General features: G+C 47.6%; 2 protein-coding genes and 3 pseudogenes across 2 annotated transcripts in view; 2 read left to right on the top strand and 3 right to left on the bottom strand.

Annotated features, from left to right (window-relative positions):
- Positions 1–243: 243 nt before the first annotated feature.
- LOC135054691 (zinc finger protein 585A-like) lies at positions 244–144,110 on the bottom strand (annotated as a pseudogene).
- On the bottom strand, positions 5,437–14,126 carry LOC135054690 (oocyte zinc finger protein XlCOF29-like). Its single transcript, XM_063957953.1, has 6 exons — positions 13,943–14,126; positions 12,925–13,072; positions 12,113–12,304; positions 11,475–11,592; positions 11,308–11,394; positions 5,437–5,546 (listed from the first exon to the last, which is right to left on the bottom strand). Exons 2-6 carry the CDS (start codon positions 13,000–13,002, stop codon positions 5,530–5,532), a joined length of 492 nt encoding a protein of 163 aa, XP_063814023.1. The 5' UTR covers positions 13,003–13,072; positions 13,943–14,126; the 3' UTR covers positions 5,437–5,529.
- Positions 144,111–207,751: 63,641 nt separating the features above from the next.
- Positions 207,752–207,870, bottom strand: LOC134896738 (5S ribosomal RNA; annotated as a pseudogene).
- A 7,891-nt stretch (positions 207,871–215,761) lies between these two features.
- LOC134897686 (5S ribosomal RNA) lies at positions 215,762–215,880 on the top strand (annotated as a pseudogene).
- Positions 215,881–241,238: 25,358 nt separating this feature from the next.
- Positions 241,239–243,793, top strand: part of LOC135057146 (oocyte zinc finger protein XlCOF6-like) — a gene marked incomplete at its 5' end in the record, with an annotated part of 352,699 nt that continues 350,144 nt past the window's right edge. Inside the window, one exon of the mRNA XM_063963044.1 lies at positions 241,239–241,972. Coding sequence (XP_063819114.1) covers positions 241,239–241,972 — 734 coding nt within the window. The remainder of the gene's footprint in view (positions 241,973–243,793) is intronic.

Genomic DNA, 243,793 nt, shown 5'->3' with positions numbered 1-243,793 from the left:
CTGACAACCGGTATATCATACTCAACCCCTTTCACGGAGGCAAGTCCATTGAAAAGGGGTGGCAGATTTTTTATACGATCGTTACGGATATGTTTAAATACATGTTTTTAAATACATTCTCAGAATAAAAAAAACTTGACAATTTCCGAGCGTTTTTTGGGAAAAAAATTGCCAGTTAGGTGTTTTTTGTTTTTTTTAAAGCAACCTAAAATAGTCACCATCACAAAAGACAGAACAAATCAATGAAAGAGTGACAATGCAAGATTTATGAAAGTACCAATACAGACATCACAAAAATAAAGTTTAAAAATAATTATCTTTGTAACAATCAGACTTTTCTTTTTGAGAAAACAAAAATACTTAAGTGTGCGTTTATGGCCTCACATTCCTCTGGGTACCTGGCTTTCCTGTTGCATGCCACAGGCTTTTTTATGGAGTTTTATAGCATGTAATGGTCAGGTCTCAGATCGCAAAGCCTAATATTAGTCAATAAGAATTTACCCTGGGTTTACGACTTGAACCCAGTTCTCTCACACTACAATGTGACTTTCTTTCCCATCCGCTCGGAGTTCATATTCTCATGTATAGTGGTTAACAGGAATATTAACAAAAACATAAGAAAACAACCTATATAGTATAAACAATAATAATATGGTTACCCGTGTAACTAAAGTATGGTTTTATCCAATCTACTTTCTCTTCATTTCCCACAATCCAAACATGACAATAACTTAAACACATGTGAGTATTCCCTCATGTATAACAAGAGCTGATTTCTGTGTAAAACATTTCCTGCACTGAGCACATGTAAATGGCCTGTTACCTGTGTGACTTCTCATGAATAACAAGAGACGGTTTGTGTGTAAAACATTTCCTACACTCAGAACATTGAAAAGGTTTCTCACCTGTGTGTTGTCTCTCGTGTGAAACAAGATTTGATTTCCTTCTAAAACATTTCCCACACTCAGAACATGGAAATGGTTTCTCACCTGTGTGAAGTCTCTGATGTCTCACAAGATCCGATTTTATGGTAAAATATTTCACACACTCAGAGCATTGAAAAGGCTTCTCACCTGTGTGTGTTCTCTCATGTGTAACTAGATTTGATTTCTGTGTAAAATATTTCCCACACTCAAAGCACGAAAATGGTTTCTCACCTGTGTGACTTCTCTGATGTGTAACAAGAGCTGATTTATATGTAAAACATTTCCCACACTGAGAACAAAAATAAGGTTTCTCGCCTGTGTGAATTCGCTGATGTGTAACAAGAGCTGATTTCCGTGAAAACCATTTCCCACACTCAGAACAGGAAAATGGCTTCTCACCTGTGTGTGTCCTCTCATGTGTAACAAAAATAGATTTTTGTGTAAAACATTTCCCACAATCAGGGCATGAAAATGGTTTCTCACCTGTGTGCCTTCTCTGATGTGTAAATAGATGTGATTTGAGTGTAAAACTTTTTCCACACTCAGCACATGAAAATGGTTTCTCACCTGTGTGAATTCTCATATGTTTAGCAAGAGTCGATTTATCTACACAACATTTTCCACACTCTGAACATGGAAATGGCTTCTCACCTGTGTGACTTCTCTCATGTATAACAAGACTTGATTTCCATAAAAAACATTTCCCACACTCAGAACATGGAAATGGCTTCTCACCTGTGTGAATTTTCTCATGTATAACAAGAGCTGATTTATGTGTAAAGCATTTCCCACACTCAGAGCATGGAAATGGTTTCTCACAAGCTGAAGTTGGCTGATAGGTAATAGGCTTTGAGTTCCGTCTAAAACATTTGGTATCTATAGAACATGGGAATATTATATCAGAAGAACATTGCTTATGGTTGGAGGGATCAGATGACATATCCGCAAGGTGAAGCAGTGCATGTGTACTTGGGGTAATAAGTTTTTCTTCTGGAAAATCCTCTGTGATATCTTCTATTTCACCATCTGGAGATAAATTGAGATGTTCCTCAGAATTATTTTTGCTGCAACATCCAATAAATACAATAAATATATGGAAATATGAATGTTTTCCCAAAACAAGTTTAATTTTCCCTTAAAAGCTATAGTGATGTCCCTAAATACACCGCCAAATGAATATTTAGATGTTTCAAGATATCATGTATAACTCATTAATTTACATTTTAAGCTGTGCTATATAAATAGCAGGTGGTAAATGTTTAGCTTTATAATTGGAGTTTAAGGTGCAAGATCAAAATAGTGTTCAAATGTGCTTAGTGTTCAGCTGCCAGGGGCATAGAATCATAGGAGCAGCTCTACCCCCTGTGTATAACCAGCGACTGCAGAGAAGAGCAGCTGTCAGGGACATAGAATCAAAGGAGCAGCTCTACCCCCAGTGTCTACCCAGCGGCTGCAGAGAAGAGCAGCTGTCAGGGACATAGAATCATAGAAGCACCTCTACCCCCAATGTGTACACCTCGGAAGGAGAGAGGAGCAGCTGCCAGGGACATAGAATCATAGGAGCACCTCTATCCTCAATGTATACAAAGCAGCTGCAGAAAAGAGAAGCTGTCAGGGACATAGAATCATAGGAGCCCCTCTACCACCAGTGTATACCCAGCGGAAGAAGAAGGGGAACAGCTGTTGGAGACATAGAATCACTGGAGCACCTCTACCCCCAGTGTATACCCAGCAGCTTGAAAAGGGAACATATGCCGGGGTCAAAGGATCATAGGAGTAGCTGTACCCCCAGTGTATACCCAGTGGCTGCAGAGGGGAGCAGCTACCGGGGACATAGACTCATAGGTGCACCTCTACCCCCAGTCTATACCCATCGGCTGCAGAGAAGATAAACGGTCAGGGACAAAGAATCGTAGGGGCACCTCTACCACCAATGTGTACACCGTGGAAGAAGAGGGGAGCAGCTGCTGGGGACATAAAATCATAGGAGAACCTCTTCCCCTAGTGTATACCCAGAGGAAGACAAGGGGAGTAGCTGCTGTGGGCATAGAATCACAGGAGCACATCTACCCCTAGTCTATACCCAGCGGTTGCAGAGAAGAGAAACTGTCAGGGACGAAGAATCGTATGAGCACCTCTACCACCAATGTGTACACCGTGGAAGAAGAGGGGAGCTGCTGCTGGGGACATAGAATCATAGGAGAAACTCTACCAAGTGATTGCAAAATATGCGCGGGTCTGCAGGACGCGCTGTGACTCAGAGTCCTGAGGAATGGTATTGGCTGAGGTGCACACAGGACTCTGACTCACAGGGCGCCTTCAGCAGTACTCGGTCATTCCTCAGTGGCAGTATCCTCTGTCAATCACCACTTTTCCCCCAGTACTGCCCAAAGTGCTTTCTACCCTTACCCTCTCCATACCCCCAGCACTTTTTGCCCCTAACCCCCTCCTTGCACTGAGTACTGTTCGAACTGCTATCTTCCTTTACCTCCTCCCTACACCCATCACTCCCCCCAGTATTGCCGAACCCTAACACCTCCTTGCCGCCAGCACTTCCAACTGCTATCTTCCCTTACCCCCAGCACTGCCCCAGTACTGCCTGGCTCTAACTCCCTCTTTCCCCCAGTGCTGTCCAAACTGCTATCAATCCTTACCCCCTTCTTTCCCCTAGTACTGCCCCAGCTGCTATATCCCCTTGCCCCCTTCCTACCCCCAGCACTACCTACCTCTAACCCTTTCCTTGTCCCCCAACACTGTCCCATCTGCTTTCTGCCCTCATCCCCCATAATATGTGATGGGACCCAGAAACAGTGGAGTAGGACCCCAATTTTTGCAAGTGAGGGGTCCCTTGGACCCACAAATTATTTAGCTCTGCGCGATCACTGTCTACCCCCTAGTGTATACCCAGCGGAAGACAAGGGGAGCAGCTGCCGGGGGCATAGAATCACAGGAGCACATCTACCCCCAGTGTATACCCAGCGGAAGACGAGGGGAGTAGCTTTTTATACCTATACCCATATACATCCAGTTCGTCTGTTTGAACAGACAGACGAACTGGATGTATATGGGTATGGGTATAAAAAGTACATATTTGACATGGGAAATGAGGCATAGCTATCTTAATTGTCACAGACCTCATTTCCTCACAACATTCATCATAACAATGCGCCCTAATGTCATAATTTCTTAGCATGTTGACAAAAACAGTGAATCCCAAAAGAGTGGTATTCACTTACCTTCGTTAAGCTCAAACAGTGCAAAGGTGTCATCAGGGTCCAGTGACGTCAGGTGATGTAGAGTTCCTCCATGCTAACCTCTATATCTAAGACTAATAGGGGCTGATGGCTCCTGATGTATGACAGGGGTTCTCAACCTCGGTCCTTAAGTACCCCCAACAGTTCATGGTTTCCAGGTCACCAAACAGTTGAACAGGTGTATTCATTACTCACTGACACATTATAAAAGACCCACAGGTGGAGCAAATTATTTAACTTGCAATCCTGTGAGGAGACCTGGAAAACATGAACTGTTGGGAGTGCTTTAGGACAGAGGTTGAGAACCACTGATGTACGAGATACTCCAGAGACTGTGGGGAGGAGACAGGTCAGATCTCTGGGATGGTAACACACAGTGACATGATGTGAGGGGGAGAGCAGGAGTATAATAGGGGCTGATGGCTCCTGATGTATGAGATACACCAGAGAGTGTGGGGAGGAGACTGGTCAGATCTCTGGGCTGGTGACACACAGTGACATGATGTGAGGGGGAGAGCAGGAGTATAATAGTGGCTAATGGATCCTGATGTATGAGATACACCAGAGAGTGTGGGGAGGAGACTGGTCAGATCTCTGGGCTGGTAACACATAGTGAAATGATGTGAGGGGGGGAGCAGGAGTATAATAGGGGCTGATGGCTCCTGATGTATGAGATACACCAGAGAGTGTGGGGAGGAGACTGGTCAGATCTCTGGGCTGGTAACACACAGTGACATGATGTGAGGGGGAGAGCAGGAGTATAATAGTGGCTAATGGATCCTGATGTATGAGATACACCAGAGAGTGTGGGGAGGAGACTGGTCAGATCTCTGGGATGGTAACACTAAGTGACATGATGTGAGGGGAGAGCAGGAGTATAATAGGGGCTGATGGCTCCTGATGTATGAGATACACCAGAGAGTGTGGGGAGGAGACTGGTCAGATCTCTGGGCTGGTAACACACAGTGACATGATGTGAGGGGAGAGCAGGAGTAAATAGGGGCTGATGGCTCCTGATGTATGAGATACACCAGAGAGTGTGGGGAGGAGACTGGTCAGATCTCTATGCTGGTAACACACAGTGACATGATGTGAGGGGGAGAGCAGGAGTATAATAGGGTCTGATGGCTCTTGACTCCCCCACTGGGCAGATACATTTCCCTCATTAGTTTGTACTGACAGAGGATATAATTTGTGCTTATTACTCACCTGTGCTGGTATCTGTAGGGATTTCCTCCTCCTTACACTGCTGATCACCTCTCACATACATCTCTTCTCCTTCTATATATTCTGACTTAATAGCAGTCACATACGTCTCTTCTTCTTCCTCTATATCTTCTCTTTTAGTATTAGTCAATTCTTCTTGCTAATTAACCCACAAAACATTAAAGTGACACTTTAGAAAATAAGAATTTACTTACCGATAATTCTATTTCTCATAGTCCGTAGTGGATGCTGGGGACTCCGTAAGGACCATGGGGAATAGCGGCTCCGCAGGAGACTGGGCACATCTAAAGAAAGCTTTAGGACTATCTGGTGTGCACTGGCTCCTCCCCCTATGACCCTCCTCCAAGCCTCAGTTAGGATACTGTGCCCGGACGAGCGTACACAATAAGGAAGGATTTTGAATCCCGGGTAAGACTCATACCAGCCACACCAATCACACCGTATAACCTGTGATCTGAACCCAGTTAACAGCATGATAACAGAGGAGCCTCTGAAAGATGGCTCACAACAATAATAACCCGATTTTTGTAACAATAACTATGTACAAGTATTGCAGACAATCCGCACTTGGGATGGGCGCCCAGCATCCACTACGGACTATGAGAAATAGAATTATCGGTAAGTAAATTCTTATTTTCTCTAACGCCCTAAGTGGATGCTGGGGACTCCGTAAGGACCATGGGGATTATACCAAAGCTCCCAAATGGGCGGGAGAGTGCGGATGACTCTGCAGCACCAAATGAGAGAACTCCAGGTCCTCCTCAGCCAGGATATCAATTTTGTAAAGTTTTACAAACGTATTTGCTCCTGACCAAGTAGCTGCTCGGCAAAGTTGTAAAGCCGAGACCCCTCGGGCAGCCGCCCAAGATGAGCCCACCTTCCTTGTGGAGTGGGCATTTACAGATTTTTGGCTGTGGCAGGCCTGCCACAGAATGTGCAAGCTGAATTGTACTACAAATCCAACGAGCAATAGTCTGCTTAGAAGCAGGAGCACCCAGCTTGTTGGGTGCATACAGGATAAACAGCGAGTCAGATTTCCTGACTCCAGCCCTCCTGGAAACATATATTTTCAGGGCCCTGACAACGTCTAGCAACTTGGAGTCCTCCAAGTCCCTAGTAGCCGCAGGCACCACAAATAGGTTGGTTCAGGTGAAACGCTGAAACCACCTTAGGGAGAAACTGAGGACGAGTCCTCAATTCCGCCCTGTCCGAATGGAACATCAGATAAGGGCTTTTTCAGGATAAAGCCGCCAATTCTGACACGCGCCTGGCCCAGGCCAGGGCCAACAGCATGACCACTTTCCATGTGAGATATTTTAACTCCACAGATTTAAGTGGTTCAAACCAATGTGACTTTTGGAACCCAAAACTACATTGAGATCCCAAAGTACCACTGGAGGCACAAAAGGAGGCTGTATATGCAGTACCCCTTTTACAAACGTCTGAACTTCAGGGACTGAAGCTAGTTCTTTTTGGAAGAAAATTGACAGGGCCGAAATTTGAACCTTAATGGACTCCAATTTCAGGCCCATAGACACTCCTGTTTGCAGGAAATGTAGGAATCGACCCAGTTGAATTTCCACCGTCGGGCCTTACTGGCCTCGCACCACGCAACATATTTTCTCCAATTGCGGTGATAATGTTTTTGCGGTTACATCCTTCCTGGCTTTGATCAGGATAGGGATGACTTCATCCGGAATGCCTTTTTTCCTTCAGGATCCGGCGTTCAACCGCCATGCCGTCAAACGCAGCCGCGGTAAGTCTTGGAACAGACAGGGTCCTTGCTGGAGCAGGTCCCTTCTTAGAGGTAGAGGCCACGGATCCTCCGTGAGCATCTCTTGAAGTTCCGGTTACCAAGTCCTTCTTGGCCAATCCGGAGCCACGAATATAGTGTTTACTCCTCTCCATCTTATCAATCTCAGTACCTTGGGTATGAGAGGCAGAGGAGGGAACACATACCCTGACTGGTACACCCACGGTGTTACCAGAGCGTCTACAGCTATTGCCTGAGGGTCCCTGGACCTGGCGCAATACCTGTCGAGTTTTTCCCAACGGTTTATAATCATGTGGAAGACTTCTGGGTGAAGTCCCCACTCTCCCGGGTGGAGGTCGTGCTGAGGAAGTCTGCTTCCCAGTTGTCCACTCCCGGAATGAATACTGCTGACAGTGCTATCACATGATTTTCCGCCCAGCGAAGAATCCTTGCAGCTTCTGCCATTGCCCTCCTGCTTCTTGTGCCACCCTGTCTGTTTACGTGGGTGACTGCCGTGATGTTGTCCGACTGGATCAACACCGGCTGACCTTGAAGCAGAGGTCTTGCTAAGCTTAGAGCATTGTAAATGTCCCTTAGCTTCAGGATATTTATGTGAAGTGATGTCTCCAGGCTTGACCATAAGTCCTGGATATTCCTTCCCTGTGTGACTGCTCCCCAGCCTCGCAGGCTGGCATCCGTGGTTACCAGGACCCAGTCCTGAATGCCGAATCTGCGGCCCTCTAGAAGATGAGCACTCTGCAACCACCACAGGAGGGACCCCTTGTCCTTGGTGACAGGGTTATCCGCTGATGCATCTGAAGATGCGACCCGGACCATTTGTCCAGCAGGTCCCACTGGAAAGTTCTTGCGTGGAATCTGCCGAATGGGATTGCTTCGTAGGAAGCCACCATTTTACCCAGAACCCTTGTGCATTGATGCACTGAAACTTGGCTCGGTTTTAGGAGGTTCCTGACTAGCTCGGATAACTCCCTGGCTTTCTCCTCCGGGAGAAACACCTTTTTCTGGACTGTGTCCAGGATCATCCCTAGGAACAGAAGACAAGTCGTCGGAACCAGCTGCGATTTTGGAATATTGAGAATCCAACCGTGCTGCAGCAACACTACCTGAGATAGTGCTACACCGACCTCCAACTGTTCCCTGGATCTTACCCTTATCAGGGAATTGTCCAAGTAAGGGATAACTAAAATTCCCTTCCTTTGAAGGAATATCATCATTTCGGCCATTACCTTGGTAAAGACCCGGGGTGCCGTGGACCATCCATACGGCAGCGTCTGAACTGATAGTGACAGTTCTGTACCATAAACCTGAGGTACCCTTGGTGAGAAGGGTAAATTTTGACATGAAGGTAAGCATCCTTGATGTCCCGAGACATCATGTAGTCCCCTTCTTCCAGGTTCGCAATCACTGCTCTGAGTGACTCAATCTTGAATTTGAACCTCTGTATGTAAGTGTTCAAAGATTTTAGATTTAGAATCGGTCTCACCGAGCCGTCCGGCTTCGGTACCACAACAGTGTGGAATAATACCCCGTTCCCTGTTGCAGGAGGGGTATCTTGATTATCACCTGCTGGGAATACAGCTTGTGAATGGCTTCCAAAACTGTCTCCCTGTCAGAAGGAGACATCGGTAAAGCCGACTTTAGGAAACGGCGAGGGGGAGACGTCTCGAATTCTAATTTGTACCCCTGAGATATCACCTGAAGGATCCAGGGGTCTACTTGCGAGTGAGCCCACTGCGCGCTGAAATTCATTGAGACGGGCCCCCCACCGTGCCTGATTCTGCATGTAAAGCCCCAGCGTATACTGAGGGCTTGGCAGAGGCGGGAGAGGGTTTCTGTTCCTGGGAACTGGCTGATTTCTGCAGCCTTTTTCCTCTCCCTCTGTCACGGGGCAGAAATGAGGAACCTTTTGCCCGCTTATCCACGAAAAGACTGCGCCTGATAATACGGCGTCTTCTCATGTTGAGAGGCGACCTGGGGTACAAACGTGGATTTCCCAGCTGTTGCCGTGGCCACCAGGTCTGAAAGACCGACCCCAAACAACTCCTCCCCTTAATAAGGCAATACTTCCAAATGCCGTTTGGAATACGCATCACCTGACCACTGACGTGTCCATAACCCTCTACTGGTAGAAATGGACAACGCACTTAGACTTGATGCCAGTCTGCAAATATTCCGCTGTGCATCACGCATATATAGAAATGCATCTTTCAAATGCTCTATAGGCAAAAATATACTGTCCCTATCTAGGGTATCAATATTTTCAGTCAGGGAATCCGACCACGCCAACCCAGCACTGCACATCCAGGCTGAGGCGATTGCTGGTCGCAGTATAACACCAGTATGTGTGTAAATACATTTTAGGATACCCTCCTGCTTTCTATCAGCAGGATCCTTAAGGGCGGCCATCTCAGGAGAGGATAGAGCCCTTACAAGCGTGTGAGCGCTTTATCCACCCTAGGGGGTGTTTCCCAACGCACCCTAACCTCTGGCGGGAAAGGATATAATGCCAATAACATTTTAGAAATTATCAGTTGTTATCGGGGGAAACCCACGCATCATCACACACCTCATTTAATTTCTCAGATTCAGGAAAACTACAGGTAGTTTTTCCTCACCGAACATAATACCCCTTTTTGGTGGTACTCGTATTATCAGAAATGTGTAAAACATTTTTCATTGCCTCAATCATGTAACGTGTGGCCCTACTGGAAGTCACATTTGTCTCTTCACCGTCGACACTGGAGTCAGTATCCGTGTCGGCGTCTATATCTGCCATCTGAGGTAACGGGCGCTTTAGAGCCCCTGACGGCCTATGAGACGTCTGGACAGGCACAAGCTGAGTAGCCGGCTGTCTCATGTCAACCACTGTCTTTTATACAGAGCTGACACTGTCACGTAATTTCTTCCAACAGTTCATCCACTCAGGTGTCGACCCCCTAGGGGGTGACATCACTATTACAGGCAATCTGCTCCGTCTCCACATCATTTTTCTCCTCATACATGTCGACACAAAAGTACCGACATACAGCACACACACAGGGAATGCTCTGATAGAGGACAGGACCCCACTAGCCCTTTGGGGAGACAGAGGGAGAGTTTGCCAGCACACACCAGAGCGCTATATATATACAGGGATAACCTTATATAAGTGTTTTTCCCCTTATAGCTGCTGTATAGTTAATACTGCGCCTAATTTGTGCCCCCCTCTCTTTTCTAACCCTTTCTGTAGTGTAGTGACTGCAGGGGAGAGCCAGGGAGCTTCCCTCCAACGGAGCTGTGAGGGAAAATGGCGCCAGTGTGCTGAGGAGATAGGCTCCGCCCCCTTATCGGCGGCCTTATCTCCCGTTTTTTTTATGTATTTTGGCAGGGGTTAAATGCATCCATATAGCCCAGGAGCTATATGTGATGCATTTTTTGCCATCCAAGGTGTTTATTATTGCGTCTCAGGGCGCCCCCCCCAGCGCCCTGCACCCTCAGTGACCGGAGTGTGAAGTGTGCTGAGAGCAATGGCGCACAGCTGCAGTGCTCTGCGCTACCTTGTTGAAGACAGGACGTCTTCTGCCGCCGATTTTCCGGACCTCTTCTGCCTTCTGGCTCTGTAAGGGGGCCGGCGGCGCGGCTCTGGGACCCATCCAAGCTGGGCCTGTGATCGTCCCTCTGGAGCTAATGTCCAGTAGCCTAAGAAGCCCAATCCACTCTGCACGCAGGTGAGTTCGCTTCTTCTCCCCTTAGTCCCTCGATGCAGTGAGCCTGTTGCCAGCAGGTCTCACTGAAAATAACAAACCTAAAACTAAAACTTTCACTAAGAAGCTCAGGAGAGCCCCTAGTGTGCACCCTTCTCGTTCGGGCACAGAGATCTAACTGAGGCTTGGAGGAGGGTCATAGGGGGAGGAGCCAGTGCACACCAGATAGTCTTAAATCTTTCTTTAGATGTGCCCAGTCTCCTGCGGAGCCGCTATTCCCCATGGTCCTTACGGAGTCCCCAGCATCCACTTAGGACGTTAGAGAAATGACTATTGTCAATAATTGGAATAAGACTGTAGATTATCAATGTATAACACACTGCTGCTCTATAGATTATACAGTGAAAAGTATCATTGTTATTTGGAGAGACCCTCAATCCCACCTACATGATCCTCTTGTGGGATCCTGTGATTCTCCTCGGTACAGTCCTGGGAACATCTCTCTGGGCTATCTCTGTTACTGGGACCATCTGTAGGAGACACACAGTGACTGAGTACAGTGTATATATGTGATTATCAGATGATGTGTGTATATAGGGGACCCCCATACCTGCTCTCCCCTGTACAATACATGACAGTCTCCTCTTATCAAGTGATGTGAGGGGCCGGTGATTCTCCATCATCACATCCTTGTACAGACCCCTGTGTTCCTCTATATACTCCCCCTCCTGCATGGAGAGATAGACAGTGACACCCTGACACCTTATAGGAACCTGACACACACAATGATACAGTCATCACCCAGACACATCCCCTGGTGTTACTGTATAATGTCCCATTCCCAGCTGTGACCTCTCCAGTCATCACCCAGACACATCCCCTGGTGTTACTGTATAATGTCCCATTCCCAGCAGTCACCTCTCCAGTCATCACCCAAACACATCCCCTGGTGTTATTGTATAACGCCCCATTCCCAGCAGTCACCTCTCCAGTCATCACCCAGACACATCCCCTGGTGTTACTGTATAATGCCCCATTCCCTGCAGTCACCTCTCCAGTCATCACCCAGACACATCCCCTGGTGTTACTGTATAATGTCCCATTCCCAGGAGTCACCTCTCCAGTCATCACCCAGACACGTCCCCTGGTGTTACTATATAATGTCCCATTCCCAGCAGTCACCTCTCCAGTCATCACCCAGAGACGTCCCCTGGTGTTACTGTATAATACCCCATTCCCAGCAGTCACCTCTCCAGTCAGCAGCTGAATGATCTTCTCGGTGAGTTCCAGGATCTTCTGGTCATTTTGTCTCTCATGTATCAGTGAGTAAGGCGGAGGCACCGTGATGGGGATCTGGGTCCTGCTCAATCCTCCTGACAAAAGGGAGTGGCTGCTGGGTGTCTCAAACTCACCTGATGTCTTCTTCACTACAGTGTAACCCTGTGTATTAGAAAAGACACTATTACAAAATGCACTCACAGTTCCCCCTCACCTCCCCAGTCATGTCCCTGTATTATTTCTATAGATATAAGTGACGTCACTGTGACGCTCCCAGATCCCCTCACCTCCCCTGTCATGTCCCTGTATTATTACTATAGATATAAGTGATGTCACTGTGACACTCACAGATCCCCTCACTTCCCCAGTCATGTCCCTGTATTATTACTACAGATATAAGTGATGTCACAATGAAACTCCCAGATCCCCTCACCTCCCCAGTCACGTCTCTGTATTCTAAAAAAGGACAGCATACGATGCATCTTGGGTGATCCTGCCCCCCGGGAGGCTGCCGGTCGCATAAGTGTATGGGGCTCTTTACACTCCCAGATCCACTCACCTCCCCAGTTATGTCCCTATATTATTACTATAGATATAAATTATGTCATTATGACAGTCCCAGGTCCCCTCCCCTGTCATGTCACTGTATTATTACTATAAATATGTGATGTCACTGTGACATTGTCAGATCCCCTCACCTTTCCAGTCATATCCCTGTATTATTACTATATTATTACTATAGATATAAGTGATGTCAATGTGACACTGTTAGATCCACTCACCTCCCCAGTCAGCATGTAGATAATCTCCAGGGTAAGATTTAGTATCCTCTCAGTAATCAGACTCCTGTCATTGTCCATCCTCAGGTAATCTGTAGCATGCCTCACCTCAAGTAACTTCTCATTAACACTCTGATTTCTCAGTTCGATTCTTTAGAAACAAATATAATAAATATCACAGAGAGCACATGTAACTAACAGGATGTTACCGGCTACTCACATTATTATTATAACAACAACAACACACCACAGGATGCTCTCCCTGTATTATAATAATGACCGCACACCACAGGCCACTTCAGTGTATAATAACAATTGTTATTATTATTATTATTATTATTATTATTATTATTATTATTATTATTATTATAACAAAACATCACAGGCTGCTCCCCCTGTATAATAATAGTAACAGGACACCACTAGCTGCTCCCCCTGTATAACAACAACAACAACAACAGGACACCACAGGCTGCTCTCCCTGAATAATAATAATAACAGTAACAGGACACCACAGGCTGCTCTCCCTGAATAATAATAATAATAACAGTAACAGGACACCATAGGCTGCTCCCCTTGGGTGGTCTTCAGTATGCCGAATGTCGGGATCCCGGCGCCAGGATCCTGACACCCGGCATCTATTCTCCCTCGTGGGGGTCCACAACCCCCTGGAGGGAGAATAAATAGCATGGCGCGCATGCCCGCTGCGTGGTGAGCGCAGCAAGCCTGCAAAGGGCTCCTTTGCGCTCGCCACACTGTCGGTATGCCGGCGGTCGGGCTCCCGGCGCCGGTATGCTGGTTGCCGGAAGCCCGGCCGCCGGCATACCATGCTACACCCGCTCCCCTTGTATACTAATAACAGGACACCACAGGCTGCTCCCCCTGTATAATAAAAGTAACAGGACATCACAGGCTGCTCACCCTGTATAATAATAACAGGACACCACAGGCTGCTCCTCCTGTATAATAATAACAGGACACCACAGGCTGCTCCCCCTGTATAACAGTAAGAGCCTATTACCTGCTGCGGCCTCTCAGGGCTCCCCTCACACAGGAACACGATACATTGGTCAGAGAGCGGTGCACTCGGGGGGAGGTAGTTCCTAGTCACATGGTAGCAGAGGGGCGGGGCTACCCCATTGTCCATCTGCAGCCATGGTTACTGTTCCGGCTACACTGCATCCTATTATCTTACGGACACGCCCACTTCGCAGCTGTCCCCTCCCGCTCACCCCACATCAGCCAATCGGATCTCACAACTGTCTCACTGGCTCCTCCCACCCTCTCTCACTATTTTTTGCTGTGATTGACCTACCGAGCAGCCAATCAGGCGGCAGATAATACTCCTGACTTCACGTAGCTAGTGGCAGCTACATCACACAGGTCATCACTAGAGTAACCAACTAAATTTACAATCAGTGTCCTCATATGTGCGGCGGCCATTCTCTTGTAGTCTATAAACATATAACTACGTCATATCCTGCTACTAGGGAGGGGGAGAGGGCGGAGTTACAGAGTTTTTCGTCGGTCGTTTTGGAGCTCATCATTACTACAAGAGGTAACTTATTCTATATGATTATTATATAGGGGAGAGGGGACCGTACAGTGACATATGAGGGTGAATAACACAGCTCCCTGCACACACTGATATGTGGTGGTATTATTATATAGGGGAGAGGGGACCGTACAGTGATATATGAGGGGAATATCACAGCTCCCGACACACACTGATATGTGGTATTATTATATAGGGGAGAGGGGACCGTACAGTGATATATGAGGGGAATAACACAGTCCCCAGCACACACTGATATGTGGTATTATTATATAGGGGAGAGGGGACCGTACAGTGATATATGAGGGGAATAACAGCCCCCGGCACACACTGATATGTGGTGTTATTATATAGGGGAGAGGGGACCGTACAGTGATATATGAGGGGAATAACAGCCCCCGGCACACACTGATATGTGGTATTATTATATAGGGGAGAGGGGACCGTACAGTGATATATGAGGGGAATAACACAGTCCCCAGCACACACTGATATGTGGTATTATTATATAGGGGAGAGGGGACCGTACAGTGATATATGAGGGGAATAACAGCCCCCGGCACACACTGATATGTGGTATTATTATATAGGGGAGAGGGGACCGTACAGTGATAGATGAGGAAGAATAACACAGCTCCCGGCACACACTGATATGTGGTATTATTATATAGGGGAGAGGGGACCGTACAGTGATATATGAGGGGGAATAACACAGCTCCCAGCACACACTGATATGTGATATTATTATATAGGGGAGAGGGGACCGTACAGTGATATATGAGGGGAATAACACAGCTCCCGGCACACACTGATATGTGGTATTATTATTATATAGGGGAGAAGGGACCGTACAGTGATAGATGAGGGGGAATAACACAGCTCCCGGCACACACTGATATGTGGTATTATTATATAGGGGAGAGGGGATTGTACAGTGATATATGAGGGGGTATAACACAGCTCCCGGCACACACTGATATGTGGTATTATTATATAGGGGAGAGGGGACCGTACAGTGATAGATGAGGGGGAATAACACATCCTCCGGCACACAGTGATGTGTGGTATTATATAGGGGAGAGGGGACCGTACAGTGATATATGAGGGGGAATAACACAGCTCCCAGCACACACTGATATGTGGTATTATTATTATATAGGGGAGAAGGGACCGTACAGTGATAGATGAGGGGGAATAACACAGCTCCCGGCACACACTGATATGTGGTATTATTATATAGGGGAGAGGGGACCGTACAGTGATATATGAGGGGGAATAACACAGCTCCCGGCACACAGTGATATGTGGTATTATTATATAGGGGAGAGGGGACCGTACAGTGATATATGAGGAAGAATAACACAGCTCCCGCCACACACTGATATGTGGTATTCTTATATAGGGGAGAGGGGACCGTACAGTGATATATGAGGGGGAATAACACAGCTCCCGGCACACAGTGATATGTGGTATTGTTATACAGGGGAGAGGGGACCGTACAGTGATATATGAGGAAGAATAACACAGCTCCCGCCACACACTGATATGTGGTATTATTATATAGGGGAGAGGGGACCGCACAGTGATATATGAGGGGGAATAACACAGCTCCCAGCACACACTGATATGTGGTATTATTATTATATAGGGGAGAAGGGACCGTACAGTGATAGATGAGGGGGAATAACACAGCTCCCGGCACACACTGATATGTGGTATTATTATATAGGGGAGAGGGGACCGTACAGTGATATATGAGGGGGAATAACACAGCTCCCGGCACACACTGATATGTGGTATTATTATATAGGGGAGAGGGGACCGTACAGTGATATATGAGGGGGAATAACACAGCTCCCGGCACACAGTGATATGTGGTATTATTATATAGGGGAGAGGGGACCGTACAGTGATATATGAGGAAGAATAACACAGCTCCCGCCACACACTGATATGTGGTATTCTTATATAGGGGAGAGGGGACCGTACAGTGATATATGAGGGGGAATAACACAGCTCCCGGCACACAGTGATATGTGGTATTGTTATACAGGGGAGAGGGGACCGTACAGTGATATATGAGGAAGAATAACACAGCTCCCGCCACACGCTGATATGTAGTATTATTATATAGGGGAGACGGGACTGTACAGTGATATATGAGGGGGAATAACACAGCTCCCAGCACACACTGATATGTGGTATTATTATTATATAGGGGAGAAGGGACCGTACAGTGATAGATGAGGGGGAATAACACAGCTCCCGGCACACACTGATATGTGGTATTATTATATAGGGGAGAGGGGACCGTACAGTGATATATGAGGGGGAATAACACAGCTCCCAGCACACACTGATATGTGGTATTATTATTTTCTCTGACGTCCTAGTGGATGCTGGAAACTCCGTAAGGACCATGGGGAATAGCGGCTCCGCAGGAGACTGGGCACAAAAGCAAAGCTTTAGGACTACCTGGTGTGCACTGGCTCCTCCCCTATGACCCTCCTCCAAGCCTCAGTTAGATTTTTGTGCCCAGCCGAGATGGGTGCATTCTAGGGGGCTCTCCTGAGCTTCTTAGCAAAAGTTTAGTTTTAGGTTTTTTATTTTCAGTGAGACCTGCTGGCAACAGGCTCACTGCATCGAGGGACTAAGGGGAGAACAAGCGAACCTGCCTAATTGCAGCCAGCTTGGGCTTCTTAGGCTACTGGACACCATTAGCTCCAGAGGGACCGAACACAGGCCCAGCCTCGGAGTCCGGTCCCAGAGCCGCGCCGCCGGCCCCCTTACAGAGCCAGAAGCAAGAAGAGGTCCGGAAAATCGGCGGCAGAAGACATCAGTCTTCAGCACTGCAGCTGTGCGCCATTGCTCCTCATTGCACCGCACACTCCGGTCACTGATGGGTGCAGGGCGCTGGGGGGGGGGGCGCCCTGAGCAGCAATAAAAACACCTTGGCTGGCAAAAATACATCACATATAGCCCCCAGGGCTATATGGATGTATATTAACCCCTGCCAGATTCCTACAAAAAGCGGGAGAAAAGTCCGCCGAGAAGGGGGCGGAGCCTATCTCCTCAGCACACTGGCGCCATTTTCCCTCACAGCTCCGCTGGAAGGACGTCTCCCTGGCTCTCCCCTGCAGTCCTGCACTACAGAAAAGGGTAAAAAAGAGAGGGGGGGCACTAATTTGGCGCAGTTTGATAATATCAGTAGCTATAAGGGGAAAACACATTATATAGTGGTATCCCTGTTTATATATATATATATAGCGCTCTGGTGTGTGCTGGCATACTCTCCCTCTTGTCTCCCCAAAGGGCTAGTGGGGTCCTGTCCTCTATCAGAGCATTCCCTGTGTGTGTGCTGTGTGTCGGTACGATTGTGTCGACATGTATGAGGAGGAAAATGATGTGGAGGCGGAGCAATTGCCTGTAATGGTGATGTCACCCCCTAGGGAGTCGACACCTGAGTGGATGGGCTTATAGAAGGAATTACGTGACAGTGTCAGTTCTTTACAAACGACAGTTGATGACATGAGACAGCCGGCTACTCAGCTTGTGCCTGTCCAGGCGTCTCAAAGACCATCAGGGGCTCTAAAGCGCCCGTTACCTCAGATGGCAGATACAGATGCCGACACGGATACTGACTCCAGTGTCGACGATGAAGAGACAAATGTAACTTCCAGTAGGGCCACACGTTACATGATTGAGGCAATGAAAAATGTTTTACACATTTCTGATAGTACAAGTACCACTAAAAAGGGTATTATGTTTGGTGAGAAAAAGCTACCTGTAGTTTTCCTGCATCTGAGGAATTAAATGAAGTGTGTGATGAAGCGTGGGTTTCCCCCGATAAAAAACTGATAATTCCTAAAAGGTTATTGGCATCATACCCCTTCCCGCCAGAGGATAGGGTACGTTGGGAAACACCCCCTAGGGTGGATAAAGCGCTTACACGCTTGTCTAAGCAGGTGGCACTACCTTCTCCTGATACGGCCGCCCTTAAGGAACCTGCTGACAGAAAGCAGGAGAATATCCTAAAATGTATATACACTCACACGGGTGTTATACTGCGACCAGCGATCGCCTCAGCCTGGATGTGCAGTGCTGGGGTGGCTTGGTCGGAATCCCTGACTGACAATATTGATACCTTAGATAGGGACAGTATATTACTGACTATAGAGCATTTAAAAGATGCATTTCTATATATGCGTGATGCACAGAGGGATATTTGCCGACTGGCATCAAGAGTAAGTGCGCTGTCCATTTCTGCTAGACGGGGGTTATGGACTCGGCAGTGGTCAGGTGATGCGGATTCCAAAAGGCATATGGAAGTATTGCCTTATAAAGGGGAGGAGTTATTTGGGGTCGGTCTATCAGACCTGGTGGCAACGGCTGGAAAATCCACCTTTTTACCCCAGGTTGCCTCTCAACATAAGAAGACGCCGTATTATCAGGCGCAGTCCTTTCGGCCCCATAAGGGCAAGAGGGCAAAAGGATCCTCATTTCTGCCCCGTGGCAGAGGAAGGGGAAAAAGGCTGCAACAAACAGCCAGTTCCCAGGAACAGAAGCCCTCTCCCGCTTCTGCCAAGTCCTCAGCATGACGCGGGGGCTTTACAAGCGAACTCAGGCACGGTGGGGGCCCGTCTCAAGAATTTCAGCGCGCAGTGGGCTCACGCACAAGTGGACCCCTGGATCCTTCAGGTGGTATCTCAGGGGTACAAATTGGAATTCGAGACGTCCCCCCCCCCCCCCTCGTCGTTTCCTAAAGTCTGCTTTACCGACGTCTCCCTCTGACAGGGAGGTGGTATTGGATGCCATTCACAAGCTGTACTCTCAGCAGGTGATAATCAAGGTACCCCTCCTGCAACAGGGAAGGGGGTATTATTCCACGCTATTTGTGGTACCGAAGCCGGACGGCTCGGTGAGACCTATTTTAAATCTGAAATCCTTGAACACTTACATACAGAGGTTCAAGTTCAAGATGGAGTCACTCAGAGCAGTGATCGCGAACCTGGAAGAGGGGGATTATATGGTGTCTTTGGACATCAAGGATGCTTACCTCCATGTCCCAATTTACCCTTCTCACCAAGGGTACCTCAGGTTTGTGGTACAGAACTGCCACTATCAGTTTCAGACGCTGCAGTTTGGATTGTCCACGGCACCCCGGGTCTTTACCAAGGTAATGGCCGAAATGATGATACTTCTTCGAAGAAAGGGAGTTTTAATTATCCCTTACTTGGACGATCTCCTGCTAAGGGCAAGATCCAGGGAACAGTTGGTAGTCGGAGTAGCACTATCTCAAGTAGTGCTGCGGCAGCACGGGTGGATTCTCAATATCCCAAAATCGCAGCTGATTCCGACGACACGTCTTCTATTCCTAGGGATGATCCTGGACACAGTCCAGAAAAAGGTGTTTCTCCCGGAGGAGAAGGCCAGGGAGTTATCCGAGCTAGTCAGAAACCTCCTAAAACCAGGCCAAGTCTCAGTGCACCAATGCACAAGGGTCCTGGGAAAAATGGTGGCTGCCTACGAAGCAATTCCATTCGGCAGATTCCACGCAAGAACATTCCAGTGGGATCTGCTGGACAAATGGTCCGGATCGCATCTTCAGATGCATCAGCGGATAACCCTGTCCCCAAGGACAAGGGTGTCTCTCCTGTGGTGGTTGCAGAGTGCTCATCTTTTAGAGGGCCGCAGATTCGGCATTCAGGACTAGGTCCTGGTGACCACAGATGCCAGCCTGAGAGGCTGGGGAGCAGTCACACAGGGAAGAAACTTCCAGGGCTTGTGGTCAAGCCTGGAGACATCTCTTCACATAAATATCCTGGAGTTAAGAGCCATTTACAATGCTCTAAACCAAGCAAGACCTCTGCTTCAAGGTCAGCCGGTGCTGATCCAGTCGGACAACATCACGGCAGTCGCCCACGTCAACAGACAGGCTGGAGTCAGAAAATCTGACTCGCTGTTTATCCTGTATGCACCCAACAAGCTGGGTGCTCCTGCTTCTAAGCAGACCATTGCGCGTTGGATATGTAATACAATTCAGCTTGCGCATTCTGTGGCAGGCCTGCCACAGCCAAAATCGGTTAATGCCACTCTATAAGGAAGGTGGGCTCATCCTGGGCGACTGCCCGAGGGGTCTCGGCGTTACAACTTTGCCGAGCTGCTACTTGATCAGGGTCAAATACCTTTGTAAAATTTTACAAATTTGACACTCTGGCTGAGGAGGACCTTGAGTTCTCTCATTCGGTGCTGCAGAGTCATCCGCACTCTCCCGCCCGTTTGGGAGCTTTGGTATAATCCCCATGGTCCTTACGGAGTTCCCAGCATCCACTAGGACGTCAGAGAAAATAAGAATTTACTTACCGATAATTCTATTTCTCGTAGTCCGTAGTGGATGCTGGGCGCCCATCCCAAGTGCGGATTATCTGCAATACTTGTACATAGTTATTGTTAACAATTCGGGTTATTGTTGTTGTGAGCCATCTATCCAGAGGCTCCTCTGTTATCATGCTGTTAACTGGGTTCATATCACAAGTTGTACGGTGTGATTGGTGTGGCTGGTATTGAGTCTTACCCGGGATTCAGAATCCTTCCTTATTGTGTACGCTCATCCCGGCACAGTATCCTAACTGAGGCTTGGAGGAGGGTCATAGGGGGAGGAGCCAGTGCACACCAGGTAGTCCTAAAGCTTTGCTTTTGTGCCCAGTCTCCTGCGGAGCCGCTATTCCCCATGGTCCTTACGGAGTTCCCAGCATCCACTACGGACTACGAGAAATAGAATTATCGGTAAGTAAATTCTTATTATATAGGGGAGAAGGGACCGTACAGTGATAGATGAGGGGGAATAACACAGCTCCCGGCACACACTGATATGTGGTATTATTATATAGGGGAGAGGGGACCGTACAGTGATATATGAGGGGAATAACACATCCTCCGGCACACACTGATATGTGGTATTATTATATAGGGGAGAGGGGACCGTACAGTGATATATGAGGGGGAATAACACAGCTCCCGGCACACACTGATATGTGGTATTATTATATAGGGGAGAGGGGAACGTACAGTGATATATGAGGAAGAATAACACAGCTCCCGCCACACACTGATATGTGGCATTATTATTATATAGGGGAGAGGGGACCGTACAGTCATATATGAGGGGAATAACACAGCTCCCGGCACACACTGATATGTGGTATTATTATATAGGGGAGAGGGGAACGTACAGTGATATATGAGGAAGAATAACACAGCTCCCGCCACACACTGATATGTGGCATTATTATTATATAGGGGAGAGGGGACCGTACAGTCATATATGAGGGGAATAACACAGCTCCCGGCACACACTGATATGTGGTATTATTATATAGGGGAGAGGGGAACGTACAGTGATATATGAGGGGAATAACACAGCTCCCGGCACACACTGATATGTGGCATTATTATTATATAGGGGAGAGGGGACCGTACAGTCATATATGAGGGGAATAACACAGCTCCCGGCACACACTGATATGTGGTATTATTATATAGGGGAGAGGGGAACGTACAGTCATATATGAGGGGAATAACACAGCTCCCGGCACACACTGATATGTGGTATTATTATATAGGGGAGAGGGGACCGTACAGTGATATATGAGGGGAATAACACAGCTCCCGGCACACAGTGATATGTGGTATTATTATATAGGGGAGAGGGGACCGTACAGTGATATATGAGGGGAATAACACATCCTCCGGCACACACTGATATGTGGTATTATAATATAGGGGAGAGGGGACCGTACAGTGATATATGAGGGGAATAACACATCCTCCGGCACACACTGATGTGTGGTATTATATAGGGGAGAGGGGACCGTACAGTGATATATGAGGAAGAATAACACAGCTCCCGCCACACGCTGATATGTAGTATATTATATAGGGGAGAGGGGACCGCACAGTGATATATGAGGGGGAATAACACAGCTCCCGGCACACAGTGATATGTGGTATTAATATATTGGGGAGAGGGGACCGCACAGTGATATGTGAGGGGGAATAACACAGCTCCCGGCACACAGTGATATGTGGTATTATTATATTGGGGAGAGGGGACCGTACAGTGATATATGAGGAAGAATAACACAGCTCCCGCCACACGCTGATATGTAGTATTATTATATAGGGGAGAGGGGACCGTACAGTGATATATGAGGGGAATAACACAGCTCCCGGCACACAGTGATATGTGGTATTATTATATAGGGGAGAGGGGACCGTACAGTGATATATGAGGGGAATAACACATCCTCCGGCACACACTGATGTGTGGTATATAGGGGCGAGGGGACCGTACAGTGATATATGAGGAAGAATAACACAGCTCCCGCCACACACTGATATGTGGTATTATTATATAGGGGAGAGAGGACCGCACAGTGATATATGAGGGGGAATAACACAGCTCCCAGCACACACTGATATGTGGTATTATTATTTATATAGGGGAGAAGGGACCGTACAGTGATATATGAGGGGGAATAACACAGCTCCCGGCACACACTGATATGTGGTATTATTATATAGGGGAGAGGGGACCGTACAGTGATATATGAGGGGAATAACACATCCTCCGGCACACACTGATATGTGGTATTATAATATAGGGGAGAGGGGACCGTACAGTGAAATATGAGGGGAATAACACATCCTCCGGCACACACTGATGTGTGGTATTATATAGGGGAGAGGGGACCGTACAGTGATATATGAGGAAGAATAACACAGCTCCCGCCACACGCTGATATGTAGTATATTATATAGGGGAGAGGGGACCGCACAGTGATATGTGAGGGGGAATAACACAGCTCCCGGCACACAGTGATATGTGGTATTATTATATTGGGGAGAGGGGACCGTACAGTGATATATGAGGAAGAATAACACAGAGCTCCCGCCACACGCTGATATGTAGTATTATTATATAGGGGAGAGGGGACCGTACAGTGATATATGAGGGGAATAACACGGCTCCCGGCACACACTGATATGTGGTATTATTATATAGGGTAGAGGGGACGGCACAGTGATATATGAGGGGGAATAACACAGCTCCCGGCACACAGTGATATGTGGTATTATTATATAGGGGAGAGGGGACCGTACACTGATATGTGGTATTATTATATGGGGGAGAGGGGACCGTACAGTGATATATGAGGGGAATAACAGAGCCCCTGTCACACACTGATATGTGCTATTATTATATAGGGGAGACGGGACCGTACAGTGGTATATGAGGGGAAATAACACAGCTCCCTGCACACACTGATATGTGGTATTATTATATAGGGGAGAGGAGACTGTACAGTGATATATGAGGGGAATAACACAGCTCCCAGCACACACTGATATGTGGTATTATTATTATATAGGGGAGAGAGGACCGTACAGTGATATATGAGGGGGAATAACACAGCTCCCGGCACACAATGATATGTGGTATTATTATATAGGGGAGAGGGGACCGTACAGTGATATATGAGGGGAATAACACAGCTCCCGGCACACAATGATATGTGGTATTATTATATAGGGGAGAGGGGACCGTACAGTGATATATGAGGAGAATAACACAGCTCCCGGCACACACTGATATGTGGTATTATTATATAGGGGAGAGGGGACCGTACAGTGATATATGAGGGGAATAACACAGCTTCCGGCACACACTGATATGTGGTATTATTATATAGGGGAGAGGGGACCGTACAGTGATATATGAGGGGAATAACACAGCTCCCGGCACACACTGATATGTGGTATTATTATATAGGGGAGAGGGGACCGTACAGTGATATATGAGGAGGAATAACACAGCTCCCGGCACACACTGATATGTGGTATTATTATATAGGGGAGAGGGGACCGTACAGTGATATATGAGGGGAATAACACAGCCCCCGGCACACACTGATATGTGGTATTATTATATAGGGGAGAGGGGACCGTACAGTGATATATGAGGGGAATAACACAGCTTCCGGCACACACTGATATGTGGTATTATTATATAGGGGAGAGGGGACCGTACAGTGATATATGAGGGGAATAACACAGCTCCCGGCACACACTGATATGTGGTGGTATTATATAGGGGAGAGGGGACCGTACAGTGATATGAGGAGGAATAACACAGCTCCCGGCACACACTGATATGTGGTATTATTATATAGGGGAGAGGGGACCGTACAGTGATATATGAGGGGAATAACACAGCCCCCGGCACACACTGATATGTGGTATTATTATATAGGGGAGAGGGGACCGTACAGTGATATATGAGGGGAATAACACAGCCCCCGGCACACACTGATATGTGATATTATTATTATATAGGGGAGAGGGGACCGTACAGTGATATGAGGGTGAATAACACAGCTCCCGGCACACACTGATATGTGGTATTATTATATAGGGGAGAGGGGACGGAACAGTGATATATGAGGGGGAATAACACAGCTCCCGGCACACAGTGATATGTGGTATTATTATATAGGGGAGAGGGGACCGTACACTGATATGTGGTATTATTATATGGGGGAGAGGGGACCGTACAGTGATATATGAGGGGAATAACAGAGCCCCTGTCACACACTGATATGTGCTATTATTATATAGGGGAGACGGGACCGTACAGTGGTATATGAGGGGGAATAACACAGCTCCCTGCACACACTGATATGTGGTATTATTATTATATAGGGGAGAGGGGACCGTACAGTGATATATGAGGGGGAATAACACAGCTCCCGGCACACACTGATATGTGGTATTATTATATAGGGGAGAGGAGACTGTACAGTGATATATGAGGGGAATAACACAGCTCCCAGCACACACTGATATGTGGTATTATTATTATATAGGGGAGAGGGGACCGTACAGTGATATATGAGGGGGAATAACACAGCTCCCGGCACACAATGATATGTGGTATTATTATTATATAGGGGAGAGGGGACCGTACAGTGATATATGAGGGGGAATAATACAGCTCCCGGCACACAATGATATGTGGTATTATTATATAGGGGAGAGGGGACCGTACAGTGATATATGAGGGGAATAACACAGCTCCCGGCACACAATGATATGTGGTATTATTATATAGGGGAGAGGGGACCGTACAGTGATATATGAGGAGAATAACACAGCTCCCGGCACACACTGATATGTGGTATTATTATATAGGGGAGAGGGGACCGTACAGTGATATATGAGGGGAATAACACAGCTTCCGGCACACACTGATATGTGGTATTATTATATAGGGGAGAGGGGACCGTACAGTGATATATGAGGGGAATAACACAGCTCCCGGCACACACTGATATGTGGTATTATTATATAGGGGAGAGGGGACCGTACAGTGATATATGAGGAGGAATAACACAGCTCCCGGCACACACTGATATGTGGTATTATTATATAGGGGAGAGGGGACCGTACAGTGATATATGAGGGGAATAACACAGCCCCCGGCACACACTGATATGTGGTATTATTATATAGGGGAGAGGGGACCGTACAGTGATATATGAGGGGAATAACACAGCCCCCGGCACACACTATGTGATATTATTATTATATAGGGGAGAGGGGACCGTACAGTGATATATGAGGGGAATAACACAGCTCCCGGCACACACTGATATGTGATATTATTATTATTATATAGGGGAGAGGGGACCGTACAGTGATATATGAGGGGGAATAACACAGCTCCCGGCACACACTGATATGTGGTATTATTATTATATAGGGGAGAGGGGACCGTACAGTGATATATGAGGGGGAATAACACCGCCCCTGGCACACACTGATATGTGGTATTATTATTATATAGGGGAGAGGGGACCGTACGGTGATATATGAGAGGGATAACACCGCTCCCGGCACACACTGATATGTGGTATTATATAGGGGAGAGGGCACCGTACAGTGATATATGAGGGGGAATAACACAGCCCCCGGCACACACTGATATGTGGTATTATTATATAGGGGAGAAGGGACTGTACAGTGATATATGAGGGGGAATAACACAGCCCCCGGCACACACTGATATGTGGTATTATTATATAGGGGAGAGGGGACCGTACAGTGATATATGAGGGAATAACACAGCTCCAGGCACACACTGATATGTAGTATTATTATTATATAGGGGAGAAGGGACTGTACAGTGATATATGAGGGGAATAACACATCTCCTGGCACACACTGATATGTGGTATTATTATATAGGGGAGAGGGGACCGTACAGTGATATATGAGGGGAATAACACATCTCCTGGCACACACTGATATGTGGTATTATTACATAGGGGAGAGGGGACTGTACAGTGATATATGAGGGGAATAACACAGCCCCCGGCACACACTGATATGTGGTATTATTATATAGGGGAGAGGGGACCGTACAGTGATATATGAGGGGGAATAACACAGCTCCCGGCACACAGTGATATGTGGTATTATTATATAGGGGAGAGGGGACCGTACACTGATATGTGGTATTATTATATGGGGGAGAGGGGACCGTACAGTGATATATGAGGGGAATAACAGAGCCCCTGTCACACACTGATATGTGGTATTATTATATAGGGGAGAGGGGACCGTACACTGATATGTGCTATTATTATATAGGGGAGACGGGACCGTACAGTGGTATATGAGGGGGAATAACACAGCTCCCGGCACACACTGATATGTGGTATTATTATATAGGGGAGAGGAGACTGTACAGTGATATATGAGGGGAATAACACAGCTCCCAGCACACACTGATATGTGGTATTATTATTATATAGGGGAGAGGGGACCGTACAGTGATATATGAGGAAGAATAACACAGCTCCCGGCACACACTGATATGTGGTATTATTATTATATAGGGGAGAGGGGACCGTACAGTGATATATGAGGAGGAATAACACAGCTCCCAGCACACACTGATATGTGGTATTATTATATAGGGGAGAGGGGACCGTACAGTGATATATGAGGGGAATAACACAGCTCCCGGCACACACTGATATGTGGTATTATTATATAGGGGAGAGGGGACCGTACAGTGATATATGAGGAGGAATAACACAGCTCCCGGCACACACTGATATGTGGTATTATTATATAGGGGAGAGGGGACCGTACAGTGATATATGAGGGGAATAACACAGCCCCCGGCACACACTGATATGTGGTATTATTATATAGGGGAGAGGGGACCGTACAGTGATATATGAGGAGGAATAACACAGCTCCCGGCACACACTGATATGTGGTATTATTATTATATAGGGGAGAGGGGACCGTACAGTGATATATGAGGGGAATAACACAGCCCCCGGCACACACTGATATGTGGTATTATTATATAGGGGAGAGGGGACCGTACAGTGATATATGAGGGGAATAACACAGCTCCCGGCACACACTGATATGTGGTATTATTATATAGGGGAGAGGGGACCGTACACAGTGATATATGAGGGGAATTAACACAGCTTCCGGCACACACTGATATGTGGTATTATTATATAGGGGGAGAGGGGACCGTACAGTGATATATGAGGGGAATAACACAGCTCCCGGCACACACTGATATGTGGTATTATTATATAGGGGAGAGGGGACCGTACAGTGATATGAGGAGGAATAACACAGCTCCCGGCACACACTGATATGTGGTATTATTATATAGGGGAGAGGGACCGTACAGTGATATATGAGGGGAATAACACAGCCCCCGGCACACACTGATATGTGGTATTATTATATAGGGGAGAGGGGACCGTACAGTGATATATGAGGGGGAATAACACAGCCCCCGGCACACACTGATATGTGATATTATTATTATATAGGGGGAGAGGGGACCGTACAGTGATATGAGGGTGAATAACACAGCTCCCGGCACACACTGATATGTGGTATTATTATATAGGGGAGAGGGGACGGAACAGTGATATATGAGGGGGAATAACACAGCTCCCGGCACACAGTGATATGTGGTATTATTATATAGGGGAGAGGGGACCGTACACTGATATGTGGTATTATTATATGGGGGAGAGGGGACCGTACAGTGATATATGAGGGGAATAACAGAAGCCCTGTCACACACTGATATGTGCTATTATTATATAGGGGAGACGGGACCGTACAGTGGTATATGAGGGGGAATAACACAGCTCCCTGCACACACTGATATGTGGTATTATTATTATATAGGGGAGAGGGGACCGTACAGTGATATATGAGGGGGAATAACACAGCTCCCGGCACACACTGATATGTGGTATTATTATATAGGGGAGAGGAGACTGTACAGTGATATATGAGGGGAATAACACAGCTCCCAGCACACACTGATATGTGGTATTATTATTATATAGGGGAGAGGGGACCGTACAGTGATATATGAGGGGGAATAATACAGCTCCCGCACACAATGATATGTGGTATTATTATATAGGGGAGAGGGGACCGTACAGTGATATATGAGGGGAATAACACAGCTCCCGGCACACAATGATATGTGGTATTATTATATAGGGGAGAGGGGACCGTACAGTGATATATGAGGAGAATAACACAGCTCCCGGCACACACTGATATGTGGTATTATTATATAGGGGAGAGGGGACCGTACAGTGATATGAGGGGAATAACACAGCTTCCGGCACACCTGATATGTGGTATTATTATATAGGGGAGAGGGGACCGTACAGTGATATATGAGGGGAATAACACAGCTCCCGGCACACACTGATATGTGGTATTATTATATAGGGGAGAGGGGACCGTACAGTGATATATGAGGAGGAATAACACAGCTCCCGGCACACACTGATATGTGGTATTATTTATATAGGGGAGAGGGGACCGTACAGTGATATATGAGGGGAATAACACAGCCCCCGGCACACACTGATATGTGGTATTATTATATAGGGGAGAGGGGACCGTACAGTGATATATGAGGGGAATAACACAGCCCCCGGCACACACTATGTGATATTATTATTATATAGGGGAGAGAGGGACCGTACAGTGATATATGAGGGGAATAATACAGCTCCCGGCACACACTGATATGTGGTATTATTATTATATAGGGGAGAGGGACCGTACAGTGATATATGAGGGGGAATAACACCGCCCCTGGCACACACTGATATGTGGTATTATTATTATATAGGGGAGAGGGGGACCGTACGGTGATATATGAGAGGGATAACACAGCTCCCGGCACACACTGATATGTGGTATTATATAGGGGAGAGGGCACCGTACAGTGATATATGAGGGGGAATAACACAGCCCCCGGCACACACTGATATGTGGTATTATTATATAGGGGAGAAGGGACTGTACAGTGATATATGAGGGGGAATAACACAGCCCCCGGCACACACTGATATGTGGTATTATTATATAGGGAGAGGGGACCGTACAGTGATATATGAGGGAATAACACAGCTCCAGGCACACACTGATATGTAGTATTATTATTATATAGGGGAGAAGGGACTGTACAGTGATATATGAGGGAATAACACATCTCCTGCACACACTGATATGTGGTATTATTATATAGGGGAGAGGGGACCGTACAGTGATATATGAGGGGAATAACACATCTCCTGGCACACACTGATATGTGGTATTATTACATAGGGAGAGGGGACTGTACAGTGATATATGAGGGGAATAACACAGCCCCGGCACACACTGATATGTGGTATTATTATATAGGGGAGAGGGGACCGTACAGTGATATATGAGGGGGAATAACACAGCTCCCGGCACACAGTGATATGTGGTATTATTATATAGGGGAGAGGGGACCGTACACTGATATGTGGTATTATTATATGGGGGAGAGGGGACCGTACAGTGATATATGAGGGGAATACAGAGCCCCTGTCACACACTGATATGTGGTATTATTATATAGGGGAGAGGGGACCGTACACTGATATGTGCTATTATTATATAGGGGAGACGGGACCGTACAGTGGTATATGAGGGGGAATAACACAGCTCCCTGCACACACTGATATGTGGTATTATTATTATATAGGGGAGAGGGGACCGTACAGTGATATATGAGGGGGAATAACACAGCTCCCGGCACACACTGATATGTGGTATTATTATATAGGGGAGAGGGGACCGTACAGTGATATATGAGGGGAATAACACAGCCCCCGGCACACACTGATATGTGGTATTATTATTATATAGGGGAGAGGGGACCGTACAGTGATATATGAGGAGGAATAACACAGCTCCCGGCACACACTGATATGTGGTATTATTATATAGGGGAGAGGGGACCGTACAGTGATATATGAGGGGAATAACACAGCCCCCGGCACACACTGATATGTGGTATTATTATATAGGGGAGAGGGGACGTACAGTGATATATGAGGGGAATAACACAGCTCCCGGCACACACTGATATGTGGTATTATTATATAGGGGAGAGGGACCGTACAGTGATATATGAGGGGAATAACACAGCTTCCGGCACACACTGATATGTGGTATTATTATATAGGGGAGAGGGGACCGTACAGTGATATATGAGGGGAATAACACAGCTCCCGGCACACACTGATATGTGGTAATATTATATAGGGGAGAGGGGACCGTACAGTGATATGAGGAGGAATAACACAGCTCCCGGCACACACTGATATGTGGTATTATTATATAGGGGAGAGGGGACCGTACAGTGATATATGAGGGGAATAACACAGCCCCCGGCACACACTGATATGTGGTATTATTATATAGGGGAGAGGGGACCGTACAGTGATATATGAGGGGAATAACACAGCCCCCGGCACACACTGATATGTGATATTATTATTATATAGGGGAGAGGGGACCGTACAGTGATATGAGGGTGAATAACACAGCTCCCGGCACACACTGATATGTGGTATTATTATATAGGGGAGAGGGGACGGAACAGTGATATATGAGGGGGAATAACACAGCTCCCGGCACACAGTGATATGTGGTATTATTATATAGGGGAGAGGGGACCGTACACTGATATGTGGTATTATTATATGGGGGAGAGGGGACCGTACAGTGATATATGAGGGGAATAACAGAGCCCTGTCACAACACTGATATGTGCTATTATTATATAGGGGAGACGGGACCGTACAGTGGTATATGAGGGGGAATAACACAGCTCCCTGCACACACTGATATGTGGTATTATTATTATATAGGGGAGAGGGGACCGTACAGTGATATATGAGGGGGAATAACACAGCTCCCGGCACACACTGATATGTGGTATTATTATATAGGGGGAGAGGAGACTGTACAGTGATATATGAGGGAATAACACAGCTCCCAGCACACACTGATATGTGGTATTATTATTATATAGGGGAGAGGGGACCGTACAGTGATATATGAGGGGGAATAACACAGCTCCCGGCACACAATGATATGTGGTATTATTATTATATAGGGAGAGGGGGACCGTACAGTGATATATGAGGGGGAATAATACAGCTCCCGGCACACAATGATATGTGGTATTATTATATAGGGGAGAGGGGACCGTACAGTGATATATGAGGGGAATAACACAGCTCCCGGCACACAATGATATGTGGTATTATTATATAGGGGAGAGGGGACCGTACAGTGATATATGAGGAGAATAACACAGCTCCCGGCACACACTGATATGTGGTATTATTATATAGGGGAGAGGGGACCGTACAGTGATATATGAGGGGAATAACACAGCTTCCGGCACACACTGATATGTGGTATTATTATATAGGGGAGAGGGGACCGTACAGTGATATATGAGGGGAATAACACAGCTCCCGGCACACACTGATATGTGGTATTATTATATAGGGGAGAGGGGACCGTACAGTGATATATGAGGAGGAATAACACAGCTCCCGGCACACACTGATATGTGGTATTATTATATAGGGGAGAGGGGACCGTACAGTGATATATGAGGGGAATAACACAGCCCCCGGCACACACTGATATGTGGTATTATTATATAGGGGAGAGGGGACCGTACAGTGATATATGAGGGGAATAACACAGCCCCCGGCACACACTATGTGATATTATTATTATATAGGGGAGAGGGGACCGTACAGTGATATATGAGGGGAATAACACAGCTCCCGGCACACACTGATATGTGGTATTATTATTATATAGGGGAGAGGGGACCGTACAGTGATATATGAGGGGGAATAACACCGCCCCTGGCACACACTGATATGTGGTATTATTATTATATAGGGGAGAGGGGACCGTACGGTGATATATGAGAGGGATAACACAGCTCCCGGCACACACTGATATGTGGTATTATATAGGGGAGAGGGCACCGTACAGTGATATATGAGGGGGAATAACACAGCCCCCGGCACACACTGATATGTGGTATTATTATATAGGGGAGAAGGGACTGTACAGTGATATATGAGGGGGAATAACACAGCCCCCGGCACACACTGATATGTGGTATTATTATATAGGGGAGAGGGGACCGTACAGTGATATATGAGGGAATAACACAGCTCCAGGCACACACTGATATGTAGTATTATTATTATATAGGGGAGAAGGGACTGTACAGTGATATATGAGGGGAATAACATATCTCCTGGCACACACTGATATGTGGTATTATTATATAGGGGAGAGGGGACCGTACAGTGATATATGAGGGGAATAACACATCTCCTGGCACACACTGATATGTGGTATTATTACATAGGGGAGAGGGGACTGTACAGTGATATATGAGGGGAATAACACAGCCCCCGGCACACACTGATATGTGGTATTATTATATAGGGGAGAGGGGACCGTACAGTGATATATGAGGGGGAATAACACAGCTCCCGGCACACAGTGATATGTGGTATTATTATATAGGGGAGAGGGGACCGTACACTGATATGTGGTATTATTATATGGGGGAGAGGGGACCGTACAGTGATATATGAGGGGAATAACAGAGCCCCTGTCACACACTGATATGTGGTATTATTATATAGGGGAGAGGGGACCGTACACTGATATGTGCTATTATTATATAGGGGAGACGGGACCGTACAGTGGTATATGAGGGGGAATAACACAGCTCCCTGCACACACTGATATGTGGTATTATTATTATATAGGGGAGAGGGGACCGTACAGTGATATATGAGGGGGAATAACACAGCTCCCAGCACACACTGATATGTGGTATTATTATATAGGGGAGAGGAGACTGTACAGTGATATATGAGGGGAATAACACAGCTCCCAGCACACACTGATATGTGGTATTATTATTATATAGGGGAGAGGGGACCGTACAGTGATATATGAGGAAGAATAACACAGCTCCCGGCACACAATGATATGTGGTATTATATAGGGGAGAGGGGACCGTACAGTGATATATGAGGAGGAATAACACAGCTCCCGGCACACACTGATATGTGGTATTATTATATAGGGGAGAGGGGACCGTACAGTGATATATGAGGGGAATAACACAGCTCCCGGCACACACTGATATGTGGTATTATTATATAGGGGAGAGGGGACCGTACAGTGATATATGAGGAGGAATAACACAGCTCCCGGCACACACTGATATGTGGTATTATTATATAGGGGAGAGGGGACCGTACAGTGATATATGAGGGGAATAACACAGCCCCCGGCACACACTGATATGTGGTATTATTATATAGGGGAGAGGGGACCGTACAGTGATATATGAGGAGGAATAACACAGCTCCCGGCACACACTGATATGTGGTATTATTATATAGGGGAGAGGGGACCGTACAGTGATATATGAGGGGAATAACACAGCCCCCGGCACACACTGATATGTGGTATTATTATATAGGGGAGAGGGGACCGTACAGTGATATATGAGGGGAATAACACAGCTCCCGGCACACACTGATATGTGGTATTATTATATAGGGGAGAGGGGACCGTACAGTGATATATGAGGGGAATAACACAGCTTCCGGCACACACTGATATGTGGTATTATTATATAGGGGAGAGGGGACCGTACAGTGATATATGAGGGGAATAACACAGCTCCCGGCACACACTGATATGTGGTATTATTATATAGGGGAGAGGGGACCGTACAGTGATATGAGGAGGAATAACACAGCTCCCGGCACACACTGATATGTGGTATTATTATATAGGGGAGAGGGGACCGTACAGTGATATATGAGGGGAATAACACAGCCCCCGGCACACACTGATATGTGGTATTATTATATAGGGGAGAGGGGACCGTACAGTGATATATGAGGGGAATAACACAGCCCCCGGCACACACTGATATGTGATATTATTATTATATAGGGGAGAGGGGACCGTACAGTGATATGAGGGTGAATAACACAGCTCCCGGCACACACTGATATGTGGTATTATTATATAGGGGAGAGGGGACGGAACAGTGATATATGAGGGGGAATAACACAGCTCCCGGCACACAGTGATATGTGGTATTATTATATAGGGGAGAGGGGACCGTACACTGATATGTGGTATTATTATATGGGGGAGAGGGGACCGTACAGTGATATATGAGGGGAATAACAGAGCCCCTGTCACACACTGATATGTGCTATTATTATATAGGGGAGACGGGACCGTACAGTGGTATATGAGGGGGAATAACACAGCTCCCTGCACACACTGATATGTGGTATTATTATTATATAGGGGAGAGGGGACCGTACAGTGATATATGAGGGGGAATAACACAGCTCCCGGCACACACTGATATGTGGTATTATTATATATGGGAGAGGAGACTGTACAGTGATATATGAGGGGAATAACACAGCTCCCAGCACACACTGATATGTGGTATTATTATTATATAGGGGAGAGGGGACCGTACAGTGATATATGAGGGGGAATAACACAGCTCCCGGCACACAATGATATGTGGTATTATTATATAGGGGAGAGGGGACCGTACAGTGATATATGAGGGGAATAACACAGCTCCCGGCACACAATGATATGTGGTATTATTATATAGGGGAGAGGGGACCCTACAGTGATATATGAGGAGAATAACACAGCTCCCGGCACACACTGATATGTGGTATTATTATATAGGGGAGAGGGGACCGTACAGTGATATATGAGGGGAATAACACAGCTTCCGGCACACACTGATATGTGGTATTATTATATAGGGGAGAGGGGACCGTACAGTGATATATGAGGGGAATAACACAGCTCCCGGCACACACTGATATGTGGTATTATTATATAGGGGAGAGGGGACCGTACAGTGATATATGAGGGGAATAACACAGCCCCCGGCACACACTGATATGTGGTATTATTATATAGGGGAGAGGGGACCGTACAGTGATATATGAGGGGAATAACACAGCCCCCGGCACACACTATGTGATATTATTATTATATAGGGGAGAGGGGACCGTACAGTGATATATGAGGGGGAATAACACAGCTCCCGGCACACACTGATATGTGGTATTATTATTATATAGGGGAGAGGGGACCGTACAGTGATATATGAGGGGGAATAACACCGCCCCTGGCACACACTGATATGTGGTATTATTATTATATAGGGGAGAGGGGACCGTACGGTGATATATGAGAGGGATAACACAGCTCCCGGCACACACTGATATGTGGTATTATATAGGGGAGAGGGCACCGTACAGTGATATATGAGGGGGAATAACACAGCCCCCGGCACACACTGATATGTGGTATTATTATATAGGGGAGAAGGGACTGTACAGTGATATATGAGGGGGAATAACACAGCCCCCGGCACACACTGATATGTGGTATTATTATATAGGGGAGAGGGGACCGTACAGTGATATATGAGGGAATAACACGGCTCCAGGCACACACTGATATGTAGTATTATTATATAGGGGAGAAGGGACTGTACAGTGATATATGAGGGGAATAACACATCTCCTGGCACACACTGATATGTGGTATTATTATATAGGGGAGAGGGGACCGTACAGTGATATATGAGGGGAATAACACATCTCCTGGCACACACTGATATGTGGTATTATTACATAGGGGAGAGGGGACTGTACAGTGATATATGAGGGGAATAACACAGCCCCCGGCACACACTGATATGTGGTATTATTATATAGGGGAGAGGGGACCATACAGTGATATATGAGGGGGAATAACACAGCTCCCGGCACACAGTGATATGTGGTATTATTATATAGGGGAGAGGGGACCGTACACTGATATGTGGTATTATTATATGGGGGAGAGGGGACCGTACAGTGATATATGAGGGGAATAACAGAGCCCCTGTCACACACTGATATGTGGTATTATTATATAGGGGAGAGGGGACCGTACACTGATATGTGCTATTATTATATAGGGGAGACGGGGCCGTACAGTGGTATATGAGGGGGAATAACACAGCTCCCTGCACACACTGATATGTGGTATTATTATTATATAGGGGAGAGGGGACCGTACAGTGATATATGAGGGGGAATAACACAGCTCCCGGCACACACTGATATGTGGTATTATTATATAGGGGAGAGGAGACTGTACAGTGATATATGAGGGGAATAACACAGCTCCCAGCACACACTGATATGTGGTATTATTATTATATAGGGGAGAGGGGACCGTACAGTGATATATGAGGAAGAATAACACAGCTCCCGGCACACAATGATATGTGGTATTATATAGGGGAGAGGGGACCGTACAGTGATATATGAGGAGGAATAACACAGCTCCCGGCACACACTGATATGTGGTATTATTATATAGGGGAGAGGGGACCGTACAGTGATATATGAGGGGAATAACACAGCTCCCGGCACACACTGATATGTGGTATTATTATATAGGGGAGAGGGGACCGTACAGTGATATATGAGGAGGAATAACACAGCTCCCGGCACACACTGATATGTGGTATTATTATATAGGGGAGAGGGGACCGTACAGTGATATATGAGGGGAATAACACAGCCCCCGGCACACACTGATATGTGGTATTATTATATAGGGGAGAGGGGACCGTACAGTGATATATGAGGGGAATAACACAGCTCCCGGCACACACTGATATGTGGTATTATTATATAGGGGAGAGGGGACCGTACAGTGATCTATGAGGGGAATAACACAGCTTCCGGCACACACTGATATGTGGTATTATATAGGGGAGAGGGGACCGTACAGTGATATATGAGGAGGAATAACACAGCTCCCGGCACACACTGATATGTGGTATTATTATATAGGGGAGAGGGGACCGTACAGTGATATATGAGGGGAATAACACAGCTCCCGGCACACACTGATGTGTGGTATTATATAGGGGAGAGGGGACCGTACAGTGATATATGAGGAGGAATAACACAGCTCCCGGCACACACTGATATGTGGTATTATTATTATATAGGGGAGAGGGGACCGTACAGTGATATATGAGGGGGAATAACACCGCCCCTGGCACACACTGATATGTGGTATTATTATTATATAGGGGAGAGGGGACCGTACGGTGATATGAGAGGGATAACACAGCTCCCGGCACACACTGATATGTGGTATTATATAGGGGAGAGGGCACCGTACAGTGATATATGAGGGGGAATAACACAGCCCCCGGCACACACTGATATGTGGTATTATTATATAGGGGAGAAGGGACTGTACAGTGATATATGAGGGGGAATAACACAGCCCCCGGCACACACTGATATGTGGTATTATTATATAGGGGAGAGGGGACCGTACAGTGATATATGAGGGAATAACACAGCTCCAGGCACACACTGATATGTAGTATTATTATATAGGGGAGAAGGGACTGTACAGTGATATATGAGGGGAATAACACATCTCCTGGCACACACTGATATGTGGTATTATTATATAGGGGAGAGGGGACCGTACAGTGATATATGAGGGGAATAACACATCTCCTGGCACACACTGATATGTGGTATTATTACATAGGGGAGAGGGGACTGTACAGTGATATATGAGGGGAATAACACAGCCCCCGGCACACACTGATATGTGGTATTATTATATAGGGGAGAGGGGACCGTACAGTGATATATGAGGGGGAATAACACAGCTCCCGGCACACACTGATATGTGGTATTATTATATAGGGGAGAAGGGACTGTACAGTGATATATGAGGGGAATAACACAGCTCCCGGCACTCACTGATATGTGGTATTATTATATAGGGGAGAGGGGACCGTGCAGTGATATATGAGGGTGAATAACACATCTCCTGGCACACACTGATATGTGGTATTATTATTATATAGGGGAGAGGGGACCGTACAGTGATATATGAGGGGGAATAACACAGCTCCCGGCACACACTGATATATGGTATTATTATATAGGGGAGAGGGGACCGTACAGTGATATATGAGGGGAATAACACAGCCCCCGGCACACACTGATATGTGGTATTATTATATAGGGGAGAGAGGACCGTACAGTGATATATGAGGGGGAATAACACAGCCCCCGGCACACACTGATATGTGGTATTATTATATAGGGGAGAGGGGACCGTATAGTGATATATGAGGGGGAATAACACAGCCCCCGGCACACACTGATATATGGTATTATTATATAGGGGAGAGGGGACTGTGCAGTGAGAGGAGATACAGAAGTGTCTGCACCACATCACAGCCCCAGTAGCATCACAGTCACATTTGCAGCTCATCAGTGTGTCTGGGTAACAACATACCGCACTGGTAACACAGAAAACAACCAGGCAGTGTGGACAGAAATCTCAGCTTGAGGTAAGTATCTGTAAGTGTCGGAGCTGTTTATTGAGACTCCAAAACCTGTAATAGCCTTTGCAATTGGGACAGATGGGGCGGTATTCAATTCTTTTCACCCCCTTCCATACCCGTTCTGTTTCTGCTGACGGGTGTGGTGTAATCATTTCAGCTCGCTACGCCCGGGGTACTGAGGGTACAAAACCCATTATGCAGCTAAACCTGGTTACAATGGGCGTGATATGCATGATAACAGGAATCACTTTAGAAAGGAGATTGGGCATGATATATCATTTGATTACCGCCCATTGTATCAGACATGTGACAGAGAAGTAATGGGTGACGGCTGACCGCCAATACATGCTGCTGTACCTGCGTTTACATGTGACTGAGAAACAGGCCCAGGTTGTGTTATTAGGACGGCGGGTGCTCAGGCAGATATACATACTGTACCCAATGGGATTTGGGGTTATGTATAGATTTTCCTCATGTTTAGTTGGTTACATTTATCATTTATTAGCACAAACCCACAGTGCTATCCTACCCATTATCTTATAGGGACCCGTAGTGCTATCCTACCCACTATCTTACAGGAACCCGTAGTGCTATCCTACCCACTATCTTACAGGGACCTGTAGCGCTATCCTACCCACTATCTTACAATGACCGGTAGTGCTATCCTACCCACTATCTTACAGGGACCCGCAGCGCTATCCTACCCACTATCTTACAGGGACCCGCAGCGCTATCCTACCCACTATCTTACAGGGACTCGCAGTGCTATCCTACCCACTATCTTACAGGGACCCGCAGTGCTATCCTACCCACTATCTTACAGGAACACGCAGTGCTATCCTACCCACTATCTTACAGGGACCCGCAGTGCTATCCTACCCACTATCTTACAGGAACACGCAGTGCTATCCTACCCACTATCTTACAGGGACACGTAGCGCTATCCTACCCACTATCTTACAGGGACCCGCAGTGCTATCCTACCCACTATCTTACAGGAACACGCAGTGCTATCATACCCATTATCTTACAGGGACCCGCAGTGCTATCCTACCCACTATCTTACAGGGACCCGCAGTGCTATCCAACCCACTATCTTACAATGACCTGCAGTGCTATCCTACCCACTATCTTACAATGACTTGTAGAGCTATCCTACCTGCTATCTTACAGGGACCCGCAGTGCTATCCTACCCACTATCTTACAGGGACCCGTAGCGCTATCCTACCCACTATCTTACAGGGACCCGCAGCGCTATCCTACCCACTATCTTACAATGACCTGTAGTGCTATCCTACCCACTATCTTACAATGACTTGTAGTGCTATCCTATCTGCTATCTTACAGGGACCCGCAGTGCTATCCTACCCACTATCTTACAGGGACCCGTAGCGCTATCCTACCCACTATCTTACAATGACCTGTAGTGCTATCCTACCCACTATCTTACAGGGACCCGCAGCGCTTTCCTACCCACTATCTTACAGGGACTCGCAGTGCTATCCTACCCACTATCTTACAGGGACCCGCAGTGCTATCCTACCCACTATCTTACAGGAACACGCAGTGCTATCCTACCCACTATCTTACAGGAACACGCAGTGCTATCCTACACACTATCTTACAGGGACCCGCAGTGCTATCCTACCCACTATCTTACAGGAACACGCAGTGCTATCCTACCCACTATCTTACAGGAACACGCAGTGCTATCCTACCCACTATCTTACAGGGACCCGCAGTGCTATCCTACCCACTATCTTACAGGGACCCGCAGTGCTATCCTACCCACTATCTTACAGGAACACGCAGTGCTATCCTACCCACTATCTTACAGGGACACGTAGCGCTATCCTACCCACTATCTTACAGGTACCCGCAGTGCTATCCTACCCACTATCTTACAGGAACACGCAGTGCTATCATACCCATTATCTTACAGGGACCCGCAGTGCTATCCAACCCACTATCTTACAGTGACCTGTAGTTCTATCCTACCCACTATCTTACAGGGACCCGCAGTGCTATCATACCCACTATCTTACAATGACCTGTAGTGCTATCCTACCTGCTATCTTACAGGGACCCGCAGTGCTATCCTACCCACTATCTTACAGGAACACGCAGTGCTATCCTACCCACTATCTTACAGGGACCCGCAGTGCTATCTTACAATGACCTGTAGTGCTATCCTACCCACCATCTTACAGGGACCCGTAGAGCTTCTGTTGGTGACCCGGTGCAGTGATAGGGGATAGTTACTGTACAGGGAACATGTTGGGCTGTGTAGCTGTACTAATAGCGCACACCTGGCAATATCTAAAAACAGGTGATAATACACAGTCATACAATAATATATATTGAGGGCTACATGCCCCTCAGTATGCCCTGGGCAAAGTGGATGGCGTAGGAACTGCCCCAGTGTCTCCCTATTCCTCTACTCCAGACACAGGTAACAGAGCCCCACGTCAGGGGTATTACTATAATAAGCGGCAGGAATTACCAGTACAGTGTAAGCTGTATGTCAGTAATCCTGTATGTAACAGTTTATTGCAGTCACGTATCCTCTCCTGACCTACACATCTAATATATATTCCTCAGGTGCCGGACAGCAGAAAGGATTAGATCCAGTAACTCAGACGCACACGGAGGCCGGTGACAGAAGGCGATGATGGAGAATGGCCGGGTCCCCACGTCACTGGGTAAGAGGAGGCGTAATCACAGTCCTGAGGAAGGGTCACCCTTATATTACACAGTAAGAGATACTAGCATGCTGAGACTTGTAGTGCCATGCAGAACACACAATGCAGGCGCAGACTATATGCCACCCTTACTCTGTATGTGTGTATATAATGTACACTTGAAGGTAGCGCCCCCTCCTGCCCGATACTAGCGCCTCCCATCTGCCGTCAGGTGACTCTAATCAGCACAGGTCCTGCATTGCTGTCTGTGTATTAGGCTGGGCACTATTATAGGTAAGTCCTGGATACATTGATCTCATGCCTTCGTGTTAGGGATTATTATTTTCTCTATCGTCCTAGTGGATGCTGGGGTTCCTGAAAGGACCATGGGGAATAGCGGCTCCGCAGGAGACAGGGCACAAAAAGTAAAGCTTTAGGATCAGGTGGTGTGCACTGGCTCCTCCCCCTATGACCCTCCTCCAAGCCTCAGTTAGATTTTTGTGCCCGGCCGAGAAGGGTGCAATCTAGGTGGCTCTCCTAAAGAGCTGCTTAGAAAAGTTTAGCTTAGGTTTTTTATTTTACAGCGAGTCCTGCTGGCAACAGGATCACTGCAACGAGGGACTTAGGGGAGAAGAAGTGAACTCACCTGCGTGCAGGATGGATTGGCTTCTTTGACTACTGGATATTAGCTCCAGAGGGACGATCACAGGTACAGCCTGGATGGTCACCGGAGCCTCGCCGCCGGCCCCCTTGCAGATGCTGAAAAGAGAAGAAGGTCCAGAATCGGCGGCAGAAGACTCCTCAGTCTTCTTAAGGTAGCGCACAGCACTGCAGCTGTGCGCCATTGCTCTCAGCACACTTCACACGGCAGTCACTGAGGGTGCAGGGCGCTGGGAGGGGGGCGCCCTGGGAGGCAATGTAAACCTATTTTTTGGCAAAAAATACCTCACATATAGCCTCCGGGGGCTATATGGAGATATTTAACCCCTGCCAGAATCCGTTGAAGAGCGGGAGACGAGCCCGCCGAAAAAGGGGCGGGGCCTATCTCCTCAGCACACAGCGCCATTTTCCCTCACAGAAAGGCTGGAGGGAAGGCTCCCAGGCTCTCCCCTGCACTGCACTACAGAAACAGGGTTAAAACAGAGAGGGGGGGCACTAATTTGGCGTTAGAAATATATAAAAAGATGCTATAAGGGAAAACACTTATATAAGGTTGTCCCTATATAATTATAGCGTTTTTTGGTGTGTGCTGGCAAACTCTCCCTCTGTCTCTCCAAAGGGCTAGTGGGTCCTGTCCTCTATCAGAGCATTCCCTGTGTGTGTGCTGTGTGTCGGTACGTGTGTGTCGACATGTATGAGGACGATGTTGGTGAGGAGGCGGAGCAATTGCCTGTAATGGTGATGTCACTCTCTAGGGAGTCGACACCGGAATGGATGGCTTATTTAGGGAATTACGTGATAATGTCAACACGCTGCAAGGTCGGTTGACGACATGAGACGGCCGACAAACAATTAGTACCGGTCCAGACGTCTCAAAAACACCGTCAGGGGTTTTTAAAACGCCCGTTTACCTTAGTCGGTCGACACAGACACGGACACTGAATCCAGTGTCGACGGTGAATAAACAAACGTATTCCTTATTAGGGCCACACGTTAAGGGCAATGAAGGAGGTGTTACATATTTCTGATACTACAAGTACCACAAAAGAGGGTATTATGTGGGATGTGAAAAAACTACCTGTAGTTTTTCCTGAATCAGATAAATTAAATGAAGTGTGTGATGATGCGTGGGTTCCCCCCGATAGAAAATTATTGGCGGTATACCCTTTCCCGCCAGAAGTTAGGGCGCGTTGGGAAACACCCCTTAGGGTGGATAAGGCGCTCACACGCTTATCAAAACAAGTGGCGGTACCGTCTATAGATAGGGCCGTCCTCAAGGAGCCAGCTGACAGGAGGCTGGAAAATATCATATAAAAGTATATACACACATACTGGTGTTATACTGCGACCAGCGATCGCCTCAGCCTGGATGTGCAGAGCTGGGGTGGCTTGGTCGGATTCCCTGACTAAAAATATTGATACCCTTGACAGGGACAGTATTTTATTGACTATAGAGCATTTAAAGGATGCATTTCAATATATGCGAGATGCACAGAGGGATATTTGCACTCTGGCATCAAGAGTAAGTGCGATGTCCATATCTGCCAGAAGATGTTTATGGACACGACAGTGGTCAGGTGATGCAGATTCCAAACGGCACAAAGGTGTATTGCCGTATAAAGGAAGAGGAGTTATTTGGGGTCGGTCCATCGGACCTGGTGGCCACGGCAACTGCTGGAAAATCCACCGTTTTTACCCTAAGTCACATCTCTGCAGAAAAAGACACCGTCTTTTCAGCCTCAGTCCTTTCGTCCCTATAAGAGTCATATTTGCCCAGGGATAGAGGAAAGGGAAGAAGACTGCAGCAGGCAGCCCATTCCCAGGAACAGAAGCCTTCCACCGCTTCTGCCAAGCTCTCAGCATGACGCTGGGACCGTATAGGACCCCTGGATCCTACAAGTAGTATCCCAGGGGTACAGATTGGAATGTCGAAACGTTTCCCCCTCGCAGGCTCCTGAAGTCTGCTTTACCAATACCCCTCCTACAACAAGGAAAGGGGTATTATTCCACACTATATTGTGGTACTGAAGCCAGAAGGCTAGGTGAGACCTATTCTAAATCTAAAAAAATTTGAACACTTACAAAGGTTCAAATCAAGATGGAGTCACTCAGAGCAGTGATAACGAACCAGGAAGAAGGGGACTATATAGTGTCCCGGGACATCAGGGATGCTTACCTCCATGTCCCAAATTTGCCCTTCTCACTAAGGGTACCTCAGGTTCGTGGTATAGAACTGTCACTGTCAGTTTCAGACGCTGCCGTTTGGATTGTCCACGGCACCCCGGGTCTTTACCAAGGTAATGGCCGAAATGATGATTCTTCTTCGAAGAAAAGGCGTCTTAATTACCCCTTACTTGGACGATCTCCTGATAAGGGCAAAGTCCAGGGAACAGTTGGAGGTCGGAGTAGCACTATCTCGGATACTGCTACAACAGCACGGATGGATTCTAAATATTCCAAAATCGCAGCTGATCCTGACGACACGTCTGCGGTGCCTAGGGATGATTCTGGACACAGTCCAGAAAAAGGTGTTTCTCCCGGAAGAGAAAGCCAGGGAGTTATCCGAGCTAGTCAAGAACCTCCTAAAACCAGGAAAAGTGTCAGTGCATCATTGCACAAGGGTCCTGGTAAAAATGGTGGCTCCCTACGAAGCAATTCCATTCGGCAGATTTCACGCAAGAACTTTTCAGTGGGATCTGCTGGACAAATGGTCCGGATCGCATCTTCAGATGCATCAGCGGATAACCCTATATCCAAGGACAAGGGTGTCTCTCCTGTGGTGGTTACAGAGTGCTCATCTTCTAGAGGGCCGCAGATTCGGCATTCAGGATTGGATGCTGGTGACCACGGAGGCCAGCCCGAGAGGCTGTGGGGAGCAGTCACACAAGGAAAAAATTTCCAGGGAGTGTGATCAAGTCTGGAGACTTTTCTCCACATAAATATACTGGAGCTAAGGGTAAATTTATAATGCTCTAAGCTTAGCAAGACCTCTGCTTCAAGGTCAGCCGGTATTGATCCAGTGGGAAAAACATCACGGCAGTCGCCCACGTAAACAGACAGGGCGGCACAAGAAGCAGGAGGGCAATGGCAAAAACTGCAAGGACTTTTCGCTGGGCTGAAAATCATGTGATAGCACTGTCAGCAGTGTTTCATTCCGGGAGTGGAAACTGGGAAGCAGACTTCCTCAGCAGGCACGACCTCCACCCGGGAGAGTGGAAACTTCATCGGGAAGTTTTTCCACATGATTGTGAACCGTTGGGAAATACCAAAGGTGGACATGATGGCGTCCCGTCTGAACAAAAAACGGGACAGGTATTGCGCCAGGTCAAGAGACCCTCAGGCAATAGCTGTGGACGTTCTGGTAACACCGTGGGTGTACCAGTCGGTGTATGTGTTCCCTCCTCTGCTTCTCATACCTAAGGTGCTGAGAATTATAAGACGTAGAGGAGTAAGAACTATACTCATGGCTCCGGATTGGCCAAGAAGGACTTGGTACCCGGAACTTCAAGAGATGCTCACAGAGGACTTATGGCCTCTGCCGCTAAGAAGGGACTTGCTTCAGCAAGTACCATGTCTGTTCCAAGACTTACCGCAGCTGCGTTTGACGGCATGGCGGTGGAACGCCGGATCCTAAGGGAAAAAGGCATTCCGGAAGAGGTCATTCCTACCCTGGTCAAAGCCAGGAAGGAGGTGACCGCACAACATTATCACCACATGTGGCGAAAATATGTTGCGTGGTGTGAGGCCAGGAAGGCCCCACGAAGAAATTTCAACTCGGTCGATTCCTGCATTTCCTGCAAACAGGAGTGTCTATGGGCCTCAAATTGGGGCCCATTAAGGTTCAAAATTCGGCCCTGTCGATTTTCTTCCAGAAAAAATTGGCTTCAGTTCCTGAAGTCCCGAAGTTTGTCAAGGGAGTATTGCATATACAACCCCCTTTTGTGCCTCCAGTGGCACTGTGGGATCTCAACGTAGTTCTGGGATTCCTCAAATCACATTGGTTTAAAACCAGTCAAATCTGTGGATTTGAAGCATCTCACATGAAAAGTGACCATGCTCTTGGCCCTGGCCTGGGCCAGGCGAGTGTCAAATTGGTGGGTTTTTTTTCTCAAAAAAGCCCATATCTGTTTGTCCATTTGGACAGGGCAGAGCTGCGGACTCGTCCCCAGTTCTCTCCCTAAGGTGGTGTCAGTGTTTCACCTGAACCAGCTTATTGTGGTGCCTTGCGCCTACTGGGGACTTGGAGGACTCCAAGTTGCTGGATGTTGTCAGGGCCCTGAAAGTATAGGTTCCAGGACGGCTGGAGTCAGGAAAACTGACTTGCTGTTATCCTGTATGCACCCAACAAACTGGGTGCTCTTGCTTCTAAGCAGACTATTGCTAGTTGGATGTGTAATACAATTCAGCTTGCACATTCTGTGGCAGGCCTGCCACAGCCAAAATATGTAAATGCCCATTCCACAAGGAAGGTGGGCTCATCTTGGGCGGCTGCCCGAGGGGTCTCGGCTTTACAACTTTGCCGAGCGGCTATTTAGTCAGGGGCAAACACGTTTGTAAAATCCTACAAATTTGATACCCTGGCTAAGGAGGACCTGGAGTTTTCTCATTCGGTGCTGCAGAGTCATCCGCACTCTCCCGCCCGTTTGGGAGCTTTGGTATAATCCCCATGGTCCTTTCAGGAACCCCAGCATCCACTAGGACGATAGAGAAAATAAGAATTTACTTACCGATAATTCTATTTCTCGGAGTCCGTAGTGGATGCTGGGCGCCCATCCCAAGTGCGGATTATCTGCAATACTTGTACATAGTTACAAAAATCGGGTTATTATTGTTGTGAGCCATCTTTTCAGAAGCTCCGCTGTTATCATACTGTTAACTGGGTTCAGATCACAGGTTGTACAGTGTGATTGGTGTGGCTGGTATGAGTCTTACCCGGGATTCAAAATCCTTCCTTATTGTGTACGCTCGTCCGGGCACAGTATCCTACTATACTACTTGGGGCTGGTGGCCATAGATGGAGATGAGCCTTTACCAGCAGGAGAAAAAGCGGCAAAGATGGTCACAGAGTAGGAGAGTGCGACTGAAATGTGAGGAGAAGAGGTCTTAGAGAACAAGAGGAAAGAGGGCCCTGCTCTGAAGAGCCAACAATCTAGTGGGGATGTTAGTGACCCATCCGATGGGATACACCGTGATGTGGTAGGTGGGCATGCATTTTTGGCCAAACATGTGCTAAGAACCTCGTTTATACTCCATGTTATTTGTATAGCTTCTAATTGTTCTGTCAGTGTTCTTAGTGCTTAGAGCACGCGTCTGCATTATCTGTTCCCTTACTCCCAGTCCTATCTGTGTATATAGCACCTCTGTGTATAATGACACTATTACATGTGCACAGCTGGTATACACATCATATATGGGTGCCATATTATACATCATAGTATTATCAGGGCTTTTTAGTTGTTTATTTTTTTGTTTGCATGGAAAATTAATATAATCTGTGTTTTAGTGTTATATAATAACTATACCATAAACATAACCTGGTATGTAATTGGTGCATTCTCTTATTATTCTATACAGGAAACTGTAGTCTGAGTGGTCTGGGCACGAGGCGGGGGATACTGTACATCTCACACTTCTCACCAACGTGTCCGGGTGTAATTCTGGGGTGTGGTATGGAAGGTCGACATGAGTTTTTTTTATGTTTTCAGTGTCGTTTTCTCCGTACAGCGACCGGGAATCCCAATTAGTGCACTGTGTCCCCTCGCATGGCTCACTTCGCTTGCCATGCTTCGGGCAAGGTCACTATTCCCATTCGTAGTCCGCGTGGATCGTTAAGTATGAAAAAGTTCAAAAAAAGACAAAAAAAATGTAAAAACTCATGTCGATCTTTTGACCTGTCGACCTAGAGACTGGTTCCCGTAATTCTGATAAAGTTCCTATTTCATGGTAATATTCTGCCCCATAACAGAGTAGGAACACATTTTATGTATTGTGTATTGGTACCCTTCACCACAGGGTGACCTTCCACACGCAGTTCCAATCCCCGTGCTCCCCCGCACCTTCTCTGTGATAGCAGCTGCACATCCGCTTACTGTGTCATCACCACCACTAACTGTAGAGGTATCAGACACCGGGGGGGCTCCACAACCTGTTTGGGGCAGATGTTGGGGTTTCCGTGGGATCCCCCGTAGTTATCGGTGATGATGAAACAGGAAGTGACTGCATTACTCCTGTTACGTATATATATATATATGTGCACATGGTTGCTGTGTAACGCCTGAGATATGGATAGACAGGAGGATTTACACTGGTATGCGACAGGATTAGTAGTGAGGATAAAGTAATATTTCTCTTACACCCAATCTGGGGGACACTGGTTACTCTGGGGTATAGAGGCGGGGCACTTGGAGCAGACACCCACTAGGTAACATAATAAACTGATGCCCCCTCTGCTATGTACACCTCCCACCTCCAGCAGGACCTCAGTATTAGATGGTGTGCCTTTGAAAGTAGAGATTTTAATTACTAACCATTATATGAATCAACTTCATTTAATTTTCTTCTGTTTGGACGTTTTGGCCTCATCCAGACAAGAAGTTTCAGATGTCTTGCAGATTCAGATCTACTTACAGGTGTGTCCTGATACACTGTGGCTTTTGTTACACCAAGCAGCCCCTTTCAGCACCATGTCCCAGGGGAGGGGTGGGGAGTGGGGGGCTCTGCAGCGCCAAGTGTCTGTTTCACTAAAAATTTGCATAAATAAAAGAACTGGAAGTGACAGGACTACTCTGCTAGATTGCACTTGTTAACTTGACGTGCAACATTTGTACATCTGTGCACTGCCGAGTCAATCTGTATATGAAGTGCTATGTATATGAAGTGCTCTCACGCTAAATTCCATTGTGCTGCTTCTGCGACTTTGTACGTGTTTCAAATCGAATTCCTTTGCAGTCAAGGTCACAGCCCAGCGTTTCTACCACACTGTGAGTGGTGTTTTGCTGCATCTCTGATGCAACTAAGACGCAAAATGTAAATAGATGGTATGCTACACCTCTGGGAGCAGCTCAAATCACACCAGGCTTTTTTAACACTAAGGGTGTCATTCCGAGTTGATCGTAGCTGTGCTGAATTTAGCACAGCTACGATCATTTACACTGACATGCGGGGGGACGCCCTGCACAGTTCTAGCCCGCCCCACATGTCAGTGCCAGCCCCCCCGCATAAGTGCAATGGCATCGCACAGCGGCGTTGCCGTTGCACTTCAAGAGTAGCTCCTGGCCAGCGCCTGCATTGGCCAGACCGCGCCTATGAAACGGCGGCCAATCAGGCTGAGGCGATTGCAGCCCTGCCACGGCCTTCGGCCGTCTGGCATGCACCGGTGCACTACGGCGACGGCGCATGTGCAGTAGAGACCCGTTCACTCGGCTGCGATAAACGGCAGCAAGCAAACGGGTCAGAATGACCCCCTAAGAGCATGAGGACACATCTGTACCTCTTTGCTTAAAAGGACACAGCCCTTTGGGATGTCCCTCTTATAGTACATGCATCCATAGCAAGACTGATCAAACATACTGCCTTTCCCCCCACAATTGCCACTGTGAGGCCATTCTCAGAGCAATCTTTAGGGTAATGGGGGCATCTCTGAGACTTGTGTTGGTAGGGGCTTGTCAACAAAGCCACTAACTCTTGAGACCAGTTGGCCAATGGCATTCAGTTTTAGGTTCTTCAATCTGATCATCTGTCTTTGGTATACCAGCTTAAGGAAGCATTTGCTTGTATTGGGGATGCTTTTACTGGATACTAGCTTATTCCTTTCTAGGATCTCTTTTTTTGGCCATTTTTACTAGGAGAACACATATCATGGGAAGCTCATTTAGTATCCAAAAGGAACCTGGTGGCAATGGAGGGTCTCATTTTGGGCTTTAGCTAGATCATGCTATTTCTCACAATGTGGAAGGTAAAAGTTCGCACCTCCCAGTATCCGCTCCAAATCAGAATTTCGAAAAAGGTTTCGGACCTTTTGTTTTGTAGAGGATGCAAATGCTCCGTACTCTTGAGGCCATAATGGAACTCGGAGTTGAGGCTACTACCATGGTTGCTAATCCTTGGTTGGCAGATATCCCAGTCCCAAGTCGGTGGACAAGCATTCTGCATAATGGTCTTGTAACCCATCCAGGTTTGTCTATGGCGAGATCTGCCCATCTTCTCTTGTTTTGGGATGTGGGCCTTAAGTTGGTCTTGGAACACAGAGTCTAGAGTTTTACTAGCAACCTCCTTTTAACTAACTCTTTCAAGTCCAGGCTGCAACATCACCTGGAGGGTGATGGTTGGGTCATATATTTCCCAAGCGCCACCTTGATTTTGACACAAAGAGAAAGGACTATTTATGGTCTACTGTGCGACACCAAGAGAAAGGCGTTTCTTTCAGGAGTCCATAATTTCTGTAGTCTCTGCAGAGATGAGAACATTGTCTATTCTCCTCTACAGACTGTTTCTGGGAAAAGTAGTATGCAGGCTAGTTAGGATTCAATCAAACAGTGCATGGCCATGGCTTAGTTCAGTTGCTGAAGGGATACGTGAAGTTGGAGAGCCATTAAGGAGGCTACTTGCTTCTTGATGTAGGTGGGGACATTTTTTCCGGCAATCTCAGTAGTATTCTTCCTCGGGGTGGACAACTGGGACTTTCTCAATCAGCACCCAGTATATCCAGGGGGAATGGTCTGAGGATTTCCACTGAGGGCCAATATAGTCCAGATTACACCAGACTGGGCCAGGAGGATGTGATCCAAGCCATGTAGATCCTCCTGGGTGTTTTCATGTAGGAAGAAATCTTCTAGGCAGAAGCTCATTTCTTCACACCGATTCAAACACTTGGCTCTGATGTCATGTACTTGATGCCAATATCCTTAAGTCCAGGGGTCTTTCTAGTTCAGCTATGCTAAAGGCTACGAATTGCACTTATTGTGCAAGATATAAATTATCTGATGTGAACATAAGGGAGTCTATGCTTTCCAGTTCAGTCTTCTGCAGCTCCTCATTTTTGCAGACAGGCTTGGATCAAGCGCTTCAACTTCTTCCATCCAGGGTCAGATTTCTGCCCTCTCAACTCTATTTGGAGGCTTTCCAGGAGGGCCCTTTGATCCACTGTAGTCAATGGAGATGCACTTCCTTACGCATGGTGCATTCCTGTTTACATTATCCTTGGCCAGGTACTCAGCAGCCCTGTCGTGATTTCCTATAGTGGTCCAGGTAAATCTGGAAATAGTCTTGCCAGCTTTTCAACAGTAAACACTAAAAAGGGGAGCGCTTGATTAGATTTGCATAATGAATTGAACGCACATACCTGTAAAAGAAATTTTTGGTTAATAATAAAAATGTTTAGGCTCTTTTTTGAAGAAGTGGTGGAACAGAGATAATTGATATTGTTTGTGAATCAATTTTAATTTGCCGGACAGTTCTTTCCCACGGGTAACACTATCCCTGCTGTCCCTAATACCTTTTGCGGCTTGTTGTTTGTAGCCTCGGCGTGCATCAGCGTGCACCACGGGTATCGCTTGTCCCGTCTCTCCCGTTGTGACGGCTACTCCGGCTCCGTAATGCTCTTGCGGCGTGCCTGTTTAGAAGCGTCTCAGCATAACAGTGTTAGCGTTCACTGATCCAATATTCTCCGTTTCTGCACCATCAAAGTTTCCAACGCGTTTCGGGTTATAGAACCCTTTAACTAGGATCCTAGTTAAAGGGTTCTATAACCCGAAACGCGTTGGAAACTTTGATGGTGCAGAAACGGAGAATATTGGATCAGTGAACGCTAACACTGTTATGCTGAGACGCTTCTAAACAGGCACGCCGCAAGAGCATTACGGAGCCGGAGTAGCCGTCACAACGGGAGAGACGGGACAAGCGATACCCGTGGTGCACGCTGATGCACGCCGAGGCTACAAACAACAAGCCGCAAAAGGTATTAGGGACAGCAGGGATAGTGTTACCCGTGGGAAAGAACTGTCCGGCAAATTATAATTGATTCACAAACAATATCAATTATCTCTGTTCCACCACTTCTTCAAAAAAGAGCCTAAACATTTTTATTATTAACCAAAAATTTCTTTTACAGGTATGTGCGTTCAATTCATTATGCAAATCTAATCAAGCGCTCCCCTTTTTAGTGTTTATTGTTATTTTTATTATAGGGAGCTGCTAAATACAAACATAAGCGCGGTTATTATCTCATTTTATTATTCAGCTTTTCAACAGGAAAATTTCTTCTAGTTTAGTGAATCTTCTATCTCCCGCATATGGATTCAGTTTTATGAATTTACATTGATTGGACTGAAAAAAATTAGTAGAACAGATGATCATCTTGTTCTCTACTACACCCATAAACTGTGTTGGCCACCATTAAAACAGTCTGTAGCAAGATTGCTTACTGCTAAGATGCCGCAGGTGGCCGGTAGCGGAACACCAGTTTTGGTTGGCTGTTGTTGCGTATGGCATTGCCGGCACACTCCCCTTCTTCTTAGACTTTTAGATAATCCCATAGTAAGCAGCATCCCCTAGATAGGATGTAAGAAAAATCTTAATTTCTCTAACGTCCTAGTGGATGCTGGGAACTCCGAAAGGACCATGGGGAATAGCGGCTCCGCAGGAGACTTGGCACAACTAAAGAAAGCTTTAGGTCACCTGGTGTGCACTGGCTCCTCCCACTATGACCCTCCTCCAAGCCTCCGTTAGATCTTTGTGCCCGGCTGAGCTGGATGCACACTAGGGGCTCTCCTGAGCTTCTAGAAAGAAAGTATATATTAGGTTTTTTATTTTACAGTGAGACCTGCTGGCAACAGGCTCACTGCACCGAGGGACTAAGGGGAGAAGAAGCGAACCTACCTGCTTGCAGCTAGCTTGGGCTTCTTAGGCTACTGGACACCATTAGTTCCAGAGGGATCGACCGCATGGAACTGGCCTTGGTGTTCGTTCCCGGAGCCGCGCCGCCGTCCCCCTTACAGATCCAGAAGCAAGAAGAGGTCTGGAAAATCGGTGGCAGAAAACTTCTGTCTTCACCAAGGAAGCGCACAGCACTGCAGCTGTGCGCCATTGCTCCTCATACACATTTCACACTCCGGTCACTGAGAGTGCAGGGCGCTGGGGGGGGGCGCCCTGAGCAGCAATATTAACACCTTGGCTGGAAAAACAATCACAATATATAGCCCCAGAGGCTATATATGTGATAAATACCAGAATCCATAAAGAAGCGGGAGAAAAGTCCGCGAAAAAGAGGCGGAGCTATCTCCCTCAGCACACTTGCGCCATTTTCTCTTCACAGTGCAGCTGGAAGACAGCTCCCCAGGCTCTCCCCTGTAGTTTTCAGGCTCAAAGGGTTAAAAAGAGAGGGGGGGCACTAAATTTAGGCGCAATATTGTATATACAAGCAGCTATTGGGGAAAATTCACTCAGTTATAGTGTTAATCCCCACATTATATAGCGCTCTGGTGTGTGCTGGCATACTCTCTCTCAGTCTCCCCAAAGGGCTTTGTGGGGTCCTGTCCTCAGTCAGAGCATTCCCGGTGTGTGTGCGGTGTGTCGGTACGGCTGTGTCGACATGTTTGATGAGGAGGCTTATGTGGTGACGGAGCAGATGCCGATAAATGTGATGTCGCCCCCTGTGGGGCCGACACCAGAGTGGATGGATAGGTGGAAGGTATTAACCGACAGTGTCAACTCCTTACATAAAAGGCTGGATGACGTAACAGCTGTGGGACAGACGGCTTCTCAGCCCGCGCCTGCCCAGGCGTCTCAAAGGCCATCAGGGGCTCAAAAACGCCTGCTCCCTCAGATGGCAGACACAGATATCGACACGGAGTCTGACTCCAGTGTCGACAAGGTTGAGACATATACACAATCCACTAGGAACATCCGTGACTTGATCCCGGCAATAAAAAATGTGTTACACATTTCTGACATTAACCCAAGTACCTCTAAAAATGGGTTTTATGTTTGGGGAGAAAAAGCAGGCAGTGTTCTGTTCCCCCATCAGATGAGTGAATGAAGTGTGTGAAAAAGCGTGGGTTCCCCCGATAAGAAACTGGTAATTTCTAAAAAGTTACTGATGGCGTACCCTTTCCCGCCAGAGGATAAGTTACGCTGGGAGATATCCCCTAGGGTGGATAAGGCGCTCACACGGTTGTCAAAAAAGGTGGCACTGCCGTCTTAGGATACGGCCACTTTGAAGGTACCTGTTGATAAAAAGCAGGAGGCTATCCTGAAGTCTGTATTTACACACTCAGGTACTAGACTGAGACCTGCAGATTGTGCTGCTGCAGCGTGGTCGTGACCCTGTCAAACATACTAGTTTGCTAACATAAGAACATATTAAAGACGTTGTCTTATATATGAGGGATGCACAGAGGGATATTTTGCCGGCTGGCATCCAAAATGAATGTAATGTCCATTCTGTCAGGAGGGTATTAGCGACCTGTCACTGGACAGGTGATGCTGACTTTAAAAGGCGCATAGAGATTCTGCCTTATAAGGGTGAGGAATTATTTGGGGATGGTCTCTGGGACCTCGTATCCACAGCAACAGCTGGGAAGAAAATTTTTTACCTCAGGTTTCCTCACAGACTAAGAAAGCACTGTATTATCAGGTACAGTCCTTTCGGCTTCAGAAAAGCAAGCGGGCCAAAGGCGCTTCCTTTCTGCACAGAGACAAGGGAAGAGGGAAAAAGCTGCACCAGTCAGCCAGTTCCCAGAATCAAAATTCTTCTCCCGCTTCCTCTGAGTCCACCGCATGACGCGGGGGCTCCACAGGCGTAGCCAGGTATGGTGGGGGGCCGCCTCAAAAATTTCAGCGATCAGTGGGCTCGCTCACAGGTGGATCCCTGTTTCCTTCAAGTAGTATTTCAGGGGTACAAGCTGGAATTCGAGATGTCTCCCCCCCCCCCCCCCGCCGTTTCCTCAAATCTGCCTTGCCGACAACTTCCTCAGGCAGGGAGGCTGTGCTAGAGGCAGTTCACAAGCTGTATTCCCAGCAGGTGATAGTCAAGGTGCCCCTACGTCAACAAGGACGGGGTTACTATTCCACACTGTTTGGGGTACCGAAACCGCACGGTTCGGTGTGACCCATTTTGTATTTAAAATCCTTGAACACATACATAAAAAAATTCAAGTTCAAGATGGAATCGCTCAGGGCGGTTATTGCAAGCTTGGACGAGGGGGACTACATGGTATCCCTGGACATCAAGGATGCTTACCTGCATGTCCCCATTTACCATCCTCACCAGGAGTACCTCAGATTTGTGGTACAGGATTGCCATTACCAAGTCCAGACACTGCCGTTTGGACTGTACATGGCACCGAGGGTGTTTACCAAGGTAATGGCCGAAATGATGATACTCCTTCGAAAAAAGGGAGTTTTAATTATCCCGTACTTGGACAATCTCCTTATAAAGGTGAGGTCCAAGGAGCAGTTGTTAGTCGGGGTAGCACTATCTCGGAAAGTCCTACACGGTTGGATTCTAAACAGTCCAAAGTCACAGCTGGTTCCTACGACACATCTACTGTTCCTGGGGATGGTTCTGGACACAGACCAGAAAAAAGTGTTTCTCCCGGAGGAGAAAGCCAAGGAGCTGTCATCTCTAGTCAGAGACCTCCTGAAGCCGAAACGGGTATCGGTGCATCATTGCACGCGAGTCCTGGGAAAAATGGTAGCTTCCTATGAAGCAATCCCATTCGGCAGGTTCCATGCAAGAACTTTTCAGTGGGACCTGTTGGACAAGTGGTCCGGATCGCATCTTCAGATGCATCGGCTGATAACCCTGTCTCCAAGGACCAGGGTATCTCTACTGTGGTGGCTGTAGAGTGCCCATCTTCAAGAGGGCCGCAGGTTCAGCATACAGGACTGGGTCCTGGTGACCATGGATGCCAGCCTTTGAGGCTGGGGGGCAGTCACACAGGGAAGAAACTTCCAGGGACTTTGGTCAAGTCAGGAGACTTCCCTACACATAAATATTCTGGAACTGAGGGCCATTTACAATGCCCTGAGTCAGGCAAGGCCTCTGCTTCAAAACCAGCCGGTACTGATCCAATCAGACAACATCACGGCAGTCGCCCATGTAAACCGACAGGGCGGCACAAGAAGCAGGATGGCAATGGCAGAAGCCACAAGGATTCTCCTATGGGCGAAAAAATCACGTGTTAGCACTGTCAGCAGTGTTCATTCCGGGAGTGGATAACTGGGAAGCAGACTTCCTCAGCAGACACGATCTACACCCGGGAGAGTGGGGACTTCATCCAGAAGTCTTCCAACTGATGGTAAACCGTTGGGAAAGGCCACACGTGGACATGATGGCGTCCCGCTTAAACAAAAAAACTAGAGAAATATTGCGCCAGGTCAAGAGACCCTCAGGCAATAGCTGTGGACGCTCTAGTGACACCGTGGGTGTACCAGTCGGTTTATGTGTTTCCCCCTCTGCCTCTCATACCAAAGGTACTGAGAATAATAAGAAGGCGAGGAGTAAGAACGATACTCGTGGTTCCGGATTGGCCAAGAAGAGCTTGGTACCCAGAACTTCAAGAAATGATATCAGAGGACCCATGGCCTCTACCGCTCAGACAGGATCTGCTACAGCAGGGGCCCTGTCTGTTCCAAGACTTACCGCGACTGCGTTTGACGGCATGGCGGTTGAACACCAGATCCTAAAGGAAAAGGGCATTTCGGAGGAAGTCATTCCTACGCTGATTAAAGCTAGGAAAGAAGTAACCGCAAACCATTATCACCGCATTTGGCGAAAATATGTTGCGTGGTGTGAGGCCAGGAAGGCCCCAACGGAGGAATTTCAGCTGGGTCGATTTCTGCACTTCCTACAGTCAGGAGTGACTATGGGCCTAAAATTGGGTTCCATTAAGGTCCAGATTTCGGCTCTGTCGATTTTCTTTCAGAAAGAACTGGCTTCACTGCCTGAAGTTCAGACTTTTGTCAAGGGAGTGCTGCATATTCAGCCCCCTTTTGTGCCTCCAGTGGCACCTTGGGATCTCAACATGGTGTTGAGTTTCTTAAAATCACATTGGTTTGAACCACTTAAAACCGTGGATCTAAAATATCTCACGTGGAAAGTGGTCATGTTATTGGCCTTGGCTTCTGCAAGGCGTGTGTCAGAATTGGCGGCTTTGTCATGTAAAAGCCCTTATCTGATTTTCCATATGGATAGGGCGGAATTGAGGACTCGTCCCCAGTTTCTCCCTAAGGTGGTATCAGCTTTTCACTTGAACCAACCTATTGTGGTGCCTGCAGCTACTAGGGACTTGGAGGATTCCAAGTTACTGGACGTAGTCAGGGCCTTGAAAATGTATGTTTCCAGGATGGCTAGAGTCAGGAAAACTGACTCGCTATTTATCCTGTATGCACCCAACAAACTGGGTGCTCCTGCTTCTAAGCAGACTATTGCTCGCTGGATTTGAAGCACAATTCACCTGGCGCATTCTGCGGCTGGACTGCCGCATCCTAAATCAGTAAAAGCCCATTCCACAAGGAAGGTGGGCTCATCTTGGGCGGCTGCCCGAGGGGTCTCGGCTTTACAACTTTGCCGAGCTGCTACTTGGTCAAGGGCAAACACGTTTGCAAAATTCTACAAATTTGATACCCTGGCTGAGGAGGACCTGGAGTTCTCTCATTCGGTGCTGCAGAGTCATCCGCACTCTCCCGCCCGTTTGGGAGCTTTGGTATAATCCCCATGGTCCTTTCGGAGTTCCCAGCATCCACTAGGACGTTCGAGAAAATAAGATTTTACTCTCCGTTAAATCTTTCTCGTAGTCCGTAGTGGATGCTGGGCGCCCATCCCAAGTGCGGATTGTCTGCAATACTTGTACATAGTTATTTGTTAACAAAAGGGTTATTGTTGAGCCATCTGTTGAGAGGGTCAGTGTTTTCATACTGTTAACCGGGGTTCCTATCACGAGTTATACGGTGTGATTGGTGTGGCTGGTATGAGTCTTACCCGGGATTCAAAATCCTTCCTTATTGTGTCAGCTCTTCCGGGCACAGTATCCTAACTGAGGCTTGGAGGAGGGTCATAGTGGGAGGAGCCAGTGCACACCAGGTGAACTAAAGATTTCTTTAGTTGTGCCCAGTCTCCTGCGGAGCTGCTATTCCCCATGGTCCTTTCGGAGTTCCCAGCATCCACTACGGACTACGAGAAATAGATTTACCGGTGAGTAAAATTTTATTTTTTTTGTACTCCGTGTAAAGTCTTTTCCCTTCCTAGTTCTGATATGTTGTGTTCCTCTTGTTCCTGTCCTTTTCAATTTGCATTTGAGGTTTTCACTAATATTAGAGTTTTGGTAATAAAAAACTGAGGTCCTGTTGTAGGTGGGAGGTGAAAATAGTGGAGGGAGCATCAATTTAATAAGTTAGCTAGTTATTTGCCAGTTCCAAGTGCCCAGCCTCTATACCCAGAGTAAGCAATGTTCCCCAGATGGATTGTAAGACACCAATTTTACGATGAGTACAAAACAATCCTGATTTTATGACCAACATCCATTTTTCCCAACAGAGTTAAATAAAGATCCATCTTTTTATATGAAGAACAAATCTATCCCTTGTGAAAAAGAAAATCTTCTGCATCCTCGTACTAAGGAGGAACCAGTCTCATGTGATGGAGGAGACCTTAAACACACTGACGTGTATACACCCACAGGTCATACACCGTATACATCTACTCATATTAAGGAGGAACCAGTCTTGTGTGATGGTGGAACTCTCACAGGCACTGACATGTATACACCCACAGATCATACACAGTATACATCTACTCATATTAAGGAGGAACCAGCCTCATGTGATAGAGGAGACCTCACACACACTGACATGTATACACCCACAGATCATACACAGTATACATCTACTCATATTAAAGAGGAATCAGTCTCATGTGATAGAGGAGACCTCACACACACTGACATGTATACACCCACAGATCATACACAGTATACATCTACTCATATTAAAGAGGAATCAGTCTCATGTGATGGAGGAGACCTCACACACACTGACATGTATATACCCACAGATCATACACAGTATACATCTATTTATAATAAGGAGGAACTAGGATCTCTTTCCAATGGTGAACCATGTTTTAATAACCGGTCCAGCCATGGTGGACATCAGAGTAAAAAAAGTATAAATACCAATAGAGACACATCTTGGTCCTGCCAAGAATGTGGAAAATGTCTTACTAGTAAAATATCACTTAGTAAGCATCAAAGAAGTCACACAGGACATAAAACATATTCTTGCTCTGAGTGTGGGAAATCTTTTCTCAAGAAATCACTTCTTGTTACTCATCAGATGAGTCACACAAAAGAGAGTCCATATTCCTGTCCCGAGTGTGGGAAATGTTTTACATATAAATCACAACTTGTTTCACATCAGAGAATTCACACAGGGGAGAAACCATTTGCATGTTCTGAGTGTGAGAAATGTTTTACACAGAAATCCGCTCTTATTGCACATCAGAGAATTCACACAGGGGAAAAGCCATTTGCATGTTCTGAGTGTGGGAAACTTTTTACAAAGAAATCATCTCTTGATACACATCAGATACATCACACTGAAGATAGTCCATATTCCTGCTCCGAGTGTGGGAAATGTTTTAGATGGAATTCACATCTTGTTAAACATCTGAGAAGTCACACAGGAGAGAAACCGTATTCTTGCACTGAGTGTGAAAAATGTTTTACCACAAAATCAAGTTTGGAAGGACATCAGCAAAGTCACAGAGGAGGGAGGCCATATTCGTGCTCTGAATGTGGGAAATGTTTTGTTTATCCCGAATCTCTGAGGACACATTGGAAAAATCACACAGGAGAGAAACCATATTCATGCTCAGAGTGTGGGAAATGTTTTAACCGTAGTTCAACTCTGGACAGCCATCAGAGAATTCACACCGGAGAGAAACCATTTCCGTGTTCTCAGTGTGGGAAATGTTTAAGAAGCAAAGCACAGCTTTTTAAACATCAGAGAACTCACATAGGTGAGAAGCCATATCCATGCTCTGAGTGTGGGAAATCTTTTGCACATAAATCAGGTCTTGTTACACATCAGAGAAGTCACACAGGAGAGAAGCCATTTCCATGTTCTGAGTGTGGGAAATGTTTTACAGAGAAATCATATCTTGTTAAACACCATAGAATTCACACAAGTGAAAAGCCATTTCCATGTTCTAAGTGTGGGAAATGTTTTACACAGATGTCAAAGCTTATTACACATCAGAGACGTCACATAGGTGAGAAACCATTTCCATGCTCTGAGTGTGGGAAATATTTTACAGAGAAATCGGATCTTGTGAGACATCAGAGAATTCACACAGGTTCAAAACCGTTTATTTGCTCTGAGTGTGGGAAATGTTTTACAAATAAATCAAATCTTCGTACACATCAGAGAATTCATACAGGTGAGAAGCCATTTTCCTGTTCTGAGTGTGGGAAATGTTTTACCTTTAGCTCAAATCTGAAAACACATCAGAAGATGCACACAGAGCAGAAACCATCTTCTGTCTCTCAATATAATTTTTAACCTTTTGTCCTTTATCTTAAGTCTCCCCTTTGAGTTCTTAGAGAAATATGAGAACAAATTGGCAACCTAAATCCTTACTGCTGCCAGATGTCTTGTAGCCTCCGACTGGAAACCTCCTGCTCCTCCTTCTCTTTTTGCAGTATTCAGTCGAACGTGGCACTTGGCTGCGATGAAGAAAATCACAGCCTACCTCCACTCCAAGCACAAATTCCTTCAGGTGTGAGGCCCTTGATATACTTATGCCAGACCGTCCCATACACATCTCTCAACATTTGGCTTGTCAGACTTTTTGTTTTGACCCCTTACCTGCTCTATTCCTTTTTCTTTCTCTGTTCCTCTGAATCCTTATGTTTTTGTTTTTTCTATTAAATTTTCAATACTGCAATATGATACTTTCTGGTGTTTGTTTATTTATTAACAGTTTCTGCAGCGGGGTACTGCCCTTTCTGTATTTTTTTGTGACATGAAGTTACATGGAACCAATCCTTTGAATAAATGACTTTAATATTTACATCAAATCACGCAAGTCTGGAGAGTGCTATATCTTTTTCCACTGTAATGTGGAGAAATACTGTAATATTTATATATATATATATATACGTAGCGTCTCCTAGCATGCAGCGGCACTCAGGGAAATGACTCATGGGATTTCCAAACAAAAGGTGTTTATTCCATGGTGGTACAAAAGAAGATCCGACGTTTCGGGGTGCTACCACCCCTTTGTCAAGGTGAACACAACAACCCCTTTTGTTGTGTTCACCTTGACAAAGGGGTTGTAGCACCCCGAAACGTTGGATCTTCTTTTGTACCGCCATGGAATAAACACCTTTTGTTTGGAAATCCCATGAGTCATTTCCCTGAGTGCCGCTGCATGCTAGGAGACGCTACGTATACTACAGATTCCAGATGGCACCGGGGCTCACATTACTGTGAAGGGTGAGTGACAATCCATTGGTATATATATATATATATATAGAAGATAATTCGCCACTCAATGCAGTATATGGTGCAACATGCCGGGTGCCATCCACAGCGTCCAACCGCGGTATAAACAAACAGATAGGCGGCACTCACGGAATTCTCAAAGCAAAAGAACAGACGTGACACTGCCCTTAACGTTTCGGTTAATTTCAACCGTTATGAGGAGCAACAAACGAATAATGTAAAAGCATACCTTTATACAGAAAAGTTTCACCACATGTGCAGCGTCCTCGGAGCCCCGGGGACGAACATCCGGTCACGTCATCACACACTGACAATCCTGCCCAGCTGATGACATATCCCGATCCCAGTGTTCACCATCACCATAGTAACTTCATGTACATACATTAAGGGATAAGTTGAGCTGGTTAAAACACATAACAATAATATAATTGGGTATTAACACATTAGAGAAAGATCCAGAAGGCAAAGAGTACCACTTTTCGTTCTTTTCGATCTCAGGGGAAAGCAAAAGGTCAGGCGTACCCGAGACAGGCTCGTGCTCCCAAAACCACTAAGCCCAAAGCAAAACAATCCTGGGATGCTCATCAGCCTGCTTCTAAACAAGACAAGCCTGCTGCATGATGGGGCGGGCCTCCCCCTGGGGGATCCCAGGGCAGGAGGCCAACTTCTGCAGTTCACCCAGGTCTGGTTAAAGACCACTTCAGACACATGGGTGCAGGAAGTCGTCTCTCACTGGTACGCAGTCTCTTTCAAGAGATGTCCCCATCTTTAGTTCTGCGAGATGGTTGTTTCCTTCAGATCCGTTGAAGGCGCAAGCTCTACACCTGGTTGTATGTTCCCTCCTGGATACAGGAGTGGTAGGGCCGGTACCTCTGTCCCAGAGAGGCGGAGGATACTACTCGACCCTGTTTCTAGTCCCGAAACCCAATGGGTCTTTCCGGCCTATTCTCAACCTCAAATCACTGAACAAGTTTGTGAGAGTGTCCAAGTCCCGTATGAAAATGCTGCGCTCGATTGTACTGCCCATGGAACCCGGAGATTATACGGTATCCCCGGATATACAAGAGGCTTATCTGCATATACCTATTGCCATATCGCATCAGCAATATATGCGGTTTGCTATTGGCAACCTTCACTATCAGTTCCAGGCTCTGCCGTGTGGACTGGCCATGGCCCCTCGAATCTTCACCAAGGTTATGGGCGTGATAATGGCTCATCTCCGTCGTCAGGGAATCGGGATCCTGTGTCTGGACGACTTGCTGATCCTGGTGAACTCCCAACATGTTGTCTTCAGTCATCTGCAACTGACAGTACACTTCCTACAAGCCCACAGGTGGCTCGTCAACTGGAAGAAGTCCTTACTGGTCCCTGCTCGGAGCATGGTGCACCTTGGAGCACTGCTGGACACACACAGCCAAAGACTGTTTCTGTCTCCAGAGAGACAGGATCCAGATACTTCCTCTCTCGCCAAGAGTGTCGATACACTCGGCGATGCAAGTGCTAGGCTTCATGGTGTCGGCTTTCGACGTGGTAGAATACGCTCAATTTCATTCCCGCTCTCTACAGATTGCCTGCCTCATCAAATCAGGTGTCAAATGATCTTCACTCCGGAGATCATCTGTCACTTAACTGGTGGCTACAGACCCAGCAGTTGAGCAGGAGCCATCCCTTCTGGATCCCCAACTGGGTCCTAGTGACTTTGGACGCCAGTCTGAGGGGCTGGGGCGTGGTGCTGGAGCAATACTCTCTCTGGGGTTGGTGGACCAAGGAGGAATCTCTCCACCCGATAAACATTCTGGAATTGCGGGCAGTGTTCAATGCTTTGACTCTTGCCCTGCGTCTGATACAAAACAGGCCTGTTCAAGTAAAATCAGACAACGCCACCATGGTGGCATACATAAACCATTAAGGCGGCACTCAAAGCCGCATGGCAATGATGGAAGTGTCAACAATCCTTCGTTGGGCGGAAAGCCATCTGCCAGCAATATCGGCAGCGTTCATTCCGGGAGTCCTCATCTGGGAAGTGGATTTTCTCAGTCATCAGGACATTCACACCGGAGAGTGGAGTCTTCATCAGGAAATCTTTCAACTCCTAGTGGACAAGTGGGATCTACCAGATGTAGACCTGATGACGTCCGTACACAATCACAAAGTTTGTGGACGCACTGGCAATTCCATGGAACTTTCGGCTGCCCTACTTGGTCCCTCCAGTGTCACTTCTGCCAAGGGTACTACGGAAGTTCAAGCAAGAAGGCGGAATACTACTTCTAGTCGCTCCAGCGTGGCCCAGACAGCATTGGATCTCATACCTGCCGGGTCTATCGATAGAGCGTCCTCTTCTACTTCATCAACGCCCAGTCCTCCTCATTCAGGGCCCTTGTGTCTACCCGGACCTGGCCAGACTGGCTTTGACAGCGTGGCTCTTGAAGCTTCATTCCTGAGGGCCAAAGGATTCTCCGAGGTGGTTATCCAAACTATGCTAAAGGCCCGCAAACCGGCTTCTGCACGGATTTATTATAGGGTCTGGAATTCTTACTTCACCTGGTGTGCTGCTAAGAATTACGATGATTCCAAGTTTAGTACTTCCAGACTTCTGGCTATTTTGCAACAAGGCCTGGATTTAGGCCTTCGTCTGACCTCCCTCAAGGTTCACATATCTGCCTTGTCGGTATGGTTTCAGAGAATTACATCTATGCCTGACGTTCATACATTCACTCAGGGCGTACTGCGGATCAGGGCGTACTTTGGATGTGGTAAGGGCTCTTCGTATATATGTGGAGAGGACTGACTCTATTAGGAGTTCAGACGTCCTTTTTTGTTTTATTTGGTTTCCATAAACGTGGCTGGCCTGCGAATAAGCAGACCGTGGCCAGATAGATTAGAATAGTGATTGCACAAGCTTATGCGCAGGCTGGGCTTACACAAAAAAGGAGGGTTTTTGATCCTGCACCGACCTAGATTCACAGTACATAACAATGTAGATGCCAAAAAGTGGACAATGATGCTGAGTAATAGCAATTAATGTTTGGCCGTATGGCGGTGCGCCCAGAGTCAAAAAGGGGGGGGGGAAATATAATGTAAAGAGAAAAAGTATGACTCTTATTTGGGCGCACTCTTATGTTAACTATCTGTTAGTTGATAGGTGAAGTATCTGAGAAGTAATAGTAAGGTCTTTTTTTCTACTCTTTAAAATACATGGGGACTAAACAAGACAGGTTGGAGATGGAGCAAATGTGGATAGACCATGGAATGTTCAGATCTTAATTATTCCTGGATAAATGCATATCGGAAGTTAGCTACATACTAGGCTACTTCCATCTGCCCAAGATCTGTACAAACTGTGTTTGTATTAATGCAGCCCTAATTAGGTTACAATCGTGAGTGGGAGAACCCATACACTTGGTAACACTTCTGATCTATAACCTCTGTAATGAGTAAAGAGAATACAATGGGAGTAGGAGGGTAAAGCATAAGTGGTGCTACTGCTGTTGGTGTGATTTCTACGGGGGAAGGTAGTCTCCCTACTTCACTGGGTATTACCTAGTGGTCGACCGTCTAGGTACTGACCCAGCCCACCTGCGTTTAGCTTCCAAGAATGGACGAGATTGGGCGTGAACGTAGGGGTATGGTCGTAGGGAGGTCCGACTCTATAGCACCAATGAGAGTGCACCGAAACTGGAGGATTGATTCCTCCTCGGAAAAAGAATGCTAGAAATGCTTACAGAGAAAGAAAAAATGATAAGAGAGAAAAAAAGGTGTGAATCTGCTGTCCACGTTAGACTGGGGAGGCGTGTCTCCTAGGGGGACACGCTCCCCTGAATCGTGGATGAGAGTTCACAGAAGGAAGAACAGCAGGAAAATATGTGTATAATTGTAAGATAGAAAAAAGTAATGACAGAAAAAAGAGGTGGGTTTTATTTCCAGATTCACAGTAGATCCTCAAGGGGTTACCTCAATTGTTTGGTTACTGACAAATTCTGGTTAAAAAAGGAGTCATGATGACAAATATCAAGGCAATTATCCACCAGAGATAAAGATGGTACCAGTGTCTTATAAGTGGTGTCAGAGCATAGGATATAAACAAAGTTGCTTGTGCACATTAGATTACAGTAGCATTACGCAATTGATGAATGAATTTGTGTCGTGCACCAGAACCTTTAGATTCCACAAGTGATATTAACAAAGTATTCTGTATCAAAACATATCTAGGTTGTTGGCACAAGCCTATGTCTGAGGCAGGAAGAAAAAGAAGGAAATACCCCTGTACAATTCTCTCAATTGTGAAAAGACTTCACGGGCACATGAGATACACGGTCTGAGATTGGCTAGGGCAGAGTATATGCAGGATCACACCGCACCTGTCCTAAATACACTTGGGTGTGAGAAAAGCATGTTGCACATTACACTTAGGCAATGAAAAGACGTAGATATACTAATTCACTGAAAATACCAGCAGTGTTAATGGCAGAGATTCTCTCTGTGGGCAGAAGGGGGCTCAGAAAATGACAGCAGGTAAATGTTAAATATCACTCCTTCAGTTGATAGGCAGGCAGAGTGCCCGCAAGGAATGCGGGCCACCAATATCAGCCCCTATCACAAGGTTAAATCTCAGTGTACCCAAACTGCTAAACTGCAGCAGTACATTTGTGCAATATAACTAGGCTGGAGGTACCAGCAATATAACTGAGAGTAATTTGTGCAAATAGCATATTGGATTCAGCGTACAATTCTTCCAGGATGCTGAGTGTGTCGCTGTCTTCCTCCGTTAAGGAGACACCCAAGATATCATCTTTTTGTTGGCTCCTTTTAGTATATATGTGGAGAGGACTGACTCTATTAGGAGTTCAGACGTCCTTTTTTGTTTTATTTGGTTTCCATAAACGTGGCTGGCCTGCGAATAAGCAGACCGTGGCCAGATGGATTAGAATAGTGATTGCACAAGCTTATGCGCAGGCTGGGCTCCCAGATCCTGCTGCTATTAAGGCCCATACTACTCAGTCTGTTGGACCTTCTTGGGGGGCCCGCTGTGGCGCGTCCGCAGAACAATTGTGCAAGGCGGCTACGTGGTCCTCAGAGAACACGTTTATTAGGTTCTTTGCCTTTGATACTTCCACCTCCCAGGATGCTTCCTTTGGACGCCGGGTTCTCATACCCGCTAAGGTGCATCCCCTCCCTTGAGGAACTGCTTTAGGACATCCCTGATGTATTCCCCATGGAACACAGTGGGGTACATTTACTAACATTCGTAATTCCCGAAAATAGGTCAAAGTTCAATCACGAATGACATCGACAGTGTAAAACTGCAACTTTTTGAATTTATTACGATGGATTTACTAAGCTGTCGTATTCGTGTTTTTCATTTCTTCCGATGTCGATGTCATTCGTTTTTTTTTTACCTAATTTTACGGCAGTGATTAGCAAAACACTGCCTTTTTTTTTTTACAATCAATCTCGGCCGGATCTGTGTGATCCGTGCTGGGGTTCTTTTTTTTTTTTTTTTTTAATTAAACAATGTAAAATCCCCAAAAAAAATGCGTGGGGTCCCCCCTCCTAAGCATAACCAGCCTCGGGCTCTTTGAGCCGATCCTGGTTGCAGAAATATGGGGAAAAAAATGACAGGGGTTCCCCCATATTTAAGCAACCAGCATCGGGCTCTGGTCCTGGTCCCAAAAATACGGGGGACAAAAAGAGTAGGGGTCCCCCGTATTTTTAAAACCAGCACCGGGCTCCACTAGCTGGACAGATAATGCCACAGCCGGGGGTCACTTTTATATAGTGCCCTGCGGCCGTGGCATCAAAAATCCAACTAGTCACCCCTGGCCGGGGTACCCTGGGGGAGTGGGGACCCCTTCAATCAAGGGGTCCCCCCCCCCCAGCCACCCAAGGGCCAGGGGTGAAGCCCGAGGCTGTCCCCCCCCATCCAATGGGCTGCGGATGGGAGGGCTGATAGCCTTTGTTGTAAAATAAAAGATATTGTTTTTAGTAGCAGTACTACAAGTCCCAGCAAGCCTCCCCCGCATGCTGGTACTTGGAGAACCACAAGTACCAGCATGCGGCGGAAAAACGGGCCCGCTGGTACCTGTAGTACTACCACTAAAAAAATACCCAAAAAAACACAAGACACACACACCGTGAAAGTATAATTTTATTACATACATACACACATACATACATACTTACCTTATGTTCCCACGCAGGTCGGTCCTCTTCTCCAGTAGAATCCAAGGGGTACCTGTTGAATAAATTCTACTCACCAGATCCAGTGGTCCAGGCTCCTCGGCAAATCCAGGGATAATCCACGTACTTGAATAAAACAAAAAAACGGTTGCCCGACCACGAACTGAAAGGTGACCCATGTTTGCACATGGGTCACCTTCCCACGAATGCCAGAAACCCACTTTGCCTTCTGGCTAAGTGGGTTTCTTCAGCCAATCAGGGAGTGCCACGTTGTAGCACCCTCCTGATCAGCTGTGTGCTGCTGTCCTCACTGACAGGCGGCACACGGCAGTGTTACAATGTAGCGCCTATGCGCTACATTGTAACCAATGATGGGAACTTTCTGCTCAGCGGTGACGTCACTTTAGGTCAACCGCAGGGCAGAAAGTTCCCATCATTGGTTACAATGTAGCGCATAGGCGCTACATTGTAACACTGCCGTGTGCTGCCTGTCAGTGAAGACAGGAGCACACAGCTGATCAGGAGAGTGCTACAACGTGGCACTCCCTGATTGGCTGAAGAAACCCACTTAGCCAGAAGGCAAAGTGGGTTTCTGGCATTCGTGGGAAGGTGACCCATGTGCAAACATGGGTCACCTTTCAGTTCGTGGTCGGGCAACCGTTTTTTTTGTTTTATTCAAGTACGTGGATTATCCCTGGATTTGCCGAGGAGCCTGGACCACTGGATCTGGTGAGTAGAATTTATTCAACAGGTACCCCTTGGATTCTACTGGAGAAGAGGACCGACCTGCGTGGGAACATAAGGTAAGTATGTATGTATGTGTGTATGTATGTAATAAAATTATACTTTCACGGTGTGTGTGTCTTGTGTTTTTTTGGGTATTTTTTTAGTGGTAGTACTACAGGTACCAGCGGGCCCGTTTTTCCGCCGCATGCTGGTACTTGTGGTTCTCCAAGTACCAGCATGCGGGGGAGGCTTGCTGGGACTTGTAGTACTGCTACTAAAAACAATATCTTTTATTTTACAACAAAGGCTATCAGCCCTCCCATCCGCAGCCCATTGGATGGGGGGGGACAGCCTCGGGCTTCACCCCTGGCCCTTGGGTGGCTGGGGGGGGGGGACCCCTTGATTGAAGGGGTTCCCACTCCCCCAGGGTACCCCGGCCAGGGGTGACTAGTTGGATTTTTGATGCCACGGCCGCAGGGCACTATATAAAAGTGACCCCCGGCTGTGGCATTATCTGTCCAGCTAGTGGAGCCCGGTGCTGGTTTTAAAAATACGGGGGACCCCTACTCTTTTTGTCCCCCGTATTTTTGGGACCAGGACCAGGCGCAGAGCCCGATGCTGGTTGCTTAAATATGGGGGAACCCCTGTCATTTTTTTCACCATATTTCTGCAACCAGGATCGGCTCAAAGAGCCCGAGGCTGGTTATGCTTAGGAGGGGGGACCCCACGCAATTTTTTTTTAAAAAATAAGCACTTTCCCACCCCTTCCCACTGATATACATGCACGGATCTCATGGATCCGTGCATGCCTATCCAAACACGAATAAAAAAAAAAGTTCTGTTTTTTTTTAGCACTTTTTTACGAGTTGTAATTTTTCACGGCAGTGTTTGTTCTTTTTTTGCTTTGCACTTCTTAGTAAATGACCGAGATTCATACTTAAACAGCCGCGTTTTGACCGATGGTGTATTCATTCGTAATTTTTTACCTGAGCTAGCAAAAAATTACGAATGCCCTCATCACTGCCGTGATTAGTGTTTAGTAAATGACCGAGATTAACCGAGATGACACTTTGAAGAAAAAACGGCATCTCGGTCAAAATCGGGAGCTTAGTAAATATACCCCAGTGTATCCCGCTGCAGAAAAGGAGATTTATGGTAGACTTACCATGGTTAAATTTCTTTCTGCAAGGTACACCGGTTTCATTGGGCGCCCACTCTGACGCACTTAGCTTCTTTGGGTTTGTATGGCATTAGCCGCTGATACCTTCTCCTGTTGTGAGAACATATCTTTTACCTGCTTCTGTATTGGACTGGTTAACAAAACTGAGCTCACAGTGCCTGGAGGTGGAGTTATGGAGGAGGCCCCGCAATGCATTCTGGGACAGTCTAAATCTTTAGCCTGTTGGTGCCTCTGGATCAAGATCCATCTCTACACCCCGATGTATTCCCTGTGGAACCCAGTGTACCTAGAAGAAAGAAATTTAACCATGGTAACTCTACCATAAATCTAATTTTCTTATATAGCGCAGCATATTCCGTTGCGATTTACAATTGGGACAACAGTAATAGAGCAAAACTGGGAAATAACACAGACCTAATCGGTAGGGATTTGGGATTTAAATGCATTGATACCAGCAATCTTATTTCATCCAAGGATGGTCCATTGATGATTGAAGTGAAATATATCATCCAAGGCCAATCTTTTTTACTATTGAAGTATTAATCTGTGATAATATTTCTACATTTGTTATTAAGAAATTTACTTACTACACTATATGTGGCCCCATGCACTGGGATAAATAAAATCCTCGTTGCCATGCTCCCTGTCATCTATGGTGTAGAGCCATCAGCCCTCTGTCTTTAATGGCTTGACCATTGGTTGGTATCCATAAACTGCCATCCCTAGTCAAGATACCTATAAAGGGATGTGACACTGGTCTAAATATTTCACTAATACACACAGCCCTAGTCACAAGACAATACAGTACAGGTGTTGAATTGCTGTCATCCGTTTCTTGATATGCCGATTGGCAACAGGACTAATGTGGATGAACAATTCCCAGAAATAAGCGGAAATTGCAAACAGTTTGGACAATTTGGTTTATGAACGATTGAATAAAATGGTTGGACTTGCAGTAGAATGGACTAAGCACAGCTCAATAACTGACTTCAAACAGTCCTTTACTAAACTCTGTCTTGATCACATCACACAGCAGAACAAAAAGAATAAACAAAAATGTCAGTACAAAGAACGACCAATGTACTTAGTTGTGTATATATTTAATGTAAGAATAAGAGAGAATATATTCTCCTTGTGAGTGGTAAAAGCAGTTCAACCATTACACATATTAAAGTGGAAATTAACACATGAAATATAGACTATTATAAAATATAATCAAAAGCAGTGCCAGATGTATGGAGAAACTGTACGTACATCCTGCCCAATGTTGGGAAATAAGTTACTGTGGCCAAAGGGGGTTATTCAGGTTTGTTAGCAAACAAAAAAAAAAAAAACACACTAATGTGCAAAACCATGGGGGTAATTCCAAGTTGATCGCAGCAGGATTTTTGATAGCAATTGGGCAAAACTATGGCCCTCATTCCGAGTTGTTCGCTCGCAAGCTGCTTTTAGCAGCTTTGCACACGCTAAGCCGCAGCCTACTGGGAGTGAATCTTAGCATAGTAAAATTGCGAACGAATGATTAGCAGAATTGCGAATAGACACTTCTTAGCAGTTTCTGAGTAGCTCCAGACTTACTCTTCCAGTGCGATCAGTTCAGTCAGTGTCGTTCCTGGTTTGACGTCACAAACACACCCAGCGTTCGCCCAGACACTCCCCCATTTCTCCAGCCACTCCCGCGTTTTTCCCAGAAGCGGTAGCGTTTTTTCACACACTCCCATAAAACGGCCTGTTTCCGCCCAGAAACACCCACTTCCTGTCAATCACATTACGATCACCAGAACGAAGAAAAAACCTCGTAATGCCGTGAGTAAAATACCTAACTGCATAGAAAATTTACTTGGCGCAGTCGCACTGCGGACATTGCGCATGCGCATTAGCGACTAATCGCTCCGTTGCGGAAAAAAAATAACGAGCGATCAACTGGGAATGACCCCCAACGTACACAAACTTGCACGGGGCAGATTTTCACTCTCGTGGCGACTATCCAATCTCAAACCTCTGCAAATTCGCAGAGGAGCGATCAGGTCTGAATTAGAACCTTAGTCCCTCTCTGAGGGGTATATTCAATTAGGGTCGAAATCTGCCGTCTGTCGAAAAGATGGGAATTTTCAATTTTTTCAATCCCGAGCATTTTTATTCATAAAGTCTGGGAATTCGACTTGTCAAATAGTACGTGAATTGGCGGTATAGCTGCCGATTCATGTACTTTTGAGGGAAACCGGGCAAAATTCGACAGAATTTGGCCCCGTTTCCGACCATCTAAGTCCGACATAAAAAAAGTCGGACTGATCTGAGGGACCTTACAGGAGAAGAGGGGGGAGAGCAACTCTGCAGCAGGATGTGTCATAGCCCTTGCCACTGACGGCAGCGTCCACCCGGCTCCAGCAAGTGAGGTCACACTTGCTGGAGCCGGGTGGACACTGCTGTGAGGTCTGGCGGCTGTGAGGCATCCTTCTGCAGCACTGCTCTTTTCCGTTTGCCCGCGGCTGTACCTGCTGGTCTCCCCCCTCTCCTCTGCTCACAGGTCTCATCTCAATTCGTCTTTTCTCTTACGTCCTAGAGGATGCTGGGGACTCCGTAAGGACCATGGGGTATAGACGGGCTCCGCAGGAGACATGGGCACCTAAAAAGAACTTTTCCTATGGGTGTGAACTGGCTCCTCCCTCTATGCCCCACCTCCAGACCTCAGTTGGATTCTGTGCCCAGAGGAGATAGGGTACACTGCAGAGAGCTCTCCTGAGTTTTCTGAAGAAAAATAATTTTGTTAGGTTTTTTATTTTCAGGGGGTCCTGCTGGCAACAGGCTCCCTGCATCATGGGACTGAGGGGAGAGAAGCAGACCTGCTTAACTGATAGGCTCTGTTTCTTAGGCTACTGGACACCATTAGCTCAAGAGGGAGTCGGAACACAGGTCTCACCCTGGGGTTCGTCCCCGAGCCGCGCCGCCGTCCTCCTCACAGATGCCGGAAGATAGAAGCCGCGTGAGTATGAGAAGATAGAAGACATCTCAGGCGCCATTGCTCCCAGACACAACACACAGAGGCAGCACTGATGGGTGCAGGGCGCAGGGGGGGCGCCCTGGGCAGCAATAATCCTCAATTTTGGCCAATAGAGTATGATTAGGTTGCGGAGGCAGTAAATCACAGATCCCCCGCCATTTTATTACAATTACACTGGGACCGAAGCCCGCCGTTGGGGGGGCGGAGCTTGATCCTCAGCACTAACCAGCGCCATTTTCTCCACAGAAGCTGCATGAGAACGCTGGCTCCCCGGTCTCTCCCCTGCTGAACGCTTCACAGGCTGGAAAAAGAGGAGGGGGGCACATTGATAACGCAGTGAGTGGGAATTGGATAGTATATATATATATATATATAAAAGCGCTATCTGGTCATTTATTTTTTCCAGTGTTATTTGAGCGCTGGGTGTGTGCTGGCATACTCTCTCTCTCTCTGTCTCTCCTAAGGACCTGGTTGGGGTTTTGTCCCCTTATAGGATTATCCCTGTGTGTGGGGGGTGTCTGTACGTACGTGTCGACATGTCTGAGGCGGAATGCTTCTCCAAAGAGGAGGTGGAGCAAATGAGTGGTGTGTCCCCGTCAGTTGTGCCGATTCAGGAATGGATGGACATGTGGCATATGTTGAATGCAAGTGGGGCATCTTTACATAAGAGGCTTGATAAGGCTGAATCCAGGGAGGCATAGATTTACGGGTAGGTTTAAAATCTTATTTTTTTAAAGTCGAATTGAGATGGGATTGAATAGGGGTTGTCGGATCCATTCCGACAAATACATGTCGGAATGGATCTGACCCTAATTGAATATACCCCTAAGCGTCTCCAGTAAGACTCCCATCAAGTTTGGAATAAGTTACAAGATTTAGAAAATCGATCGAGCCGCAATATTTGAGCATCGTCAGATTACCTGAATTGCTGAAAGGTCCTGTTTTGTACCATTTTTTGAAGATTACTTTACCTGAACTACTAGGCCTCAAAGAGGTCTGTCCGGATTTGGTAATAGAGCGGGCGCATCAAATCAGCCCTGTACATGACCATCAGCGCAATTGTCCCAGAGTTGTGATTTTACGATGCCTTAATTATATTCATGAAGAGCCTTCCTGCCGCAACCATGAGCTTGTTTGGGAGGATACAAAATTGCTAACATTTCAAGATTATTCCTAAGAAGTGATGAAAGCCTGCAAGGACTTCCCTGCTGTCTGCTCACAGCTTATAAAGAGGGGTACGAAATTTGCCTTGATCTTCCCAGCAAAATTGCGCATCTTTGATTGGCCACCTGTGGAGTTCACCTCAGCGGATGACGTGGCTGCTTACCTCTGGAATGAAGATCGCTCTGATCCCTCTCCTTTGTTCATATATGTTCTCATTCTTTTCATTGCATTTTTTATCCCTGTGTCCCCCATTTTCTTTCCTCGGCTTCCTTGCTTTGGCTCTTTAAAATTCAGAGGCACGAGAAGTTGTTCTCAATAAATCCCTGCCACACACTATTCATTCTTCTATCTCTGACCCTGTTGGGTGTTATGTGATCATAGATGTGACTATTTCTTCTGTTAGATACACTATATGTCATTTATATACTCCATATATTCACTCAAAACTGTCCTTTAAACAATTATTGACAAAGCTTGCTGGATATTCTACGAATCTGGGGTGATTTCAACATTGTCTTCTCTAATATTATGGATCTGCAGAACCCTAGGGGTCCACGCTCCTCTCTCCCTAAGTTTGGTATTCCATTTTTTGCACGGTCCTTGAATCTTTTGGATATATGAAGTGCGACATCCTTTGGAAAAGGAATTTACATGTCCTTCTGCTGCACATGATTATTTGCTACTAGCCTCCCACATGGTCCCCAGAATTTCTGGTTCTGCTACTGAACCTCTTTGCATATCGGATCATGCAGTGGTATGGTTCACTCTTGAACCCACTGTGGAACGTTTTTCTTATTGTCAATGGCAATTTCGTAATATGCTAGAGGCCACTTGGCACAATGTGGACCATGCTCGTCCTCAAAACTTGTTATAAGGTGTGCAATTATGTCATATATAACGAAACATTCCACGGCTATAATAGCCTCTTATGTTCTGGGTCAACTGGTCCTAACAAACTTATGAGGCTTACTAAAGATCTCCTAATTCTATCTCCAAAGATGCTCACTTACGCTCTAAATTGGAGTTTGACACTGATCATGGTAATAAAGCTGGACACCTACTCTAATCTGATAGAGGGTGCTCGTCCTTCTGCATTAATCCCTTGCTTGATGGCTTCATCTGGTTACAGGGTTGGCTCAGGAAAGCAAATCACTGATGTCTTTTGTGACTTCTATTCTACTCTGTATGCAGCAGACCTTATTGATTTGATTAAGAAACAATGTTTCTGGGAGGGCCTTTCTCTACCCCACCTTTATTCAGATCAAGCGCAGTCCCTCATTGCCCCAGATTCCTTGGAAGAGGTCTCTGGTGTTACTGAAACACTAAAAAGCTTTAAAGCACCATGCCCCAATGGGTTCTCAGGTGAACATTAAAAGATACTCCTTCTCCTTACACTGCTGATCACCTCTCACATACATCTCTTCTCCCTCTGTATGTTCTACATTTATATCAGTCACATACGTCTCTTTTCTCCCTCTATATCTTCTTCTTTTTCAGTTGTATACATCTCATTTTCTTCCTCTATATCTTTTGCCTTTGTATCAGTCACATACATCTCTTCTTCCTCCTTTATATCTTCTACTTTATTATCAATCAGATATGTCTCTTCTTCTCCCTCTGTATCTTCCACCTTTTTATCAGTCACATACGTCTCTTCTTCTCCCTCTATATCTTCTACCTTCATATCAGTCACATACGTCTCTTCTTCTCCCTCTGTATCTTCTGCCTTCATATCAGTCACATACGACTTTTCTTCTCCCTCTATATCTTCTGCCTTCATATCAGTCACATGTCTCTTCTTCTCCCTCTATATCTTCTGCCTTCATATCAGTCACATGTCTCTTCTTCTCCCTCTATATCTTCTGCCTTCATATCAGTCACATGTCTCTTCTTCTCCCTCTATATCTTCTGCCTTCATATCAGTCACATACGTCTCTTCTCCCTCTATATCTTCTGCCTTCATATCAGTCACATACGTCTCTTCTCCCTCTATAGCTTCTGCCTTCATATTAGTCACATACATCTCTTCTACTTCCTCTATATCTTCTGCCTTCATATCAGTCACATACGTCTCTTCTACTTCCTCTATATCTTCTGCCTTCATATCAGTCACATACGTCTCTTCTTCTCCCTCTATATCTTCTGCCGTCATATCAGTCACATACATCTCTTCTTCTCCATCTATATCTTATGCCTTCATATCAGTCACATACGTCGCTTCTTCTTCCTCCTTTATATCTTTTACCTTATTATCAATCAGATATGTCTCTTCTTCTACTGTTATATTTTCTGACTTAATATTAATCAGCACTGCACTCTAATTGAGACCCAAAACAATAAAATAACACATGCGTAATGTCTAACTTCATTAACAGTACAAGACACACAGCTTCTCTACAGCAGTCTTAATTTTGACTAAAAGTATTTGTTGACAACAGTTGAATTTTAGGACTGAAATAAGACTAAAATGAAAACTGAGATCCTCTGATTATATCTTGACTAAAACAAAGCAGAAAAAAAGTGACTAAGACTATACGTTTAAAATTCTTGTCAAAATGAACACTGGAAGTCAGGTTTTACATTTTGAAAGAACAATTATATGTTCTAGATATTTGCAGAAAATAAACGTGACCCGCTGTGTTGGAAATAGAATTATGTATTGTACTTGTTTGTTATAACAAATTTAAGGGATTAATATGTATACGATATATGGGAGTACTACAAGTAAGTCAGACTCAGTATGTAACACAGTCTCAGCCTACTGAGCCTAGATTACTAATGATATAAGGGAGCACTACGGTAAGTCAGACTCCGTATGTAACACATTCACAGCCTACTGATCCTAGATTATGGGAGTACTAAAGTAAGTCAGACTCAGTATTTAACACATTCTCAGCCTACTAACCTAGATTACTAAACACAAAGTTAAAGGTATGCAAACTTCTCGAGGGAATTTTAAAGGAATATTCTTCAACAAAATACATTACCATATCATTAAACTGTTTGCAAAAGTTATGACTACAACAAAACAAAAAGAGGGACTAAAATGTGACTTTAAACCAACTACAAATTTAAGTAAGTGACTAAGACTAAAATTAAATTTAAAACCCTTGTCAAAATTAACACTGCTCCACATTTGGTGAGACGCTAAATCCCACCTACCTGATCCTCCTGTGGGATACTGTGATTCTCCTCTGTACAATCCTGGGAATACAGAGGACGGGGACATCTCTCTGGGGTATCTCTGTCACTGGGCCCATCTGTAGGAGACACACAGTGACTGAGTACAGTGTATATATGTGATTATCAGATGATGTGTGTATATAGGGGGCCCCATACCTGCTCTCCCCTGTACAATACATGACAGTCTCCTCTTACCCAGTGATGTGAGGGGCCGGTGATTCTCCATCATCACGTCCTTGTACAGACCCCTGTGTTCCTCTATATACTCCCCCTCCTGCATGGAGAGATAGACAATGACCTCCTGATACCTTATAGGCACCTGACACACAGTCATCACCTGTGTGAAACCACAGTCTGCTCCCCTGCATTATAGTAACATGACGCTAGGGTCTGTTCCCCCTGCAATATAGTAATGTGAAACCACAGTCTCCTCCCACTGCACTATAGTAAAAGAACACATGCTGCTTCCCCTGCATTACAGTAATGTAAGAATAAAGGTTGCTATCCCTGCATTATAGCAACATGACAACACAGGCTGATCTCAATGTATTAAAGTAATGTGACACCATAGGCTGCTCCCCCTGCATTATAGTAATAAGACACCAGAGTCTACTTCACCAGCATAATAGTAATGTAACACCAGTGACTGTTCCCTCTGCAATATAATGTGACACTACAGGCTGCTCCATGCAAAATAGTAATGTAACACTAGAGTCAAATGCCACTGCATTATAGTCAAGTGGCACTACAGGCTGCTCCTCTTCATTATAGTTACATGACACCAGACACTGCTCCCGCTGCAATATAATAAGATTACATCACAGGCTGCTCCCCCTGCATTACAGCATATAATAATAACAATAGGACATCAGATTGCTCTATCTGTATAATAATAATAGGACACCCCAGAACCCTCCTCCTGTATAATAATAATAATAAAAATTATAACAAAAACAGGACGCCGCAGGCTGCTCCCCCTGTAAAATATTAATAACAGGACACCACAGGCTGCTCTCCCTGTACAAAAAGAATAACCGGACACCACAGGCCGCTCCCTCTGTATAATAATAATAACAACCGGACACCACATGCCACTCCCCCTGTCTAATAATAATAATAATAATAATAAAAATAATGAAAGTAGACCACAGGCTACTCCCCCTGTATTATTATTATTATTATTATTATCATCATTATTATTATTATAATAACAACAACAACAGTAAACTACAGGCCGCTTCCCCTGTATAATAATAATAATGACACCACAGGCTGCTCCCCCTGTATAATAACGGGACACCACAGGCCGCCGCCCCCCCCCCCCCTCCCCCGTATAATAAATAATAATAACAGGACACTACGGACCACTCCCCCTGTATAATAATACTAACAACAGGACACTACAGGCTGCTCCCCCTGTACAATAATAATAGCAACAGGACATTAAAGGCTGCTTCCCAAGTATAATAATAACAACAAGACACCACAGGCCGCTCCCCCTGTATAATAAAATTAATAACAGGACACTAGAGGCTGCTCCCCCTGTGTAGTAGTAATAATAACAACAAGACACTAGAGGCTGCTTCCCCTGGATAATAATAACGGGACACCACATGCCGTTCCCCCTGTATAATAATAAAAATAACAACAACAACAGGACACTACAAGCAGCTCCCCCTGTATAATAATAACAGGACAGCACAGGCTACTCCCCGCATATTATAATAATAATAATAATAATAATAACCGGACACCACTGGCTGCTCCCCTTGTATAATAATAACAATAATAATAGCAGCTCACCACAGGCCGCTCCCCCTGTACAATAATAATAAAAGGACTCTAGGCTGCTTCCCCTGTATAATAATAATAACAGGACACCACATGCCGCTCCCCCCTGTATCATCATAATAATAACAGGGCACCACAGGCTGCTCCCCCTGTATAATAATAATAATAATAACAATAACAACAACAGGACACTACAGGCTGCTCCCCCTGTATACTAAAAACAGGACACCATAGGATGCTCCCCTGTATAATAATAACAGGACAATACAGGCTGTTCCCCCTGTATAATGATAATATCACACCACATGCTGCTCCCCCTGTATAATAATAACAGGACACCAAAGGCTGCTTCCACTGTAAAGTAATAATAACAGCTGTCGAATACTGTGACAGAGGCAACCTGCTGAAGGTCTAACAGTTATATATATGTACTACAGGATAGTACGTATATTATGTATACAACCAATAATCACAATATCAAAAGGTTCTCATATTCACTAGTATAGTATAGAAGCATAAGAGAATCCATCTTGATTCTAGCTAGATGATACAGCAAATTCATGTTGAACTTTTTACACACTGAGAGACGAGAAAAACAACTTTGTTGGCTAAGTATTAATTCCACCTACGCACATCCTAAAAGCTCATAGAGTCCAGCTTAATTCCTAATATGGACACAGAGCTGAAGATCACGAGTATCTTTTTAGTATTCTTGACAATTGTCCCAATATTGCATAACACTGTATTCCAGATGTATGAAATCATATGGGAGGATTTATATAAGAATGGGGCGTAACTGTGTATTATATAAAACTCATTGTTGTTACGTGTATCTGTTGTTAAAAGGATTTGACCCAGGCTGAGAGGATGTTACCTCTCCCCTGTATACGGGCGTGGCCTTTTTAATAAATAATAATTGATTTTTATAAATCCATTTTCAATTCATTCTTTTACCTAACAACCCAAACAGCAACAAGATGGTTAATTTAGTTAACCCTAAGAAATTCAACACAGGATAACAAAGGCTGCTCCTCCTGTATAATAATCATCATAATAATAACAACAACAGGACACTACAGGCTGCTCCCTCTGTATAATAATAGCAGGACACCACAGGCTGCTCCCCCTATATAATAATAACAGACACCACAGGCTGCGCTCCAGTATAGTACAGAATATTACCGGCTTCCAGACACACAGAAGACTCCGCTCCGCGCTCACCCGGATGTTGATATATAAAACATTTCCGGCCTTTGGAACGCAGAACCTGTGCACAAGGTAGCGTCTAGTTTACCTTCGTGGAGAGGACCTTTCCCATAACCCTCTGGGTCCATGTCACAATCTATTTGGAATAGTAAAATGAGGCAAGCAGCGCGAGACACCGAGCCTGAAGTGTAGCGAGCGTCTAATGCTGCATAGAAAAAAAAATTACAGTATTTGCTGGCGTATAAGACTACTTTTTTGCCCTGAAAAACATGCCTCCAAGTGGGGGGGTCATCTTATACGCCGGGTGCACTTCAGTTGGGATAGACATAGCTACCATAGTGGCCTCCCGATGCCCGCCCACCTCATTCTACATACCATCCAGTATCGCGCGGTATCCAGTGCGGCCGCGGCGGGTCACTAGTGCCAATTACAGGGAGATGCAGGGACTGGCCGGAGGCGCTGCGGTCGCGTTGTGGCCGTACAATGGTGACAATGACAGGTACTGTAATGGCACTAATACTAATGGCACTCATGTGAAACCGGTAACACTAAATGCACACAGGGGTATACTTTTATACATTTTACAACTTTATCCTCGCCCCCTCCCCCCTTCTTATGCATACCTTGATAAATACTCCCTATCCAAATCTCTTATCAGGTCATAATATACAGTATGTCACAAATCTGATGTTCTTTTACGTTTTATTTGGTGTGTGGAAGGGGGTAGTCTTATACGGCGAGTATATAACAAACTCTATATTTTGAGTGGAAATGTTGGGGGTCGTCTTATACGCCGGCAAATACGGTACCCCAAACGAGCGGAGAACGAAGAAAACATTTAGGTGCTGTAAGGGCGGAAGTTCTCTCCTGCCCTCTTGTTTTGTCACTTCCAGGTCCTTAGCATGATAGTAACATAGGGGGTAATTCCAAGTTGATCGCAGCAGGATTTTTGTTAGCAATTGGGCAAAACCATGTGCACTGCAGGGGAGGCAGATATAACATGTGCAGAGAGAGTTAGATTTGGGTGTGGTGTGTTCAATCTGCAATCTAATTTGCAGTGTAAAAATAAAGCAGCCAGTATTTACCCTGCACAGAAACAATATAACCCACCCAAATCTAACTATTTCTGCACGTTATATCTGCCTCCCCTGCAGTGCACATGGTTTTGCCCAATTGCTATCAAAAATCCTGCTGCGATCAACTTGGAATTACCCCCATAGAGTAGACACAACCCTGTGCACAACGCCGAAGCCGCGAGAGATGTTAAGAAGGCAGCGCTCAGACCACAACAAAATGGCCGCTGCTCCCTGATTTCTTACATTTTGTTATCTTGCTAGTATACAGGAAAAGGGCCACCGTCCTCCTGCAGTGAGGACAAATTTAGGTAAAATGTTAAACAGTTTATAGCATGCTGTTATAGGTCTTATAATGTCTGATCACCAAGGGAAAGTAATAACCCGTCTGATAAGGGGCGGCTGCCATTTTCTTGTTTATAAATACTATAACATAGTCCGCCCCGCATGTCAGTGCCCCCCCCCCAGAAGTGCAAAGTCATCGTGCAGCTTTAGCGTGCTGGCTGGGAACTACTCGTCGCACCTAGCCCGCATTGGCTGCGTGTGACGTCTTGCAGCCGCCATGGCCTGCCCCTTCAACAGTCTGGCCACGCCTGCATTGGCCCGACCGCTCCCCCTAAACGGTTGCCTAACGCCGCCATCCAGCCCCCTCCCGCCCAGCGACCGCCTCTGCCTTAATTATAGTAATTCCAAAGCCAAGGATCCTAGATATCTTGAGTCATACAGTCCAATTTCTCTTTTACCCACGGATATTAAAATCCTAGCAAAAGTATTGGCTAATAGATTAAAATAAGATTTTACTCACCGGTAAATCTATTTCTCGTAGTCCGTAGTTGATGCTGTTGACTCCGTAAGGACCATGGGGAATAGACGGGCTCCGCAGGAGACTGGGCACTCTAAAGAAAGATTTAGTACTACTGGTGTGCACTGGCTCCTCCCTCTATACCCCTCCTCCAGTTAAGGAAACTGTGCCCGGAAGAGCTGACATTACAAGGAAAGGATTTTGGAATCCAGGGTAAGACTCATACCAGCCACACCAATCACACCGTATAACTTGTGATTAAACTTGCCCAGTCAACAGTATGAACAAACAACAGAGCATCAACCAATGGATGCCCACATAACACAACCCTTTATCAAGCAATAACTATATACACGTATATTGCAGAAAATCCGCACTTGGGATGGGCGCCCAGCATCCACTACGGACTACGAGAAATAGATTTACCGGTGAGTAAATTCTTATTTTCTCTAACGTCCTAGTGGATGCTGGGGACTCCGTAAGGACCATGGGGATTATACCAAAGCCTCCAAACGGGTGGGAGAGTGCGGATGACTCTGCAGCACCGAATGGGCAAACACAAGGTCCTCCTCAGCCAGGGTATCAAACTTGTAGAATTTTGCAAAAGTGTTTGAACCCGACCAAGTAGCAGCTCGGCAAAGCTGTAATGCCGAGAGCCCTCGGGAAGCCGCCCAAGAAGAGCCCACCTTCCTTGTGGAGTGGGCTTTCACTGATTTTGGATGCGGCAATCCTGCCGCAGAATGAGCCTGCTGAATCGTGTTACAGAGCCAGCGCGCATTAGTCTGCTTTGAAGCAGGAGTACCCAGCTTGTTGGATGCATACAAGATAAACAGCGAGTCAGTCTTCCTGACTCCAGCCGTTCTGTTAACATAAATCTTCAAAGCCCGGACCACGTCCAGCATCATGGAATCCTCCAAATCGCGAGTAGCCGCAGGCACCACAATAGGTTGGTTCAAATGAAACGAAGACACAACCTTTGGCAGAAATTGCGGACAAGTCCGCAATTCTGCCCTGTCCATATGGAAAACCAGATAGGGGCTTTTACATGACAAAGCCGCCAATTCTGACACACGCCTGGCGGACGCTAAGGCCAACAGCATGACCACTTTCCATGTGAGATACTTTAGCTCCACGGTCTTAAGTGGCTCAAACCAGTGGGATTTCAGGAAACCCAACACCACGTTAAGATCCCAAGGTGCCACTGGTGGCACAAAAGGGGGCTGAATATGCAGCACTCCCTTAACAAATGTCAACCTCAGGCAGTGAAGCCAGTTCCTTTTGAAATAAAATGGAGAGGGCCGAAATCTGGACCTTTATGGATCCTAACTTTAGGCCCATAGTCACTCCTGACTGTAGGAAGTGTAGGAATCGACCCAGCTGGAATTCCTCTGTAGGGGCCTTCCTGGCCTCACACCAAGCAACATATTTTCGCCATATACGGTGATAATGCTTCAGCGTAGGAATAACTTCATCCGGAATGCCCTTTTCCGCTAGGATCCGGCGTTCAACCGCCATGCCATCAAACGTATCCGCGGTAAGTCTTGGAACAGGCAGGGCCCTTGTTGCAATAGGTCCTGTCTGAGAGGCAGAGGCCATGGGTCCTCTGTGAGCATTTCTTGCAGTTCCGGGTACCAAGTCCTTCTTGGCCAATCTGGAGCAATGAATATTGTTCTCACTCTTCTTTGTCTTACAATTCTCAGCACCTTTGATATGAGAGGAAGAGGAGAAAACACATAGACCGACTGGAACACCCATGGTGTTACTAGTGCGTCCACCGCTATCGCCTGAGGGTCCCTTGACCTGGTGCAATACCTGTTTAGCTTTTTGTCCACCGGTGGGAGTTCCCATCGATTTGCAAGCAGCGTGAAGACTTCTTGATGAAGTTCCCACTCTCCCGGGTGGAGGTCGTGTCTGTTGAGGAAGTCTGCTTCCCAGTTGTCTACCCCCGGAATGAACACTGCTGACAGTGCTTGCACGTGATTCTCCGCCCAACGAAGAATCCTGGTGGCTTCTGCCATCGCCACCCTGCTTCTTGTGCCGCCCTGTCGGTTGACATGGGCCACTGCAGTGATGTTGTCTGACTGAATCAGCACTGGTTGGTCTTAGGGCATTGTATATGGCCCTTAGTTCTAGGATATTTATGTGCAGACAAGTCTCCTGACTTGACCATAGCCCTTGGAAGTTTCTTCCCTGAGTGACTGCCCCCCACCCTCGGAGGCTTGCATCCATGGTCACCAGGACCCAGTCCTGTATGCCGAACCTGCGGCCTTCGAGGAGGTGATCCGGACCACTTGTCCAACAGATCTTACTGAAAGATCCTGGCATGGAAGCTGCCGAAGGGAATGGCTTCGTATGACGCCACCATCTTTCCCAGGACTCGCGTGCAGTGATGCACCGACATCTGTTTTGGTTTCAGGAGGTCCCTGACCAGAGTCACGAGCTTCTGAGACTTCTCCTCCTGGAGAAATACCTTCTTCTGGTCTGTATCCAGAATCATGCCCAGGAAGGGCAGACGCTTCGCAGGAATCAGCTGCGACTTTGGAATATTCAGAATCCAGCCGTGCTGCCGCAACACTTCCTGAGAGTGTGCTACGTTGTTCAGTAACTGCTCTCTGGACCTCGCCTTTATCAGGAGATCGTCCAAGTATGGGATAATTGTAACTCCTTACTTCCATAGGAGTACCATCATCTCCGCCATCACCTTGGTAAATATTCTCGGTGCCATGGACAGGCCAAACGGCAGCGTCTGGAATTGGTAATGACAGTCCTGTACTACAAACCTGAGGTACTCTTGATGAGGTGGATAAATAGGGACATGCAAGTAAGCATCCTTGATGTCCAGAGACACCATGAAATCCCCCTCTTCCAGGCTTGCAATGACCGCTCTGAGCGATTTACATTTTGAACTTGAATTTCTTCAGATACATGTTCAGGGATTTTAAATTCAAGATGGGTCTGACCGAACCGTCCGGTTTCGGTACCACAAACATAGTGGAATAGTAACCCCTTCCCTGTTGAAGGAGGGGAACCTTTACCACCACCCGCTGGAGATATAGTTTGTGAATGGCCGCCAACACTACCTCCCTTTCCATGGGGGAAGCTGGCAATGCCGATTTTAGGAAACGGTGAGGGGGCGTCACCTCGAATTCCAGCTTGTATCCTTGAGACACAATTTGTATAGCCCAAGGGTCCACCCGTGAGTGAACCCACTGGTGGCTGAAATTTCAGAGACGCGCCCCCCACTGCACCTGGCTCCGCCTGTGGAGCCCCAGCGTCATGCGGTGGATTTAGTGGAAGCCGGGGAGACTTTGGTTCCTGGGAACTAGCTGTATGGTGCAGCTTTTTTCCCTTACCCCTGCCTCTGGCAAGAAAGAATGCACCTCTGACTCTCTTGCTTTTCTGTGAACGAAAGGACTGCTTTTGGTAATACTGTGCTTACTTTGCTTGAGAAGGAACACATGGCAAGAAATTTGACTTCCCAGCTGTAGCTGTGGAAACTAGGTCCGAGAGATCGTCCCCAAACAATTCCTCACTCTTATAAGGCAAAACCTCCATGTGTTTTTTAGAGTCGGCATCCCCTGTCCATTGCCGAGTCCATAAGACCCTTCTGGCAGAAATGGACATTGCATTTATCCTAGAGCCCAGTAGGCAAATGTCCCTCTGGGCATCCCGCATATATAGGACAGCGTCTTTGATACGTCCCAGGGTCAGTAGAACAGTTTCCCTGTCCAGGGTATCTATCTCCTCTGAGAGATTATCAGTCCATGCTGCTACAGCACTACACATCCAGGCCGAAGCAATTGCTGGCCTCAGCAGAGTACCAGAATGTGTATAAACAGACTTCAGGATAGCTTCCTGCTTTCTATCCGCAGGATCCTTTAGGGCGGCCATATCCTGAGACGGCAGGGCCACCCTCTTAGATAGGCGTGTCAACGCCTTGTCTACCCTAGGTGAGGATTCCCAGCGTAACCTGTCCGTTGGCGGGAAAGGATACGCCATCAGTAATCTCTTGGAAATTATTACTTTCCTATCAGGGGAATCCCACGCTTTTTCACATAATTAATTTAATTCATGTGAGGGGGGAAAAGTCACTTCTTGCTTTTTCTCCCCATACATATAAACCCTCTTGTCAGGGACAGGGTTTTCCTCTGATATGTGTAATACATCCTTAATTGCTATAATCATGTAGCGGATAGCTTTAGTCATTTTAGGCTGCAATTTTGCATCATCGTCATCGACACTGGAGTCAGACTCTGTGTCGGCATCTGTGTCAACCATCTGGGATAGTGGGCGCTTAAGAGACCCTGACGGCCTCTGAGCTGTAGGATCAGACATGGGTTGAGACCCTGACTGTCCCAAGTCTTCAGCTTTAGCCAACCTTTTAAGCAAGGAGCTTACATTATCATTTAACACCTTCCACATATCCATCCAATCAGGTGTCGGCACCGTCGGCTGCGACACCACATTTATCTGCACTTGTTCTGCCTCCACATATCCTTCCTCATCAAACATGTCGACACTGACGTACCGACACACCGCACACACACAGGGAATGCTCTGACTGAGGACAGGACCCCACAAAGGCCTTTGGGGAGACAGAGAGAGAGTATGCCAGCACACACCCCAGCGCTATATAACCCAGGGATTACACTGTAACTTAGTGTTTACCCAGTAGCTGCTGATTGTGATAATTTGCGCCTAAATTTATGTGCCCCCCCCTCTCTTTTTTACCCTTTTTCTATCTTGATACTGCAGGGGAGAGCCTGGGGAGCTTCCTCTCAGCGGAGCTGTGGAGAGAAAATGGCGCTGGTGAGTGCTGAGGAAGAAGGCCCCGCCCCCTCCGCGGCGGGCTTCTGTCCCGCTTCTATGTGTAAAAAATGGCGGGGGCTCGTACACATATACAGTGCCTGGCTGTATATGTGTGTTATTTTACCAAAGGTATACTAATTGCTGCCCAGGGCGCCCCCCCCCCCCCTGCGCACTGCACCCTACAGTGACCGGAGTGTGCGGGTGTGCTGTGGGAGCAATGGCGCACAGCTGCAGTGCTGTGCGCTACCTGAAGTGAAGACAGGAGTCTTCTGCCGCCGATTTCGATGTCTTCTTAGCTTCTGCCGGCTTCTGTACTTCTGGCTAGGCGAGGGGGACGGCGGCGCGGCTCCGGGAACAGACGATCAAGGTTACGTACCTGTGTTCGGTCCCTCTGGAGCTAATGGTGTCTAGTAGCCTAAGAAGCGCAACCTAGCCGCAGTTAGTAGGTTTGCTTCTCTCCCCTCACTCCCACGTAGCAGAGAGTCTGTTGCCAGCAGAAGCTCACTGAAAATAAAAAAACTAAACTAAAATACTTTCTTCTTAGCAAGCTCAGGAGAGCCCACTAAAAGCACCCAGCTCTGGCTGGGCACAGATTCTAACTGAGGTCTGGAGGAGGGGCATAGAGGGAGGAGCCAGTGCACACCAGTAGTACTAAATCTTTCTTTAGAGGGCCCAGTCTCCTGCGGAGCCCGTCTATTCCCCATGCTCCTTACGGAGTCCCCAGCATCCACTAGGACGTTAGAGAAAACAGGTTATAAATTTAATTATTCACCCGGATCAAACCGGTTTTATTCCTGGTAATTCTACCTCAGTAAATTTAAGACGTTTATTTACTCATTTCCAGAAACCACGAGAAGATTCCAGTTCTTCTGTTTTTGTTTCGCTTAATGCGGCAAAAGCCTTCGACTCTGTTGAATGGGCTTTTTTGTGGGAGATTATGGGAAGATTTGGTATAGGTCCAAGATTCATTAAATATGTTAAATTGATGTATTCCCTCCCCATGGCTAGAGTATCAGTGAATGGATATGTTTCACAATTCTTTCCACTGGCCAGAGGTTCTAGACAGGGATGTCCCCTCTCCCCAATTTTATTTGCTCTGGCAATTGAGCCGCTGGCATGTTTGATACGGGCTAGTATTCCGGACATAAAAGTGGGAACAAGGGAAGACCGAATTGCGTTGTACGCAGATGATTTACTAATGTTTGTAAACAATTATGCAATATCAATGCCAATAATTTTGAAGTTAATAAATAATTATGGGAAGTACTCCGGGTTGAAAATCAACTGGGATAAGTCGTGTATTATTCCATTTAAGAGAATAATCCCTGTGACACCTTTAGTATCTCTTCCTCTTAGATGGGTAGATACATTTAAATATCTGTGAATATGGGTGTCTAATGCTCCAGAGCACAGGTTCTCAAACTCGGTCCTCAGGACCTCCACACAGTGCATGTTTTGCAGGTCTCCTCACGGAATCACAAGTGAAATAATTAGCTCCACCTGTAGACCCTTTTACAATGTGTCAGGGAGTAATTAATACACCTGTGCACCTGCTGGGTTACCTGCAAAACATGCACTGTGTGGGGTCCTGAGGACCGAGTTTGAGAACCTATGCTCCCGAGGAATTTATCCCTCTTAACGTGCTTCCACAGATGGCCTATCTTCGTCTTAAAAGTAACATTTGGGGTAAACTACCATTGACGGTCGCAGGACGGGTTAATTTGTTAAAAAAAAAAATTTGCCCAAAATTTTATATGTTCTAAAGCAGGCACCTGTATATATTAATTTGAAAATCTTTAAGCAGATAGACAGTTTAATGTCGGCCTTGATCTGGGCAAATAAAAAAGCATGCATTAAGATTGAGACGCTATCTCGTCCTAAAGAGCTTGGAGGTTTGGCTCTTCTAGACTTTAGGCTTTATCATTATGCGGCTCAGTTGGCCCATGTTTGGACCTGGGTGAAAAATCTAGATCTGTCATCTTTATACTCACAAATGGTAGAACACGAATATCCGGGGGAGGTGGGGGGGCGGGGGAATACTCCTCTTCAAATGTTGCTGGGTGGAAATGCCAGGATGGCAAGTTTGCCATTAATAAAGCAAGCGATGCTCATCATTTGGAAATCGGTGCATCATATCTTCAAAGAACCGGGAATGGGGACGGATACCCTATTAGATGGTAAGCACCACTTCCCAGAATTAATTTCTTTACAAACTAAAGAGGTATGGGGGAGATGGAATATAATATCCTTAGGCCAATTTTATATTGGAAACGTATTTAAATAATTTCATCAATTACAGTTAGAATATGATGTCCCTTCTCATTACTTCTATCGATATTTACAATTGCGGCATGCGTTAAATACTCAGTTCTCTGGAGTTCCGCCAATTATTACTAACTCTCCTCTTAAATTATTACTACAGAATCATGGAGGTAGACATTTGGTTCCGGGAATTTATAGGGGTATATGCAATTAGCGGCGAATCGCGGCAATTTTTCAGCCGTTTTTTAATTCGACACAATTCGACCGTCTAATTTAGGCAATTGGGTGCCGAAATTGACCATATTCAATAAAAACCGTATTCGACAGTCCCGCTGACGAAAAACGGCCGATTTGACGGATTTTGTTCCGATTTTAAAAAAAATGGGGGGGAAAACGAAAAAAAATTGGGGTCCCCCCTCCAAAGCATAACCAGCCTCGGGCTTTTTGAGCCGGTCCTGGTTCTAAAAATCTGGGGGGAAAAATGTCATGGGATCCCCCGTATTTTTAAAACCTGCACCGGGCTCTGCGCCTGGTGCTGGTGCAAAAAATACGGGGGACAAAAAGAGTAGGGGCCCCCCGTATTTTTTACACCAGCATCGGGCTCCACTAGCTGGACAGATAATGCCACAGCCGGGGGTCACTTTTATACAGCGCCCTGCGGCCGTGGCATTAAATATCCAACTAGTCACCCCTGGCCGGGGTACCCTGGGGGAGTGGGGACCCCTTCAATCAAGGGGTCCCCCCCAGCCACCCAAGGGCCAGGGGTGAAGCCCGAGACTGTTCCCCCCCCCCATCCAAGGGCTGCGGATGATGGGCTGATAGCCTTGAGAAAATGTCAAGAATATTGTTTTTTCCTGTAGTGCTACAAGTCCCAGCAAGCCTCCCTCGCAAGCTGGTACCAGCATGCGGGAGAAAAACGGGCCCGCTGGTACCTGTAGTACTACTGGAAAAAAAATACCCAAATAAAAACAGGAGACGCACACCTTGAGAGTAAAACTTTATTTCACACCTGCCGACACACACATACTTACCTATGTTGACCCGCCGACAGCCACGTCTCCCTCGTCACTGAAGAATCCGGGGTACCTGTGAAAAAAATTATACTCCCCTGATCCAGTGTCCAGATTATAATCCACGTACTTGGCAAAAAAAACAAACCGCATTAACCCGAACCATACGGACTGAAAGGGGTCCCATGTTTACATTTTTCCCCCCAGATTTTTAGAACCAGGACCGGCTCGAAGAGCCCTAGGCTGGTTATGCTTTGGAGGGGGGACCCCACGCCATTTTTTTCCGGGATTTTACCATTCCATCTAATAAAAAATAAAAATATTTTTAAAAATATATAAATAATACTTGTGCCTTCAAAAAAGACAAACCAAGTACCTAATCCCTTCTAATATAAATAGATATGCTATTACCATAAAAAAAACACCCCAAAAAATATGTTTTACATTTTTTTTATTAGATTCCCCCACCAAAGTGTGGCGGATTGAAAATGACGAATTTACTGTCTAAAAGCACTGTTGTCGCATTTCCAAACTTCAATTGAATATACTTTTGTCGAATTGCCGCATTTGTACCATTGCAGAAATGTCGAATTGGACAAATGTCGAATTTCAAAAAGTCAAATTTTGAAAGTCCATTTTTTTGATGGAAAGTACTGAATTGCATTGTCGGTTTTTTTTTTTTTTTTTTTTGGCGAAAAAGTCCAATTTTTCGACAATTTCAGGAATTCGACCGCAATTGCATATACCCCATAGTATTATATTACAAACTAACCATTCAGACCCAATGAGTAAACTGGGAAGTAGATTTGGGATCAATTACAGATGAGACATGGAATTCTGTTCTATATTCTTCCGGTTTTTCCACTACGGCTATTAGATACCAGCAAATTCAATTCTTTATAATTCATAGAGTATACATTACACCACAAAGAATGTCTCGGTTTGGAACAATGGGGGTCATTCTGACCCGTTCGCTCGCTGTGTTTTAACGCAGCAGAGTGAACGGGTCCCTACTGCGCATGTGCCATAGTGCGCCTGCGCATGCCAGACGGCTGAAGGCCGTAGTAGGGATGTGATCGCCTCTGCCCGATTGACAGGCAGAGGCGATCGCTGGGCGGGAGGGGGCGGAACAGCGGCGTTTGGCCGCCGTTTCGTGGGTGCGGTCCGGCCAACGCAGGCATGGCCGGACAGAACGGGGAGCGATGAGTAGCTCCCGGCCAGCACGCTAAAGCTGCGCTGGCCGGGAGCTACTCTTGAAGTGCAACGGCAACGCCGCTGTGCAATGCCTTTGCTTTTCTGCGGGGGGGGGGGGCGGAATTGACATGCGGGGCGGATTAGCCCTGTGCTGGGCGTCCCCCTGCATGTCAGTGTGAATGATCATAGCTGTGCTAAATTTAGCACAGCTACGATCAACTTCGAATGACCCCCAGTATACTCGACGAACTGTCCAAAATGTGGGAGTATAGATGCCAATTTTTGGCACCTAATTTGGGTGTTCCCTATGGTAGCAGGATTCTGGAAATGGGTGAATAGTTTCAACTGGAATTCCTGCATTAGCACTAACTCCTGTAGCGTGTCTTTTGTCAGCTATAGAGGGGGGCAAATTGGATGCCTTTGATAGAAGTTATACAATTAATACATGTGCGTTGGCCCAAGTATGTATTGCTAGGCTATGGTTAGGCAGCAAAGCTCCAGATTTGCAGTCCTGGATTGTATTAACTAATCAGACTTCCGCACATGAAAAATTTGTATATCTGGCTAGGAAGGCGAGAGATAAATATTATAAGATTCAGGGACGTGCAGTCAGGGGAGGCAGTGCCTCCCCTGTCTTTAATGAGTAAAATAATACAAAGAAGATACTTATGACACATAAGTATCTTCTTTATTATTTTACTCATGATTAAATCAGTTTGGGAGGCACCGATCGTGGTGCCTCCCGTACCGATTGATAAAAGATATGGGAGCGGGAGGCGGGTGCGGGTGGGGCCTAACAATGGGCAGGAAAAGCCCATTGAAATTGTATGGGAAAGCAGCACCATTAGTGGTGCCGCTTTCCTACAGGGACGTGCTTTCAACCTATGAAAGCACGTCCCCTGTCAGTGAGGCCACAGTGATTGGCCAGCGGATCCGTCACTGGATCCGCTGTCAATCACTGTGTGGGCCTCGGTGGCGGCGGAGATGCGGGATGCGGCGGGCCGGGCGGCGGAGGTGCTGGCGGCGGTGATGCGGACGACGGTAGCGGCGGCGGGACGCGGCATTACCTACAGTTCAGCAGAGTTTGGCAGCGGAAGCGGTACCCATTTAAAAAATGGTGCCTCAGCGTCATTTTTGAAATTCAAGATGGCCGCCGCGAGCCAATCATGGCTCGCCGCGTCATCGCCCCGCCCCCTCCGCTGACTTATATAAGTCAGCGCGAGGCAGCGGCTGTCAGTCCGACGGCGGAGGAGGAGCTGAGAAGAGCTCCTGAAGACCGAAGACGCCGGAAGTCCTGGATGGGCGGCGGCTATGCAAAAGAGCTTAGCAGCCGCCGCCCACCAGGTGAAGATGCTGGAAGTCCTGGGAAGGCGGCGGCCATGCAAAAGAGCTTACAGGCCGCCGCCTCCCAGGTGAAGACGCCGGAGAAAGACACCAGAAGCCCTGGGGAGGTGGCGCCCCCCAGGTGAAGACGCCGGAAGCCCTGGGGAGGCGGCGGCCACGCAAAAGAGCTTAAAGGCCGGGGGGCGTGGCTATGCTGGGCATGGAGTAGCACGTACTGTGCTGAGCTCTCCTGCCTGAATATCCTTAAAAACATCCTGAAGTCTTCCCCCCCGGGGTTAAGAGGAGCCCTGGACCTGCCTTACCGTCTGGTGCACCCATAGGAGTGTTTCTGGCCCGCTCCGTTGTCCTGCTCGTGTGCCTGGCCGGCGGGACGGCTCCGGCCTGGCTGCTATCACGCCACGTGGGACGCGGTGTCCGTGGTGGCGGGGATCGGCGCGCTGCATCTGCACTGCCTGTCGGGCTCCCGGGGAGAGATCTATGGCGGTAAGCGCTCCCTGCTCTCCTCCTTCCTGTTGCCGCCTGAGCCCGCTGCCGTAAGTGCGGTCTCCCCTGCTCCGGCCGCGGCTGGCTCTGCTACTTCCGGTCGGCGGCTGGGAGACGCGCACGGAGCGCACCATCAGAGTCTGCTGCAGTCCGCTGGGCTGAGCGTGTCCCCCACTCCTCCTGACACTCTCTGCCTGTGGCTGGCGCCGGAGGGGCCGTGCTGCTGCTGTCACTGCTCTCCTGCTCCACAGGATAGAGCACTGTGGGGGGAAATAAAAAAACGAACTCTATCATAAGCTTCCGGCTGCAGTATCTGAAAACCCCTGCTGGGGCTAATATATAACATTCTAGTGTGGGGCTTGGGAGATTAGGAATTAGGCTCCCACCCATTGTCCTTATAACTGCTCAGTGCTCCTGGATCTCGGCCCCCTCTGCTGCTTATTCCCTGACAGGAATATATTACTGTGACTTTTTCTCTTTTCATTATATATATCCAGCTGGAGGCTGCTGGTCTACCACCGTGTGATTCCTGATTTGTTGATGTGGCACTGACTGGAGGCTTACCTGCTTGGTTTACCATAACTCTCTCATATAGTGCTGCAACTCCCTGTAGGGGTGACTATAACGAATACTATGGGGAAGACTTCTCAGGCTGCGGCCAAGCTTGAAAAATACGCTAGAAATCCTCCCGCGCAAAATAAGAGAATGGGGGGGTCGCAGGATGGTTCCTTTCCCCCCTCTCCGGCTACAAGTGCGGGCTCCGGCCCCCCAGAGGCTTCAGAGGATGCTATCCAAAGGGTACTGGACGCAGTTAATGCCAGCGAAGGCAGGCTGGCCGAAAAGATCACTCAGGTGCAATCAGATCTTTCCTTAATCCATCAGGATCTACAACGAGTTAGAGAGAGAGTGGGGGAGGCGGAAACCCGCATTTCTACTGTCGAGGACACTGTGGCCCCGCTTGGCCGACGCACCACTGCCCTTGAATCCCAGATGACGGAGGTGCAGAAAAAATTGACCGATATGGAGGGGCGTCTGAGACGGAATAACATTCGGTTTGTGGGCTTGCCGGAAAAGGAGGAAGGTGATGCACCTGAGCAGTTTTTGGAGAAGTGGCTTACAGATTTCTTTGGGACGGATGCTTTTACATCACACTACGCGGTGGAACGAGCACATAGAATCCCTATGCGGCCATTACCGCCGGGGGCTCCTCCCCATACATTTATAGCTAAATTCCTCCACTTCAAGGATCGGGACAAGGTACTCACCCTGGCACGCACCAAAGGCCCACTTAAATGGAATGGCACCCGGATCTCTGTGTTTCCTGATTTTGCGGTCGACGTCCAGAAGGAGAGAGCCCAGTTCCTTCCAATTAAGAGACGTCTCCGGGAGCTCAATCTCCCTTATGCTATGCTCTTTCCCTCAAAGTTGCGGGTGGTCGCAGGAGGAGAGACTAAAATTTTTTTGACCCCGCGGGAGGCGGCGACGTGGCTTGACCGGCAGTTCCCGGCAGGGCGCGCTCTGGCAAATGACTGAATGTCGCGGCTGCCCGCTGGCTGGGTTGCGATTTATATCATTAAGTATTTGTGTATACAGCTATTGCATTACTGTTTGTTGACTTTTTTCCTACTAGGGGGTCGATACAGCCTTTATTGGTAGTATACTAAATGTTGCACTTGATATCGGATCCCTGCATGTTCGGGGGTTGGGTGCTTATTTGGCCCTGCGGGGGTTAGGTTATGGCGGGGGAGCAATGCCTGCTTTTGACCGCTGTATTTTTTGTCCTCTTTACTAGTCGTTTAGTTGTTGGGAGGGTTTTTTGGGATTAGGTATGCCACAGTTCGGGCCGGTATACAGGGTGGGGGGTTGTATGGGGGGGAAGGGAGGATTTAATGGGTGGTTGTTTTATAAGCATTGCTGTGGCGACATGTTTAGAGAAATTTTTCGCAGGCGGTTACTTTTCTGTCTCTTTCAAATACCTTCAATGTTGTGGGCACATTTAGCACTTGGTGCTATTATGTATTATGGCATCACTTAGTCTAAAAATTTTATCCTGGAATGTGCGGGGCCTTAATGATAAAATTAAAAGGGCCCTGGTGCTTCGGCAGATTAGGCAGTACTCCGCAGATGTTGTTTGTCTTATGGAGACGCACCTGGAGGGAGCCAAAGTTCTATCTCTTAAAAAGCCATGGATTGGGTGGCTATACCACGCCACTCATACCTCCCATTCCAGAGGCGTCTCCATCCTGATCCGCAGATCTGTCCCGTTTATTTTGGGCCAGGCCCAAGTAGATCAGTGGGGAAGATATATTTTTCTTAAATGTCAGATAAATTCCATGTCTTTATTATTGTTAGCTATTTACATTCCTCCACCGTACTCCCCGGAGGTTCTACGCAAGGCTGCTGATTTTATGTCCCTTTACCCCAATATTCCCACTGTCTGCATTGGGGACTTTAATAATGTCATGGATCTTAGAGTGGATAGATTCAGCACCAATGCTACTGTGCCTCGCCCACGTCCGGGTAACTTTGCACTGTTAGTGGAGGGTATGGGTTTGGTGGACGTCTGGAGGGCGCGGCATCCAGCTGCTCGACAGTTCTCCTGCTTCTCCCCTACTTACTCCTCCTTTTCTAGGATTGATATGGCCCTGGTCTCCCCCTGTTTAATTCCCAAGATTGTTGATATCCAGTATGCAACTAGAGGTATCTCTGACCACTCACCAGTACTGTTGAATCTGGATACTGGGGGTACCCGGGGACAGTTGTTTTGGAAATTTAACTCATTCTGGCTTTCACAGATGGGCACTGGAGCGGAGCTTGAGCTTGCTTGGCGGGAGTTCTTGGAGCTAAATGGGGGTACTGTTGGACCAGCAATCCTCTGGGACGCATTTAAAGCATTTATACGTGGTTCCCTAATTAGACGGGTTGCTACTTTAAAAAATGGCTACAAACGCCAAGAAATGGAACTTGAAGCGTCCTGTAGGTCCCTAGAAATCCAATATTTGCAAGATGGATTGGTTGCCTCCAAGGACGCATGGTTGCTTGCGCAGTCCAAATGGAGGAACTGTCTGTCTGATAAAGCTAAATACCGTTTGCTGTATGCCCAACACTCCTATTATGCTACAGGCGATAGACCTGGTACTTATCTAGCACATTTAGCGGCGGCAGATAAATTCTCTAATACTGTCCTTGCGATAGGTGGGGATGACGGTGTAACTTATGTAAAAACTCCGGAAATAGCGGACCAATTTGTTGCTTATTATAAAAGTCTGTATAGTACGAGACTATCGGCTGATTTAACCGAAATAGATGATTATCTTGCTGGTATACCATTGCCCTCGCTCTCTAATGTGGCGGTTGAATTCCTGGACTCCCCTTTGTCATTGACGGAGATTGAAACAGCCATCAAATCATTTCCTGGAGGCAAGGCACCAGGGCTAGATGGAATTCCTATTGAGCTATATAAGAAGCATATTGACTTTTATGGCCCTAGATTACTTACTCTGTTCAATGACTTGTTGGAGTTGGGGTCGCTGCCAGATTCCATGACTGAGGCTTTGATAATAGTGCTATTGAAACCGGATAAGAACCCAGAGCGGGTAGATTCATATAGACCTATCTCGCTACTTACAACTGATATCAAGGTGTTAGCAAAGATCCTGGCACTTAGACTCAACTCCGTTATTACCCAAATTATACACACAGATCAGACTGGTTTCGTGCCGGGGCGGTCCACTCTAACTAACCTTAGGCGCTTGTTCACGCACTTACAGGGCCCTCGCGGGGACCCCGACACTTCTGTTGTAGTGTCTCTAGACGCTGCTAAAGCTTTTGATTCAGTGGAGTGGGCGTTCTTGTGGGGGTCTATGGCCCGCTTCGGTATTGGACCACGCTTTATACGGTGGGTCAAGTTACTTTACTCCGCCCCATCAGCCAGGGTCTCGATAAATGGATTCATTTCCTCTGCGTTCCCTCTGGCCAGGGGTACAAGACAGGGCTGCCCGCTATCCCCTATCCTTTTTGCTCTAGCAGTGGAGCCCTTGGCGTGCTTGCTGCGTTCTGACTTGCGGGTGGGGGGGTTCCGGGTGGGCCCCACCACGGACAAGATTGCTCTATACGCGGATGATATTCTGCTGTTTATATCAGACTACTGCAATACCATGCCACATGTGTTGCGTATTATTGACACCTATGGCGGGTATTCTGGCTTGTCCATAAATTGGGATAAGTCATGCATATTGCCCTTTCGGGGTGCTTGTCCTGGGGTTCCGCCCGTGGCCCTCCCTCTTCGCTGGGTGGACTCATTCAAGTACTTAGGAATCTGGGTCACAAATAATCCTTGTCAATACTTTTCCCTAAACATAAAACCTCACATGGATTATTTGCACTCCCGTATTGCGGTGTGGGGGACTCTACCTCTAACTATAACGGGTAGAATTAATTTAGTGAAAATGGTGGCCCTGCCTAAGTTGCTGTATGCGCTACAACACTCCCCTGTTTATCTCCCATTAAAAACCTTTCGGAGAATAGTCTTCTGTCCTCTGTCGTATGGTCTAAACGCCGGGTCAGAATAAAATTAGACACCCTCACGCGCCCACGTGACTCTGGGGGCCTGGTCCTCCCTAAATTCAGATTATATTATCTAGCGGCACAAATGGTACATATTAGTAAGTGGTTACATGATCCTGGTAGAGATGAATTGATCTCCCGAATTCTCTATATAACCGATCGGAATTGCACCCCATTACAACTACTGTTGAGTGACAATGTATCGCTACTTGACCTTCCCGTTGTCAAGCAAGCAATTATGGTATGGAGACAGACGCATAGATTGCTCCAGGGAGAGGGTTGGGATCCGGAAACGCCTCTAGCCTACGCACATTCTTTTAACGAGCTTACATCGTTGCAGATGAGGGAGGTCTGGAGCAGCCGGGGAGTGCAGTCTCTTGGGCAATTGTATCATATGGGTGTATTTAAGTCTTTCCAACAATTGCAGGAGGATTATAATATTCCTACCTTCTATTTTTATCGATATCTACAACTCCGCCATGCTTGTCAAACTCAATTTGCAAACGCTCCCCTGATGCTCCGGGACACACCAGTTAGGGAACTATTTGTTAAGCTTCAAAACTGTACTATTTCCATATTTTATTCGGCTCTACAGCGTGCTTATCATTGTGAGACCCTTCTTTCTCTTAAATCTAGATGGGAAAGTGATCTGGGGCCCATATCTAATGATACCTGGGAGGATGTACTGGGTGCCTCTAGACTGGCGACCACAGCGGTGCGTTACCAACAGGTGCATCTTTTTGTTTTACATAGAGTCTATATTACTCCTGAGAGGTTGATGAGATTCGGAGGAAGAGTGGATTCTAAATGTCCCAAGTGTACTCTAGATGAAGGCACCTTTTGGCACATGATTTGGTCCTGTAGGATAGTTAATGCCTTCTGGCAGGATGTACTCAAGATTATGGTTTCCACTGGTATACCTGCTGATGTGCTGACCCCCCCTGTGTGTGTGCTGGCGGTGGTGGATGAGGAGTTGCTGGATGCCCCCTCCAGGCGTTACGTTATCAACTTGTGTGCTCTTGCACAGGTTTCTATAGCCCGATCGTGGATGGCACCTGTTGGCCCAGATATTGACTCATGGATTGCTTTAGTGAATACTACAATGGCGCATGAAAGATTTGTCTATGTGTCCAGGAAAGCCATTACTAAATATTATGCGATATGGGATAGATGGTTGTCATCACCATATGTTGGGAGTGCCTGCATTACAATATCTGCGGATGCAAGTTTAGCTTCAACATAATCACCCCGAAGCTACCTGATGAGGCTAGGAAATTGTACTGCTTGCACAATATTGGTATTTACTATATAGCTCACCCGAGGCACTACTTCCTCTATTTTTATATGGTTGTATTCAGCGGCTCTTGCTACCGGGTTTAATATCAGATGTCAACCGATTATAACTATATGTCTGTGTATGATATGCTATATGTTACGTGATACTATTGTCGACAGCAATGCTTTAGGTTTATGTTGTATTTTTGTTTTGTAACCTGAACAAAAAAGAAAAAATCTCAATAAAAATTGTTGAATTAAAAAAAAAAAAAAAAGAGCTTAAAGGCCGCCGCCCCCAGGTGAAGACCCTGTTTAATAAAGTTTTTTTTTAAAGTATGTGTTGTGTTTTTTTTTTTATATTTTCTTTACAGGTGAACTACGGGTGCCAGCGGGCCCTTTATGTCCGGGCATGCTGGCACTTGTGGTTCTCCAAGTGCCAGCATGCTGGGGCAGGCTTGCTGGGACCTGTAGGTCACCTGTAAAGAACAATATTACTATTCTTTACAGGTGGACTGCAGGTGCCAGCAGGCCATTTATGTCCGGGCATGCTAGCACTTGTGGTTCTCCAAGTGCCAGCATGCTGGGGCAGGCTTGCTGGGACCTGTAGGCCACCTGTAAAGAACAGAGCATACAATGAACCCCGCACCCACCGCCACCAGGGGTGCGGGGCATAGCACTGGGCTATCAGCCCAGTGCTGGTTATTGCTCGGGAGGGGGGACCCCATTTTCATTTTTTGGGGGCCCCACTTTCCGAGGAATGCCAACACTGGGCTGACTGGCTGGGGGGTGTATAATGGCATGGCAGGGGGACCCCACACTGAGTGTCTCCCCTGCTATGGCATTACCCCCCCCAGCTGGTTCTGCCTGGTGCTGGTTTTAGCGGTGGGGGGGAAACTGCTTTTTTTTTTTTTCTGCGGGGGGGGGGGGGGGGGGGGGGGTTAGTTGCAGTGCCTCCCAAGCCCCTGCCCTCACCGCACGTCACTGTAAGATATGAGGTATATGGTTGTATTCTCCATATGCTGCTTGTTCTGCTTCTATCTGGGGGTTATATAAGATATTGAGGATATGACCTGGGGCCAGCCACATACTATAGTACACCATACCATAATAGACTAGGATATAGTATGATATATATTGAGATGAGGTTGATTATTAAAATCCTACATATAGAGATATAGTGTGGATGAGGTAAGATATAGATATAGCTTGATATCGTACTGTATAAATTTCTCCAGCATATCGAATTTGTATTATATGTGCTCTGACGGTATAGGTTGCTAGATTTAAAATAAACCAGATATAGGTCAGATGGGGGGAACTGTGTTAGTGGTGGAGGAGGATAATATAGAATGGATATGAATTAGAGGTTAAAATGTAAGATGCTATATGTAAGAAATTAATCACAGTATTTGGTGAGTGGTTCCGGTATGAATGGTCGACCATGTTATGGTCGACAGTCATTAGGTCGACATTGACATGGACACATGGTCGACACATGAAAATGGTCGACACATGAAAGGTTGACACATGAAAAGGTCGACATGAGTTTTTTTACTTTTTTGGGTGTAGTTTTTTGCGAAGTGACTGGGAATCCCAATTAGTGCACCGCGTCCCCTCACATGGCTCGCTTCGCTCGCCATGCTTCGGGCATGGTGCCTTCGCTCCGCTACCGCTTCGCTCGCCACAGTTTACCGTTCCAATCGTAGTCCACGTGGATCGTAAAGTATGGAAAAGTTCCCCAAAAGGAAAAAAAGTTAAAAAACTCATGTCGACCTTTTCATGTGTCGACCATTTTCATGTGTCGACCATGTCAATGTCGACCAATAGTGGTCGACCTAATGACTGTCGACCATAACATGGTCGACCATGTGAACGGATACCTTGGTGAGTTGGGGGTGTAAATTATAATAGAGGAGGAAGGGAATTTGGAGGGAAAAGAAATAGACACAGTTAGTTGATTGAATATGATATAATAAGATTTTACTCACCGGTAAATCTATTTCTCGTAGTCCGTAGTGGATGCTGGGAACTCCGTAAGGACCATGGGGAATAGCGGCTCCGCAGGAGACTGGGCACAATTAAAGAAAGCTTTAGGACTGCCTGGTGTGCACTGGCTCCTCCCACTGTGACCCTCCTCCAGACCTCAGTTAGGATATTGTGCCTGGAAGAGCTGACACAATAAGGAAGGATTTTGAATCCCGGGTAAGACTCATACCAGCCACACCAATCACACCGTATAACTCGTGATACTATACCCAGTTAACAGTATGAAATACAACTGAGCCTCTCAACAGATGGCTCAACAATAACCCTTTTGTTAGGCAATAACTATATACAAGTATTACAGACAATCCGCACTTGGGATGGGCGCCCAGCATCCACTACGGACTACGAGAAATAGATTTACCGGTGAGTAAAATCTTATTTTCTCTGACGTCCTAGTGGATGCTGGGAACTCCGTAAGGACCATGGGGATTATACCAAAGCTCCCAAACGGGCGGGAGAGTGCGGATGACTCTGCAACACCGAATGAGAGAACTCAAGGTCCTCCTCAGCCAGGGTATCAATTTTGTAGAATTTTGGAAACGTGTTTGACCCTGACCAAGTAGCAGCTCGGCAAAGTTGTAAAGCCGAGACCCCTCGGGCAGCCGCCCAAGAAGAGCCCCTTTCATTGTGGAATGGGCTTTTACAAATTTAGGATGCGGCAGTCCAGCCGCAGAATGCGCAAGCTGAATTGTGCTACAAATCCAGCGAGCAATAGACTGCTTAGAAGCAGGAGCACCCAGCTTGTTGGGTGCATACAGGGTAAATAGCGAGTCAGTTTTCCTGACTCCAGCCGTCCTGGAAACATACGTTTTCAAGGCCCTGACTACATCCAGTAACTTGGAAACAAATGTGTTAAACAGATGTGCTACCTAACAATGCTGCCTGCTTGATAAATAAAGGAATCCTCATTAAATTCCAGAAACAATGCAATAGAGTGTAAATTTAACAAGTGGGCGCAAAGGACCTACATGAATAAATATCCTCAAGATAAGGGATATTGGAAACAGTTCTTAAATCTCCAGAGCCACCGAATGATCAGTCAGATGGTATTCCTGAAGTGTCGTAGTCAGTGTTCTCACTTTCCCAATGCACCCCGTAAATCAATTGGATAAAGATCTTTCTCTCAATATGCAAAAGAAAAATGGATCATGGTGCAGATAGAATTTTTAGGGACAAACACGTTTAATAGACACAGGACACTCACAATTTTCATAAAATTAAAAGCATGTAACCAATCAAATGGTACAGTGGGAGATGTGGATCTCTGTCATCATCACGTTACCCTCCCAGAATGGTAATATGGATACCACTGGCGGTTCCGGATAGCACACCAGATGGAGCAGGCTTTCGGTCAGAAGTCAGGACCACATCCACAGCAAAAAACGCCACCAGCTGGTGGCGTTTTTTGCTGTGGATGTGGTCCTGACTTCTGACCGAAAGCCTGCTCCATCTGGTGTGCTATCCGGAACCGCCAGTGGTATCCATATTACCATTCTGGGAGGGTAACGTGATGATGACAGAGATCCACATCTCCCACTGTACCATTTGATTGGTTACATGCTTTTAATTTTATGAAAATTGTGAGTGTCCTGTGTCTATTAAACGTGTTTGTCCCTAAAAATTCTATCTGCACCATGATCCATTTTTCTTTTGCATATTGAGAGAAAGATCTTTATCCAATTGATTTACGGGGTGCATTGGGAAAGTGAGAACACTGACTACGACACTTCAGGAATACCATCTGACTGATCATTCGGTGGCTCTGGAGATTTAAGAACTGTTTCCAATATCCCTTATCTTGAGGATATTTATTCATGTAGGTCCTTTGCGCCCACTTATTAAATTTACACTCTATTACATCCAGTAACTTGGAATTCTCCAAGACCCTAGTAGACGCAGGCACCACAATAGGTTGGTTCAAGTGAAAAGCTGATACCACCTTAGGGAGAAACTGGGGACGAGTCCTCAATTCTGCCCTATCCATATGGAAAAACAGATAAGGGCTTTTACACGATAAAGCCGCCAATTCTGACAACACGCCTGGCCGAAGCCTTTTAAGTGGCTCAAACCAATGTGATTTTAGGAAACTCAACACAACGTTGAGATCCCAAGGTGCCACTGGAGGCACAAAAGGAGGCTGAATATGCAGGACTCCCTTGACAATGTCTGAACTTAAGGCAGTGAAGCCAGTTCTTTCTGGAAGAAAATCGACAGAGCCGAAATCTGGACCTTAATGGAACCCAATTTTAGGCCCATAGTCACTCCTGACTGTAGGAAGTGCAGAAATCGACCCAGCCGAAAATCCTCTATTGGGGCCTTCCTGGCCTCACACCACGCAACATATTTTCGCCAAATGCGGTGATAATGGTTTGCGGTTACTTCTTTCCTAGCTTTATTAGCGTAGGAATGACTTCCTCCGGAATGCCCTTTTCCTTCAGGATCCGGCGTTCAACCGCCATGCCGTCAAACGCAGCCGCGGTAAGTCTTGGAACAGACAGGGCCCCTGCTGCAGCAGGTCCTGTCTGAGCGGTAGAGGCCATGGGTCCTCTGATAACATTTCTTGAAGCTCCGGGTACCAAGTTCTTCTTGGCCAATCCGGAACAATGAGTATAGTTCTTGCTCCTCTTCTCCTTATTATCCTCAGTACCCTGGGTATGAGAGGAAGAGGAGGGAATACATAAACCGACTGGTACACCCACGGTGTCACTAGAGCGTCCACAGCAATTGCCTGAGGGTCTCTCGACCTGGCGCAATATCTTTCTAGCTTTTTGTTTAGGCGGGACGCCATCATGTCCACCTGTGACCTTTCCCAACGGTTTACAATCAGTTGGAAGACTTCTGGATGAAGTCCCCACTCTCCCGGGTGTAGGTCGTGTCTGCTGAGGAAGTCTGCTTCCCAGTTGTCCACACCCGGAATGAACACTGCTGACAGTGCTAACACGTGATTTTCCGCCCATCGGAGAATCCTTGTGGCTTCTGCCATCGCCATCCTGCTTCTTGTGCCGCCCTGTCGGTTTACATGGGCGACTGCCGTGATGTTGTCTGATTGGATCAGTACCGGCTGGTTCTGAAGCAGGGGTCTTGCCTGACTTAGGGCATTGTAAATGGCCCTTAGTTCCAGTATATTTATGTGTAAGGAAGTTTCCTGACTTGACCAAAGTCCTTGGAAGTTTCTTCCCTGTGTGACTGCCCCCCAGCCTCGAAGGCTGGCATCCGTGGTCACCAGGACCCAGTCCTGTATGTCGAAACTGTGGCCCTCTTGAAGATGAGCATTCTGCAGCCACCACAGCAGAGATACCCTGGTCCTTGGAGACAGGGTTATCAGCCTATGCATCTGAAGATGCGACCCGTACCACTTGTCCAACAGGTCCCACTGAAAAAGTTCTTGCATGGAACCTGCCGAATGGAATTGCTTCGTAGGAAGCTACCATTTTTCCCAGGACTCGCGTGCAGTGATGAACCGACACCTGTTTTGGTTTCAGGAGGCCTCTGACTAGAGATGACAGCTCCTTGGCTTTCTCCTCCCGGGAGAAACACTTTTTTCTGGTCTGTGTCCAGAACCATACCCAGGAACAGTAGACGCGTCGTAGGAACCAGCTGCGACTTTGGAATATTCAGAATCCAGCCGTGCTGTTGTAGCACTTCCCGAGATAGTGCTACTCCGACAAACAACTGTTCCCTGGACCTCGCCTTTATAAGGAGATTGTCCAAGTACGGGATAATTATTTCGGCCATTACCTTGGTAAATACCCTCGGTGCCGGGGACAGACTAACGGCAACGTCTGGGATTGGTAATGACAATCTTGTACCACAATTTTGAGGTACTCCTGGTGAGGAGGGTAAATAGGGACATGCAGGTAAGCATCCTTGATGTCCAGTGATACCCTGAACTTCTCCAGGCTTGCAATAATCGCCCTGAGCGATTCCATTTTGAACTTGAACCTTCGTATATAAGTGTTCAAGGATTTCAATTTTAAAATGGGTCTCACCGAACCGTCTGATTTCACCTGCTGGAAGTACAGCTTGTGAATTGCCGCCAGTACTAACTCCCTTTCTCCGAGGGCAGCAGGCAAGGCTGATGTGAGGTAACGGCGAGGGGGAGTCGCCTCGAACTCCAGCTTGTATCCCTGTGATACTACTTGCAGAACCTAGGGATCCACCTGTGGGCAAGCCCACTGGTCCCTGAAGTTCCCGAGATGCGCCCCCACCGCACCTGTCTCCACCTGTGGAGCCCCAGCGTCATGCGGTGGACTCAGAGGAAGCGGGGGAAGATTTTTGATCCTGGGAACTGGCTGTCTGGTGCAGCTTTTTCCCTCTTCCCATGTCTCTGTGCAGAAAGGAAGCGCCTTTGACCTGCTTGCTTTTCTGAAGCCAAAAGGACTGTACCTGAAAATACGGTGCTTTCTTAGGCTGTGAGGGAACCTGAGGTAAAAAAATTTCTTCCCAGCTGTTGCTGTGGATACGAGGTCCCAGAGACCATCCCCAAACAATTCCTCACCCTTATAAGGCAGAATCTCCATGTGCCTTTTAAAGTCAGCATCACCTGTCCACTGCCGGGTCTCTAATACCCACCTGGCAGAATGGACATTGCATTAACTCTGGATGCCAGCCGGCAAATATCCCTCTGTGCATCCCTCATATATAAGACAATGTCTTTAATATGCTCTATGTTAGCAAAATATTATCCCTGTCTAGGGCTATATTATCTGACAGGGTATCAGACCACGCTGCAGCAGCACTATTCATGCTGAGGCAATTGCAGGTCTCAGTATAGTACCTGAGTGTGTATATACAGACTTCAGGATAGCCTCCTGCTTTTTATCAGCAGGCTTTTTCAAAGTGGCCGTATCCTAAGACGGCAGTGCCACCTTTTTTGACAAAAGTGTGAGCGCCTTATCCACCCTAGGGGATATCTCCCAACGTGACCTATCCTCTGGCGGGAAAGGGTACGCCAGCAGTAACTTTTTAGAAATTACCAGTTTCTTATCGGGGGAACCCACGCTTCTTTACACACTTCATTCACTCATCTGATGGGGGAACAAAACACTGACTTCTTTTTCTCCCCAAACATAAAACCCCTTTTATGTGGTACTTGGGTTAATGTCAGAAATGTGTAACACATTTTTTATTGCCGAGATCATGCAATGGATGTTCCTAGTGGATTGTGTATATGTCTCAACCTCGTCGACACTGGAGTCAGACTCCGTGTCGACATCTGTGACTGCCATCTGAGGTAACGGGCGTTTTTTGAGCCCCTGATGGCCTTTGAGACGCCTGGGCAGGCGCGGGCTGAGAAGCCTGCTGTTACGTCATCCAGCCTTTTATGTAAGGAGTTGACACTGTCGGTTAATACCTTCCACCTATCCATCCACTCTGGTGTCGGCCCCACAGGGGGCGACATCCCATTTGTCGGCCTCTGCTCCGCCTCCACGTAACCTTCCTCAACCAACCTGTCGACACAGCCGTACCGACACACCGAACACACACAGGGAATGCTCTGACTGAGGACAGGACCCCACAAAGTCCTTTGGGGAGACAGAGAGAGAGTATGCCAGCACACACCAGAGCGCTATATAATGCAGGGATTAACACTATAACTAAGTGATTTTTCCCTCAATAGCTGCTTGTATACACCAATTTGTGCCTAAATTTAGTGCCCCCCCCCCCTCTCTTTTTAACCCTTTGAGCCTGAAAACTACAGGGGAGAGCCTGGGGAGCTGTCTTCCAGCTGCACTGTGAAGAGAAAATGGCGCCAGTGTGCTGAGGGAGATAGCCCCGCCCCTTTTTCGGCTGACTTCTCCCGCGTTTTTGAAACTCTGGCAGGGATATTAATTTACACCTATATAGCCTCTGGGACTATATATGGTGTAGATTTGCCAGCCAAGGTGTGTAATATTGCCCTCAGGGCGCCCCCCCCCCAGCACCCATCAGTGACCGGAGTGTGAGGTGTACATGAGGAGCAATGGCGCACAGCTGCAGTGCTGTGCGCTACCTTGGTGAAGACCGAAGTCTTCTGCCGCCGATTTTCTGGACCATCTTCATGCTTCTGGCTCTGTAAGGGGGACGGCGGCGCGGCTCCGTGAACGAACACCAAGGTCGGGTCCTGCGGTCGATCCCTCTGGAGCTAATGGTGTCCAGTAGCCTAAGAAGCCCAAACTACCACCAGTTAGGTAGGTTCGCTTCTTCTCCCCTTAGTCCCTCGCTGCAGTGAGTCTGTTGCCAGCAGATCTCACTGTAAAATAAAAAACCTAAAATATACTTTCTTTCTAGGAGCTCAGGAGAGCCCCTAGTGTGCATCCAGCTCAGCCGGGCACAAGATTCTAACTGAGGTCTGGAGGAGGGTCATAGTGGGAGGAGCCAGTGCACACCAGGCAGTCCTAAAGCTTTCTTTAATTGTGCCCAGTCTCCTGCGGAGCCGCTATTCCCCATGGTCCTTTCGGAGTTCCCAGCATCCACTAGGACGTCAGAGAAATCTATACAAATAAATAGCAGAAATAAATCACCTATTTAATAATTAAATGTATATATTACTGAGTAGTTTAGCTAAATTTTAAGGTCATAGACAAAGATCACATAAGATATATTGTATATTCCTCAATGATAGCACATAATTGAAAATAAGAGGATAAACACATTTTTCGGAATACTTTTTATTAAGATATAATACACTTATTAAATATTTCAGTAGTAGGGATAATGGAAAAAGTAAAATATAAATTTTAAAATACACCTATATAAATCACTAAGTTAACAACTATAGAGTGCTTTCTGGTTCCTGTTTCTGTCCGCCAGCACAGTTCCTTCCAGGACTGATTCGGCAACATGCCAATCAGGTGATACCTAATTGATTGTTTGTCATGTAATTGTTTGTTTATGTTTGTGTTGATTATTTTTGTATTATATGTATGTTAGTTTTTATATGAAAAACTTCAATAAAAAATTATTGAAAAAAAAAGAATACTAATCAGAACAATTAAAATACACTCTATAAAATTAAACATGGAGTAATAAGGTTTCTTAATATATATTTGGCCACAAGTACATGCCCATTTACCACGGCAAGGTGAACCTCTATCAGGTGGGTCCCTACATCCCTGATACTGACATTCTAGACAATTTCCCAGGTCCAACAGGGTGCAGGAGGCCACCCAGTGAATAAATCTCAGCTGTTTAGAGACCACGACTTCCCTCTCTCCGATGGACGTATGGTGAATGTGCAGTGGTCATGACACGCAGCTCCAAGCATGTACCAGGGAGATATGTAAGGAAACCTAGGGGTTGTGTACAGGTTGAAGGACCAGCAAAATGTACCTCTAAATGTTCCTCTGATGTCTGAGATCTATTCACCAGGTGGCCACCTGCATTCCTGCCAGACCTGGGACATTGTCTAAAAATCCGGAGTGTCTGGCAATTTACGCAGCTCTTATCCAGTTATTTGCAAGCCTTTTCATTTTGGGACTTGTAGTTCCACAATTGATTTACATTGTTTCAGACTGTGCATAGTATATACCACAATATCGGATTCCCAAGGGACCTATGACATGGTGGCACCAGCGTATAATGCATGTCAAAGGGCTGATTAGTCAAAAGAAAAAGTCAGTCTTTTATATTGGATATTAAAGTCATTGGTATTAAACTGATGTTCTAATTACCCTGAAATATTGACTGTGCCTTGACCTCTCGGTGCCATACCAGTGGTACATATTATTCTAAGTTCAGTTCCACATTGGTTTCCTCGTTTCCTATTCGTGGTGGATTTTTCACTTCTTCTTATTGGACAGAATTATATATAGGATATACTGGCCTTTTATATTTATATATTTCTCTTTTACTCTCCTGTCCTTTTAGACACCCATCTGGTAGCCCCCGGGGTTCACTTACGCGCCTTCATAGCCAATTTTCACCTCTCACCTCAATGGAGTGTGGTGCTCCGCAGTTTCCACATCAGTTATTGGTAATGATGCCATTTGTTTAGTCACGATACACCTTCACCACAGCAGCACGCGGACAGGTCACACACTGCGCTGTGTCAGGAATACTGCCACCCTTGGCCCGAAAGCTGCTAATCATTTTTTTTTTTTTTTGCAACTCTGATAAATCGCCCCTTATACCCATGACAGCAACGAGTGATATGTGTGCAGACAACCTATCACACGCCTTATATACCCACCGAGCCAGCGCATGACATGTGACGTACTTCATGGGCTACACGCTGCAGATGTTACATGTAGGAGGTGGTCATAACAATGTGACTCATCCATGTATGTGAAAGTTCACATACATGTCCTTCATATCTTCAGTCAGCTGAGGAGGACCCTTCATGGACTGATGCTCAGAATTGCATGGTTCTCTGCCTTAGTCAGATCCCACTTAAAAACAGGGAAGACTCCCCTCATATACTGTACCTGATTCTAACTGGTATTGGACCAGAATGATGCATGCCCTCACTCTGTGTTAGAAACACCATCTTATCTCCAAGGTCTATTTGTCATTCTTTAACAAACAGAAGGACTGTGCAAAGATCCATCAAAGTATGTCCCAAATTTATCAAGCCTTGGAGAGTGCTAAAATGCATGGTGATAAAAGTTCCAACCAATCAGCTCCTGTCATTTTTCAAACAGCCTGTAACATGACAGTTAGGAGCTGATTGGTTTGTACTTTATCACCGCACAATATATCACTCTACGAGGCTTGATAAATCTGGGCCACTGTGTACAAACTCCTTCTCAGGACCTCACACAAGAAAACACGATCATTTTATCCCACTGGTAACATGATATATCTGTTGGAGAACTTTTTTCCCTTCAATAAATAAATTGATCATTTAAATGCTGTATTGTGTGTTTATTCGGGGCTGTCTGTTGTCTAATATTCAATTTAGTTTGAAGATCAAGAACAATTAAGTGTGAATAATGTGCAGAGATAGAAGAAATCAGGAAGGGGGTAAACCAATGTTCTTGCCACGGTATAAGCAACCAGACAGGTGCGGTGTCTGTTACCTAGTGGTCTGTTATCCATCATATGTTTGGTGCTTCCCGATACCCCCCATGCCATTACACCAAACCCCCTCCAGTTATGCCACACACATGCACTTCTAGCCCCAACAGAGTCAAAATATAAAGTGTTGGCAGAAAATGAAACTACAATGTACAGCAGGTGTATGAAAATGTTGGTGCACATAATCTAAGTTTGAAGGACACTTTATCAGCATCCTCCTTGCTCAGATAAGGGAAAGTGCACAGTCTCATAGACACACAGACAGGGGCATAAGGTCATCCTAGTGTTATGCACACCAGTGCCTGCAGGAATGTACTGGTGTCTGAACGGATAGGTATGCAAAACAAATGGACTCACAGACAGACTGGGGAATATGACATAACGTACACAGAAGGTGATAGGGTAACAAAATACACACAAAGTGAACAGAGAAGCCCAGAGGCTAAGGGACTGGGTATCTCCCTTGTATTAGAAATGCTCAGATGGGAAAAGCAAGATGTTGTGTTTTAATACGTAGAGTACCCGAAATGCTGTTGCTAAGGGCAACAGCAAAACCCTAAAGGGTTACCAACGGGTGTGGCAGTAAACTCCTTGGTCAGAGATGGAATGATAGACACAAGGAGAGTCTCCACAATCCTAATTCTCACTTGCAGTGCACAGGTTCAGCTTACTGCCACTAAACGGACCCCTGACACCTAGCACAGTGAGACAGGATTAGACAGGCAAGTCTTAGAATACAGCCGCAAACTTGCTAAGTTCACAGAGTAGTAACAGAACCCCAGCAAGCTAAACGACTGACTCCAGTCTTACTGCTAGGTCTGGATTGGCAGAGTGTAATACCAAATCCCCAGGCCTATTTGCAGTAAGCAACAAACAAATACAAAGCTACACAGTACTGGCTAACTTTCAGGAACTGACTAACCAACAAAGATTCAGCAGCATCTGCTTAAACTGAGAAGAGGCCTTATAAAGCAGGTGCTGTCCACGCCCCACTCAGACCTCACAGACTGTGAGCACAAAAACCAGCACCGGATCCCCTGCCGTGCACAGAGCCTATAACCACTGCACAGCAAAAAACACGAACCGGAGTATCAGCTGCGCTCAGGTTACTCCGCTAGCACTTGTCTCCCGGTTGCCATGACGACGTGGCACCACAGGGCAGGAGACCCTAACAGTACCCCCCCTCTGACGAGGGGTCAAAGAACCCCTACCACCGGGTTTATTGGGGAACTGCGAGAAGAAAGAGCGTATCAGTCTGGGGGCATGAAGATCACAACTGCGCACACACGACCGCTCCTCCGGGCCATACCCCTTCCAGTGCACCAAAAATGACAGCCGACCCCGAACCACCTTGGAGTCAAGAATCCTTTCAACAACAAACTCCCTCTGGCCACGTATCAGAAGAGGGGAAGGTCTTCCACTGGAAGAAGGATTGCTAATCGCCCGTTTTAAAAGGGAACAATGAAATGTTTTATTGATACCCAAAGAACGGGGCAGATCTAACTGAAATGCCACCGGATTGATAACCCTGGTGATCTTATAAGGGCCGATGAACCGGGGGCCTAACTTATGAGATGGCTGTCTCAACTTCAAATTCTTGGTAGACAACCAGACGAAGTCTCCTAATTTGAAGCTGCAGGGTCTTTTCCGCTTATCAAAAACCCTTTTGGTCACTAATGACACAGACACAAGGGCTTTCTTCACTTTCCGCCAAATACCTCTAAGGACCGAAACCACAGAGGAACCACCAGGCGTGGAGTCCAGGGGGTCAAAAGAATTGGCCTTAGGATGATGCCCATACACACAAAGGAAGGGAGAGATCCCTGTAGCAGAGTGAGCCGCGTTGTTATAGGCAAACTCCGCCATGGACAGATGAGCAACCCAGTCAGTCTGACACTTGGAGACATAACACCTGAGGAACTGCTCCAAGGACTGGTTCACCCTTTCAGTCTGCCCATTAGACTGCGGATGGTAGCCTGACGACAAGCTGACAGAAATCTGGAGATCGGAACAAAATGCCCTCCAGAATTTGGCCACAAACTGGGATCCGCGGTCAGAGACCACATCAAGTGGCAACCCGTGGAGACGCACAACATGCAGCATAAATAATTCAGACAGGCGTCTGGCCGATGGCAGCCCAACCAGTGGAACGAAGTGCGCCATCTTCGAAAACCTGTCAACGACAACCCAGATGGCTGTCATCCCCGAGGATTTGGGCAAGTCCACCACAAAATCCATTGAAATGTGGGTCCATGGCTTAGATGGGATAGAGAGTGGATGTAATGGGCCAACAGGAACCCCTCTAGGAGTCTTATTTCGGGCACAGATGTCACATGCCCGAACCCACTGATCCACATCCTTAGCCACCGAGGGCCACCACACCGCCCTAGATAGCAACTCCCGAGTTCTGTTCTGGCAATACCCGGGTGACCTGCCGACTTCTTGGCATGGAATTCCAGGAACACTCGCTGTCTTAACCTAGGAGGCACAAACAAAAGACCTACCGGAAGGTCTGGAGGAGCCTGCTCCTGTGCTCTAAGGACTAATGATAAGAGGTCCTGGGTAATGCCCACTTTAATACATGATGGGGAAACAATGGGCAACGGCTCCTCGGTGGTCTCCTGGATTGGAGCAAAACTCCGCGAGAGCGCATCAGCCTTGATGTTTTTTGACCCAGGGCGATATGTTATCAAAAAATTAAAGCGAGCAAAAAACAAAGCCCATCGTGCCTGCCTGGCATTGAGACGCTTCGCTGACTCTAAATATGCCAGATTCTTATGGTCAGTGAGAATTGAGACCACAAACTTAGCCCCCTCAAGCCAGTGTCTCCACTCCTCGAGTGCATCCTTAATACCCACGTCATAATTCATCTCGGCAGGCGAAAATTTACGGGAAAAGTAAGCACAGGGATGAAGGCGATTATCAGACACTCCCATCTGAGAAAGCACTGCCCCAATACCCATCTCAGAGGCATCCACCTCCACCACAAAAGGACGCTCTGGATCTGGGTGTTGCAGCACCTTGGCCGAAACAAATGCCCTTTTGAGACGGGCAAAAGCCGCTTTAGCCTCACAAGACCAGTGAGCAACATCCGCCCCTTTCTTAGTGAGTGCCACCAAGGGCGCCACTATAGACGAAAATCCAGCGATAAATCGTCTATAAAAATTCGCAAAGCCCAGGAAACGCTGAAGCGCCTTCAAACTAGTGGGCTGCACCCAATCCAGGACTGCCTGTACCTTGGAACCCTCCATTTGGAAACCTTCTGGGGAGATAATATATCCTAGAAATGCGATTTGCTGAACTTCAAATTCGCACTTCTCCAGCTTCGCCCCAAGCCGGTGGTCTCTGAGTTTCTGGAGGACTAAGCGTACATGCTTCCGATGTTCCTCCAGGGAATGGGAGAAGATTAGGATGTCATCTAAGTATACAACTAAGAATCTATCCAAATATTCCCTGAGCACATCATTCATGAAATCCTGGAAGACTGCCGGGGCATTACAGAGCCCAAAAGGCATCACCAAATATTCATAATGCCCTGAGTGGGTATTAAAGGCAGTCTTCCATTCATCCCCCTCTCTTATTCGGATTAGATTGTACGCACCGCGTAGGTCAATCTTAGAAAAAATGGTGGCAGTACGAAGCTGGTCAAACAAGACCGAAATGAGAGGCAGTGGGTATGAGTTTTTAATCGTGATACGGTTCAATTCCCTGAAGTCGATGCAGGGTCGCAACGAACCGTCCTTTTTACCCACGAAGAAGAACCCCGACCCAACTGGAGACTGTGAAGGTCTGATAAATCCCTTAGCCAAGTTCTCCTGAATGTACTCTGCCATAGCCTGAGTCTCAGGACGTGACAGGGAGTACAACCTGCTCTTGGGAAGCTTAGCATTTGGCAACAAATCAATGGCACAGTCATAGGGGCGATGGGGAGGTAGTACCTCTGCAACTTTTTTGGAGAACACGTCCGCAAAATCTGCATAACACCCTGGCAAACTTAGCTGCGAGAGCCTGACTGGAAGGCTCAAGCAACTCCTGAAACAATCAGTACCCCAACTAAGAATCTCCCCAGAGACCCAGTCAAATTGAGGATTATGGGCCCTTAACCAGGGTAACCCCAACACCAATGGGGCAAAAGTACAGACAGTCACATAAAAGGACAATTTTTCAGAGTGTGTGGCTCCAATAAACAAAGAAATCTGGCTAGTGCAAGAGGTAATTTTACCTTGGGATAATGGTTCCCCGTTTAACCCACAAATCTCAATTTCCGATGCCAAGGGTACTAAGGGAACAGAGTGTTTCAGGGCGAATTGGCGGTCCATAAAAACCCCGTCGGCCCCACTGTCCACAAAGGCCTCAGTCTTGACAGTTTGACCGAGGATCTTCAAGGTCACCGGAATGATAAAAGTCTTCTTGGGAAATTCTGACTTCTGGCCTGACAGGATATTTCCCATCACCCTCAGGCCCTGAAGTTTTCCGGCTTTTCTGGGCATGATACTACCACATGACCTTTATTCCCACAGTACAAACACAACCCCTGCTGTCTCCTCCGCGTCTTCTCACGCGAGGAGAGGCGGGTAGCCCCAATCTGCATAGGCTCCTCGGAAAATTCCTCAGAGTCTGAGGTTCCCTTGGGAAGGAAGGAAATCTCAGTCTCCCTTTCAAGCCTACGCTCTCTCAGCCGTCTATCCACCCGGATGGATAACTGCATGAGCTGATCCAAGCTATCAGGCAAGGGATATTGTACCAGTTGGTCCTTTATCTGGTTAGAAAGACCTCTTCGGTACTGGTGTCTCAGGGCTGGGTCATTCCACTGGGTATTATGGGCCAACCTCCGAAACTCCGTACAGTAAACCTCAACTGGCCTTCGCCCTTGCTTAAGGATCGAAATCTGAGCCTCGGCTGAGGCCGTCTTGTCAGGGTCATCATATAACATGCCCAGTGCCGTAAAAAAAGCATCAACACTTTTAAGCGACGGACAGTCAGGCTGCAACCCATATGCCCAGACCTGTGGGTCTCCTTGTAGCAAGGAAATCACTATGCCCACCCGCTGAATCTCCGACCCAGAAGACTGAGGCCTAAGCCGGAAGTATAGCTTGCAGCTCTCCTTGAAACAAAAGAACTGCGAGCGATCTCCAGAAAAACGATTCGGGAGATTTACTTTCGGCTCCTTAACCCCTGCAGGTACTGCTGCTGCGGGAGCTCCGCCAGCAGCCTGGGAGGTGTGCATTTTAATGGACAAATCATTAAATTGTCGAGTCAGGACCTGCACCTGATCGACCACCTGTTGCAACGTATTTTGAGGGGTATGCTCCATATTCCCACAAAATTTCAACAGGAGTATTTGGCTGCTGAATATGTTATGCACACCAGTGCCTGCAGGAATGTACTGGTGTCTGAACGGATAGGTATGCAAAACAAATGGACTCACAGACAGACTGGGGAATATGACATAACGTACACAGAAGGTGATAGGGTAACAAAATACACACAAAGTGAACAGAGAAGCCCAGAGGCTAAGGAACTGGGTATCTCCCTTGTATTAGAAATGCTCAGATGGGAAAAGCAAGATGTTGTGTTTTCATACGTAGAGAACCCGAAATGCTGTTGCTAAGGGCAACAGCAAAACCCTAAAGGGTTACCAACGGGTGTGGCAGTAAACTCCTTGGTCAGAGATGGAATGATAGACACAAGGAGAGTCTCCACAATCCTAATTCTCACTTGCAGTGCACAGGTTCAGCTTACTGCCACTAAACTGACCCCTGACACCTAGCACAGTGAGACAGGATTAGACAGGCAAGTCTTAGAATACAGCCGCAAACTTGCTAAGTTCACAGAGTAGTAACAGAACCCCAGCAAGCTAAACGACTGACTCCAGTCTTACTGCTAGGTCTGGATTGGCAGAGTGTAATACCAAATCCCCAGGCCTATTTGCAGTAAGCAACAAACAAATACAAAGCTACACAGTACTGGCTAACTTTCAGGAACTGACTAACCAACAAAGATTCAGCAGCATCTGCTTAAACTGAGAAGAGGCCTTATAAAGCAGGTGCTGTCCACGCCCCACTCAGACCTCACAGACTGTGAGCACAAAAACCAGCACCGGATCCCCTGCCGTGCACAGAGCCTATAACCACTGCACAGCAAAAGACCCGAACCGGAGTATCAGCTGCGCTCAGGTTACTCCGCTAGCACTTGTCTCCCGGTTGCCATGACGACGTGGCAGCACAGGGCAGGAGACCCTAACACCTAGTCTTCCGGAGCAAGGTAGATTTGGTGCCTCCTCAGGTGGTCAGGTGCCGGGAAGAGGTGTCATATGGTGGGTGGTCTTGGCGATGTCCTCTAGGGTCATAGTCAGCCCCAAAAGGGGGTTGACTATTGTGTAGACTGTATAGAGCCGGCTAAAGACCCCACAAGACCCTAGGAAATATACAACCTCAGAGCCCCATATTAATGTATATATAAAACATACTTTACTCTGATGTCCCCCCCAAATTATAGCTTGCTGGGGGCATAGATCCCATGCTCAGAATGAAGGACATAGAGATTTGTGCCTCTATAATGGCAGCAATGTGAGTGGCTGTCAGGGATGGGGTCAGAGAGAAATTTGCCCCCCAGGCTGGTACACTTTTGCAGCTTGAGGGCTGTCGGTGTGCTCTGTATACATATATACCTGAGAGACAGGAAGGTTTCTCTGTCTGCCTCCCAGCTGTCAGGCACTTGGCTGCATACTGCTTCTTCGGGCAGCCACAGTACATGGCTCCCAATGTACCTGAAAACGTGAGGACAGGCGAGTGGTGCTTCCCACGACTACGGGAATTAGATAGCTGGGATACTTGAGTGTGCACTCACTAGCACATAAGTCGCGGCTCTCCCACATTCCCCTCTGCTGATAGCAGAACCAAAATGGAACCTGTCAATCCTGGGCTCATTCACACTGTCTGACTGTGAACTGTCCTACTTTGCCGGTATTGTGAGCTGCACTATAGGTCATCCAAAGGATTTCTAATTGGACGAGCGGGTGAGTGGAGCGGCCTGTGGGAGCAAAGCAGCTGGGATCAGCCTGGGCATTAACTACACAGTCAGCTGCAGAACATATTGTAGCGGGAGCTGCTCCGCCCACATGCCGTCTTGAGGCACCACAGCAGGTTATCCGCCCCCACTCCCTCCCACCGGAAAGCTGCGCGGGGTGCCCATACTGCAGATAATCCAGACCGGCGGACCTGATGCTGAAGCAGTGTAGGAGGTGCCCCTTCAGGGCAGGAGCGCGATGGCAACTGACTCCATTGTCTCCAGTACTTCCGCCACTGAACACAGATATACATGTACTGCACCCCATCTGGAGCCCTGATTGAAACCATATAGGACAGTCCTTATGTCTCACGGGTATTGTGTCCTGATGATATGACAGCCTTAGTTATATCTTTGAGTAACTACAAGCAGTTCCAAGTTGGCCAAGTCACATGTGACTTACGGCTGAATGGGAGTTACTGTGCAGGTGTAAGCATCCTTTCTGGTCATAGCCCAGTCAGTGAAGGACGGGGGCGGAGCATACACAGAATGCATCTTACACAGACTACCATGAGAATTCTGATGGAGGCAGATGGCTATAATTGCGGCCATTTTACATGCAGCCCAGAATCAGGACTACAACGCTTATTTATAGCCTAACATTTCTCTAGGAACTTGGGCTCCCAGCTGCATACATTTGAATTGAGGGGAGGTTTATGGCAGGAACGTGCCTGTCACATTTTAGAAGAAAATTAACCAATACGCAAGAATGCAACTTGTACAACAACTGAAATACCATAACGAAAAAGAAATGTGAAGAAACCAATAAAGAGTCTGTAATAGGTGAAATACTACGCTTACTGCGCTTTATTCTTTGGACAAATTATTCTCACTTGCAAACACACAAAGTACCACCTGAGTAAATTCACTTACTCAGGACACTGAAATGGCTTCACACCTATGTGACTTCTCTAATGTGTAACAAGATTACATTTCTTTGTAAAACATTTCCCACACTCATGGAAATGGATTCTCACCTGTGTGAGTTCTCTGATGTCTAACAAGATTTGATGTGTGTGTAAATGATTTCCCACAATCAGAGCATGGAAATGGCCTTTCACCTGTGTGACTTCTCTGATGTGTAACAAGATGATATTTCTTTGTAAAACATTTCCCACACTCAGAACATGGAAATGGCTTCTCACCTGTGTGAGTTCTCTGATGTCTAACAAGATTTGATGTATGTGTAAATGATTTCCCACACTCAGAGCATGTAAATGGTCTCTCATCTGTGTGACTTCTCTGATGTCTAACAAGATCTGATTTGTATGTAAACAATTTCCCACACTCTGTACACGGAAATGGTCTTTCACCTATGTGACTTATCTGATGTGTAACAAGATGACATTTCAGTGTAAAACATTTCTTACACTCGGTACATGGAAATAGACTTTCACTTGTGTGACTTTTCTCATGTATAGCCAGACCTGATTTCTGTTTAAAACATTTTCCACACACAGAACATGTAAATGGCCTCTCCCCTGTGTGACTTCTCTCATGTATAACAAGATCCGATTTCAGTGTAAAACATTTCCCACACTCAGAACACGGAAATGGTCTCTCACCTGTGTGACTTCTCTCATGTAAAACAAGTACATATTTCTGTGTAAAACATTTCCCACACACAGAACATGTAAATGGTTTCTCACCTGTGTGACGCCTCTGATGTGTAATAAGAACTGCTTTCTGTGTAAAACATTTCCCACACTCAGAACATGGAAATGGCCTCTCACCTGTGTGACGTCTCCCATGTGTAACAAGTTTTGATTTCTGTGTAAAACATTTCCCACACTCAGAACATGAAAATGGCATCTCCCCTGTATGTATTCTATTGTGTGTAACAAGACATGATTTGTGTGTAAAACATTTCCCGCACTCAGCACATGAAAATGGTTTCTCACCTGTGTGATGTCTCTGATGTATAATTAATTTTGATTTATATCTAAAACATTTCCCACACTCAGAACATGGAAATTGCCTCTCATGTTCTTTTGCTGGCTGATGGGTAATGAGATTTGTGGTCTGTGTATAACGCTTCATACCTATAGAACAGGGAAAATATGTATCCTCTCTGTTACTTGTAACAGATGTACCAAAATAACAGTTATCAGGAGAATTTTTCCCATGATCAGATGAGATATGTGCACGGTAAGGTACTGTATATAAAATTGGGGTAATGGGGTTTTCTCCTGGAGAATCCTGGGTTATATCATCTATTTCACAATTTTGAGTTAAAACGAGATGATCCTCTGAGGCGTTCCAGCTGCTACATCCATCTCCTGGGAATAAAATACATATATGGAAATATAAATGTTCGCCCATAACAAGTTTAATTTTTCAATAAGACTAAGTTGAAATTTTCCAAAATTGCCATCACATGGGAGTATGTTGGAGTAATATATAAATCGGGCTTTAATATATGGATATTGATAGATATAAATATATACACCCAAACCAGAAATGTTACTGAACATCCCTGCAACTTAACTGTGGCCCCTTCCCCTTTATTTCAGTAGTGAATACTGAGCAAAAATAATTATTAAGACGATCTATTACATTGTCTCGCTTAACAAGACTCACAGTCTCTGTCTTTAGTCTTATTATTCAGCGTTTTTGATCATTATATACCTAAAAAAAAGTTTTACCTCCTTTACCCACTGACTGGGCTATTTTCTTCTCAGCTTGCACATTTGCACATATGATTACCTTCTTAGTCTCCTTCTGTCTAACAAGATAACGAGATTTAAGGTAAGAACTTACCGTTGTTAAATCTCTTTCTGCGAGGCACACTGGGCTCCACAGGGAATGACATTGGGGTGTGGAGTAGGATCTTGATCCAAGGCACCAACAGGCTAAAAGCTTTGACTGTTCCCAGAATGCATAGCGCCGCCTCCTCTATAATCCCGCCTCCATGCACAGGAGCTCAGTTTTTGTTAACCAGTCCAATGCAGTAGCAGGCAAAAGAGAAGACAACTGTTAGTAGCCACATACACCACACTCTCACGACAGGAGAAAGTGTCAGCGGCTAATGCCATTCCAACCCAAAGAAGCTAAGTGCGTCAGGGTGGGTGCCCTGTGAAGCCCAGTGTACCTCCCAGAAGGAGATTTAACAATGGTAAGTTCTTACCATAAATCTCGTTTTCTGCTGCGGGGTACACTGGGCTCCACAGGGAATGACATTGGGGATGTCTTAAAGCAGTTCCTTATGGGAGGGGACGCACTGTAGCGTGCACAAGAACCCAGCGTCCAAAGGAAGCATCCTGGGAGGCGGAAGTATCGAAGGCATAGAACCTTATGAATGTGTTCACTGAGGACCACGTAGCCGCCTTGCAGAATTGTTCAAGGGTCGCACCACGGCGGGCCACCAAAGAAGGTCCAACCGACCGAGTACAATGGACCTTTATAGTAGCAGGAGCTGGAAGGCCAGCATATACATAAGCATGTGCAATCACTATTCTAATCCATCTGGCCAGGGTCTGCTTGTGAGCAGGCCAGCCACGTTTGTGAAAACCAAACAGTACAAAGAGAGAATCAAACTTCCGAAGGGAAGCAGTTCTCTTTACATAGATACGGAGAGCCCGTACCACATCCAAAGACCGCTCTTTGGAAGACAATTCAGGAGAGGCAAAGGCCGGAACCACAATCTCCTTATTAAGGTGGAAAGAAGACACCACCTTAGGTAAATACCCGGGACGTGTTTGAAGAACCGCCTGATCTCGGTGAAAAATCAGATATGGTGACCTACCAGATAAGGCACCCAAATCCAATACCCATCTAGCAGAGGCAATAGCCAACAGAAACAACACTTAAGAGAAAGCCACTTAAGGTCTGCAGATTCAAGAGGCTCATACGGAGACCCTTGCAACGCCTCCAAAACCACCGACAAGTCCCAAGGGGCCACAGGCGGGACATAGGGAGGTTGAATCCACAACACACCTTGAGTGAACATATGTACATCAGGTAATGTCGCAATTTTTCTCTGGAACCAAACCGACAAGGCAGAAATATGAACCTTGATGGAGGCCAGACGAAGGCCCAAGTCCAGGCCCTGTTGTAGAAAGGCCAAAAGTTTGGCCGTACTAAACTTGTGTCATGATTGGTAGATGCGCACCAAGCAAAGTAAGAATTCCAGATTCTATGGTAAATCCGAGCAGTAACCGGTATCCGGGCCTTCAACATGGTTTGAATGACTGCCTCAGAAAATCCTGTGGACCTCAAGACGGAAGCTTCAAGAGCCACGCCGTCAAAGCCAACCGGGCTAAATCCTGGTATACACAGGGGCCCTGAACGAGGAGATCTGGGCGCTGTGGAAGTAGAAGGGGATGCATTATCGAGAGACCCTGAAGGTCTGAGAACCCATGCCGTCTGGGCCAAACGGGAGTGATCAGAAGTAGGAATCCTCCTTCTTGCTTGAACTTATTACTCTGGGCAGGAGTGACACCTGAGGGAACACGTATGGCAGCTGAAAGTTCCATGGAATTACCAGTGCGTTCACAAACGCTGCTAGTGGATCCCTTGCTCTGAAGACCGGAACCTTGTGATTGTGTCGAGACGCTATCAGGTCCACATCTGGAAGACCCCACCTGTCCACGAGGAGTTGAAACACTTCTGGATGGAGGCTCCACTCTCCGGCGTATACGACCTGATGACTGAGAAAGTCTGCATCCCAGTTTAGGACCCCCAGAATGAATACTGCCGATATAGCTGGCAGATGGCGTTCCACCCACTGAAGAATCCTTGATACTTCCCTCATTGCCATGCAGCTTCGAGTGCCGCCTTGATGATTGATGTATGCCACCGTGGTGGCGTTGTCCGATTGTACTTGAACAGGCCTGTTCTGTATTAAATGCTGGGCCAAGTTCAATGAGTTGAACACCGCCCGCAATTCCAGAATGTTTATCGGGAGGAGAGACTCCTCGGTCCACCGACACTGAAGGGAGTGTTGCTCCAACACCACGCCCCAACCTCTCAGACTGGCGTCCGTCGTCAGAAGGACCCAGTTGGAGATCCAGAAGGGACGACCCCTGCTCAATCGTTGGTCCTGAAGCCACCAGCTCAGTAACAGACTGACCTCCGGAGACAAGTAGATCAGTTAAAACCTGATCCTGTGAGGCAGGCCGTCCCACTTGGCAAGAATCAGCTTCTGCAGAGGGCGGGAATGGAATTGAGCGTACTCCACCATGTCGAAAGCCGACACCATGAGACCTAGCACTTGCATTGCCGAATATATCGACAATTGCGGACGAGATAGGAAGTATCGAATCCTGTCTTGAAGCTTCAGGACTTTCTCCTGAGACAAGAACAACCGCTGGTTGTGAGTGTCCAACAACGCCCCCAGGTGCACCATGCTCTGAGCAGGGACCAGGGAAGATTTCTTCCAGTTGATGAGCCACCCATGGGCTTCCAGAAACTGGATAGTCAAATCCAGATGACGTAAGAGAATTTCTGGGGAATTTGCCAGGATCAACAAGTCGTCCAGGTACGGTAGGATCCTGACCCCTTGATGGCGGAGCACAGCCGTCATTACCGCCATGACCTTGATGAAGAGTCACGGAGCCGTGGTCAAACCAAAAGGTAACACCCGAAATTGGTAATGGAGGATGCCAAACGCAAACCTCAGGTATTGCTGATGCGACATTGCAATGGGAATATGCAGGTAAGCATCCTGTATGTCCAGGGAGACCATATAATCCCCAGGTTCCAAAGCCAGAACAATAGAGCGAAGAGTTTCCATACGAAAAGAAACTTGGAGATCCTCACAAATTTGTTCACGGACTTGAGGTTGAGAATAGGCCGGGATGACCCATTCGGTTTCGGGACTAGGAACAGCGGTGAATAGTACCCCTGTCTCTCTGAGCCAGAGGCACCTGTACTACCACTCCTGTGTCCAGGAATGAAGAGTTTTTGCCTTCACCTGATCCGAAGGGACGTCTGTCAGGCAAAATTGATGAGGGGGACGATTTTTGAAGGAGTGACGACTTCCCACACCCAGGCATCGGAAGTGGTCTTCAACCATTCCTGGGTATACCCTAGAAGTCGGCCCCCCACCCTGGAATCCCCCCGAGGGAGGCCCGCTCCGTCATGCGGCAGGCTTGCCAGTCTTGGAAGCAGGCTGACGGGCAGCCCAGGCCCATTTAGATTTGGGCTTATTGGGTTTGGAAGTGCGAGTCTGTTTCGGGTACGCCTGACCCTTTGCTTTCCCTGAAGGACGAAAGGAGCGAAAGGAAGTACTCTTAGCCTTCGGTACCGAAGGAGCAGTACTAGGTAGAAAAGCTGTTTTAGCAGTAGCTAAGTCAGCCACTATCTTGTTGAGGTCTTCTCCGAAAAGGATGTCTCCCTTAAAAGGGAGTACCTCCAGGGTTTTCTTCGAGTCCAGATCCACGGACCAGGACCATAGAATCCGGCGAGCCAGTATGGACATAGTAGAAGCCTTGGCCGCCAGAATACCAGCATCAGAAGCCACCTCTTTAATGTAATGAGAAGCTGTGACAATATACAATAAGCATTGTCTAGCATGATCAGAAGCGTTGGAAGACATCTCAGCTTCCAACTCCTGAGCACACGCTTCAATAGCCTCTGCAGCCCATGTAGCTGCAATGGTGGGCCGATGTACAGCACCTGCTAGGGTGTAAATCGCCTTAAAACAACCCTCCACATGCTTATTCGTCGGTTCTTTCAGAGACGTGACAGTAGTTACTGGCAGAGCTGAAGATACCACTTGCTGCGCCACCTGCGAATCCACTGGCGGGGGTGTTTCCCAAATTTTACTTAGCTCCGCAACAAGGGGATAGCGAGCCAGCATCTTCTTGTGAGGCGTGAATTCTTTCCTGGATTTTCCCAGGACTCCTGACATATGTCAACTAAATGATCAGAATGAGGTAAAACTTGTTTAACCACTTTCTGACGTTTAAATCTGTCCAGTTTCTTAGGGGCAGCATCAGGCTCCGGGTTATCAGTAATATGAAGAATGAGCCTGATAGCCTCCTACAAGTCAGGAACATCCACCTGTGAAACAGATTCCCCATCAGAAGCGTCAGGATCAGAATCTGTGGGGTCAGTATAAACGCCATCCTCATCAGACGAGGTGTCTGGGACATTGGTGGATTGTGAAGAAGTAACGGCCCACTTAGAGGACCCCTTGGTCTTAGGCGGGCGAGGGTTAGACTTCTGAGGAGTCAGTGATTGGTTCACTTGCTGTAACTGAGCAGACAGTTGATCTGCCCATGGCGGGTTAACCGCAGGGACCATAAGCGTTTGTACCAGCACAGGAGGTCCCATAGGGGGCGTTAGTCTAGTTACCAGCGTATTCAATAGCGTGGAGAAAGTAGCCCAAGGCGGGTCATTTTGAACTTCCGTTGCTACGATCCCACTGGGGGGTAAGGAGCCCCCAGAACCTGAACCCTCAAGCTGCTATATTTTCCTCAAATGTGTCTGCAGCGTCACCACCACGCAAAGTGGGATCAGCCCCAGCACCATTGCCCTTTGTAGCTGAAATAATTAAAAGCTCAATGCAAGGCAACACAGTACAATATCAGCAGCACAATACCTGACAAGAACCTCCTGTGCAGTGTAACAGCACAAACAGGGAATTCAAGAGGTATATGGTGACTAAAAATCACAGAGAAAAATATACAATGAGTATGTCTTGTGAAAAACATATATTAAATGATATATATATGCACTTAGCCCCCTCAGGTTATAGAATATAGGGATAGCAATCTGAGTGAGATACACGAAATGGAGGTTAGACAGCAGCTAGATGCACACACACAGTCACATTGTACAATGCAGAAATCATGACATGCAATAAAACTGCACTGGACTAGCAATACAAAGTAGTACTAAGTATAGCTATACACTCAATAGATATAACAATGCACAGTAACGACTGGATGTATATCACAGGGTACTTGTACTAGATAATCCTGACTAAATGCACTCTTTCTTACTAACACTGTCAGCAGACATGTAGAATACTTAAGTGTCCTGTAAAATGCACAGCGCTGACAGGCAGGCGGCTTTACAGAGGAGGATTTGCCCAAACAGTCCCAGGATCAGCTATGCTTGTCCTAATGGCACCCAAACGCTGACAGGGAGTGAGGGAGAGATGAAGCTCCAGGGTGGGAACATTTACGCTAAATGGCGCCCTGGGGCTGGGGCTACAGGTCAAAGCCTTATCCCCCTGCTGGACTTCACCACCGGGTACTACGGGCTATATAATAAACGTTTTTTTTTAATCAAAACCGACCTGTGTCCGTGCCCTGGTGGTCTAGTGGGGTCCCTGTACTGCCACAGTGTCCACGCCAGCGTGCGCGGCCCGCCTCCCACCGGCCGCATGGGATCGCGATTTCCAGCGGGTCCCGTCAGAGGGACTCACTTACCTCCTCCCTGAGTGCGGCCACGCGATTCTGGAGAGCAACGGTGGTGTGTGTGACTAACTTGAGAGAAATCGGATGTAGGTACCCGGCAATCAGGGTGCGAAAGTGTACAGCGCCGCTGAGGGAGGTGATGGAGCTGCAGCTGGAGATGACTGACTGACATCTAACACTTAGTGTCTCTGCTGCAACCCTTGAAGTCTTCATTTTTCACTTTAAAAGCTCTTCTCAGGGCTGCTGGAGCAGCCCCCCTGTTGTATGCCTGCACTGCATGGCACCAACTACAAAACTGAGCTCCTGTGCACGGAGGTGGGGTTATAGAGGAGGCGGCGCTATGCATTCTGGGAACAGTCAAAGCTTTTAGCCTGTTGGTGCCTCGGATGAAGATCCTACTCTACACCCCAATGTCATTCCCTGTGGAGCCCAGTGTACCCCGCAGCAGAAATATCTATATCAATCTATCATCTGTAACGGAAACACTGCTGCAACTTCCTCCCTTGTACTGATGTATGGCAATCACCAGAGAGTGTGGGAAGGAGACTGGTCACATCTCTGAGTTGGTAACACACAGTGACATGATGTGAGGGGAAGAGCAGGAGTCTGATAAGGGCTGATGGCTCCGATGTATGAGATGCACCAAAGAGTGTGGGGAGGAGACTGGTCAGATCTCTGGGCTGGTAACACACAGTGACATGATGTGAGGGGGAGAGCAGGAGTATAATAGGGGCTGATGGCTCCTGATGTATGAGATACACCAGAGAGTGTGGGGAGGAGACTGGTCAGATCTCTGGGCTGATAACACACAGTGGCATGATGTGAGGAGGAGAGCAGGAGTATAATAGGGACTGATGGCTCCTGATGTATGAGATACACCAGAGAGAGTGTGGGGAGGAGACTGGTCAGATCTCTGGGCTGGTAACACACAGTGACATGATGTTTGGGGAAGAGCAGGAGTATACTAGGGGCTGATGGCTCCTGACACCCCCACTGGGCTGATACATTTCCCTCATTAGTCTGTACTGACAGAGAAGTGTGTAGGGGAAGAGACTTCTGTAGTGACTGAGCAAGGAGAATGTGACTCTGTTCTGTAATAATAAGATTTTAAACCTACCGGTAAATCTATTTCTCCTAGTCCGTAGAGGATGCTGGGGACTCCATAAGGACCATGGGGTATAGACGGGCTCCGCAGGAGATAGGGCACCTAAAAAGAACTTTGACTATGGGTGTGCACTGGCTCCTCCCTCTATGCCCCTCCTCCAGACCTCAGTTAGAGAACTGTGCCCAGAGGAGATGGACAATACAAGGCAGGATTTAGTAATCCAAGGGCAAGATTCATACCAGCCCACACCAATCATACCATGTAACCTGGAAAATACATAACCAGTTAACAGTATGAACAAACGACAGTAACGGTCCAAGACCGATGTCAACAGTAACATAACCCTTATGTAAGCAACAACTATATACAAGTCTTGCAGAGTTTCCGCACTGGGACGGGCGCCCAGCATTCTCTACGCACTAGGAGAAATAGATTTACCGGTAGGTTTAAAATCTTATTTTCTCTTACGTCCTACAGGATGCTGGGGACTCCGTAAGGACCATGGGGTTTATACCAAAGCATCCAATCGGGCGGGAGAGCGCGTATGACTCTGCAGCACCGACTGAGCAAACGCTAGGTCCTCATCAGCCAGGGTATCAAACTTGAAGAATTTAGCAAAAGTGTTTGATCCCGACCAAGTCGCCGCTCGGCAAAGTTATAATGCCGAGACGCCTCGGGCAGCCGCCCAAGAAGAGCCCACCTTCCTAGTGGAATGGGCCTTAACCGAATTTGGTACCGGCAATCCAGCTGTAGAGTTAGCCTGCTGAATCATATTACAGATCCAGCGAGCAATAGTCTGCTTCGAAGCAGGAGCGCCAATCTTATTGGCCGCATACAGGACAAACAGAGCCTCTGTTTTCCTAATTGTAGCACACTGGCTACATAAATTTTTAAGGCCCTGACTACGTCCAGGGATCTGGAATTTTCCAGGTCACTTGTAGCCACAGGCACCACAATAGGTTGATTCATATGGAACGAAGAAACCACTTTAGGCAAAAATTGCGGACGTGTCCTCAATTCAGCTCGATCCACATGAAAAATCAAGTAGGGGCTCTTGTGTGACAAAGCCGCCAATTCTGACACTCGCCTTGCTGATGCTAAGGCCAACAACATGACCACCTTCCAGGTAAGAAATTTCAACTCAACCTTGTTAAGCGGTTCAAACCAGTGTGATTTTAGGAACTGCAACACCACGTTCAGGTCCCATGGTGCCACTGGAGGCACAAAAGGGGGCTGGATGTGCAGCACTCCCTTTACAAACGTCGGGACTTCTGGAAGAGAAGCCAATTCCTTCTGAAAGAAAATCGAGAGGGCCGAAATCTGTACCTTAACAGAGCTTAATTTCAGGCCCATATCCACTCCTGTCTGTAGGAAGTGGAGAGGACGACCCAGATGAAAATCTTCCGTAGGTGCATTCTTGGTCTCACACCAAGACACATACTTTCGCCAGATACGGAATCCCCTTTTTCGCTAGGATTCGGCGTTCAACCGCCATGCCGTCAAACGTAACCGCGGTAAGTCTTGAAATACACAGGGCCCCTGTTGCAACAGGTCTCCCCTCAGAGAAAGAGGCCAGGGATCTCCTGTGAGCATCTCTTGTAGATCCGAGTACCAGGCCCTTCGAGGCCAGTCTGGGACAACGAGTATCGTCCCTACTCTTCTTTGTCTTATGATCCTCAACTTTTTTGTGATGAGAGGAAGAGGAGGAAACACGTAGACCGATTTGAACACCCACGGTGTTACCAGAGCGTCTACTGCTACTGCCTGAGGGTCCCGAGACCTGGCGCAATACCTCCAAAGTTTTTTGTTGAGGCGTGACGCCATCATGTCTATTTGAGGAGTTCCCCAAAGACGTGTTACGTCTGCAAAGACTTCTTGATGAAGTCCCCACTCTCCTGGATGGAGATCGTGTATGCTGAGGAAGTCTGCTTCCCAGTTGTCCACTCCCGGAATGAAAACAGCCGACAGAGCGCTTACATGATTTTCCGCCCAGCGAAGGATCCTTGTGGCTTCTGCCATCGCGACTCTGCTTCTTGTCCCGCCTTGGCGGTTCACATGAGCCACTGCTGTGACATTGTCTGATTGAATCAGAATCGGTAGGTTTCGAAGAAAACTCTCCGCTTGTCGAAGGCCGTTGTAAATGGCCCTGAGTCCCAACACATTGATGTATAGACAGGACTCCTGGTCTAACCAAAGACCCTGAAAATGTTTTCCCTGTGTGGCCGCTCCCCATCCTCGGAGGCTCGCGTCCGTGGTAACCAGGATCCAATCCTGAATTCCGAACCTGCGACCCTCCAGGAGGTGAGCACTTTGCAACCACCACAGGAGGGACACTCTGGTCCCTGGGGACAGAGTTATTTTCCGATGTAAGTGCAGATGGGACCCGGACCACTTGTCCAGAAGGACCCATTGAAAAGTCCTTGCATGGAACCTTCCGAAGGGAATGGCCTCGTAGGCCGCCACCATTTTCCCCAGAACTCGAGTGCATTGGTGAACTGACACCCTTTTCGTTTTAGCAGGTCTCTGACCATGTTCTGGATGTCTTGGGCTTTCTCTATTGGGAGGAAGGCCTTCATTTGTTCCGTATCCAGTATCATACCTAGGAACGGTAGTCGAGTTGTCGGAATCAACTATGACTTCGGTAGATTTAGAATCCAACCGTGTTGCTGGAGCACTCTCAGAGAGAGCGCCACACTGCTCAGCAATTTCTCCCTTGATCTAGCTTTTATCAGGAGATCGTAAGTATGGGATAATTGTGACTCCATGCTTGCGCAGGACCATCATCATTTCCGGCATTATCTTGGTGAAAATCCTCGGGGCCGTGTAGAGTCCAAACGGCAACGTCTGAAATTGGTAATGACAATCCTGTACAGCGAATCTCAGGTATTCCTGATGGGGGGCATATATGGGGACATGAAGGTACGCATCCTTTATGTCCAGAGACACCATAAACTCCCCCTCCTCCATGTTGGCTATTATCGCTCTGAGAGATTCCATTTTGAATTTCAATCTTTTTATGTACAGGTTTAGGGATTTCAGATTCAAAATAGGTCTGACCGAACCGTCCGGTTTCGGGACCACAAATAGGGTTGAGTAGTAACCTCTTCCCTGCTGGTGCAGGGGAACCTTGATTATCACTTGCTGTATACACAGTGTTTGAATTGCAGCTAACACTATATCCCTTTCCGATGTGGAAGCTGGTAGGGACGATTTGAAAAATCGGCACGGGGCACCTCCTCGAATTCCAATTTGTAACCCTGGGAAACTATTTCCAACACCCAGGGATTCAGGTCCGAACTGACCCAGGCCTGACTGAAAAGTCGAAGACGTGCCCCCACCGGTGCGGACTCCCTCAGGGGAGCCCCAGCGTCATGCTGTGGGTTTTGGAGCAGCCGGGGAGGACTTTTGTTCCTGGGCACCTGCCGAAGCAGGTGCTCTCTTGCCTCTGCCCTTACCTCTGGCGAGGAAAGAGGATCCCCGACCTCTTTTGGACTTGTGCGACCGAAAGGACTGCATCTGATAGGGTGTTACTTTCTTTTGCTGTTGGGGAATATATGGTAAAAAATTTGATTTACCTGCTGTAGCTGTGGAAACCAGGTCCGTCAGCCCATCCCCAAACAATACATCACCCTTATAGGGTAGTACTTCCATATGTGTTTTGGAATCCGCATCACCCGTACATTGGCGAGTCCATAAGGATCTTCTCGCTGAGATAGACATGGCATTGGCCCTAGAAGCTAGAAATCCAATGTCCCTTTGAGCATCCCTCATAAATAAGACTGCGTCTTTAATATGGGCTAGAGTTAAGAATATAGTATCCTTATCCATATTATCAAATTGATCTGTCAGCTCATCTGTCCAAGCTGCAATTGCGCTACACACCCATGCCGACGCAATCGTCGGTCTTAGCACAGCACCTGTATGAGAATAAATACACTTTAATGTAGTCTCTTGCCTGCGATCTGCAGGGTCTTTAAGGGCCGCTGTGTCAGGAGACGGTAGCGCCACTTTCTTGGACAAGCGCGTCAGGGCCTTGTCCACAGTGGGGCGTGATTCCCAAATCTCCCTGTCCTGCTTAGGGAAGGGGTATGCCATATAAATTCTTTTGGGGATCGGCGGTCTCTTATCCGGAGTCTCCCAAGCTTTTCCAAAGAAATCATTCAATTCATGAGATGTGGGAAAGTTAATAATCTGTTTCTTTTCCTTAAACATGTGTACCCTTGTGTCGGGGACCGAGGGTTCATCCTCAATATGCAACACATCCCTTATTGCCACAATCATACACTGAATGGTTTTAGTCACCCTAGGGAGCAATTTTACTTTGTCGTAGTCGACACTGGAATCAGAATCCATGTCGGTAGTAGTGTCTTGTGTTAAGGGACGCTTTTGAGACCCCGACGGGCCCTGTGAGTCGGTCCAATCCGAGGATTGACCCCCTGATGTCCCCCCTAATTCAGCCTTGTCAAGCCTTTTATGTAAAGATGCCACACTTGCATTCAACATATGCCACATGTCCATCCAATCCGGAGTCGGCACAACCGACGGGGACACTCCACTCATTTGCTCCACCTCCTCCTTGGAGAAGCCTTCCGCCTCAGACATGTCGACACACACGTACCGACACCCCACACACACAGGGATTATCCTATACTGGGACAAAACCCCAACCAGGCCCTAAGGAGAGACAGAGAGAGAGTATGCCAGCACACACCAGCGCTTAAAAACACTGGCAAAAATATGACGAGATAGCGCTTTTCTATATATAATATGCCAATTCCCACTCACTGCGTCGCTAATGTGCCCCCCTCCTCTTTTTTCCAGCCTGTGTCCAGAAGGGGAGAGATCAGGGAGCCAGCGTTTTCCTCATGCAGCTTCTGTGGAGAAAATGGCGCTGGTTAGTGCTGAGGATCAAGCCCCGCCCACCCGACGGCGGGCTTCGGTCCCAGTGAATTTTCAATAAAAATGGCGGGGGATCATAGATTTATTGCCTCCACAGCCTAATCAATCTGCATTTGCCCAAATGTGAGGTTTATTGTTGCCCAGGGCGCCCCCCCCCCCCCCTACGCCCTGCACTTTTCAGTGCTGCTCTGTGTGTGTGTGACTGGGAGCAATGGCGCGCAGCGCTCGCCTTACCTCATGAAGATCTGATGTCTTCTGCCACCTAAGATGTCTTCTGCCTTCTCATCCGGCTTCTATATTCGGCATCTGTGAGGAGGACGGCGGCGCGGCTCCGGGACGAACCCCAGGTGAGACCTGTGTTCCAACTCCCTCTGGAGCTAATGGTGTCCAGTAGCCTTAGAAGCAGTGTCCAACTTGACAAGCCAGCTCTGCTTCTCTCTCCTCGGTCCCACGATGCAGGGAGCCTGCTGCCAACAGGACTCCCTGAAAATAAAAAACCTAACAAAATTCTTCTTCCACAGAAAACTCTGGAGAGCTCTCTGTAGTGCACCCATTCTCCATGGGGCAAAAGATCTAACTGAGGTCTGGAGGAGGGGTATAGAGGGAGGAGCCAGTGCACACCCATAGTCAAAGTTCTTTTTAGGTGCCCTATCTCCTGCGGAGCCCGTCTATACCCCATGGTCCTTACGGAGTCCCCAGCATCCTCTAGGACGTAAGAGAAAAGGGTTATTACTCACCTGTGCTGATATCTGTAGGGATTTCCTCCTCTATATACTGCTGATCACCCCTCACATATGTCTCATCTTCTTCCTTTAGGTCTTCTACCTCATTTTCAGTTACATATATCTCTTCCTCTTTCTTTATGTCAATTATATATGTCTCTTCATTTCCCTTTATATCTTCCACCTTCACAGCAGTCACATATGTTTCCTCTTGTCCCTCTATATCTTTGCCCATATTATAAGTTGCATACAACTCTTCTTCTCCCTCTATATCTTCTATTTTTATATCAGTCGCATATGGCTTTTCTTCTGCCTCTATATCTTCTATCGTAAAATCAGTCAGATCTTCATACTAAATAAATCACACAAAAAATAATACTTTAATATTGCCAAAATGTATTAATGGAGATAAAACATTATAATATCTGCTCTACAGATCATATACAGTAGTGACAGTCACTTTGGTGTATTGGTGAGACCCTAAATCCCACCTACCTGATCCTCCTGTGGGTTCCTGTGATTCTCCTCTGTACAGTCCTGGGAATACAGAGGAATGGGACATCTCTCTGGGGTATCTCTGTTTCTGGGCTCATCTGTAGGAGACACACAGTGACTGAGTACAGTGTATATATGTGATTATCAGATGTGTGTATATAGGGGTCCCATACCTGCTCTCCCCTGTACAATACATGACAATCTCCTCTTACCCAGTGATGTGAGGGGCCGGTGATTCTCCATCATCACGTCCTTGTACAGACCCCTGTGTTCCTCTATATACTCCCCCTCCTGCATGGAGAGATAGACAGTGACATCCTGACACCTTATAGGAACCTGACACACACAATGATACAGTCATCACCCAGACACATCCCCTGGTGTTACTGTATAATGTCCCATTCCCAGCAGTCATCTCTCCAATCACCACCCAGACACATCCCCTGGTGTTACTGTATAATGTCCCATTCCCAGCAGTCACCTCTCCAGTCATCACCCAGACACGTCCCCTGGTGTTACTGTATAATGTCCCATTCCCAGCAGTCACCTCTCCAGTCATCACCCAGACACGTCCCCTGGTGTTACTGTATAATGCCCCATTCCCAGCAGTCACCTCTCCAGTCATCACCCAGACACGTCCCCTGGTGTTACTGTATAATGTCCCATTCCCAGCAGTCACCTCTCCAGTCATCACCCGGACACATCCCCTGGTGTTACTGTATAATGTCCCATTCCCAGCAGTCACCTCTCCAGTCATCACCCGGACACATCCCCTGATGTTACTGTATAATGCCCCATTACCAGCAGTCACCTCTCCAGTCATCACCCAGACACGTCCCCTGGTGTTACTGTATAATGTCCCATTCCCAGCAGTCACCTCTCCAGTCATCACCCGGACACATCCCCTGGTGTTACTGTATAATGTCCCATTCCCAGCAGTCACCTTTCCAGTCATCACCCAGACACATTCCCTGGTGTTACTGTATAATGCTCCATTCCCAGCAGTCACCTCTCCTGTCATCACCCAGACACGTCCCCTGGTGTTACTGTATAATGCCCCATTCCCAGCAGTTACCTCTCCAGTCATCACCCAGACACATCCCCTGGTGTTACTGTATAATGCCCCATTCCCAGCAGTCACCTCTCCAGTCATCACCCAGACACATCCCCTGGTGATACTGTATAATGTCCCGGTGGTCATTCCGAGTTGTTCGCTCATTATTTTTATTTCGCAACGGAGCGATTAGTCGCTAATGCGCATGCGCAATGTCCGCAGTGCGACTGCGCCAAGTAAATTTGCTATGCAGTTAGGTATTTTACTCACGGCATTACGAGTTTTTTTCTTCGTTCTGGTGATCGTAATGTGATTGACAGGAAGTGGGTGTTTCTGGGCGGAAACTGGCCGTTTTATGGGTGTGTGCGAAAAAACGCTACCGTTTCTGGGAAAAACGCGGGAGTGGCTGAAGAAACGGAGGAGTGTCTGGGCGAACGCTGGGTGTGTTTGTGACATCAAACCAGGAACGACAAGCACTGAACTGATCGCAGATGCCGAGTAAGTGTGGAGCTACTCAGAAACTGCTAAGAAGTGTCTATTCGCAATTCTGCTAATCTTTCGTTCGCAATTTTGAGAAGCTAAGATTCACTCCCAGTAGGCGGCGGTTTAGCGTGTGCAAAGCTGCTAAAAGTAAAAGCAGCTTGCGAGTGAACAACTCGGAATGAGGGCCAATGTCCCATTCCCAGCAATCACCTCTCCAGGCATCACTCGGACACTTCCCCTGGTGTTACTGTATAATGTCCCATTCCCAGCAGTCAGCTCTCCAGTCATCACCGAGACACGTCCCCTGGTGTTACTGTATAATGTCCCATTCCCATCAGTCACCTCTCCAGTCATCACCCAGACACATCCCCTGGTGTTACTGTATAATGCCCCATTCCCAGCAGTCACCTCTCCAGTCATCACCCAGACACATCTCCTGGTGTTACTGTATAATGTCCCATTCCCACCAGTCACCTCTCCAGTCATCACCGAGACACGTCCCCTGGTGTTACTGTATAATGTCCCATTCCCACCAGTCACCTCTCCAGTTATCACCCAGACACATCCCCTGGTGTTACTGTATAATGTCCCATTCCCAGCAGTCACATCTCCAGTCATCACCCAGACACATCCCCTGGTGTTACTGTATAATGTCCCATTCCCATCAGTCACCTCTCCAGTCATCACCCAGACACATCCCCTTGTGTTACTGTCCCGTTCCCAGCAGTCACCTCTCCAGTTAGCAGCTGAATTATCTTGTTGGTGAGTTCCAGGATCTTCTGGTCTTTGTGTCTCTCATGTATCAGTGAGTGAGGTGGAGGCACTGTGGTGGAGGCACAGCTGATGGGTACTTCATACTCAGCGGATGCCTTCTTTACTACTGTGTAATCCTGGGTATTGTAGTAGATATCAATAAAAAGCTATATTAAAAACATCCTAGCTCATGAGAAAAATGTGCAGCTAAAACTAATATTTTGGAAGTTGTTCCCTGCTGCCTCCTGAGAGGACTGAGGCACTGATACTATATTTGAGAGCGGCTCCCTGCTGCCTGGTTAGAGCTGTGCTCATGAGGAGACTGAGGCACTGGTACTATATCTGAGAGTGGCTCCCTGCGGCAAGGTTACAGCTGTGCTGATGAGACTGAGGCACTGATACTATATCTGAGAGCGGCTCCCTGCTGCCCGGTTACAGCTGTGCTGATGAGGAGACTGAAGCACTGATACTATATCTGAGAGCGGCTCCCTGCTGCCTGGTTACAGCTGTGCTGATGAGAAGACTGAGGCACTGATACTATATCTGAGAGCGGCTCCCTGCTGTTCGGTTACAGCTGTGCTGATGAAAGGACTGAGGTACTGGTACTATATCTGAGAGCGTCTCCCTGCGGCAAGGTTACATCTGTGCTGATGAGACTGAGGCACTGGTACTATATCTGAGAGCGTCTCCCTGCGGCAAGGTTACAGCTGTGCTGATGAGGAGACTGAGGCACTGATACTATATCTGAGAGTGGTTCCCTGCTGCTTGGTTATAGCTGTGTTGATGAGAGGACTGAGGCACTGATACTATATCTGAGAGCGGCTTCCTGTTGCCCATTTACAACTGTGCTGATGAGAAGACTGAGGCACTGATACTATATCCGAGAGCGGTTCCCTGCTGCCTTGTTACAGCTGTGCTGATGATACTGAGGCACTGATACTATATCTGAGAGCGGCTCCCTGCTGCGCGGTTACAGCTGTGCTGATGAGGATACTGAGACACTGATACTATATCTGAGAGCGGCTCCCTGCTGCGCGGTTACAGCTGTGCTGATCAGGATACTGAGACACTGATACTATATCGGAGAGCGGATCCCTGCTGCCTGGTTACAACTGTGCTAATGAGGAGACTGAGGCACTGATACTATATCTGAGAGCGGCTCCCTGCTGCCCGGTTACAGCTGTGCTGATGAGAGGACTGAGACACTGATACTGTATCTGAGAGCAGCTCCCTGCTGCCCGGTTACAGCTGTGCTGATGAGAGGACTGAGTCACTGATACTATATCTGAGAGCGGCTCCTCGCTGTCTGGTTACAGCTGTGCTGATGAGAGGACTGAGGCTTTGGTACTATACTTGAGAGCGGTTCCCTGCTGCCTGGTTACATCTGTGCTGATGAGACTGAGGCACTGATACTATATCTGAGAGCGGTTCCCTGCTGCCTGGTTACAGCTCTGCTGATGACAGGACTGAGGCACTAATACTATATCTGAGAGCGGCTCCCTGCTGCGCGGTTACAGCTGTGCTGATGAGGATACTGAGACACTGATACTATATCTGAGAGCGGCTCCCTGCTGCGCGGTTACAGCTGTGCTGATCAGGATACTGAGACACTGATACTATATCGGAGAGCGGATCCCTGCTGCCTGGTTACAACTGTGCTAATGAGGAGACTGAGGCACTGATACTATATCTGAGAGCGGCTCCCTGCTGCCCGGTTACAGCTGTGCTGATGAGAGGACTGAGACACTGATACTGTATCTGAGAGCAGCTCCCTGCTGCCCGGTTACAGCTGTGCTGATGAGAGGACTGAGTCACTGATACTATATCTGAGAGCGGCTCCTCGCTGTCTGGTTACAGCTGTGCTGATGAGAGGACTGAGGCTTTGGTACTATACTTGAGAGCGGTTCCCTGCTGCCTGGTTACATCTGTGCTGATGAGACTGAGGCACTGATACTATATCTGAGAGCGGTTCCCTGCTGCCTGGTTACAGCTCTGCTGATGACAGGACTGAGGCACTAATACTATATCTGAGACCGGCTCCCTGCTGCCTGGTTACAGCTGTGCTAATGAGAGGACTGAGGCACTGATACTATATCTGAGAGCGTCTCTGTGCTGCCCGGTTACAGCTGTGCTGATGAGAAGACTGAGGCACCGATACTATATCTGAGAGCGTCTCTGTGCTGTTATAGTACAGATTGGCCACAGATATTTTATATATTGTGAATAAATATAGAGAAGATAAAAAGAGATAATTAAATGTAATAACTAACCATACCTTCGTTTTATGTCAAGATAGGTGTTTACCTTATATTGGTATTCCCGTCCTTTATATTTACCATTTTAGCCAGTTCTTCAACAATTGTACGATTTATTTTTTTTATATATGATTTTTAACGTAGCATTTGTAACATTAATATCTGCACAAAAATCATAATTAAAAGACAAAAAATAAGATTTTACTCACCGGTAAATCTATTTCTCGTAGTCCGTAGTGGATACTGGGAACTCCGTAAGGACCATGGGGAATAGTGGCTCCGCAGGAGACTGGGCACAACTAAAGAAAGCTTTAGGACTACCTGGTGTGCACTGGCTCCTCCCACTATGACCCTCCTCCAGACCTCAGTTAGGATACAGTGCCCGGAAGAGCTGACACAATAAGGAAGGATTTTGAATCCCGGGTAAGACTCATACCAGCCACACCAATCACACCGTATAACTCGTGATACTATACCCAGTTAACAGTATGAAAAATTAACTGAGCCTCTTAACAGATGGCTCAACAATAACCCTTTAGTTAACAATAACTATATACAAGTATTGCAGACAATCCGCACTTGGGATGGGCGCCCAGCATCCACTACGGACTACGAGAAATAGATTTACCGGTGAGTAAAATCTTATTTTCTCTGACGTCCTAGTGGAAGCTGGGAACTCCGTAAGGACCATGGGGATTATACCAAAGCTCCCAAAACGGGCGGGAGAGTGCGGATGACTCTGCAGCACCGAATGAGCAAACTCAAGGTCCTCCTCAGCCAGGGTATCAAACTTGTAAAAGTGTTTGAACCCGACCAAGTAACAGCTCGGCCAAGTTGTAAAGCCGAGACCCCTCGGGCAGCCGCCCAAGAAGAGCCCACTTTCCTCGTGGAATGGGCTTTTACAGATTTAGGGTGCGGCATTCCAGCCGCAGAATGTGCAAGTTGAATCGTGCTATAGATCCAGCGAGCAAATAGTCTGCTTAGAAGCAGGAGCACCCAGCTTGTTGGGTGCACACAGGATAAATAGCGAGTCCGTTTTCCTGACTCCAGCCGTCCTGGAAACATATATTTTCAGGGCCCTAACTACGTCCAGTAACTTGGAGTCCCCCCAAGTCCCAAGTAGCCGCAGGCACCACAATAGGTTGGTTCACCTGAAAAGCTGATACCACCTTAGGAAGGAATTGGGAACGAGTCCTCAATTCCGCACTATCCATATGAAAAATCAGATAAGGACTTTTGCATGACAAAGCCGCCCTATCTGATACACGCCTGGCCGACGCCAAGGCCAACAGCATGACCACTTTCCACGTGAGGCATTATAGCTCTACGGATTTAAGTGGCTCAACCCAATGCGACTTCAGGAAATCCAACACCACGTTGAGATCCCAGGGTGCCACTGGAGGCACAAACAGGGGCTGAATATGCAGCACTCCCTTAACAAAAGTCTGAACTTCAGGCAGTGAAGCCAGTTCTTTTTGGAAAAATTGTACAGAGCCGAAATCTGGACTTTAATGGAACCCAATTTTAGGCCCATAGTCACTCCTGACTGTAGGAAGTGCAGAAATCGACCCAGTTGAAATTCCTCCTTTGGGGCCTTCCTGGCCTCACACCAAGCAACATATTTTCGCCATATGCGGTGATAATATTTTGCGATCACATAGGAACCGGTGTTCAACCGCCATGCCGTCAAACAGCCGCGGTAAGTCTTGGAACAGGCAGGGCCCCTGCTGCAGCAGGTCCTGTCTGAGCGGCAGAGGCAATGGGTCCTCTGAGAGCATTTCTTGAAGTTCTGGGTACCAAGCTCTTCTTGGCCAATCCAGAACCACAAGTATAGTTCTTACTCCTCTCCTTCTTGTTATCCTCAGTACCTTGGGTATGAGAGGCAGAGGAGGGAACACATACACCGACTGGTACACCCCCGGTGTTACCAGAGCGTCCACAGCTATCGCCTGAGGGTCCCTTGACCTGGCGCAATATCTTTTTAGCTTTTTGTTGAGGCGGGACGCCATCATGTCCACCTGTGGCCTTTCCCAATGGTGTACAATCATTTGGAAGACTTCTGGATGAAGTCCCCACTCTCCTGGGTGGAGGTCGTGCCTGCTGAGACAGTCTGCTTCCCAGTTGTCCACTCCGGGAATGAACACTGCTGACAGTGCTAACACATGATTTTCCGCCCATCGGAAAATCCTTGTGGCTTCTGCCATCGCCATCCTGCTTCTTGTGCCGCCCTGTAGGTTTACATGGGCGACCGCCGTGATGTTGTCTGACTGGATCAGTACCGACTGGTGTTGAAGCAGGGGTCTAGCCTGACTTAGGGCATTGTGAATGGCCCTTAGTTCCAGAATATTTATGTGTAGGGAAGTCTCCTGACTCGACCATAGTCCTTGGAAGTTTCTTCCCTGCGTGACTGCCCCCAGCCTCGAAGGCTGGCATCCGTGGTCACCAGGACCCAGTCCTGTATGCCTAATCTGCGGCACTCTAGAAGATGAGCACTCTGCAGCCACCACAACAGCGACATCCTGGCCCTTGGAGACAGAGTTATCAGCCGATGCATCTGAAGATGCGACCCGGACCACTTGTCCAACAGATCCCACAGGAAGATCCTTGCATGGAACCTGCCGAATGGAATCTCTTCGTAAGAAGTTACCATCCTTCCCAGGACTCGCGTGCATTGATGCACCGACACCTGTATTTGTTTTAGGAGGTCTCTGACTAGAGATGACAACTCCTTGGCCTTCTCCTCTGGGAGAAACACTTATTCTCGTTCTGAGTCCAGAACCATACCCAGGAACAGTAGACGCGTCGTAGGAACCAGCTGCGACTTTGGAATATTCAGAATCCAGCCGTGCTGTTGTAGCACTTCACGAGATAGTGCTACTCCGACCAACAACTGCTCCCTGGACCTCGTCTTTATAAGGAGATCGTCCAAGTACGGGATAATTATAACTCCCTTTTTTCGAAGGGGTATCATCATTTCGGCCATTACCTTGGTAAATACCCTCGGTGCCGGGGACAGACCAACGGCAACGTCTGGAATTGGTAATGACAGTCCTGTGCCACAATTTTGAGGTACTCCTGGTGAGGAGGGTAAATGGGGACATGCAGGTAAGCATCCTTGATGTCCAGTGATACCAAGTAATCCCCTTCGTCCAGGTTTGCAATAACCGCCCTGAGCGATTCCATTTTGAACCTGAACCTTCGTATATAAGTGTTAAAGGATTTTAATTTTTTAGAATGGGTCACACCGAACCGTCTGGTTTCGGTACCACAAACATTGTGGAATAGTAACCCCGGCCTTGTTGAAGGAGGGGTACCTTGATTATCACCTGCTGGAAGTACAGCTTGTGAATTGCCGCCAGTACTACTTCCCCTCGAGGGCAGCAGGCAAGGCTGATCTGAGGTAACGGCGAGGGGGAGTCGCCTCGAACTCCAGCTTGTATCCCTGTGATACTACTTGCAGAACCCAGGAATCCACCTGTGAGCGAGCCCACTGGTCGCTGAAGTTCCCGAGACGCGCCCCCACCACACCTGGCTCCACCCGTGGAGCCCCAGCATCATGCGGTGGACTCAGAGGAAGCGGGGAAGATTTTTGATCCTGGGAACTGGCTGTCTGGTGCAGCTTTTTCCCTCTTCCCTTGTCTCTGTGCAGAAAGGAAGCGCCTTTGACCCGCTTGCTTTTCTGAAGCCGAAAGGACTGTACCTGATAATACAGTGCTTTCTTAGGCTGTGAGGAAACCTGAGGTAAAAAATTTTCTTTCCCAGCTTTTGCTGTGGATACGAGGTCCCAGAGACCATCCCCAAACAATTCCTCACCCTTATAAGGCAGAATCTTCATGTGCCTTCTAAAGTCAGCATCGCCTGTCCACTGCCGGGTCCCTAATATTAAACTTTCTTTTCTAGGAGCTCAGGAGAGCCCCTAGTGAGCATCCAGCTCAGCCGGGCACAAGATTCTAACTGAGGTCTGGAGGAGGGTCATAGTGGGATAAGCCAGTGCACACCAGGTAGTCCTAAAGCTTTCTTTAGTTGTGCCCAGTCTCCCGAGGAGCCGCTATTCACCATGGTCCTTACGGAGTTCCCAGCATCCACTAGGACGTCAGAGAAACCTTAATTATATAGTACCAGTGATATTAGGCGTACTAGGGTCAGATGGTATGCTAAGTATACCCACAGCCAAGTCACTGTGAAACTACCGGATCCCATCATCTCCCCAGTCATGTCCCGGTAGTATTATTACTATTGATATAAGTGATATCACTGTGACACTCCCAGATCCCCTCACCTCCCTAGTCATGTCCCTGTATTATTACTATAGATATAAGTGACGTCAGTAACACTCCCAGATCCCCTCACCTCCCCAGTCATGTCCTTGTATTATTACTATAGATATAAGTCATGTCACTGTGATGCTTCTAGACTCCCTCACCTCCCCAATCAGCAGGTAGATGATCTCCAGGGTGAGGTTTAATATCTTCCTGCTTGTATGACTCTGGTCTTTGTCCATTCTCAATGAATCAATGATTTATACAGGATACGTCAGAACCTTACGTGACATTCACCAAAGCTCAATTGTCTAAAAAGAAAAAAATTATAAAAACATATCACAGAGTAAATCATTAATGTAACATATGCAAATATGACACACTAAGTGACAAATTATCCTCTCACCTTATTCCCTAGCCACAGTGCTGGGGAACAAACACCTTACACAGCCTCATTTTCAGCAGGTATACCACCCTATGGGGTCATTCCGAACTGATCAGTTTCTCGCAGCGCAGCGATCGGGTCAAACTGCGCATGCGGTGTATGCCAGTCGTCGTTGCCTAGCGATCGCCTCTGAGGCAGAGGCGGTCGCTGGGCGGGAGGGAGCTGGACGGTGGCGTTAAGCCGCCATTTAGGGGGCGCGGTCTGGCCAACACTGTGCGATGCCTTTGCACTTCTGGGGGGGGGGGGCACTGACATGCGGGGCGGACTAGCCCTGTGCTGGGCGTCCACCCGCATGTCAGTGTGAATGATCGTAGCTGTGCTAAATTTAGCACAGCTACGATCAACTCTGAATGACCCCCTATATGTGAACAGTCACAGTCCAGCCTTACACCTCATACATACAATTTCAGAGATCTTCCAGGGTGAGGTGCATTCTAGCAACCGTTCTTCTTCCACACATTAATGACAGGCACAGTGGAATTTGGAACCTTCCTAACATCTGCAATGCTTCTCACACACACACATACCTTAGATCAAATATCCTAGGATGAGCCTCTGTTCAAACTCGGTTAGCTCCATCTGGCAAATGATCTAATCAATGCCTCTCTACCCGTTTTAGACCTTCACGAACACGTGTGTGCTGTAGGAGCATACCTGCATGGGGGTGTCCAATCACTTTTGTCTACATAGTGTACCCTAATCCTTACTACTCCCAGCAATACCCTCACCCCATACACCAACCTCCTGCTCTCACCCACATTATCCTTCCCTCACCAGTGCTGCACGTGCTACCTCCAATAATTCTTACTATACCCACCAATGCTCATCTCCCCATGTAATAATACCACATATCAGTGTGTGCCGAGAGCTGTGTTATTCCCCTCATATATCACTGTACGGTCCCCTCTCCCCTATATAATAATACCACATATCAGTGTGTGCCGGGGGCTGTGTTATTCCCCTCATACATCACTGTACGGTCCCCTCTCCCCTATATAATAATACCACATATCAGTGTGTGCCGGGAGCTGTGTTATTCCCCTCATATATCAATGTATGGTCCCCTCTCCCCTATATAATAATTATACCACATATCAGTGTGTGCCGGGGCTGTGTTATTCCCCCTCATATATCACTGTACGGTCCCCTCTCCCCTATATAATAATAATACCACATATCACTGTGTGCCGGGGGCTGTGTTATTCACCCTCATATATCACTGTACAGTCCCCTCTCCCCTATATAATAATACCACATATCAGTGTGTGCCGGGGGCTGTGTTATTCCCCTCATATATCACTGTACGGTCCCCTCTCCCGTATATAATAATAATACCACATATCAGTGTGTGCTGGGAGCTGTGTTATTCCCCCTCATATATCACTGTACGGTCCCCTCTCCCCTATATAATAATATCACATATCAGTGTGTGCTGGGAGCTGTGTTATTCCCCCTCATATATCACTGTACGGTCCCCTCTCCCCTATATAATAATACCACATATCAGTGTGTGCCTGGGGCTGTGTTATTCCCTCTCATATATCACTGTACAGTCCCTTCTCCTAACACGTTACCTCAGGACCCAGGACAGGTCTGTATTATGGAGATGACCCCTGTAGTGTAGCGTCAAACCCCAAGATAATATGTAGACTATAACAAAATGGCCGCCCACTGGCTAACTCTAGTGTTGGTTTGTGCTTTGTGGAGTCTGATTGGCTGTAGCCATAGTGAGAGTTGGTGGGCGGAGCCAGTGTGATAGCTGTGAGATGCGATTGGCTGATGTGGGGTGAGCGGGAGGGGACAGCTGCGGGGTGGGCGTGTCAGTAGGCAATAAGGTAGAGCAGTACGGACAGTAACCATGGCTACAGAGAGACGCTGAGGAGGCACCGTCCCTCCCTAAACGATGTGACGTGAAACTACATCCCCCAGAGTGCACCGCGCCTGATCATCATATTCCGATCCGCCTAATCTCCGCCATTCCGTAGTTTCCGGGTGTCCTCTGTGAGGGGATCCCGCTGACCTAGCTCCTCCCCCTTGTGTCGTGGCTCCTCCCCCTGACGGAAAAGGTCCCTTAGGCCGCTTGGTGCAAGCCTCAACCGTGTGGGGGAGTGCCTGGAAACCTCAGCAGGTAGTAGGCACTTACTGTTATGCAAGGTGAGCAGCCTGTGGTGTCCTGTTATTATTATACAGGGGTAGTAGCCTGTGGTTTGCTGTTGTTGTTATTATACACGGGGAGCACCCTTTGGTGTTGTCTTATTATTAATATACAGGGGGAGCAGCCTGTGGTGTGTTGTTGTTGTTGATGATAATATTATTATTATTATTATTATTATTATACAGGGGAAGCGGCATGTGGTGTGTTGTTGTTGTTATTATTATTATTCAAGGGGAGCAGCCTGTGGTTTCCTGTTATTATTATTGTACAGGGGGATAAACCTGTGGTGTCCTGTTATTATTATTGTAGAGGGGGAGCAGCCTGTAGTGTCCTGTTATACAGGGGGAGCAGCCTGTGGTGTCCTGTTGTTGTTGTTATTATACAGGGGATGCGGCCTGTGGTGTGTTGTTGTTAATAATAATAACAGGACACCAGAGGCTGCTCCTCCTGTATAACAGGACACTACAGGCTGCTCCCCCTGTACAATAATAATAACAGGACACCACAGGCTGCTCCCCCTGTACAATAATGATAACAGGACACCACAGGCTGCTCCCCCTGTACAATAATAATAACAGGAAACCACAGGCTGCTCCCCTTGTATAATACAGGTTGAGGATCCCATATACAAATATTCCGAAATACGGAATATTCCGAAATACGGACTTTTTTGAGTGAGAGTGAAATAGTGAAACCTTTGTTTTTTGATGGCTCAATGTACACAAACTTTGTTTATTACAGAAAGTTATTAAAAATATTGTATTAAATGACCTTCAGGTTGTGTGTATAAGGTGTATATGTAACATAAATGAATTGTGTGAATGTACACACACTTTGTTTACTGCACAAAGTTATATAAAATATTGGCTAAAATTACCTTCAGTCTGTGTGTATAAGGTGTATATGAAACATAAATGCATTCTGTGCTTAGATTTAGGTCCCATCACCATGATGATATCTCATTATGCTATGCAATTATTCCAAAATACGGAAAAATCCCATATCCAAAATACCTCTGGTCCCAAGCATTTTGGATAAGGGATACTCAACCTGTAATAATAATTATTATTATTATTATTTATTATTATTTCTCTAATGTCCTAAGTGGATGCTGGGGACTCCGTAAGGGCCATGGGGAATAGCGGCTCCGCAGGAGACTGGGCACAACTAAAGAAAGCTTTAGGACTACCTGGTGTGCACTGGCTCCTCCCTCTATGACCCTCCTCCAGACCTCAGTTAGAATTTTGTGCCCGGCTGAGCTGGATGCACACTAGGGGCTCTCCTGAGCTCTTAGAAAAAGAAAGTTTATTTTAGGTTTTTTATTTTCAGTGAGATCTGCTGGCAACAGACTCACTGCTTCGAGGGACTAAGGGGAGAGAAGCGAACCTACCTGCTTGCAGCCAGCTTGGGCTTCTAGGCTACTGGACACCATTAGCTCCAGAGGGATCGAACACAGGCCCAGCCTCGGTAGTCCGGTCCCGGAGCCGCGCCGCCGTCCCCCTTACAGAGCCAGAAGCAAGAAGACGTTCCTGGAAATCGGCGGCAGAAGACTTCGGTCTTCATCAAGGTAGCGCACAGCACTGCAGCTGTGCGCCATTGCTCCCCATGCACACCTCACACTCCGGTCACTGATGGGTGCAGGGCGCTGGGGGGGGCGCCCTGGGCTCCAATATAGAGTACCTTGGCTGGCAAATAACACATAATATAGTCATAGAGACTATATATGTGTAAAATACCCCTGCCAGATATACATATAAAAAAGCTGGAGAAGTCAGCCGAAAAAGGGGCGGGGCTATCTCCCTTAGCACACTGGCGCCATTTTCCCTCACAGCTCCGCTGGAAGGATCGCTCCCAGGCTCTCCCCTGCAGTTTCCAGACTACATAGGGTAAAAAAGAGAGGGGGGGGGGCACTAAATTTAGGCGCAATATTGTGTATACAAGCAGCTATTGGGAAAAATCACTCAGTCATAGTGTTAATCCCTGTGTTATATAGCGCTGTTGGTGTGTGCTGGCATACTCTCTCTCTGTCTCCCCAAAGGGCTTTGTGGGGTCCTGTCCTCAGTCAGAGCATTCCCTGTGTGTGTGCGGTGTGTCGGTACGGCTGTGTCGACATGTTTGATGAGGAGGCTTATGTGGAGGCGGAGCAGGTGCCGATAAATGTGATGTCACCCCCTGCGGGGTCGACACCTGAATGGATGGTCATGTGGAAGAAATTACGTGATAGTGTCGACTCCTTACATAAAAGGTTTGACGACATAACAGATGTGGGACAGCCGGCTACTCAGCTCGTGCCTGCCCAGGCGTCTCAAAAGCCATCAGGGGCTCTAATACGCTCGCTACCTCAGATGGCAGACACAGATGTCGACACGGATACTGACTCCAGTGTCGACGACGACGAGACTAGTGTACATTCCAATAGAGCCACCCGTTATATGATTACGGCAATGAAAAATGTGTTGCACATTTCTGATATTACCCCAGGTACCACAAAAAAGGGTATAATGTTTGGGTAGAAAAAACTACCAGTGGTTTTTCCCCCATCTGATGAATTAAATGAAGTATGTGAAGAAGCGTGGGCTTCCCCCGATAAGAAACTGGTAATTTCTAAAAAGTTACTAATGGCGTACCCTTTCCCGCCAGAGGACAGGTTACGCTGGGAGACACCCCCTAGGGTGGATAAAGCGCTCACGCGTCTATCAAAGAAGGTGGCACTGCCGTCTCCGGACACGGCCGCCCTCAAGGAACCTGCGGATAGAAAGCAGGAGGCTATCCTGAAGTCTGTTTATACACACTCAGGCATTATACTGAGACCAGCTATTGCTTCAGCGTGGATGTGCAGATCTGCAGCTGCGTGGTCAGATTCCCTGTCAGAAAATATTGATACCTTAGACAGGGACACTATATTGCTAACCATAGAGCATATTAAAGATGCTGTCTTATACATGAGAGATGCACAGAGGGATATTTGCCGGCTGGCATCTAGAATAAATGCAATATCCATTTCTGCCAGAAGGGGTTTATGGATTTGGCAGTGGACAGGGGATGCAGATTCTAAAAGGCACATGGAAGTTTTGCCTTACAAGGGTGAGGAGTTGTTTGGGGATGGTCTCTCTGACTTAGTTTCCACAGCGACGGCTGAGAAATCAGCCTTTTTACCCCATGTTCGCTCACAGCCAAAGAAAGCACCATATTATCAAGTACAGTCCTTTCGGCCCCAAAAAGGCAAGCGGGTTAGAGGCGCGTCCTTTCTGCCCAGAGGCAGAGGTAGAGGGAAAAAGCTGCAAAATACAGCCGGTTCCCAGGAACAAAAGTCCTCCCCCGCTTCCTCTAAGTCCACAGCATGACGCTGGGGCTCCACTGGCGGAGCCAGGTGCGGTGGGGGCCCGTCTCAAGTGCTTCAGCGATCAGTGGGCTCGCTCACGGGTGGATCCCTGGATACTACAAGTGGTATCTCAGGGATACAAGCTGTAATTCGAGACGTCTCCCCCTCGCCGTTTCCTCAAATCTGCCTTGCCAACGACTCCCTTAGACAGGGAGGCAGTGCTGGAGGCAATTCACAAGCTGTATTCGCAGCAGGTGATAGTCAAGGTACCCCTCCTTCAACAAGGAAGGGGTTACTATTCCACAATGTTTGTGGTACCGAAACCGGACGGTTCGGTGAGACCCATTTTAAATTTGAAATCCTTGAACACGTATATAAAAAGATGCAAGTTCAAGATGGAATCGCTCAGGGTGGTTATTTCAAGCCTGGAGGAAGGGGATTACATAGTATCACTGGACATCAAGGATGCTTACCTGCATGTCCCCATTTACCCTCCTCACCAGGAGTACCTCAGATTTGTGGTACAGGACTGTCATTACCAATTCCAGACGTTGCCGTTTGGTCTGTCCATAGCACCGAGGGTATTTACCAAGGTAATGGCCGAAATGATGATACTCCTTCGAAAAAAGGGAGTTATAATTATCCCGTACTTGGACGATCTCCTTATAAAGGCGAGGTCCAGGGAACAGTTGTTGATCGGAGTAGCACTAGCTCGGGAAGTGCTACAACAGCACGGCTGGATCCTGAATATTCCAAAGTCGCAGCTGGTTCCGGCAACGCGTCTATTGTTCCTGGGAATGGTTCTGGACACAGAACAGAAAAAGGTGTTTCTCCCAAAGGAGAAGGCCAAGGAGTTGTCTTCGCTAGTCAGAGACCTCCTAAAACCAAAATAGGTGTCGGTGCACCACTGCACGCGAGTCCTGGGAAAGATGGTAGCTTCTTACGAAGCAATTCCATTCGGAAGGTTCCATGCAAGGATCTTTCAGTGGGATCTGTTGGACCAGTGGTCCGGATCGCATCTTCAGATGCATCGGATGATAACCCTGTCTGCAAGGACCAGGGTGTCTCTACTGTGGTGGCTGCAGAGTGCTCATCTTCTGGAGGGCCGCAGATTCGGCATACAGGACTGGGTCCTGGTAACCACGGATGCCAGCCTTCGAGGCTGGGGGGCAGTCACACAAGGAAAACATTTCCAGGGACTATGGTCAAGCCAGGAGATGTCCCTACACGTAAATATTCTGGAACTAAGGGCCACTTACAATGCCCTAAGTCAGGCAAGACCCCTGCTTCAAAGCCAGCCGGTACTGATCCAGTCAGACAACATCACGGCGGTCGCCCATGTAAACCGACAGGGCGGCACGAGAAGCAGGGTGGCAATGGCAGAAGCCACAAGGATTCTCCGATGGGCGGAAAATCACGTGTTAGCACTGTCAGCAGTGTTCATTCCGGGAGTGGACAACTGGGAAGCAGACTTCCTCAGCAGACACGACCTCCACCCGGGAGAGTGGGGACTTCATCCAGAAGTCTTCCGGATGAATACAAACCGGTGGGAAAGGCCACAGGTGGACATGATGGCGTCCCACCTCAACAAAAAGCTAGAAAACTATTGCGCCAGGGCAAGGGACCCGCAGGCGATAGCGGTGGACGCTCTAGTGACACCGTGGGTGTACCAGTCGGTTTATGTGTTCCCTCCTCTTCCTCTCATACCCAAGGTACTGAGGATAATAAGAAGGAGAAGAGTAAGAACTATACTCATTGTTCCGGATTGGCCAAGAAGAGCTTGGTACCCAGAACTTCAAGAAATGATCTCAGAGGACCCATGGCCTCTACCGCTCAGACAAGACCTGCTGCAGCAGAGGCCCTGTCTGTTCCAAGACTTACCGCGGCTGCGTTTGACGGCATGGCGGTTGAACACCGGATCCTAAAGAAAAAGGGCATTCAGGAGGAAGTCATTCCTACACTGATCAAAGCCAGGAAGGATGTGACCGCAAAACATTATCACCGCATATGGCAAAAATATGTTGCTTGGTGTGAGGCCAGGAAGGCCCCAACGGAGGAATTTCAGCTGGGTCGATTCCTGCACTTCCTACAGTCGGGAGTGACAATGGGCCTAAAGTTGGGTTCCATTATGGTCCAGATTTCGGCTCTGTCGATTTTCTTCCAAAAAGAACTGGCTTCACTGCCTGAAGTTCAGACTTTTGTTAAAGGAGTGCTGCGTATTCAGCCCCCTTTTGTGCCTCCAGTGGCACCTTGGGATCTCAACGTGGTGTTGGATTTCCTAAAGTCGCATTGGTTTGAGCCACTTAAAACCGTGGAGCTAAAATATCTCACGTGGAAAGTGGTCATGCTGTTGGCCTTGGCCTCGGCCAGGCATGTGTCAGAGTTGGAGGCTTTGTCATGTAAAAGCCCTTATCAGATTTTCCATATGGATTGGGTGGAATTAAGGACTCGTTCCCAATTCATGCCTAAGGTGGTGTCAGCTTTTCATTTGAACCAACCTATTGTGGTGCCTGCGGCTACTAGGGACTTGGAGGATTCCAAGTTGCTGGACGTCGTCAGGGCCCTGAAAATTTATGTTTCCAGGACGGCTAGAGTCAGGAAAACTGACTCGCTATTTATCCTGTATGCACCCAACAAGCTGGGTGCTCCTGCTTCTAAGCAGACTATTGCTCGCTGGATCTGTAACACGATTCAGCTTGCACATTCTGCGGCTGGACTGCCGCATCCTAAATCGGTGAAAGCCCATTCCACAAGGAAGGTGGGCTCTTCTTGGGCGGCTGGCCGAGGGGTCTCGGCTTTGCAACTTTGCCGAGCAGCTACTTGGTCGGGGTCAAACACATTTGCAAGATTCTACAAGTTTGACACCCTGGCTGAGTAGGACCTAGAGTTCGCTCATTCGGTGCTGCAGAGTCATCCGCACTCTCCCGCCCGTTTGGGAGCTTTGGTATAATCCCCATGGTCCTTACGGAGTCCCCAGCATCCACTTAGGACGTTAGAGAAAATAAGATTTTACTCACCGGTGAATCTATTTCTCGTAGTCCGTAGTGGATGCTGGGCGCCCATCCCAAGTGCGGATTGTCTGCAATACTTGTATATAGTTATTGTTTAACTAAAGGGTTATTGTTGAGATCCATCTGTTCAGAGGCTCAGTTGTATTCATACTGTTAACTGGGTATAGTATCACGAGTTGTACGGTGTGATTGGTGTGGCTGGTAAGAGTCTTATCCGGGATTCCAAATCCTTTCCTTATTGTGTCAGCTCTTCTGGGCACAGTATCCTAACTGAGGTCTGGAGGAGGGTCATAGAGGGAGGAGCCAGTACACACCAGGTAGTCCTAAAGCTTTCTTTAGTTGTGCCCAGTCTCCTGCGGAGCCGCTATTCCCCATGGTCCTTACGGAGTCCCCAGCATCCACTACGGACTACGAGAAATAGATTTACCGGTGAGTAAAATCTTATTTATTATTATACAAGGGGAGCAGCCTGTGGTTTCCTGTTATTATTATTGTACAGGGGGAGAAGTCTATGGTGTCCTGTTATACAGGGGGAGCAGCCTGTGGTGTCCTGTTTATTATTATTATTATTATTATTCTGGTGGAGCAGCCTGTGGTGTCCTGTTGTTGTTGTTATACAGGAGGAGCAGCCTGTGGTGTCCTGTTATTATTATACAGCAGATACAGTATATGGTGTCCTTTATTACAGCATAGGTGGATCACTGGAGGTTTTGTATTTTCTGCAGGTGGAGTATATTGTCTTATTATTATATAAAGGTGTGTAGATTCTGTAGTACTTATTGCTATAGTACTGGAGCAGCCGACACTGGTGTCTTGTTATACTAGCTGCTCCGTCCATGTCCATATGCCATCTACTATACTGTCCACTCTGCCCTTCTGCTCCTGTGCTCCCTTTTCTCCTCTGTGGTGTTGTACAGTGTTGTGTGGACATTGGCATGGCATATTCTGTATTGGGAACACTCTGTCGTGACATACTATATATAGAGGGCAGTGTGGCGTACTATGTATTAGGGCACTGTGGTATTGCATACTATGTGCTGAGAGCAGTGTGGCATGGCATACTGTGTATTGGGGCACTAAGATGTGTTGCACTATGTGTTATGGCACTGTGGTATGGCATACGATGTATTAAGGGCAGTGTGGCATGCCATACTATGTATTGGGGCACTGTGGTGTGGCAAACTAGGTATAGGGGCACTGTGGTTTGACATACTATGTATTTGTACACTGTGGCATGTGGCACACTATGTATTGGGGCACTATGACATTCTATGTATAGAGGGCAGTGAGGCATGGCATACTAGGGGCACGATTCAATTCAATGCGAATTAAATAGCGTCAGGGGTTAGCTCCCGAGGCTATTCAATTCAGCGCAATGTAAAGTCAGAGAATGCCCGTTCTCCTGGACTAAACAGAGTGTTTTTTCAGGAGAACGGGCATTCCTTGACTTTGGTGCCAGGCGCGATGCTTTATCTGCAGCGCTAAGGGCAGAAACCAGCATTGCGCCTACACTTTTGTTGGATTTCTGCTCGCACCCTTCCGGGGATAAGAGAAGAAATGCCACCGCCGGCGGTCACTGCTCGCTGAATCGTATAGCATTGGGAGCTAACTCCCGGCGCTATTCAATTCGCAGAGAATTGAATTGTGCCCTATGTATTGGGGCACTGTGGGGTGGCACAGTATGTTTTGGGCACTGTGGCGTGACATACTATGAAATGGTTACAGATAGACTAAAGTTTGTATGCACAAAGCGTCTTGAGTCCTGTTGGAGAAAGAGCGCTATATAAATAAATGTAGTAGTAGTATTATTATTATTATTATTATTATTATTATTAAAATAGACCCTTCTATAGCCTCTAAATCCCCAGTTACCTTTTTTATTGATGTCTCCCCCAATACACAGGGTTACATAGTACTGAAGAAGACGTCCGGTGAGTGTGAGACACCCAACAGCCATGTCCATGTGTCAGGAGCACTAAGCAGGACCTAGAGACCCCATCCTGGTGCCTTCAGCTCACTCACTGATACATGAGACACAATGACCAGAAGATCCTGGAACTTACCATCAAGATCATTCAGCTGCTGACTGGAGAGGTGACTGCTGGGAATGGGGCATTATACAGTAACACCAGGGGACGTGTCTGGGTGATAACTGGAGAGGTGATGCTGGGCTGGGGACATTATACAGTAACACCAGGGGACGTGTCTGGGTGATGACTGGAGAGGTGACTGTTGGGAATGGGACATTATACAGTAACACCAGGGGATGTGTCTGGGTGATGACTGGAGAGGTGACTGGTGGGAATGGGACATTATACAGTAACACCAGGGGATGTGTCTGGGTGATGACTGGAGAGGTGACTGCTGGGAATGGGACATTATACAGTAACACCAGGGGACGTGTCTGGGTGATGACTGGAGAGGTGACTGCTGGGAATGGGACATTATACAGTGACACCAGGGGATGTGTCTGGATGATGACTGGAGAGGTGACTGCTGGGAATGGGACGTTATACAGTAACACCAGGGGACATGTCTGGGTGATGACTGGAGAGGTGACTGCTGGGAATGGAACATTATACAGTAACACCAGGGGACGTGTCTGGGTGATGACTGGAGAGGTGACTGCTGGGAATGGGGCATTATACAGTAACACCAGGGAATGTGTCCGGGTGATGACTGGAGAGGTGACTACTGGGAATGGGGCATTATACAGTAACACCAGGGAATGTGTCCGTGTGATGACTGGAGAGGTGACTGCTGGAAATGGGACATTATACAGTAACACTAGGGGACGTGTCTGGGTGATGACTGGAGAGGTGACTGCTGGGAATGGGGCATTATACAGTAACACCAGGGAATGTGTCCAGGTGATGACTGGAGAGGTGACTGCTGGAAATGGGGCATTATACAGTAACACTAGGGGACGTGTCTGGGTGATGACTGGAGAGGCGACTGCTGGGAATGGAACATTATACAGTAACACCAGGGGACGTGTCTGGGTGATGACTGGAGAGGTGACTGCTGGGAATGGGGCATTATACAGTAACACCAGGGAATGTGTCCGGGTGATGACTGGAGAGGTGACTACTGGGAATGGGGCATTATACAGTAACACCAGGGAATGTGTCCGTGTGATGACTGGAGAGGTGACTGCTGGAAATGGGACATTATACAGTAACACTAGGGGACGTGTCTGGGTGATGACTGGAGAGGTGACTGCTGGGAATGGGGCATTATACAGTAACACCAGGGAATGTGTCCAGGTGATGACTGGAGAGGTGACTGCTGGAAATGGGGCATTATACAGTAACACTAGGGGACGTGTCTGGGTGATGACTGGAGAGGCGACTGCTGGGAATGGAACATTATACAGTAACACCAGGGGACGTGTCTGGGTGATGACTGGAGAGGTGACTGCTGGGAATGGGACATTATACAGTAACACCAGGGGACGTGTCTGGGTGATGACTGGAGAGGTGACTGCTGGGAACGGGACATTATACGGTAACACCAGGGGACGTATCTAGGTGATGACTGGAGAGGTGACTGCTAGGAATGGGGCAGTATACAGTAACACCAGGGGACGTGTCTGGGTGATGACTAGAGAGGTGACAGCTGGGAATGGGACATTATACAGTAACACCGAGGGACTTGTTTGGGTGATGACTGGAGAAGTGACTGCTGGGAATGGGACATTATACAGTAACACCAGGGGACGTGTCTGGGTGATGACTGGAGAGGTGACTGCTGGGAATGGGACATTATACAGTAACACCAGGGGATGTGTCTGGGTGATGACTGGAGAGGTGACTGCTGGGAATGGGACATTATACAGTAACACCAGGGGACGTGTCTGGGTGATGACTGGAGAGGTGACTGCTGGGAATGGGACATTATACAGTAACACCAGGGGATGTGTCTGGGTGATGACTGTATCATTGTGTGTGTCAGGTTCCTATAAGGTGTCAGGATGTCACTGTCTATCTCTCCATGCAGGAGGGGGAGTATATAGAGGAACACAGGGGTCTGTATAAGGACGTGATGATGGAGAATCACCGTCCCCTCACATCACTGGGTAAGAGGAGACTGTCATGTACTGTACAGGGGAGAGCAGGTATGGGGGCCCCCTATATACACACATCATCTGATAATCACATATATACACTGTACTCAGTCACTGTGTGTCTCCTACAGATAGACCCAGCAACAGAGATACCCCAGAGAGATGTCCACGTCCTCTGTATTCCCAGGATTGTACAGAGGAGAATCACAGGAACCCACAGGAGGATCAGGTAGGTGGGATTTAGAGTCTGACCAAATACCTACGGTCTCTGCAGAAGCTGTGTTTTAAGATACACTGGAATCCTTCTGTGTAATCTCTTATTAGAAAATCCCACTGTTATTGTTTCTCTTTTTAATTAGGGTGAAGGCCTGACTGTTATTAAGGTAGAAGTTATAGAGGGAGAAGAAGAGACGTATGTGAAGGGTGATCAGCAGTGTAAGGAGGAGGAAATCCCTACAGATATCAACACAGGTGAGTAATAAACACTTATACAGAATATAATCACATATTCTCCTTGCTCAGTCACTACAGTAATCACTTATCCTACACCCTCCTATGTCAGTACAAACTAATCAGGGAAATGTATCTGCCCAGTGGGGGAGTCAGGAGCCATCAACCCCTATTATTCTCCTGCTCTCCCCCTCACATCATGTCACTGTGTGTTACCAGCCCAGAGATCTGACCAGTCTCCCCACCACACTCTCTGGTGTATCTCGTACATCAGGAGCTATCAACCCCTATTATTCTCCTGCTCTCCCCCTCACATCATGTCACTGTGTGTTACCAGCCCAGAGATCTGACCAGTCTCCTCCCCACACTCTCTGGTGTATCTCATACATCAGGAGCCATCAGCCCCTATTATACTCCTGCTCTCCTCCTCACATCATGTCACTGTGTGTTACTAACCCAGAGATCTGACCAGTCTCCTCCCCACACTCTCTGGTGTATCTCATACATCAGGAGCCATCATCCCCTATTATACTCCTGCTCTCCCCCTCACATCATGTCACTGTGTGTTACTAGTCCAGAGATCTGACCAGTCTCCTCCCCACACTCTCTGGTGTATCTCATACATCAGGAGCCATCAGCCCCTATTATACTCCTGCTCTCCACCTCACATCATGACACTGTGTGTTACCAGCCCAGAGATCTGACCAGTCTCCTCCCCACACTCTCTGGTGTATCTCATACATCAGGAGCCATCAACCCCTATTATACTCCTAGGTCATTCCATGAAATATAGGACACAGTACATGCAAATTAAATTTCACATAACCGCTAACATTTTAGTATATTGATGTTGATTAGAGGTAGTAGTATATTGTGTGATAATTGATTTATTTATCACTTATCGATTTCCGGCGTTTGTAAACTTTGAACGTATATGGAAGTTGTTGAAGTGGACGCAAAAATGGCTAATTTCCACATACTTTATACCTGAAATGATAATATTAATAATAATCGTAATTTCATCGTTACTGCCACATAAAGTACATTTAAGGTAAGCAGTTCATAAATAATAATGATGAAAGTTTTGTGACTACAAGTCATAATAACATACATTTTACCGTCAATCCTGGGGAAAAAAAAAATAATGATAATCCTATTTAGTAGTGTTTTCATCTATTATATACTGATTTATTTTTCTTTTTTTCTTTTCTTTTTTTATTGATGCATCGTCAATCATTTGTACAACAGTACTTAAGAAACATTGGTGTCGCAGGAGAATATTGATATAATTTTTTCATCAGAGTACACTAAACATTAGTATTACAGTAACGTTCCATCACCGTGGCGTTGAGTATGGTTTTGAATGAACCAACAAAACGCGAGACACAGATTACATGACGTTTAGTTTTAACCAGAGACTAAAACAGTGGCATATCTTTCCCCATACGGACACATCTATAGAAAAGGAAAAAGCAAAAACAATAATTTTAGTTGTAGCGCTGAATCACAGTATTGGAGCTCTGGAGGGAGACACCAACCAGCACTATGGGGGTTATTCAGGTTTGTTAGCAAACCCATGTGCACTGCAGGTGGGGCAGACGTAACAAGTGCAGAGAGAGTTAGATGTGGGTGGGTTATTTTGTTTCTGAGCAGGGTAAATACTGTCTGCTTAATTTCTACATTGTAATTTAGATTTCAGTTTGAACACACCCCACCCAAATCTAAATCTCTCTGCACATGTTACATCTGCCCCACCTGCAGTGCAGCATGGTTTTGCCCATTAATGTGCTATTTTGGTTTGCTAACAAACCTGAATAAGGCCCTATATCTGTAATTGACAGATGGATTGGTCTTGCACCACCATTGCAGGTGATATTTTTAAGACTGTGGTGTATTTGTTGTCTACTAGTGATGGGGAGAGTGTCAATATATGGGTTTGGGTACGGGATGCCTGGGGTCAGAATACCGACAACGGCATACCAACTATCTGAAATCCCAACAGGGGCGCAGGAGGCAGCTAACCCTAATCCTCTCCTTAACGCTAACCCTCCATTCCCACCGCCTAACCCTAACCTCCCCTGCCTGTATCCTGACCCTAACTCCCTTCCCGCAGCTGAAACCTAACTATCTCCCTGCAGCCTAACCCTAACCTCCCCTGCCTGTATCCTGACCCTAACTCCCTTCCCGCAGCCGAAACCTAACTATCTCCCTGCAGCCTGACCCTAACCTCCCTTCCCGCAGCCGAAACCTAACTATCTCCCTGCAGCCTGACCCTAACCTCCCTTCCCGCAGCCGAAACCTAACTATCTCCCTGCAGCCTAACCCAAACCTCCCCTTTGAGCCCAGCTGATTGGATGCCAGCGTCTGTATTCTAACTGCTGGGACCCCGAGCACTGGGATCGTAACTACATCCTAATATATGATTCCTATAGCATAAAAAAGTTCCACCTCTTTCTCTTTATTTAGAATAGTTTCCACCCAATCCATCTTGACCAAAAAGTCAAGTTTATTCCAAAATAAAGGTATCTGTGGGTGCGTACTGTCGATTAAGCATTGTAGTATCGTCTTCTTGCCTGCATCACTTAAGGCTACCTATAACTTCTTACATTCCAAGGTCATTCAGGTCAAAAATGCCCAATATGGCCCATTCCTGAGTGAAAGGTACAAAATGTACAAGTTATTGGACAATGGGTCAAGCCACTGATATGTGTCCGTCTCTTCTTGATGGCTTTTTGGGCAAAAGTTGGTCTCGGAGGTTCCCATATGGAAACGTCTGAGTGAAGAGAGGTAAGTATTGTGATATATGTTTCAGAAGAGTTCAGTGCACATACTAGCGGTAAATGTTTTCCGAGAGAACAAAAGGGATTTTTGCAGAATAGGTACAGATAGGGTAGGAAAGTGGACTAACCACTTGAACGTGCTTCCAGTAATTTCAGTATGGTCTAGAATATTCCTTAAAAATGTATAATGTACGGGACGGCTTTATAATTAGGTACTGGGTTCGTTAGAAGGCAGTCCAATGAGCTGTACCTGTCTCCTTCTGAGAAGTGCCCCAGCACACGCGTCAATTACTAATTATTTTTAATTAAGTGTATTATTATAATGCTGAAATAGATGAAAGTATATTATAAGGGCATAATTTTAAAAACAAATATATTGTAACGCGAGTCGCATAACATGAGTAATAACGTGTGTAACGTGAGACACAAAATTTTCTTGTCCAATCTTAAATTTTGTTCATTTCTTTGTGACACATAAGACAGTTATGGAAAGATAATGAAACCTTGGAGAGAGATAAATGGAGAGTGATGAGGAACCAAATAATCAGCTCTTAACTGTCATTTTTCACACACAGCCTGTAAAATGACAGTAGCTGATTTGGTTTGTACCTCATCACTCTCCACTTTATCTCTCTCCAAAGTTTCATGCATCTCTCCCTTTATGTTGGTTAGGTAATGTAGACCTATTTCTACTATTCTGTTATTCAAGCATTATAATTTCTGTGAAATAACTGTAGGAAGCAGAAGAATGGCACGGACTCCAGCAGAACGCCAGAAAAAGAGACGAGAAAAGCTAAAAAAGGAGGGACATTATGAAGAACACAAGATAAAACATAGGGAGGAGGCAAGGAAAAGTCGAAGTAGATTGCAAGAAAAAACAAAAAAGCTGTCAATACAGGAACAAGTTCAAATCGAAAAGAAGAGAAGGGAAGAAGTGAGAAAAAGAGTCACAAAACACAGATTGCTGAAGAAAAACGAAAGCACTGTTACTTCTGCATCTCATGTATGTGGCAGTGCACAGGCCATAGCAAAAGCAGTTCAAGAGCAAAGCATGCATTGCCATTGACTCCTTCACTGTAGTGCGGTCATCAAAAAACTATTAGTCGCCAAAGTGAATTGTTCACCAATAAAATTGAATCATCAGGAATATCATGGAAATTTACTTAGTGAAGATGTACGTGCTATCAAGAACTTGTATGTTCTGGATGATGTTAGTCATATGTCTTCTTGGTGGAAGGATGCCCAGTGTACTTGACAACAGTTGCAACAGAAGCTAAGTACAAGCACGACACATGATGTGTTCAGTCTCTGAAGCATATGAGCAGTTCAAGGAACAAAAGCCAAACCTGTCAATTGGCTAAAGTAAATTTGCATAACTTTGACCTTCAAAGATATGTTAAGCAGTAAGCTCCCTCATAATGTATGCTTATGTAAGTAGATAGGCAAATGCAGGGGGGGGTTCTAGTTGCCCGGAAACCCCCCTCCGCTTGGCCAGTAGCTCATATTATGACCACAATAGCAATAATATATAATACGATTACTAGAGCTGCCAACACAACATGCAGTTTAAGGGACCGGTGGTAGCAGTTTTTTCTACCAAGTTTGCTTGAGCCTTCAGTCAGTGCACTGGACCAAAGAGGAGTTGCGAGGAAGAAGAAACGGACACCCTACCATGTGGTGACAGAATGTGTGTGTAGAAGGTGCAGTTCTGTCTCCTACATGTTTTATTATGCTTGTGTATATATAGCTTGAGAGTCGGTACTAGGTTCTCCTACCTCTCCACCAGACTCCCGCAATTGGTCCGGTGTTCCGCAGAGCGGGATATTGAGGATTTCCATTTGGAACCCCCAGTCTAGAAATCTAGCATTTGCCCCTGAAGTACCATGAGAACTTTGCCCTTGCATTTGAAGCATTACATAAAATTTAGAGATGAGCGGGTTCCGGTTTTACTCGGTTCTCAAAACGGCATCTTATTGGCTCACGGATGTCTCGTGTTTTGGATAGCCAATAAAATGCTATTTTGAGAACCGAGCAAAACCCTAGCCCACTCATCTCTAATAAAATTAATAATGAAAATATTCCAAGTATAGTGGGGACCTTCCAGGGATAATGATTTGTGAGAATGCTACAGAGGACTGCTGAACAAACAAATGTGACACATGTAACAACGGAAACTTTTTTTTATGAAGAAAGATGTGAAATGGTACACATGGAAGACTAATTAAAATTCTTCAAGTTTTGGAAGAAGGAACAACCACTGAGCTTATTCAGTCCATACAGAACATCATTCCACAGTATCTTGAACATTGTTATGTGAGAAGATATCAAGCTGGAGGTTACAGAAAGATCAGAGAGTCAATTGATAATACATAATTCAACAATAAAGCACTTATTGAGGTTGACTTCTCTGAAAATTACATCTTTACGATCCAAGACAAGATCCAGTCGGCCCACTGGCAACAATCTCAAATAAACTTATTCACTGCAGCAGTATTACAGGTATCCGATAATCTTACCCATACAAAAGAAACTGTTTTAGCCTACATAGATGTAAGTCTTGAAAATCTCCCTGAAGACATCAGAGAGGTGTTTATTTGGTCAGATAGACCAGCATCAACTTCCCTTCCAAATATTTTACAGCCAGGGTTGCATAAAACTCGGATTTAAAATGAAAAAAAAAAAATTGGATTTATTTTATTTCAATCAGTTTTTATTGATCTAAATCAGATTTTTGGGATTTAAATAGGATTTTTTTATTAACCTTTTTTTAAGTAAACTGTTTCATTTTAGATGTTTACACCTTGTTTTAGCAATACATGAACAATGTTTGAAGTGAGAACAGTAACAAAATGAACACCGTAACAGAATAAATACACAGTAGACGGTAGCATCAAGAAGTACGATTAGGCTCTGATTTTCACTCGGTCAGTTGTCGGAGCCAAACATGTACATGTCTTTGTCCACGTCCTCACGTTTGTCCTCACCATAATAGGCTCTGTAGCATGCAACCAGGTTAGCTGTTTTTTCATTTCCCAATGTGTTACGTGTTTTGGATTGTACAAAACCGTACTTTGAAAGAATCCTTTCCATTCCTGCACTAGATGAAACTGCGGTGAACATCTGCTTCAGAAGATTTACTACAGACGTGTATACCTGAAGTTGAGCTGCGTAGGACATCCACCAGCCTAGAGGAGATACTTGGCGTAAAGTGTCCACTTCAAACATGTATGGTGCAGATGGTTTCATGGATGCACGAAAGTTGATGATGACCGGCATAATTTGACGATTATTGACATGAGCAAACTCTATAGCAGTCTCAATTTCAGCAGGACTCGGCTTTTTTCCCCTGTATCTAGCTAGGATGAAGTAGACTAGCCAGCAAGTGGACATCTGTGAGGACAATTTTAGCTCTTGCCTTTGTCATCGTTACTACATTGCTGTGTTGTCCAATCTCTTCAAGATCATCTAACAGCTTCTTCCACACTTGTCCGACCTCACTGATTGTGCAGTTGCGTCTTTGTGCACGATCCAGAGCTACAGAGACAGGTTTCAGTCGAGCCAAATACGCTTAATACCAAAGTTATTAACTTTGTTATTAATGTCTTGTGGGATATCATCGTTGTTTTCATCACATACTCTAACAAGAATGGGACTGTTTTTCAGAAAGGACTCCAAACAGTCTGCCATAGTATTCCAGCGTACGTCACTTGGTTGTGTATACTTGGCAGAATCTCCTATACACCATCCATTATTCTCCCCAACTGAGCTAAAAAAAAAAACACTGCTTCCACCTACACGTCTATCTCTTTCTAAGCAAAAGTTGTAGTTTTTGCAGCAGGGTACATTGGTTTCCACAGGGAAACATCGGGTGTAGAGTGGATCTTGATCCAGAGAGGCACCAACAGGCTAAAGCATTAGGCTGTCCCAGGATGCAATGGGGCCTCTATAACCCCACCTCCAGGCACTGTGAGCTCAGTTTTTGAGTTGGTGCCTGTAGAAGCAGGTCACTAACACGAGGGCTGCGCTGGACAGCATTAAAGACAAGTTTTAAAGAAGACTTCAAGGGACGCAGCACTGTAACATGTCAGGGTGACATTCAGCGCTGTGTCTCCGTAACCTCCCAAGCGGCTTCGCATACTCCTGCGGCTCAGTTCCAGGGTACTTGCAGCGGAGATGTTTCGGCTTTTGGCACACGGGTGCAGATGCTCTCCTGGTTAGCGTGGCTGCTACGGGGAGGAGGTAAGAGGGTCCTCCAGGTGGGACCCGCCACTAAATCGCTTTCCCGTCGCACTCTATGGAGACGGACTGCGACGCTGGCATGGACACTGTCATTGAGCAGGGACGCCACTATATCCGTCAGGGCATAGGAGTACAGGTCGGGTGTACTAACGCCCATGTTAACAAGGCTCCGTAGTACCGGCGGTGAGGCCCAGCATAGGGAAGCCTGTGCTTGACCTGTAGCCCCCCGGCCCAGGGCGACATCTACTGCAGATATTCCCGACCTGGAGCTTCCTCACACTCTCCCTCACCCCCGGACTGAGTCGCTGGGCGCCATCTTTGGTATAGCTGCAGCTGGTCTCTGCGACTGTACGGCAAAGGGCTCCCTTGTAAAGCCGCCTCTATACAGCGCTGTGACATTACAAACACTTGAGTATTCTACATGTCTGTATAGACAGTGTTCGTTAAGAAAAAGTGTACAGATTACAGAAAATATTGCACGAGTATTCTGATATATACCATATACCTCCGGTCTAGGGCCACGCTGTGTGTGTATATATATATATATATATAATGTGTGTGTGTGTGTGTGTGTGTGTGTGTGTGTGTATATATATATATATATATATATATATATATAATATACAGTGCAGTTTTATAGTCCTACAATAATTATCTGCATTGCTAATGTGACTGTGTGTGCCTGTTTCTGCTGTAAGGTTTCACTTTCAGTGTTTCTCAGCAAATCTATCACTATATTCTGTACCCTACTGGACTAGGTGCATCAGGGTCGTTTATATAGTGCGTCACAGTATTTACCTATTACATGTATTCTACTGTGTACTCAGTCACATAATACCGGAATTATTCGCAGGTGTTGTGTACTGGGGACTCCGTCACATACTAGCGGATTTATTTGCAGGTAATATACTGTCTGGCTTCATCGTACTAATATGCTCTATGTTGCATTTGTGTATATTGTCTAACAGAAAGGGCGGGAAATCTGGGGATGCTCCTGCATCATACAGAGTATGTGCTACAGATTTACTTGAGGGGGAATCTGTGTATAATGGTCTGTGTACTCTGTGTCATACATCCCTCAGTCAGTCCGCAGCTCCTGTACCCAATCAGGAGCTATACTGGGCTGCTTTCTCAAAACTATTGGGTACTGTAGTGGAACGCCTAATGCCCCCTATGGGACCACCTGTGCCATTACAGCCTCAAATTGTCCCAGTGATGAATCCACCTTGGGCAGATGATTTGTCTAACCAGTTGCAGTTGACTCATTCCTTGGTCAGACTAAAATCTACCCCAGGTCACTCCTGTATCTCTGGGTCATCTAAGCGGGCTGCTTCCTCCGCTTAATCCACAAATCTCTCAGATGTTTCATCTGAAGAGGAGGGTACTGTCCTGTCAGACACTGAATCAGGCGTTTCTGATGATAAAGCTAAATATTTATCGTGTATATAACCCTTTATGAGGTCTAAGAACACTGTACGCTATCGTGTATATAACCCTTTATGAGGTCTAAGAACACTGTACGCTATCTACGTAAGAAGTACCGTAAGGGTACGCAAGTTGCGTATCGATCGCTTAGCCGTGATCGAGACGCTCAGGCGTCACGTTCACTCACGGCCAAGTGATCGCAGGCAGGCAGACTATTGGCTGTTGACTTATCGTAATGATTCCCTATAGCGTAGCAGCGCTCGGGACCACGAGGAGATCACCAGCGATGCAGACGCTCACAACGTTAAACCTTTATATCTATACCTTTAGCAATGAAATACACAGCAAACCTTAATGTAGAGACAAAGTGTAAGTACAACCTTGTGTAACCTGATTAACTACAAAGCTGCTTGAGTGTCACCGATGCTCAGGGAGTACTTAATACTATAAAGAATACACAGATACCTGGGCTTAGGGTCCGAAACCTATTATGTGTATTATGACTATTATACTTGCAAAAGGAATCACAGTACAAAGCATACACTACAATATAACATAAACCAACTAACCAGATAACTACACGGGAAATACAATACAATACAATTCAAGTCTAATCAAGGAAAAATACGAGAGAAAGAGAAGAGAGGGAGAGAGAGGAATGGCTCACAGTAAGACAATATGATTACGGAGAGAACTTACGCACAAGGGGAACGATCGCATGCGCCTCGATATCCAGCTCCCGATTATCAGCAATGAGAACCGTTGAAGAGAGTGAAGCTGGATATGGTCGGCCTGCTATTTATGCCCCACACACAATACAATTCAATGGTCCCTACAATCTCATTGTTCATTGGACACAGGAATTCGGCTTCGCATTATAACAAAAGGTCATAGGTTGATTCATACAGGTGGGCTGTGACTATTTCCAACTGCTCAGGTGGGAGGGAAACTGGGTTTCCCGCCGCATGGGTAATAAAGTGCAAATAAAGTAAATGTTCATAAACTTCTTATGTCCATAACTATTCGCACGAGCGATTGATCTGCTTCAAACCAACACCGGAATATTTCTAATTAAATATTCTTCCGATGGATACTAAACACCACTGTATTACTCCTGTCTGACCCTTCGTATCAAACAAAGAGGGATTCCTCTGTTCATAAACATTCTATATTAACCAAACTTTCAGAATCTATCAAAGGGACCATGATCTACAAAATACATTATTACTGAAAATATGTTACGATTGAGTCGCACGCTACAACCACATAAACTCTACCGTAAATACGCATACCATGCGCCTGCGGGTGCCCGCGACTGTGAGTATGCGCACGTACGGGAGAGCGTACGCATGCGCAGCACGGACCTGTGTGAGGTGCAAATATGGTAGTGTGCATAGAGATATTTTTCTGACTTTGACAGTCCACCCTTTGGCAGTCAATAATAACTGCCACTTCCTGAAAACATTTCAAAAGGAGAAAAATATATGTCAGGGGTTAATTCATTTCCATGGTTGGGTAAGGGAGGAGAGAGGAGTAGGTGGGAAGAGGGTATGACCTAGTGAGATAGCAGAAGCATGTGTGTATGAGTCCATGTTTGGGGGGTCATGTATCATCGTGCCGTACATGTTGTAAATCAAGCTTCGAGGTATTGCAAAGTATACATTTGAATTCCTTCTTATCCCGTGGTACAGGTATGTGGATGGGCTGTCAAACTTTACCGAGCTCTTTTCGGATTTTGAACAAAATGGGGAGCACATTTTAGTTGATGATACATGAATGGGGGAATATGTGATTGCTGATATCTGTGCCTGTATTCCCTATACTATGTGTGTCATTACCTGAGGGTTGTAGAAATGAAGAAAAGACATAATTACGGTAAATGCGGTGGTATTCTATGTCAGGTTAATGTACATCTGTCGGTTGAAGTTTTGTTCGGTATCAGTTGAAAGTCGTCTTCTTTGCGCTGTTTTGCTCATTAAGCGTGAGCAATAAGCTTTGTCAATGCCATTAGATTTACAAAAAATGTTGGGCTAGCGTAATTTTAAGAATTCTAGGGAAACTGGGGATCCATGGCAAAGTTCATCAAGTGTCCATATCTCAAGTGGTCAAAACCTCTTCTTTGGTCTATCCGTTGTCTGTATAGCGTCTCATCAACTTCCTCATCCAAGGGGGTCTTGTTATCTTGGAGAAAAACCAGAAAAACAGGTGAAAGAAACGGACCGTAGAAATCGCATTTTCATCACATCATTGTTTCTATCGTTGGGTCGTAAATCAAATCCAGGTTAATTACAGTTTCCTCACTCCTCAAACTCATCACTCTGGTACTTTGTTTGCACCTCATTAAAGCCTGCCCGCATCTAAATATCAATCCAATCGATATAACGACACCTAAGATACATAGTAGAAACTTCCCAACATCCATTATGACTCCTTGAGCCCAGTCTCCTAAACCAGAGAACCAATTTCGCGGGTTCAACCATGACACCCAACCAGTCAGCTCATTACCTACAGCAGCAAGAGTGAGATTGTGTTTTCGGCGAAATTCCCACTTTAATTGGAGAATATCGTCCATCTTTTGGTCTATGACCTCTACCGGATCCTCGGTGCTATTTGTGATATACGTGCAACACTTCACGCCGTACTGTGTTGCCAATGTAACACAATATCCGCCTGTCACTGCTGTGAGGTAATTAAGAACCATTCTATGCTGTACCAGTTCTGTTTTATAAGCCTGAAGTTCTCTTCCAGTATATCTAAACGTGTCATCATACATTTCAGTGATATTATCTAACAAATTGGCGAGTGCGGAAATGTATCTATAATTCATCACTCCTCGAGCGGTGCGAGTGAAATCTAACGCCACCAGAACCTGAATCCCGGTGGATTCATGGATCAGATCAGAGGCCGGATGCTCTAACCTTTCTGACAGTTGTCTTTTAACGAGGTGCTCGTAATGAGTGTGAGTATAAGGAGCTTGGGCACCACGGTGTATGTCTTTCATTTTATCATGAGTTACAGTCATTACTTCAGGCAATACTCTTCCAATATAACACAATCCTTCAGAGTTTGGGGCAAGCCACTTGTACGCCTTTCTCCCGCATATGAAATATGCATCATCGGGGAGAACATATGGGACGGAGAAAGACATTACCATATTACACACCTTCCAGGTGAAATCTCCTAGCCCTAATTCTTCCATCTGCTTAATGCACGTATCAGGTTGTACGATATGTGCACAGTATCCTGGTGATACTTCTCCAACTCTAGTAATCCTATTTCCTAAGGTGTATCTATACCGGAAAGATTTTCCTCTACTGGCTATGTGGCGTACAAGCTCTGTATCTGTAGGCATTCTATCTGCTCTATGTGAAAAGGTCATGGTGTGGTTACTCCATGATACTTCCCAATTTCCCGGCTTTCTGGGATTGGAGATGTTAAAACATAATAGGGACCTATCCACGTGGTATTGGTGGAGCTTCAAACTAGGAGGGCTGGAGATATTAAACCTCCGGTCCACCGGTCTCCCACCATTTAACTCAAGTACCTCCCCTATCGTTAAAGGAAATGGTACTAGCCCTGATTTGCTATGACCCTGAGGTACTTGAGAGCATACCCAACAATCTGTTTTGTTTAATACATTACCCACTAAGGAGTGATAATCACTCAATGGATGCCGGTCCATATGGATATTAAAACTGGATTGGCATTTCTTAATGCACCCATCTTCAATGACATTGTTACAGAGCCTACAGATACAGTTTTCTTCAGCTAACAATCCGTCACAATTTCTTCTATGGTCAATGCTATCGGATCGTTTTCTGATACTCGCCTTTGCTTGTTGGTTAGGTTGATCTTGGAAAACTACGCCTCCATCTTTATCATCAGAACCCATTCCAGAACCTCTATCGACCTCCATGGTACTCTCGCCGGAACAGACTGCTCTGGTCAACATCATGGTCAACAGGAAAATCCGGATCACAGTCTCTTGGGGCAAGTCCATCTTTGAGGAGGAGACGAAGAAGAATGAGAAGGAGGAAAAATACATTTGAGGGAGAGGGGATGGGAAGTGGAAAAAAACAATAAAAGGGAGTGGGGAGTCGACAACAGCTCTCGGTCTTCAAGGCTCAGGTGCCGCCTCAGTCCTCCTGGAACAGACACTCCAGCGATACAACCTCTACCGTCTGTTCCTTATCACGGGACTTCTCTGGATCAGCAACCTTCTTGCAGTGGGATGAATGGACCCAAGTCTCTCTCTCAGCAACCTTCAATGCTGTAGTGCTAGTCAATAAGACCTGGTATGGTCCTTCCCATCTGTCAATAAGGCAACCTGAGCGTAGAAAATTTCGTATCATTACATAATCCCCAGGTTCAATGTCATGACAATTACTATCAGGTAGATCAGGAATCACCAACTTTAGATTATCATTTTGATTCCTTAACTGTTTACTCATGTTAATCAAGTACTTTACAGTTACTTCATTGTTACATTTCAAATCATCCTGAGGGTTAATCATGACATGCGGTTGTCGACCAAATAAGATTTCAAAGGGGGACAGATTAAGAGGGGACCTGGGAGTGGTTCTGATACTGTACAATACAATGGGTAAAGCTTCTGGCCATGTCAATCCTGTCTCTGCCATCACTTTACTCAATTTATTTTTAATAGTGCTGTTCACTCTTTCGACCTTCGCACTCGCCTGTGGACGGTACGGAGTGTGCAGCTTGCTATCAATTCCCATCAACTTACACATTCCTTGAAAGACATCACCTGTAAAATGGGTACCCCTATCACTTTCGATTATTCTAGGGATACCATATCTACATACAAATTCCTGCACAATTTTCTTAGCTGTAAACATAGCGGTATTTGTAGCTGCAGGAAATGCTTCGACCCAATTCGAGAAAACATCTATACAAACAAGTACATATTTCAAATTCCGACAAGGGGGTAATTGAATGAAGTCAATTTGTATTACCTGGAAAGGGCCGCCGGCAGGTGGGATATGGGATGGTTCTGTAGGTATTGCCTTTCCAATATTCTTTCTCAGACAGGTAAGGCATGACATTGCTCTTTTACTCGCATGAGAGGAGAATCCTGGGGCGCACCAATAGGCTCTTACCAATTTGCACATTCCTTCCTTGCCTAGATGAGTCAGCCCGTGAGCTGCTTCAGCCAGACATGGAAGATATGCTCTGGGGGCCACTGGTTTACCATGTCCATCCGTCCAGAGTCCTGAGGACTCTTGGCCACATCCCTTTGCCTTCCAGACTGCCTTTTCCTGTGTGGAACACAAATTTTGCATTTTACACAACTTCTGTGTGTTGATGGTATTGAATACCATCAGTTGTGTGGTGTCTGTCTGTATGGGGGTAGCAGCTGCTAACTTAGCAGCTTCGTCTGCTCGGCTGTTACCAAGTGATACCGGGTCTTGGCTATATGTGTGTGCTTTACATTTGATAACAGCCACTCTGTCGGGTTCCTGTATCGCTGTTAGAAGCCTTTTTATGTGAGCTGCATGCGCTACCGGTGTACCAGCTGCCGTCATGAAATTTCTGAGGCGCCATAGGGCTCCGAAATCATGGACTACCCCGAATGCGTATCTAGAATCGGTGTAGATATTGGCTGACTTACCCTTAGCCAATTCACATGCTCTGGTTAGGGCGACCAGTTCAGCAACCTGGGCTGAGTGAGGTGGGCCTAGCGGTTCCGCTTCTATGGTGTCTTGGTCATCTACGACTGCGTATCCAGTACACAAGTCTCCCGAGTCTGACTGTCTGTGACAACTACCGTCCGTGTAGAACGTGAGTTCTGCATCTTCCAGTGGGTTGTCACTGATGTCAGGCCTTGCGGTAAAATTTTGGGTCAAATATTCCATACAATCATGTGTATCTTCCTTTGTATTAAATCCTCCTTCCCCAGCACTCTCACCTTCCACCCTTTGTGCCTGACCAGGCACACCTGGGAGATATGTTGCAGGATTTAATGCACTGCATCTCCTTATGGTGATGTTTACGGGGGCCATTAGTGCTAATTCCCATCTTGTAAACCTCGCTGATGAGACGTGTCTGGTTTGGGCAGAATTCAATAAGGCTGATACCGCATGTGGCGTATGGATTGTGAGGTTGTGGCCTAGCACGACATCTTCGCTTTTTGTCACTAGCAATGCTATCGCAGCAACGCTTCGCAAGCATGTGGGGAGGGATCGCGCTACCGTATCTAGCTGAGCGCTGTAGTATGCAACTGGCCTGCTGGCATCGCCGTGTTTTTGGGTTAGTACGCCTGCCGCGCAACCAGCACTTTCTGTTCCGTATAGTTCAAAGGGTTTCCCATAGTCTGGCATACCTAGTGCTGGTGCCTGCGTTAGGCACTGTTGGAGTCTCTCAAATGCTGTTTCGGACTCGCCTGTATGCGAAATCCTATCAGGTTTGTTCGAGGAGACCATTTCCTGCAAAGGTAACGCTAAAATGGAAAACCCTGGGATCCAATTACGGCAATACCCACACATTCCTAAAAACGTTCTGATCTGTTGCTGGGTTTGTGGCAGGGTCATGTCTCTAATTGCTTGGATTCTATCAGCGGTCAGGTGTCTCAGTCCTTGTGTTAGACAGTGTCCCAAATATTTTACCTTAGTTTGGCATAATTGCAACTTGTCTTTGGACACCTTGTGTCCGGTGTCTGAAAGATGAAACAGGAGCTGTTTCGTATCCTTCAGAGATGCTTCCAGTGAATCTGAACACAGTAATAAATCGTCCACATACTGTATCAATACTGATCCACTGTCTGGTTGGAAAGACTGTAAACAATCATGCAAAGCCTGAGAAAATATACTTGGACTATCTATGAAACCTTGGGGCAATCGAGTCCACGTGTATTGGACTCCTCTGTATGTGAATGCAAACAAATATTGGCTGTCAGGGTGCAGAGGTACCGAAAAGAAAGCGGAGCAGAGGTCAATAACAGTGAAAAATTTGGCAGTGGGAGGGATTTGCATTAGGATGACAGCTGGATTTGGCACTACGGGGAACTGACTCTCAACTATTTTGTTAATCCCCCTTAGATCCTGCACTAGCCTGTAACCCCTCCCCCCACTCTTCTTAACAGGGAAGATGGGACTATTAGCAGTGCTGGACGTTCTTACCAGAATGCCCTGTTGTAGCAAGCGCTCTATTACTGGGTAAACTCCTAACTCCACCTCTGGCTTCAGAGGATACTGTGGGATTTTTGGAGCTATCCTACCATCTTTTACTTGTACAACTACTGGAGCTACGTTTGCCATTAATCCAGTGTCCTGTCCGTCTTTTGTCCAAAGTGACTCTGGTATCTGAGATGTCATCTCTTCTACTTGGGATGGATTCCTATTTGTCATAATGGTATGTGACATTAATTTTGATGGGGAGTCTAACATGTCTCGCACTTCCTGAGCGTGTTTCTCAGGTATGTCCAAGAATACACCTTCAGGAGTACAATAAATGACGCACCCCATTTTACACAGTAAGTCTCTTCCCAGGAGATTGGTTGGTGCCGATGCAGCCAGCAAAAAGGAATGCTTGGTATGCAAAGGCCCTATTGTAATCTCGGCTGGTTTGCTAACAGGGTAGTGCTGGACTACTCCTGTTACTCCCATGGCTGGAATTGTCCTACCAGTGGTTCTCATGCCCACTGTCGAATTTATCACTGACTTGGCCGCCCCTGTGTCTACAAGAAAGTTTAAAGTTTTACCAGCTACATTAATTGCGACCTCGGGTTCACTTTCAAGGTTGGCAATCAATTTCACTGGCTGCAGATTACAGGTATGGCCACACCCCTATTGGGTATGGTGACCTCCCTGAATCCCGCTGGCAGCAACTATTTGTGAGGGAGATAGTTGGGAACTACCAGAGGCATGCCAGTCTCTGTTTGGGGGATATCTTTTTGTTTCCCCTGTATGTGGCTCATAACTCCGTCTCTGTGGACCCTGATCCCAATTTCGTGTGTCGTTGTCTAGGGGGTTGGTATGATCTTTGCGAATTTTTCGCTCTACAGTCTCGTGCATAGTGTCCCTGTCTTTGACAAGAATAACATGTTATCATAGTTGACTTACCCACAGGGTTGGATGGTACATACGCAGGCTGCTTTGTGGTCAGAGCCTGTATACTTACAGACATTAGCTTATCACTCTGCGACTCCCTGTGTCTGGTGATGTTTCGGTCGTGATCAATAGCAGCCTCTCTCAAAGTGGACACTGACAGACCTCGCCAACATGGTTGCGTGGTCTGTACCCTTGCCTTTAATGTTTCCTTCAAACCATCCATTAGTACAGATACTGCTACTTCTCGATGGTTTGGATTTGTCCTAATGTCCTCTATACCAGTGTACTTTGCCATTTCTAATAGTGCCCGGTGAAAATATTCTGCAGCTGTTTCTGACTCTTTTTGTTTAATGGAAAATATTTTGTTCCATTTAACAACTGCTGGGAAATGCTCCTTTAACTGTAAGTTTATCCTTCTTACGTTATCTTTGTTGTACACATCTGTAAGAGGTACATCCAGATCTAGTCCACAATCAGCTAAAAATTGAGCTGAGTCGACAGTGGAGGGTAAACAAGCTTTTAGCAATATCTGCCAATCTTTATTATTGGGCTCTAAAGTGTTTCCTAAGTCTGTGATGTATTTTTGGCTGGCAACTAAATCTTTTCTAGGGTCAGGGAATTCAGACACTATGGTCCTTAATTCCATTCGGGAAAATGGGCTGTACATGGCAATGTTCCTTATGGGAGTGGCTCCTGATACATCTGTTTTCCCATTGGGAACTGCTATTACCCTAACAGGAGTAATTCTAACAACCTCATTCTGTGTAGATTCTACAGCTTGTGGTGAAATAGTCTCAGCATAATGCATGGTGCCGTACTTACCAGTTGATACGACCTCACCTATCCCTCCGCTAGGGGCCTTTACTAATCTCGTGGGTGTTGCTGTGCCTACTGTGGTCTCTGCTATGGTGGCTGCTAGAGAGAGCGCTGAAATCGTTGTCGCTTCGTCCTCTTGATCACACTCCTGAGGAAAGTTCAAAACAGGGTACAACTTGCACGGGTTAATACTTGCATGGGTTAATGGGTTAACATTATCATTAACATTTACACAGTTACTAAGTGATTTTGTGTTACACTTTAGTGCGTCTTTCTCCGTAATCAACTTCTCTCCTGATATATATGGTGGCGGCGGGGCCGTGGCAATCAGTTTTCTGTTAGAGCCAGATCCCGCCGCCTGAGCCAAACCTCTCTGTATCTCACCTTCCTGTTGCCACAACTGTAAATAATCATAATGCTGAACTCGTCTCTTTGTTGATTTTATGAGACATATCCTCCTCCTTAAATTTTGTAACACCTCTGGGCTGAAGCTACCTATTCTTGGGAATTTCTCCCGGTCTTGTACCGTCATTCTCTCCCATTCATCACATAAAACCTCTGTGTGACTTCCATATTTCTCACACATGATATACCTGGCCGACCCAATTGGTCGGACCACTGAATCAACCCGAACCGAGGTTGATCGCCCCCTACCTGAACAACTGGCCCCCATAACTCTGCAGGCGTTGCTTGCTCTACCTCTGATCTCCTATATCAAGGTCTTCAGCGAACCCTTACAGAAAACCAGATTGTTCACAATAGGCTGACGGTGGCGGTTTACCGAGTACCCCACTCACTCGCCCACGCCGACCAATGCGACCTGATCACACCGATATGGTGCTGGCGCACTCGACCCAGGGCACCTATAAAAACCGTTGTTTACTGGAACATGCGAGGGTTATCCGCAGAACACTTACTCTTTCCAGTAAAGGTGAGGTTTGTCAGATAGTTCCTGAGTGACCAGCGAACTTCCCTTCTTGAAAAATAAAAAATTACACAAATCACGTCAGAATGTACAAATAGCGTTTGTGACCCCTTTACTCTAATGGTACTAGGTCAGATTACTAACTACTGTACACAATTACGTGCGGTCCAGTCGTTCAGTACACAAACAACTAAGCTTGTGTACGGAAAGACCAATGGAATCGAAACTTACGACTGCGAATTCCTTCAGCCAGAGCTTGTACGGCCTATATGGGTCTTGCACCAACCCTTCTCTTGGTGTTGTGCCTCTGAACTGTATAGCGGACTTCCCTGTTTACTGTACCTGGACCTGCTGGTCTACTATGACCTCCTGGTCTTGTTCTGTACGACCTCCTGGTCTGACCTCCTGGTCTTGTTCTATACTGGTCCGCTATACTCTAATGCTCAAATATTATGTTTAACCAAGGATGCCTCCCTAGCCACCGTGCACGTCACTTACACGCGTGTACCTCACGAGTACTCGACTTTTCTTGTGGTTCAACCTTTAAGTTATATAAACTTATGTAATACAAAAACACTCACTCATCACATGTACACTTTTGCTTCTATTTCTATTTCTGCGCAGAAATTTTTTCTTTAGCCCAGCTGTGTTACCAATTAGGAGCAGGATCTGTTAATTTAAATTTTGGATTTCCAAAAATAGACTTGCGTTATTTATCGCCTGTGGCGCTCTTTACCGCTTTGCGTTACTTACCGCGTTGCGTTAAAAATCAACTTATCGTGACTTGAGCTACGTGGGCGTAACCGGACGCTCCGTTGCGTAATGTACGCTGCGTGCGTCCGCCTTTGGATTGCGTACACAAGTCTTTTGTTAGGGACACGCGTACGCAAAGCAAAGATCCACCGTAACACAATTTATATTTTTTTTTTATCAATGTAGATGATCCCTGGTCATCTACCACACAACACACTGACTTCGCCTTATCTCCCAGGCAAAACTGTGTGTTTGTCTATCTTTTAACTATATTACCTTTACTCTTAAACTATGAAATAACAGCAAATCTCTTTTGGCACTTTTTTTTATCAACTATAGAACTGGCAGACAGGAGAATGATATACGAAAATGAAACGGAAATGCAGATATATATGTGTGCGTGCGTGTGTACGCAAGACAGAAAAATAAACAGTTTTAAAAGACACTAGCGTTTTGTTCTTACCTCCGGTTCCCGGATTCCTTCAGCACTCTTTTATCTAAGCGAAGCAGACGCTTATCCCGTCAGCACTACGAGACAACCTCCCGCCCTTTGCTGAGGGATAATGTCTGCTGATCTACCTAGTGCAGATATGTGAAGGACAGGACGAGCCGCCAATTGATAAAGCTAAATATTTATCGTGTATATAACCCTTTATGAGGTCTAAGAACACTGTACGCTATCGTGTATATAACCCTTTATGAGGTCTAAGAACACTGTACGCTATCTACGTAAGAAGTACCGTAAGGGTACGCAAGTTGCGTATCGATCGCTTAGCCGTGATCGAGACGCTCAGGCGTCACGTTCACTCACGGCCAAGTGATCGCAGGCAGGCAGACTATTGGCTGTTGACTTATCGTAATGATTCGCTATAGCGTAGCAGCGCTCGGGACCACGAGGAGATCACCAGCGATGCAGACGCTCACAACGTTAAACCTTTATATCTATACCTTTAGCAATGAAATACACAGCAAACCTTAATGTAGAGACAAAGTGTAAGTACAACCTTGTGTAACCTGATTAACTACAAAGCTGCTTGAGTGTCACCGATGCTCAGGGAGTACTTAATACTATAAAGAATACACAGATACCTGGGCTTAGGGTCCGAAACCTATTATGTGTATTATGACTATTATACTTGCAAAAGGAATCACAGTACAAAGCATACACTACAATATAACATAAACCAACTAACCAGATAACTACACGGGAAATACAATACAATACAATTCAAGTCTAATCAAGGAAAAATACGAGAGAAAGAGAAGAGAGGGAGAGAGAGGAATGGCTCACAGTAAGACAATATGATTACGGAGAGAACTTACGCACAAGGGGAACGATCGCATGCGCCTCGATATCCAGCTCCCGATTATCAGCAATGAGAACCGTTGAAGAGAGTGAAGCTGGATATGGTCGGCCTGCTATTTATGCCCCACACACAATACAATTCAATGGTCCCTACAATCTCATTGTTCATTGGACACAGGAATTCGGCTTCGCATTATAACAAAAGGTCATAGGTTGATTCATACAGGTGGGCTGTGACTATTTCCAACTGCTCAGGTGGGAGGGAAACTGGGTTTCCCGCCGCATGGGTAATAAAGTGCAAATAAAGTAAATGTTCATAAACTTCTTATGTCCATAACTATTCGCACGAGCGATTGATCTGCTTCAAACCAACACCGGAATATTTCTAATTAAATATTCTTCCGATGGATACTAAACACCACTGTATTACTCCTGTCTGACCCTTCGTATCAAACAAAGAGGGATTCCTCTGTTCATAAACATTCTATATTAACCAAACTTTCAGAATCTATCAAAGGGACCATGATCTACAAAATACATTATTACTGAAAATATGTTACGATTGAGTCGCACGCTACAACCACATAAACTCTACCGTAAATACGCATACCATGCGCCTGCGGGTGCCCGCGACTGTGAGTATGCGCACGTACGGGAGAGCGTACGCATGCGCAGCACGGACCTGTGTGAGGTGCAAATATGGTAGTGTGCATAGAGATATTTTTCTGACTTTGACACTGACAAGGACTCTTCTTTACAGATTGATGTTCCTGCTCCAGTGGTTGCTATTAAGCAAATCCAACAAATCACTGATGATGTTGAGGAATCCACTACTGTCACTAAGAAAACTGATCTGTTTAAAGGCAGAAGGTGGTTAAAAATCTATTACCCCATTCTGACCATTTGGTGAACGTCAAGCAGGAACCCTGGGCTAATCCAGGGAAGAAGTCCCCCCTCTCTCTCTCAATGGGCCTTCACTCACTCTCCTCCTCCTGCAGAGTTATGTAACAAGTGGGAAAATTCACTGCCGGTGGATTCTCATGTCACCCGCCTCGTGGTGTCATCCACTCTGCCTGTCACCACTGTCACTTCTCTGAAAGAAACAACAGATAAGCGTGTGGAGGGATGCCTGAAATCTATTTACTCCCTTACAGATGTCGTACATAGACCCACTATTGCAGCCTCTTGGGCTGCTAAAGGTATCAAAGCATGGGTTCAGGCATTAGGGGAAGAGCTGTCCGAGGATATATCAATGCCAGACAATGCCTGTCTCACATTACCACCGCCACCTATTACATACAAGAGGCGTTCTCTGAGGCGGGTGTGTTGGCGGCCAAGGCGTGGACTACGTCTGTCCTGGCTAGCCATATTATGTGGTTGAGGTCATGGATGGTGGACCTGGACTCCAAAAAGACCTTTGGAGGTACTCCCCTTTCAAGGGAGACATTTTCGTTGGAGAAAGACCTTAATAAAATTTGGGTCTGAAGTGGGGGCTGCTAAGATTGCTTTCCTCCCAAATACTAATCCTTCTGCACAGAAGGCAAAAGATACCACTTTTTCGTTCCTTTCGGCCTCAAGGGAAAGCAAAAGGTCAGGCATATCTGAGACAATCTCGTGCTCCTATAACCACTTAGCTCAAGGGAAAGCAGTTCTGGGTGACCCGGCAGCCTGCGTCTAAACAAGACAAGCCTGCCGCATGACGGGGTGGGCCTCCCTCTGGAGGACCCCAGGGTGGGAGGCTGACTTCTGCAGTTCACCCAGGTCTGGTTAAAGACCACTTCAGATGCACGGGTGGGAGAAGTTGTCTCTCACGGGTACGCAGTCTCGTTCAAGAGACGTCCCCCTTGCCAGTTTCGCGCCGCGGTCATCCCCTCGGATCAGTTAAAGGCGCAAGCTTTGCAGCAGGTTGTGAGTTCTCTCCTGGATACAGGAGTGGTAGTGCCGGTACTTCTGTCCCAGAGAGGCCAGGGTCACGACTCGACCCTGTTTCTAGAACCGAAATCGAATGGGTCCTTCCAGCCTATTCTCAACTTCAGGTCACTAAACAAGTTTGTGAGAGTGTCCAAGTTTTGTTTGGAAACGCTGCGCTCAATTGTACTGGCGATGGAACCCGGAGACTATAAGGTATCCCTGGATATACAGGTTGAGTACCTGCATTTACCTATTGCCAAGTCATCAGCAGTATCTGCGGTTTGCTATTGGCAACCTACATTATCAGTTCCAGGCTCTGCCATTTGGTCTGGCTACAGCTCCTCAGATTTTCACCAAAGTCATGGCTGTAATGACGGTGCATCTCCATAGTCAGGGAATCAGGATCCTGCCGTATCTAGATGACCTGCTGATTCTGGCAAACTCCAACAATGTCCTCCTCAGTCATCTACAACTGATGGTAAGCTTCCTACAAGCCAATGGGTGGCTCATCAACTGGAAGAAATCATCGCTGGTTCCAGCTCAGAGCATGGTGCACCTGGTAGCACTCCTGGACACGCACAGTCAGTGACTGTTCCTGTCTCTGGAGAAAGTCCTGAAACTTCAGGACAGGATAAGATACTTCCTTTCCTGCAACAGAGTGTCGTTACACTTGGCGATGCAAGTAAGGTAATGCACTGTGGTAACAAGAACAAAAATTACACCTACCTACTAAATGGGGTAAAATTAGGGGATTCTGTACTGGAAAAGGACTTAGGTGTCCTCATAGATAGCAAGCTAAGCAGTAGTACCCAAAGTAGGACTGCAGCAAGGAAGGCTAAAAAGATATTAGCATGCATAAAAATAAGATTTTACTTACCGATAAATCTATTTCTCGTAGTCCGTAGTGGATGCTGGGGACTCCGTCAGGACCATGGGGATTAGCGGCTCCGCAGGAGACAGGGCACAAAAATAAAGCTTTAGGATCAGGTGGTGTGCACTGGCTCCTCCCCCTATGACCCTCCTCCAAGCCTCAGTTAGGATACTGTGCCCGGACGAGCGTACACAATAAGGAAGGATTTTGAATCCCGGGTAAGACTCATACCAGCCACACCAATCACACCGTACAACTTGTGATCTGAACCCAGTTAACAGTATGACAACGTAGGAGCCTCTGAACAGACGGCTCACACAATAACAACCCGATTTTTTTGTAACAATAACTATGTACAAGTATTGCAGACAATCCGCACTTGGGATGGGCGCCCAGCATCCACTACGGACTACGAGAAATAGATTTATCGGTCAGTAAAATCTTATTTTCTCTGACGTCCTAGTGGATGCTGGGGACTCCGTCAGGACCATGGGGATTATACCAAAGCTCCCAAACGGGCGGGAGAGTGCGGATGACTCTGCAGCACCGAATGAGAGAACTCCAGGTCCTCTTTAGCCAGAGTATCAAATTTGTAGAATTTTACAAACGTGTTCTCCCCCGACCACGTAGCTGCTCGGCAGAGTTGCAATGCCGAGACCCCTCGGGCAGCCGCCCAGGATGAGCCCACCTTCCTTGTGGAATGGGCCTTGACAGATTTAGGCTGTGGCAGGCCTGCCACAGAATGTGCAAGTTGAATTGTGCTACAAATCCAACGAGCAATCGTCTGCTTAGAAGCAGGAGCACCCAGCTTGTTGGGTGCATATAGTATAAATAGCGAGTCAGATTTTCTGACTCCAGCCGTCCTTGAAATATATATTCTCAATGCCCGGACAACGTCCAGCAACTTGGAATCCTCCAAATCGCTAGTAGCCGCAGGCACCACAATAGGCTGGTTCAGATGAAACGCTGACACCACCTTAGGCAGAAAATGAGGACGCGTCCGCAGTTCTGCCCTGTCCGAATGGAAAATCAGATATGGGCTTTTATACGATAAAGCCGCCAATTCTGATACTCTCCTGGCTGAAGCCAGGGCCAGTAGCATGGTTACTTTCCACGTAAGATATTTCAAATCCACCGATTTGAGTGGCTCAAACCAATGGGATTTGAGAAAATCCAAAACTACATTATGGTCCCACGGAGCCACAGGGGGCACCACCGGGGGCTGTATATGTAGTACTCCTTTAACAAAAGTCTGGACTTCAGGAACTGAAGCCAATTCTTTCTGGAAGAAAATCGACAGGGCCGAAATTTGAACCTTAATGGACCCCAATTTGAGGCCCATAGACAATCCTGTTTGTAGGAAATGCAGGAATCGACCCAGTTGAAATTCCTCCGTGGGGACCTTCCTGGCCTCACACCACGCAACATATTTTCTCCAAATGCGGTGATAATGTTGTGCAGTCACCTCCTTCCTGGCTTTAACCAGTGTAGGAATGACCTCTTCCGGAATGCCTTTTTCCTTTAGAATTCGGCGTTCAACCGCCACGCCGTCAAACGCAGCCGCGGTAAGTCTTGGAATAGACACGGTCCCTGCTGAATCAGGTCCCGCCTTAGAGGTAGAGGCCACGGATTTTCCGTGAGCATCTCCTGAAGTTCCGGGTACCAAGTTCTTCTTGGCCAATCCGGAGCCACGAGTATCGTTCTTACTCCCCTTTGCCGTATAATTCTCAGTACTTTGGGTATGAGAGGCAGAGGAGGAAACACATACACTGACTGGAACACCCACGGTGTTACCAGAGCGTCCACAGCTATTGCCTGAGGGTCTCTTGACCTGGCGCAATACCTGTCCAGTTTTTTGTTGAGGCGAGACGCCATCATATCCACCTTTGGTTTTTCCCAACGGTTCACAATCATGTGGAAGACTTCTGGATGAAGTCCCCACTCTCCCGGGTGTAGATCGTGTCTGCTGAGGAAGTCTGCTTCCCAGTTGTCCACTCCCGGAATGAACACTGCTGACAGTGCTATCACATGATCTTCCGCCCAGCGAAGAATCCTTGCAGCTTCTGTCATTGCTCTCCTGCTTCTTGTGCCGCCCTGTCTGTTTACGTGGGCGACTGCCGTGATGTTGTCCGACTGGATCAACACCGGCTGACCCTGAAGCAGGGGTTTTGCCAGACTTAGAGCATTGTAAATCGCTCTTAGCTCCAGTATATTTATGTGAAGAGACGTCTCCAGGCTTGACCATACTCCCTGGAAGTTTCTTCCCTGTGTGACCGCTCCCCAGTCTCTCAGACTGGCATCCGTGGTCACCAGGACCCAGTCCTGTATGCCGAATCTGCGGCCTTCTAACAGATGAGCACTCTGCAACCACCACAGAAGAGACACCCTTGTCCGTGGCGATAAGGTTATCCGCTGATGCATCTGCAGATGCGATCCGGACCATTTGTCCAGCAGATCCCACTGAAAAGTTCGTGCATGGAATCTGCCGAATGGGATTGCTTCGTAAGAAGCCACCATCTTTCCCAGGACTCTTGTGCATTGATGCACAGACACTTTTCCTGGTTTTAGGAGGTTCCTGACAAGTTCGGATAACTCCTTGGCTTTCTCCTCCGGAAGAAACACCTTTTTCTGAACCGTGTCCAGAATCATTCCCAGGAACAGCAGACGTGTTGTCGGGGTCAACTGAGATTTTGGAAAATTCAGAATCCACCCGTGTTGTTGCAGCACTACTTGGGTTAGTGCTACTCCGTCCTCCAGCTGTTCTCTGGACCTTGCCCTTATCAGGAGATCGTCCAAGTAAGGGATAATTAATACGCCTCTTCTTCGCAGAAGAATCATCATTTCGGCCATTACCTTGGTAAAGACCCGAGGTGCCGTGGACAATCCAAACGGCAGCGTCTGAAACTGATAATGACAGTTTTGCACCACGAACCTGAGGTACCCTTGATGTGAAGGGCAAATTGGGACATGCAGGTAAGCATCTTTTATGTCCAGGGACACCATAAAGTCCCCTTCTTCCAGATTCGCTATCACTGCCCTGAGTGATTCCATCTTGAAACTGAATTTTTGTATGTACAGGTTCAAAGATTTCAGATTTAGAATAGGTCTTACCGAGCCGTCCGGCTTCGGTACCACAAATAGCGTGGAGTAATACCCCTTTCCCTGTTGTAGGAGGGGTACCTTGACTATCACCTGCTGAGAAAACAGCTTGTGAATGGCTTCCAATACCGTCGCCCTGTCTGAGGGAGACGTTGGCAAAGCAGACTTTAGGAACCGGCGAGGGGGAGACTTCTCGAATTCCAACCTGTAACCCTGAGATACTACCTGCAGGATCCAGGGGTCCACCTGTGAGCAAGCCCACTGCGCGCTGAAATTCTTGAGTCGACCCCCCACCGTTCCTGAGTCCGCTTGTAAAGCCCCAGCGTCATGCTGAGGGCTTTGCAGGGCTTCTGTTCCTGGGAAGGAGCTGCTTGCTGCCCTCTCTTACCCTTTCCTCTGCCTCGGGGCAGATATGACTGTCCTTTTGCCCGCTTGTTCTTATAGGACCGAAAGGACTGCGGCTGAAAAGACGGTGTCTTTTTCTGTTGGGAGGGGGTCTGAGGTAAAAAGGTGGATTTCCCGGCTGTTGCCGTGGCCACCAGATCCGATAGACCGACGCCAAATAATTCCTCCCCTTTATACGGCAATACTTCCATATGCCGTTTGGAATCCGCATCACCTGACCACTGTCGTGTCCATAAACTTCTTCTGGCAGATATGGACATCGCACTTACTCTCGATGCCAGAGTGCAAATATCCCTCTGAGCATCTCGCATATAAAGAAAAGCATCCTTTAATTGCTCTAAAGTCTGTAAAATACTGTCCCTATCCAGGGTATCAATATTTTCAGTCAGGGAATCCGACCAGACCACCCCAGCACTGCACATCCAGGCTGAGGCGATGGCTGGTCGCAGTATAACACCAGTATGTGTGTATATACTTTTTAGGGTAGTTTCCAGCCTCCTATCAGCTGGATCCTTGAGGGCGGCCGTATCAGGAGACGGTAACGCCACTTGTTTTGATAAGCGTGTGAGCGCCTTATCCACCTTAGGGGGTGTTTCCCAGCGCGCCCTAACCTCTGGCGGGAAAGGGTATAATGCCAATAACTTTTTTGAAATTAGCCCTTTTCTATCTGGGTTAACCCACGCTTCATCACATACATCATTCAATTCCTCTGATTCAGGAAAAACTACAGGTAGTTTTTTCACCCCCCACATAATACCCCTTTTTGTGGTACTTGTAGTATCAGAGATATGCAAAGCCTCCTTCATTGCCGTGATCATATAACGTGTGGCCCTACTGGAAAATACGTTTGTTTCTTCACCGTCGACACTAGATTCAGTGTCCGTGTCTGGGTCTGTATCGACCGACTGAGGTAAAGGGCGTTTTACAGCCCCTGACGGTGTCTGAGACGCCTGGGCAGGTACTAACTGGTTTGACGGCCGTCTCATGTCGTCAACTGATTTTTGTAATGTGCTGACATTATCACGTAATTCCATAAACAAAGCCATCCATTCCGGTGTCGACTCCCTAGGGGGTGACATCACCATTACCGGCAATTGCTCTGCCTCCACACCAACATCGTCCTCATACATGTCGACACACACGTACCGACACACAGGGAATGCTCTATTGAAGACAGGACCCCACTAGCCCTTTGGGGAGACAGAGGGAGAGTTTGCCAGCACACACCCAAGTGCTATAATATATATGGGAACAACCCTATATAAGTGTTGTATCCTTATAGCAGCTTAAATATAGTAATATCGCCAAAAAAAAGTGCCCCCCTCTCTGTTTTACCCTGTTTCTGTAGTGCAGTGCAGGGGAGAGTCCTGGGAGCCTTCCTCACAGCGGAGCTGAGCAGGAAAATGGCGCTGTGTGCTGAGGAGAATAAGCCCCGCCCCCTATTTCGGCGGGCTCTTCTCCGGAGTTTGTGAGATCTGGCAGGGGTTAAATACATCCATATAGCCTCAAGGGCTATATGTGATGTATTTTTAGCCATAAAAAGGTATTATACATTGCTGCCCAGGGCGCCCCCCCAGCGCCCTGCACCCTCCGTGACCGCTGTGTGAAGTGTGCTGACAACAATGGCGCACACCTGCAGTGCTGTGCGCTACCTCAGGAAGACTGAAAAGTCTTCTGCCGCCTGCTTCTGGACCTCTTCCATCTTCGGCATCTGCAAGGGGGGTCGGCGGCGCGGCTCCGGGACGAACCCCAGGGTGAGACCTGTGTTCCGACTCCCTCTGGAGCTAATGGTGTCCAGTAGCCTAAGAAGCCAATCCATCCTGCACGCAGGTGAGTTCACTTCTCTCCCCTAAGTCCCTCGATGCAGTGAGCCTGTTGCCAGCAGGACTCACTGAAAATAAAAAACCTAAAAACTTTTTCTAAGCAGCTCTTTAGGAGAGCCACCTAGATTGCACCCTGCTCGGACGGGCACAAAAACCTAACTGAGGCTTGGAGGAGGGTCATAGGGGGAGGAGCCAGTGCACACCACCTGATCCTAAAGCTTTATTTTTGTGCCCTGTCTCCTGCGGAGCCGCTAATCCCCATGGTCCTGACCGAGTCCCCAGCATCCACTAGGACGTCAGAGAAACGGGGTATTGATGCTAGGGACAAGAGTATTATACTCCCGTTATATAAATCACTAGTGAGGCCACACCTTGAATACTGTGTACAATTCTGGGCACCGTACTACAAAAAGGATATCCTGGAGCTTGAAAAGGTACAGAGGAGGGCGACCAAACTAATTAAGGGCATGGAGACGATGGAATACAAGGAAAGGCTTGAAAGACTAGGCATGTTTACATTGGAAAAGCGGGGACTAAGAGGGGATATGATCAATATCTACAAATATATAAGGGGACAATACACAGAGCTTGCACGGGACCTGTTTTGGTTAGATCAACACAGAGGACTCGTGGACACTCGCTCAGGTTAGAGGAGAGGAGATTCCGCACAATACGGCGTAAAGGCTTTTTCACGGTAAGGACAATACGTGTTTGGAATTCCCTGCCCGAGGGAGTTGTAGTGGCGGAATCTGTCAACACCTTTAAGAATGGGTTAGATAAATTCCTAATGGATAAGGATATCCAGGGGTATGGTGCATAGTCATGCATTATAGTTACTATAAATAGGGATAAAATGCAACGGCTGACAGCAGCATCAGTCAGAAATTTTAGACAAATCATCATGCATAGGAGACCACAAATAGGTTGAACTCGATGGACAATTGTCTTTTTTCAACCTTAGATACCATGTTACTTGGCCTCATGGTGTTGACAATCGACATGGTGGAGTAAGCTTGAGTTCATTCCCGCCCTCTGCAGAGATTAATCCTTTCCAAGTGGGACAGCCTACCGTACCGGATCAGGTCTCACATGATCACTTTGACTCCCGAGGTTCGGCTATCGCTGACCTGGTGACTCCAGTTCCAGCAACCGACCAGGAGACGTCCCTTCTGGATCCCTGACTGGGTCCTGTTGACAACAAATGCCAGTCTTGAGGGGATGGGGTGCGGTGTTGGTGCAACACTCTTTCCAGTGTCACTGGACCAGAGAAGAATCACTCCTTCTGATAAACATTCTGGAGTTGGGGGCGGTGTTCAATGTATTAACTTTGCCCTGCCTCTACTACAGAACAGGCCTGTTCAAGTACGGTCAGATAACGCCATCATGGTGGCATACATAAACCATTAAGGCGACACTCAAAGCCGCATGGCAATGTTGGAAGTGTCAATAATCCTTTGTGGGGCGGAACGCCATCTGCCAGCAATAGCGGCAGTGTTCATTCTGGGCATCCTGAACTGGGAAGCGGACTTCCTCAGTCGTCAGGACGTGCATGCCGGAGACTGGTGTCTTCATCTGGAAGTGTTTTAACTCTCAGTGGACATGTGGGGCCTACCAGACGTAGCCCTGATGGTGTTTCGACACAATCACAAAGTTCCGGACTTCTGATCAAGGAACAGGGATCCTCAAGCAGCGTTTGTGGACGCACTAGCCATACCATGGAACTTTCGGCTGCCATACGTATTCCCTCCAGTGTCACTTCTGCCCAGGGTCCTGCGGAAGTTTAAGGAAGAAAGAGGTATACTACTTTTAGTCGCTCCAGCGTCGCACAGACGGCATTGGTTCTCAGACCTGCAGGGTCCATCAACAGAGCGTCCTCTTCTACTTCCTCAACAACCAGACCTCCTCTTACAGGGCCCTTGTCTCTATCCAGACCTGGCCAGACTGGCTTTGACGGTGTGGCTCTTGAAGCATCACTCCTGAGAGCCAAAGGATTCTTTGTGGTGGTCATCCAAACTATGTTTAAAGCCCGTAAACCGACATCTGCTCGGATCTATTACAGGGTCTGGAATTCTTACTTCACCTGGTATGCTGGTAAGAACTATGATGCGTACAGATTCAAAACATCCAGAATTCTGGTTTTCCTGCAACAAGGCGTGGACTTAGGCCTTCGTCTGGCCTCCCTCAAGGTTCACATTTCTGCTTTGTCTGTGTGGTTTCAGAGAAAACTTGCATCTGCACCTGACGTTCATACGTTCACTCAGGGTGAGTTACGGATTCAGCCTCCCTATGTCCCTCTGGTGGCTCCATGGGATCTGTCTGTTGTCCTGAATGCCCTGCAAGAGTCTCCATTTGAACCTCTCGAGTCAGTGCACCTTAAATGGCTCATCGCCAAGGTCCTGTTTCTTCTGGCTATTGCCTCTGCTAGAAGGGTGTCAGACTTAGGCGCTTGTCCTATCATCCTCCCTTTCTGATATTTCATCGTTACCGGGCAGTTCTGAGAACTCGCCCAGGTTACTTGCCTAAAGTGGTGTCATCTTTTCACCTTAACAAAGAGATTGCGGTTCCGTCCTTTATCTCTTCCGACTTGTCCCCCAAAGAGCGGACTTTGGATATGGTAAGGGCTCTCCGTAGAGAACTGACTCTATCAGGAGGTCAGATACCCTTTTTGTGCTGTTTAGTTTCCACAAACATGGCTGGCCTGCGAATAAGCAATCCCTTGCCAGATGGATTAGAATGGGGAATGCACAAGCTTATGCGCAGGCTGGTCTCCGAGCTCCTGCTGCTATTAAAGCCCATTCTACTCTGTCTGTTGGACCTTCTTGGGCGGCCCGCCGTGGCGCATCCACTGGACTATTGTGCAAGGTGGCTACGTGGTTCTCTGTGAACATGTTTATTAGGTTCTATATCTTTGATACTTCCGCCTCCCAGAATGTTTCCTTTGGACGCCGGGTTCTTATACCCGCTAAGGCGCGTCCCCTCCCTTGAACTGCTTTAGGACATTCCCCCAATGTTTCCCTGTAGAAACCAATGTACACTGCTGCAGAAAAGGAGATTTATGGTAGACTTACCATTGTTTAAATCTCTTTCTGTGAAGTACATTGGGTTCCACAGGGCGCCCACCCTGATGCACCTAGCTTCTATGGGTTTGTATGGCATTAGCCGCTGGTCCCTTCTCCTGTCGTGAGAATGTGGTTCTATGTGACTAACATCTGCCTTCTCTTTTGCCTGCTCCTACCTTGTACTGGTTAACAAAACTGAGCTCACAGTGCCTGCTGGGTTCTAGAGGAGGCCCCATTGTATCCAGGGACAGCCTTCAGCTTTAGCCTGTTGGTTCCTCTCTGGATCAAGATCCACTCTACACCCGATGTTTCCCTGTGGAACCCAATGTATTTTGCAGAAAGAGATTTAACAATGGTAAGTCTACCATAAATTTCCTTTTTTTTTACCGTTTTGATTTAAATCATGATTTAATCATTTGATTTAAATCGTGCAATACTGTATACAGCGGGCATAATTTGGAACACATAATATGGAACTTCTTTGCAACATTATGTGGCAAAGGCCCAGTGGATGGACCTGGAGGTGCTGTTAAGAGGAAAGTCTGGATTACAGTAAAACAGGGGTAGTGCCTCGTTACTTGTACCCATGACTTGACCAAGCCTACAACATTACTGATGATTCTAAAGTCCATGAGGAACTAGTGATTACTGTTGAAATATTGAGAAGGACTAGGGATTTTGAAGCAATTCTCAAGAAGGCAAGGCCTCGTGTACATTGTATCACAGCAGATGCCAAGACATTTTCAACTTCACTTCTTTCTACTGATGAACTTAATGCAACTGTCTCAGTGACTTCAGATGATGTAGTTAAAATTGGTGACTGGTTCTATGTTGAATATGATGGAAAGATTTACCCAGGTGAGATCAAGGACTTTAGTGATGGTGAATACTTAGCATGATGGAGCAAGCTGGCAGCCACTGGAAATGGCCATCATCACCAGATGAAATATTTTAGACATCCTCACAGTTAATCAGGATAATAACCAGCCCTACATTGATTAATTCATGTGGATTGATTTTAAGTATAGTTTGGTAATCATAATGTAAAAATAATAAGGAGAGCAGGTTTAAATAAATATAGAAGTCCACTCAGTTCATATGTCCATTCTGTTGTAATGTGAGTCATGCATATAAACCATAAAATTAAATGATCAAGAGTGTACATTTTTTTCTGCTTCTAAGCATTCATTTTGGCTAACTACCCCATGTATTATTGGGATATTTTTTCAAAATGTGGAATCTCAGATTAATTTTTGTGGGTGGTGAATTTAAACTTATAAAAATCAACACGAAATGTAACGTGAGTCACATGGAATGACCCTCTTGCCTTTCCCCCTCACTGTATGTTACCAGCCCAGAGATCTGACCAGTCTCCTCCCCCCACACTCTGGTTTATCTCATACATCAGGAGCCGTCAGCCCCTATTATACTCCTGATCTCCCCTTCACATCATGTCACTGTGTGTTACCAGCCCAGAGATCTGAACAGTCTCCTCCCCACATTCTTTGGTGTATTTTATACATCAGGAGCCATCAGCCTCTATTATACTCCTGCTCTCCCCCTCACATGATGTCACTGTGTGTTACCAGCCCAGAGATCTGACCAGTCTCCTCCCCACACTCTCTGGTGTATCTTATACATCAGGAGCCGTCGGCCCCTATTATACTCCTGCTCCCCCCCCCCTCACATCATTTCACTATGTGTTACCAGCCCAGAGATCTGACCAGTCTCCTCCCCACACTCTCTGGTGTATCTTATACATCAGGAGCCATCAGCCCTTATTATACTCCTGCTCTCCCCCTCACATCATGTCACTATATGTTACCAGCCCAGAGATCTGACCAGTCTCCTCCCCACACACTGGCGTATGTCATACATCAGGAGCCATAAGCCCTTATTATACTCCTGCACCCCCCTGACATCATGTCACTGTGTGTTACCAGCCCATAGATCTGACCAGTCTCCTCCCCACACTCTGGTGTATCTCATACATTAGGAGCCATCAACCCCTATTATACTCCTGCTCTCCCTCTCACATCATGTCACTGTGTTACCAGCCCAGAGATCTGACCAGTCTCCTCCCCACACTCTCTGGTGTATCTCATACATCAGAGCCATCAGCCCTTATTATACTCCTGCACCCCCCTGACATCATGTCACTGTGTGTTACCAGCCCAGAGATCTGACCAGTCTCCTCCCCACACTCTGGTGTATCTCATACATTAGGAGCCATCAACCCCTATTATACTCCTGCTCTCCCTCTCACATCATGTCACTGTGTGTTACCAGCCCAGAGATCTGACCAGTCTCCTCCCCACACTTTTTGGTGTAAGAATCGTAAAATTGTAATCTCAATCTCTTAACTATCACAACATTAGGAGGGTTGGCTGTTTGGGTCAGGAACCCTTGGGATAGCTGAGCGTACTGGTGTATTGGAGAAGCTGGGTGGCTGAATAATAATAGGGATGGCAAAATTTTGAAGATTCCACACGAGACTAAAATTTTTATAGTACCAAAATAAAACTATATTTAGCATATAGGAAAACATTTATTTACAGTTTCTTTACTCCGCAGAGTCGCATAGGTGAGATATATACACAACATATTTTGGAGAGCAAACAGAAGACTGCTCTTTTGTGGGTTATACTTGTGTTGATATATGTAAATTTTAAGATTAAACTTTTATTTCTGTACCTTAACGTAAAGAACAAAGTATGGTGTGTGATTACTCACCTGTTCATGGTCAGTTAAAATATATAGCATAAATGTGGTATGACTGTAACATACCGAAGCTTGAACAAGCCTGAAGGTGAAACGTGCGTCACACCTGGGTCCGGTCAGCTGATCGCTGTACTGCTCCCTGCACCACGCTGACATACAGATGGAGTCTTACCACTGTGGTCATCGGGAAATTACTTCATAGGCCCAAACCAGCTGATCTGGGACTTCATTTAGCACAGCAAGTGACCGCAGATCTATTTTGATGAGACGCACCATATCTCTCATGTCACAGGTACATTATTCTTTAATTCTGGTGGTGTGTAGTTTTCATCCTGGGTGCATCTGACCCTCACTCTACCAGCTGGCATCAAAGGTCATCTACAGTAACTTCCAAATAGGCTTGTTTTCCCATATACCTTTACCTTATTTCTTTAAACACAGCCCCACTGTTCTCTCATTATCTGTTCACTACTCAGTACAAGGATGGCAGCAGAAGCCGTGGGACACTGCGTTTTACTTACCTCTGCTACACTCACATTTTATGGTGGCATAGTATATGATGCTGCATAAAGGACATTTATGAAATGTTGCACCATACACGCTGTGATATTTATAGCTGTCACGTGGATGATGATTTGTTTATGCTGATAATGAGTTTACCAGGTACATAATATGAGGATGACTGAATCCTAATGTCAGGCATTCTCTCTCATGAAGCACAAGAATAATAGGATTTTAATTACCTACTGGTAAATCCTTTTCTCGTAGTCCGTAGAGGATGCTGGGGCCCACATTAGTACCATGGGGAATAGACTGGTCCACTAGGAGCCATTGGCGCTTTAAGAGTTTAAGAGTGTGGGCTGGCTCCTCCCTCTATGCCCCTCCTACCAGACTCAGTCGAAAAACTGCCCGAGGAGACGGGACATCTTTGAGAGAAGGATTTTACACAGATAGTGGCGAGACTCACACCAGCTCACACATACAAGGCACAACAAGCTAACTAGCTTGAAACATCAGCAACGGCTGAACAATATTACTTACCAAGTAACAAAACAGTACTTAACCAAGAACTAAGCAGTACTGAACTAATTACCCACTGCAGGATCATGAAGCGCTGGGCAGGCGCCCAGCATCCTCTACGGACTACGAGAAAAGGATTTACCAGTAGGTAATTAAAATCCTATTTTCTCTTACGTCCTAGAGGATGGGGATGTACCAAAGCTCCCAGAACGGGAGGGAGGGCGCGGAGGCTCCTGCAGAACCAATTGACCAAACTTAAGGTCCTCAGAGGCCAAAGTATCAAACTTGTAGAACTTTGCAAATGTGTTCGACCCAGTCCAAGTAGACGCTCGGCAAAGCTGTAAAGCCGAGACACCCCGGGCAGCCACCCAGGAAGAACCCACCTTACGAGTAGAGTGGGCCTTAACAGACGTAGGACACTGCAATCCTGCCGTAGAATACGCATGCTGGATAGTGAACCTCATCCATCAAGAGATTGTCTGCTTAGAAGCAGTACACCCAAGTTTCTTGGGATCATACAGGACAAACAGAGAGTCCGATTTTCTGTGACGAGCCGTCCTCTTCACATAGATTTTCAGAGTCCTTACCACATCCAAGGACTTTGACGAAACTGAGGAGTCAGTAGCAACTGGCACCACAATAGGTTGGTTGATATGAAATGCCGACACAACCTTCGGAAGGAACTGCGGATATGTCCGTAGCTCAGCTCTATCCTCATGGAAGATCAAGTAGGGGCTTTTACATGACAAAGTCCCCAACTCCAACACACGTCTAGCAGAAGCCAAGGCCAACAAAGTGACAGCCTTCCACGTGAGAAAATTGACCTCAACCTCCTGTAGAGGCTCAACCCAGTCCGACTGGAGGAACTGCAACACCATGTTAAGATCCCAGGGCGCCGTAGGTGGCACAAAGGGAGTCTGGATGTGCAGAACTCCCTTCAAAAAGGTCTGAACCTCAGGGAGGGCAGCCAACTGTTTCTGGAAGAAAATGGATAGGGACGAAATCTGGACCTTTCCGGAACCTAATCTCGGGCCCATATCCACACCTGCTTGGAGGAAGAGGAGAAATCGTCCAAGTTTAAACTCCACCAGAGGAAACTGCTTGGATTCACACCAAGACACATAGGGGGCCATTCCGAGTTGATCGTAGCTGTGCTAAATTTAGCACAGCTACGATCATTCACACTGACATGCGGGGGGACGCCCAGCACAGGGCTAGTCCGCTCCACATGTCAGTGCCGCCCCCCCCACGCATAAGTGCAAAGGCATCACACAGCGGCGATGCCTTTGCACTTCAAGAGTAGCTCCCGGCCAGCGCAACTTTAGCGTGCTGGCCGGGAGCTACTCATCGCTCCCCGGTCCACAGTGGCTGCGTGTGACGTCACGCAGCCACCGCGGACCGCCCCACCCCCAACAGTCCGGCCACGCCTACGTTGGCCGGACCGCTCCCCCTAAACGACAGCTGACCGCCGCCTTTCAGCCTCCTCCCGCCCAGCGACCTCCTCTGTCTCAGAGGCGATCGCTAGGCACCGACGGCTGCCATGCGCAATTCTGACCTGATCGCTGCGTTGCAACAAACTGCAGCGAGGGATCAGGTCGGAATGACACCCATACTTTCTCCATCTGCGATGGTAATTGTCACACGCCATGGGCAGGGGCATCGCCATGACACCCGGCATCACGTGGGCGGGGAGCAGGTGATGTCATTGGGCTGTTCCGCCAATCCAGCGGAGGCGGGAGATTCAAAGGCAGACGCCGGGCAGAGCATCGGCGCCTGAGTATCGTCTTTCCCTCAGAAGTGGATGCCAGTGCTGCTGTTCTCGGCGGATCTCTCTGCAGCATACCCCAGTGCCTCCGGCATTTCCAGGTGTCAGTAGTTGCACAGCTACCAGCGCTCCCAGCCGCTGCTGGGTTCCACTGCGCTCCAGTCACCACTGCTTCTTGGAGTCAGCGTGGGCTGCAGGTTAACCACCGCTCTCAAGTTCTTCATCAGTGTCTTTAACCACCGCTCTCAAGTTCTTCAAATCATCAGTGTCTTTAACCACCGTTCTCAAGTTCTTCAAATTATCAGTGTCTTTAACCACCGCTCTCAAATCATCAGTGTCTTTAACCACCGCTCTCAAGTTCTTCAAATTATCAGTGTCTTTAACCACCGCTCTCAAATCATCAGTGTCTTTAACCACCGCACTCAAGTTCTTCTGTCACCAGTATCCTTTACCATCCCTCACAAGTAACTCCTGGACATTTCTCCATACACTCCCTCTCTGTTATGTGACATTGTGTTGCTCCCTTCCTGTAATAAAGTCCTTTCATATTTTCACCAAGCTTTACTGTCAGAGTCCTGTATGAGGAAGACCTATATCAAGCCATCCCTGTTCCGACCCAACTGTAGTCCTCTCCCCTACCATCGGGAGAACCCCCGAGTTCACAACACCCCCAACCTAGGTCAGTGACAGTAATGCTTTGACGTTACTCCTTTCCTAGCCTGTATCAGGGTAGGAATAACCTTGTTCGGAATGCCCTTCCGAGCTAAGATCTGGCGTTCAACCTCCATGACGTCAAACTTAGCTGCGGTAAGTCTTGATAAGCGAACGGCCACTGATGTAGCAGGTCCCCCCAGAAAAGGAAGAGGCCTCGGCTCTTCTAGCAGTAGATCCGCGTACCAAGCCCTTCTTGGCCAGTCTGAAGCAATGAGGATCGCCTGAACTCTTGTTCTCTTTATGAGTTTTAGAACCCTTGGAATGAGTGGAAGTGGAGGAAACACGTACACCAACTGGAACACCCACAGAGTCACCAGGGTGTCCACCGCCACGGCTTGCGGGTCCCTCGACCTGGAACAATACCGCCGAATTTTATTGTTGAGACGAGAGGCAATCATGTCTATTTGAGGTACACCCCAAAGATTTGGCACCTCCATGAACACCTCTGGATGGAGACCCCACTCTCCTGGATGAAGATCGTGTCTGCTGAGGAAGTCCGCTTCCCAGTTGTCTACTCCCGGAATGAAGATTGCTGACAGTGCCAACGCATGTTTTTCCGCCCAGAGGATGATTCTTGTTACCTCTGAGATTGCAGCTCTGCTCTTCGTTCCTCCCTGTCGGATTATGCAAGCCACTGTCGTTACATTGTTCGACTGCACTTGAGTGGCCCGATTTCTCAGAAGATAGGCCGCTTGGAGAAGCACGTTGTAGACGGTTCTTAATTCCAGAATGTTTATCGGCAGGCCGGCTTCCAGACTTGACCACCTTACTTGGAAGGTTTCCCCTTGAGCGACTGTGCCCCAGCCCTGGAGACTTGCATCCGTGGTTAGAAGGACCCAGTCCTTAATCCCGAACCTGCGTCCCTCCAGAAGGTGAGGTAACTGCAGCCACCAGATGAGTGAGATCCTGGCGTTTGGACGACAGACATATTCTGTGTAGATGAGATCCCGACCATTTGTCCAGAAGATCCAGTTGGAAGGACCGAGCATGAAACCTCCCATACTGCAGAGCCTCGTAAGAGACCATCATCTTACCCAGAAGGCGAATGCACTGATGAACCGACACCCGGGCTGGCTTCAGGACATCCCGGACCATTGTTTGTATCACCAACGCTTTTTCCTCTGGAAGAAACACCCTCTGCACTTACGTGTCGAGTATCATTCCCAGAAAGGACAACCTCCTGGTTGGTTCCAAATGTGATTTTGGAAGATCCAGGATCCAACCATGTTCATTCTTTAAGAAGTTGGGTCGTGAGAGCTGTGGACTGTAACAGCTTCTCCTTGGACGATGCCTTTATCAGCAGATCGACCAGATATGGAATTATGTTCACCCCCTGTCTGCTGCGGAGAACCATCATTTCCGCCATCACCTTGGTGAATACCCTCGGTGCTGTGGAGAGGCCGAATGGCAGGGCCTGGAATTGAAAATGACAGTCCAACAGTGCGAATCGGAGATAAGCCCGATGTGGCTGCCAAATGGGAATGTGGAAGTATGCATCCTTGATATCCAGGGATACCAGGAATTCCCCCTACTCCAGACCTAAAATCACTGCCCTTAGAAACTACATTTTGAACTTGAACTCCCTCAGAAAGGGGTTTAGTGATTTTAAGTTCAGAATGGGCCTGACCGACCAATCCAGTTTCGGTACCATGAAAAGGTTTGAATAGTAACCTTTGTGTTGCATCTGGAGAGGAACTGGTAATATAACCTGTGCCTCCACCAACTTCTGGATGAATCCCTGTAGGGTAGCCCTGTCTGCCGGCAAAGCTGTCAAGCCTGATTTGAAGAACCGGTGAGGAGGGAGATCCTGAAATTCCAGCCGGTATCCTTGGGACACAATATCTTGTACCCAGGGATCCAGGCCAAGCGACACCCAGACGTGACTGAAATGTCTGAGTCTCGCCCCCACCGGCCCTACCTCCAGGCCGTGTGGTCCACCGTCATGCTGAGGACTTTTGCGTACCTGAAGCAGGCTTCTGTTCCTGGGAACCTGCAGCAGCAGGTTTCTTGGAGTTTGGTCGACCTCCTCTAAAGAAGGTGTTGGACGGTTTGGCCTTTCTTGTTTTAGCAACCCGAAAGGACTGTGATGCAGCTGAAGAAAATGGTTTCTTCGTAGTAGGTGCAGCTGAGGGGAGAAAAGGTGACTTACCCGCTGTAGCCATGGAGATCCATGCATCCAACGCTTCCCCAAAGAGAGCCTGACTTGTGTAGGGTAGGGTCTCCACACCACTCTTGGATTCCGCGTCGGCAGACCACTGGCGCAGCCACAGTCCTCGACAAGCTGAGACCGACATGGAAGATATTCCTGCAGCCATTGAACCCAGGTCCTTCATGGATTCCATCGTAAATCCTGCAGAATCCTGAATGTTACGGGAAAACAATTCAACGTCACTTTTATCCATTGTATCCAAAGCCTCAAGTAACGTGCCTGACCACTTTACTATAGCTTTAGAAATCCATGCACAGGCAATAGTAGGACATAGTATCACCCCTGAAAACGTGTATATGAATTTGAGCGTATTATCAATTTTGCGATCAGCCGGCTCCTTTAAGGCGGTAGATCCTGGGATAGGTAAAACCACCTTTTTCGAGAGTCTGGTTACAGACGCGTCCACTATGGGTGGGTTTTCCCATTTTTTCCTATCCTCAGGGAAGGGGAAAGCAACCAGAACCCTTCTAAGGATCTGGAGTTTTTTCTCTGGGGTTTCCCAAGCTTTTTCAAAAAACGAGATTTATGGTAAGAACTTACCTTTGTTAAATCTATTTCTGCGAGGTACACTGGGCTCCACAAGGAATAGACATAGGGGGGTGTAGAGTAGGATCTTGATCCGAGGCACCAACAGGCTCAAAGCTTTGATTGTTCCCAGAATGCACAGTGCCGCCTCCTCTATAACCCTGCCTCCCTGCAGAGGAGCTCAGTTGTTAGTTAACCAGCCCAATGCAGTAGCAGGAAAAGAGACGACAACGGTTAGTAGCCACATACACCACACTCTCACGACAAGAGAAGTGTCAGCGGCTAATGCCATACCAACCCAAAGAAGCTAAGTGCGTCAGGGTGGGCGCCTTGTGGAGCCCAGTGTACCTCGCAGAAAGAGATTTAACAAAGGTAAGTTCTTACCATAAATCTCGTTTTCTGCTGCAGGGTACACTGGGCTCCACAAGGAATAGACATAGGGGATGTCCTAAAGCAGTTCCTTATGGGAGGGGATGCAATGTAGCGGGCACAAGAACCTGGCATCCAAAGGAAGCATCCTGGGAAGCGGCAGTATCGAAGACATAGAACCTTAAGAACGTGTTCGCAGAGGACCACGTAGCCTCCTTGCACAATTGTTGAAGGGTCGCACCACGGCGGGCCACCCAAGAAGGTCCAACAGACCGAGTAGAATGGGCTGTAATGTGAGCAGGAGCTGACAGACCAGCCCTCACATAAGCATGTGCAATCACCATTCTAATCCATCTGGCCAAAGTTTGCTTGTGAGCAGGCCAGCCCCGTTTGTGAAATCCAAACAGCACAAAGAGAGAATCAGATTTCCTAATAGAAGCAGTTCTCTTCACATAGATACAGAGAGCCGCTCTTTGGGAGACAGATCAGGAGAAACAAGTGCCGGAACCACAATCTCCTGGTTAAGGTGGAACGAAGAAACCACCTTAGGTAAATATCCGGGACGAGTCCTAAGAACCGCCCGGTCACGGTGAAATATCAGATATGGGGAACGACAGGACAAGGCACCCAAATCCGACACTCTTATAGCTGAAGTAATAGCCAGCAGAAACACCACCTTAAGGGAAAGCCACTTAAGGTCAGCTGAACCAAGAGGTTCAAACGGAGACTCTTGTAACACCTCCAAAACCACCGACAAGTCCCAAGGAGCCACAGGCGGGACATAGGGAGGTTGGATACGCAACACGCCCTGAGTAAAGGTATGCACATCAGGTAAGGTCGCAATTTTTCTCTGAAACCACACCGACAAGGCAGATATTTGGACCTTGAGGGAGGCCAGACGCTGGCCTAAATCCAGGCCCTGCTGAAGAAAAGCCAACAACTTGGCTATACTAAACTTGGAAGCGTCATAATCGATAGATGCGCATCAAGCAAAGTACCCTATAGTAAATCCGAGCCGAAGCTGGTTTCCGGTCCCGCAACATAGTTTGAATGACTGCCTCAGAAAACCCTTTAGCCCTTAAGACGGAAGCTTCAAGAGCCACGCCGTCAAAAACAGCCGGGCTAGGTCCTGGTAGACACAGGGGCCCTGAACGAGGAGGTCTGGGCGTTGTGGAAGTAGAATTGGACGCTCTGACGATAGGCCTTGCAGGTCTGAGAACCAGTGCCGTCTGGGCCACGCTGGAGCTTTGAGAAGCAGAATTCCTTTTTCTTGCTTGAACTTCCGAATTACCCTGGGCAGGAGTGACACCGGAAGGAACACGTACGGCAGCCGAAACCTCCACGGTACCGCCAGCGCATCCATGAATGCTGCTTGAGGATCCCTTGTCCTTGCTCCGAAGACCGAAACCTTGTGATTGTGTCGAGATGCCATCAGATCCACATCTGGAAGGTCCCATTTTTCCACTAGGAGTTAAAACACTTCTGGATGGGGGCTCCACTCACCGACATGTACATCCTGACGACTGAGAAAGTCTGCTTCCCAATTCAGGACTCCCGGAATGAATATTGCCGATATGGCCGGTAGATGGCGTTCTGCCCAATGTAGAATCCGTGAGACTTCCTTCATTGCCAAACGGCTTCGAGTGCCGCCTTGATGATTTATGTAAGCCACTGTGGTGGCGTTGTCCGACTGCACTTGAACAGGACGGTTCTGAATTAAATGCTGGGCTAGGTTCAATGCATTGAAGACCGCCCGCAATTCCAGAATGTTGATTGAGAGGAGGGACTCCTCCTTGGTCCACCAACCCTGAAAGGAGTGTTGCTCCAGCACTGCGCCACAACCTCTTAGACTGGCATCTGTCGTCAACAGGACCCAGTTGGATATCCAGAAGGGATGGCCCCTGCACAATTGTTGGTCCCGGAGCCACGAGAGCAACGACAGACGGACCTCCGGAGTCAAAGAGATCATTTGAGACCTGACCCGGTGAGGCAGGCAGTCCCACTTGGCTAGAATCAGCCTCTGGAGGGGACGAGAATGGAATTGAGCATACTCCACCATATCGAATGCTGATATCATGAGGCCCAGCACCTGTTTCGCCGAATGTATCGACACTTGCAGACGAGAAAGGAAGCAACAAAACCTGTCCTGAAGCTTCAGGACTTTCTCCTGACACAAGAACAACCTCTGGTTGTGAGTGTCCAATAGCGCTCCCAGATGCACCATGCTCTGAGCAGGGATCAGGGAGGATTTCTTCCAGTTGATGAGTCACCCGTGGGCTTGTAGAAACTGGACCGTCATATCTAGATGACGCAGGAGAAGTTCTGGGGAATTTGCCAGGATTAACAAAACATCCAGATACGGCAGTATCCTGACCCCTTGACGGCGGAGTACCACCGTCATCACTGCCATAACTTTTGTGAAGACTTGCGGAGCCGTTGTTAAACCAAAAGGTAACACTTGAAAGTGGTAATGGAGGTTGCCATTGTATTGCTGATGTGACGCTGCTATAGGAATATGCAGGTAAGCATCCTGTAGGTCCAGGGAGACCATGTAATCCCTAGGTTCCAAGGCCAGAACTATAGAGCGAAGGGTTTCCATACGGAACTTGGAAACCTTTACAAACCTGTTCAATGCCTTGAGGTTGAGAATGGGCCGGGAGGACCCATTCGGTTTCGGAACTAGAAACAGCGGAGAATAGTACCCCCGGCCCCTCTGCGCAAGAGGCACCTGTACTATGACTCCTGTATCCAGGAGGGTCTGTACCACCGATTGCAGAGTGTTTGCCTTTGTCTGGTCCAACGGGACGTCTGTCTGGCAAAATCGATGAGGGGGTCGGTTTTTGAAGGCTATGGCGTAACCTCGAGTGACTACTTCCCGTACCTAGGCATCTGAAGTGGTCTTCAACCATTCCTGGGTATACCCTAGAAGCCGGCCCCCCACCCCGGGATCCCCCAGGGGGAGGCCCGCCCCGTCATGCGGCAGGCTTATCGGCCTTGGAAGCTGGCTGACGGGCCGCCCAGGCTCTTTTTGGCTTTGTCTTACCAGGTTTGGAAGTGCAGGCCTGCTTGTTGTACACCTGACCTTTTGCTTTACCTGAAGGACGAAAGGGGCGAAAGGAAGTACCTTTAGCCTTCGACACAAAAGGAGCGGTACTTGGCAGACAGGCAGTTTTGGCAGTAGCCAAGTCAGCCACTATCTTATTTAAGTCCTCCCCAAACAGAATATCTCCCTTGAAAGGGAGTACCTCCATGGTTTTTCTAGAGTCCAGAGCCACAGACCAGAATCTCAGCCACAATATCCGGCGAGCCAGGACTGACGTAGTAGAGGCCTTGGCTGCTAGGATACCGGCATCAGAAGTCGCCTCTTTAATATATCGAGCAGCTGTGACAATATATGACAAGCATTGTCTAGCATGGTCAGAAGAGATTTCAGCTTCTAACGCCAAGGCCCATGCTTCAATAGCCTCTGCAGCCCATGTTGCTGCAATAGTGGGCCTTTGTGCAGCACCTGTGAGGGTGTAAATCGCTTTAAGACAACCCCCCACGCGTTTATCCGTAGGCTCTTTTAGAGACGTGACGGTAGTGACAGGTAGAGCTGAGGAAACCACCATCCTAGCCACATGTGAGTCTACTGGAGGAGGCGTTTCCCAATTCTTAGACAGCTCTGGTGTGAGGGGATAGCGAGCCAGCATCTTCTTTTGAGGCACAAACTTCGTACCCGGGTTTTCACAGCGTTCCTGATGTATATCCACTAGGTGATCAGAGTGAGGTAAAACTTGTTTAACCACCTTCTGACGCTTGAACCTATCTGGTTTCTTAGGAGGGACGGATGGCTCGGGATCATCCGTAATCTATAGAATTAACTTAATAGCCTCCAAAAGATCAGGAACATCCACATGTGAACTACCCTCCCCATCAGCAGTATCTGAGTCAGAACCTGTGGGGTCAGTGTAAGTGCCGTCTTCATCAGACGAGGTGTCAGTGACAGCAGTGGATTGTGAGGAGACAAGCGCTCGCTTAGAGGACCCCTTGGGCTTAGGTGAGCGATGGTCAGACTTTTTAGAAGTCAGGGACTGGTTCAACTTCTTCAATTGAGCAGATAAATCGTCCGCCCACGGCGGGTTAGCTGCAGGGACCACATACGGTTGTACCGGCATTGGGGGTCCCATAGAGGGTGTTAGTTTATTAACTAGCGTATGTAGAAGCGTGGAAAAAGCAACCCATGGTGGGTCATTATGTACCTCCTTTGCCACAGTCCCACTGGGGGGCAAGGAGCCCCCAGAACAAGAGCCCACAGCTGCTATATTCTCCTCATAGGGATCTGTGGCTTCAGCAACACCGGCAGTGTGTTCAGCCCCAGAACCGTTACCCTCAGAAGCAGACATGATATAACTTGCAGTATCAGGTAACACAGTACAATTATCAGCAGCACTATATCCCTAAAACCAAACCCCTGCGCAGTGTTGTCAGCACCAGTAGAGATAAAGGAGAGATATGGTGACTAAATCACAGAGAAAAATACACATTAAAGTATATCTTTGTGAAAATCCTATATCAATATAAAACCTGACGCACCAAGCCCCCTCAGGCTATAGAATATAGGGATAGCAAGTTGAGTGAAAGACACGAAATGGACACCACTCAGCTATCTAATGCACACACAGATAGTCACAGTTTGTACAATGCAGAGGTTATTACTAACAATAATACTGCACTGGACTAACTTATATATATATAGCTATATAGTCAATAGATATAACACTACACAGTAAGAACTGGATGTATATCACAGGGTAATTGTACTAGAAAACCCTGACTAAATGTACTCTTTCTTAACTAGCACTGTCTAAAAAGGCAGGTAGAATACTTAAGTGTCATGTAAAGTCACAACACTGACAACCAGGCGGCTTTACACAGGAGGATTTGCCCAAGCAGTCCCAGGAACAGTGAAGCTGAGAGATAATGGCGCCCAGACACTGACAGGGAGTGAGGGAGAGACAGATATGCAGCTCCAGGGCGGGAACATTTGCGGGAAATGGCGCGCTGGGGGAGGGGCTCCAGGTCTAAGCCTTATCCCCCTGCTGGCAAAACCACCGGTGTGGGCTACTGAAAATGGTTTAGAGAGAAAACCTGACCCACTCACCACCTCCCGAAGCGCGGCCACGCAATCCCGAAGAGCCCCAGCCGTGTGTGCCTGACGTGAAGAAAACCGGAGCCTCCTGCTGTAGTTACCCGGCAACCAGGGCTCGGGAGTGTACAGCGCCGCTGGGGAGAGCTGGAGCTGCAGCAGTGAATGTCTTCTGACATTTACCACCGCTGCTGCCCTTGTAGTCTTCACTTTTTCTTCAAAAAAAGCTCTTCTTGGGGCTGCCTGGAGCAGCCCCTCTGTTATGTGCCTGCTTACTGCAGCACCAACTACAAAACTGAGCTCCTGTGCAGGGAGGCGGGGTTATAGAGGAGGCGGCGCCGTGCATTCTGGGAACAGTCAAAGCTTTGAGCCTGTTGGTGCCTCGGATCAAGATCCTACTCTACACCCCCCTATGTCTATTCCTTGTGGAGCCCAGTGTACCCCGCAGCAGAAATAGCATTTAATTCTTTAGACCCAGGGAAGTTTAGTGAGGCTTTCTTATTGTCAGTGAAGTAAGCCTCCTCAACCTGCTCAGGTTTTGTATGAGCAATATTCAACACATCCATAATAGCCTCTATCATCAACTGCTCCCCTTTTGCAAGAGATGCACCCCCCTCCCCCCCCCCCCCGCAGCACATCCCCATCACCGCCTGCTGTGTCAAAATCCGTAACCGTGTCATCTTGCATAATCTGGGTAAGAGCACGTTTGCGGGAACCAACAGAGGGGATCCCGGAGGTAACAGAACCGGACCAAACTGCCATAGAGTTCTGTAAAACCTGAGTTGCAGATTCATTCTGTGCAACCCTAGTAGAAATCTGAGTTATCATGGATTTGATAGAGGATAACCATTCAGGCTCCCTTGCTGTTATCTGCGCTAAAACAGTGCAATCCTGATTACATGGAATGGGATCATCCTGAGAGGACATATCCTCTGCAGCATATGACACAGAGTCCCTGGACATAGCTAAATGAAGACCACAGACACACACAGGAGACTAGACAGTTTCACCCCCAAGAGAGACACAGAGATTGGAGCCAACCCACACACAGCGCTTTCAATGGTATAGGGTGACCCCAACCAGCGCTAACTGTGCACCTTAATAGGTTACACAGTCTTTACACAGCCCCCCCCCCCCCCCTTATACAACCCCCTGGTACCATAAGAGATAGCTGGAGTTGCTGTGGAGGGGCTGCTCTTCACTGACAGCGTTTCTGCAGGCAGGAATATGGCGCTGAACGCTGCTGGGTCCACTCTGAGGAGAAGCTCCGCCCCCTTAATGGCGCTGTCTTCCTGCCCTCCTGGAGATTATACTGGCCTGAAGAATTGTGCTGGCAGCGATCCCGGACCCTGACAGGCTTGAGAGGTCAGTGTAGGGTGTAGGCGCTGGCTCAGGGCACCCCTTACAGCGCCGCACTATGTACCGCTGATCTCCGAAGCGCAGTTAGTACTTCGACCATACCTTGTTGCCGCCATCTTCACACCGGCTCCCCGCTTGCTAGGGGGGCCGGTGACTCACTCGCCACTGATCTTCTGGCTCTGTAAGGGGGTGGCGGCATGCTGCCGGGGTGAGCGATCCCCTGTGGTGGGGAACGTTCTATCCCCTCAGGAGCTCAGTTTCCTGTCAGCGGAGATAGTGGCTCAGATCCTGCAGGGCGGACACTACTCCCCCACCTTAGTCCCACGATGCAGGGAGGCTGTTGCCAGCAGCCTCCCTGTAATATAATAAACTCTAAAATAAACTTTACTAAAGAAGCTCTGTGGAGCTCCCCTAGCTGTGACCAGCTCCTCCGGGCACATTTTATAAAGGAGGGGCATAGAGGGAGGAGCCAGCCCACACTCTCAAACTCTTAAAGTGCCAATGGCTCCTAGTGGACCCGTCTATACCCCATGGTACAAATGTGGACCCCAGCTTCCTCTAGGACGTAAGAGAAAATATGAGGAGGAACATACTCTAAATTTTCAGATACATTTCTTTGGGAATCTGCAAGTACATTCAATGACGCAAATGTAATAATCCGTAATCTGGCACAGAGAGAGCACGCTTCTGCTGTCTGTATACAATTATAAAATGTATACTCCTATTTACCTCATTCACACTACAGTATGTCCAGCCTGTTGCTAACACCCCCCCCCCCCCTCCCCAAGACTCCTTGTCTGCTCTATTATCTACTCTGTCCCCTGCTCCCACCTCTATCCTTCTCTCCTAGTCTCCTACATCTCCGCTGTCTCCCCTCCACCCCACCGCTTCCATTCCTCTCCTGTCACCCTACTGTCATTCACCTATGCCCCGCCTTGGGCCCACTCCCCCACCGTTCAGCCCTGCTTCCTCCCTCTTCTCCCTGCCACCTCACCTCCGTCAGTATCACACTTTACGCTCTCTGTACTCCTGCAGTGTCCCTTCCTAGCTCAGGAGCCAGTACCCTCACTACACCCTCTGTATCCCTGCCGTCTAACTTCATCTCACCTCATTGCTACAGCAACCCTGATAATCTCATTCACATCATCCTCTCTGACTCTCGCCCTCTCTTTTGTGCCCTCTGGAATGCCAGAGCTGTCTAATAAACTGGTCCCCACCCATGACCTTTTCATCTCCAATTCCCTTCATCATCTCCTAGCCATCACTGAAACCTGGATTGCTCTCTCTAACACAGTTTCTCCTGCTGCTCTCTCTGCTGGAGGACTTACAAGCAAAAGAGGAGGAGGTGTATGTCTTTATGTTAAACATCTCTTAAACCATATTTAAAGGAGGTTATTTATGAGGGAACGGGCGATAATGTGGAGTCACTATGAGTTGAAATCTCAAGTGGGGGCATTGATGCAAAAAAACTAGTCATAGGCACGTGCTACAAACAGCCAGATATTAGCATACATGAGGAAGAACAACTCTTGCAGCAAATCGAAAGGGCTGCTGGATTGGGGGACATCCTACTGATTGGGTATTTTAATTATCCTGATATAATTTGGAGTAACGATTCATGTGTTAAAGCTAGGGGCAACCGGTTCTTAAATATGTCAAAGGATCACTACTTGTCTCAATTAGTCGAGGACCCAACTAGAGATAAAACTACTCTGGATCTAGTAATTACTAATAATGTGGACATTATATCAAACACTAAAGTTGGGGAGACCTAGGGTAGCAGTGATCACTATATGATCACATTCGACATCAGTTTCAGGAAACATAGCTATAAGGGTTCAACGGAAACATTTAACTTTAGGAAGGCTAATTTAAGTATGCCGAGATGCACTAAATGACATTGAGTGGGAAGTTTTTCATAGCAAGAACAGTACGGAAATGTGGGATGCTTTAAAAGGGTTGCTAGATAGCAATATTCACAAATTTATTCCCATGGGCAGCAAACGCAGGAGTACTAAACTCAAACCGATGTGGCTTAACAAGAAGGTCAAGGCAGAAATGGATAAAAAGAAGCGTGCTTTCAAAGCATTTAAATCTAATGGAAAGGAGTCATTCCAGTATTACAAGGAATGCAATAAAAAAATGCAAAAAAGCTATAAGAGCAGCTAAAATGGAAAATGAAAAGCAAATCGCTATAGAGTAAAACCAATCCTAAAAAGTTTTTTAAATACATAAACAGTAAACGGTTAAAAAAGGAGACCATAGGTTCAATAAAAGATACATTTGGAGTACTGATAAATGATGACGGAATAAAAGCGGAAATACTGAACAAATATTTTTTCATCAGTGTTCACCAGAGAAGAACTGATGGTGGGAGTAGTGCATAACGATAGTGACAGTAATGATTTGTGTTTAGATACTTGTTTAAGTAAAGAAGTAGTTCGGGAGAGACTAAGCAAAATTAAGATTAATAAATCACCCGGTGCTGATGGACTTCACCAGAGGGTTCTTATGTAGCTTAGGTCACAACTAGCAAGACCTCTATACTTGATTCTCAATAGTTCAATTAGATCAGACATGGTACTGAAGGATTGGCGTATAGCTGAGGTAGTGCCATTATTTAAAAAGGAATCCAAAAATCATCCGAGTAACCACAGACCGGTTAGTATGACTTCTATAGTGGGGAAAATATTTGGAAGGAATTCTAAGGGATAGCATACAGGAGTATCTACAGAAGGCTGAGATTATTAGCATGGGTTTGTGAGGGACAGATCATTTCAAACAAACTTAATTAGCTTCTACGAGGAAGTGAGCGATAATCTTGACCAGGGAAAAGCAGTGGATGTGGTCTACTTAGATTTTGCAAAAGCCTCCGATACAGTGCCTCACAGGAGACTGATCCTCAAATTAAAGGAGCTTGGCCTAGGAAAAACTGTTTGTACATGGATAAGTAACTGGCTGGATAACGGTACAGTGAGTAGTGTTCAACGGGAAGTCCTCAAGCTGGACCCCAGTAGTCAGCGGAATACCACAAGGGTCCGTACTCGGGCCACTACTGTTCAACATATTTATCAATGACCTAGAAATAGGCCTGGAAAGCAGCAGAGTCTCAATCTTTGCAGTTAATACTAAATTGTGTAAGGTAATTATTTCGGAAATAGATGTGGAGTCTGCAGAATTATTTATCTAAACTTGAAATCTGGATGTCTAAATGGAGAATGAGGTTCAATATAGAGAAATGCAAGGTTATGCATTTTGGGACTAAAAACAAACTTGCATCCTACATATTAAATGGGGAAAGTCTAGGGGTAACAGTATTGGAAAAAGATTTGGGGGTACTCATTGATAATAGGCTTAATAACCGTATATAATATCAAAGCACAGTAAAGAAGGCAAGAAAGGTGCTAGCGTGCATAAAACGGGGAATTGAGACAAGGGACGATGATGTAATCCTGCCGCTGTACAAATCATTAGTATATCCGCACCTGGAATATTGTGTTTAGTTTTGGGCACCACTGTATATAAAAGATATCGGTGAACTTGAAAGGGTTCAAAGGCGAGCTACTAAATTGATTAAAGGGCTAGAGGGACTGCATTACGAGGAAAGACTTACTAGGTTGAATATGTATACACTGGAAAAAAGGTGTCTAAGAGGAGACATTATTAATATCTTCAAACATGTAAAGGGACATTACAAAGAGTTGTTGGAGTAATTATTTATTAAAATAACACTGTTTAGGACACGTGGGGCACTCGTTGAGGGTGGAGGAAAGTTCCGCATGCAACGGAGGAAAGGGTTCTTCACTGTTAGGGCAATAAGGATTTGGAATTTACTGCCAGGGAAGGTAGTAATGGCGGACTCTGTAAATGCATTTAAAAAAGGATTGGATACATTTCTGATTGAAAAGGATATCCAAAGTAATAACATTTAAAATACTGATGTTGATAATCCAGGTGTAACATGATTTATAGTTGTTAACTAGTCATAAAACATTACTTCAGCAGGTACATTATAATCAACTCAACTTAATACAGATTGAACACGATGGGCATTTTGCATCTATTCAACCTCAATTACTATGTTACTATACCCCCAGAGCGCTCCCTTACATTCTCAACATTTGAGGTCCACGCTATATGCCTTTTCCAACCTGTTCACCTTCGAGTAGTGTTCATTTATTGTCCTGGCAATCCCTCCAAATTCCTCAATAACTCTGCTTCTTTGCTTCCTTACTTCCTCTCCTCAGACATTTCCTCCATTATCTTTCAGTTTCAACATCCCTATCGATATTCCCACAAATTCCCCTGCCTCCTAAACTCGTTAACCTCACCTCTTCACTTGGTCTCTCCCAGTGGACCTCCTCCCCAGCTCACTGGATCTGGTCTTCACTCACCGCTGTGATATTTCTGATTTCGAAAAGGGGGGGTTGGGTTTGGGAATGCCGCACAGGATCAAAAATGGATAGTGATGAAAAAATTAATAAAATAAAATGTTATCTCCGAGAAAAGCTGACAGTTTAGACAATGGTCTAAGATAAATCACCTTCTACCAATAAGAAAAAATATATCTGTGGGTAGAGAAAATGGTGATTGTCAGCGGTGCTCCCAAAGGTCCAAACGTATTTGAGAATAGAAAAAGAGACAGGAAAAAATGACCTTGGTTGGGAGCACTCACTCCCGGAGAGTTACTTACAATTATGATGTATGTATGAGTGGTAATGTAGCAATAGAATAATTAAAACGTAACTTTTAATAGTCTGTATATTGTAAAAAAACTAGGTACACTAATTGAAATAACTAAGAAAGTGAAAAAACAAAAAATACCCGATTTCTCTTGGAATGGCTTTGAACTTTCTAAGCCATACATAAAATTCAATCTGCGAACATATTGATGGATTGTTACTGTAGTAATTCAGCATCTGGCAAGCATATGCCCATCCTTCCGTGGATTCAGTACAATCACCAATTCAGTTCCACTGGAAACCTACAACACCTGGTATTCCTAGGTGGTCTCCCACTGAAGTACTAACCTGGCCCAACACTGTATTGCCTCCAAAATCAGACGGGGTTGGGCATACCCAGTGTGGTATGGTAGTAGGTGACGTGTGGAAAAGGGCAGCGAGTGCAGTTATTATGTAAAGGATGTGTGTTATTGTGCCAGTTTAGCTACATATATTCCCCCTATTAAATATGTTGTTGACCCTCATTGCACCAATTAGCGACCCAGACACATGGGTATGCAGAGGTTAAATCATATGGTCAACAGGGGTTGATGACATAAGCCTCTGTTTTTCCTGTGCGAAGCGTGAGGCAAGACAAGGAAAATAGCCTATTATAATTTTAAGGCATGTACATCAAGCAGACACAAATTTCGATTAAAAAAAGTGTCTGTTATTACAGATTGAAACTACTTGTCATGAAAACCTTGGTTGGATGATATTTTCAGATACATCAACATTAATAGAGAAATTATCCATGCTGAATATCGAGTATGGTATTTAGTTTGTATCAGAGGTGGAAAAACTCGCTATAATAGCACAAAGATAAAACAATAGGTGTGCTTCAAAGAGTATTTGCTGCAATAGTAGACAGTGCAATCATAGACAGTCGCATACCAGCAGTTGATACAACAGATACAATTGTTGCCATAGATCTGACATGGACTGATACTTGGAAGCCGAATGTAGGTTGTAAAAAGAAACACACACCGCTGCAGCTACAGCTGCCCTGCACTATATTATAAGTATGTTATCAATTTACGTCTTTATAAACATACAAGACAGCCTAGGTGATTTACAAGCCAAAGTTGGCGGCTGAGTGCCAAGAATAATAGTGCAATTAATCATATAAAGCACCTGTGATGATTAGTTATGTGCTTGAAAGAATACTTGCTGCCAATTTACGTATTTAAAACATGCAGAACAGCTTAAATCATTTGCAAGCCAAACTTGGCAGCTGAATACCACGAGTAACGATGCAGTTAATCATACACAGCACCTGCAATGATTAATTGTAGCATATACTTGCTACTTATGACCAGCATAGTGGAATAGCCCAAATAGGCGTATGGCTATATAATGACAATAAGGACAGTGAACAGGGGGGAAGGGGGAAAAGATACTTATTAGGCTGTGCGCCTCCTCGTCCCGTCAAGTGCCGCCGAGCCGCCTAAGTCCGTGCAGTGTGCAGACTGGACGCCTCGCCCGATCTCCTCTCCTCTGTCGCTGGTCTGAGACCGGTCACGTGAGAGCGCTCTCCGTGACCTTTAATCGCGTACCCAATGTACGTTTCTCAGTGAGCTTGTTCACGGGTAGCGTGAGCAATTGTGGCGCCGGGGATAGCAATAATAAGAATTTACTCACCGGTAATTCTATTTCTCGTAGTCCGTAGTGGATGCTGGGGACTCCATAAGGACCATGGGGAATAGACGGGCTCTGCAGGAGACTGGGCACTCTATAGAAAGATTTAGGACTATCTGGTGTGCACTGGCTCCTCCCCCTATGACCCTCCTCCAAGCCTCAGTTAGGAACTGTGCCCGGAAGAGCTGACACAATAAGGAAGGATTTTGAATCCCGGGTAAGACTCATACCAGCCACACCAATCACACCATATAACACGTGATAGGAACCCCGGTTAACAGTATGATAACAATGGAGCCTCTGAACAGATGGCTCACAATAACAACCCGATTTTTGCAACAATAACTATTTACAAGTATTGCAGACAATCCGCACTTGGGATGGGCGCCCAGCATCCACTACGGACTACGAGAAATAGAATTACCGGTGAGTAAATTCTTATTTTCTCTGACGTCCTAGTGGATGCTGGGGACTCCGTAAGGACCATGGGAATTATACCAAAGCTCCCAAACGGGCGGGAGAGTGCGGAGGACTCTGCAGCACCGAATGAGAGAACTCCAGGTCCTCCTCAGCCAGGGTATCAAATTTGTAGAATTTTGCAGACGTGTTTGCCCCTGACCAAGTAGCTGCTTGGTAAAGTTGTAAAGCCGAGACCCCTCGGGCAGCCGCCCAAGATGAGCCCACCTTCCTTGTGGAATGGGCTTTTTTTATTTAGGATGCGGCAGTCCAGCCGCAGAATGCACCAGCTGAATTGTGCTACAAATCCAGCGAGCAATAGTCTGATTAGAAGCAGGAGCACCCAGTTTGTTGGGTGCATACAGGATAAATAGCGAGTCAGTTTTCCTGACTCCAGCCGTCCTGGAAACATAAATTTTCAGGGCCCTGACTACGTCCAGTAACTTGGAATCCTCCAAGCCCTAGTAGCCGCAGGTGAAAAGCTGAGACCACCTTCGGGAGAAACTGAGGACGAGTCCTCAATTCTGCCCTATCCATATGGAAAATCAGATAAGGGCTTTTACAAGACAAAGCCGCCAATTCTGAAACCCGCCTGGCCGAAGCCAGGGCCAACAGCATGACCACTTTCCATGTGAGATATTTTAAATCCACAGTCTTAAGTGGTTCGAACCAATGTAATTTTAGGAATGCCAAAACCACATTGAGATCCCAAGGTGCCACTGGGGGCACAAAAAGAGGCTGAATATGCAGAACTCCTTTGACAAAAGTCTGAACTTCAGGCAATGAGGCCAGTTCTTTCTGGAAGAAAATCGACAGAGCCGAAATCTGGACCTTGATGGACCCCAATTTGAGGCCCAACATCACCCCTGCTTGCAGGAAGTGCAGGAATCGACCCAGTTGAAATTCCTCCGTCGGGGCCTTCATGGCCTCACACCAAGCAACATATTTCCGCCAAATGCGGTGATAATGTTTTGCGGTGACATCCTTCCTGGCTTTGATCAGGGTAGGGATGACTTCCTCCGGAAAATACCCTTTTCCTTTAGGATCCGGCGTTCAACCGCCATGCCGTCAAACGCAGCCGCGGTAAGTCTTGGAACAGATAGGGACCCTGCTGCAGCAGGTCTTGTCTGAGCGTCAGAGGCCAAGGGTCCTCTGCAAGCATCTCTTGAAGTTCCGGGTACCAAGCTCTTCTTGGCCAATCTGGAACCACGAGTATAGTTTTCACTCCTCGCCTTCTTATTATTCTCAGTACCTTGGGTATGAGAGGTAGAGGAGGAAACACATAAACCGACTGGTACACCCATGGTGTCACTAGAGCGTGACCTGGCGCAATATCTTTTCAACTTCTTGTTGAGGCGGGACGCCATCATGTCCACCTGTGGTCTTTCCCACCGGTTTACCAGCATTTGGAAGACTTCTGGATGAAGTCCCCATTCTCCCGGGTGGAGGTCGTGCCTGCTGAGGAACTCTGCTTCCCAGTTGTCCACTCCCGGAATGAACACTGCTGTCAGTGCTAACACATGATTCTCTGCCCATCGGAGAATCTTTGTGGCTTCTGCCATCGCCATCCTGCTTCTTGTGCCGCCCTGTCTGTTTGCATGGGCGACCGCCGTGATGTTGTCTGACTGGATCAGTACCGGCTGGTTCTGAAGCAAGGGCCTTGCCTGGCTTAGGGCATTGTAAATGGCCCTTAGCTCCAGGATATTTATGTGAAGAGAAATCTCCTGATTTGACCACAGTCCTTGGAAATTTCTTCCCTTTGTGACTGCACCCCAGCCCCGAAGGCTGGCATCCGTGGTCACCAGGACCCAGTCCTGTATTCCGAATCTGCGGCCCTCTAGTAGATGAGCCCTCTGCAGCCACCATAGCAGCGACACCCTGGTTCTTGACGATAGGGTTATCCGCTGTTGCATCTGGATATGGGACCCGGATCCATTTGACCAACAGGTCCCACTGGAACATCCTTGCGTGGAACCTTCCGAATGGAATTGCTTCGTATGAAGCTACCATTTTTCCCAGGACTCGTGTGCATTGATGTACCGACACTTTTCCTGGTTTTAGGAGGTCTCTGACTAGAGATGACAACTCCTCGTTTTTTTCCACTGGAAGAAACACTCTTTTCTGGTCTGTGTCCAGAATCATTCCCAGGAACAGAAGACGTGTCGTCGGGACCAGCTGTGACTTTGGGATATTGAGAATCCAGCCGTGCTGCTGCAGCACTTCCCGAGAAAGTGCTACCCCCACTACCAACTGTTCTTTGGACCTCGCCTTTATCAGGAGATCGTCCAAGTACGGGATAATTAAAACACCCTTCTTGCGAAGGAGTATCATCATTTCGGCCATTACCTTGGTAAAGACCCTCGGTGCCGTGGATAACCCAAACGGCAGCGTCTGGAACTGATAGTGACAGTCCTGTACCACAAATCTGAGGTACTCCTGGTGCGGAGGGTAAATGGGGACATGCAGGTACGCATCCTTGATGTCCAGGGAGACCATGTAATCCCCCTCGTCCAGGCTCGCAATAACCGCCCTGAGCGATTCCATCTTGAACTTGAACCTTTTGATATAAGTGTTCAAGGCTTTTAAATTTAAGATGGGTCTCACCGAACCGTCCGGTTTCGGTACCACAAACATTGTGGAATAGTAACCCTGTCCTTGTTGAATGAGGGGTACCTTGACAATCACTTGCTGTGAATACAGTTTTTGAATAGCCACCAACACTGCCTCCCTGGCAGAGGGAGTTGCCGGTAAGGCAGATTTGAGGAAACGGCGGGGGGGGGAGACGTCTCGAATTCCAGCCTGTACCCCTGAGATACTACTTGAAGGACCCATGGATCCACCTGTGAGAGAGCCCACTGTGCGCTGAAATTCCTGAGACGGGCCCCCACCGTTCCCGTTTCCGCCTGAGCAGCCTCGGCAGAAAGGATGAGCCTCTAGCCCTCTTATTTTTCTGGGGCCGAAAGGACTGTACCCAGCAGGTCTCACTGTAAAATAAAAAACCTAAACTATACTTTCTTTCTAGGAGCTCAGGAGAGCCCCTAGTGTGCAACCAGCTCGGCCGGGCACAGAAATCTAACTGAGGCTTGGAGGAGGGTCATAGGGGGAGGAGCCAGTGCACACCAGATAGTCCTAAATCTTTCTATAGAGTGCCCAGTCTCCTGCGGAGCCCGTCTATTCCCCCATGGTCCTTACGGAGTCCCCAGCATCCACTAGGACGTCAGAGAAATATTGATAGATGCCACCAATCATGGCTCTGATAGCTGGATTAACACAGCGGAGTCATATGTTTAGTAATGCTGTGCCTAGCGCCGGGGAAACCTGAACTTAATATAAGGCCTAAACTGTCAGCTTTTCTCAGGGATAACATTTTATTTTATTCATTTTTTCATCACTATCCATTTTTGATCCTTTGCGGCATTCCCAAACCCAAGCCCCCACTTTTCGACTATAACTATAGTTACGGACAGAGATCCACATACAGTTAATATGAGTTTCAATTTAAAACAGGAACTGTCCTATAGACATAAGAGTAAAGAGAATCTTGAGGACATCTTTCCTAGTAATATAGTAGACACAGAACCTCATACTAGGAAAACAACAATAAACTGCTTTAACAGCGCCTCAAAGACAGATAACTGATAATCAAATTGATCAAATTCCCCTGATAGATGCGCAGCTGAAAAACACTAGGTGGGTGTTTGAATAAAGACAATAAAAACAAAAGAATCAGCTGCGCAAATTATCAGGGAAAAGAACAAAAAAGAAATAGGAGAGCCGATGTATATAGGATAAATTTAATAACTATGAATAATAGCTAAAATGTGATAATACAGCATTAAAATTAATATGAAAGCACACCTTGACTCAGTGTATCCAGTTCAATAGACACCAGCTGTGTCAGTTCTCTAGAAAAAAAGTCCACTTGAAATAAGGAGTCCAGCTGATATTTAGAGCAATAAGTGGTAATAGTCGCAAAGCTGGAGGCTAGAAGCACAGTGAATAATCAATTGGATGAAAGTCCCAAATCATCAAATTGCGGGTTGACCCGGTATTGAACACAGATTATATACCTCTCCTTTTGTGGGCTGGTCCAGAGCCGAGCGTCCTCGGCGATGTATCCTACAATGCCCACTGATGCGAATGCCGCAACGGAGAGGGAGCCGTGAGTTCACTGCAAGGTGAAAGCCGTGTGTTGGTGCGGACGGCTAGCGGAGAGCCGTATATTGGTGTAGACGGCTAGCGGGAGAAAACCAAGCCCGCGGCTATTCTAGTGTCTCTGTAGAGAGTATAAGGGGGCTGGCGGGGAGAACAAAACCCGCAGTTACTTCCAAAGTCGGATACCTTGGCAAGGTGTGCTGGAGGAGGCGTGGCCTAACGCGTTTCGTCACGTGACCCGTGACTTTGTCAAAGGAGTATTCAAAGTCACGAGTCACGTGACGAAATGCGCAGCTGATTCTTTTGTTTTTATTTTTTTACAGAACCTCATACTAACTGACTGACTTTATACAGCTTAAACAGACCCTACACAAACAAATACGTATCAACTGGGATCTCACGACATTAGAGAACTACCTCAAGAATAAAATTGTGCCACGGGGTCTCAGACCTAGGATATTTCCCACCTTTAATTTGGCAAGTGATACTCTTAAAACCGATTGGGACAATGTTCTCCTAAAATGCTCCATGGACCTCATGGGCATCTTGATTAAACACAATCACCTCACATTGGAAGGATGCGAACGGGATCTGGAAGAATTGAGCAAAAAACTGGAGCCCTGGGAGAAGGACCAACAATTCCAGCGCTGTTTTGAAAAAAATAAACAAGATCTCCTCACATATGAACAAACTATTGTTGAAAGGAAAAAGAATAAATTTGCCAGGGACAAGAAGGACTTTTCATCAGGTAGAATATTTAAATGGAACAAACCTTCCTGGCAACCACGACCTCCCAGAACCTTTGATCACTACTCCTCATCAGAGGCTGACACGTCAGGTGCTGAAGACTCCCCAGAGTATACCCCTACTGGACCATCCACCAGTAACCCTAGTGGACAGGGTGATAACCTCACACAATACCAGGCGTCCAGTCTGCACATTGCACGGACTTAGGTGGCTCGGCGGCACTTGACAGGACGGGGAGGCGCACAGCCTAATAAGTATCTTTTCCCCCTTCCCCCCTGTTCACTGTCCTTATTGTCATTATATAGCCATACGTCTATTTGGGCTATTCCACTATGCTGGTCATAAGTAGCAAGTATATGCTACAATTAATCATTGCAGGTGCTGTGTATGATTAACTGCATCGTTACTCGTGGTATTCAGCTGCCAAGTTTGGCTTGCAAATGATTTAAGCTGTTCTGCATGTTTTAAATACGTAAATTGGCAGCAAGAATTCTTTCAAGCACATAACTAATCATCACAGGTGCTTTATATGATTGATTGCACTATTATTCTTGGCACTCAGCCGCCAACTTTGGCTTGTAAATCACCTAGGCTGTCTTGTATGTTTATAAAGACGTAAATTGATAACATACTTATAATATAGTGCAGGGCAGCTGTAGCTGCAGCGGGGTGTGTTTCTTTTTACAACCTACATTCGGCTTCCAAGTATCAGTCCATGTCAGATCTATGGCAACAATTGTATCTGTTGTATCAGCTGCTGGTATGCGACTGTCTATGATTGCACTGTCTACTATTGCAGCAAATACTCTTTGAAGCACACCTATTGTTTTATCTTTGTGCTATTATAGCGAGTTTTTCCACCTCTGATACAAACTAAATACCATACTCGATATTCAGCATGGATAATTTCTCTATTAATGTTGATGTATCTGAAAATATCATCCAACCAAGGTTTTCATGACAAGTAGTTTCAATCTGTAATAACAGACACTTTTTTAATTGAAATTTGTGTCTGCTTGATGTACATGCCTTAAAATTATAATAGGCTATTTTCCTTGTCTTGCCTCACGCTTCGCACAGGAAAAACAGAGGCTTATGTCATCAACCCCTGTTGACCATATGATTTAACCTCTGCATACCCATGTGTCTGGGTCGCTAATTGGTGCAATGAGGGTCAACAACATATTTAATAGGGGGAATATATGTAGCTAAACTGGCACAATAACACACATCTTTTACATAATAACTGCACTCGCTGCCCTTTTCCATACGTCACCCACTACCATACCACACTGGGTATGCCCAACCCCGTCTGATTTTGGAGGCAATACAGTGTTGGGCCAGGTTAGTACTTCAGTGGGAGACCACCTAGGAATACCAGGTGTTGTAGGTTTCCAGTGGAACTGAATTGGTGATTGTACTGAATCCACGGAAGGATGGGCATATGCTTGCCAGATACTGAATTACTACAGTAACAATCCATCAATATGTTCGCAGATTGAATTTTATGTATGGCTTAGAAAGTTCAAAGCCATTCCAAGAGAAATCGGGTATTTTTTGTTTTTTCACTTTCTTAGTTATTTCAATTAGTGTACCTAGTTTTTTACAATATACAGACTATTAAAAGTTACATTTTAATTATTCTACTGCTACATTACCACTCATACATACATCATAATTGTAAGTAACTCTCCGGGAGTGAGTGCTCCCAACCAAGGTCATTTTTCTATTCTCAAATATTTCTGATTTCTCAAACTCCCTGTTCCCCCTCTCAGATCATCGCCTGCTCTTTTTAAACGTATCTCTCTCTGCTTCTCCATCTCTACCTCCTAAGGCAGGGGTGGGGAACCTTTTTTCTACCGAGGGCCATTTGGATATTTATAAAATCCTTCGGGGGCCATACAAGTCTGCCCCCGCGCGCGTTTCAAAAAAATGGGTGTGACCAGTTAAAATGGGACGTGATACACATATGCCCCCAATAGTGCAGTGCCAGATCCACAATTGCCCCCGCCAGGTATACAGATGTCCCCACAGTGCCAGGTATACAGATGTCCCCACAGTGCCAGGTATACAGATGCCCCCACAGTGCCAGGTATACAGATGACCCCCACAGTGCCAGGCATACAGATGCCCCCCCTCTCCCCCCCCCCTGTCGCGCTTACCGCTCCTTTCGGCGGGTACACGGAGGAGAGCGCGGCTATGTTGGGCGGCGGCGTGTAAGACTTGAAACCAGCCGCCAGTTCGAGAGCCAATCAGAGCTCGCGGACCGGCAGCCGCGGCTCCTGATTGGCTGCCGGTCCGCGAGCTCTGATTGGCTCACGAACCGGCGGCTGGTTTCAAGACCTACACGCCGACGCCCGACAATAGCAGCGCTCTCCTCCGTGTGGTGACAGCTGAGACACGCTGCCGCCGAACTGTGCGGCGGCGTGTCTCACTGAGAGGAGCGGGTGGGCCGGACCAAACGGCTTTGCGGGCCTTATACGGCCCACGGGCCGGAGGTTCCCCACCCCTGTCCTAAGGCTACCATCACTAAGCGTAACATTGAGGCCATCTATACCACTACCCTATCCTCCCTGTTTGACTCACTCCTCTCTCCCATTTGCTCTCTCCTGCCCTGAACAAGCTACTTCCCTATACAATGCATCCCTTACCTCTCCTCTTGACTCTGTCGCCCCACGGACCACTATTCACCCTCGCAGATTGACACCTCAACCCTGGCACTACAAATGCACCAAATATCTGCAAAAATACTCACATACCGCGGAACAACAGTGGTGGAAATCACGCTCTAAGGCAGACTTTCTCCATTTCAAACTTATGTTCTCATCGTGGTGCCTTTCCCTCGCTAAACAATCACACTTCAAAATTCTCATCTCCTCTCAGTCTTCGAACCCCCGGCGCTTCTTTGCCACTTTCAACTCGCTCCTCTGCACATCCTCACCCCAACTCCCCTCTTCACACTCTGCTCTTGACTTTGCCACCTACTTCACATCCAAAATTGAGCCTATACGTCAGGACATAACATCCCAACAGAACCTGAGCAACCACACTCCTCCATTCCCTGCTCCCCCCTCTCATTCCCTCCTCCTAACTCTGACATCTTTGTTCCCTGTATCTGTAGAGAAAGTCATGGTCCTCATCCGTTCCTCACCCCCTCCACCTCCCCACTTGATCCTATTCCTTCCCGCCTTCTCCGCTTCATCTCTCCTTGTACCTGTTCCCATGTTGCCCATCTACTCAATCTCTCCCTCTCATCAGGCACTGTCCCCTCTGTCTTCAAGCGTGCACTTGTCTCCCCTATTTTTGAAAACCTACCCTTGATCCTACCACTCTTTCCAATTACCAACCCATCTCTATCCTCCCTTTTGCCTCCAAACTCCTTGAGCATATTGTCTACAAATGTCTCACTGTCTTTCTTTCTTCCCACTCATTGCTTGAACCTTTCCAGTCTGGTTTCTGTCCTCTCCACTCCACTGAAACTTCCCTCACGGAAGTCTGCAATGACCTCCTTGTAGCTAAATCCAATGGCTACTACTTTGTGCTTATTCTCCTTGACCTCTCTGCTGCATTTGACACTGTTGACCACCCTCACCTGCAAATCCTTTACTCCCTTGTTTTGCTTGATATTGCCCTCTCTTGACTATCCTGCTACCTCTCTGACCATTCCTTTTCTTTCTCCTCTCACGACTCAACCTCTCTGCCACTACTTCTACCAGTAGGTGTCCCCCAAGGTTCTGTTCTTGGTCATTAGATCTTTTGACTTTCAATATCATTTCTATGTTGCTGACACTTACCTTTCCTCCCCTAACCCCTCCTCACTCGTATCTCCAACTGTCTCTCTGCTATCTTTCCTCGAAATTCCAGCACTTTCTTAAACTTTACATGTCTATGATTGAGCTAATCATCTTCCCTCCCTCCCGCATAACCTTGCCTCCCACAATTTCATTATCCATTGATGGCTCTACTATCTCCTCTAGCCCCCAAGTACCCTGTCTTGGAGTAATCCTTGACGCATCCCTCTCCTTCAAACTAGACATTCAGCATCTCTCTCAAACCTGCCGTTTTCATCTCTAAAATATTTCCAGGATCAAACCTTTCTCACCCAGGATGACACTAAGACTCTTATACACTCACTGGTCATTTATAGACTGGACTACTGTAATCTCCTCCTATCTGGACTCCCTGACAAATTCCTCTCTCCACTCCAATCAATCCTCAATGCTACTGATCATCTCATCTTCCTCACCAAACAATTACATCCACCTTCCCTCTCTTGCAGGACCTTCACTGGCTTCCCTTCCCATTCAGAATCCAATTCAAGCTTCTCGCACTCACCTAAAAAGCCCTCACCCACTCTTCTCCCTCTTACATCTCTGACCTTATCTCTCTTTACACTCCCAACCATCCTCTTCACTCTGCTAATGCACGCCGTCTCGCCTGCCAACTGATTACCTCCTCCCACTCCTACCTACAAGATCGTGCACATGCTGCTCCCTATCTCTGGAATTCTCCACCTCTCCCCCTCAGACTCTCCACCTCTCTACAAAACATCAAGCAGACTCTCAAGACCTACATCTTCACCAAACCTAGCCAACTCTCCTCCGAACCCTCTTGAATAATTAATAGTTTTCTTTTGTACAGTATTACAGTATGATGTACTTCTGATACTATTGACATTTAAAGCATATCAATAAAGTGTCTTTTTAATATGTTTTTGTATAATCACAAGAGACCAAATTTAACTTTTTCTAAATGACTTGGATCTGGGACAGGGCAGATCTGTGACCCTAGATGTACGGTGTCACAGATCTGCCCTGTCACACTCCCGGAGATACAGGGACCCTAGACGTACGGTGTCACAGATCTGCCCTGTCACACTCCCGGAGATACATGGACCCTAGACGTACGGTGTCACAGACCTGCCCTGTCACACTCCCAGAGATACAGGGACCCTAGACGTACGGTGTCACAGATCTGCCCTGTCACACTGCCGGAGATACAGGGACCCTAGACGTACGGTGTCACAGATCTGCCCTGTCACACTCCCGGAGATACAGGGACCCTAGACGTACGGTGTCACAGATCTGCCCTGTCACACTCCCGGAGATACAGGGACCCTAGACGTACGGTGTCACAGATCTGCCCTGTCACACTCCCGGAGATACAGGGACCCTAGACGTACGGTGTCACAGATCTGCCCTGTCACACTCCCGGAGATACAGGGACCCTAGACGTACGGTGTCACAGATCTGCCCTGCCACACTCCCGGAGATACAGGGACCCTAGACGTACGGTGTCACAGATCTGCCCTGTCACACTGCCGGGGATGCGAGGACCCTAGACGTACGGTGTCACAGATCTGCCCTGTCACACTGCCGGGGATGCGGGGACCCTAGACGTACGGTGTCACAGATCTGCCCTGTCACACTGCCGGAGATACAGGAACCCTAGACGTACGGTGTCACAGATCTGCCCTGTCACACTCCCGGAGATACAGGGACCCTAGACGTACGGTGTCACAGATCTGCCCTGTCACACTCCCGGAGATACAGGGACCCTAGACGTACGGTGTCACAGATCTGCCCTGTCACACTCCCGGAGATACAGGGACCCTAGACGTACGGTGTCACAGATCTGCCCTGTCACACTCCCGGAGATACAGGGACCCTAGACGTACGGTGTCACAGATCTGCCCTGCCACACTCCCGGAGATACAGGGACCCTAGACGTACGGTGTCACAGATCTGCCCTGTCACACTGCCGGGGATGCGAGGACCCTAGACGTACGTTGTCACAGATCTGCCCTGTCACACTGCCGGGGATGCGGGGACCCTAGACGTACGGTGTCACAGATATGCCCTGTCACACTGCTGGGGACGCGGGGACACTAGACGTACGGTGTCACAGATCTGCCCTGTCACACTGCCGGGGATGCGGGGACACTAGATGTACGGTGTCACATATCTGCCCTGTCACACTGCCGGGGATGCGGGGACACTAGATGTACGGTGTCACAGATCTGCCCTGTCACACTGCCGGGGATGCGGGGACCCTAGATGTACGGTGTCACAGATATTCCCTGTCACACTGCCGGGGATGCGGGGACCCTAGACGTACGGTGTCACAGATATGCCCTGTCACACTGCTGGGGACGCGGGGACACTAGACGTAAGGTGTCACAGATCTGCCCTGTCACACTGCCGGGGATGCAGGAACCCTAGACGTATGGTGTCACAGATCTGCCCTGTCACACTGCTGGGGATGCGGGGACACTAGACGTACACTGTCACAGATCTGCCCTGTCACACTGCCGGGGATGCGGGGACACTAGACGTACACTGTCACAGATCTGCCCTGTCACACTGCCGGGGATGTGGGGACACTAGACGTACGGTGTCACAGATCTGCCCTGTCACACTGCCGGGGATGCGGGGACACTAGACGTACACTGTCACAGATCTGCCCTGTCACACTGCCGGGGATGCGGGGACCCTAGACGTACGGTGTCACAGATCTGTCCTGTCACACTGCCGGGGATGCGGGGACACTAGACGTACACTGTCACAGATCTGCCCTGTCACACTGCCGGGGATGCGGGGACACTAGACGTACGGTGTCACAGATATGCCCTGTCACACTGCTGGGGATGCGGGTACACTAGACGTATGGTGTCACAGATCTGCTCTGTCACACTGGTGGGTATGCGGGGACACTAGACGTACACTGTCGCAGATCTGCCCTGTCACACTGCCGGGGATGCGGGGACCCTAGACGTACGGTGTCACAGATATGCCCTGTCACACTGCCGGGGATGCGAGGACCCTAGACGTACGGTGTCACAGCTCTGCCCTGTCACACTGCCGGGGATGCGAGGACCCTAGACGTACGGTGTCACAGATCTGCCCTGTCACACTGCCGGGGATGTGGGGACACTAGACGTACGGTGTCACAGATCTGCCCTGTCACACTGCCGGGGATGCGGGGACCCTAGACGTACGGTGTCACAGATCTGCCCTGTCACACTGCCGGGGATGCGGGGACACTAGACGTACACTGTCACAGATCTGCCCTGTCACACTGCCGGGGATGCGGGGACACTAGATGTACGGTGTCACAGATCTGCCCTGTCACACTGCCGGGGATGCGGAGACACTAGACGTACACTGTCACAGATCTGCCCTGTCACACTGCCAGGGATGCGGGGACACTAGATGTACGGTGTCACAGATCTGCCCTGTCACACTGCCGGGGATGCGGGGACCCTAGACGTACGGTGTCACAGATCTGCCCTGTCACACTGCCGGGGATGCGGGGACACTAGACGTATGGTGTCACAGATCTGCCCTGTCACACTGGTGGGGATGCGGGGACACTAGACGTACGGTGTCACAGATCTGCCCTGTCACACTGCTGGGGATGCGGGGACACTAGACGTACGGTGTCACAGATCTGCCCTGTCACACTGCCGGGGATGCAGGGACACTAGACGTACACTGTCACAGATCTGCTCTGTCACACTGCCGGGGATGTGGGGACACTAGACGTACGATGTCACAGATCTGCCCTGTCACACTGCCGGGGATGCGGGGACACTAGACGTATGGTGTCACAGATCTGCCCTGTCACACTGCCGGGGATGCGGGGACACTAGACGTATGGTGTCACAGATCTGCCCTGTCACACTGCCGGGGATGCGGGGACCCTAGACGTACGGTGTCACAGATCTGTCCTGTCACACTGCCGGGGATGCGGGGACACTAGACGTACACTGTCACAGATCTGTCCTGTCACACTGCCGGGGATGCGGGGACACTAGACGTACACTGTCACAGGTCTGCCCTGTCACACTGCAAGGGATGCGGGGACACTAGACGTACACTGTCACAGGTCTGCCCTGTCACACTGCCGGGGATGTGGGGACACTAGACGTTCGGTGTCACAGATCTGCCCTGTCACACTGCCGGGGATGCGGGGACACTAGACGTACGGTGTCACAGATCTGCCCTGTCACACTGCCGGGGATGCGGGGACACTAGACGTACACTGTCACAGATCTGCCCTGTCACACTGCCAGGGATGCGGGGACACTAGACGTACACTGTCACAGATCTGCCCTGTCACACTGCCGGGGATGCGGGGACACTAGACGTACGGTGTCACAGATCTGCCCTGTCACACTGCCGGGGATGCGGGGACACTAGACGTACACTGTCACAGATCTGCCCTGTCACACTGCCGGGGATGCGGGGACCCTAGACGTACGGTGTCACAGATCTGTCCTGTCACACTGCCGGGGATGCGGGGACACTAGACGTACACTGTCACAGATCTGCCCTGTCACACTGCCGGGGATGCGGGGACACTAGACGTACGGTGTCACAGATATGCCCTGTCACACTGCTGGGGATGCGGGTACACTAGACGTATGGTGTCACAGATCTGCTCTGTCACACTGGTGGGTATGCGGGGACACTAGACGTACACTGTCGCAGATCTGCCCTGTCACACTGCCGGGGATGCGGGGACCCTAGACGTACGGTGTCACAGATATGCCCTGTCACACTGCCGGGGATGCGAGGACCCTAGACGTACGGTGTCACAGCTCTGCCCTGTCACACTGCCGGGGATGCGAGGACCCTAGACGTACGGTGTCACAGATCTGCCCTGTCACACTGCCGGGGATGTGGGGACACTAGACGTACGGTGTCACAGATCTGCCCTGTCACACTGCCGGGGATGCGGGGACCCTAGACGTACGGTGTCACAGATCTGCCCTGTCACACTGCCGGGGATGCGGGGACACTAGACGTACACTGTCACAGATCTGCCCTGTCACACTGCCGGGGATGCGGGGACACTAGATGTACGGTGTCACAGATCTGCCCTGTCACACTGCCGGGGATGCGGAGACACTAGACGTACACTGTCACAGATCTGCCCTGTCACACTGCCAGGGATGCGGGGACACTAGATGTACGGTGTCACAGATCTGCCCTGTCACACTGCCGGGGATGCGGGGACCCTAGACGTACGGTGTCACAGATCTGCCCTGTCACACTGCCGGGGATGCGGGGACACTAGACGTATGGTGTCACAGATCTGCCCTGTCACACTGGTGGGGATGCGGGGACACTAGACGTACGGTGTCACAGATCTGCCCTGTCACACTGCTGGGGATGCGGGGACACTAGACGTACGGTGTCACAGATCTGCCCTGTCACACTGCCGGGGATGCAGGGACACTAGACGTACACTGTCACAGATCTGCTCTGTCACACTGCCGGGGATGTGGGGACACTAGACGTACGATGTCACAGATCTGCCCTGTCACACTGCCGGGGATGCGGGGACACTAGACGTATGGTGTCACAGATCTGCCCTGTCACACTGCCGGGGATGCGGGGACACTAGACGTATGGTGTCACAGATCTGCCCTGTCACACTGCCGGGGATGCGGGGACCCTAGACGTACGGTGTCACAGATCTGTCCTGTCACACTGCCGGGGATGCGGGGACACTAGACGTACACTGTCACAGATCTGTCCTGTCACACTGCCGGGGATGCGGGGACACTAGACGTACACTGTCACAGGTCTGCCCTGTCACACTGCAAGGGATGCGGGGACACTAGACGTACACTGTCACAGGTCTGCCCTGTCACACTGCCGGGGATGTGGGGACACTAGACGTTCGGTGTCACAGATCTGCCCTGTCACACTGCCGGGGATGCGGGGACACTAGACGTACGGTGTCACAGATCTGCCCTGTCACACTGCCGGGGATGCGGGGACACTAGACGTACACTGTCACAGATCTGCCCTGTCACACTGCCAGGGATGCGGGGACACTAGACGTACACTGTCACAGATCTGCCCTGTCACACTGCCGGGGATGCGGGGACACTAGACGTACGGTGTCACAGATCTGCCCTGTCACACTGCCGGGGATGCGGGGATCCTAGACGTACACTGTCACAGATCTGCCCTGTCACACTGCCGGGGATGCGGGGACACTAGATGTACACTGTCACAGATCTGCCCTGTCACACTGCCGGGGATACGGGGATCCTAGACGTACAGTGTCACAGATCTGCCCTGTCACACTGCCGGGGATGCGGGGACACTAGACGTACGGTGTCACAGATCTGCCCTGTCACACTGCCGGGGATGCGGGGACACTAGACGTACGGTGTCACAGATCTGCCCTGTCACACTGCCGGGGATGCGGGGACACTAGACGTACACTGTCACAGATCTGCCCTGTCACACTGCCGGGGATGCGGGGACACTAGACGTACACTGTCACAGATCTGCCCTGTCACACTGCCGAGGATACAGGGACCCTAGACGTACGGTGTCACAGATCTGCCCTGTCACACTGCCGGGGATGCGGGGACACTAGACGTACGGTGTCACAGATCTGCCCTGTCACACTGCCGGGGATGCGGGGACACTAGACGTACGGTGTCACAGATCTGCCCTGTCACACTGCCGGGGATGCGGGGACACTAGACGTACACTGTCACAGATCTGCCCTGTCACACTGCCGGGGATGCGGGGACACTAGACGTACACTGTCACAGATCTGCCCTGTCACACTGCCGGGGATGCGGGGACACTAGACGTACGGTGTCACAGATCTGCCCTGTCACACTGCCGGGGATGCGGGGACACTAGACGTACGGTGTCACAGATCTGCCCTGTCACACTGCCGGGGATGCGGGGACACTAGACGTACGGTGTCACAGATCTGCCGGGGATGCGGGGACACTAGACGTACGGTGTCACAGATCTGCCCTGTCACACTGCCGGGTATACAGGGACACTAGACGTACGGTGTCACAGATCTGCCCTGTCACACTGCCGGGGATGTGGGGACACTAGACGTACGGTGTCACAGATCTGCCCTGTCACACTGCCGGGGATGCGGGGACACTAGACGTACACTGTCACAGATCTGCCCTGTCATACTGCCGGGGATGAGGGGACACTAGACGTACACTGTCACAGATCTGCCCTGTCACACTGCCGGGGATGCGGGGACACTAGACGTACGGTGTCACAGATCTGCCCTGTCACACTGCCGGGGATGCGGGGACACTAGACGTACGGTGTCACAGATCTGCCGGGGATGCGGGGACACTAGACGTACGGTGTCACAGATCTGCCCTGTCACACTGCCGGGGATGCGGGGACACTAGACGTACGGTGTCACAGATCTGCCCTGTCACACTGCCGGGGATGTGGGGACACTAGACGTACGGTGTCACAGATCTGCCCTGTCACACTGCCGGGGATGGGGGGACACTAGACGTACACTGTCACAGATCTGCCCTGTCACACTGCCGGGGATGCGGGGACACTAGACGTACGGTGTCACAGATCTGCCTTGTCACACTGCCGGGGATGCAGGGACACTAGACGTACGGTGTCACAGATCTGCCCTGTCACACTGCCGGGGATACAGGGACCCTAGACGTACGGTGTCACAGATCTGCCCTGTCACACTGCCGGGGATGCGGGGACACTAGACGTACGGTGTCACAGATCAGCCCTGTCACACTGCCGGGGATACAGGGACCCTAGACGTACGGTGTCACAGATCTGCCCTGTCACACTGCCGGGGATGGGGGGACACTAGACGTACACTGTCACAGATCTGCCGGGGATGCGGGGACATTAGACATATGGTGTCACAGATCTGCCCTGTCACACTGCCGGGGATGCGGGGACACTAGACGTACACTGTCACAGATCTGCCCTGTCACACTGCCGGGGATGCAGGGACACTAGACGTATGGTGTCACAGATCTGCCCTGTCACACTGCCGGGGATGCGGGGACACTAGACGTACGATGTCACAGATCTGCCCTGTCACACTGCCAGGGATGTGGGGACACTAGACGTTCGGTGTCACAGATCTGCCCTGTCACACTGCCGGGGATGCGGGGACACTAGACGTACGGTGTCACAGATCTGCCCTGTCACACTGCCGGGGATGCGGGGACACTAGACGTACACTGTCACAGATCTGCCCTGTCACACTGCCGGGGATGCGGGGACACTAGATGTACACTGTCACAGGTCTGCCCTGTCACACTGCCGGGGATGCGGGGACACTAGACGTACACTGTCACAGATCTGCCCTGTCACACTGCCGGGGATGCGGGGACACTAGACGTACACTGTCACAGGTCTGCCCTGTCACACTGCCGGGGATGGGGGGACACTAGACGTACACTGTCAGAGATCTGCCCTGTCACACTGCCGGGGATGCGGGGACCCTAGATGTACGGTGTCACAGGTCTGCCCTGTCACACTGCCGGGGATGCGGGGACACTAGACGTACACTGTCACAGGTCTGCCCTGTCACACTGCCAGGGATGCGGGGACACTAGACGTACAATGTCACAGATCTGCCCTGTCACACTGCCGGGGATGCGGGGACACTAGACGTACGGTGTTACAGATCTGCCCTGTCACACTGCCGGGGATGCGGGGACACTAGACGTACACTGTCACAGATCTGCCCTGTCACACTGCCGGGGATGCGGGGACACTAGACGTACGGTGTCACAGATCTGCCCTGTCACACTGCCGGGGATGCGGGGACCCTAGACGTTCGGTGTCACAGATCTGCCCTGTCACACTGCCGGGGATGCGGGGACACTAGACGTACGGTGTCACAGATCTGCCCTGTCACACTGCCGGGGATGCGGGGACACTAGACGTACACTGTCACAGATCTGCCCTGTCACACTGCCAGGGATGCGGGGACACTAGACGTACACTGTCACAGATCTGCCCTGTCACACTGCCGGGGATGCGGGGACACTAGACGTACGGTGTCACAGATCTGCCCTGTCACACTGCCGGGGATGCGGGGACACTAGACGTACACTGTCACAGATCTGCCCTGTCACACTGCCAGGGATACGGGGACACTAGACGTACACTGTCACAGATCTGCCCTGTCACACTGCCGGGGATGCGGTGACCCTAGACGTACGGTGTCACAGATCTGCCCTGTCACACTGCCGGGGATGCGGCGACACTAAATGTGCGGTGTCACAGATCTGCCCTGTCACACTGCCGGGGATGCGGGGACACTAGACGTACACTGTCACAGATCTGTCCTGTCACACTGCCGGGGATGTGGGGACACTAGACGTACGGTGACACAGATCTGCCCTGTCACACTGCCGGGGATGCGGGGACCCTAGACGTACGGTGTCACAGATCTGCCCTGTCACACTGCCGGGGATGCGGGGACCCTAGACGTACACTGTCACAGATCTGCCCTGTCACACTGCCAGGGATGCGGGGACACTAGCTGTACGGTGTCACAGATCTGCCCTGTCACACTGCCGGGGATGCGGGGACACTAGACATACGGTGTCACAGATCTGCCCTGTCACACTGCTGGGGACGCGGGGACACTAGACGTACGGTGTCACAGATCTGCCCTGTCACACTGCCGGGGATGCGGGGACACTAGACATACGGTGTCACAGATCTGCCCTGTCACACTGCTGGGGATGCGGGGACACTAGACGTACGGTGTCACAGATCTGCCCTGTCACACTGCCGGGGATACTAGACGTACGGTGTCACAGATCTGCCCTGTCACACTGCCGGGGATGCGGGGACACTAGACGTACGGTGTCACAGATCTGCCTTGTCACACTGCCGGGGATGCGGGGACACTAGACATACGGTGTCACAGATCTGCCCTGTCACACTGCCGGGGATGCGGGGACACTAGACATACGGTGTCACAGATCTGCCCTGTCACACTGCTGGGGACGCGGGGACACTAGACGTACGGTGTCACTGATCTGCCCTGTCACACTGCCGGGGATGCGGGGACACTAGACATACGCTGTCACAGATCTGCCCTGTCACACTGCCGGGGATGCGGGGACACTAGACGTACACTGTCACAGATCTGCCCTGTCACACTGCCGGGGATGCGGGGACACTAGATGTACACTGTCACAGATCTGCCCTGTCACACTGCCGGGGATGCGGGGACACTAGACATACGGTGTCACAGATCTGCCCTGTCACACTGCTGGGGACGCGGGGACACTAGACGTACGGTGTCACAGATCTGCCCTGTCACACTGCCGGGGATGCGGGGACACTAGACATACGGTGTCACAGATCTGCCCTGTCACACTGCCGGGGATGCGGGGACACTAGATGTACACTGTCACAGATCTGCCCAGTCACACTGCCGGGGATGCGGGGACACTAGACGTACGGTGTCACAGCGGGGACACTAGACGTACACTGTCACAGATCTGCCCTGTCACACTGCCGGGGATGCGGGGACACTAGACATACGGTGTCACAGATCTGCCCTGTCACACTGCCGGGGATGCGGGGACACTAGAAGTACGGTGTCACAGATCTGCCCTGTCACACTGCCGGGGATGCGGGGACACTAGATGTACGGTGTCACAGATCTGCCCTGTCACATTGCCGGGGATGCGGGGACACTAGACGTACACTGTCACAGATCTGCCCTGTCACACTGCCGGGGATGCGGGGACACTAGACATACGGTGTCACAGATCTACCCTGTCACACTGCCGGGGATGCGGGGACACTAGACGTACGGTGTCACAGATCTGCCCTGTCACACTGCCGGGGATGCGGGGACACTAGATGTACGGTGTCACAGATCTGCCCTGTCACACTGCCGGGGATGCGGGGACACTAGACATACGGTGTCACAGATCTGCCCTGTCACACTGCCGGGGATGCGGGGACACTAGACGTACACTGTCACAGATCTGCCCTGTCACACTGCCGGGGATGCGGGGACACTAGACGTACAATGTCACAGATCTGCCCTGTCACACTGCCGGGGATGCGGGGACACTAGACGTACGGTGTCACAGATCTGCCCTGTCACACTGCCGGGGATGCGGGGACACTAGACGTATGGTGTCACAGATCTGCCCTGTCACACTGCCAGGGATGCGGGGACACTAGACGTACACTGTCACAGATCTGTCCTATCACACTGCCGGGGATGCGGGGACACTAGACGTACGGTGTCACAGATCTGCCGAGGATGCGGGGACCCTAGACGTACATTGCTCTGTCTTTTGGGAATGTCTTATAAATCAAACAATATTGATAACTATCATTCTATCACAAAACGAAACAATATATGTATCCTACAGATAGATCCAGTAACAGAGATACCCTAGAGAGATGTCCCCGTCCTCTGTATTCCCAGGACTGCAGAGAGGAGAATCACAGGATCCCACAGGAGGATCAGGTAGGTGGGACTTAGGGTCTCACCAATATACCAAAGTGACTGTCACTACAGTATATGATCTATAGACTGATGTGTAGGTCACACTAATATACTTTTTATCCTTCGTTAATGAAATTAGACCTTATTAAAGTGTTGTTTTGTGGGTTACTTAGGGTGGAGACCTGACTAATATGAAAGCAGAAAATATAAAGGAGGAAGAAGAGACGTATGTGACTGATATGAAGGCAGAAGATATAGAGGGAGAAGAAGAGACGTATGTGACTGATATGAAGGTAGAAGATATAGAGGGAGAAGAAGAGACGTATGTGACTGATATGAAGGCAGAAGATATAGAGGGAGAAGAAGAGACGTATGTGACTGATATGAAGGCAGAAGATACAGAGGAAGAAGAAGAGACGTATGTGACTGATATGAAGGCAGAAGCTATAGAGGGAGAAGAAGAGACGTATGTGACTGATATGAAGGCAGAAGATATAGTGGGAGAAGAAGAGACATATGTGACTGATATGAAGGTAGAAGATATAGAGGGAGAAGAAGAGACGTATGTGACTGATATGAAGGCAGAAGATATAGAGGGAGAAGAAGAGACGTATGTGACTGATATGAAGGCAGAAGATACAGAGGGAGAAGAAGAGACGTATGTGACTGATATGAAGGTAGAAGATATAGAGGGAGAAGAAGAGACATATGTGACTGATAATATGACAAAACATGCAGAAGGAGAAGAGGTGTATCTGATGGGTGATCAGCAGTGTAAGGAGGAGGAAATCGCTACAGATATCAGCAGAGGTGAGTAATAAACACTTTATTGCAGAACAGAATCACATATTCTCCTTGCTCAGTCACTACAGCAATCTCTAATCCTACACTTTCCTCTGTCAGTGAGTAGGTCCTAGACTTGTAAATCTAATTAGGGGTGGTAACTGCAGATCTGTCCACAATTTACAATAAGACATGGAAAGTGAATCAGAAACTTATGTGCCGTCTGTACCCCTCACCCACACTACCGCTATACACTCCCTTATGTGCTGTCTGTACCCCTCACCCGCACTACCGCTATACACTCCCTTATGTGCCGTCTGTACCCCTCACCCGCACTACCGCTGTATACACTCCCTTATGTGCTGTCTGTACCCCTCACCCGCACTACCGCTATACACTCCCTTATGTGCCGTCTGTACCCCTCACCCGCACTACCGCTATACACTCCCTTATGTGCCGTCTGTACCCCTCACCCACACTACCGCTATACACTCCCTTATGTACCGTCTGTACCCCTCACCCGCACTACCGCTGTATACACTCCCTTATGTGCTGTCTGTACCCCTCACCCGCACTACCGCTATACACTCCCTTATGTGCCGTCTGTACCCCTCACCAACACTACCACTATACACTCCCTTATGTGCCGTCTGTACCCCTCACCAACACTACCACTATACACTCCCTTATGTGCCGTCTGTACCCCTCACCCGCACTACCGCTGTATACACTCCCTTATGTGCCGTCTGTACCCCTCACCCGCACTACCGCTATACACTCCCTTATGTGCTGTCTGTACCCCTCACCAACACTACCACTATACACTCCCTTATGTGCCGTCTGTACCCCTCACCCGCACTACCGCTATACACTCCCTTATGTGCCATCTGTACCCCTCACCCGCACTACCGCTATACACTCCCTTATGTGCCATCTGTACCCCTCAACCGCACTACCGCTATACACTCCCTTATGTGCCATCTGTACCCCTCACCAACACTACCACTATACACTCCCTTATGTGCCATCTGTACCCCTCACCAACACTACCACTATACACTCCCTTATATGCCGTCTGTACCCCTCACCCGCACTACCGCTATACACTCCCTTATGTGCCATCTGTACCCCTCACCAACACTACCACTGTACACTCCCTTATGTGCAGAGGCGTAACTCTGGGAGGCAATGGAGGCATCTGCCGCCGGGCTCCTGCTTTGAAGGGGGGCACCTCTCCTCCCATTCTGTGACACCATTCAATTAAGTTAATTAATAGCTGCCGCTATCTCTTCAGTGTCTGACTTCCTCACTGGTCCCTGCACCTTACAAGTCACACCCTCTTTATTATAGATACACATTTTACAAGTGTCATACCCAGGAATAGAACCCACAACCTATTACACTGGAAATAGACACCTTACTGATGAAGCTATTTGCTCCTGTACATGAAATATGAGAATTCTAACTATATGAAGTTACTTTTCTGACAATTACACGTAACTTCATATAGCTAGAATTCTCATACTTCCTATGCAGGAGCAAATAGCTCTATCAGTAAAGTATCTGCCATCAGTGTAACAGGTCATGTCTTCTAATCTTGGGTATGACGCAGGGACGTGCAGTCAGGGGAGGCAGGGGAGGGAGTGCCTCCCCTGTCATTAATGAGTAAGATAATACAAAGAAGATACTTATGACACATAAGTATCTTCTTTATTATTTTACCTATCATTAATGTGTGTGAAAATCAGTTTGGGAGGCACCGATCGTTGTGCCTCCCGTAGTGATTAGGAAAGGTATGGGGAGCGGGGGGCGGGCGCGGGCGGGGCCTAGCAATGGGCAGGAAAAGCCCATTGAAATAACATGGGAAAGCGGCACCATTAGTGGTGCCGCTTTCCTACAGGGACGTGCTTTCAACCTATGAAAGCACGTCCCTGTGAGTGAAGGCACAGTGATTGGCCAGCGGATCCGTCACTGGATCCGCTGTCAATCACTGTGTGGGCGTCGGTACCAGCGGAAGTGCGGGCGGCGGAGATGCGGGATGCGGCGGGCCGGGCGGCGGAGGTGCTGGCGGCGGAGAGGCGGGCGGCGGTAGCGGCGGCGGGACGCGGCATTCAGACCCCTTGTGCAGAGTTTGTCAGCGGACGCGGTACCCATTTCAAAAATGTCGCCTCAGCGTCATTTTTTAAATTCAAGATGGCCGCCGTGAGCCAATCATGGCTCGCCGCGTCATCGCCCCGCCCCCTTCCGCTGACTTATATAAGTCAGCGCGAGGCAGCGGCTGTCACAGTCCGACGGCGGAGGAGGAGCGGAGAAGAGCTCCTGAAGACGCCGTGGAAGTCCTGGATGGGCGGCGGCTATGCAAAAGAGCTTAGCAGCCGCCGCCCACCAGGTGAAGATGCTGGAAGTCCTGGGAAGGCGGCGGCCATGCAAAAGAGCTTAAAGGCCGCCACCTCCCAGGTGAAGACGTCATGGAAGTCCTGGATGGGCGGCAGCTATGCAAAAGAGCTTAGCAGCCGCCGCCCACCAGGTGAAGACGCCGGAGGAAGACCCCAGAAGCCCTGGGGAGGTGGCACCCCCCCAGGTGAAGACGCCGGAAGCCCTGGGAAGGCGGCGGCCATGCAAAAGAGCTTAAAGGCCGCCGCCCCCAGGTGAAGACCCAGTTTAATAAAGGATTTTTTAAAGAATGTGTCGTTTCCCCCCCCCAATATTTTCTTTACAGGTGGACTACAGGTGCCAGCGGGCCCTTTATGTCCGGGCATGCTGGCACTTGTGGTTCTCCAAGTGCCAGCATGCTGGGGCAGGCTTGCTAGGACCTGTAGGCCACCTGTAAAGAAAAATATTACTATTCTTTGCAGGTGGACTACAGGTGCCAGCGGGCCCTTTATGTCCGGGCATGCTGGCACTTGTGGTTCTCCAAGTGCCAGCATGCTGGGGCAGGCTTGCTGGGATCTGTAGGCCACCTGTAAAGAACAGTATTAGCATACAATGAACCCCGCACCCACCGCCACCAGGGGTGCGGGGCATAGCACTGGGCTATCAGCCCAGTGCTGGTTGTTGCTCGGGAGAAGGCACCCCATTTAGATTTTTTGGGGGCCCCACTTTCCGAGAAATTCCAGCCCTGGGCTGACTGGTTTGGGGGGTGTTTAATGGCATGGCAGGGGGACCCCACACTGAGTGTCTCCCCTGCTATGGCGTTATCCCCCCTGGCTGGTTCTGCCTGGTGCTGGTTTTAGTGGTGTGGGTAGACTGCACTTTTTTTTTTTCCGGGGGGGAGGGGGGGGGGGGGGGGTGTTTAGCTGCAGTGCCTCCCCAGGCCCTGACCTCACCGCACGTCACTGGTATGACTGCTAAGAATTGTGTGATTTAAAATAAAAGACAATGACATGTATATATATTTATCTAAATAAAAGGGAGGGCACCAATATTTATCTTGCCTCCGGGCAACTGGGACAAACTTACGCCACTGCTTATGTGCCATCTGTACCCCTCACCCACACTACCGCTATACACTCCCTTATGTGCCGTCTGTACCCCTCACTACCGCTATACACTCCCTTATGTGCCGTCTGTACCCCTCACTACCGCTATACACTCCCTTATGTGCCGTCTGTACCCCTCACCAACACTACCGCTATACACTCCCTTATGTGCCATCTATACCCCTCACCCACACTACCGCTATACCCTCCCTTATGTGCCATCTGTACCCCTCACCCACACTACCGCTATACACTCCCTTAGGTGCCATCTGTACCCCTCACCAACACTGCCGCTATACACTCCCTTATGTGCCGTCTGTACCCCTCACCAACACTACCACTATACACTCCCTTATATGCCGTCTGTACCCCTCACCCACACTACCACTATACACTCCCTTATGTGCCGTCTGTACCCCTCACCCACACTACCGCTATACACTCCCTTATGTGCCATCTGTACCCCTCACCAACACTACCACTATACACTCCCTTATGTGCCATCTGTACCCCTCACCCACACTACCACTATACACTCCCTTATGTGCCATCTGTACCCCTCACCCACACTACCGCTATACACTCCCTTATGTGCCATCTGTACCCCTCACCAACACTACCACTATACACTCCCTTATGTGCCATCTGTACCCCTCACCCACACTACCGCTATACACTCCCTTATGTGCCATCTGTACCCCTCACTAACACTACCACTATACACTCACTTATGTGCCATCTGTACCCCTCACCCGCACTACCGCTATACACTCCCTTATGTGCCATCTGTACCCCTCACCAACACTGCCGCTATACACTCCCTTATGTGCCGTCTGTACCCCTTACCCGCACTACCACTATACACTCCCTTATATGCCGTCTGTACCCCTCACCTGCACTACCGCTATACACTCCCTTATGTGCCATCTGTACCCCTCACCCACACTACCGCTACACACTCCCTTATGTGCCATCTGTACCCCTCACCAACACTACCACTATACACTCCCTTATATGCCGTCTGTACCCCTCACCTGCACTACCGCTATACACTCCCTTATGTGCCATCTGTACCCCTCACCCGCACTACCGCTACACACTCCCTTATGTGCCATCTGTACCCCTCACCAACACTACCACTATACACTCCCTTATATGCCGTCTGTACCCCTCACCCGCACTACCACTATACACTCCCTTATATGCCGTCTGTACCCCTCACCTGCACTACCGCTATACACTCCCTTATGTGCCATCTGTACCCCTCACCAACACTACCACTATACACTCCCTTATATGCCGTCTGTACCCCTCACCCGCACTACCACTATACACTCCCTTATATGCCGTCTGTACCCCTCACCTGCACTACCGCTATACACTCCCTTATGTGCCATCTGTACCCCTCACCCACACTACCGCTATACACTCCCTTATGTGCCATCTGTACCTCTCACCCACACTACCGCTATACACTCCCTTATGTGCCGTCTGTACCCCTCACCAACACTACCGCTATACACTCCCTTATATGCCATCTGTACCCCTCACCCGCACTACCGCTACACACTCCCTTATGTGCCATCTATACCCCTCACCCACACTACCGCTATACACTCCCTTATGTGCCATCTGTACCCCTCACCCACACTACCGCTATACACTCCCTTAGGTGCCATCTGTACCCCTCACCAACACTGCCGCTATACACTCCCTTATGTGCCGTCTGTACCCCTCACCAACACTACCACTATACACTCCCTTATATGCCGTCTGTACCCCTCACCCACACTACCACTATACACTCCCTTATGTGCCGTCTGTACCCCTCACCCACACTACCGCTATACACTCCCTTATGTGCTATCTGTACCCCTCACCAACACTACCACTATACACTCCCTTATGTGCCATCTGTACCCCTCACCCACACTACCACTATACACTCCCTTATGTGCCATCTGTACCCCTCACCCACACTACCGCTATACACTCCCTTATGTGCCATCTGTACCCCTCACCAACACTACCACTATACACTCCCTTATGTGCCATCTGTACCCCTCACCCACACTACCGCTATACACTCCCTTATGTGCCATCTGTACCCCTCACTAACACTACCACTATACACTCCCTTATATGCCGTCTGTACCCCTCACCCGCACTACCGCTATACACTCCCTTATGTGCCATCTGTACCCCTCACCAACACTACCACTGTACACTCCCTTATGTGCCATCTGTACCCCTCACCCACACTACCGCTATACACTCCCTTATGTGCCGTCTGTACCCCTCACTACCGCTATACACTCCCTTATGTGCCGTCTGTACCCCTCACTACCGCTATACACTCCCTTATGTGCCGTCTGTACCCCTCACCAACATTACCGCTATACACTCCCTTATGTGCCGTCTGTACACTTCATCCACACTACCGCTATACACTCCCTTATGTGCCGTCTGTACCCCTCACCCACACTACCGCTATACACTCCCTAATGTGCCGTCTGTACCCCTCACCCACACTACCGCTATACACTCCCTTATGTGCCATCTGTACCCCTCACCCACACTACCGCTATACAGTCCCTTATGTGTCATCTGTACCCCGCACCAACACTACCACTATACACTCCCTTATGTGCCATCTGTACCCCTCACCAACACTACCACTATACACTCCCTTATGTGCCATCTGTACCCCTCACCCACACTACCGCTATACACTCCCTTATGTGCCATCTGTACCCCTCACCAACACTACCACTATACACTCCCTTATGTGCCATCTGTACCCCTCACCAACACTACCGCTATACACTCCCTTATGTGCCATCTGTACCCCTCACCCACACTATCGCTATACACTCCCTTATGTGCCATCTGTACCCCTCACCAACACTACCACTATACACTCCCTTATGTGCCATCTGTACCCCTCACCAACACTACCACTATACACTCCCTTATGTGCCATCTGTACCCCTCACCCACACTACCGCTATACACTCCCTTATGTGCCATCTGTACCCCTCACCAACACTACCACTATACACTCCCTTATGTGCCATCTGTACCCCTCACCCGCACTACTGCTATACACTCCCTTATGTGCCATCTGTACCCCTCACCCACACTACCGCTATACACTCCCTTATGTGCCATCTGTACCCCTCACCCGCACTACCGCTATACACTCCCTTATGTGCCATCTGTACCCCTCACCAACACTACCGCTATACACTCCCTTATGTGCCATCTGTACCCCTCACCCACACTACCGCTATACACTCCCTTATGTGCCATCTGTACCCCTCACCCGCACTACCGCTATACACTCCCTTATGTGCCATCTGTACCCCTCACCAACACTGCCGCTATACACTCCCTTATGTGCCGTCTGTACCCCTCACCCGCACTACCACTATACACTCCCTTATATGCCGTCTGTACCCCTCACCTGCACTACCGCTATACACTCCCTTATGTGCCATCTGTACCCCTCACCCGCACTACCGCTACACACTCCCTTATGTGCCATCTGTACCCCTCACCAACACTACCACTATACACTCCCTTATATGCCGTCTGTACCCCTCACCTGCACTACCGCTATATACTCCCTTATGTGCCATCTGTACCCCTCACCCGCACTACCGCTACACACTCCCTTATGTGCCATCTGTACCCCTCACCAACACTACCACTATACACTCCCTTATATGCCGTCTGTACCCCTCACCCGCACTACCACTATACACTCCCTTATATGCCGTCTGTACCCCTCACCTGCACTACCGCTATACACTCCCTTATGTGCCATCTGTACCCCTCACCAACACTACCACTATACACTCCCTTATATGCCGTCTGTACCCCTCACCCGCACTACCACTATACACTCCCTTATATGCCGTCTGTACCCCTCACCTGCACTATCGCTATACACTCCCTTATGTGCCATCTGTACCCCTCACCCACACTACCAGTATACACTCCCTTATGTGCCATCTGTACCCCTCACCAACACTACCACTATACACTCCCTTATATGCAGTCTGTACCCCTCACCTGCACTACCGCTATACACTCCTTTATGTGCTATCTGTACCCCTCACCCACACTACCACTATACACTCCCTTATGTGCCATCTGTACCCCTCACCAACACTACCACTATACACTCCCTTATGTGCCATCTATACCCCTCACCAACACTGCCACTATACACTCCCTTATGTGCCGTCTGTACCCCTCACCAACACTACCACTATACACTCCCTTATGTGCCGTTTGTACCCCTCACCTGCACTACCACTATACACTCCCTTATGTGCCGTCTGTACCCCTCACCCACACTACCGCTACACACTCCCTTATGTGCCATCTGTACCCCTCACCCACACTACCACTATACACTCCCTTATGTGCCATCTGTACCCCTCACCAACACTACCACTATACACTCCCTTATGTGCCATCTATACCCCTCACCAACACTACCACTATACACTCCCTTATGTGCCGTCTGTACCCCTCACCCGCACTACCGCTATACACTCCTTTATGTGCCATCTGTACCCCTCACCAACACTACCACTATACACTCCCTTATGTGCCATCTATACCCCTCACCAACACTACCACTATACACTCCCTTATGTGCCGTCTGTACCCCTCACCCGCACTACCGCTATACACTCCTTTATGTGCCATCTGTACCCCTCACCCACACTACCACTATACACTCCCTTATGTGCCATCTGTACCCCTCACCAACACTACCACTATACACTCCCTTATATGCCGTCTGTACCCCTCACCTGCACTACCGCTATACACTCCTTTATGTGCCATCTGTACCCCTCACCCACACTACCACTATACACTCCCTTATGTGCCATCTGTACCCCTCACCAACACTACCACTATACACTCCCTTATGTGCCATCTATACCCCTCACCAACACTGCCACTATACACTCCCTTATATGCCGTCTGTACCCCTCACCTGCACTACCGCTATACACTCCCTTATGTGCCATCTGTACCCCTCACCCACACTACCACTATACACTCCCTTATGTGCCATCTGTACCCCTCACCAACACTACCACTATACACTTCCTTATGTGCCATCTATACCCCTCACCAACACTACCACTATACACTCCCTTATGTGCCGTCTGTACCCCTCACCCGCACTACCGCTATACACTCCCTTATGTGCCCTCTATACCCCTCACCTGCACTACCGCTATACACTCCCTTATGTGCCGTCTGTACCCCTCACCCGCACTACCGCTATACACTCCCTTATGTGCCCTCTATACCCCTCACCCGCACTACCGCTATACACTCCCTTGTGTGCCGTCTGTACCTCTCACCTGCACTACCGCTATACACTCCCTTATGTGCCGCCTGTACCCCGCACTACCGCTATACACTCCCTTATGTGCCGTCTGTACACTTCATCCACACTACCGCTATACATCCCCTTATGTGCCGTCTGTACCCCTCACCCGCACTACCGCTATACACTCCCTTATGTGCCGTCTGTACCTCTCACCTGCACTACCGCTATACACTTCCTTATGTGCCATCTGTACCCCTCACCAACACTACCACTATACACTCCCTTATGTTCCATCTGTACCCCTCACCAACACTACCGCTATACACTCACTTATGTGCCGTCTGTACCCCTCACCCGCACTACCTCTATACATTCCCTTATGTGCTGTCTGTACCCCTCACCCGCACTACCGCTATACACTCCCTTATGTGCCGTCTGTACCCCTCACCAACACTACCGCTATACACTCCCTTATATGCCATCTGTACCCCTCACCTGCACTACCGCTATACACTCCCTTATATGCCGTCTGTACCCCTCCCCTGCACTACCGCTATACACTCCCTTATGTGCCGTCTGTACCCCTCACCCGCACTACCGCTATACACTCCCTTATGTGCCCTCTATACCCCTCACCCGCACTACCGCTATACACTCCCTTATGTGCTGTCTGTACCCCTCACCCGCACTACCGCTATACACTCCCTTATGTGCCGTCTGTACCTCTCACCTGCACTACATCTATACACTCCCTTATGTGCTGTCTGTACCCCTCACCCGCACTACCGCTACACACTCCCTTATGTGCCGCCTGTACCCCGCACTACCGCTATACACTCCCTTATGTGCCGTCTGTACCCCTCACCAACACTACCGCTATTCACTCTTTTATGTGCCACCTGTACCCCGCACTACCGCTATACACTCCCTTATGTGCCGTCTGTACCGTTATTTTGTAAATCTATCATCATTTTTTTAAATCTGGAAAACAATAAAACCACTAAACATTGAACTTAAGCTGGTCATACATCAGGACGGAACCTGTATCATAAAAGAAGCCCAGACCAATCACTAATGTGGACACTGAGGCCAGAACCTCTATCCTAAAATAAGCCCTGACCAATCACTAATGTGGACACTGAGGAGGCTGAAACCTCTATCCTAAAATAAGCCCTGACCAATCACTAATGTGGACACTGAGGAGGCTGAAACCTCTATCCTAAAATAAGCCCTGACCAATCACTAATGTGGACACTAAGGAGGCTGAAACCTCTATCCTAAAATAAGCCCTGACCAATCACTAATGTGAACACTAAGGAGGCTGAAACCTCTATCCTAAAATAAGCCCTGACCAATCACTAATGTGGGACACCGAGGAAGACAACAAACAGAATGAAATATTTTTTCCCCCTCATTTCCATGATTAATAATGAATTCCTAGTCTGAAAATTGCTTCTGGCCACAACCAAGCTTTCCAGTGTGCCACCAGTTGGTATGCTTCTATGTTTTTTCCAAAGTTGGTCCTCAAGTCACCATTTTTAACATTTATTTAAAACATGCAGAGGTAGACACTGTCCACCTACTTCTGTGACGTCATAGGTTGGAGAGAAGTTAGCTGGTCTGCTGAAAAAGTTGGTTAGGTGTGTGGCAGTGTTTTTTAGTTGGTTGGTTGGATGTTTGGAGTAAAGTTGGTCTGGTGTATGGCCAGTTACAGTAATAGTATGAAGATTTGTTCCTAGTTAAATAAAATGAATGAAAAATTCTACTTCCATATGTTTTATTCCAGCACATGGACGCACAACAGGAATACCTCGGAAGGATGTCTCGTTTTATTACCACATTTTAAAATAGAAGATAACATCACCCTGGGTTCTCCAGGAGACATCCCCATTACTCTACGTGTACATCCAGTACCTCACAGGGCAGATATATTATCTGATCACTGTAAGCTTGAGGAATGTTCCCCTGATACCTCCAATACTGCTACACACAGTACAGCTTGCAGAGGCGATAAAAAACGTATTTGTTGTGAGTGTGGGAAACGTTTCACACGCAAATCAAGTCTTGTTAAACATCAGAGAACTCACACAGGCGAGAAACCATTTCCCTGTCCGGAGTGTGGGAAATGTTTTGCTCAGAAATCGAATCTCGTTAAACATCAGAGATGTCACACAGGTGAGAAACCAATTTCATGGGAAATGTTTTACGGAGAAATCACATCTTGCTGCACACCAGAGGACTCACACAAATGAGAAGCCATTTCCGTGCTCTGAGTGCAGTAAATGTTTTAGAACGAAAGCAAATCTTGTTGAACATCAGAGAAGTCACACGGGGGAGAAGCCGTTTCCATGCTCTGAGTGTGGGAAATGTTTTACATTGAAATCAAATCTGGTTGCACATCAGAGAAGTCACACCGGAGAGAAGCCATTTTCATGTTCTGAGTGTGGGAAACTTTTTACGCAGAAATCTAGTCTTGCTAAACATCACATAACTCACACAGGTGAGAAACCATTTCCATGCTCTGAGTGTGGGAAATGTTTTACACAGAAATCAATTCTTGTTACACATCAAAAAATACATGAGAAAATGCATCAAAAAGATGAGGTGTTAGACATGAAACGCAATGCAGTAAATATTGCAAACGCTGCAAACTTTTTGGCTAATCTTTTGCGCTTTGAGTACTAGCGATAGCAGAATGGACAATGGGGGTCATTCCGAGTTGTTCGCTCAGTAATTTTTTTCGCATCGCAGCGATTTTCCGCTTAGTGCGCATGCGCAATGTCCGCAGTGCGACTGCGCCAAGTAAATTTGCTATGCAGTTAGGAATTTTACTCACGGCTTTTTCTTCGTTCTGGTGATCGTAGTGTGATTGACAGGAAGTGGGTGTTACTGGGCGGAAACTGGCCGTTTTATGGGTGTGTGCGGAAAAACGCTACTGTTTCTGGGAAAAACGCGGGAGTGGCTGGAGAAACGGAGGAGTGTCTGGGCGAACGCTGGGTGTGTTTATGACGTCAACCCAGGAACGACAAGCACTGAACTGATCGCAGATGCCGAGTAAGGTTGAAGCTACTCAGAAACTGCTAAGAGGTGTGTAATCGCAATTTTGAGAATCTTTCGTTCGCAATTTTAAGATGCTAAGATTCACTCCCAGTAGGCGGCGGCTTAGCGTGTGTAAAGATGCTAAAAACAGCTTGCGAGCGAACAACTCGGAATGACCCCCCAATACACAGTCACAGCAGTAGGCAAAACATTGGTACATTTTCCAGTCATTAATCAACCTATATTACACAGTCATGGACAACAGCAGGGAACAGACAAAGGAATGAACGGGGAGAAAGATGTCTCCGTGTTGATAACCGAAAACGAGTACCTTAATTTGACCTATACATTTCACTCTTTCAATAGAGAATAAGTATATTAAATAACAATACTGTGTCTAACTGAACATGATGCACAATTGTATAGTCTCTACATGAATAATGTAATAAAATATGTAATTAGCAACTAAATTGAGTTCTTGTTTTTCTTCATTTTATTTTAAAGAAATGGGGAATAAAACTGAAGGACAGACGCAGCTGATCATGTGACATCCTGTATAGCATATGGGGAGGAATGTAGACGGATCGCGTGCACTATGTCCGTTGATAATATAGGATCGTGGGGATCATTCCGAGTTGATCGTATGATCATCTTCCCTGACATGCGGGGGGATGCCCAGCACAGGGCTAGAGACAAACTGCAGCGTGCGATCGGGTCGGAATGACCCCCCTAATACATTGCTGTTTCCAATCGGATTCTACTATCCGGGTCCTGTATTGTTTTGTATCTAGAATTCCACCCAGACGTTACTCGTTGCCATGTACAGTATATTGCCCATGTAATTGTTTCTAGCCTGCATTAGGGTACTGTGAAGGTATATAAATATATATTGTCATAAAAACAGGATTTTGGTACTCACCGTTAAATCCTTTTCTCCTAGTCCGTAGATGATGCTGGGGACTCCAAAAGGACCATGGGGTATAGATGGGATCCGCAGGAGCTTGGGCACACTAAAAAGACTTAAAACTGGGTGTGAACTGGCTGCTCCCTCTATGCCCCTCCTCCAGACCTCAGTTATAGGAACTGTGGGGGTCATTCCGAGTTGTTCGCTCGGTAAAAATCTTCGCATCGCAGCGATTTTCCGCTTAATGCGCATGCGCAATGTCCGCACTGCGACTGCGCCAAGTAAATTTGCTATGCACTTAGGAATTTTACTCACGGCATTTTCATCGTTCTGGCGATCGTAATGTGATTGACAGGAAATGGGTGTTACTGGACGGAAACAGGCCGTTTTATGGGCGTGTGGGAAAAAACGCTACCGTTTCCGGAAAAAACGCAGGAGTGGCCGGAGAAACGGGGGAGTGTCTGGG

This window comes from Pseudophryne corroboree, chromosome 3, assembly GCF_028390025.1.
Source record: "Pseudophryne corroboree isolate aPseCor3 chromosome 3, aPseCor3.hap2, whole genome shotgun sequence".
Taxonomy (NCBI): Eukaryota; Metazoa; Chordata; class Amphibia; order Anura; family Myobatrachidae; genus Pseudophryne; species Pseudophryne corroboree.
The sequence above is the reverse complement of the archived record's forward strand: the minus strand, read 5'-3'. Positions and strand labels throughout refer to the sequence as shown.

What these genes read in the sequence shown, in the direction of transcription:
- LOC135054690 (XM_063957953.1), bottom strand. Translation starts at nt 13,002, where the DNA reads ATGGACAATGACAGGAGTCTGATTACTGAGAGGATACTAAATCTTACC. An exon ending in TCTACATGCTGACTGGGGAG is followed by an intron (nt 12,305 to 12,924) that starts GTGAGTGGATCT and finishes TCTAATACACAG; the next exon opens with GGTTACACTGTAGTGAAGAA. An exon ending in TTCAGCTGCTGACTGGAGAG is followed by an intron (nt 11,593 to 12,112) that starts GTGACTGCTGGG and finishes CTCTCCATGCAG; the next exon opens with GAGGGGGAGTATATAGAGGA.